Genomic DNA, 253466 nt, shown 5'->3' with positions numbered 1-253466 from the left:
GATATATGAATGAGATCAAATCAAATAATTTTTTGGAGTATTATAAAATGTTTAATTATTGATTTGTGGCCTAATGAAAATATCAATCTAAATTGTCAAATTTCATCTACTGTGTTCGCCTTTTTTCTAAGAAAAAGATTACTCCAAAATGTTTATTTGATCTCATTCAATGGTGAGTTTTGGGATAAAATATTTTTGGCCTAATAAATCTAAATTCTTAAATTTCATTACTGTGTTCAATAGGTAATTGGCCTTTGTACTGATAAAAAGTACAATCTAATAAAAATTTTAATAATTGATGTGAGGTCTAATAAAAATATCAATATAATTTCTCAAATTTTATGTACTGTGTTCGCCTTCTAAGAAAAAGATTACTCCAACAAAATTATTTGATCTCACATTCAATGGTGGGTTTTAGGATAAATTATATAGTTTTGGCCTAATAAAGCAAAAATCTTAAATTTCATTTACTGTGTTCAATATGTAATGGACCTTTGTACTAAGATAAAAATTACGATCTAATTATACCAGGGCCACAGCTCCATCAAGTTTCTAGTAAGAAGTATTAAACATCCATTTGACTTCTAAGAGTGAACTCCATAAAATTAGGTATATGCATAACTCGCTAGCCAATACACCACGTAATTTGCTTTAAGATAGATATTATGATCTCTTCTTAAACTTTATCACTCCAGTACTTGCAAACTTTCTCAATGTTATATGATGTGTTTGGGTACATTTTTCCTTTGCGTGTTACTACAATTCAGGAGTCACATTCCAACAATAGCCCCTTATTAATCTAACTTCAAAGCCAGTGTTGAAATACAACCCCAAAGTTTTGCCACTGGAGTGTTAATGGATTCTAATCGCGAGTGAACCTTCCATGCCATTGGCCAAGGGAACACCTAGAAATACACCTGTTCATGCACTATGCATATGCCCCTTCACATAACCATCTATGATACACTTGATCCAGCCATAAATATTGGAGTCGTCTAGTTATGTGAACCACTGCATATTGCACTAAGCAAGTCGAATGCAAAGCTTGTTTCTCCAAATTTGCTCAACTTTGCAAGTTACACTTAATAATTGAGTTTTTATGCAAAATTTTAGCTTCAAACACACTTTAAAGGAGTAATCAAACACGAACACAAACTGGTTTTGTTGAACTAATTGCAAGGAATCTGATCGGTGACAAATGAAGACATTGAAACACAGCTGAAGATTATGTGTGCATGATACAATCATTGTTGTCATCAGTAACATTACATTTTGATACAATCCATGTACATACAATCATCCTGATCCTTGAAGGAGTTCATTACATTTTGAATTCGTGTACCAGTTACATACTGTTGTGTTGTCATTTTAGCTTTCAATTTTTTGTAACTACAATTACGAACATAATTCTTCCATTGAATGAATGTTTTTATGCTCTATAGTTTTGCCATATATTGCCAAGTACACCCGTCATATATTTCTGGGTAGAACTTGGTGGGGAAAATTGAGCTATCCACAATTTCGTCAACTTTTTCCATTTAAGGATCTGAATAAACTTCACACTAATCTTATAATGTCTAAGAATTTTAATGATTTGCATTTAGGTTCTCTAACAATACAATTTCTTGATGAAAATAAAGAGTATTGACGAACAAATTGGTAGCAAACACCAACAATGCAACACAATTTTATAGTTCTAGATTTGAGTTTTATTAATACTGGGGGGAAACTACTGTAAAATATTCCAAACGATTTTAGATCTTAGAATGTAAAAATTAAGAGTTATTGAATTTTCTCGATAATAATTTTTTTAAAGTTCAGTTCTTATAGTATAACCGATAGTTGATTTTCCTCCTAATTCATAAGAGATTTCTTCTTGCATGTTTTACAAACAAAATAGAACATTTTTCTATCCACAATGTCATGAGAACATTTTTCTTCTAAAGGAATTTTAAATATAAGCTGGTTTCCTTTATAAAAAAAACTCTTAGCATGTATAGTTACTTTTTGTTAATTTATTTTTAAAATAAAAATCAAATAATTACTCAAAATCCATTTTATGCGCCTTTTACAAAATTTACAAAAAGCGTGAACGGCAGGATTCGAACCTGCGCGGGCAGAGCCCACATGATTTCTAGTCATGCCCGATAACCACTCCGGCACGTCCACTTGATGTTACGCTTTCCAATTGTTTCAATAATATTACTTTGAATAAATTACACAAACCTCCCATGAGGTTAAGAAAATTACATACGCCTTCACTCAATTTTTAAAATATATTTAAATTTAATGTTATTATTATTATTATGGATTTATTTCAAGTAATTTTTATGTATTGGATCTTTGATTGTTTGGTTGGAGTGAGGTTAGTTTATTTAAATATATTTAAAACTTATAATTGTTCATTTAACTTATAAGTTTGTTGGAATGAGGTTAGTTTATTGTTTCGTTGCTCATTATGGTATTCATTTGACCTAAGTTTTTTGTAATCTAATTTTTTTATCAAAATTGTGTCATACTCAAGGAGGGAGATAAGGATATTTGTGAGAAAAAATACTTATTAAATGTCATTGTAATTGCTTGATTTGTTATTGTCAAATATTTGAATGACATTTAGGGGATCGATATAGATTTTAAAAATTGAAAAAAGACATATATAATTTCTTTAAATTTAAAAGGAGGTTTGTGTAAGTTTTTTTTAAAAAGAGAAAGATGCATATAATTTCTTTAAATCTCATATGAGGTTTGCATAATTTACTCTGTTTTTTTTTTCAATGACAAAATTAGCATGCAACGTGTTGGCTTTATTCTTGCGATCATGTTCCCATGAATGCTTTGGTAAACCCATGGGCTTTTTTTATTATTATTAGACTAGCTCAATTTGTTTTTAAAATTATTAAATTAATGGAAGATATAAAAAAAACAGTTGTTTGTAAACAACAATTCATTATCGCATGTAGTAACAAAAATGGATAACGCAGTAGCAGCAATGGGTTAGAAAAGGGCTATGCAAATTAGCGATGATTACATGCATAATTTTAACATCAACATAGTATATGTGAACATAATAAATATAATTCAAAGTGGATTCTTACCCAGGCATGCATCATAGTCCTTGAGTGTGTAAAAGCTCTTTACATTGTTAGTGTGATAATGAGGTATAGAGGCTAGAGCTAATGGGTAAAAAAAAAAGGAAATTGCAAATTATAATGCTGACTTTAATCAGATTTAATAGACACTATGAGAGTTTACAGTTCTTTATAGTAATTATTTTAATGAGAACATTTTTCGGGGAATTCTCTCAAAAAGAAATGGGAAAGTAAACTAATGTTTTATGCTACATACTTTTTCAACAAATTAACGTGATTTGTGAACTACATCAATTATTAGAAAATAATCTATGAGTGCAACAAATGATCTAACGAGAGGAATGAAAATGATTGACACAGGAGTTGTCCTAAGTGTTCCAGTAGGTGGAACAACTCTAGAACAAATTTTCAACAAAGGCTTTTGTTGGCATGAGTGTGAACCCACCAAGCTATGATGCTCTAGTTAAGTAGTTATACTTGGTGGTTGATCCCCTGCTTATTTGGCATTGAGCCAGTCAGTTATTGCTTTGGTAAAGTATTTCATGGAAAGTAAGAAGCTAGTTGCATCTATCTACCAGGGGCAAAGATCTTAGCTGCTGCCAATGTTCTCAAGGTATAATTAGTACTGATTTACTTATAAAATCTCTTGTGTTCAAGTCAACCTCATCAGAAATGAGTACTTAATCATGCAGTTTAGAAAGGAAAAAGATGTTGATGGTTTGTGTAGTCTTTTTCAACACTGTGCAGCACTAAAGGGAAAGAAAGAAGGGATTTTGAGAGAGGGGAGCACCTGTAGTTGTAATTAATCTACCCATCCTTTGTTTGTTACTTTGTTTACAAGTGGATAAGGATTATTTTCAAGGATCTTGCTATGATGATCAATAGTTGCTAGCTAGATTCATTTAGTCGGTGCTGCTAAATTATAGATGCTAAAGTCAATGATGTTTAGAAATTAGATCATAGGAGACATTTTGTCAGTTTTATAAGCAACAATGAAATTACATAGTTTTGGCAAATTGGGTTTCTCTTTAATGGATTGGTGAAGAGAAGAAAAGTTAACTGCTATGTACTTAAATAAATGTCTTGATTTGTTCAAGAGAAAGCAACTCTTTAACCAAGTGAGGGATGGGAATTTGGAGATTGAGTGATCATTTTAAAATCTAAGTGGACTTTGGTGTCCAGTGTTAGAGTTAGGTGGTTAACCGATACATGCCTGCATAAGCTGACTGAAACTTGTAACAACTTATGTTGAATTAGCTTCTTGAATAATCCCGTGTGCTAATTAAGTAATCTTTCTGTCTTTGAAATAATTGACTCGATTTTCTACAGTGACTATATGAACAGTGGACTACTAGTAAGTTGGAATTTGTATCTATCCATCTATTTGCTTATAGATATAGGATTAATTTAAGTTAAAAAAAATACACTAGTAATTTAAGTTTAATATAGTGATTTTTAAGATAAATGGGTGGCTGACAGAATAAGGAATGCCAGTATGCCACACATCAAAATAAAAGGTCTGGATGATGTTTTGTTTCTATGACCAGGAGATCTTTGGTGATTAGCATGTATGATATTTTGGAAAATAAATGGAGCCAATTTTTTTAGCTATCTTTATTTCTTTGAATGCGTATCTTAATGCATAAGTAACTTTACTTATAGTAAAATGAGGTGGGAAAACTAAAAAAAAAAGTAGCTTTGTCTATTTTAAGAAAGTAAGAGAATAGAAATGCTTTATCTCTAATCTCCAATGTTCACCAAGAATAATGTCTCAAATTATATTCTATTGTAAAGTGCTAACTTGGATGATCAAGATTATATATATATATATATAATCAAGATGCCTAATAGATATGACAAAAAATAAAATTTTATTGTTGTCGTCTGCATATGAGAATGATCATCTTATGTGAAAATGAGAATGACTAATCTCAACCATTAGATTAAAATAAAATGTCAAGATTAAAACATTTTAAATTTACATTAAAACTTTCTTTAACTATAAATGAAGATTTACCAAACAAAAAATCAAATATCTTAAAGATTTAATTTATGATATCCTAAGATATCTTAAACTTATCATCATCATGATCACTATCATCGTCATGATCGTTTTCACCATAATTATCATAGCCGCTACTACAATTACCATCATGATCGTCAATTGTCACCACCACTACCAACCTATCTACACGATTGTTGTCACCGTTATCATCGTCACTACTATTACTATGATCGTCGTCATTGCCACCAACATGATTGTTACTGTCGGTGGCAGCGGCAGCAACGGTCATATTGGTGACACGACAATAATGATAGTAGCGATGGTGATTGTAATAACAATTTTGACGTAAATTAAATCTTTAAAATATTTAATTTTCTATTTAATAAATCTTATAGAGATTTTATAGTTAAATGAGATTTTAATTTGAATTTAAATTTTTTTAATCTCGATCTTTTATTTTAATTTAAAGATTAAGATTAATCATTTTTATTGTCATATTAAACGATGATTTTCATATGATAAGTCCTATATATATATATATATTCTCATCACCTCTTGTTTCATTTTCCTTCCTCTCTCTATGTATATTCTCAACTCTTGTTTCATTTCCCTTGAGATAAACATATCAGTCTTCCCCCTATAATTGTAACTTTGAAAGTAAAATCTCTGTTGACTTCTTATATGAGTCTTTCATATCTTTATATATTTCAACCCGTTTCTTTTTCCAGCTCAACTTCCAATTCTTCAATAAAGTTTAGAAATCAAATGTTTTCATAATATTTTCTAAGACTAGCTCAGCTACACTTCCATTAAGCTCCATCCAAGCCTTCTTTCCACACTAACACTCAAATTGACAGGGACAACTGACAAGTCTACAAATGTATGTCCAAAATTTCCACTATTCATCATAAAAATTCAGCAGATAATTATTAAACAATACACATGCCCAACAAATTTCAATTGGAATTTGTTTTCATATTTGCAGCTAACACAATTCAAAAAAGATAAAGCATGACGTCGTATTATCATGACAGCAAAATCAACCCATAAAAGGTACCCCAACACACGATAGTTAAGAAGTTAGCTTTCAAGGGGTCAGGACTCAAGAGCATTCAAAAAGGATCACCTGATAAATTCCCCATGGCAAAGTTGTCAATTAAATTAAGGCTAAGTTAGAAGTCAAATTTGATGATCTAGTCTCAGTTTGTCACGCAGATTCAAATCAAGCCTCTACACAAGAAATACTGTACACATGCTAGATTTGCTCTTGCTGTAATCATACAAAACATTTTAAAAAATTGCACCAATCAATCTTCTCAGTTAACAGGTAGCATATGTTTGGTTATATCCCTTGGGACAATATAAACTTAAGTTTACAAACGTAGATGAGTTTATCCCTTTTTGTAAGTTGTTCGGTTCTGCGCCTTTGTCTCCTCTCAAATGGAGTTTTAGCTCGAATCTTGAATAGCCTTTTATGTTAGGTTGTGAATTTTTATTTTAAAACTTACTACGAGCTTACTTTTAAAAGAGAAATTAAATATCATGTGCACTTAAAATGTAAAGCAGTTATATACTCTCATTCAATGATAAATTATTGTTTATTTATAATAATTATCTAAAAAATCATATTAATAGATATTTTTAATTTATCTATAGTGAAAAAAATTAAATTAATAATAAGTAGTCATTAAACTTCTTTTTAAATAGAAGTATTCCAATATAAATTTCTTACTAAAATTCACTTGTAACTAAAATTAATTTTACAAAATTTAATATAAAATTTACAAGCACTCACCCAAATATATTGTATAAGATTGAACTAGAAACAATTCGATCTAGATTATTGTTACTCAATAAGTCTCTAGATAGCAGGAATTTTGCTTACATAGGAGGATTGTCCATTAAATAAGATAAGTGGCATGAAAGATATCCAAATTATGTGAAAAATTGTTCTAGCTAGATCCTTAATCACTTGTTGGAGTTCCTTCCAAAAATAAATTGTATATTTATCATTCTAAACTTTAATATAAAAAAAATGAAAAGGAAATTTAGAGGGTGCATTATTAAGTATAGGGTTCACATCAATGGTGGGAGAGAGCTCTAGCCTTTTTACTGTTGGTGGCATAAAAGTTTAAGGAGTTAGGTAGTGGGTATGAGTATGACGGCTTTCATCTCATCAAACTGTTCGGTGCATGTCGCATGTTGCATGTTGGGGAAAACCATAACAATTAAATTTTATACGATGGTGGCTTAATAATTATTGCTAACATTCGATTGAATAATACTATGATAGAAATCAATCAAAAATAAATTAAACAATTCTATAAAATAGTAAAATCATTCCCATCACCAATAGGACATTTTAAACGTTCAAATAAAAGAATTTGTTTTCTCATTGTTCTCTTTTCCCTTTTATTTTGTCGTTTTGTTTAATGTAAACGATAAGACAAAGGACATTACAAAGTACAAAGCCTCAATTAGCTAGTCTGGTTAATCCGTTAATGCCATGGGAACACTGGAACATTGTCGAAACAAATAATAAACTAGAAAGGAATACACCATTTGTTGACCAACATTAACAACTTAGTATTCATGTGTCACACAAGCACGACAACAACGTAACTTTTATTCCTAGCAATTACCATGTCTGATCTTGAAATTTTCACTTTATAATCAGCATGAGTAACTTGTAATAAAAATTACCACCAAATTTACTGTATAAGTGCACACTTGAAAAGAGATTGGAAGAATCCCTCTTTTATTTTCATTCTTAATTTTTTTTCCGTTAACACTTAACTTGAAACTACTAACGTACTTAATCATGTGGTTTAAGTGACACGATCGAAAATGTTTAGGACGAGTGACCCACAAGACAAAAACATGCATGTGAGGCCCACTCAAGCATTTCTACCTTTTACAGCTTATACCCTCCTTTATATTTGTTGGTTTTGTTTTGTAGTAAAAAAAAAAAATTGGGACTAAATATAATGCTAGGTACTTGGATAAAATTTAGTGGGGTAGCTAAGCATGATGGGATTTGGGTAGGTTCCCCTAATCTAGGATATAATTTTTCATTATTTGGAATGTCATTTTTTTTTATTATCCTGATTTGTTTTTTTAGTGAGACTCCCATAAGGATCAGTCTTACAATCATAATTTGATAAATATATGAACGAATTTTTATAAATTAATTAATAGAAAATTCATCTAATTATTCTTTTCGTATAAATTTTTTCAAAGAAACTTATTCAAGCAAATCTATATACATAGTTTGACCTGACTTGGTTTATCTAAAAACTAGACAATTGTTTTGGGATAATTATTATCCCGAGTCAATATATTAAAATTGATTTTTAACCAATGCGAATATGAAAAAAGTTGGTTGTTAATTAATCGAGTTATTGATTAAATCTACTTTTGGTGTAGTTAAATTTCTTACGTAACTCAACCTATACATGCTAATTCAAGTAATAATATCTCTCTGTCATTTCTCAAGTCCAGGCTCGATTCAACCAGAAACTAATACATCTTAGCCGACTCAATTTATTATTATAATTTAATATGACTAAAACTATTTTGTTTGACTCAATAATAATGCCTATAACTATTTAGAGATTCTATAAATGCAAGTTTTTTGTCATATAGAACCGACATAATAAATTTAATAATTTTATATAACTGTATAAATAAAAATGACCCTACCGAATCGCTCCTTTTATAGACTTAAACATGCACCACAACAATCTCTAATTTGGATAAAGCTAGCCACGTACATTGTTAAATGTATTTGTGATCCAGGTTGTGTGGGTAATAATATTATTCATCTGTAATCCTCATTTTGCCCGAAATAAGAATAAAAAGGTGTGATCGGCATAAAGACAAATTAAACATTCCTCATAATATATTAGTCCAACTTCAGATTAGTTAAAATTATTTTTTCTTAATAATCGAAAATTAAGATAAAAAAATATTCCTCTTAATATTTGTACAATTATATATTTCAATTAATTTTTTAGATTAAGTTATATTTGAGTTCAAATTTCAATTTTAATATAATATTAAAATCTATATATCTTAATCTTAATGTTGATTGATCCATAAATATTTATATTTTACAAATTTATGCTATTCATTCCTGAATATTGTAAAGAATATACTAAGATCCTATAAGGTTGAATTTTTTTTTTTCTATTTAAATAAGATTTTAGAATTGAGTTATTACGTGCGTGTTAATTTGGTATCGTATTGCATTAGAGAGAATTAATATTCGCATCCAGGGATGGATGGATGTACAAGGTCCCCCTAATTTTTTTCTAATTAAATTTTTTGATATAGGTGATATTTCAATGTTACATACTTGTTTTTATTTGTTGGAATATCATTATGCTTATTAAGTTAACTCATAAATTTATATGAATTTACGAGTTCATTGGTACGTTTTGAGATAATTTGTCAATAAACTTTTTTTAGATTCATAGCAAACTTGGTAGGCTCATGGGTTTAAATTTGAATTTGTTAGATTAAAAAATTTAACTCAAAATGTTTATCAACTGAGCATTTCATTTAATCGATTTAAGTTATTTTATGGATTATTTAAATGGTATTTATCCTTTTTTAGTTATTTGTGTTATCTTTAAAAACTTATGTTTTATATATAATTGTGTGAATTTATCTAATCTAAGTAGTAATGTAGTATTAGATTTTGTTATTTTAGTATTATGAAATTTATGATTTATTATTTTATTTTATTATAGGGATGAAAATTTGAAATGTTGAATTGATATATTATTTATAAGTATTTTGTTATTTTTTAAATGAAATAAATTCTTATAAAATTTTTTTGAGTCTTTTTATTCATGAAAATTGAAGATAAATATAAAAAAATTTATAATAACTCATACATTTTATTTAATTAATTGAGTTAGATCCCTCTACGTGATAGTCACATAATAAAATGTTAGTTCTAAAATATTTTCTAACAATTCTAAGGTGTTATAACTCTTTTGGTGATGTAAATGTGTCTAAATGGTTTGAAAGTTAAAAAAGAAAAGAAAAGGATACATAATAAGCAAAATATCTAAAACATAAAATTAAAAACAACATAAAATTAAAAACACATGATATGCAAAACCACAAACTACTACCCATGAATCAAAATCCCAGACACAAAAACCTTACCCACAACAGTAGAGAACCACATAAATCAAAATCCCAAGCTCCAAAATACCACTATTATTGTCCTGCACCCACCACCCACCACCAAAACCCACCTCACTTTTTCACGATGTTTCTCTTCCCCTTTCCCCACAATCATTGTCATCCCCTTTACTTTGTTCACTTCTTCTCTAACAAACACAAAGGGTTGTTTTGTTTCAAGATATTACATTTCTTGGAGAATATTATTCCATCAACATGTTTGGTTGGTATTTAATCATTTCATAAAATTATTTAATTAATTAAAAAATCAAAAAGTAAAAATAAAAGAAGAAATAAGAAATAGGATAGTTGGAATGGGTAGTTATTATAAGAAGGAAGTTACATGTAGAATTTAGATACTCATCATTCATCATGAAAATAAGAAGTTTGACAAATTTGAGTATTTAATATTTTTGGGAATCAATGATGTCTTGGATATATATTTTTAAAACCCTTAATAAACATTGGGATTTCCCATGTTCATATTCTTGAGAATAATTTGTGATACCTTAAAACATCCACAACATAACCATAATCAAGATTTCATTATGAAAATTAAAAAGTGTGAATCAAATTGAGTAGACAACATATTTTTGACTAAAATTTAATTTTCATCTCCTTTAATTCTTGATAAGTAATTTTGATCTTCATGATTTTAATTTTCACATTTTAAAAATTTTATAATTTTGGTTCAATTTTTTATTTTACATATTTGTTTTGGTTCATTAAACCTTGAATTTAACGTATTTATTTAAGGTATTATAAAAAATAATTAGCTAATTAAAATGTAAAAATAAAAAAGTAAATGTATATGAATTGATTATTGAATCAAAATTACGAATCTTTTAAATACTGGAGCCAATATTGTGAAGAAAAAAAACCAAAATTATAAAATACAAATTAATTAAATAAGGAACAAAATTATAACAGCCCATATTTTTTGTATAGACAAGGTAAAGGACTGCCTTATAGAAAATGCAGAAGCGTAACTACCCCTAAATTGGCTTATCCATTTACAGCCAAAATAATACAGAGCTTGTAACGATTTTTTTTTTATTATATTAATATTTGCAATGTGTGAGCGTGAGTCAATCTTATTTTCACACATGTTATATTTATTTGAATAATTTTAAGTACAATTTTAAAATAATTATAATAAAAAATAATAAATTTATTATATAATAATTTGTGATAGATGATAATGTAAAAAAAGTTTACACTTTGAAACATTTTAAATAAACATAGTCTAATTGTCATAGATTTTTTTTATTTGTAAGAATTGAAGAGTGTTAATTAGAAATTTTATAATAGTTCATGTATTTTGAAGCTTAATTTTTTTTTACTATTTGAAGCTTAATTATGCTGTGAAATAGTAAATTTTTAAACTAACTATTTGTTATTATCGTGGTTTATTTTTGACAGAATGTTATTATCGTGGTTACTTTTATAATTAAGGTATCATCATTAAGTTTGCCCTAACACTATAGCAACTTAAATGCTCATTTTAAGGATACAAATCAATTTGATACAAAATATATATTTTTTATTCTTCTTCGCACTGTTATTCATCGTACTAGAATCTTTTGCTTACAATGATTTTGTTTTTCTTTTACATCAATGAACCTTTCTTTATTCAACTGGAATAGTTAGAAGTGTTTGGCTATAATTATTTTTTAAAAATTAGAATTTTTTTATGAAAAGTTATTTATAATTTTATTATTTTTTATTGATAAAAAATAATTATAATTTTAGATTATTTCTATTAAAATAGATTTTATTAAATGAATAAGATTTTATAAATTATGATTAAAAATAACAAATTATTTATCAAAGGAATTCGTTTTCATATATTATTTTTAACAATTGATAGATTTAATACAAAATCAGTATAAAAAATAATTTCTTATTCTTTTTGTAATTTTACTATTGAATAATTGATTATTTTAAAAAAATTAAATAAAAAAACTATCATATAGTTGTATAAATTTATCATGATAAAAATCACGTGAGAAATGAGTATTATTTTTAAGTATGAGAAATGAGTATCATGAGCAAATAAAAGAGAATAGGATATTAATTTTTTTATTTATTATTTATTGTTGGATTTATTTTCCACACAATTTCAATTATGTTTATGTCCTTTTTTCTCAACATCAACTGAGTTTTATAATTTTTATGTACAGGAATTTAATGCGTCGATAAATTTCACGCATGGGTGAATCTAGAAATCTATTAAGGGTGTGAATTTTTTTCTTCCTTTGTAATTCAAAATTCTTTAAATGTCTAAGTTCTAATAGATATTTACTTTTTTATACATAAAATTGAAACTAATATTTATTTTAAATGATAATAACAATTTACCTTTATATCTTAATAATGACAAAAACACAACTAGTTTACAAATTTTATACTACCTATAATCTTAATCATTGCAGTAATAAGAATAAACACAACTAGGTTTACACAATTTCATACAAGTTAACCTTAATCATTATTATAATAAACTATATAACACACTTAGTTTATACAATTTTACACTAACTTAAAAATATATATGTATATATATACACAAGAAGTTTCAAGGAAGGGGATTTGTCCGGCCTCTAGATCCATTCCTAGTCTATGTTTTGAATAAGTTTAAAAAAAAAGTTTAAAATTATGTTTCAAAATAAATAATGAGAAGTATCTTTTTTATTCACTTTAAATATATATGAGATCAAATGATATATAATTTGAAAACATAAAGAATTAAAGTATATTTTAGCCTTTTTTTTTAACTAATGTTGAAGAAGAAATAGCAAAAATTAAAGTTAAAAATTAATTTACGCGCAAAAAAAGTTTTCTCAGTAGTGCAAGTACTGTTATTTCCCTCTATTATTTTTTAAAAATAATTACCAAGAAATCTCATGCCTTGCATGGTATGCTACTATTCACACACACAAAAAAAAAGAACTATGCTACTTTTTTTTTTATTATAATTGAAAGAAGTAGTTCGCTCGCATAAGAAATATTAATTATATTTTTTTCTCTTAATTTATTTAGTAACTTCAATTTGATTCTTTTATTTTAAAAGATTTAATTTGATCTCTTTATTTTTTAAAATATTTATTTTGATTCTATTTTTCTTATGTTAGCTTCGAACATTTAAAAACAGTGAGTCTAAATTTTATTTAAAATGGGATTAAATTGAACATATTTAAAAAAAAACTAATTGAAACTTAAAAAAATAAGGGAAATAAATGAAATCTATTTTAAAAATACGAAAAACTAATTGAAACTTTTAAAAATAAAAGAACTAAATTGAAACTATAAATAAATTAAGAAAAAAAGTAATTTAACCCACAAGAAAAGAAAAATGACTAGTAATATTCTTTAAGGAAAACAACATATTTTTCATATACTATTAATTGATAAATATATACATATCCAAGTAACATACATTAATATCTTATAAAATTCTCTTTAAAATATTGTCATATTATAATCTTTGTAGAGACTATCCCATTTAGAACATTTCAAATGGTGCACCTAAGGAGAATATACTCTTAACTTATTTTTAGGAGGCTTTGTTATATATATCACATTAGATTTAATTGTTTTTAACAACTTTTATTTTAATAAAGAAACACTTAAGAATCTAAAACAAGTCTATAAACATATTACAAGATGTTTTATTTTTTATCATAAGAACTAATGACTTATATAAAAGTCAATTGTTGCAGTACGTAGGATATCATGTCGATCTCCTCGAACCGGGATCTTAAATAAACACTATCACATGCGTGTTTGTTTCTTCTATGTACTTGTGACAATTTGAAGTCTAAGACTGCTTCATTGGAGAAGCATGAGTGATGTTATTTCTCAAAACGAAGGTTTGGATTTTGCCACCTGCAATCCAAACACACAATACTTCAACTTAAAAGTGTTGCTAAATTTTCCATAGGAAATGGTCTTTAAAGATTTTAAATTTAAGGATTTTTGTTATATATCTTTACTATTTGAGAAACTATATTAAAATCCACAAGAAATTGAAAAATGGGTATTAAGAAATAAAATGAAGACAAAATTACACAAGAAAAGAGTATTAAAAAAATACAGCAAAACAAAAAATGGAGACAGAAACAGAAATATTGGACGACCTCTCTACCGCCACACCATTACCATTTTATTTTTGAATCTCCTCCAAAAATCCCAGTCAATTTAGAAAACAGAAAATCATTTACCATGTTGAGAGACTGACTCACACTAACACACCACATCAATAATTAAATAGTTAATAATTGTGAGACAATTTTGAGTCTCTTTCTCTTTCATATCTTCTTCTACCTTCACTTTAGTTTTGGGTCACTACTTCTCACTCCACACTGGCATAATAAGATCTATGGTGTTAATAACTAATGATAATAGTAGTAACTCAAGGCTTTAATTAAATTTTAAGAAATAAGAAATATTTAAATAAACCATCTTTTGGTAGAGTAGTAGTACATAGTTAATGCAATATTATTACAAAAGGAATTTCAGATTTCATTGAATTGAACTCCTTATTATTCATTGCTATCTGATATGGATGGAAATGGGAGGAGAGAGAGAAAGTAAGAAGAAAAAGAAAGAGTAGGAATACACAACCATCATCAATGACTATCTATCTATCTATCTCTTTGCTTTTAACTTTTTCTTGCTACTTATTACGCCTCACACACAGTTTCTTCTCTTCTGCCCATCCATTTGCGTGGCATGCTTTCTCTTTCTCATTCTCTCACCACCCTCTCTTTCATTTATTGGTTAAAAAATTAAAATATTTTTTTATTAAAATACACAGAATTATATTATGTATATTTTTTTATATTATTCTATAATTTTTACAATAAATATATTTTTTAAATTTATTAAGCAATACCCCAAAATATTTATTAAAAGGACCCATTATTTTACCCTAAACCATAATAATAATAATAATAATAGAAAAAAAAACAATTTATTGCTATTATCACTATTATTATATTTATGGCAATATATTTGCCTTCTCTATACTCCGTACTCTGACAACGACCACTGAAGGATGGTGGCACATGCATGCTGTCATATCAGGTTGGAACCAACGGCCAGGATTCAATTGTACGGAAGATCGAACGGTTCCGATTCTCTTTGTCGAAACACTCTCTCTCTCCCCTCTCACTTTCTCTCTCCTCCTCTGCAACCATGTCCAGCTTGGTCGGGACCTCCTTATATATGGCAAAGACTCTTCGTTTACGCGCTTCTCTCTCTCTCTCTCTCTCTCTCTCTCTCTCTTTCTTTACTGTGCCTTTCAAACCCAAAAATCCTCACTTGGGTCTCAATCCGAAAGCGATAGGCCACAAAAGAGGGCCTTTACTTCCTTACACACTTTCACTTGTTTGTGGCTCCTTCGTTCATATTTTTTGATATTTCTTCTTCTTCGTTTTGTTCAGTTTCCTTCATGGCGATCTCGGAGAACGTGCTACCCTTGAAGCTGTTGTTTTGTTCCAATTGGGTTCCACTTGTGGTTTTTGGGTTTGCTTGATGTTTTCCTTTTCTGGGTTTTCTTACTTTCTTTGTTTTGGTGGGGTTCTGAGGTTTGTAGAGAGCATGTGGTGCTTCATGGATCCCTTTGAAGGGGTTTTGGGGTGGGTTTGATTTTTGGGAAGTTGGGTTTTTTATTTTGTTGTGTGTGTGTGTGGGCATGGAGTGCATTGGCAAGTGGGAGGAGTGGAACATGGGGGAATGCAATAATGATAATTACAATAATAATAATAATGGGTTTGGGGAAATTGAGGATGGTGGCTCTGAGCTAGGGTTCCATGTGTGTTTGTGATTGCTGAATACTGTGTCTTCAAAAGGAGGAAAAAGGGGAAAGCTTGATATGAAGCTTTCAACATCAGGGTTGGGTCAGCAGGGACATGAAGGTAATCCATTCACTCTATTTTTTTTTCCTTTTTAATTTTGGAAAAAATAAAATCATTTAGCACCCTATTCTGAGCTCTTGGTTAGAGTGGACTTCAAATGTAAATAATTAGTATTAGTATTAGAATTAACATATTGTGTAGTAATATGTAGTATTTCCCTTTCAAAAACCCTTTTGTGTTTGCTTCAACATTGGCTTGTGACTTGTGAGTGGTCTTTCCTTTTTTTTTTTTTTGTTCCTTTTGATTTTGATTTTTTTTGGGAGATAATTTGATGTTTGGAATGATGGTAGGAGGGGAGAAGAAGTGTTTGAATTCTGAGCTATGGCATGCATGCGCGGGTCCCTTGGTGTCCCTACCAACTGCAGGGACTCGTGTGGTTTATTTCCCTCAGGGTCATAGCGAGCAGGTGCTTTTTTACTCTAGTCCCTACTCTACTCTACTCTACTCCTGGTCGTTTCAATTTTTGTCTACTTTGCATGCAATGGAGGATGCATAACTTTTCTTGCTAATTTCGAATGGAAGCAATTCAATCTAATTGTGGTGGATTTTGTTGAATGGAGATTGGACTGATCATGTGCTTAACAATTGGTTTTAGGTTGCTGCCACAACCAACAGAGAAGTTGATGGTCACATACCCAATTACCCGAGTTTGCCGCCACAGTTGGTTTGCCAACTTCACAATGTTACAATGCATGTGGGTATTATACCTTCCATGTTGCTTGCTTTGATAGTTGAATTAGTTCTACCTCCCACTAGAGTAGATTCAGTCAACTAGAGGCTGTCTTGATTTTCAGGCAGATGTTGAAACAGATGAAGTGTATGCTCAAATGACGTTGCAGCCATTGACTCCGGTATCTTGTTGCTCTTTAGACAGCTTGTTTATCCGTGATAGGCTCATTTCTTGTTTAAGGAGTTGAAAATTGTGCTGTTTGTAATTGTGTGTGTAGCAAGAGCAGAAGGATACATTTCTTCCCATGGAGTTGGGCGTTCCAAGTAAGCAGCCCTCAAATTATTTTTGCAAGACGTTAACGGCAAGTGACACCAGCACACATGGAGGGTTCTCTGTTCCTCGTCGTGCTGCTGAGAAAGTTTTCCCTCCATTGGTAGTGTTCATAGTTTCCCATTGTGTTTCGATTCTGGTTAGAATGATAGACTTAGATGCATTTCTCTTATGTTTGGGCTGGACAGGATTTCTCACAGCAACCACCTGCGCAAGAACTAATTGCTAGGGATCTCCATGACGTTGAGTGGAAGTTTCGACATATTTTTCGAGGTAAGTTTTTATTTTTTTGTTGATTCCATTCTTATTATCTTGTCATTTTATAGGGTGAGTTCCACTAAGTTAAAAAGGATTATAATAGGATTATTTGCTCTATTGAGTGTAAATCAAATGACTTGCTATTTTATACTTCCACCATATGTAGACCCTCCCTTGGTACTTCGCTTTACAAAAAAAAATTTATCATTGTACAAAAAATGAAATCTTTGCTGTATGCTAAAGTAGTGGTGAACAGGAATGAAATGTATTTATGGCATTACTGCATTAGGTTAGCTAAATTTTGTGGTATGATGGTTCTTTGCCCTGTCTCCTTATGTTTCTTTTTAATTAATCCATCCTTATCATATTATCCATCACTTTAGGAGTTTTAGTTCGACTCAAAACATCAGTCACTTCAGAAAATCAAGAAAGCAATATTTTACATACTTTTAGTATATTCCCATTATTTTTAAAGCTTTTAAATATTCCTTTTTACATACTTGTAGGGATCCTTAATACGATAGATGCTCTAGGAATCTTTTGACTGACCTATTAATACACTCCAATGAAAACTTTTGAAACTAAAATTTACTATTCGAAAAATATCTAGCTATCTATTAATGATCTTGTAAACAATTGGGGAAGAAGGTGATGCACTTGAATCAACAGACACCTCTGGTGGAAAATTAACTTTTTCTTCTGTTTGGGACTTAACTCTTAATCCCTCTCAAAGAAACCCTGGTTACTGAAAAACTGATGTAGCAATTCATTTATTGTCTAGATCATGCTCTCACGTGACAAGATCTTTAGGTAAGTTTGAAGAATTGGTATGCAAGGTTGTCAAACTCTTGAGTTCACTAGTAGATTCTTGTGAGTTTTGGGTTCTAGGTAGAGAGAACGATTTAATTTGCTGTCAAACTTGGATAAACTCTTTAAACTCATGTAAACTTGCTTTAACTTTTGAGTCCAAAAGTGAGTTAGCAAGTTTGAAATCAAATGTAACTTTTGCCGCCCAATGGTCCACAATGTTAGTGCATTACCTTTTGACAATGAGCATCAGCTTCTTCAAAGGAAGTTCCAAAAAATGAGTTCTTTAGTCTTCCACTGTGCCTCATTGCCAGTGATGTATGTAGATTATTTTTACTTTGTTAGGGTAACATATTTCAATCAATGCTCAGACAATATTTGGTAGCTTGTGATTTGTTATGCTTTAGAAACATAGATGAATCTGTCTGATGTAATAACTACTGACTTTCTTTTTGGTTTCCTACATTTGTTTTAATTCACTATAGTTAGTTTTTATGGGTTCAAAGGCAGTGTTTCCATTAAAACAGAAACAAATCAAACAGTTGGTGCATCTTTTATAAGCTAGAGTTTGTGTGCAAGAATCATTGTTAATCATACTACTTATATCATTTATTATTATTATTAGTATTAGTATTATTATTATTATTTCTGGGTAAACCCTTTTTCTTACCAAAAGTTCTCTTAGACCAAGTATAAGCTGTTTTGAATTAAAAAAATAAGCTAAGTTCCATTACACACTTATATTTGGCTAAATATTGTTAGTCTATTTGTATCTTCTGCACAATATGATAGGTCTATTGCTTGTTTATCATTTCAGGACAGCCAAAACGACACCTTCTTACAACAGGCTGGAGTGTATTTGTTAGTGCCAAAAGACTAGTGGCTGGAGATTCTGTGCTTTTCATATGGTGTTTATTTTTGTTTTATCTTCTATGCTACCTTTTCTTCCTCTTGGATGCTGCAAACTGCTTGTTTATTGTTTTTACATCATTTTTAGGAATGAAAAGAATCAGCTTCTTTTGGGAATACGTCGTGCCAATCGACCACAAACTGTCATGCCATCGTCAGTTCTATCTAGTGATAGTATGCACATTGGGCTTCTTGCAGCTGCTGCTCATGCCGCAGCAACTAATAGCTGCTTTACAGTGTTCTATAACCCAAGGTTGTATTTATTATCTACATTTCCATTTCTGAATTGATACTTATTTATTAGAAATTATAATGCTTGTTTTAACACCTACATCACGGGCAGGGCTAGTCCATCTGAGTTTGTCATTCCGCTTTCAAAATATATCAAAGCTGTGTACCATACACGCGTTTCTGTTGGTATGCGTTTCAGGATGCTTTTTGAGACTGAAGAATCAAGTGTCCGCAGGTACTTGTAACCATAATTTTTTTTCTTAAAGATATGTTTTTTTTGCCTAAAAATTGTGGACATTTTTCTTGAAACTCTTAGATCAGATAATTGTATTTTGCAAGGGGTAAGCATAGTTATAAATGTGTATGACAGATGAGCCTATTAAAATAGCTTACCTATAACTAGGTTGATATGGCATCTGCATCTAATGTGTAAGGAGGCAAGTTTACTGATAACTGGATTTATGGTTATAAAATAGATCTATAAGGCTCCAGAGTGATTTGAAAATAGTCAGTTGTTTAGATTTTTTAAACAGCTTTGAATTTTGGGGTTTAAAAGAAAACAGTTAGCAGCTGCAATCTGATGGCAATGGAACCAACTGCTAAGTGCTATTCTGTGGTTGTCTGGTGTACTTTTGCCTCTGCTTAGATGCTTTTATTGTAATGTGCCCCTTCCCCCCTCCCCCAACACAGTTTTTAAGGTTTCAATCTAGCAGTGGAAATTGAGGGCAAAATATTATTCTGAGTGTGGTGCCATACTATTTTTCCTTTACTTATGCACAAGTCACCTTTGTTTTGCAGGTACATGGGTACAATAACTGGCATAAGTGACCTTGATCCTGTTCGTTGGCCGAATTCTCATTGGCGGTCTGTTAAGGTAAACTCATCACAATCTAATACATGTGATTGGATAGCAGTTTATATGAAAATGGTCCTTTCCAATCATAAACATACTTACATAGGACTATTAAGAGGGTGAACCTTAGTACAACGGTAAGGTTGCTGTCATGTGAGCATGGGGTCTAGTTGTGAAATAACCTCTCTAGCTTTCTGAGCATGGTAAAAATGCATGCATTTAACACTCCCTAATGGCTATAAATCTATAAAAAACATGCGTGACAGTCTAATGTACGTGGCTTCCTTTTATTTTTTCCTTGCTATTACATACCTGTTTTGTGGATTGTGCATAAGGAGGAAGATCTTCTCAGTTGTAACCATGTTTTATAAATAACCTTTTCTAGACTAATTTGTATTCCTCTTGCTTCATTAGCCATATAGTTTGTTGCTACATGTCTGGAGTGCTACCTACTTTTCTGTGGTCTTACTTTGCCTTCTTGATCAACTAGTTAATTTTTGTTGATGTAACATGTAATACAGGAGACCTTATCATATTTATAATTTCTAATTTGATATCAGCCTATATCAGCTTGGTTCCCATGCCAAAAAAAGCTCTCACCCCTACAATGTGCTGCAGCATTTTGATTTTTGCCACATATTTATTATTAAAAGCAGCTCTTAACCTGGCATCTGTTAGAGTTTTTTCTTGTCTTTACCTTGTTTTTGCATCTGTTATGGATAGGTTGGTTGGGATGAATCGACAGCAGGAGAGAGACAGCCTCGGGTATCATTATGGGAAATTGAGCCTTTAACAACATTTCCAATGTATCCATCTCTATTTCCCCTCAGATTGAAACGGCCATGGCATCCTGGCACCTCTTCTTTTCATGGTACATGCCTGTCTCTTACCATTTTTTTCACTGCTTATCTTCCTTCTATATGTGACATACATCATAGAATCAATATTGTGACAACTCTAATGCTTTGATTGGATGATGAAACCCATGAAAGAAGAATTTATTATTTTTAAAATTTAAAGTGAAGGCATAGTTCGAGAACATTTTGCAATTATATTTTTGTTCACATTTCTCCCTCCCCCCAATTTTATCTCTCACAATCCAATAATGTAATTAATTTTAGGCAAATGCTAACATAGGGACAATGGTTAAGGAAACAGAAGTAAAGAAGGTTTTATCAGAAAATAACATATTTATTATATTGAAAACACAAAAATCATCTATTACATTTTTTAAAGTAATTGTAAGCATTTAATAAGGTATATGCAATACTCTTTAAACAGGGTCCTTTGGCAAGGGCATTTAGTTTTTATGAAATTATTAAAATTGGATAGTAAAGGCTTATAAATGTAAATCTAGTTAGCCACATAAGATTTCTACTACTCATGATTCCTATTTCATCCATTTCTCATGTACAAAATAATAGGGATTTGTTTTTCTTGTGTTCATCTACATTTATTTTCCCTAGTGTCTCCTACTCCCTCCTTATAATAAGTTGCCATGGTGGTTTTGAGGGCACTTTTGTCTCCTTTCTTTACAAATGATCTTGTTACAGATGGCAGAGATGAAGCAACTAATGGGCTTATGTGGCTAAGGGGTGGACCTGGAGACCAAGCTCTCAATTCCCTGAATTTTCAAGGTTCTGGTTTGTTGCCATGGATGCAGCAGAGAATGGATCCAACATTACTTGGAAATGATCATAATCAGCAATACCAAGCCATGTTTGCATCTGGTTTGCAGAACTTAGGGAGTGGAGATTTAATGAGACAACAAATGATGAATTTTCAACAGCCTTTCAATTATCTTCAACAATCAGGAAACCCCAATCTTCCTTTGCAGCTTCAGCAACCGCAAGCAGTTCAGCAATCTGTATCTTCTAATAATATCCTACAGCCACAAGCCCAAGTGTTGGCAGAGAACTTGTCTCAGCACCTCCAGAAATCACACAACAATCGAGAAGACCAAACACAGCAGCAGCAGCACACTTATCAAGATACGGTTTTACTTCAAAGTGATCAGCTCCATCAGAGGCAACACTCTGGTTTACCTTCACCGTCATATTCAAAACCGGATTTCTTAGATTCAAGCATGAAGTTCCCTGCTTCAGTTTCGCCAGGACAAAACATGCTTGGTTCACTTTGTCCCGAAGGGAGTGGCAATCTCTTGAATTTATCCAGAAGTAGTCAGTCCATGTTGACTGAACAGTTACCTCAACAATCATGGGCCCCAAAGTTCACACCATTGCAGATTAATGCTTTTGGCAACTCAATGCAACATGTGCAGTATTCTGGAAAAGATACTGCAATGGTGCCACCACATTGTAACCCAGACTCCCAAAATCCTATTCTATTTGGGGTCAACATTGATTCATCTGGCCTTCTGCTTCCTACGACTGTTCCTCGTTATACTACTGCATCAGCTGAAATTGATGCATCAGCAATGCCAATAGGAGAGTCTGGATTCCAGTCTCCTCTATATCCTTGCGTGCAAGATTCATCAGAGTTGGTGCAAAGTGCAGGGCAAGTCGACCCTCAAAACCAGACACGAACATTCGTCAAGGTTTGAGTGATAAATATTAAGTCTTTGCAAAGTGCAGCCCTTCTTTTACTTGATTATCGTTGTTTAATTTTGTCTTTTAACAGGTTTACAAATCAGGGTCAGTAGGGCGCTCACTTGACATCTCCCGGTTCAGCAGTTATCATGAGCTGCGGGAGGAGTTGGCACAGATGTTTGGTATTGAGGGGAAATTAGAAGACCCTCTTAGATCAGGCTGGCAGCTTGTATTCGTTGACAGGGAGAACGATGTTCTTCTCCTTGGAGACGATCCGTGGGAGTAAGCTCAACTTCAACTTTCATTAGAGTCTTACTAAATCAACTTGTGATCTAATAAATATTGACATGCTATACTTGTTCATTTTACTTGGCTAAGTTTTGCTGACACTTGTTTTTTCTTTTTGGTGTGTGGATTTCCTGCATAACCTTTTGTAGATCATTTGTCAATAATGTATGGTATATCAAAATACTTTCACCTGAAGATATCCATAAAATGGGAGAACAAGCCGTGGAATCCCTTGGTCCAAGTTCAGGACATAGGCTGAATAGCACTGGTGCAGATTCTCACGAAATTGTTTCTGGACTTCCATCAATTGGCTCCCTTGAATACTGAGAGAATTTTAACGTGTATTTTCTCTCAGGTCCCACGGTTAAAGAAGACTTTTACATATCACATGTTTAGTACTTCTGTTTGAACACTACTTTTCAACCTTGCATATCTGAATCAATATATACTGTACTACTGTCTGTTTCACTTTAAAAACCATCGTTTTATTATTTCGTAGAGGATTGTTGAGATTTTCAGGACAAAAAAATCTATATTATATATATGATGAGAAACTTAGGTCAAACTTTTGTGTTAATTTGTAACCTTGTGTTGACATAGTGTTACTACTATTGTAGCATCTGATTAACCCCCTTGCACGTCTTGTACAGTAGAAAAAAAATCTAGAGAAGGCTCATAATGCCCATATTTTCATCTTTTTTTATGGCTTTGCTTCCCTGTTGAGTGGTCAAAACATCACCTCATTGTAGGACTAACTTTACCATTTTTAATTAAGTTTGTTGCTACCTTTGAGAATACTAAAATAATTTTTTAAAAGGATCTTTTTCTTCCTTAATGTTTTTTCCAGAAAGGTTGAATTTGGTCCTTCATATTTTAAATTTTGTTTACAATAAGGGATTAAATTTAATCTATTTAAAAAACTAAGGACGGGAATGATCTTTATATAAAACATGTGTATATGTTTATGTTTTGTCACTTTTAACAATTAACGACAATGACTAATTTGAAACAATTAGGAAACGGTTAGGAACTAAAATGAAGCTTAGAAAGCATAAAGTATTAAATTCAACATAAACTAAAACATCAATGTATTTTAGTCTATAATTTTTTAACGTGTAAAAAGTCATCTAGTACTATTTTATTGAAGTATAAAACAATAAACAAATAAAATGAAGATCATAAAAAAAGCTCTCATTAAAAAGTCATACAACCGACAAACATCTATTAATTTTTTTTTATCGTGTTATTAATACAAAATATTTATTAGACTTCTCAATTGTAACAAACGATTCCAACTTGGGACATTCGTGAAGCTGAAAAAAATTGTGTCAAGTGATTTTTACCCACTTAATGTTATATTAATATGAACTTTAATTGAACTATTTTACAATAATAATAATTAAAAATAATATATTTTAAAGATATAGTAAAATTTTCTAAAACAATAAAGGTAGATATTTAAGTAGACATTAATTACTTTGCGGCATATTAATATATATTTTTATTTTTTATTTTTTATTTTAATTTTTCAAACTAGTTTTTAAAAAAATAAGAAAATGAATAAATGTTTGAATGTATACTTTAATATATATATATATATAAAGAATATGAATAAATATTTTTTAAACAATAAGAAAAATGATAAAAAATTTATTGTATATTTTGATATATATATATATATATATATATATATATATATGTATCCATTAAATTATATAATAGTTGCTTTTTATTTAATAATATGTTTTTAATATTCACACACTCATGAAATGATGAAAAATTATAAACTTATTAAACATCTATTAACTTTTTTGTTACGTTATAAATAATGCAAAATATTCAATGGTCATCCTATTAATTAGTTTTTGTCAAAAAAATTAACTATTCACTTATAGTAGAATCTTTTATCCTAATTATATATTTTTTTTCAATATAAGATTTGAATCCAATATCTTTAGTGAAAACTCTTGTGAGTCTTTCTTTGTTTTAAATACACATCTACAACTAATGACTTTTACACCATTAGGCAATTCAACGAGATCCTAGACTTGGTTAGATGCCATAAAATTCATTTCATCTTCCATAGCATTGTACCACAAGTTTGATTCCTTAGAACTCATGACATGTGAAAACGATTCAGGATCATTAGTGGCTCCAATGTTGTAGTCTGATTCTTGCAGATACACCACATAATCACTAAGAATTGTTGACCTTTTGACTCTAGTAGACCTTCTTAATGCTACTTCGTGATCTTCTTAAGGAACTTGTAGTTCCTCGGCAGCAACTTCATCTATAAGATCATTTTCAACAGTTTGTGGAATTTCAATCACTAATTGTGTAACACTCATTTGTACTTGAGGGGTGTGAATGACAATCAATTTAACACTTGAGCCAGAGGGTTAAGCTTCATAGTGATCCTTTTCAGAAGCAATTTCCTAAAATTGACCACTCCCACTAATCAAGTTATTCTCAAGAAATTTTGCATTTCTTAATTCCACAATCCTAATGCTATGTGATGGACAATGGAATATATACCCTTTGGACTTTTTGCATATCCAATGAAATACCCACTGATAGTCCTTAGGTCTAGTTTCTTTTCTTGTGGGTTATAAATTCTCACTTCAGACGGGCATCCCCAAATGCGTATATGTCGCAAACTCAGTTTTCAACCTTTGAATAACTCAAATGGTGTCTTTAAGACAACTTTGGTTGGTACTCGATTTAATACATACACAACCGTCTTTAGTGCTTCAATTCACGAGAATTGAGGAAGTTTTCTATTACTCCTCATACTTTTTACCATGTCCATTAAAGTTTGGTTTCTTCTTTCTAACACACAATTCTAATATGAAGAACTAGACATAGTGTACTAAGCAACAATCCCATGTTCTTGAAGAAATTTTGCAAATAGACCAAGTGTTTGTCCATTCTCCGTGCATCTACCATAGTACTTTCCATCTCTATCGGATATCAAGATCTTAATTTTCTTTCCACATTGTTTCTCCATTTTGGCCTTAAAAACTTTAAAGGCATCTAAAGCTTCATCTTTAGAATGAAGTATGCAGAGATACATATATCATGAATAATCGTCTATAAAAGTGATAAAGTATTTCAAGATACTTGAGTCATGTCTAGACAACAAATATCAATGTGTATGATTTCTAATAGGTTTAAGCTCTTCTTTGCACCCTTATTAGACTTGTTAGTTTGTTTACCCTTAATGCAATCTATAAAAGTTTCAAAATCAGCAAAATCCAAAGCACTAAGTACCTTTTCATTTACCAAACTCTTAATTCTCTCGATAGAGATGTGTCATAATATTCGGTGCCACAACATAGAGGACTCTTCATTCACAACACATCGTTTTAAGTTTTAACCCAACAGTAACATGCATAGAATTATAGGCAACATCATTTTGCAATTCAATAAAGTAAAGCCCATCAAATAATGCACCAGAACTAATAATTCAAGATTTATTAATCAAAGAAAAACCAGAATCTGAAAAATTAAAGGAAAAACCCAATGGTGCAAGTCTTGATATAGAAATCAAATTCTTAGAAAAACTTGGAACGTAAAATGTCTTTTCTAAACACAAAATAAAACCGTTGCTTAAAAATTAATTGCATGTCCTAATGGCTTCCACATGTGAGCTCATCTTGCCTCCTGAATAGATGTACTACTCACTTCCCACTAGCCTCCTTAGGTTTTCCATACCTTGCAAGATATTAGAAACATGGATTGTAGAACTAGAACCAATCCACCATGTGTTATGATTAACATTAATCACATTAGATTCATAACAATTAGAAGTAAATGGAATACCTTTCTTGTTGAGCCAACTCTTAAATTTTGAGCAGTCTTTCTTCATGTGCCCTTTCTTCTTACAAAAGAAACACTTCGACTCTTTCTTTATAACCGAATGAGTAGAAATCTTGCCCTTATTCTTGGCTTGATCCCCTTTCTTCTTTCCTTGAGCAATCAAATATACCTTTTTCACCCTCTTCCATTATCAACATTTCCTTTTCTTGAACACACATAGTCAATATCTCATTAATTGACCACTAATCCTTATGTGTGTTATGAGAGATTTTGAAAGGGACATACTGCATAGGCAAAGTACATAAAATGTAGTGTATTAGGAAAAAATCTAACATGGTAACTTCTAAAGCTTTCAACTGAGCCATTATATCCCTCATGCACATGATGTGATCACACACTCCTCTTATCCTATAGAGCTTTAAGGATGAAAAATGCATTATAAGGGTGCTAGCAAAGGCCTTATCAGATGTAATAAATTGATCATCAATGACCTTTAAAAGATTGTTGATCTTTTCATGTTGATCGATAGAACTACAAATACTAGCAAATATATTGATTTTTATGAACATCACAGAGAGACAATTAGATCTCTCTCCTTTTTCATAAAGATCAACAACGTTTAGAGTGCTAGTTTCAGTAATACTTGGTGATTCATTTTTCCTAATGACATAGTCAATATCCATCCAATCTAAATGAAGAACAATTCTCTCCCTCCAAAACTTATAATTGTCCCCTTTTAATTTGGGAACATCACACTTAATAGTAGAAATGCTCGCAGATTGATTAACTGCAAAGTTTAAACATACATTCTCATTATTCATAATTTGAGACTAAATAAAATATTATGTTTTACCAATGTAAAACTTGTATTAGTTTATGAACGTAGTGACATAAAACTAGTTTGTGGGCTAAAGACCAATTCAATTAGATTCAAACTTATGATAAAACTATCAATATGCATATCATTATTCAATAAAAGAAACCGCACAAACTCTTTAATCATTAATTTTAACGTGCATAAATTATTTAACTTAATATTACATGCTTAAATAAATATCAAATTTAAACATACAATTAAACTAAATAAGAAAATAATTTTAAACACGTTAAAATACACTTATATGTGCTAAATTATTTATCATATGCATAATTGTCAATAAAAATTGCACATGCAAAATCATATAATCAAATTAATCTCCAGCACATGAATAATAAATTTATTATGAGTACATGAATAATAAATTTATAGACCACCCTCATACAGATCAAGTTAATCCGTAAGGTTGATACGGATCAAGTTGATCCGTATGTTGATATTAAGCATACGGATCAAGTTGATCCGTATGTCTTTTACGGATCAACTTAAAAGACTTACGAATCAAGGGTATTTCAGTCTTTTCCCCTTAAGTGTTGAGTGCACCAGCAATAATGCTGGATGCACCTAGCATCAGCCTAATTGTTTGTTTAGCTGTGGGCTAGCCAAATACTAAATGGGCCTTTACGAAATTTTCTAAAGGGCGATGCTAGGTGCACCAGCTCTATTGCTTGTGCACCTAATATTTTTTGTTAATTCTAAAATTATCCTACACCGAAGATACGCAAGTTTGTGGTTGATCAATATAATTTGTACAAATGAACTTGATCCGTAAGTATAATTTAAGCATACGGATCAAGTTGATCCATATGAATCATATGGATTAAGTTCATCCATATGACTCATATGGATCAACATGATCTGTATGACTCATACAGATTGACTCATATGAATCAACTTAAGTGAAATACATTTTTATCCAATCACTTAAAATGCTAGATGCATCAACAATAATGCTGGATGCACCTAACATCACCTTTTTCTAAAATATTAGAACTTGGGCTGCACTGAAAATCATAGAGTCCATTCAAGCTTTTATTCGATTTTTTTTTTTGTACCCATTGAAAGGATGATTGAAAGAGAGCATTATATATAAATTGTTGCATCATATAGAATTATGGTATTAACCCAGCGACTATAATGTCACAAAGAATTATACGATAAAATTAAAAAGAAACATATTTGAGTTGAAGTTACATCAAATTAATATGAAAAATAGTATTAACTTATTTCAATTGAGATTCTCAAATTTAAAAAGAAAAAACATTAAAAATTTGTTGATTAATCAATTGAGAAAATCTTTCCAAGACAAACATTTAAAATTATTTAAGTTTATTATTTTTATTTCATTGATATATTTTTTATAATTAACTAAAAATAAAATATAATAACATAATAAAAATATGGACCCACATGCATTTTTACTTTGACTTTTATGTATACAATATTTGTAAATTTTTGTCTTTTGTATATAGTTCAATTTATTTATACTTACTGTAATACACATAAAAAATAATTTTATTTTAATTTTTGATGTGCTTGAAAGTTTTGTTTTCAAGGGTGACATTTAAACTAAATAATTTAAGGAACAAATTAGTAATCACACTTCCCAGCCAAATATTCGTCTAAAAACTGACATTACTGTTAACAATTTGGAAAGTGACGCAACAAAATAAGCAGTTAAAACTAATTAAAGCGAAGCGTAAGTTGTAAGAGAGTGTCATCATAACAGAAATCAGGGATGAGGATGTAATCTGAAATTCTTTATTCATACCATTTTCGTTGGGCTTCGGTTTTCATAGAGAGAGAAAGAGAGGAAGAGGAAATGGGAGTGCTGTCCAATATGATCGATCGGGAACAACTGAAGCCCGGTGATCACATTTACTCTTGGAGGCAAGCGTACATCTATGCACACCACGGTCTCTTTCTTAATCCATTTCGTTTTTTTTTTATTTTATTTCTACATTCGTCATCTTTTTCGGATTTTGCTTTCTGGGTGTTCATCGATTGCACTTGAATTTGCTTCAACTCGATAGATTTTGAGATTTTTTTGTATTTCCCCTTTTGGTAGTTGTTTTAAATTAGGTTTGGATAATGTTTTCGCTTCCTTGCCGTCATCAATTTTGAGGCCCAATTTTTTTTTTTTCTTGTTAGTGTTGGTTAGAACTTGGAGCTGTTTATATTTTGTTTGTTTTCGTTGTTCTGTTGTTGCATTGGAAACTCTCAAATGGATGTGGGGTAACTAGGGTTGACATTTATTCAGTTTAGAATGTGAATTGTAGATACAGAAGTTTCACGTGTTGGGTTTGCAATATAATATAGGAACTGCAATTTTCGGCCAAATTTAAATTTCTGCATGCTGAAGGGCTCTAGCACCTTAGTTATTGTTGGATCAAGCTTAGTTGCTTTACTATTCACAAATGATGTTCCTGAATCAAACAAAATTTACCATAAATTTAATCGAGAGAGATATAAAGGGACAACAATAAGGATTGTGTCTTTGAACCTGTAAATTTCCCCCAATTCTAGTGGGAGAGTTGGTTCTTGCTTTCTGGTGGGGGTTGTTGGTGGGTGGGTGATGTAATGTGGTTGTGCTGTAACTCTTGGCTTGTGTCTGGTATCTGGGATAAAGGAGATAAAAAAATGATAAGTTTGGGTCTTTATTCAATCTCAAGTGCCCAACTGTTCAAATTACTAGCAATCTTTTGTGTTCAATTATTCATTAATGAGTAGGATTTGGGAGCCTATGATTTAAGCCCTACAGTGTTGACATTCAAAGTTCAAATCATTCTGTATAAAAAGCTCATTAATGGGATTGATATTTTCTAATGACTAAGGAATGTTTTGTAGATTTGTTTATGGAATTGCATGTCGTTGATAGCACTTATCATTGTACCAAGAGCACCTATGGAGCTGGAAAGATAGTTTCTGCTTTAACCATAAGAAGAAGCTAATGCAAAAACCCACTAACTCTGATTTTTGCATAGTGTTTATTTGTTACTTTTTCCAGTATGTGGACCATTATCTATTTAAAGAAGTCCCTTTAATACCGGTTATGTCTCAAGGTTTAGAAAGTTATGTCTTAAGAAATGAATTGTTGAATGTCTTCATTTTCTTCTAAAAGTTATAACTAATAGTTTTTTATAATCAATTTTACAATTCTTGTTATTTTGCTGAACTGTGTTAATTATTCATTTGTGTGATCAGTTGTGGGTCAATCTTCTATCTTTGTAGTTTTACTGTGTTGTTCCTTAAATACAATGGAAATATGTAACTTCTACAACTGGACAAACATATGAAATAAGTTTAAAATTAAACTTTGTTTAGCTATTTATGTAAGCCAATGTCGAATCTGATATTTGATTAATTTGGAAACGAACATTTCTAACTGCATGAATTATGTAACCTATTGATTTTAAGGGATATATTGGACGTCAATGTGGACACGTATAATGTGGAGGTTGAATGCTTTGCTAGACTGGTTAATTTTTTGTAAAAGGAATGGTAGGTGGGGATGAGACATAGGCTGTGTGAATGTGCTACTCTTTTTGGTGGGAGACTTAAACGAAGCTTAGGCTCTATGATAGAACCACTGCTGGGCCTAGTATTAATGAAAGGCCCAATCCTGCTGAAAGGCCCAATCCTGCTGTGTGGAGAGTGTACGTTCGTAGGAGTAAGAAGGTGGGGAACCATTCTGTTAGGGATATGGCAAAGGGAATCCGTGAATATCCCTGAATTATAGGAAGTGGTTAGCCGTGAGTAATATATGGGGGGAGGAGTAGTGTTTGTGGGCATGCACGTTTATTGTTATCATTGTACGAGGAGAATCTTTTCTCTGGAGGAGCATTTGCTCTGGATATTTGCTGTAGTTTTCCCAATATTTCCATTAATCAAAAACCGTTGCATTCTCTTTACCATTTACACTGTTTAATTCATACAATTTATCTGTGAGTTCTATCATTGGTCCGACCTGCCGGATCGTTCGAAAGGAACCAGTGAAGGGTGATTTATGCCAAAGAAGATGACAAGACTGGACGAGTTGGAGGATCGGGTAACATCCATGGAGAAGACGTTTGAAGAGCGAGTATCGGCGTTGGAAGAAACTTTTCGTCAAACGTTTACAGAATTCCGTAACACCTTGACAGAAGAGTTTGCAAGTTTTCGCCGTGAGCCTGAAACAACTCCGGTGTCGTCGGCGGCGGAAGAGACGATGTCAGAATATCGGATGGCAGTGAAGAAGGTGGAATTACCATCGTTTGATGGTGAGGACCCAGTGGGATGGATCACGCGTGCTGAAACGTACTTTGAAGTTCAAGGTACATCAGAAGAAGTGAAGATTAGACTGGCGAAGCTAAGTATGGAAGGAGCTACAATTCATTGGTTCAACTTGTTAAGGGAGACAGAGGACGACCTGACGTGGTTGAAGCTGAAACAAGCCTTAATGGAGAGGTATGGTGGAAGGCAAAGTGATAACCCTTACGAAGAAATGAAAGATTTGCAGCAAACAGGGACGGTGGATGAGTACATCACTGCTTTTGAGTATGTGTCGTCACAGGTAGGGAGACTACCAGAGGAGCAGTACCTGGGTTACTTCATGGGAGGACTCAAGACGGATATTCGACTGAAGGTGCGGACACTGAATCCACGTTCAAGAACTCAGGCGATGAAGATTGCTCGTGATGTGGAGACGGAGATGCGTGGGTCGTTATTGCCTAGGGGTGGTGTTGGTGGGCCACACAATTGGAAAGGAAGTGGGTCAGCAGGATCTGGGCTTAATTGGAAAATGGGTTCTGGGTCTCATCATAACCCGAGTTTGACCCGAACAGGAAACGGGTCAAATAATTATTCCAATGGGCCGGTTCAAAGCAAAACGGGTTCTTCTCCATCTAACCCAAGTGGGAATGCGAATTCAAGCAACAGTACCACGAAATCTGGAAGTGACGAAGGAAGAAGGTATGTAGGCGAGCGCAATCGTGGCCTCAAACATCTACCTTATGCGGAACTGATGGAGCGTAGATCGAAGGGGTTGTGTTTCCGGTGTGGAGAAAAGTATCACCCTCTTCATCAATGTGCTGAGAAGCAACTCAGATTGGTAATTTTGGGAGATGATGAAATGATTAATGAAGAAGGTGAGGTAATAGCCATTGAAGTTAAGGAAGATGAGGAAGAAGTGCTAGATTGCAACTCTATGGGATTGTGTGGAATCACTGAATCAAAAACAACATTGAGCAATAACCCTCCTACTACACTACGCCTCAAGGGAAGTTTGAATGGAATATCGATTGTGGTCCTAATTGATAGTGGCGCCAGTCATAATTTCGTTTCACCTCATGTGGCCACTGCATTGGGGTTAAATGTGGAACATGGAAGATCCATGGGAGTAAAATTGGGTGACGGTCACCGAGTAACAACAAAGGGGAGATGTAGGAATATGGAAGTACATTTGGGTAAGTTTACCACTCAAATTGATGCTTTTGTTCTGGAATTGGGTGATCTAGATATGATCTTGGGAGTGGCTTGGTTACAAAGGTTTGGAAAGGTGACTTTCGATTGGGAGAAAATGACCATTAGTTTTGTTTGGGAAGGAGAAAGGGTAGAGTTGCAGGGCCAATTTTTCACCACCCAGGATGTATCAACGAACAACACAGTTCATACTTCAATGGATTCCTTGCACAGCTTGTTAGAAGCAGAGATGGTACCAGCAGTGAATAAAGACACACCAGAGTTGATTGGGGCACAGAAACAGGAACTTGATGAATTGTTGAGCAAATTCAAAGGAGTTTTCGAAGAGCACAAAGGGCTGCCGCCAGAACGGGAGATTAATCATACCATTGAACTACAAAAGGAGGCAGGACCAGTTAGTGTAAGGCCCTATCGTTACCCTCATCACCACAAGGGGGAGATTGAAAGGCAAGTTCGAGATATGTTGAGTCAAGGTATCATTCGAAACAGTTCCAGTGCTTTTTCAAGTCCTGTCATTTTAGTTAAGAAGAAAGATGTGCATCGATTATAGGGAGCTGAATAAGGTCACAGTTCCGGACCGATACCCTATACCTGTGGTGGATGAACTATTGGATGAGTTACATGGGACTAAGTATTTTTCTAAACTGGATTTAAAATCCGGTTACCATCAGATTAGAGTGAAGGAAGAAGACGTGCAGAAAACAGCATTCCGAACGCATGAAGGTCATTACGAATTCTTGGTGATGCCGTTTGGATTGACAAACGCACCGGCCACTTTCCAATCCATTATGAATCAGATTTTCAAGCCACACCTCCGTAAGTTTGTCCTAGTTTTCTTTGACGACATCTTAGTATATAGTAAAAGTTGGCAAGAGCATTTAGCACATTTGTCTCAAGTGCTAGAAGTGTTGCAGCATCACTGTTTTGTAGTTAATCAAAAGAAGTGCAGTTTTGCGAGTAGAAAGGTGGAATATCTGGGCCATGTAATTTCTGAACAGGGGGTGGCAGTAGATCCAGCTAAGATTAATAGCATTTTAGAATGGCCAATCCCTCACAATGTTAAAGGAGTGAGAGGATTCTTGGGGTTGACCGGGTACTATCGGAAATTCATTGTTGGTTATGGCAAGATAGCTAAACCGTTAACCGAGTTAACTAAGAAAGATGGGTTTCATTGGGGACCAGAGGAACAGAAGGCCTTTGAGAATTTAAAGAGCGTTATGATTCAAGCCCCCGTCTTAACCCTTCCAGATTTTACACAACCTTTCGAGATTGAATGTGATGCATCTGGGAGAGGAATTGGTGCGGTATTAATGCAGAAAAAGAAACCCATCGCTTACTTCAGCAAGGCTTTATCTAAAAATAATCTGAGCAAGTCAGCATATGAGAAAGAGTTAATGGCATTGGTGCTGGCTGTTCAACATTGGCGCCCTTATTTGTTGGGAAGAAGATTTGTGGTGTATTCTGACCAGAAGAGCTTACGTCACTTGCTACAACAACGTATCACTACAGCTGATCAGCAGAATTGGATAGCTAAGTTACTAGGCTATCACTTTGAAGTAGTTTACAAACCTGGTCCTGAAAATAAAGCCGCTGATGCACTATCAAGGATTCATGAAGAAGTAGAATTAAAAGGAATAACTTCATTCCCTATATGTTTGCAAGAGCAACAAATTCAACATGAAGTCAGGAATGATCCTTATTTGCAAAAAGTGGTGACTGATTTACAACAAAATCCTACATCTCAACCGGGGTTCCAATTGATAAAAGGAAGGTTGTTTTATCATAACAGGTTGGTGTTGTCTTCAAGTTCTGATTGCATACCTTTAATGTTGAAGGAATTTCATTCTTCCGCTACTGGTGGCCATTCGGGGTTTTTGCGCACGTATCGAAGAATAGCTGGAAACCTTTATTGGGTAGGAATGAGAAAATCAGTTCAGAAATTTGTGCAGAGTTGTGATGTGTGTCAACGCCAAAAATATTCTGCATCTTCTCCCATGGGTCTGTTGCAGCCATTACCAATTCCGGAGCGGATTTGGGATGACATCTCAATGGACTTCATAACTGGTCTACCAAAATCAAAGGGGTATGAGGCTATTTTTGTAGTAGTGGATAGATTATCTAAGTATGGACACTTTATTCCCTTAAAGCATCCATACACCGCAAGAAAGGTGGCTGAGATTTTCACCAAGGAGGTGGTGCGTCTTCATGGTATGCCTCAATCTATTGTCAGCGACCGTGACCCCTTATTTGTCAGCTTATTTTGGAAAGAGTTATTCCGTTTGCAAGGGACGGTGTTGAGTATGAGTTCTTCCTATCACCCGGAAACAGATGGGCAAACCGAGGTGGTAAATCGGTGTTTGGAAGCATATCTTCGTTGTTTTGCATCAGAACAACCGAAGGAGTGGTCACGATGGATTTCTTGGGCAGAATTGTGGTATAATACCACATTTCATGTGTCTACGGGTACAACACCGTTTGAAACAGTGTATGGAAGAAAACCACCTACTGTGGTGAGATTTCTTCAAGGAGAAACTAAGGTGGAGGCTGTAGCTACAGAGTTGATTGATCGTGACGAGGCTTTACGTCAATTAAAGTATCAATTGATTCGAGCACAGGAACAGATGAAGCGATATGCTGACAAGAACAGAAAGGAGTATTCGTTTGAGGTTGGTGAGTGGGTATTTCTGAAGCTTCGACCTCATCGACAACAGACGGTGACACGACGCATTAATCAAAAACTTGCTCCACGATACTTTGGCCCTTTTCCTATCCTTAAGAAAGTAGGAGCTGCGTCCTATAAGCTGAAGCTGCCTGAAGGAAGTAGAATTCATGCTGTGTTTCATATATCTCAACTTAAGAAGGCCATAGGGAACTATTCGGCTGAACCACAATTACCAGAAGGATTAGAGGTGGAGCCAGAGGACTTAGAAGAGCCGGAAGAAGTTTTGGCTTCAAGGTCGGTCACGGAAGGTGGACAGCGCGTGCGACAATGGTTAGTGCGTTGGAAGGGACGAACGATAGAAGACACCACTTGGGAGGACGAATCAGTTCTGAAAAGTCAATTTCCCTCCTTCAGTCTTGAGGACAAGACTGTTGCTTCTGGGGGAGGCAATGATAGAACCACTGCTGGGCCTAGTATTAATGAAAGGCCCAATCCTGCTGTGTGGAGAGTGTACGTTCGTAGGAGTAAGAAGGTGGGGAACCATTCTGTTAGGGATATGGCAAAGGGAATCCGTGAATATCCCTGAATTATAGGAAGTGGTTAGCCGTGAGTAATATATGGGGGGAGGAGTAGTGTTTGTGGGCATGCACGTTTATTGTTATCATTGTACGAGGAGAATCTTTTCTCTGGAGGAGCATTTGCTCTGGATATTTGCTGTAGTTTTCCCAATATTTCCATTAATCAAAAACCGTTGCATTCTCTTTACCATTTACACTGTTTAATTCATACAATTTATCTGTGAGTTCTATCACTCTATCTGTATAAAGACAACTTGAGGACAGAAAAGATACCATCAACAAGAACTCTAGGATTAATAAGCATTTTGGTCAAATTAGTAAGATGTCAATGCCATTGATCCTGTTGCATGGTTTAGTCCTTTTCTATATTTGAAATTTAGAAACTTCAACTTGAATTGAGCTAAGAACCTGCATTTTTCTGTTTATTAATGTATGGTATTGAAATTGTCATCTTGGTTTTGCCAATTGATTTCATGCAAAATACCAGGAATATATGTCGGTGATGGAATGGTGATCCACTTTACCAGAGGAGCAGGTCAAGAAATTGGAACAGGAACTGTGTTGGACAATCTCCTTTTCAGTTCATCTCCCTCTCATTCTTCCGACACTCCGTGCCCAAGATGCGGTGATCAAACTAGGACTGATGGTGTCATCTCTTCCTGTTTGGATTGTTTCCTTTATGGTGGTAATCTATACATCTTTGAATATGGGGTTTCACCTGCATTTTTTCTAGCCAAAGCTCGAGGAGGCACCTGCACTCTTGCTCCTTCTGATCCAACTGAAGATGTCCTTCATCGTTCTTCATTTCTTCTTGAAAATGGGTTTGGTGTCTACAACATTTTCAAGAATAACTGTGAAGACTTTGCTATTTACTGCAAAACAGGTCTTCTTGTATCCACAAGTGTCAGTGTTGGTCGCAGTGGGCAAGCAGCATCTTACTTAGCTGCTGCTAGTACTTTAGTTTCTACACCGCTTCGTTTTATGACCACCAGTTTTAGTGGTTTGGCATTGGTTGGTGTTAGCTTTTACTGTGTTGGCAGATTGATGTCTGATATTGGAGTACGCCGTGATGTGTCTAAAGTTCCAGTGGAAAGGCTTATAGCTTCACCTGGTTTAGATGTACCAGAGAATACAACTGAGATGGCCAAGGAAGATTAGAGTTGGTTGGGGAAACTCTTATACGTAATGTTAAAGCTTGTTTGATGTTGTTAATGGCTACCTATATACAAGTGAAGTTACATTGAACTCCCTCCAATATCTGCTGTTTTTATTTGTGTGACATGTTCTGTACAAACCATTATTTTATTTGGATATTATTTTATTTGTGAAACATTGAATCGGCCCTATACCTTGACTTCTGCTATCAAAATAACTTGACTTTTCATTACCTTAACCATCCTATTCTAAGTTGATTAGAGCAACTCAGCACTGAGGTGTTCTTGCTTGTTAAAGTGCATGCACCTTTCTATGATGTGTAAAATGAAAGATTGAAAGGGTCTTTGCCTTTCGCAGATTTATGTTTTTTTTTTCAGTGCATGATAAGATGAGTATATGGATGGATGCATATATACAGAAAAATGTGATGCAAGTCTTTTTAGGTTCATCAATAAATTTAATCGTGTATAAAAGGATGTGAGTGTAAGAAAAATGTGCCAAAGATGATTCATGAGATATTTAGAGAAACATTTAGAGAGTGTGTTCTTAGTGTTCCTCTTTTATATATATATATATATATATATTTTGTGCTCGCACGGTTTTGGTTGGTTTGTGGTGATATCAGCTTTTCCGAGCATTGTAGTCAAAATCTATTCCGGTACCACCCTTCCAAGAAAAAATTTCAGAGATTACTCCTCTTCGTAAAAGAGAATTAACGCGTTGAAAAACAGGCGTTTCAGGTTCTGATACTGTCAAAGTCTTTCCCAAACCAAGTGTTGCTTAGTCCACTTGATAAACAAACAAACATTTCTTGCGGTCATACTTATGTCAACATAAAGGGATTGCAACTTTGCTTTTCCTTTTCTCAGAAGAAATGTTTTTCCTTATGCAAAACTGATTAATTACTGTAGGCTGTAGTCAGCATTATAGAACACCAATGACCTACCTACTTAACTGTCAACAATAAATCACGTCTGAAATTTGAGAGCAGAAAGGTATCCTTGAACCTCTAACCCCAGTTTAGCAGACAATAGCTGCAAGATAAATGCTAATAATATACTTTCTACCATATTCTACTTAATGAAATTTATGTGAATCCAACCATGCACCGGACTCAAATTCAGTCCATTGTCATAAGATAATTACCATAGACAATTGCCATTTAAATAGTGAGTCTTGCTTCCTATTCAACGAGCCTCATTTATAGTTCTTGTAAGTGTGTTTTTTCAATTTTAGTCCCTTTGATATTTTAATTTTTCATTTGTAATTCCTATAAACTTGTGCTTACATAAACTAAAATTAAAAATATTTAAACTTATAAGGACTAAAATTAGAAAGATGAACTTATAAGAATAAAAAATAAAAAAGTACGAACTTGGAGAAACCAAAAACATATTTAAGCCTATAAAATAAGATTACAAAGGTATTTAAAGAGTTACAAATTATCTTCCAACAAAATTATCACATCGGTAATGAGAATCAAACTCATCTGTGATTAGTATATTCCTTCGAATTGGACCAACTAGACCAACTTTTTGTTAATGAGGCAAAGTTATTCTAGGCAATATTGTGAGTCTTTATGTTTTGAAATATCCTTCAAAATACAACATATCCAAGACATATAAAGAACCAAATCTCGAAGGACATAACTACATATATATTTCTAAAGCAAATTTTAGTATTGGAGACATCCCAGAAAGAGATATTTTGAAGTTTCTATGTATATCAACGTGAAAAACTGTCTGAATTGTTTGTAATAATATTCCCTGGTTTCAAAACAGTAAGAACGTGGGGAGGGAATGCTGCGTTTGGGGGAAGCCGGGAAGGGTTACTGTTAGTTATGAAGGGAACACACTTCGGCTATATGACATATATTACATCTTTCTGGATGGTAGGCCTTAATCTTGTAATTTTGATATGGGTATGTCTTTTATACCCTTTGCTTCTTTTAATAATATTCTATTTTTGGTTGACAAAAAAATATAACTAAGTAACTTTTAAATAGATGTAACCAGTTCTTCAATGTTAGAAATTAGATTTTTTATGAGATTGATTCAATCCTACAAAATTAATTTATAAAATAAGGATTATTTTTTAATTATATAGTATATTTTAAATTTTTTTTATTCGATGTAGAACTTCAATATGTCACGTCACTACAAGTCGGAGTTTAGAAGTCTAAGAAATCAAGCAAATCAACAATAAATTAGATTCAGATCCTAAGAATGCTATCTAGAGTATACTAACAATTAAGAATCATTCTTCTAGAAAAAAGCCATTACGGCACAGTTAATGTATTTTTACTACAATTTTTTATAAACAAAAAAAAAATGCATGCTGATACCAGCAGCAGCCGAAAGACCAAAGAGAATGACGCTCAATAAAATAACTATTGCAAAGAATAGCGGGTGTCGTGGTTTACATATTATAGCATTCAACTTTATATGTTATTTTCTAAGAAATATTGCTAGGGTACTTGTATTCAGGAAGAAGTTAGTATTAGAAGTGTTCAAATTCAAAGCAATAAAAATTGAAAAATGAATCAAGTCGATTTTTTTTAGACTTATTTGAATGATTTTTTTTTCTTAAATTCATCGATTTGTGATTTGTGTCGTTGAAATGAAATTAAATCACAACACTTATACTAATATTTATATTACTTTAACATTTTATGTATTTTTTTTTGTGTATATCACTTAAATTTCAGAGTATTTTATAGTATTATATATAAAAAATTTATACAGTATATATCATATTTTTTGTATGACTTTTTAAATATATGTTTGGTTTAAAATAAATAAAAAATTTAAAATACTTTTATCACAAAAAGTTTAATATACTAATAAATTTCATAAATTGTTATTAGCGTTGAGTTTAACATACAAATAATTAAAATTCATTCTTCTAGAAAAAAAGGTATATTTTTATATATTTAATTTTACACTTTAAAATTAATTCTAGTTCATAATTAACTCTAAATAAAAAAATAGATAATTTTTATGTTAAATAAAATATTTTATATTTCCTTAAAAAATATTTTATATTAAATTTTACTATTAACTTGCATTTATGATAAAAAAAAAACATACAAATAGGTTGAGAATTAGATTTCCCAACCCAACTTCTCAACATGACAAAACATATAAAAAAAATAACAAAAACTCATTGAGAAGTCGATGTAAAAAAAAGTGACATTAGGTGGAATTAATCTCGAGGGAAACGAGTGCGATATTAATTTGTTTTGGGAGTTATGTGAATAATAATGATAAAAATTAAAAAGGTCCCAATGTCTGTACTCTGTAATGATGCCACCCAAAAAAAAGAAAAGAAATCATGCTCGGTACTTAATTGTGTAACAGTGCATCCAACCGAACCAATAATCAGTTATTAAACTATTTATGAAAAAATAATAACTAAATACATAATAAATAAAAAATATGGCTATAAAAATATTAATGATTAAATACATTTAAGAAATTCTAAAATTAAATTTTAATCTTTACTTTTAATTACTATTTATTTTTTAAAAACATTTTTATTCTAAAACTACTAATTTTATTTTCTTTACTCTTAAAATTTATATTCACTTTACACTTTCTATTTATTCTATCTATTTCATATTCAGCAAAAAAGAAATTTATATTCACATTATATTATATACACTTTTCTGTACCTCTTTATTCGCTGCATCATTTCATATCATTAACCATAGCCTTTTTTTTTCTTTTCGTACGTCACGTTAGATGATTAGATTCGTTACAGTCGAGACCTCTACACATTTTTTAGAAATTAGGGAATCGAAATGCTTGAATTACTGTTTTTCCTCTCATTTATTTTTAAAATTTGATTTGTTATTCTAATTATTAAATTATTTAATTTCATCTTCTAATTTTTAAAAATAACTCAATTAGCTCATTTCGTCTAAATTAAAGTTAACGGTGTTAATGAATTAGAGATACATATCACTTTTATATTTTATGAAAGTTAAAAACGATTAATTACTAGTTTTCACATATTAAAATATTCAAAACGACCACAAATTATTTTTAAAAGCAAAATTACACATTAGTTCTATAAGAACCATAACCAAATCTCAAATCCAAATTAAAATTCCAAATCAAATCAAATCTCAAATGCAAGTCACAATCGAGATAAAAGAAAATCAAATCCAAATTAAAATCTCAAATTCAAATTAAAATCTCAAATGCAAGTCATAACGGAGATTTTAAAAAAAAAAAAAAAAAAGGAAAGAGGAGCAAGAGCAACAATCTGAAAACCCTAATATTTGATCTCAACCACCGTCATGTTCTCCTCTATTTCTGGCCACTCTCAGATCTATACTCTACAGAGCCACAAAACATTATCACAGTGGACATGCGACACTTCAATGCTGTCAATCCCATGCATGGGAACACTAAATCTCATTAAAGCCACATGGGATTTTTTATGGTTTAAAGAACATGAAAAAAGAGATTAGGGATTCGAGCTTTTTGTTTTATAATAATTCAACTCTTTTTTTAATTTATAAGACAATAATAATAATAACACAACAACAAGGAGACAATTTTTAATCATCACTTTATCTAATGAGATTTATTGAACAAGGAGACAATTTTTAATCATCACTTTATCTAATGAGATTTACTGAATTATCAGAAAGTGTAAGAGAGTCACGTGCAAATATGGACGAAAAGATCTAACTAAATCATTCTTAAATATTAGAGGAAATGAATGATTTAACATATATTTCTCCCACATCACTACACGATCAGCAAGACGCTGTGTATATACGTTCTGTTCATTCATTCAGAAGCAGCGTGGGTGTGTGTTTTGCTTCAGAGAATCTTTCTCCTAATGGAACAGCTGAAGCCAAGCGCTCCTAACTCATCCCCTCTCACTCCACTCGCCTTCTTGGACAGAGCAGCCACCGTCTACGCCCACGTCCCTTCCCTAGTCTACAACCACACCACCTTCACCTGGTCCCTCACGCGCCGCCGATGCCTCCAGCTCGCCTCCTCCCTCTCCTCCCTCGGCATCCGCCGCGGCAGCGTCGTCTCCGTCCTCGCCCCGAACGTCCCCGCCATGTACGAGCTCCACTTCGCCGTCCCTTTCGCCGGCGCAATTCTCAACAACATCAACACCCGCCTCGACGCCCGCACCGTCTCCGTCATCCTCCGCCACGCGAACTCCAGGCTGGTCTTCGTCGACTGCGCCTCACGCGACCTCGTCCTCGAAGCCCTATCTCTCTTCCCTGAAAACCAAAATCAACGCCCAACCCTAATTCTCATCACAGACGAAACCGTGGAGAAAGAGAAAGCCGCACCCGCCGTTGATAATTTCCTCGACACCTACGAGGGGCTTGTAAGCAAGGGTGATCCGGGATTCAAGTGGGTCCTACCCAACTCCGAGTGGGACCCGATGGTACTTAACTACACTTCTGGAACGACGTCGTCTCCCAAAGGCGTTGTCCACTGCCACCGTGGAACGTTTATTATTTCAGTGGACACTCTTATTGATTGGGCTGTTCCGAAGAACCCGGTTTATCTCTGGACTCTTCCGATGTTCCATGCTAACGGGTGGAGCTTCCCGTACGGGATCGCTGCTGTGGGCGGAACTAATATCTGTGTCCGCAAGTTCGACGCTGAGATTGTTTACTCTCTCATAAAACGCCATCACGTGACTCACATGTGCGGCGCGCCGGTGGTGCTCAACATGCTAACCAACTCCCCTGATAATAAACCGTTGGAGAAGCCGGTTCAGATCCTCACCGCCGGAGCACCGCCGCCTGCGGCGGTGCTCTTCAGAACAGAGGCGTTGGGGTTTGTCGTGAGTCATGGATATGGCTTGACTGAGACCGGAGGGTTGGTGGTGTCGTGCGCGTGGAAGGGGGAGTGGAACAAGCTGCCGGCGACGGAGAGGGCAAGGCTGAAGGCGCGGCAGGGGGTAAGAACGGCGGGGATGGCGGAGGTGGACGTGGTGGGTCCCACCGGGGAGAGCGTGAAGCGCGACGGGGTTAGCATCGGAGAAGTTGTGATGAGAGGTGGGTGTGTGATGTTAGGTTACCTGAAAGACCCTTCAGGAACCGCGAGTTGTTTCAAGAACGGTTGGTTCTACACCGGGGATGTTGGCGTGATGCACGAAGATGGGTACTTGGAGATCAAAGATAGGTCAAAGGATGTTATAATCAGCGGCGGCGAGAATTTGAGCAGCGTCGAGGTGGAGTCGGTTCTGTACGGACACCCGGCGGTGAACGAGGCGGCGGTGGTGGCGCGGCCGCATGAGTATTGGGGAGAGACGCCGTGCGCGTTCGTGAGCTTGAAGAGAGAGATAAAAGAGAAAGAGAAACCCACTGAGAAGGAGATAATTGAGTATTGCAGGGATAACATGCCGCATTATATGGTTCCCAGAACGGTGATTTTCAAAGATGAGCTTCCTAAGACTTCTACGGGGAAGATACAGAAGTTTGTGCTGAGACAAATCGCCAAGGAGATGGGTTCCTTCACGCAAAGTCGAATCTGAGTTACTCTGAAATAGTTGTGGTCCCTATAAATTAAATGAGGCATGTCAAAATCAACAAGCTTTTCTTAATTGGTTGTTCCTATTCATGTTGTCTCCTTCTGCAACGTGTTTTTGGCATTTAGTTGATGAATAGCCATGCTCTGCATCATCAAGTTCCTTATTGTATACCATTATCACTAAGTAAAGTTTATCTATAAGTTTTGTTTTGAATAAAATAAGAGTTTACATTAAAGGTGTATTTTGATTATACAATGAATGTTGTGTAGTGGAAAATTGTAGATTATTTTTTGTGGTTATTTTAAAAAGTTATATTTAGGGTGTCACGACCCGAAATTCAACTCTTATCTTTACGTGGAATAAAAAATTTAAGATGGATGATGCTTATTTTAATTGTTTTAGAAAAAAAAACAAACAATGAAAGGTGAATAATGATAGTGACACTTGGATGTTGATATTTGTTCTCCTGATCTCTTAAATTCGACATTTCTAAGAATCCGTGCATAATTATCTTTCAATTAGATATATAAAATCAAAAAATATCATAAGTAAAATTTAATAAAATAATACCTTCAGTATATTTAAAATAAAATTTATAAGTATAACTATTAAGTCTTGGGTGGACAGAGTTAATTTTGAATATCAATTATCATGCTCGATTATTGGATAATAAGTTTGTCAATTTTCAAAGTCCCTTCTGTTGAATTTTAACTTTCAATTTTACTAGAGAAAAGACAAGACATACTTTCGAATGGATCAAGCTAGCACAATCGATCTTCAGGCTATATATCATCTAAGGGTCTTCCTTTGGCACCAGGTGTGAGTCTCGTAAACCTCTTTTTGGCACTTTATTCTTTTGTTTATAAAGATGAATTTGTGACGAGATGGTGATACCTTGAAAAGTGCTACGAATTTTGAAGATCATTCTAGTGAAAACCCTTTTATTACAATAGTAAAGGAAAGAAATGAAGAGATCGAAGGAGTTTACGTATGGAACAACAAAGTAAGTAGATGAACAAAATGCTAAGTTATACATGACATTGAAAGAAAACATGTAGAATCATATATAATTAATGACAAATTTGAAATATATTCTAAGAGTACTATATATTTTTCGAATAGCAGACTGGAAATGCTACGAGCACTCTTTTTCATTAAACCAGCATAATTGTCTTAAGTATAAATACAATGTATCATATACTAAATCTGTTAAAGCTTAAGACAATTATCTAATGCACTAATCATTAACAAATTTTATATATGATATATATACTATGCACACTAGCTATATATAATTATGTAAAAATATATATTTATGTTTAGATAGGGTATAAAATTTTCAAATTTTATAAAAGAAAGTGGGTCATGATTTAATTAGCCATCCACTAATTTGAGTATTAATCTAATGATTCAAAGTCTTGACTTGATCGATTATCAAATTTGGTTTTTAAAATTATATGTAAAATGGCTGGACATTAAAGTACAACATTTTTTTTTTGGTTAGTAAATAATTGTTTTATTAATATAAGAGGTACCAGATGTACAACTTTACACATACACGTGGGTGACCCCAGTGGTTAACAACTATTAATATCATAAAGGACAACAAATAGCACTTAACTATCATTCCGAAACTAAGCCATGAATGGACCAAAAGAACACATGCACGTCCCACCCATCAAAGTGCTAACCAAGTAAATGTACTTTGACGACGCATTAGGTGATGGAATGGCTGTAGTAATGCCATGAAGGGGTGTGGTTATAATTAATCTACAAACTTCTGTTTGGTTGGAGAACAGAATATTCAACACTAGGTATAATGCTGCTGGTACTTTCTGCTTGGTATATTTATTGTAGTGGTGCTTGTCTGAATAAAGGACCAACATTTAGGACTTGATACAAAAGATGGCTAGAGGAGATCAAGAGAATGAAGCCTGAACTTCTAAAACATTTAATCCTACTAAATACAAATTGAGGCCAGATTTTGAAGATTTTTCATACTAAAGCTCTTCAATTTTCCACCAAGCAAAAATGCAATAATAGGTGGTGGCAAGAGAAAGTTAATTAAAGAAGGATATTTCAGGATTTTCATATGATCAGGTCAGATTTCATAGGTATGTTTGAAAAATGCGTGTTTAAATTACTCGGTAAATGAATTGTCGAAACAATCGTACTTTGAATCCAGAGAACTAGAAGATGATTAACTGAAGGTTTTATTTTACAAGAATCAATCACAACACAGTGGATATGGGTCAAAGTGTAATTTGATGCTTCACTTGCTAGCAGCCAAGAGAATAATGGGCTACGTGAAAGGAGCACGAATTTCTTGGTATTTGGATTGCTAGGGTATTTGGATTCAGATTGAAGTGGTGATAAATCTGATAGCAAGAGTACTATTGGCTATATTTTTATGTGTGAAGGAGCACGAATTTCTTGGTGCTTGAAAAAGAAATTTGTGATGGCTTTATCCTCATGTGAAGCTGAGTACATTATAGCTTCAATGAGTTTTTGTCAAGCTACATTTCTTGATACATTAATACAAGAGATTAAAGTGAAGAACTCAGGAGAAGTCAAGTTATTTGTAGACAACAAATCTGTAATAGACTTAACTAAACACCCAGTTGCATATGAAAGGAGCAAACATATAGAAACTAGATTTCACTTTCTTAGAGAACAAGTGAATAAAGGACAATTAATTTTGGAGCACTGCAAAACATAATTATAAGTTGCAGGCATTTTTACAAAGGCCATGAAAGAGATAGGTTAAGACATTTAAGAGATATGCTAGCTAGTTAGATATGAGTGTTATTAAAGAGGAGTTGTGTCTATTAGTCATTCAAATTAAAGAGGAGTGTTATTAGTCAATTCAAATGATAGTTTTATGTTATTTTATCAATTAGTTAGTTAGATATGTAAACCGAGTGCATCATGTGTGTGTTATATAAAAGGGTGGGTATGTAGTTGTGTATTGTGTGTGCGCACTTGGAAAATCAATAATAAATTACATTTGTGATTTCTCATCTATCTTCTTCTATAGAGAGGGTGTGTGAGTGGTTAATTCCCCAATAGATGATTAAGCATGTACATACACCTTACTCTTGGGATGCTTCCACACTCTGATCATTGCTTCTTGACCCTGATCGCACATAATGGAATTGTGGTGATCAACTTCAGGTTAAGCACGATGGCAAATGGGTCAGCTTGAGGTCACTCTACTTTCTATTACAAAAAGTTTTATGAAAATCATATTAATATTTTTTTAAAAATTTTATACCAACTCTTTTACCCTAATTAAAATATGTGGGGGGTGTTATATAGAAAATGTCCTGTTGTATATTTCATCTCATTCATAAAAGAATTAAAAAAACCAATTCAAATCCTCCACGTTCGTAGATTTATATTTGTCCTCACATTCCATATTTTTAAACTTCTTCTACTTAATATTAATAACATATTGCCGGAAAAAGAAACCTTTTATTTATACCATTATTAAATCAAAAGTAAAAAGAAACCAAATCAGCATTTTCCTTATTCAATAGCAAAAGAAGAGAAACACATGGGCTGAAATAATAGGAAGATCAATAAAAATGAAAGATCGTGTAAAAACACCAGAAATGAACAGCCCCTAAAGACCACTGGTTGGTTGATAGTATTACATTACATTATGGACAACAACTACCCATGCTGAACTTCATTAAGTTCACCTTGGACCATACCCTGTGCCAACACAATTTATTGAATCACATATCTATCACTCAGTGCACACAATGTATATATGAATCTTGAGTGTACTAAAACTGCACCATCCCTTACTATTTAAGAACCACATCACCTAACATCACCACTACACCTTCAATATTCTCTTCTCCATCACTACATTGCAAACAACGATTCATGGAAGACCTAACCCCAAACCCTGCAAACTCACCACCCCTCACTCCACTCACCTTCTTGGAAAGAGCAGCAATCGTCTACGGCGACTCCCACTCCATCCTCTATGACCGCACTTCCTTCACCTGGTCCCAAACTCACCGTAGATGCCTTCAACTCGCTTCCTCCCTCACATCCCTTGGTCTAGGGCGCGGCCACGTCATCTCTGTTCTCTCCCCGAACACTACCTCAATGTACGAACTCCATTTTGCTATACCCATGTGTGGTGCCATTCTCAACAACCTTAACCTACGTCTGAATCCTCACACACTCTCCGTGCTCCTTCGACACAGTGAATCAAAACTCGTCTTCGTCCATTCTCACTCTCTCTCACTAATCCTCCTCGCCCTCTCCAACTTCCCTATAACCACACCACGCCCTTCCCTCGTCCTTATCAAAGACGATGCAGATGCAATAACACGCTCTCCCGTCATAGACACATACGAGGACCTTATAAGAAAGGGTAACCCGAACTTTAAGTGGGTCCAGCCCAACTCCGAGTGGGACCCAATAACCCTAAATTACACTTCCGGCACGACGTCGTCTCCCAAAGGAGTAGTACACTCCCACCGCGCAACCTTCATAATGACCCTAGATTCTCTCATCGATTGGTGCGTACCGAAACAACCAGTATATTTATGGACACTACCAATGTTCCACTCTAACGGGTGGACCTTCCCGTGGGGGATCGCCGCCGCAGGCGGCACCAACATCTGCGCCCGTAAAATCGACGCGCCAACGATCTACCGTTTGATCGAATCACACAATGTTACACACATGTGCGCCGCGCCGGTGGTTCTCAACATGCTCTTAACTAGAACCGAACCGGTGAAGAATCCGGTTCACGTCCTCACCGGTGGATCGCCGCCTCCGGCGGCGATCCTCACGCGCGCGGAGGAGTTGGGGTTTAGGGTTAGCCACGGGTACGGCATGACGGAGACGCTGGGAGTGGTCGTGTCGTGTGCATGGAAGAAGGAGTGGGATAAGTTTCCGTCGACGGAGCGGGCGAGGTTTAAGGCGAGGCAAGGGGTGAGGACGGTGGCGATGACGGAGGTGGACGTGGTGGATCCAACCACCGGCATTAGTGTGAAGCGCGATGGTGTAACACCGGGGGAGATAGTTTTTCGCGGCTCGTGCGTGATGTTAGGTTATTTGAAGGATATAGAAGGAACAAAAAGGTGTATTAGAAATAATTGGTTATACACCGGAGATGTTGGAGTTATGCATGGGGATGGGTATTTGGAGATAAAAGATAGGTCAAAGGATGTGATAATAAGTGGTGGTGAGAATTTGAGTAGCGTGGAGGTGGAGTCGGTGTTGTACGGTCACCCAGCGGTGAACGAGGTGGCGGTGGTGGCGCGGCCGGACGAGTTCTGGGGGGAGACGCCGTGCGCGTTTGTGATGTTGAAGGAGGGGCTGGTGGCGCCGCCGTCGGAGAAGGAGTTGGTGGAGTTTTGCAGAGAGAGGTTGCCGCACTTCATGGTGCCCAAGACTGTGGTGTTTAAGGAGGCGTTGCCGAAGACGTCGACGGGGAAGATTCAGAAACACGTGCTGAGGATGAATGCGAAGGCTATGGGGTCCTTGGTGGCTCCACCACCGGCTATACCTAGTCGCATGTAGAGTGAAGTTGTTGTCACTTCGTACAAAAAGAGTGCAATATATTGTCGGGTTTTTGGTTTGGTACGTTGTTTGAATGAATTAAGGTTGATGAGTCAAGATTTTGATTAAATTTACATGTGTTAGGAAACGTGGAATTAATTATTTGTCATGATTCAGCAGATTTGGTTTTGTTTGTGTACGTGTGTGTGTTTTTAATGAATGAATTTCAATTATTATGAAGATATCATGAAGAATAAATAGTGATGTGCATATGTGGTGGGGCATTGAGAAGTGTGTTCTATGACGACCGGAAAATCTATTAAAAGAAAAATTATACATTTATCATCACTCTATAAAAATACTGTCTCCATTTCAAGATTTCGTGAAAGTAGAAAATGATAATATATAAAATAGTTTGATTGGCTCCTATCCAAATTAATATACTCCTACTCCAAAGTTTTTGCTTCTAACTTCAACTCTTTTAACTCAAAAAAAGTTGTAATAATGCAATCTAAGAAGTTTAGGGGAAAATAAATTATTATTGACCATAATGAAAAAACTTTTTAGACTTAAAACGATTTAGTACGTTTTCATCACTTTCTTTTATAATGAAGTTGATTAACTCAATCAACATTCTTTTTTTAATTGAATTGTCATATTCTATTTGGTTGAAGGAAAATGGAGAGGATTAGAGGAAAGAAGAGATTTGCTTTTTTTTTTTAAAAAAAAAAAAACTTTATCTGAATAGTTACATTAATTATATTTAGAGGTGCAACCTATATAAGAATGAATTTTCTAAAGATAAAATATATAAGCACTAATTGGCCTCTCTCAAGTTTCAACTCCGATCCTTTAGTCATTTTCACTCACTTTTAGTTACATATTTCAATTTTTTTTTTATCAGTTTTAATTTGAGATTTAAGGTAATACATACATTATATTTCATGTACGTAATGATATAGTGAATTATATTTTAAGTTATTAATAATGTAAGGATTGATATAATTTGTACTAATATATATAATTTGATCTCTTGTATGTAAATACATCTTTTCCCATTGGCTAAAGAAAACACAATTCAAGACCCTTTGTAAATTTCACTTTGAAACATTGGGTATTTACCAATTTACGGATGACAGGGAAATTGATTATTTAGATAGGGTTGGTCTGAAAGTAGTTGACATTTAGTTAGTCTAGCTCTCTTGCATGTTAAGGGGGCATGTGCCATTAGTTCTGTCTTTGCAATAGAAAGCAGGGTGTCCCCATATTAGGAGTTTAGGACAGTACTCTCGACAAGAACTACTATTATATATGTATGTAAAATTGTCGCTCTAGCTTTTTCTTAGGGTAAAGTTATTTATAAGAACTTTTGCATTTAAGAGATTTTTTGGGGGAGGGTATTGTGTTGAACTTTTTGAAAGACTTTGGAAGAAGAAACACATAACCTTTTCTACATTTAACATTTCAACAAATTTTTCGAAAAATTTATTTGTATCTCAATTCCTATCTAATACTATAGTCAGAAACAGAAAATGACATCAATACTAAAGTGACACAAGCCAATGACCATGAAAGAAAAAACCACAAGGGAGATCGATCAACAAGTTGCTAAACAGAGCAAATTCCCACCACAAAATTCTGCCAATCTGGTGACCTCCCAGCTTTCCTCCATTTTACAAAGCAAAAACTTCCTCAATGGTGAGATGAGAAACACCAAAAATCCCACCACCAAAAGATTGAAAAACCGAATATTCTTTTTGCCAAAGCTTAATTCCTCCTTATATACATATTTGGAAATAAGAAATAAAGTAAAAGTATAAACAATACATTTTAAAAATAAAAATAAAGAATTCTTTTTTCTCTAAAGTCTAGCCATTCTTAAGATATATATGATCCAAATGTATTTTCTTATAGTGAGTGAACTTCATGCTTTGTAGAGAAAATATTCATATTAATTAAAGGATTTGAAGAAGAAACAATACAAAAATAAAATTAACATAATTAGTTTTTTTAAAATGAGTTCCTCATAAAATATTTGCTTTTGTTATCAACCAACCTTTACCCTTAATTATTTTTTATTTAGTTTTTTAAATATCAAAATTTTATTTGATCTCTGAAAATGGGAATCAAATGAAAAAATTGTGATGTTTTGAAAAACTAGATGTAAAACAATTTAGAATAATTAAGAGAAAAATCTACAATATTTAAAAGAGTCAAATAGAAAACAAAAATTACAAAAAACCTATTTGATAAATAAAAATATTTTATTAAAGGCTCGTTTCAAAGAAATAGATGATAAGGATCATCAAGCATCTGAATCAACTTGGTGTGAAATTATTTCAACTTAAGTAGAAGTTTTAAATTTAAATCCTAGATATGAAGTTATGTTAAATATTTGGAAAAAAAATTGTTATTTTCCATAATAATCATATTCGACTCTAATAAGATTTCCTCCATAAAAGATACTTGTGATTTTGGAAAAAAAAATAGAAATAAGGGATGAAATATCCTTAGCACAAATTTCCATACCAAGTATAAATTTTCCTCAGATTATTTATAATTTTTCAAAGTTTAAGTGAACACTCAATTCAATAATAGAATTGTGCATGCACCTAAGCTCGCAATATGCAAAGTCTGCATGCCAACACATGCTCAATTTTAACAAGTCCATAGCCGCCCCACATAGCCCACGGGTTTAGTGGAATGACCCGCATTTGACAAAATACAATTTTAAAAAAATAAAACTTAAAATATAAAATTTGATCCATTTTAGATCATTTTAAAAACTAACTACGAATTGTCCAATAAAAAAATTATTTATCCAAAATGTTAACATAATTTGCATGTTAAGCCACTTAAAAAATATCTTTTTACATTATGTTTACTTAATCTATAATTCCATCTAAATTAAAATATTGTATCATCATTCATCAATCATTGAACCATATAAAAATACTTAAATTATATATATATAAAAATTTTATTTTTACTCATTTTCACCCATATTTATTAGTATTAATTTTTTTATATTAAATATAAAAGCCCACTAGCACTGGTGGGTTAAGCGGACTGAGCTAAAAAATCCCCAATTCAAACATGCTCAAAGTATTAAGATCTATATACCGTGCGGGTTAGGAGTTTCGCGGAAAGCCCATGGATCTAAACTCAAATGCCCAACTCTATTCAATAGGTTATGCCATACAAAAAAAATAAATTGAATAAACACTTTTTCGTTAAATAAATTATTCTGATATATATATATATATATATATATATATATATGCAATAAGATGTTACACCTATAGCAATGCATCAACCTTAATATCACTAATAGGGTACGTCTAATTGTTTGCGGTATTTTACTTGCGAAAAATAAAAGTTAAAAACTGCAATATAAGAGAACACGAGTCTATAAGTGGTTGGAATGGATAAAATACAATACAATACAGAAACATGTCGTTTTACTAGTAAACTTGGTAGACCTTATGCCGTTTTGGATGGCAAGTAAACGACATGTCGTTGCATAGCGGCATCAAATTCCTCTTCTTCAATTCTTTCTTTTGCCCCCTTCTCCGTCTAGTGCTGAGTTTTGACTTCAGAGAGAAGAAGAAGAATCATGGTGTGGGGACTCTTCCCCGTCGATCCTCTTTCAGGTGCCCATATTGATCAATGAAAGAATAAGCCTCTTAGAAGAAGCTGTTCTTAACTTTCTATTCTTTTTTGTATGATTATAGGTCTGGTGACTACGTCTGTTAACATTTATCAAAAAATTGTACTTTATTTTTAGTTTTTTCTAAAATTTGTATGACAGGTGAAGATAAGTACTACATTTTCAAGACTGGACTTTACAAAGTTGGTCGAAAAGGTACTGTAATTATGGTTCCTTCTAATTACTTTTCAAAACTGAATGCTTTGTGTAAGTTATTTGATGATTAAACATTTATCTAGACACTGTGGCTGATGTGTTTGATTGGTTTTCATTGCTAATGGTGAAAAGAGGATTCACATGAGTCTCCTTTTTGGTATTGCTCATTGCCTTACCTTTGATAGAGTGAAAATGTAGAATTTGGGTATGACCGTATGAGTCCTTTTGTCAAAGAATGGTTTGGCAGAAGGGATTAATCTGTTTAACTTAAATCCCATGAATGAATTTTACCTCTAATTCGCACAACAACCCTTAAGGCTTGATGGGTGGATATCTGCATGTTTCTTTTGGATTATTTTTTATGATACACTTGCTTTTTGTTAAACCCCAAAAGATCTCGATGCTACTAAATAAAGTGATTTACTTTTTAAAATAAGTTAATCCAAACACAGAGACCTTGTGCTGAATCTAGAATTTGTTTAGAATAACAAGGGGGTAAAGGTCAAACACCTGACAACATGATTTGAGGGACTCTTAGACCGAGTCCAGAACCAATTAACTCAAGATTAAATTAAATGTTATGTGGAGGCCTAGGAATCATTTCTACCTCCAGAACTTTGAAGATTGTACCATAAATTACAGCCATGTCTGTCATTGTCCTGATTCAGGAGTAATAACAGAATCATTAATAAAGTATTGGTGCAGATTAACTGAAATGAAAGCAGATACAATACAACAACAAAAAAACCTTATCCAACTGGATGAAGTCAGTTACATAGATCAAATGAGACCATTTGGCTCAATTGAAGACCAAAGTTTCAGATGTGTTATTACCATGAGATCCCTCTTGACAACTTCCTTCATTGTCCTTCTTGGTCTCCCCTCTCCTCCTTTTCACAGAAAAGAAAACATAATTTTAAAGCTAAAACTTTTTTTTCCCTATAGAGAAAAGTGAAATGCTGGTGGGCTTTTAGGAATGGATGGTTATGACAATTTTCTGTTTTTTTTTTCCTTTTTTTTTGTTCTCATTTTTAAAGTTTTTTCCTGTTATAGTAATTACTTTTTATTGATTTTTGGATATCATGATGATGCTTTGTATAAACTTGCTACTAACTTCTTACAGGTTGTGATGTAATAATCACTAAAGATAAAGGAGTGTCTCGGGTTCACGCAGAAATAGTTGTTAATACAGTGAACCCGGTAAATCCTTTACCAAATGAACGCTCTCATTTGTCAAGCAGTATACATATTAGAGATTGCTCCAAGTATGGGACATTTATTAACAAGAATGGGGGGGCCAAGAAAAAAGTTCATGAGCTACCAAACAAAGAAACAGCATTAGAGAATGGTGACCTTGTTTCTTTTGGCACTGGTACTGCTACCTACAAGTATGTTAAATATCTCTTTAGTGTGCTTCTATTCCATATTTTGTGTCATTCACTTTTAATTTTTAGAAAATACTCTTGCGGTACTTTTCTAGATTTGGGTTTGTATAGGGACGGCAATCTCGTTACATTTGTCTGTTTTCTACTTATGTCTGCTTAAATGCTTTCAAATTTAATTTGACAGGTTTTGCCATGTACCCCTCGTTTTTTTCATCTGTTCGTCAAATAAAGTGGATCAATCCCTTGAAGAGAAAATTTCATCAATTGGTCAGTGGGGAAAAAACTTGTGAAGTTTCTTCAGTTCTTATAATTCATGAATACATGTAGTGTAATTTCTATAATATATGTAGTTACTTGCACATGATATCACATTTAAAATTAGTAAAGAAAACAACACTTAGCTGAAGGAAATTTGTGCCAGAAGCAGTATTTATAGTGTGACCATAGATCATTGGTTTTGAAAGGCCATTATGAATGTGCCTTTTATCCCATGCTAGTTGTGTAGTTTTAATATTATGAAATGCTTAAATTTTGTTGTTTCAACTTTCAACAAACATTAGTAATTATTGCGAGAAACTGATAAATATATTAGTAAGGAAGTAGAGTTTGCATATCTTTGATAGTGACTTGGTAATTAATTATGTAAATGGAAATTATAAGATGTTCAGAAAAATCTTCATTTTGCTACATTGGCTGTATAGACTCAATATATTCAGAAAAATCTTATGCCATGTTGTAACATGAGTTACAAATTTACTGTGCTTTTCTCTTTAAACAGGAAAAGTAATTTTTCTTGAAGAATTAGATTCTTGTCTTCGTGTGAATGCTGAATATTGACCAACTTATACTTTCAATGTAGGTGCTAGTATTACTCATACCTTAGGTGAAGGGTGCACACATGTTCTGGTGGATCAACTCATGCCATTGAAGAAAGATCTTGTTGATGCTGTTGTGGCCAAAAAATCTTGTGTTCTCAAAAATTGGCTTGAGGTATAGAAGCATTTAGTTTTATGTATTGGTTCTTAATTCATTATGCTATTAATTTGTTACTGTCAAGTGATCACTCTTATTCATAGTTTGTTAGTTGCTTACATGCTTGTCATATTTGTATTTTTTACTTGATTGCTTTATTATTTTTTAACATCTGAAATAAAATCTTTTTAAGATCGACATAACATTTTTCTACAATAGAATTCGCATAGCGAAGAGCCTCTGGGCAATGGGGTACGTAGTAAAAAAGAATAGGTTATGTAAAAAGAGAGTTGATGTAAATGGATACAATGCTAGAAGATTCTTTTACAGTTTACACAGAAATAATATATTTAGACCTCTGCTACCTTCCCAAATTGTAGGAATAATTTGCTAAGAATCAATTCAGAGTTAAGTTACAACCATAATCATAATTTTTCATTTAGCTTGTGGATCATGTTCTTTACATGAGAGTCTTATGATCTTAACTTTTAAAGATTAGAGTAATGCACTATGAGCCTACAACATTTTACATGTTCGCTAGTTATTTTGTGTTTGCTAACTGCATAGACCTTGAATTGTACAACAGAATTTGTATTCTGAATCCTTACGAATGATAATAGTGGTAAAAGTCATTTATCATAACAAATAATCAAGCATAAACACATTATCTAATTTATAGTCTAGAAGTGTTATGTTTGATAGAAGTCTGCAACCGGTAGAGAACTTTTTCTCATGTTCAAAGTCTAAATTGTGACTGTTTGTTCCCTTCCCTGCATAGTTTTTTGCTGAAAAGAACATTAGCACGGAAATTCCTAGCTGTCATTCGTAAGTATTGCTTTGACTTTGGAGTTTGGTTCTGCTAGCTTTATATTCCATGACCTTGGCACCCGTTAACTAAAGAAGCTTTCTTTGTCTTCTTTTTCTTCTCTGTCCCGTCTTCCTTGTCAAGCAGATATATTCCAACAGTGTCAGCAGAAGGAGAATCTATTAAAATTGCTGACCCCAGAATGCGTGAAGATTGCTTGAAAGGATACACTTTTTTGTTGGAATCTGAGCATTTGGTATTTGTTACCCAAAGTCTTTTTTACTTTCTCTAAAACCCAACTTAAGTATTATAGTACTATTAGCTGGTACATTTTCTGTACTTCATTCTTGGAGCAACTATAAAATGGAAACATGCTGATACTCTTGGAGCATAGCTCATCTTGAAAATAATTCTTTTTCTTGCTTGCAGTATAAATTTGGGGATCAGCTAAAACCTTTATTGGAAGTGGCTGGTGCAAAAGTTGTTTCCTCTGAAGATTTTTCTTCAAATAGCCAAGTTTGTATTTCATTTCTTTCTTTTCCAGTTATGAATTCTTTCGGTACTTTGTGAATGATATAGTTTTGATCAAGGAATTAAGGGAGGATATAAAATTGAGCTTTAGAGACATGTTGAAATCAAAGGGTTTTTGCTTGAGTACAAATAAGATAGAGTATATGCCTAATGCATTGCAATTTTGGTCAGGAACAAGAGGAAATTGACTTAGAGGTAAAAATTGAAGACGTCACATTACACAATTCTATGTTTAAGTATATCAGTTTAATATCATAAAATGATGGGGAAATTTAGATGTCACACATAGGAGATAAGCTAGGCGGTTAAAATGGAGAAATGCATCAAGGCTTATTTGTGACTGCAAATTGCTTATCAAGTTCAAAGGGAAGTTTTATGGCATTATTATGACAAGCTATATTCTATGGTAGTGAATGTTGGGCTTTAGAGGGACAATGAAAGAAAACAAGTGGGAGTAATAGAAATGAGTAAGATGAATGTATGGCTACACAAGAAAAGACAGGATACAGAATGGTTGTATATTGATATTTGTGTGGCACCTATGGAAGTAATTATAGAAAATTGGTTAAGGTGGTTAGACATGCAAAAAAGGCCATTGTTGGCACTAATGAGGACTGAAGAGAGCAGTTTGTATGATTTTAACCCTGTGAGTAGAGGTGGAAGGAAACCAAAAAGGACATTGTAGAAAACTATTAAAATGGATTTCATGATGATTTATATCCCTGAGAATTTGATTTTTAACCAAGTTCAATGGCGACGTTCGATCCCATCTAGTTGACTTCATCTCAACAACACTGATTTCTATGTTTTAGACATTAGACATATTCTTAGGCAGATTATCTTTACTTGAAAGTTATGTACTTCAGTATGGTAATTCTCATTTATTTCTTGTAGGGTTCTGATTATGGAGAGGATAATCATGTGGTTTGTGTCATCCCAGGAGGACCAGCATGCAAGTCTAATCTCTTCAATAAACTAAGTTCCTTGCTTAGAGTGAATGAGATGGATGTAATATGTGCTGCTTTCAGTGGACAGTTAGATCTGTCTATTTTGAAATCACCATGCGGTAAGTATTCTTCTTAATCTCACATAATGTATTTGCACTGTCCAAAACTTTTGTTTTATTCCCTATAAATGAAGAACCTAATTCAGTAAATATTTCAAAAGTTTACTTTCTTAATCAAGATCTCCTTTCATTTAACCAAGTAGCAAAAATTTATACATTGTAGGAATGAGATGAGCACTTTGAAACTTAAGATCAGTCTAGATTTCTGAATTGCTTGATCACCTCAGCGCTGAATACACACATGCACTCACATGCATATAATTACATTTTATTAACGAATGCGCTTGCATATAATTACATTTTACTAATGAAACATGACGCAATCAGAAAATAAATATCTAATTACAGGTAATAAATCAACTAACTAAATACAGAGATTCTATAATACAATCCCTTGTTGTAGGGATTAAATCAGCATATTATCTCAAATAAATCAGCATGTTATGTAGACAGTGGCACATATTCCTTTTGTTATGTAGTGGACGGAAGGCTGATAGAAAGGGCTTATTTAAAGATTGGCATGATTAATGCAATACATTTTTCAAATAATGAAACAGTTTGTTACGAATCTATTGTTGAAAGGGGCGACATGTAGTTTATTAAAACGTTTCCTCAAACTTATTTTTCAGTTGAAAAGCATAAATTTAAACTCCATGCTCAGTGGCAAAATCTGAACTTCAGTGAGTTAACAAGCTCTATGTGCTATTGCAGTACTAGTTTCATCATCATGCTCGACAGATGAGACAATTGTAGCAGATTCAGATATTGAAGTTGAAACAGCCACATCAGTCCGCTCAAATGATGCATTCAGCAATGACAATAATGTAAAATATGAAAAAACAAAAGAATTATATGTTGATTCTGACCCTTTGGATAAGAGAAAACATGAGAGAATAGAGGCATCCTCTGATGATGTTTTGCATGACACTAAACGTGCAAAAACTGAAACATCCTTGGATGGTGCTTCTGTCAGATCACATTCTACCAGCTTCAGGAATGATAATGATGGTATCAAAGTAAAGAAAGACAAAGTTAATGATGATGAAAGTGGAAATTCAGATATAGTTTATAGCCAATATTTAATTGTTCGAGATACAAACATTCGTACTAGCATAAGTACTGCACCAAACAGCAGTGTTCCAAATTTTAAACGCTTCAGAAAGGTATGTTGTGGTATCATATCTCTTGCTTACAGGGAGCTTATCTATTATCATAGAAAATTGAAACTAGACATGTTTTGGTTTTCTAATTGAATTTTGCCTGGCATCTAAATTCCAACAAACCTTATTGCTTTATGCAATGCCAATTATTAAATTTTAACATGTATGATTAGTGTCACAGTTCATGAAACATGTGCCTAACCTGTCCAGTTTTCTTTTAAATGGAATTGCAGGCACAAACTCAATCTGGTAATAGCTTTGAGAATCTTGTTCCATTTGGAAAATATCCATACAAGTAAGAATAATATTTTATCTAATGTTATTTCGAACAAAAATCTAGCTAGTCTTTGCTTCACTCTTGTTCTCCTAGTGATAGGTTATGTTATATTTCATTTGTTTTCTTCCCCAGGGATTCTGACTGTGGGAATGAGGATGTGACTGAGCTTGTGAAGGAGGAGAAAAGGCGAAAGAAAATGGAAGCTATGGCAGATGACATGTTTAATAATGAGGTAAGTCTAATACTCTTCCCATACCAACCCCAAAAAGACAGAGAGAGAGAGAGATAAGGTCCATATTTAATCTTGACTTATTGAGTATCTATGTTAACGTTTTAAATATCCCACTGCAGGCAAGAAAACGAGGCTCAGCTGGTTCACGAGGCACTGTTGGTTCTCTTCGTGGCATTCTTACTTCATGAAGGTAATGATGAAACTTTAAATTAGTGCAAATCTTTTTGTGCTTTCAAGTTATCAAAATAATGTTTTAATCAGTAATATGACAATGGTCTGATGTGATAAATGCGGGAAACTATAACCATTTGTCATCACGCAGAGGAATGAAAAGGGATCTAAGTTTTTTAAAAATACCGAGTTAGAACCTAAAAGAAAGATTGGTTGTACTATTTTGCAAGGCCATTTATCCATTTTAGTGCTCCTGCTTGACTGAATGGGCTCTGAGAGCCCATTAGGTCCCTTTTGGGCTCTTTTTTTAATTGTTTTTTATATATTTTATTTTTATTAGCATTATCTTTCACTCACAAACGGAATTAGGGTATGACAAATATTAAATAATAATAATAATATTTTGTGCTTTATTGTGCATTTTTTCCTCTGAAGTGGGCATGGTTCTATGCTATAGTAGAGAGCTTTCTCCAAAGATATGGCTTTGAAGATGCTGCACATTTGATGTGTGTTCCAATTGAAGGCTAAATCGTTCACTTGTCTCTGTTTTGATCGAGAATGAAGAGAGGTTATTGGCCATATATGGTGACACTCTTTGTTATTTTTGAAGGATCTATCTAGTTTCTCTTGTTAGCATATGAAGTTAACAAAGAGCTCATATTTCAGATGAGTGAGATGACCATGTCTTTCTCTTGGACTGTGAAATACCATATAATGTGATGTGTTGATATAAATCACATTTTTACCAATTTAATTTATATGGTAACCCTAAAAAATGTGTAAATCATATTTATTCTCCTCTTGCAATGTCAGATAGCATGTTACTGCACCTTTCCTATTCTTTTGGTGCGCGTGTACAAGACTACAAGAGAAGAGTGATGAGAAGAACTACACCCTAGTTAAACGTAAAAAAAGTGAGGCTAGTAATTCTATTGAAAAATTATTAACACATCAAGATTCAAAGGACACGTTTTTTTACCATAAAAAAAGGACACCTTTTTACCTCGTTCAATAGTTTGCCTCGAGTTTAAAAGTGAATGCTAAGTCAACGGGAATTTGTAGCCTAGCCTGGATAATTATATTTATGGATTTAATTGAAATATATTATTTATAGTGCAAGTTTTTTACATTATTATTCAATCCTAAATTATCATTTAAATTAAAAATTATTCATTTTTGTCGTTATCAGTCATGTATAAGGTATTTTTTAATTGGTTGATAATGTAAAAAAAATTAATAAAATATCAAAATCAAACTTGTTAATTAACGTTGCGTAAGTTTTGTCATAGTTTACCGGTTGATGATCCATTAACCATGCCAATAAATTGAAAATGGACTAGTTTTTGTGGCAGCGTAGCTTCTTTTTTTTCCTGAAGAAATTGATCTTGTGTGAGTATCCTAATTCTTACGTTTGCATCGTATCTTTAAGAGAATGTTTCTATTTGCTGAACTAAGATTTTAAGCCGAGTAATGAAGATAGGTAACACATCTTAACCAATATATCAACAATTACCTTGATAAAAATTATAAATCGAATATTAACACAATCTGATACTAATAAGATGAAATAATAGAATAGATATACAAGTGATACAAGTGTCTTTTCATTAATTAATTTAATTCACTTTTGACTAAGATTAGCAGCCTTAAGCTATTCATATTTTTATTGTGTTCGTCAGGCTTTTGGATTAAATAAAGGGTAGTCCGAATCAGTGTACGAAACGAGGTGATATCTACTACAGTATCTTGTTGATATCTCTAGTTGTATACTTTAAGTTACCTAACATCAAATTCAGTTGTTAGAATTAATTATCTCTGATTAGAGAAATCAATTTAAAAGTGTAAAACAAAATAAAAGAATGAAAACAAGTACGCGGCTTCTCTTATTTCTTGGACATTGAGTTAGAACAGTTAAAACAAAGAGTGCAAAATCGTATTAATGTTAAACCTTTGTTAAAAAAAATTCTCTTCATGCCAAGGAGGCGAAAACCATTTAAAGTCGTGAAATCAACACTACAAATTTACATTTTATCTTTGACATAAACATACGAAAAAATATCCAAAAAATTGTTAGCTATTTCATGTGATTCCAGATCTAGTCTATAAAAGTTTAACAATATTCAGCATTAAACTTGCAGAATATCAATATATGCTATATATAATATGTAAGAAAACTGACTGAAAAACCAGAATCAAAAGTACAAGAACAGTATCTCAAAGTGGTGATGTAAATAAAGAAATATCCATCTAAAAAGAAATCTCAATGAGAGACAATAAAAGAAATAAAAAAATTAAATAGTAACAAAGCAATTAGCATATCCTCCTATAATGAATATGCTATATAATGATACAAAATAAAAATAAAAAATCACAGCCTAAACCTGAATTTACAACTACTACTCTGAATTCTAATAGAACTATTAGCACTAAGGCTATCCACCACAATCCTGCACCTAACCCTGAACTTGATTTTGAACAGCTTCAACTTCCCAAGCTTGATCCTCACAGGCTGCTTCACCCTCAAATTAAGAGGCACATTCCCAGTCTCTTGCAGCTGATTCTGAAGGGTATTTTGCAAGCCGGTAGCATCCTGCGTTTTCCCCGTAAGAGGGATACTAAGAATCGTTGTGTTGCGGTGACCTTGATAGAATTTTGGCAAAGACCCTTCACATAATTTTGTGTCCATGTACCAAGCACTTATGTGGCTGCCACCCCTATAGTCTATTCCAATCTTCTTGTTGGGGTTTCTGGCAGTGATTGTCAAGTTGAATGTCACTGATAAGCTGTTGTTGTCTGCAAGATCAAAGTTTGTGACTTTAAGTTCATCCACTGAGTACTTTGGAAGCTTTGGTCTGAAGACAAGGTATAGTATTCCAATAGTGATGCCAATTGCCACAATCAGAATCAGCAATATGCTAATTAGCCAACAGAAGAACCTGCAGCAGCAGCTTCTTCTTTTCTTTGTTGGTGGCTTGGTGTGCTTCACAGGAATGTGTTGCTGCTGTTGTTGTTGTTGTTGTTGTACTACTACTACTCTTTGTGGATCACCAGCATCAGATTTTGACATGCTCCTTGGCACCAATGGTGCTGAAGGGTGGTTTTGTGCCTCAACATCATGGTGCACAGGGTGAATTTTCTGAGGGTCTGCCATAATATCAATTTGGTTTAGGACAATTAATCTCACAAAGAAGCTGTTACGTTTGAAGTTTTGTTTTGGTTGATTTCTATTTTCCCTTTTGTGTGGTGTTAATATATATATATATATATATATAGAAGGTTGACATGAACACGTTTTGGTTGGAGCAAGTCTTGAAGTAATTAATAATGGTTGAAGCCTTGAAGCTTCCCATTGTTGACTTGAATGGCCAAAAGTGTAACTATCTTTAGGGTGAGTATTGATGTTCTCATTCACATGTCATGCATGTAGGGTGAATTTCAATGTTTGTGTCTTTTATAAATACTAAAACAATGCCGCCGAAGGTTCTTTTTTTAATTTCTTGGTTTTCCATTAGGGTTCTGTGTGCATGACGTAAATATGTTATTTATACTTTCTAGACATTTTTTTTATTGTATAGTCAATTACTCGGTTACATATACAAATCTAAGGAAAAAGTTCACACCGTATACGCAAAATTGGGTTAGATACTAGATACGTAGGAGGAAAAAGAGAGATGAGAAGAAACATAAAAGAAGAGAAAAAGTAAAAATATGATAATGATTATACAAAATCTATGGACGATGTTGTTTTCTCTCACAGCAGTGTCATGTATCTCGTACGTAATGTAATGATATATATACTTTATTGTTTTAAAAATAATAAAAAATGTGGCTAATTTATTGAGTGAGATTAGGTTGTTAAAAAAAGTAGTAATTGATTATTCACACGTCTTTTATTTAATTTAAATACCCTTTTCTTACACTTTTTTCTTTATAAAAAGAAGGAAACATAATTTTTCTCTTTTTAACAAAGGAAAAATGTGCGAGGAGAGGTATATACAAATGTATGAAATAATTTTATTTAAAAATTTATTATAATGGAAGTACCAATTACTCTTTTATAGTTATTATGTTAAAGAAATAACCATTTAAAAGAACAAATAGCGTGTTAAATCAGGCACATAATAAAAAAAATTTGGAACTCAAATAAGGTGGCTATTTATTATATTCTTATTATTTAGATTTGTACTAAAAAAATTTGAATAAATTTCAGCTAGATTTGAGAATATTTGTTAAATGAAATGAGAAGTCACTCGATTATCTGAGTATTAATAAACACGATAAACATGAGAAATTATTATAATAAAAAGTTTGATAACTAAGTTCTTGTTTCTTCAAAATGTATTCTTCTATTTTTTTTATTACATTGGCATCTATATATTTCGTATGTTACAGTATTATGTTTTAACGTTTTGTTACATATCCTTAAAGTATCTTTTCTACTATTGAATAAAACATAAATATATTTATTATCTTTCAAATATAAATAATAATATTTTATTTAATTAGTAATTAAAAAATTATCACGATGATTGATTAATAGGGTTTATAATTTTTTTTATTCCAGATAAAAGAAGGATTTTAAACTTTAAATTGAAGGCAGTAGTAGTCAATGACTCGTCTGAAAAATAGGTTATTATGAAGAAGAAAAAATTCCTTAGTTTATAAGCCATTGTTTTTTTCTTTTTTATGGAGTTTATATGCCATTGTTGAATAAAAAGAAGTAGCCGTATGCATATTGTTTTACAGTTTGAAACGGAACATCATAAAATGTTTGATAAATTAATCTCAAATTCCATTCACCAATATTTTGCGTTCTCCTTCTGTTAAAATATTAACTAAAAATTTAGTCACCATCGTGTAATACTCACCAATAATTTGGTGAGTAGGTTAGCAAACCCAATATATATATATATATATATATATCACAATACATAATTGTTACAGCATCATATAAATCATTTACAAAATAACATCGTACAATTAGTTTATAGTCTAAATATTTGACATTATTCTTCTTTTTTTTTTCCTTGACTTGAACGAAAAGCTGAATTGTCCCTCCAAAGTCTGAAGTCTCAACAACATAAGTATCACCTTTTGCTTACAAGTAAAACGTTTCCTTTCACATAAAGAGGTTAAGTTTAGACGGTTTCTTGCGTAATTTACACATATAATAGTTGTTTCGCCCTAGATACGCGTATGTTCAAAAGACCGTCAAAGCCCTGAAAGCCATAAACTATCAATACAAGTTTTAACGAAACAACTATAATTCTATAATGTGTAAATTCTATAAACAATAGAAGGATGCACCTATCAATTCTATAATTTTAATTTAATAGTGTTTTGACTTATGAAATCATTCAGCAAAAACTTTAGGTTCTGTAGTATCATGGATGTTAATTTAATAGAGTTTGAGCAATTACTGCTTTTTCCTTGCGGAGCAACCTTTTATGTGTTAAATATAATGTGTTTAATCATAATTGGTTCAACGAAGTTCAAAAAATCTTTTAAACATTGGTTTAATTAAGTTGATACACAAATTGAGTTTGTAATCTTCCAAATTGCCTATTCCAAAAAAATTAGAGTATAAACATAATGTCACCGCACACAACACAAGTTTGGGAAGAATGACAAAAATTGTTCATAAACAGAACAAGTAACATGGTAAAGATGAGTTGAATTTGCCTTGATGAAACAAGAAACAGTTGCAAGTCTGCAACTCCAAACAGAAGAAATGTCAACACCTCATTGAATATCTAACATACAACACAAATGGTGAAATTCATGTTTCAATTTTCATCATCACACACACACATACCTTTGTTAGAACCAAGCCTGCCACGTCCAATGCCACTGCTGTGCTCATGATCACACTCTCTCCTTTTGCTGTTCAAGCCCTTCTTCTTCTTGGCTTCAGATGACAAACTACATCCCAATTCTAAGGGGGTTTTCTGATCCTCCTCCTCCTCTCTGAAGCTCAATCTTGAAGAAGTCCAGCAATCTGTGGAGTCAGCAGAATTTGGTTCCCATGAAGAACAGGAAATGTTGTTCCCCCAATGATGCTGTTGGCCACTGCTACTCACAGTGAAGCTGTTGCTTCCTGAAGACTCTTGGTCCTCCATCATGTCTACTACCCCACCACCTCTTTTCACTGTTACATACTTGTGCAAGCTTGGTTCCATCACATCATCACTGACAGCTACTTCAGATTCCACAAAAGGGTCCTTGTTGGAACTTGCCACTTTCTTCCCATAGTACTCATCCCTAATGGATTGCTGAGTGGATGGACTTCTCTTGTCCTCAGTGAAATTTGAACTGGTGGTGGAGTTGAGATCAGCAACAGCTTCAAGGATGGAGCATGCCTTGTTGAGACAAGCTGGGAGAGAAATAGAAGATTGCTGTTGTTGTGTGTTCTTTTGATGGAAGTTTTGGATGTCCTCAAGTAGTAGGGAGGCATAGGAGTTTGTAGGATTCACCACAGCTTCAGGATTGCTGATGTCTAAGTCTCTAGATCTTCTAGAAGATCTGCTTCTTGTTAAGCCTTGAGGTTTAAGGTTGTCAACCCCTGATGACACCACTGTTGTCTTCACAACAGCACCAACAGGCAATGAAGACTCTTCCTCATGTTGCTCCTTTGTCTTGCAATCCACACTCATTCCCTTCTCCAATGCAACTCTGCCATTTGGTTTCTGCAGTGGGAAAGGGAAAAGATCATCTTTAATAACATCATTAACTAATGATATTTTTTCCCTATCTAATATTAGTTAATGTAATTAGGACAATGATTTTTAGGCTTTCATAATTACCCTTAGGCCAATGATTTATGCTTTCCTTATAATTGCATTAAATAAATAGGCTAATTTCATTTAATCATTATGCCAACAATGATTTAAACTTTCTTAATTACCCTTATGCCAATAATTTACGCTTTCCTAATTACATTAAATAAATAGGTCAGCTAATGATTACAACAAACAATGATAACAAATCAATATTCCTCAATAATAACACAATGACATCAATGCTCATTGCTTAATCACATCAAGAACAAAATTCTTTCCAGCTACTAAGTGCATACCTGAATGGCTTCTCCTTCAATCTTTGGCTTGTTCTGTTGCACCTTTCTATTAGTATCAACCTCACTGAGAGGGTTTCTTCTGTAAGGAGATTGTTCAGCTTTCCTTGAAGAGTTATGATCCACCTCACTCTGAGGGTTTCTTCTGTAAGGAGATTGTTCAGCTTTCCTTGAAGATTTATGATCCACCTCACTCTGAGGGATTCTTCTGTAAGGAGATTGTTCTGCTTTCCTTGAAGAGTTATTACGACTAAGAGAAGGTTGTTGTTGGTGCTGCTGATTCTCATTTAACACTTTATCCCTTCCCACATTCCCATTAACTCTAGCAGGAGATTGAGCACGTGGTGATGCAGTACCCCTTGAACCAGCATCACCAACATTCCTCTTAACAGTGATCCTCTTGGCGCCAGATTCTCCACCACAATTGTTACTCTTATCCATAACCAAAGATGAAACAGTGGCTGGAACAGACACCATTTTCCCAGGCCTAGAACTTGTGTTGTTGTTGCTTGCATTTGTAGTGTTGGTGTCAGATGATCTTCTACCAGGAGATCTACTCACTCTCCTTTCTCTGCCACTGGATTGGTCTCTTTCCCTACTTGGAGTCCTTCTCCTTCCCTGAGACCGCCTCGGGGATTGGTGGTGGCGGCCGCTCTCTGAAGCAGCCGCCGCCACATCATTCTCCTCCCTGCCATTGCCATTGCCCTTGGACTTTCTTTGGTCATCCTCAGCAGAAGTAGTGTCATTGTCACAGTGGTCAAAATCAAAACTTCTCTTGGAGCCTGAGTACTTTCTCCGAGAAGAGCTTCTGCTGAGCCTCCCACACTGGATCAGAATTTCATCCACCTCATCTTTTGTGCAGCTTGAAGTCCTCACTCCCACAACACCAATGCTTGGTGTGGATGGTGCAATAATCTTATTAACAACCATTGTTTCTTCATTGGTGAAAACCCCATCACCTTGTTGTGGAGCAATGCAAGGTGATGGGGTCTTGGAGGTTGCTGTTTTTTCCCTTTCATCATGGCTCTTCCTGTGTTTGATGATGAGTATCTCTTTCTTCACTTCACCTTCATCTTGTGGTGCTGATTCTGAGCCTTGTTGTTTCTCTTGCAGTGTCTTGTTCTTGAGGCTCACTTCTGGCTCAGTGGGTTTGGACAAGGTGACAGTGACACTGTTCTCAGAATTCCTATGCTGAGAATCTGACTTGTTGGGTGAGGTAGAGGACCCATTCTTCTTGCTCAAACAAGTACCCATAAGGAGCTAGAGAATGGGTGGTAAATGACAAAGAGAGAAATAGTTGAAGAAATGGAAGGAGTTTAAGGAGATATTTGAATTTCAATTAGATTAGATAAAGAGAGAGCAGAAGAAAAAGGTTGTGATTTGTGCAAAAGGGAACGTTGTCCAAGAAGCATTTTAAAAAAAATATATTAAATTTAATGAGAGGGGGAGAATGGGAGAGAGAAGAGAGAGAGAGAGAGAGAGAAATTCAAATTTTGACGAAGAACTAGAAGCATATGCAAGGTTGGAGAGTTATGCAGTGTGGTGTGGTGTTGTTGTCTGACCCAGATGACCCCACTTAGTCACTGCCTTCAATTTCATAACTTTTTTAAATTATGTGCAAAACAATTTGGATCTTGACTGCAGATACCAGATGGGTATCTCCAACGTAACATTTTCTGTTTGTCCTTCTCTCTCAGGATTCAAATTTTGTATAAAATAACGGCTAAATTCGTTTGGATAAACAAACAGTAAACCTTGAAAGTTGCCAGTGTTTTGTATTATTATACAGTTAAAAAAAAATAAGCAAAAGCTATATGCTTTTGGATTCTTCTTGGTATTTGGTTTGGGCCATGAACCAGAATGTTCACACTCACTCACATGGACATAATTTTACCAGCATGCTCTTGTATGCATTTTTTCAAAATTAACCCATCCAAAATGTAACATTTAATAACAATTTAGTTTGAAGGACTTATAGAGTGTATTTGAATTGGCTTCAAGATCAGAAATAATTAATTTATTTTCATGGTAATAGAAGTAATAAATAATTTTTTTATAGTGTCATTATAATTTTCTGGAATAAAATTAATTTTTGTGGATTATCTAAACACGTTATTAGTTAATTCTTTGAACACGCCACTTTACTGCGCCCAAATATTTATTTCATTCAATTGTTATCTTCGATCACTTCAATCTCTTGGATGCATGCTCTCTTTGTTTCCCACTAACAAAATGCGAGAAAATATTGACAGAATTAGATATCTCCAAAACAGATTGATGTTGTAAGAAATATGTTATGCTGTATAATATTCCTTTAGAGTATTTGTTTTTGTGTGCTTTATTTTTTTTTTATTATTATTCTGTGAGTTGTTTTGCGTACTTAGAGGTTAGGTTAACTTTGATACAGGTATTATAATTGGATATGTTGATGAGCGATCTGTAAATTCAAATTTGAAAAGATTATTATTTTTTTGTTCTATAAGAAAAATGTTTACAATTTTGTTTGTCTTGTTTTATCCTACACATTCATGTGAATGACAGAACAGGGAATTACAGTATCTGCTTTTAATGCTATAGGATTCCATTTTTTTTTTAAGTAAAAAAAAAAAAAACAATAGGAGAAATCGTGAAAGGGATTACGATTTGTTTGTTAGAAGTCGTGAAATCATATATCACTTCATTGATTTTATATTTTCTGAAACTGAACACAAATTGAATTCTTTTTTTTTTCCATTTCATTTTGACACAAAACAAATTGAATTCTAAGAAGATTTCACGGCAACGGCAGGCAACGTATTAAAGTGGATGCACTTTATACTTCATGGTGCACTTGTCCCTTGGATCGTCTTTAACTTTTGATTTCTTAATTTTCATCCTTATATTTTATTTATTTAATGTATAACTTTGATTCTTTCTTTTTAAAAATGAAAATGCAAATTAGTGATTAATATATGCTAACTTTTCATTTTAAATATTTATTTGCTTTGTTAATGAGTAAAAATTATCGTTATTTATTATGAGCAGCATTGATTTAATGTAAATAAAAATTAAATTCGTCAGTTGATTATAAGAAACTGTTATATCTTATTTCTTTCTTCTGTAAGGATAAGTTTATCCAAATCATATACTGATTTTAACTTGTGAATACATTATATTTTCTTATTTTTCTCCTCGTACAAATAGTTGCTTACTAGTTTTGTTGGGAGTTGAGAAGTTGGAGCCTAGAACACCATACAATTCTATACATGCATCAACTTGAACTTGCATAGTAGAAGCAACAACCAAAATCAATTTGCTGTGTTGCGTTAAATGCCACATTTTGCCCTTTAAACGCGTATTTGACAAATGTATCAAACACATTAATGATTTTGATGTGGTTTTCGTCGTTCTTGCATATTAGTATTACAACCACATATTTCACCCACAATTTTCTTATAATAAGATACACAATCTTACTGATCAACATGTTTAAGACAATAATAAAATTAATTATCTTGTTCAATAAAGTTTTCTAGCTTTGAAAGCATTTACCTAATACCTACTGCCATTCCCCGATGACCAAATCAATACCATCATAACTTGGACACACACAGAACACTAACAAGCCAAAAGATAAAGACAGGTTCTTCATTCGATTACACCCACCAACTGCTCTACAAAATTACCAAGAGAACAGAACAAAATCAAACACCGGTGGATCCAAACCCACCTTCACCTCTAACAGTCTCATCCAAATCCTCGACCTCTGTAACAACATTCGGTGTCACAATCTTCTCAATGATAAGTTGCGCAACCCTGTCCCCAACCTTCACCTCAAAATCCGTGTCCGAATGGTTGAAAAGTATAACCCCAACCGGACCCCTGTAATCCGCATCTATCACCCCCGCACCCACGTCGATCGAGTGCTTCCACGCCAACCCCGAACGCGGCGCTACAAAAATCAAAAACTAAATTTTAAAAAAAAAATACAAAATAACTAAAAATACCTTCATGTTGCGACCGCAATTTAAAACAGAAAACCCTAAATCGAAGAGAAAATTTTTTTACCAACGCGAGCATATGTGCCCTCTGGAATCGCGATGCTGATGTCAGTGGCCACCAGAGCCTTCCCTCTCGCCGGGACCTTCGTCTCCACCGCGCTACAAAGAAAATTTAATAAATTAATTATTAAATTTTTTTTAATAAATAAATGTAGTGAGTGAGAGAAAGGGTTTATACCTAGAGAGATCGTAACCGGCGGAGAGAGTGGAAGCCCTAGAGGGCAAAACGGCCTTGTCGGAGAGCTTCTTGACGCGGAGAAAGGGAGCGGTTGCGGAAACGTCGCCGTTTTGGTGGAGCTTTGGGATTTTGAGCAATGGCTCGTGTGAGCCATTGGTGGCGTGGGACTCTGGTTGAGGCTGGGCCATTGAAGAAACTCTGTGGTGAATGGATAAATTTGACGAGAGAAATGGAAATTGAAGGTGAGGGTAGGGTTTATATAGAGGAAGAGGAAGAGAAATGGCGCGAAATGTTCTCATGGCACTGAATTTTCCCGCCATTTTATTTCCGTAGGGTTTGAATTGTCAATCAAAAACGAGAATGTACCATCCATACAACAGTGTCAGAGTTCATCCCTCCAATTAAATTGCCTTTGCATTTTATATGACTACTAAATTGTACTTTTTTGCGTGGTCATTTTTATTTATATTTTATCTGCCATTTATTTAATGCTTAAATCCTTTCATCAATTTTATTTCTTCTTTTTTTAAATGATTATTTTCTTTATAGATAGATGCCGACTATGTGGTTATGTATGTTATACAGATGTAGATGACCCGTGTGGATAAACTAAGGGTACATTTTGATTTAAGAAAGAAAGTGAAAAAAAAAAGTAAAAAATATATCTTTTTTAGCAAATTATAACAACATCTATGAGGTTTGGTGTAATTATATATAACTTCATCCTTTTTATTTTCTTATGTTGATTCTTTTTTAAGTATGAAAATATTACAATGCTATTCTCTTGTTTTAAAATATTACACTCACATCTGGTAAAATCTTACACTAACACTTCTCATAACAAAGAGAAAAAATAATGAATAAAAAAATGGAATGTTTGTTTAATTACATGAAAGCATAAGGATTGTTGCTTTAATTTGCTCTTATAAAAAGAATGCATGGTTAAATGTTACTCACAGTCTCCAAATAATATTATTACTCAAATAGATGATGACAAGCTGCCAAAGAACTTTGACTTGAGAGTTGAGAGTGAATCGTAGATTCATATGAGGTACTTCATTCATTTTCTGCTTCTATAAATCATTAAAACTCGATTTAAGGAAGATGACAAACTGACAGAGGACTTCGATTCAAGCAGGGAATTGTATGTTGATGTCTAATTTACTTTACTCATTTTCTGTTTTATAACTCACTAAAACTCAAGATTGAAAAGTGATTGACATCATTTGAATTCATGAACAAGATTTTCATGGTAGACAAACAGAATTAGATAATCCAATAATGGTACCTATTGTATATAGAAATCATACCTTAAAAGCAAAAAGGAGGGAACAGTTAATGTTGTTTTAAGATGGGCAAGAATGGAAAACTCATGTGATAGGACTAGAGTGCAAAAACAATGTCCTTCATGTACCCTATTATTTAGTAAGAAAGTGGGTCTACATCTGATGCAATTTGTATACTGCTGGTAGTTTGCATAAGACAGGGCAGTTTATGAAAGATACCACAAACATTTATAGACCCCCCTCACCTGCTGGCAGATACTGTGGATTCTGTTGGCCATCACAAGCATTTGAGAGAATATCTGCTTGCTATTCCTTGCCTGCCAAGTTTGGACAAAAAAAATTCAAGTTATCAGCGTCACATCACTTTGGCATGATTTGCTCTATGATCATATCTGCACCTTAATCTGTGTCCCTGTATTTGTCTGGGAAGATACATAAGTAATGGTTCATCTTACGGTCACTAGCTAACAAAAGTGGAATGTGGTTTAGGGTTTAGTTTTCAATCAGTAATTTCAATCAAAAATTTAGGGCTCAAAGTGTGGTTTCGATCAAAGCTTTAGAGTTCAATCTGTAGTTTCAATTGGAATCCAACTTTCTTCCAAGATTTTACAGACTCAATCTGTTGAATAGTATGAAATTAAGCCATGGGCTGTTTAATAATGTCTTAACCTTTAAAAAAACAACTTAAGCAAAACCACAAAAAGCCATGCCAAATAATGAGGTGGCTAAGGTACAAATGTCAAATTACTATTGATCCACATAAGAAGGATATTGAAACCCTTAGGGTAAAGAGAATTTACTATATTGAAGTTAAAAAATATATATTTGATGATAGCTATGCTGCACCGGATAATTCAAGCAAAAAAAAAAGTCATAGGAGTACACTTTGTGATATTTTAAACCAAAAAGAAAATGATGTGAAGGGATGCTATAGAGCATTAGGCAACTAAGGGAAATCAATTCTTATGTTGCATCCTCCCACTCTCTGAACCAGCATAGGGATCGATCACAACATTTACTACAGCTGGTTTCCTAGCAGAGAAGGATTCTGAAAGGGCAGACTTGAGTTCATCAGGCGTCCCAACAAGATAGCCCTTTCCACCAAAAGCTTCTATCAAAGCATGGTACCCTGCATCTGGGACAAAATCTGTGGGGGCAGGATCATCTTTGTGAGGTCCATCTATCTCCTCTGCGCGTCTACGGTCACCACCATATACACCACCATTGTTGAAAACAATCACGACCACAGGCAGCTGGTACCGAACCAACGTCTGGATAAAAGATGAAGTGTCACAAACATGCTTGAAACCAGAAAATTAATTGCAGCAGTAGCAACAAATGAAAGCAAAAACATATGGAACCATATGGTCATATTAATGGAGAGAGAATTTACATACACATATAGTAATAAAAGTATTTTATAAACTAAAAAAAATGGTTCTAACAAAATTGAATTTCTCAAAGTTATTTAAACAAGAAATCCATTTAGATCAACTAAAATCCACAAGCACTGCCATTTCAAACTCAAAGAAACTTATTTTCCCAGTTCAGGCTAGAACAAGAGATATAAAAAAATTTCAAGTCTTTGGGAAAAGATAAGACCGAAAACAGCAAAACTTCAGAATCACAACAGACAAGTACAGTAAAAACTTGTTTAGAAGTTCTCATAAGAATCCAAAAATGAACATATCTCATGCTACTGAGATTCTACTGTCAAGCAAGCCCAACGCATGATGAGAATTGAGATACTCTCTCATCCACATAGATAATGGGCACTGGGATTCTATAGTTTAGTCTAATGCATGCTGAACTACTTTTTAAAATGTCAAGGACAGGAAGGCAAATAAACTCATCACAATTAACAAATCTATTTACACCTTCATGAACATCATCCTAAAATCTATTCCAACAGAAGGCAAACATGTGATGTCAATTCCAGGACTAGATTCAGTTTGCATAGGACAGTCTGAACTACTTTTTAAAATGTCAAGGACAGGAAGGCAAATAAATTCATCACGATCAACAAATCTATTTACACCTTCATGAACATCATCCTAAAATCTATTCCTACAGAAGGCAAATGTCACACACACACATTGCACTAGATTCAGTTTGCATAGGACAGCAACAGGAATATAAACAAAAAATGTCACACACACACATTGCACAAGAACAGCTAAGTAGTTATTATGCACAATGCACAAGACACGAGTCAAGCAAGAATGTACCTCAACTTCCATAGCACTAAACCCAAATCCAGAATCCCCTTCAACCGCAACCACAAGCCGCTCGGGCGAAGCAACCGCGGCAGCAATACAATAACCAAGACCAACCCCCATGGTCCCCCAGGTGCCGGCATCCAACCTCGTTCGGGGCTCGGTCTGAACCAACACAGACCTCCCCACATCCATGGTGTTCGCCCCTTCCGAAACCACAACAGGAGCAGGGCTCCCCAAACCCGCAATGGCATCCCTTATAATCCTCATAGGCGTCAAGAAATTAAACGGCACAACGTCCTTCTTCAGCTGAACCTCCATCCTCGCCACATTCTCCTTTGCCTTGTTCGAAATCGCCTCCACCCAAGGATGCGTGCTCCCCAAGCAAAACGGATCGTCCTTAATCTCCTTGTTCAAAACCTCAATCACGTGTTTGGCATCACCAATTAACCCTAAGTGAGGCTTCCTCAGCTCAATCTCCTCTTCGCTCACATCCACCAAGATGAATTTCACGTCCTTAGACCATTTCGGTGGTTCACCGAAGTGTAGAAGCCAGTTGAGTCTCGCTCCCACCACAAGCGCCACATCACACTTCCCAATCGCTAGTGACCTGGAGATATAAGATTGCTCTGGTGGTTAAGAAAGAAGTAAAGGAGATTCGATTCACTGCTAACAAAAACTAACAAACTAAACCACTAAAAATAAAAGAAAATCGCAGGTAACCTTGCTGCAGTAGCCGCAAGTGCGTGGGTGTCAGGTAAAATTCCTTTCCCCATCGGAGTTGGGAGAAAAGGAATCCCAGTGGAATTCACCAGCTTTGTGAGCACGTGCTCTGCACGTGCATACGCAGCTCCTTTTCCGAACACGATCAACGGCCTCTCCGCGTGTCTGAGAAGCGAAACCGCTTCCTCAATCTTTGAATTGGAAAGAGGACGTTCGATTTTAGGTTCGGATATGGAACGGTTTTTATCTGCTTCAGTTAAGAGTTTCTCTGCTTCGGACTCGGAGATTTTTTGATGTAAGACGTCGGTGGGGAGATCTAAGTAGCAGCCGCCGGGCCGGGCCGATTGGGCCCAATCGAGAACCTGGGCCACGCGGGCCGGGATTTCAGTTATGTGAGACGCTTTGACGGAGAGTTTGGTGAAAGGTTTGGTGGCTTCGATCTGGTTGAGTTCTTGAAAATCGCCGCGGCCGACGTCGTTTTGGTCGCAGGAGCCGGAGATCATGACGGTGGGCCAGGTGTTGACGGAGGCGTTGGAGAGGCCGGCGAGGCCGTGGACGCAGCCAGGGCCGGAGACGGTGAGGAAGACGCCGGGGCGCCCCGTGAGGTAGCCGTAGGCGGAGGCGGCGTAGCCGGCGGACTGCTCGTTGTGGAAGGCGATGAATCTCACGCCGAGCGAGACGGCGCGGTTGGCCAGCGAGGTCACCGGAATCCCCACGACGCCGAACATGTGCTGCACGCCGAAGTGAACCAGCGACTTCGCCGCGAGAACGTTGCCGTCAATTTCCATTGGAATGAGTGGTTCTGTTTTTGGAGACTTACGTGGAAAGTGATAGGACGTGTTATCGTGTGGAATTGTGATTTGGTTTTTTGAGTTGGGATCTGTATTTATATGAGTTTGGAAGTGGACTTAGCAGGAGGAAGCGAACCTGGACTTGACTCTCAGATAAGTGATTCTCAGATAAGTGATTCGGAATTTAGAAATTGATGACGAAGAAAAGTACATAGTTTGAAATCTTAAAACAAAATATTTACACACGTGTATGATGAGATGTGATAGTCCGTAAGTAAGAAAGAAAAAAAATAAATTAAATATGGAATTTTTTTTATTGCAATATAATTTGATTGCTATTTTAATCCTTTAACTGATCAATTTTTTAGTTTTAGGTTTAGATTTAATTTCATTCTCTTATTTTTAAAATGTTAAACTTAATCCTTTAATTTAATTGTTATATTATTTTTAATCATAATTTTCAAATTATCTTAACATGATTTTAATATAAAAAAGGTCATATTTATTAAAAAAATTAATGATATCTTCGAAAATATCATTGAAAAATTAGATACTAGAAACACAACTACAGTGATTTTTAATGCGTCCTTGACGTGGTTTTTAATATAAATAAAGAAATCTATATTATGTTTTTAATTGATATCCTAACGAGATCGTAGTTTCTCCCTAATTGTCTGTACAATTGTACTGTATAAATTGAGGGAGGTTAAAATAATAATAAAAAAAAAGTATTAAACATAATTTCATTTCATTCCTTGTATTTAGAGTGAATGACAAACTAGCCCTTAAAAAAAGCAAAATTGTTCTTTGACAATTCAAGGCGTACAATCATTTGGCATGATTGCGAAAATTGACGCAACTTATTGTAACTTGATTTGCTTGTGAGTCTAAATTTATATTAGAATTTGAAATATTAAAAAATTATCATCTTTGATTAAATTGGTCTACTTATCAAAACTATGAAAAAAAAATCTGAATAATTAACGTTTTAGGAATTAAAATATTTCTATAACTTTAAAGAATAAAATCGGCTAGTATATTTCTTGGTGAGAAAAAAGATTACCATTTCGAAAATTAACTTAATATTTTAATAATATATGCTGTATTTATTGAATGACACATTAACACTTTAAAAAAGAAGCAAAGTTGTTCTTTAGCCTTAAGAAAAATATTGCGTCCAGCCCTCCACCAGTTACACCCTTGTCATCCTGAGCCACCACTGGGCCTAGATAGAAGTAGAACTACTTACTTTTTGCCTCATAAATTATGTACGACATTAAAAGGTGTTTCTTTTTTCTGTTCTTTTTCACAAAAAAAATAAAATTATTAGGGGAACTAAACTAATAGATAAATTCATCTTTGTCAGTCACCAATCAAGCAGCTGAATAAATCAATTGATTTAAGATTGCTTTAGTTTAATAATTAGAGATCTCAAATTCTTCCACTTCCATAAAGAATATATATATGTAATTTAAGAAGAAAAACTCATCTTTGTCAACCATTTTCCCTTCTGTGAATATCAAATGCTAATAGTCAAACAACACTTCTTTTTAAATTTTTATTACACATATGATCGATGATTTTTTTTTAAAAAAAAATTATATGTTTAACTTTAAGTTACCTATTTTGTTACAAGATTAAAGTAAGTATTTTAGCTTCTAGTCAACTATATTATAAGTGTTTCGGATTAATCTTAAAGTCAACTAAATTCTTACACATTTTATTTTTTAATCTATAGAAATCAAAAATAGAATTAGTATGAAAGAATTTATAACAACTCATACATTTTATTTAATTAAATTTGTCAGACTCCCTTAATTTCTAGCACACTCTTTACATTGTTTCTATACATATCTCCAAATAAACATATTGAGTATGTCTTTCGATTGACGAATAGAAAATCAATACTCAATTATATTTGCTCCACTCATCTAATCACTATTTATCAGTAAGTGATATCCAACCTTATGCTTGATCCTCTAAACAAATTTACCACTCTACTAAGCTTAAATTAAGCTTACTTGAGCGTCGAGTACTTCCAAATGATCACTCTCATTATGCACTTGGGCATGAGCATCACTATTGCGATGGAGTTATTCAAGAACTTGATCTCAAGTTATCATCTTATATCTCTTAATTAAATTTAAATGTTTCCAAGCTTGGAAAAGTCAGATCTAGTGTTTTATTTTACAATCAACATGTAGGAACTTGCACATTCCCTTGTAAGCTCTTCCATCAATTAGTAAAGTGTTGGAGAATAAACAAGATCCACACACATGGGAAAAAATAAAGAAAAGTGTATATGAGTTGGGAGTAGTATGCAAGTCTAGAGTTTTTGGACAATATGGTACCTCTAATACTAAAATACTATTGGTTTCAACCACATTTAAGTTCAACATGATATAAAAGTCTATTTTAAATTCATTATTAGATTTTCTACTATGTACCAAGTCAAATAATGTTGGGCGTAAATGAGTATATTGAAAAAAAAAAATTAAAATCTCACCTATAAGTGAAGAAAATCCTCATTGTACTAACTAATTAACTTTTAAAATTGAGTTTGATTCAAATTTATATTTTAAAAAATGAGTCATTTAATCTAATATTATATTACTTTATTATTTGTTCATAAAAAAGTTCATAAAATCTTGAAAATGATTTTACAATAAAAAATAAGAATAAACACTTAACTTTTTAGGAGACATATAAGTTAATTAATGTCTTAAAAAATATTAGATAAATATTATCTTTATTTCGGTCAAATTAATTTGAAGATATTTAAACTATTTGATAATTTTTTATTAGGTCCCTAAATTATTTTTTTTCCATTGAGTATTTAGAACTTGCATTTATTTTTTAATCAAGTCTCTTTGGAGACTTAGTTAAAATAAGTTCAAGGATCTAATTGAAAAAAAAAACAGTTTAGTGATTTATTTAACATTGACAAATATAGTTCAAAGACTCAATAAAAAAATTGTCAAGTCCCTACAACCTAATCACTTTTGCATGTCAACATTCTCACTTTTACAAATTGAAAATACTAAATTTAGAACATACAAAGCTACAAAGGTGAGAGTACTAGCTTGCAAAGCTACAAATATAAGCTTGTTGAGACTTGATAAATTTTATTTGACTAAAATATATTTTTCGTCTTTATAAATATATCAAAGTTCATTTTTCGTCCCTACAAAAAAATCTATTTTTCATCCCTATAAATTTATATTGTGTTATATTTTGGCTCGGATTTAGTTGAATGACTCTAAATCTATGTGTCTAATATTGTGCACAGAAGTTGATCTATTAGTCAATTAGACTTCGACACGTGTTCAAACCATATCTTCTCTCTCTTTAACCTGTGACTCTCTCTAATCTTCCTTTCAATAATCCCGCACCCGACACCCTTTCCCTAAATCACCACGCCCTCGTCTTTGACCACCATATCTAGTTGCTTTGGCTTTGAATTTGGTTGTTATAACACCACAACTAGTTGTTCCAACACCAGATCTAATTGTTTCAACACCAAATCTAGTTTTTCCTTGATCTAAAATTGGATTGGGTGTTGTCAGTTGTTGTGCATGATGACACATTGAGGATGGATGGATCTTTTTGACTCATAATCTAGACAAATGTACCTAGTATAGTAGTAAAGAAACAATAAGTGTTGTTTATGATTTTTGAAAGGATTTTTGGAGCGAAAGATAAATTCAAAGATGGAAAACATTGTCGAGATGAAATCCATAGTATTTTACATATGTAACTCGAATCCTAAACAAATTCTAAATTCAATGCAACCAAAATTCAACTTAAGTGATTAATACTAATTCCTTAGGTTATTAACCCTTGACTCCTAAATCAAATTCCTAATTCATTAGGTAATTTAACCTAGAACTCATAACTTGAAGAATGAATCTCTACAATGCAAAAATGTGATTTCATTCCTAAAATCAAGTTCTTACACAATTTCAATTCAGATAGAGGATATGAACTTGTTTTACAAAATTCAATCCCTAAAAGCTAAGTCGATCACTTTTAAAAATGCATCTAAGTAAAAAATTGAAATAAAATCACATAACTAAGAAAATTAATCAGAAATGAAGAATTACATACTTCAATCCCACTTTATTCACTTATCAACTTGCAAATTTAGTTCATTTGAATCTTGATTGATCCAAATAGAACTTGAAAATGTGGATTACAAATGAAGAAGAGAGAAATATTTTCATAATTTGTGAATTCATGATTATTTGTAAGACATTGAGCATTTGTTTGTATGTGGAACTTAATAAAGACTTGTATTAATACTAATATTGGTTTTTATTTGAGATATTAGGTATTTTATAATAACAATTATTTTAAATTTAAAATGTTAAATGATTAAATTATGTTATTTTTTATATTTTTTAATTTATATGAAGTTAAACTGCTGAAACTTTGATTCGACCTGTGATTCAAATCATTGGCAAAAGAAGACGAATAACATCCCCGTGAGATGTGGAAAACGAAGCCAGTGTCGTTTTGCTGACCCAATGGCGACTACCCTTCCCCACTAAAAGACAAAAGGTTCACAGGTTTAGGTGCCCAGATGATCCCAATCACAACCAGCAGACATCGCAAATAACTATTACAGATAATGAAAATTTTGATAAAATGTTTTTTCTTAAAAAATATAGAGAAGTTTATTTGAAAAACAATAACTGCGCCTTTTTATTTTATTTATACACTGAAATTGGATTTTTTTTTCCGCATAGGTTTTACACATTATATTTTTGGATTATTAGGGTTTGAAACCCTTAATCGGCAATGGATAAGAAAATTTGTGTGATATATATACACACTTTGTTGTGCACATTGATAAACGCATAATTAATAGTATACATTAATAGCTTTTTTGCCTTTAAATTAGAATTTTTAGCGTCTTTTACCTTTATTTTGATGTATTATTGCATATTTTTTATTTTACATTTTTATAAGTTAGTATTTCTTTTACTATTAATTTGTATAAAATTTCTTTAGTTTGACTTTGAGGACCAACATTGGGCACTAATAAGATTTCAGCTACTACGTACTGTTTTAAGAACGTTAAACATTGAATTGCAACACCAAGCACCAAGTGTTTGAATATGACATACTTTAGACTTTAGGGGTCTTAAGATAAAAGACAAGGGGTTCTTTTCAGATATTCAAAGTTTTTGCGAGTTATTAGAAGTGTTGGAGAGAGTTTAGATGTTAGAAACTCTAACGATTTGAAAGGAGTTAGATATTTAGATCTAGCACCAATATGACTTGTACCTGTTCTCTTTTCTTGTTTTATTTGTTCTCTTTGTATAACTAAAACCCTCTGCTAGTTTAATGATAATGAATATATGACTTGAATTTCTACGTAGTTTGGAGTTATTTATCTAACATAATCTGATTTTTTGCATCGTGTGTATCTATCTCTTTATTTTATACTTTTTTTAGATTCTGTAATTGTAGTAATGGATAATTGGTTTTAGTTGGTGATAGAACTGTGATAGTTTATCCAAGATTTATGTGTATCCAAGAATATAAAAGTTTTTTAAGATCTTTTTTTTTTGTTTAAGAATATATTATTATTTCTTAGGCATGTTAGATATTATTGAGAAATGTTATCACTAATCAATGGGTTTTGGAGTTGAAAATTCCAACCCATGTCTAGCTCCAATATTCTTGCAACTAGGTTTGATAATAAATAGAATAAACTTAAAATTAGTTTGAAATTTGCTAATTAATTTGTGAAACTTAGTTGATGAATCAGACGAATTAAATTTGACACTACTATAAAACTATAAAAAGAGGATTCTAACACACTTGTTCAACAACCAATCTATTAAAATCAATGTCTAAAAAACACTATTACACTTTTGTAAATAATTTGAACTTGTTAGACACCCATTTTCACAAAATCTTTGTAGAAATGACATTTCACACATGTTTCTTTAATTACCCATGTTGGGTTTCTCCTTTTCATAGTGGCACTCTCACTTCTGGAACCTAGCTCTCACTATGTGTCTCTTGCGCCCATTCACACTCTCGTGGCCGTCGTGCTGGCTCTATACCATTGTGGCGCCTGAGTTGCTCTCTCTTGCACCCTCTTGTGCCTAAAGTTGCACCCTTTCGTGCTTGATTTGCGAAGCTACGTGCCACATAGCCTCACTTCATTGTTGTGTTGCTCCTGCTACGCTGCCTTTGGCACTACCTGCCATTTTCGTGTAAGAATTCATCGAGGTAAGAATCCTCTCTCACGCCCTTGAGATGGTTGTGTCGTGGTTCATTCGTTTATGGTTTCATAAATTGTTATGTTTTTCTAAGGTTCATTTGTGGGCTTAATTTGGAAAGTGATCTGAATTGTGCTTGGTGTGGACAACTTGAGGAATCTACACTAAACCTGGTATGCTTAATTTGTTCTTTTTCTTCACAGTTTTGTGTTATTTAGTGTTTAGTTGGAAAACTTGGAAGGGTGTTGTTATGGTTTTTGATCTTATATGTAGTTAACTTATGCTTTAGTTGTTTTCAATTTCTACTTCATTTGGTAGTTCGATCAATTTCTACATTCATAACAAGTATTGAAGGTATCAAGGATCAACATTCATAACATCTTTTTTTTCTTCTTCAGTTTCTACTTCGTTTATTAGTTCAATCACATGACAAAACAAAATATGTTATGAATGTTGATACTGAAAATAATACGTCAATAGTACTAAATTTTATTATTTTTTAAAAAAGATTCCCTGCCAGTTTTAATAACATATTAGCACACATCATTACTGTTAGGTAACAAATAAGATAGCCTATATATGTCATAATAAATCATGAACCCATCTTTCTCATTCTTTCTTCCATGATTTTGCGTAAGAATTTTTTTTATATATATATATTTTTAGTAAGGTTAAGAAATCTAAATTTTAAATCTTTAAAGAGATTAAAACATTCTAGGCTAATTATACTAGTTTTATTTCTAATTTAATAAGACATATATAATCCACTTTCTAATAAGTCAAAAGTACGTTACAAACATATATATATATATATATATTTTTTTTTTTTTTTAAATCTGAAGATTCCCAAATATTTATAAAACTTGAGCATAATCAGATACAACACTAACAAATAGGTAACAGATAAGATAGGCTGTCAGCATCTTGCAAATTGCAATAATAACTATACGTAATAAAGAAATTGTAATATGGATAATGTCATAATCCAAAAGTATAGTGAGGGCCCCACTCTCACGGTTATTGTGAGATTTTGAGGAACAAGTCAAGTGTTGTCAGTGTCTTACGAGGGTAGGGCTCAGCTCAGCCATATTCTATCTCTACGCCGCTAACTCTCTCTCACTCTCGCGCTCTCTCTTTCACAACCTTCACTTTACTCTCTCTGGTATTCTCCTTTTTCCTCTGATCTATGTACCCTTCTTTTGTTTGAGCTTTGTAAATGATGGATCTGAATACTAGTTTTTTTTTTTTTTTTTTTTTTTGAGTTCTGGTTGATATGTTGTTGTTCTGAGCAATCATGAATAAAGTCTAAGGGTCCACGTCTCACCTATGTAAATTTAATTCAAAAGGGGTACCTTGAAATGAAATGAAGGCTTCTTTCATGGATTTAATTTTAGTTAACGCTTCTTTGATGCTGATGTGTGTAGGGTTGTGTTGTGATTAACTGTGTTGATTGATTTGGTTTCTGGGGGACCAGTTTGGTTTTTGATAAGCTTTTATATGTATACATCCAATCCATGATGAGCCTTTGGTGATCTAAGAAACAAATCTGAATAGAGAGGAGAGGTGAGAGTGTGGTTCAATTTTCCCTGTTCATTTTCTTTTTTTGGATTGGATCTGTAGATTTTGCTTTTGTTTCATTGCTTTTTTTATTTTTTAAAAAAAATATTTTGACATATTTTCAGCTTCTGGTACTTGTGACTTGTAAGGTGATGGATTCTCTTTCTCTCCCATGTCTCAGTTTTCAAGTTTGTGATTCTTTTTTTCTTCTTTGAATTAATGAAGTTTAGTAAATCAAATGGTTTCAATGATTTGATCCAATTGTTTGTTAGCTGGAATAGAGAGTTATTTGGTTCTCCTTTTGAACTTGGAAGATGCAATCCTGAATCCAATTGAAACAAATATATGCAAGTACATGGATCCTGTCAAATTCTTTGCAGAGTGAAATGCTCATCACTGTTTTTCCCCTTGAATCTGTGACATTGATAGACTTGAGACTGATTAAATTGCAAATTCTAATATGTGCTATCTGGTTACAAGACAGCTAAAATGCAAGGAGGATTTCAATCATTTTTGTCACACGGGAATGTCATTAGAAATGCTGTTCTACAACGGGTGCGCATGGTGAACCCCCTGTTACAGCCAATTGTCTCTTCGCGGTTTGAATCTGTTACACCTGCTCGCATTGAGGAGCATGGTTTTGAGAGCACCACAATTTCAGACATCTTGAATGATAAAGGCAAGGGTGCTGATGGCTCCTGGCTTTGGTGCACCACAGATGATACCGTTTATGATGCTGTTAAATCGGTAATGGATATTTGATTTTTGTTGCAATAAATTTGTAGCTGTTTATACAGGATTGATGAAATTTGCTGCATTGGCATCCATTGCAGATGACCCAAAACAATGTTGGAGCTTTGGTTGTTGTGAAATCTGATGCGAATAAGGCAATTGCAGGGATTATTACTGAAAGAGGTATCTGATAAGATAAGGATGTAAATATTTTTTTTTTGAAGGGTGTTTAAAGTAACTTTTCCTCTTAAAATTAAGTGTAGTTTATTAAATGAATTTCTGTAAGGAATCAAAACATGAATGTGCAATATCTTTTATGCTAATATGTCCCTATGGAATTCTTAGTTAATGCAAAGTAGTGAATTTAAATGTTCTATGTTATAGAATCAAAGGAAGAGTGGGAAAAACTGCTTGCTTATGCTCTTTCATCTCTTGCTCTCTATCCTTGCCATCTATGATGCCAAAATTCTATATAATCTTAGGGAAATAGTTTCGGTAAGATAGTTCAATTCTACTACATGTTCTGCACAATAAGCTCAAGCAACATATGCATAATTGCATAACTGAACAAGCAAAATGAGATTGCAAGCTTGACACTGTAGGCATTTGGCATCTTGTAAATACAAGAAAGACAACAACGAGATGGGTGATATTAATCCAATGGTGCATTTGGCATTTGAGAATCTTTATCAAGTGCTGTAAATACCCGCATGTCCTTTGACGAGAATGATATGATTTATGTTGAAAAAGCAAAATTGGCTAACTAGCTAATGATCCTGAAAAAGACGCATATTGTAGTGGATGAAAATTGTGTGGGTTTGTATCAATATATTATAGGATGCAGTTAAATGGTCTAAATATCTACAGCACTGTATGTTGATTATGTTTGTCCCTGGGTCATTGATGTTAACTATTTGGTCATCTTTTTATCCAGATTACTTAAGAAAGATCATCGTGCAGGGAAGATCATCCAAGTCTACCAAGGTTGGAGATATTATGACTGAAGAGGTGTGTATCATTGTACTTTTTGTGTTTAGCTCAGCTTATTTGTAGAAATAATGGCTTATTTTTGCCAGCTTGCTGAAAGAGCTTTTGAGAAATAGACAAATATTTTTTCCAAAATCAAGCTTTACCAAACTTGCTATTATTGTAAAGGGAACCTGCAATTGAACTGTTCCCCTAGTTAGTGGTTCCTCCATTCATGATATCTAAACTAAAATTCGAATGTCCTGGCTGCAGAACAAACTTATCACAGTCACCCCTGATACCAAAGTTCTACAGGCTATGCAACTGATGACTGGTATGTGAGCTTTTACACTATTAACAATAAAAAATCATTCTTGGTATGACTTCTGAGATAGTTACTATCATAAAAATTAACAAACTTATCATACGCCACGGTTTGTAATTGGATGGCAGTATAAAAAAACATTACATTGTCAGTGCATGTATCATTCATTTTAAAAGATATCATATAACTTGACAATGATCATTATTATGATATGAAACAGAGAGATTACATAAGCTTGTAACTCAATATTTCTTCTCTTATTCTGATTTTTTTTTACAGATAAAAGAATCAGACACATCCCTGTCATAGATGAAAAGGGAATGGTTGGCATGGTGTCCATTGGAGATGTGGTTCGTGCTGTGGTGCGCGAGCACCGACAAGAGGTGGAGCGCTTGAATGCTTTCATACAAGGGGGTTATTAGATATGATGATGAAAATTTCTCAAGGGCACTCAAGCTAATTTGGATTATGTAATAAGCTTGAGTGCTTGTAAATATGTTATGGCCACAGAGCCTTCTTGTTTGCTTTCATGTAATTTCAGTTTTATGGACATTAACCCAGTGGAGTAGCAGCATGTTAATAATAACAACTGGATGCAGTTTGAATTTGTTTTGAATCATGTTTCACTAGTGAGTGCATGGAATGGACACAGTTTGCAGATGTTGACTTTTTTTTTCTTTTTTTTTGCAGTATCAGAAAATTATGCTACTATTCAAAATGCTACTTTTAGAAATACTATTACAAAAGTATTTAAAATATTAAGTTTGGTTAATTATGAAAAAGAACTTAGTTCAAATTTTTAGAGTAATTATGATTTGATTAGTTTGTTTTCTTGTACTATTAATTTAGCATTTACTTTCATACTAGTAGATGAGTGATGCTGATGCATGTGTCATAGTTGCGAGTTTTACGGTGGCAATTGAAGGTTTAACAAAACTCATCTTTTCTTTGGGCTTGGGAACTGATTATGAGGGTTTGAGCAGAGTTAAATGAATTAAAATTTTTATATTAATCATAAAAAAAATCATAACCTTCCTCCATTATATAAGAACAACAACAAAGCCTTATCCTCCATTTTATAAGAAAATTCAAAACATTAATGATCTGAAAAGTTCGTCATATTTTTCAATGAACATAAAAATAATAAAACTAAAGAATTCTGTATAAATTAAACCTACTACTGTATAAATTCGTTGTAGATTATATAAAGTTTATATATCAATTATTTGCAAAATTAAAGTTTAAGTTTGATTGTATAAACAAAGTAATAAATTTACTAACATGTGGTTGGTCCAAATGAAATTAAATTTAATTTTCTTAAGTAAATTTTGAATTTGAGCTTTCTGAATAAAAAAAATATAATTAAAAGAAATTTTACTATAAAGGTGACTAATCATATATTTCATCGAAGACAGCTTACCCATAAAATTAGTGATTACTTTATAATAATATCATTGTGACCCCAATAAAAAAAAAATAAAACCTTAAAAGTTTGTTTGAACTTGATCGTTTAATTTAGTTTTTTATTTATATGAAGGAGTTTTGGGTAGGGAGTGTACTGTATACGTGTTTGTTAAGAGAATTGTTAGCATTATGTTTAATAACACAATCAATTATTAACTAGAATTTTTTGAAAGTTATTCATTAAAATTTCTTGAAAATCATGTAATTATTAATGATATTATGTTTATTTTTTATTTATTCGTTTTAAAAATAATGTTACGGATTAAGAAATATAAATAATTTTTTTAGATTTGCAAAATAATAAATAAATATGAATAAAAGTAATAATAAGTGAAAAAAATAGAAAGGAATGGAAGTAATATATTCGTAATATTTTGAAAATTATTAATGGGCCGAGCTACATGTGATGCGTCTTCTATTAATATGGGCCATGTTATTCACAGTTTCACACAGTTTTTTATATTCTCACGCGTATAATTTTTGTTTTTTTAATGAATTTCTAAAATACCTCACTTTATTCACCCCTTCACTCCCCATTTTAAAACTCTTTCTCTTACTAGCTCCAACATTTTCTCACTCCCTTTCTCATTCCTCCCTTGGCACACCCCTTCGTCTTCCTATCCCTCTGGCACTAGGTGAGTTCACTGTTCACCCCCTTCCCCTTCATCTTTGTTTCACATTTTTTTTATCTCGTCGATGGTGAAAACTTGTTTTGTTATGTATGAATTCCAAAAAAATACACAACAGAAACAAGTTTCCGGAGGGGGGGGGGGGGGGGTGTTACTATATCTTATTTTAATCCATTGTTTTGTAAGACAATAAGATATGATAAAATAATTTTATCATCCTAGTTAAAATTTTATTCTATGGTGAAGTGTGGGATAAAAAGTAACAGATTAAATAGGATTCAGGAATATTTTTCTCACTCGTCCTTCTTTATTCTTCCGTCCCTTCCTTTTCCTCCACATCTTGTTTGCACTTTTATGTTCATCATATTCACTATACAATTTTATGTTATTTATACATTTTTTAATAATTTAAACTAAAATATAAAAATTAGCAAAAAAGATATTAAAGTTATGTTGGCGCAAAGGGTATTTGTTATTTAAATATGATTTATTATTTGATCCATTTCAAATACATGTCATGATAGTACATTTTTTTGGTCAGCATATATGACATGATAATATTATGCCATCTTATTTGATTTTACGATATATATCAAATACAAAATAACTAGATAAGATAATAGTTTATCAGGTTTTGTCAAATTGAACTCTTTTATCAGGTTCACATTTTATCCTACTCATATTGAATTCTTTTATCCTATTTTTCTTTATTATATTACGTTCACTAAACATTCCCTAAAAACCGTAAATCTCCTTGATAATTAATAAATTAATAGCAGCGGCTAAGAAAATAAATGGATAAAGATTGATATTACATATCAACATAAAATTATCAAGATCGATCAAACTCTAATTCAATTTGTCTTTCAAAAGTCAACAAGGTCTAACTCACTTGTAGAACACGGTAAGCCAATTATTATAAACCCCCAATACCTATAGATAAAACAAAAGTTTACCACAAAAAAAAAAACTCTAATTCAAATTAAGCAATAACACTATCTAGTATCTATATTTGGAAACACGTTCAAGAGCAACAAATCACGTCAAAAAGCTTAAATGTCACAAAAGTTACAACCAATGGCCTGCGTGGCTTGTAGAATGGATTAGCGAACAAGTGAAGCTTCTGCGTGAAGAACACACCATTTCGTGCTCATCTTCACTTCTTGTTATTTATATATGGTACATAATCGCTTATGATTGGGTGGACCTGATTTCTCTGCTGTCTCTTCTATAACTGTTCCTGTACTGTTCTTTGAAAATCACACCATTTTAAAATTGAATCAGAGAATTAAATATTTTAATAATGATGCCATGTTTTTTTTTGGAAAGTTTTGTTAGAAGCTGTTTTTTTTTATCCTTGAGAAGATATTATCATTGAATTTCGTTTGAAAAACTTTCTAACTGTTGGATCTAGAACATTAATTTAACACACATCAAGCAATGTCATTTCTCTAATACTAACTATTATAAAAAAAAATTGTAAATGCTTTTAAGTTTAGATTGTTTTCGTAGAACACTCACACAAAAAGTCACATTATATTAAAGAAACTGTTGTTTTACCTTTGTCCCACCCAACTCCTAGTCCATGTGGTGGGATTTGTTTGCTTTCCAAAGAATTTTGTTAACTTAAGATATGCGAAATGGATGGCCATAATGCATTTACGGTGGCAAAAGTCACATGGGCTAAGAATTGACACAAAAAATCACTCAACTTCTTATGAATTATTATGGACATGTTTTTTTAATATACATATATTTGGTGAGAGGAGAGTCCTCCAACACTAATATTATCGTATCCCTTCATCATAGAATATACTTTGAACTCAGGCACACTTGTGCATAATACTATCATGTCATGCCTTCGATGTTGTTTGGTTTGATTCAGCAAACTTGAACAAAAGGGCTTGATGGAATTCACTTCTTCTTTTGATTTAACCTTCTTCTATGACTATGCTACTCCAAGCAAAGTAGTCCTATGGCTGGCATCTATCTTCTCCGGCATCATCCTATGTGTTCTTGTAAGTAAACTCATCTGTTCGTTAGTTTTGTGTGAATTTTATGTTGCCTCTTAAGATTTGATGATATGTCTTTACAAACCGCAACAAGGAGCTTGGAGCCTTGTGTTTTTCTTATGAGGGCTGTGTGGTTCTGCATTATTAAGATGAGGTTATTGGGTGAAGGCTTTGTATTGGACGTGGATGAAATCTTAAGAATGGTAAAATGTGGGATTGCAGGTTGTGATTGCATAAGAATGGTAAAATGAATTTTTTTCTTTTGGGGTGTAGGGAAAGAAAATTATCCTGAGGGAAGAGTTGAAAAAATGGGAGGTATATATATAGATAGATAGATAGATAGGTTGGGGACATTGAGTGTAGGTGGGTAAGGCGATGGATTAGTTAATATGGTCCAATCTATAGTTAATTTCCTTCAATAGTAATTTTTCATTATGGTATCACCATTCCTTTAACATGCAAAGAAAAGTTAAATGCTTTACTAGTTGAGGAAAAGATTATATAACGAATAAGTTAATATAACAATTGTAGATGTCATTTAGCATTTGTGCTTAATTTTATTATTTATAATTTGATATTCCATCATAGCTCGCATGGACACCAACAAACTGTTTTTGTAACTTCGAATTCTGAAAACTTCTGGTTGTCTGAAAGGGTGATTTAAGATTGAATTGACTTTTAGATTTATGTTGATGAATGCAGCTTCTGTTCCCTTTTCAATTGTTCTTTTTGTCAAACATATGTTCAGTTTATATGAATGGGGATAATTCTTAAAAAGACTAGTTGTATTGAAGAACATTTTGTTGGCAATTTTAAGGCTTGAACTTTTTGTTCCTTCTTGAAGGCTTATACATCAACTGCTATTTTGAGTTCTTTGTTGTTCAAGGGATATGGCAAATTAAGCAGTGAGGAGAAAATTGAATGGAATAACAGGTAAAATGCCTTTGCATAACCTTTGCTGTTTGCATTGATTATATCAACTAATATTTTTTGTTCAAGTATTAACATATTTTGTAATGCAGGGGGTTCTCTACATTTCACGCTCTTTTTGTATCATCTGCATCTTTCTACCTCCTCATTTTGTCAGATGTCTTCAATGTGAATTCACAGGACGACATAGTTATCAATAGATCATCAAGGTTATCAGATACAGTGTTGGGGGTAAGTTGATGAATATATAAGAAAAATTTGGTTGTTAGTCTCATAGCAAAGTTTGACTTGTTTTCATCCATTTGTTTGATTTGTTGGTCTCATGGCAACCTTAATAGCAACACTATTGTTAAGCATTATTAAGATTTTGTTTGGCACACCATATCTGTAATTTATTTATGGCTGTTGGCTTACTTGTTCTGTTTTGTTTCATTATACTTCCTTGAACAGGTTTCTATTGGTTATTTTCTAACAGATCTGGCGATGATTCTTTGGAATTTTCCAGCTTTAGGGGGTCTTGAATATGTAAGTAGAAATAAGCTTTTTTGCAACTAGTAAATATTATCAATACATTATATGATACTATATTTTTATTTTATCTTATGCGCATTTTTTTTTACTTCCATGATATGTTGAATTCAATATTTAAGTCATGACTTATAAATACCCACTTCATCAATTTACATTTAGGTTCTACACCACGGAATATCCATAGGTTCTATTACGCTATGTCTGCTAAGTGGTCAAGTTCACATCTACATACTTATGGTTCTTTTCTCTGAGAGCACTACTCCTTTTGTAAATCTTAGATGGTAAATCTGTTGTTCAGAATTCCATTTACCTTCATGTACTTTTCTTACCATTACTTATGACATTAATTACATATATAGGTACTTGGATGTTGCTGGCCTTAAGAGCTCCAAACTTTACATTTGGAATGGCATTGCATTGTTCTTCGGGTGGTTGGTACTGTCTAATATACTCTCTATAATCTTGACCTCAACTCTAATTTCTCTGTAATGAAATGTGGAATATGTCGTATGATAAGTTGTGTAATAATGACCTGAAGTTACTTATGGTTTCTATTTTGGTGCTATCATTTTGTAATTTTGTATCTGGTTCTGAATGAGCCATATTTGGGCTAATGGCACCAATTAGAAAGCAATGGTCAAAGATAATTAGAAGGGTTTTGACAAAATGAAAAATGAATATTGCATGATGTATCATGTATTTGGATGAAGCCTGCTTTATTTGACAAAATATCTCAAGTGGGTAGCTTACTTGAGCTTAGAAGGATTGTAAAATAGAAAATACCGCTAAATTAGTAGGTTAATTGTACTGTCTAGAATATGACAATGATAAAGTGTAAAACAATTTTACACTTTATTCAATCACAAACCATCACTATGATGAATTTGTTAACTTTTACAGTAACTATATATCTTAAAAGTTACCAATGGTGATTTGTTTCTTGGTAAGTCTGTGTCATCCAACTAAAACATGGAGCTTTAAATGCTGAAGCTATTTGTTTTTCCAACAACAGATGCAGAAACTTAGTCCTTTGATGTACAATAAAATATATGCAAGGGTGTCCCACTTAGTTGTGACTTTCGAATGTTTCTTGGTTCCTGTGGTTGTTATGGAACTACTTTTCTTGGTAGTTCCAGGTACAAACCTTAACATGTTTTTTTGTGCCGAGGGATTTTAAACCTTTGTACTTTCTATGCTTAATTATTATTGTTATCAACTGTGTGACAGGTTGCAAGGATTTTCCTGTTCATGTTCCTTTTTTACCACATAGGGACCCGTTTGGATGAGGTTAGCATATGCTCTCTGATTCCTTGTCGCATACATAAGTGATTAGTCTTCACATTTTTCCCTTATATATTGTCACTGAATCAAAACTCCATAATGTTAATTTCAGGTGAAGGAAGTCTTTCTTTTTGGTTTTTACACCTTGATCATGGTGCCTTCTGTGTTGGCAGTTTTGAACATATTTTGGTTCTGGAAGATTGCAAGTGGCATGGTTAAAACTCTCACAAAAGCAAAACACAGCAAGTGAGACTGACAAATACACTTTGACATATTATCTTGATTCTTGACCAATGAGATAGCCAGTAATTGTTTTATAGTAGAGTTACAATCAACATTTTTTATTTTAACTTGTAACCTTTACTACAGATGGATATTTTAAATTTGAATGTTACTCAATTGAAATTTTTTTAGTTGCAAATTATTATCTCAATTCTCAATCATTCTTTCTTTCTAACGAATAAGAACAAAAATAATCCAAAAGGAAAAGAAGGACGGATAATGAAAGCGAATTTAAGCTCTTCCGGTATTTACTGGTCAGTTGCTAAGCTAGAAAGATCTAGCTTATGGAAAATGATAATTATCAACTATGCATAAGAATCTGTTCTTGGTAATTAATGGAAAAGGGTTATAAATTATTCTTTTTTCAGTTACTGCCTCCGACTTATTTTTAACTAAATATGAAACAATTTAATATATATATATATATATATATATATATATATATATATATATATATATATATTTCATAATATTTTTAATTAAATGATAAATATTTTTTCTAAATTTTGTAATTAAATGGTTGAGAATAAATAAAAATATTAACAAATATTATATATTAAATTAATGGTTATATTACTCGATTGATATTTTAATTTAGTATAATAAAATTTTTAAAACTTCTGATAATTCAGAATTTAAGATACATATTTAATTAGGATAAAAATTGATATATATTCTTATCAAATTTTCTATAGATAATTTTTGTGAGAATGTAAATAAAATTGAAAAATAGAAAGAGGAAGAGAGAGAAATCACATGTAACATAAATATAATGATTAAAAAAATTATTTTATTGAATTAAATTTAAATTATTAAAGTGGTAATTAATTATAATAAAATTTGATTATAAAAAAGTATAATGAATTCTTAAATTAAATATATTCTATGCATCAATTAATTATATCAATCAAACACCAATTTGTTAGTCTTGATTATCTTTTTCATACATATCAATATATTTTTCATATATATATCAATACATAAAATACAAATTGATCAAATTAATTTGTATATTAATATCTTATTGATAATTAACTTATGATAAATTAGTTTATTAACATGAATCTATTGATTAATTAATTTATTAACATAATTTTTTATATTAATGTTAATTGATTGTATTCAATTGTTAATTATATTTGTTTAAATTAAAATAAAATAATTTCATTTAATAATTTTTACTAAAAATAAATATGAAATAGTAGCCACAAAACCAACACACTTTGAGGTGTAAATTACATGATAGCATCACGTTCATGAATTAATTTATAAACATATACACGAAAATTGAAAGAATGAACACCGCAGTTAGGAATCCATGGGGGAATTCGTGCATTAACTTTTTCAGGGTTCCAATAAAATACGGATATTTTTTTAACTATATATATGAGCATCAACTTTGCTTAAGAGGTGATCTCAGTGCCTGTCTAAAAATTAATAAAAAAATTGCACGTTAAATTACTTTTTAAACCTTCTTCTATTTAATTTGTTTAATTTAGTTCATTTGTTATCAATTTAGTTCTTTAATTTTCAAAAATTGAGGTAATGTTACCCTTTTGTCTAATTGACAATGCCATCAACAAAGTTGAGCATGTGTTTATTTCACAAATTTCGGTAATTGAGTATGTTATGTCAATTGGATAGGAAGGAGTAAGGACAATATTAACTCAATTTTGAAAATTGAGAGAATAAGAGAAGGGTTAAATTGAACAAATTAAATAAAAATAGGAAAAAATAATTTAGTAAAAAGATTGAGGATAAAAAGAGAGAGAAATTGATCATGTTTATTTGGTTTCTTTTCCAAGGGCAAGTGGACAGACACCAACGTTAGAGTTAAAAACCAAGTACACATCGTATCGTGTTAGTTCCATAACTTCCTAGGACATACATATCCATGTTAATAACCGTCAACTACCAATCACAAACAACAATGATGTTCGATTAGACTGTTAGCTATTCACACGGGAATGTGATGGAACATATCATCACTGTTCTTCATCTGTGGTTGTTATAGCATGGTAGCTTCGTCAACGTGCGTGTTCCTTTCCCTTCTCTTACTACTACTACACACACGCTTTGGCTTTGGCTTTGGCTTTGGCTTCCACTTTCCCGAATTAGTTTTTGCTTTATCTATCTTTGCTTCTCCGATGTCTTTGCCTCTCTTTTCTCCTTTCCTCTTTTATTGTGTATATTTTTTTAGTTTAGTAGCAATAAATGCACGCACACGCTTCCTCTTGCTTCAGAAGTTGGTAGCCTTGTGCATTAGTCTCCATGTGAAAGGAAAAGATAGGTTGTGGTGTTGTTAAATTGGATTTTCAGGGTCGTTTTGGGGGTGTTCAAGATGTGGAGTAGATGGTGGTGTGGTGGTGGTGTTGGATCATTGAGGCAAAGGGTGTCTTTTGTTTTCAATGGAAGCCATGGTTCTGTGGGAAAGGTTCATCCTTTTGATCCTTTCAGGGGTTTTGGAGGGGAATATTGTGGAGGGGTGGGGTTTGTGTTGAAGCAGATGAAGAGGAGTGTGTGTTCCTCAACTTTACTTTCATCCCCTGCTGGTGTTGGTGGCAACTCCAATTCATGTGGGAGTGGGAGTGATGATAATGATAATAATAATAATAATAATGGGAATGGAACTGAAGGGTCTATATCGTTCGGTGATGCTAAGAAGTTTATGAGATTGGTGAATGTGGAATCGCTCAAGATGAAGCTTGGTAGGGATGGGAAGGAGATTATTCCCTTCTGTGAGCTTCTTCAAGAGTGTAAGAGCATGGGTGTTGCTAGGAGTTCTGAGGAGGCTTTGGCATTCGCCAAGGTTCTTGATGAGGCTGGGGTTATTCTCCTCTTCCGGGACAAGGTCTATCTGCATCCTGATAAGGTGAGTACTATCTATTTATGTTTTTTTTTATGGCCAAATGTTAGCGGGAGAGAGCTAATCTTATAACTCATTTTCTTTTAAACCAACCTTATAACTCCTAGTGCTATCTATCTATGTGTTTGACTTGTTTCTCTAGAAGAATAATTTGATTGTTCTTGTAGGGCTCACTTAAAAACATGATAAGGTTAAGCCTATTACCATGTATTTAATGCCAGGAGATGCCATTCATTACCCCTTTTCATGGTCCCCTAGCCTTTCGGCTATGTTTGGAAGTTTTGAAAATGTTTATGTTGTGTGGCTACGCCTACAACCCTTTTTCAGTAGGAATAGTCATGCTGGTGATTCATGGCTTGTGAGTATTGTCGCCTTTGGATTGCAAAATAATACGTTGTCTCAATGATGAAGTATGAATTGAGTGCTGTTCATCCCACAACTTCACTCTTTTTTCCATCACCTTTTCTCCATCCCAGTTATACAGCATATACATATTCTAGATTAAACTCTTACTAGCCCATTTGCACATTAATAATATGGCGTTCGATTTGTTTGATAAGGAAGTAGAACTTCTGCAACCATTAGCCACATAAAAGACGATTTACAGCGTATCTAAACGGTCCTAGTAGATCCACCAATTAATTTATTTTTGTAATATATGGCTTTGTATATAAATGTTCAACAGTGAGTTTGCAATTCAGTTGAGAATCTATGCTTCCTGAATTACTCCTTTGGCTAAACTCCGTAGCAGGTGGAAAGGTGCCTCTGTGTTTAAAAACAGTCATTGAAATTTGGAAGTAGTGCTCACGAATACTTTCAATGTTGTTAACTGTTAAGCATAGCTATGTTTTAGAATCACGGTTATCTTCAGATGAACTGACCACAACGTATTAAACTACAGCCACAGAATGGTTTGACAGCAGAAAATATTTGTCAGCTATGCTTCAATTTCCAAAACTATGTTCAATTCAATAGGGTGTGTTTTGCAGCCTACCATCCCTTTGTTAGTCCTCCGACTCCAAGCATCAGAATTTGGAGAGGAGAGCCATGTGATGCCAAGTGCCAGCTTGATGGAGCCAAAAATGCATCATAAATCTCAAAATAGAGAAGAGGCATTCCATAGAAGAATGTCATCAAAATTGAACTGAATTCTTAATGTCTAACTAACTTGTAAACTAAATAACCTCTAAACAACCAATCCTGCTAGTTGTGCATCGTTTGGTTACAAGTCCTTATACCCGGTAAGCTTGCCTGGTTAGGACTAGGATAGAACCTTATCTGCTGAATTGGTCATCTTGTTTGCTGACATAAACCACACAGGAAATTTATTTTTAAAAAAGTAGGCAATTGAATAAATAACATGGAATTCTGTTGTCTGCATTAATGTGAATTGGTTCTTACATGCTAACTAGTAACTAGGAGGCATGGAAACTTCAAAATCGTAGCTGTGTTGGGCCATACCTGTATTAAACAAAAACTTATCAATACTTTCAGAAATAGGACAAAACTTAGATAAGTTTTTTGGGCACTTTTAGACTTTAGCACTGTTTTCGAATCAATAATTTAAAATTTTATGCCCATACTAGAAATATGACAAAATCTTTGCAGTTCATTGATGACTTTTAGTACTATTCTCAATTTAGAATTAGAGTTTCACCTCGCTAACCTATATCGATTTTTAATGCGAGCCTTTACTAAGCAAATTACTATAGTGAAACTCCAATGCTGATTGAAAAACAATACCAAAAACATTTAAGGAACTGCTTCCACGTTTTGTCCGAAAAATATAATAGTAATAAGATAAATCATAACATTTGCTCATTATTAAAATACCAATTATTTCTTTCCATATAAAGCTTATGCCTTATAATCATTTTGTGTCCTATGATTTTTAGATTATTGATTCCTTTTGTATTGTGTGGTCAATATTAGGTGGTGGATCTGGTTAGAAGAGCAGTTCCACTAGCCCTAACAGCTGAGGATGATCCTATGAGGGAGGAGTTAAAGAAGCTGCAAGAGAAGAAGGAAGAAATCGATGTTTTGGCACACAAGCAGGTGCGGCGAATCCTGTGGTCAGGATTAGGATTCGGTGTTGTCACTGTTGGACTATTCTTCAGGCTAACATTCTGGGAATTCTCATGGGATGTAATGGAACCTATAACATATTTTACCACTGCCACTGGCCTAGTGGTAGGCTATGCCTACTTCTTGTTCACTTCAAGAGACCCCACTTACCAAGACTTCATGAAGAGGCTCTTTCTCTCAAGGCAGAGGAAGCTGTACATGAGGTACAATTTTGATGTTGAGAGATTCAAGGAGCTCCAATGCAAGTGCAAAACACCCTTAAATGCCAAAACCATTTTGAAGAATCGCATGGGGTTGGAACTGGATTTGGATGATGCCTTACACAGAGATTAACATTTTTTTTTCTTCTTTCAGGTGGCTTTATAATTTATACTTACATCACAAAAGAAAAATCTTACAGTTAATCTTTGTTCCTGTTATGAAGGAGAGCATTTAGATAATTGCATTTAATCAATTCTGTAATAGGATTGCTGAGTCGGCTTTGTAGCATTGGCTAGCTTAGGATATGCTGTCTGCCACTTGCCTCAAATTTTCCTTTTTTGTTATTTTGTTATCTTTTGAATATTTGCCTCTGTATCACAACATTTTATGTTGTGTATATAAGCAGTTATGTACTGAGTAAAAGGGGCAATTGAAGAAATAATACAAGTTTTTCCTTCTCTGACCTTTCTCTTAGAAGGTTCCTAGCCCTCGAACACTAGGAAAATTCAATGAGATCTCAGCTCATAATAATTTGGTGCTTTCATTGAGAGATCCAATGGCAGAGGATGAACCTTCCTCAGAACGTTGGGATCGCCTTGAGGCTGCCATTGCCGATCTCGAGGTCACCCAAGCCTCCATGGCTGCCAAACTAGATCTCCTTCCCCTGAAAATGGATACTCTATTAATCAGTCAACACCCTCCATCTTCTTCCTCTGCAAAGGCACCCCCTGCACACGCACCCATGCCCACTTCGCCGCCCATATCGACTCCGTCACCCATGCCGATTCCGCTTCCATGTCTCGCACCCATCCAACCAAGTCTCACACCGTTACTAGCTCCGTTTCCCATGTCTGCTTCCTACCTCCCTGATCTCTATCACCCTCGTGCCGCCGTTTCATGCAACAAGCTTTTCAGTACTGCTGCTCAGTATGGTTGTGCAATAGCTCCTAATGACAAGACTTTGGAAGTGAGAAACATGACGCTATTTGAAATGGAAACTGAGTACTATGGGCCTACCATGGCCTCACGCAAGTGCCAACCAGCTGTGTTTGCATTATGGTTATGGATGGCTGCTGACCCAGAGGAGTCTCGTCGGAATTGACCTTGGGATCTTGGAGGATTTGGACGGACTCGTAAAACGTTGAGGATAAGGTGTTTTTGATGAACTAAAGAATATTATGAGAATATTTAGATAATTGCATTTAATCGATTATGTTATAGGATTGCTGAGTTGGCTTTATAGCATTGACTAGCTTAGGATATGCTGCCACTTGCCTGCAATTTTCCTTTTCTGTTATTTTGTTATCTTTTGAATATTTGCCTATGTATCACAATATTTTATGTTGTGTATATAAGCAGTTATGTAGAGACAATTGAAAAAATAATAAAGTCTTTCATTCTCTCACCTTTCTCTTAGGAGGTTCCTAGACCTCGAACATTAGAGAAATTCAATGAGATTTCAGCTCATAACAGTTCCCCCCTATAATTTCACTCTTGTTGGGGTGGAGCTTACTCTAACTATTGTTCTGCCGTGTATGAGCCAGCATTATATATATATATATATATATATATATATATATATATATATATATATATATATATATAATTTAGATGCCAAAAAAATTACATGATATATCCTCTTCCTTTGTTAATGGCACTATATATAGAAAAATATTAGAATTATTTAAAAGAATTTAAGTTCAAAATTCTTAAAAACGAAAAGTTAAGAATTTCAAATATCTGTTTTTTTTTTACCATAGACAAGTATTGAGATAACAAAAAAATAATGATATAATATTTAATAATATTATTTAAATCACGTCAAAAAAATATTATTTAAATTAATTGTACACTATATCTATTAAATATCATAACCAACAGTATATAAGAAAAATACTAGTTTATTTACACATTTATATTAATAACAGCAACTAAATACTAACTCAATATATTTCTGCTTGATTTTATTTACTTATATTATATTGTTTTTAATTTGATTATTATAAAGTATATTTTCTTAAAATAAAATATATAGTAAAATAATGTATATATAAAGTAAAATGTAATATATTCGCGTATGTTGAGGGAGAAGATTATATATATATATATATATATATATATATATATATATATATATATATATATATATATATATATATATAATAAAGATATATTTTAACACAAGGAGAGAGGGACTGTAATACTTGCATCATTGAGAAAATGTTAGTATAAAAGATATTTTAGTAATATTATTTTTAACAAAAAAATTTAAAAATTGAGAAAAGTATCATATACTCGAATTTGTCAAGAGTGGAGTATATTTTTTTATCATAAGAGATGAGCGCAATATAGAGTCATTTGTTTATGCTTATTTTTTAATAAAATAAGCAATTTTATACTTTTTTTCATTTTGTTTGTTTAAAGTATTTTAAAAAAATAAGTTTTCTTCTTTTGTTAGAAGAAAATCCTATCTTTTTCTTAAGATTTAAAAAAAAACACTTTTTTTATAATAAAAAAAAACTTTTTCCTAAAGTTTAAACAAAAGTGATCAATGATATTCGCACATCTTAGATGAAAATAATGTAATTTACTCGAGTATTAATATAAATCTTAAGTATTCTTTGTAAGTTTTTGTATTTTAAAAACATTAAACAAATTTCTCATTTTAAAAAAGAAACTTTTCTCCGTATGTGCTAGTTAAAATTTGAACATTTAATCAAATACTTAAGGAATTATAGCCTAATGTAACTCAAACCCACTACTTGGTAGTATAAAATAGAGAATATATTGTTAGGATTTGGGAAAAATAAAATAGAAAAAATACAAGAGATTCACATAGTATTAATATGAATAAAAGAAAAATAAGATGAAATAAAATAAAATCTAAAAGTTCATTCTTAACAAAGAAACAAAAGACAAAATTTGAAAATAAATAATGAATTCATGAATCAAATCGAATTGCTTCGTAGATAAAAAAAATGCAATGTATAGAATGAAATGTAGAAATATAAGAAAGATTAAGTGTTATATTAAAAATAATATTATCAAATATTCGACCTCTTATAGAAAAAGTAAATAAATAAAATCCTTACAGGAAAACAGAATCGAACACACACCGGCATGACCATGACCACACTCCGGCATAAATGGGCGGCATATTTTATCCAAATGAAGAAATGCGAACCAAGAACAAATTAGATAACTTAGGAACAGTTTTCGTTGAAGCCAAAATTTTTTTTCTCTGCTTTGAACAGTACATTGTTTCAGTTAATACTTGAGTTGTATATTGAAATTAATTTTCTCTCTGCTTGAACAATTTCCTATCCAGCCCTTCATTGTGGGCGTGTGCCTTGAACAGTACATTGTTTCAGTTAATACTTGAGTTGTATATTGAAATTAATTTTCTCTCTGCTTTTTGTTTCACTTAATATTTGATAACTAACTTTTTTGCTTGTACTTAATTGTCTATCATAATGTTGTCGTGTCATTAACATTAAAAGTTAGAATTGCTGAGTTTAAACTCAGCTAGGTAACTTCTGCTCAGGGTGGTGGTGACAAGGACTACAAGGAGGTACCCCCACCTCCTTTGTTTAAACCTGCAGGTGAGCTGAAATCATCAGGGTGGTGGTGACTTTGTTGTTCCTCTAAATTACCATCTTAACTCTCATAGGTTTGTTTGTTGTTGTTGCTACAGGGGGACACATCAAACAAGCTGTGACCTTCAACAGATCTTATTACAAGGTAATCAGTTCAATGGAGAAAGGGCTGAGTCACTAAGGATCCTTAATTAAGCTGTGTGTCTTAATTTAATGACTTTAAAACAAAGAGACATTATCATGCATGTATCCTTCTAAGAAGCATTTTCATCTGCTTAGGATTTCCAAAGTGCTTATATCATGTTTTTATTCCTTAATTAAGTGCTCTTATGATTAAATTTGACTAATTAAATGTATATTTCTCCCCATTATTAGGATCAGGTTCAAATTATAGGACAATTGTGCATGTACTATAACCTGAACATCCATCCACAAGGCTTGGATAAAAAATATATATAGTCCTTTTTATTGCACAATTTGCTGTTTAAAAAAAAAAATACATTCCACGACGATTCTATGGACAAGATCGTCGTAGAACCTGCACATTTCTACGACGGTCATCGTTAGCAGACCGTAGTAGTATTAAGACCCTCTTTTACGACGGTCGTCGGCAACAGAAGACCGTAGTAGTATTAAGACCATTCTACGACGATCCTTAGGAGACAACCGTCGTAGAACACGATTATGTCAACGACGGTGCTGTATCAAGACCGTAGTAGTATTAAGACCCTGTCTTACGACGGTTGTCGGTAACAGAAGACCGTACTAGTATTAGGACCATTCTACGATGATCCTCAGGAGACAATCGTCGTAGAACACGATTATGTCTACGATAGTGTTGTCCCCATGGTCGTCGTAATCTTTCGTTAGTTCTACGACGGGGCTGTCCGACAGTCGTCTTAGAATTGTAGACCATTCTACGACAGTCCGTAGCAGACAACCGTCGTAGAACACGATTAGGTCTACGACGGTGTTGTCCCCATGGTCGTCGTAGTCTTTTGTAAGTTCGAAGACGGGGTTGTCCGGCAGCCCGTCTTAGAATTCTAGAATGTCTACGACGGTTTTCTTTAACCGTCGTTGAAATCTATTGAATTTATTACGTCGTCGTAGACGACGACGGTCTTCAACCGACGTAATATACCATTTTTAACCGACGTTGAATTCTGCTTTTGTAGTAGTGACGACTTCAGTTTGCTTAAAATCCTTATACGTTGCAGTTTCAAACTTTCAATTGATAAATAAATATCCTAATATCCAAATGGAGATAATAAAATGTTGATCAAACACGTGACCTTTATATCATTTTCAGTGTTCTCCACCTATATTTATTAGGAAGTTAGGTCTTTATGATATATACACATGTTCAAGTTGGATTTCAACATGGTGAAAAGTTGAATTGCAACTTTGTTCAGATGGGGAGAGGGATTGCAGCAGCAATATTCCCTCTTAAGGTTAGGAATTAGTAGTAAAGAGAAGGTGAAGTTACCGCAACACACTAAAGGACTATATGAAGATTCCTTTCATATGGACTCCATAACAATGCTAACATGCAAGTGAAAAACGCCTTATCCTCATGTGTCGCTGAGCTTAATTATCGATAGTTTTTGCCAAGTCTTTCATCCCTTATTTGCAACTAGGTTATATTTGCAGGTATATTTGTTGAAGTGGCCTTCGACACAAATGAATTTTATATATTATATGGTTCCGAGTGTTGTTGTCTTGGTATTGATTCTCTTGTGGTGAGTTTGATCTAATCTTATGCAATGTCAGATACATATGCATATTTATGTACGTGTGAAAAATATGTTTAGAGAAACATTTTTTTTAAAGCCAATTGAAATATATTAATAAAAGAGCTTAGAAAGAGCAAAAGATGTGGTCCTTCAAAGCCATACAATACTGTTACATAAAGAAATAACAAGCATAGAATACTGTCACGAGAAAAAGTCTCCCCATGTATACCTTACATGAATAATCGTAATTGAATTCTGCACCAAACCTTACAGATGTTCTATGAATATATGAGAGATGAATAGAAAATATTGATTTTCTAATTCCCAAATTATTGATTGTTATCTCTCTCACTCAATTTCTTCTGTTATCATTCTTGTTCAATTTCTTTTTGTCTTATTTTAGAAGCAAGTTTTGCTTGTGTGAAGTGAGCTGGATAGTTGTGATCCTAGGTAAGATTCTGCAACAATAATCATGCCAACAACTAGGTATTTAATTATAATATCTTGGGTTCTACCTCAAATAGGGGATGTATAATCATATCATAAACATGTAACATCAATCTGTTAGATACATCATTTTATATAAAAATAATATAAATCCTATTTTTACACCTCATCTTTCTTATTCCTTAAACTCTATTTTTGCATCCATATCTTCATTATTCTTTAAATTCTTTATTCTTACACTCCATCTTCATACTTCTTCAAACTTTATTTTTACACCCATCTTCATCCTTATTTATATTTATTTTCATCCCATTGCAACCTCCATTAGACATTGATTTTTCACTGCTCAAGTTGATCCTCTTGCACATACAAAATTTATAGAGTTTTTGATAGGATGACATGAAAATTTTGAATTAAAATAAAGTGTAAAAGTATGGATGAAAACCACCATCAGTATAAAGAGTGAGCATAGTCCTATATGCAAAACCCTTTACTAGACAAATTCTTAAACAAATTTAGATAAAGACACCAAATTGATTTTTCAAAATTTCAATTACTCAAGAAAGGAATTCTTTTCATACAAAAAAATAGTTCCTGAAAATTCAAATCAACAATACAATAAGTCCAAAAACTGAAACAAAAAACACGTTACTTAGTGATAATATTAATATATATTCAATGACAAAAATAAAAAGTAAATAGTTAAGTTTTAGTTCTTATTTGATATTTCAAGGATTTATTTGAAATTTTCTCAATTTCAGAGATTAATATCACAACACATTTCAATTTTAGAGACTTAAATGAGTGTTTACTAAAAGAATTATTAAAAAAAGTTGGAAAGGGGTGTACTTAAAATAATAATGGGATAGGGGTATAAATATCAATTCTCATAAAAAAAAGGCTGAGAAAGACCCATCAGCCCAAGAAGGGCCCGTTAAGACAAAACAGCGGTGGAAGAGCCGAACGGTTTGTTAACTTTGTTACTTTGTTTTTATCCAATTTTCGCTTCTTTTTTTCTTTTTCTTTTTCTTTTCCGTGGCTGACTTTTGACTCCACATCTAAGCTAAGCAAAGTAAGCCAAAACGCAAAAGCGGTAGTTGAATTTTTGGACGTGGAATTCTAGCGTTGGGGAATTGGAGGGAGAAGAGAAGAGGGTTATTAGCACAACAGCAGCATAAGAAGAATCGCGTTTGGATGGAAGCGGTGGCGGAGGGGCTATGGGGACTCGCCGAGTACCACGAGAAGAGAGGGGAAATAGGGAAAGCAGTGAAGTGCCTCGAAGCCATATGCCAAAGCGACGCGTCGTTTTTCCCAATCGTCGAGGTCAAGACTCGTCTTCGCATTGCCACGCTTCTCCTTCACCATTCTCACAACGTCAACCACGCCAAGTCACACCTCGAACGTTCTGTTAGTCCTCTCCTTTCGTTTCTACTTCCTTCGAATTCAAATTCGAATTTGTGGCTTATCGTTTTATTTCTTTGTGTTTTTTTTTTTTTTTGCAGCAATTGCTTCTGAAGTCTATTCCGTCTTGCTTCGAATTGAAGTGCAGAGCGTACAGCTTGCTCAGCCAGTGTTACCATCTCGTCGGAGCTATTCCGCCGCAGAAACAGGTCTTGCACAAGGGACTCGAGCTCGCTGCATCTGTAGGATACGAGTATGTGTTCTATTTTTTAGATCTTACTTTGGAATTTTTCAACTTTAGGTCTTGGCTTAGCTCCAATAAAATCTAGTTATAACTTCAAATTTTGTTATTCGCGTGCGTGCATCTTGGTATAATCAATGGTTGTTGTTACTGACTGCACTTTATTCTCGAATGTTATGCTTCACAATTTCGACAAGGCATATGTGCTGCAGTGGTAAGTAACCAATGGTGGAGGGCCAAAATTTTGCCATATAAACATGCCATTGGCGCCATAGGCGGCTCCACAGCAGGCCTCCCTTCACAAATTGGCTATAGCGGCCATAGTGCTGCCATTTAACAACACTTGAGTTGTTACTAATATTGTCTGGTTTAGCTTTGGTCTTTTTAGAATTTTTATTTTTGGATGCTTATCTTTTTTTTAGGGATTCTTAGGTTGGGTGGAAAATAGAGATAGCTCCTTAGTCTTTAGTTCTTTGCTTGAATGAATGATTGTCTTGAATATGGATTTACTTATTTGTATTATTGTCTCATGGTTCTACCATTGTCAAATTTTTTTTTTTTGTCGTAGATGGTAAGTGTGGAAGTAGTATAATAGAATTGGATCAGAATTGAGGTGAAGAATGCAGTGTTTATTGATGGAACAGACAATTTCTGAATTTGTTTCAAAATGATACTATTATTTCTGTATAAGAACAATGGGGATGCAGAATACCTATTCCAAGTCTAAAAGACTGATTACTATTACTTTGGTTTCACTCCTATTATCTATAACCTGTCATACCATGTCATCTTTCCCACTCTAATTTCTAAATAACTGAGATTGATCCACCTTTAATTGGGGGTTTGCTAATGTAGTAGCTGTCAATAATGCAGTTGTATGCTCCATTTGAAAGTTGTAACAAGCTTGGTGGCTTGGTGCATATGATTTATAATATTATTAAAGATGTTTGATATTTGATATTAATGAACCACTGGATAAGTGGCACAGTCAGTTATTTATCATTTCTGTTTATAGTGTGTTGTCAAGTTGTTCATATTGTGCATGTTACTTATTCTGCCTAACACTTCTACTACTGCATATTCATAGTTTCTAGTTTATTTTCTTGAAGGATTTCAATGAAGTTGTGGTCTTGCAACTTTAATTCACAGCTTGCAAATGCTTTATCAATTGAAGGGGACTACCAGGGTTCAATCTCTGCCTTAGAGTGTGGATATGTCTGTGCTACTGAAGTATGCTTCCCGGAGTTGCAGGTATGTTGTCATAGGTTACAAATTACAAGAAAAGGCATGCCCTTTGCTTCCTTGTCTGCTCTTTGCCACTGATTCAATAGTGAATTTCTACCATCAATAGATAGAACTTTCAAAAAGCTTGTTATATGTCACATCTATTGTGTGTCAATTGTCAACTCTCTACTATGCTAAATAAAATAAAGGACAATTTGTGCTTTGCTTCAGCTCTGTCTGTAATTTCTTGTTTTATAATAATGGAGCAGATGTTCTTTGCCACTTCAATATTGCATGTCCGCCTCATGCAATGGGATGATGATAATTTGGTTGAGCAAGCTGTTAATCGATGCAACCAGATTTGGGAATCAATTGCTCCAGATAAAGTGAGTGCAAATGTTCTTTAGCTTCTTGCTTTCCCAATTTTCTTTGTGCAGAGAATGCACAGTTGTAGACACTATGTTTTCAAGTTAGATGTACCATGATTCTTCTTTACCTTTTGTCTAATTTATTTTCTCTCGCTTCCACACACTCCTCAGAGACGACAATGCCCTGGCTTACTATTTTATAATGAATTACTGCACATATTCTATCGACTGCGGCTATGTGATTACAAGAATGCTGCACCTCATGTAGACAATCTGGATGCTGCCATGAAGATTGATATGCAGCAAACACAACGTATACAAGAGCTAGTGAAGGAGCTCAATACTTTAGACCAAAGTCTCTCCCGATCTGACCTTCACTACAGGGATAGGACAGCATTATCTAAAAAGCAAACAATGATTCAGGAGCAACTGCAAAACATGACTGGATTGAGTTCAATTGGGCAGGAATCACTGCAACCAGTATATTTTGGGAATGTCAGAAGGATAATAGGAGATAAGCTTCAGTTAGCACCTCCTCCTATTGATGGTGAATGGCTTCCTAAAAGTGCTGTCTATGCATTAGTTGATCTAATAGTAGTTGTGTTTGGGCGCCCAAAAGGACTTTTTAAGGAGTGTGCAAAACGCATACAGTCTGGGATGAATATAATTCAAGGTTGTTCACCAACTTTTTTTGTGAGTTTGTAATTTTTTCTTCTTTTGGGTTTGATCCCAGTTTTTTGCTTGGCATATAAAGCAAAACTCACTTGACAGCACCACTTATTTTAAGTACAGAATAATAATTACTTATTATGGTATGTGAAATCAGTTTGTATGAATTGGCTGTCCAAATAGCCCTGTGATAATTTTTTATGTTGTCTGAATTATACCTTTTAACCTGCACTTTGACTGTCTATCAGTCATCAGCTATTCTATATGTCCAATCACAGCCATAAAATGTCTTTTCTGTTGGTTTCTAGGCTTTAATGTGAAATGTATCAGGAAGAATGAACTGATTAGAAGCATTACTCCTTTGAATTGTTTGTTCTGAAAGCATGATTGGTGAGTTGAGTTGTTTCTTTTATTCAAATGGATTTCCATGTTAGTCATTGCTGTTATGCACTGCTTTGGAGACTGAAAAATTGTAGCCACTTTGGACTTATCTTCCCTATGAAAATAATATTTCTTCTGTTGTAATAGTGTCCCACATTGTAAATTTCTCAATTATAACAATTATCAGTTGCCATACTTGGGATTTTATTTTGGGCTGGTATTAAAGTATTTAGGTTTATATGTTAAAAAAGGACTATATATGTAAATTCAATCAATAGTATTCAGTTTTTCATATTTTCAAGTTCTTACCTGCAGATGAGTTACTGAAGCTTGGAATTACTGATGGTGTTAGAGGTGAGATTGGTTATTATTATCTTGTCTATAAGATGCTTATTCTGCCAAGCAAACGAGGATTCCTTACACAACCTTGTTGAACCTTCTTTTTTTACCAGAAGTGGATTTACAACACTCTTCTATTTGGATGGCTGGTGTGTACTTAATGCTACTAATTCAGTTTCTTGAAAACAAAGTGGCTATAGAGCTTACACGAGCAGAATTTGTTGAAGCACAAGAGGTTGGTTATCATTCTATTGTATATTTTGTCAGCTCTAAGGATGAGAAGACATGATAAGTTGCATTTTATTCCATAAAATTTTAAATCCCTATTCATAATCCACCTTATTAGCTGGGTTGCTTCTGGTGATATTTTTTTCATACCTGTAGACTTTAAAAGTTGGCAGTTAATGTGCATCCCATTATGTTCCAGAATTGAAATTGTTAATGATAATCACTGCAATTTTTCAGGCTTTGGTACAGATGAAAAATTGGTTCATGCGGTTTCCAACCATATTACAGGCATGTGAATGCATCTTTGAGATGCTTAGAGGCCAATATGCTCATTCAGTTGGCTGTTATCACGAAGCTGCTTTTCATTTTATTGAAGCAGTGAAGGTATATATATATATATATGTCTGACATAAATGGGATATTTTAGTAGTGAACAAGATGTAGTCTCTATAGTTTTGGTAATTTTGACACATCTATAAACTGATTTGGGATGCTGGAGACCATATTTATGTTTTTCTGTTTAGAGCTTGCTATAAACTGTTGATGGGGATAACTTCAAGATATTTATGTGTAGCTTACAGACAGCAAATCAATGCAAGCAATGTGCCAAGTTTATGCAGCTGTCTCTTACATCTGCATTGGTGATGCTGAATCTTCTTCACAGGTGGAGAAATATCTCTAATTGCAAATTAAATTGGTTCCACTTCCACATACTTTGTTTTAAAGTAATTTAATTCCATGGAGAATATTTTTTAATTGAATGATAGTTTTCCCACAGGCACTTGATTTGATTGGTCCAGTTTATGGAGTAATGGATTCTTTCGTAGGAGTTAGAGAGAAAACAGGTGTTCTTTTTGCTTATGGTCTTTTATTGATGAAGCAACAGGATCTACAGGAAGCAAGGTAAGTTTTTTGATAAGTAGTGCAATAAGTTGTGCTCTGAATATGTGTTAAGTTTACAATCTACAATTTTAATGTATGTCAGTTATTTTTTTTGTTTTACAAAAAATGTATGTTGGTAGATATTAATATAATAAGTATTTGCAAAAACATATAGATTACAATAAAAAAATAGTTATGAATAAATATTTAATTAATCCTATTTTAATATCCATCCACATGAAAAAATGTACTTTACCTGTAGTTATTCATTATTATACTTTTTGTTGTATATTATTTAAGATCCCCTTTTGAACGAATGATCCTTAACCCTTTTACTTTACTGTGTCAATTTCTAAAACATGGATACAAACAATAGGAACAGTTGCTGTGCCTTCTGTTGGTTCTAAACATAAATCTAGAGACAAAAATTTGGATGGTTTCATTCTTATAAAAAAAAAACAGTGCTATGCCTTAGTTGGTGAATGTTTCTTTAAATGATTATGTCCTATAATAGATTTGACAGTTATATGGATTATGGACCTTAAAATTAAGTAATCTCCAGAATAGAACCTCACTTGCGACTGAACACTTACCTCCATCCACATATATAATTTCTGTTTCTTCTACCTTCCTTTAAGTTGCAATTTTGTTGCAGGAATCGTTTGGCAAGGGGATTGCAGCTGACACATACGTATTTGGGGAACCTTCAATTTGTTTCACAATATTTGACGATCCTTGGTAGTTTGGCCCTTGCATTACATGACACTGTACAAGCCAGAGAGATATTGAGATCTTCTTTGACCTTAGCAAAGAAACTTTATGATATTCCTACTCAGATTTGGGTGCTATCTGTTTTGACAGGTACTTATCTAAGACTACCTAGTTTGTGAATGCAAGAATTTTATTATGACTTTAAGTGCTCCCTAGTTACACACTTTGTTGATGAGTACTTGGATAGCCACCAGAGTGTCTTGCCTTGCTTGCTAATTTGATGTGCTAATTTCTGGTTTGAACTTTGAAGATAATCCTTGTGTAAGAGTAGCTGGTATGTAAGTGGGGTAATAATTAAATTTTCGACATGGTGTCTTGGCATCTACTTGGTGTATTTAATTGGAGGTTACAAGTTCAAGTCTTATAAACACCCTTTCCATTTCTGGGAGTAAGGTTGTGCACATCTAACTTTCCCCCAAACCCCATCAAGTGGGAGCCTCGTGACTGGGCTCTCTCTCTCTCTCTCTCTCTATATATATATATATATATATATATATATATGTTACTTGTATCTTCTGCTTGAATGTTCCATTTTTAGTTATCACACTTATTTGTATGTATTCTCGAAGCATCTTGTAAGATTTATTTTTATTGTAAAAATGTTCAACAATGTTTCCTGGCTTTTGCAGCCTTATATAAAGAATTAGGTGAAAGGGGGAATGAAATGGAGAATGCTGAGTATCAAAACAAAAAATTAGAAGATTTGCAGAGGAGACTTGCTAATGCACATGCATCCATTTATCATATTGAAATAGTAAGTTCACCTCGACAAAGAATCGGTATGCAGTATGTCTTTGGGTATACAGTTATTTATTGTTTATTTCACCATTTTGATTAACAGATTGACAAAGTAAGACTTGAAGTTCACCAATTAAACGATTTGGACATCAAGCGTGCAATGGCCGACCCAACTATGGGAGTCAATCTTGATATCCCTGAATCTATTGGTCTGTCAGCACCCTTATCTGCTCCATCATCATCAAGGCTAGTTGATATAGACACCAGAAGACGTGGAAAACGGAGAATTTAGTGTTTTCCTTGTGCAGGCAAATACATTATTGTGAATTAATTGCTAGCTATTGCTCCAAGGTCCAAGTGGGTTGAAGAGTTTAGCAGATAGGGTTTCCACTTACCAGCAAGGTTCGTTTATCACGTGCATCACGGTTAAAAGATTCTGTACAGTTAATTAGGATGTTATCCATAAGTTATAGATGGAATAGATATTAGAACTCACCAGTTAACATTAGAATAGGGTTCTTTTTTGTATCAAAAAGAGGAAAAAAAGTAGATAGGTTTTTAAGGAAGTTTCTTAGAATTTATTTTCCTGTGCTCCAGCTGTTTATAGCATTTTTCAATTCACGAAAGTCAGTATGCTTTCTTATAAAGATGTCATACTGTAAATTAATTGCAAAATTTTTAGTGATATAGAATTTCGTGTGCACCAAATCTGGATGAATTGTTTTGTTCTTTGTCATTAAACCTTGAGATTGTAGCATTCATGGTTGTGGCAGATCTACTTTACGGTGGAACTTCATTTTCCCTACATGCCCAATTGCGGTCCCTTTTCATGGCCATGCAGTGTGGAATGTCAAAAACTTAGATGTATTTATTTGATTGTTCCCTTACCACTAGAGGGGGAGGGGGAGTCAGGATCGCCATGCTGGAGGATGGGGTCTTCCACAAGATCCTGCAAGATCTGTATTCTTTTAAAAAAAATAAAAATTACTCTCTTTCTCTAACAACTTTTGGAAGTAACCAACAAACAGATCAACAACGAGGGGAAAAAATAGATTTGGGAGAGGAGGGTTATGCATGATAGCGTCAAGGTAGGCATAGTGGCCCTTGCTAAGAGATCAACAAGATCTGGTCTCCTTGAGCAAATATGAAGCATAGTGGGAGGGCGGAGAGGAAAAGAAAATGGAAGGGTAGGAGAGGGAGAGGTTGGGGGCTGAGGAGGTGGGAGCGAAAAGGAAAAAGCAGAAGAGGGAGAGGTTGTAGAGGAGGGTGGCGGTGGAGGAGTGGGACGGCGGAGGAGCGGGAAGGACTTCTCAATCTCAAGAAAGAAAAAAATGAAGAAAAGGAAAAGGGGGAGTGGGGAATGGGAATGCGTGAAATATTTAATTTAATTTAATTTTAAAATAATTCATAAAATATATTTAAGTGTAATTTATTGTTAAACTCACAAAAAAGTCTTAAAATCTTGGAGCAAATATATTTTTATGGGATACTAATAAGTATTTCAAGATGAAATTTATTATTAAAGATGCTCTCACCTTTATTACATGAAAACAAATATTCTATTACATCATAACAAACTCAATGAGTAAGCATAACCGACCATATGCATATGGTTCAAATTGTGTGAGCTAAGTGAATCATTATCTAAGGCATCGACAGATACAACTATTCTTTAATTCAGTAGAATCATTCAGCAATTGATTCTCCATGTTTAACACCAAAGATCAGTCTAAAAGAAAGCGTCAAATTTGACCTACTTGACAAAGTGGTTACTTTGTATCTCTGTATTGTGGTCCTTTAGCAATTCTTGTGCAATTATATATATATATTACATTTGCCTATTAAAAAAATGAGTCATGACCTAAATGTGAGTAAAAAACTACACACCTAACAAGATAAGTTATTGTGTATTGATGAATTTAGGTGGGGTGAATTTTTTAAATTAAACCGAGAAAAACAAACATTGAATCACAAGAGCCAGAACAATGATAGAAATCATGATAACAACAAAGATAATTATAATCGTATGAGTTATGCTAAAAATATCGTTGTCATCAATGCATTGGATAGTCGACGAGGATGGGAAGGGTTGGAGTGTGTGAAGGCGTCTGTTTCTTCCTTCAGACATGCAACCGAGGTGGTAATGGTAGTAGTAGTAGCAGCTAACAATGCAGATGCTGCTGCTGCTGCTGAGAACAAAATCAGAATGAAGAGGATCATGGACTGTGCTTTGTCGACATTGTGTTGAGTTGAGTAACTAGTGGAAAGTGGAGAGAATTCATGGTCTGTTTATATATTTGAACGACTAAGGTAATTGCATATAAGATCTTTGTAAATGAGGAAAGATTTTGTAGCATGTTGTAAATTAATGAGGAAAGATTCTGCCCCCAAGTGTATAATGACGGTTGTAAATGAGGATATAAAGTAGTTTTATTGATTCATAATTTATCTACTAATTTATTTATTAGAGTTTAAAAAATTATTTCAAAATAATTTAAATTAATGTATATTTAGTGCTTAAAATTATTTATTGCTTGAAGACCCGCTTAGGGTTATACTTCATTTTTTAAAGTAAGTTTATCATCAAAGCCTAATCAAACTCAATCTTACCTCTAACATTTGATTAAAATATTTAACATCTACTAAAAGTTAGAGCTAGGAAATAGGGTCACTTGACTAAGTTAAAGTGTGAAATTGCCAAATTGGGCTTCATCAACTCAAATTCCAATTCCGGAAATACCTTTTCAGAGTGTTAAAAAAAATTCACTATTCTAGAAAAGGGTTTCTGAAATGCTTTTGCATTTTACACCTTCATTAAGTTCCCAATCTATGAATACGATCGTTTTGTTGCTGTTGAGCTCCGAGAAGAGGCAATTCTTGAAGTTGTTGAGCATTTTGCAGCCGTAGCCCTCGAACACGGCAACGAAGCAAGCGTAGCAGAGCTTCTCTAGCATCGGGTGTGGGTGAAGAAGATGAGGGGTATTTTTGTCCTTTAGGGGGTGCGGGAAGCCAAATAGGTGTAGCAAGTAAATGCCTCGGTTTGGGGAACGATTTTTTTGGACTGTCATTTTAGGTGCCTAGCTTGACACTGTTGGTAGATTTATCAGTTTTTTTAAACTTATGGAGATGAATTTGAAAAAGATAAAATTTATTTTGATCATTTTTATATCTTAAGAATTAATTTCATAATTTTTGACATTGGAGATACCTTACTTAAAAAATATATATTATTCGAGTGAATTCATTTAAATTATGAACTTTAAAAATATTATTCAGGTGAATTCATTGCACCAAAATTAAATTGTGGACTTTACTATTAATTAAACGTATCATTTTGTCTTATAAAAAGACGTATTTATTTTGTTGTTGTATAAAATAGACAAATAATAAGAAAACATCAAATTGGTTTTAACTTTTGAAGAGAGAAAGATATGAATTTTTACCAAATTTTATGTCTTAAAGAGTGATTAACACAAAAGTCAAAGAAAAATTAGTGTGGTACTTTAGTGTTTTATTGTCATCCTTTATTATAAAAAGTATTTCAATATGATTTTTCCTATTGAGATTTACAATTTAATATGTCCAACTTAGTTGAACGAAAATGATCAAATTGACATTTTAAAAAAAAAAAATTATGCAAAGACATTTTAAAAATAATAAAAGACCTGCTTACAACTTTTAAAAATAAAAAATCTTAATTGAATATTTTAAATAAATAAAAAGACCACTTCTATACACAACACATCAGCAGCCATTCTAACATAACAAATAACATAATATTTAAACATATGCCAGCTCATCAAATATTAGGTAACAACCAAGGATTAATTTAAAAGATCTGAATATTGTTTCAAATTCTCCAAAAACAAACTTGAAACTTATCTAATAAAAAAGCTTATCTTAAAAATATTTTTTAAAAATCTAAATCAAATTAAGGTAAACTAAAACCATATTTTTTAAATTCTCTCCATCGTTCTCAGAATTTCAAGTATAGAAACGTAGTCCAACTGTTTCATTTTTCCTTATGTTCCTGTGGGGAACGAATGATGTGTGCATTAACTTCATACCAAAAAATCAGCACATTGTATTGCTTTTGTTTTTCTAAATCATAGAGTAATGTCTCCCCTATCTCATTTGCAATTCCAATCCCATTAGGGTTTGTTTCTAAACTTCGCCAATCCCTCAAACTCGAGAAAGTTTTCTGCTTTGCTTCAGACCCATTTGCAGAAGCGAAATCAAAACACATAAAAGATTCAAACTTGTGCAGAAAAAAAATGCTCGCTGCTGCTGCTTCAGCTTCTCGGCACCTTCTTCAACGCGATGCCAGCATCGGTGCTTGCAGTGGCAGTGGCAATCGAGTTCGCTCTCTTTTGACTGCTTCTGCCATCACCACAACCTACCCAATTCGCATTAGAAAATGTTACAGTAACGGTTATGGAATTAGTTTCAATAACCCCAAACACAGAACGTGCCCAAGTTTGCTTTTTGCTGTAAAAGGGTTCCTCTCTGATTCATCAAATTCTAATTCCCCACATGGCAGAGTTACCAGACCTTACTTACCACACCCTGTTAATGTTAGTTCAATTGCCTAACTTTTTATTTATTTCAGACTACTTAAATGCTGTTTCTTAGGTGCTTTTAGTGATGTTTTCGAATTAGAATTGAAGTTTCATCTCGATAATCTGTACAATGAAGGTTTACATTAAAGACCAATAAAGGTTATTGAGGTGAATAAACATCGGTTACCAAGGTGAAACTCTGATTCTGATTGGAGAACAATACTGAAACAAACTCGAGAAATAGTATATAAGTTTTGTCCTTTTATTTTTGGTTCTTTTGAAGGAATGGCTGTGATCGGTTCACATTCAATGGCTTTTTGATGTTGATTGCGGTGGTGGAATTGTGTGGAACAGAGTTCAAATGTGGATGGGCGAGCGTTGTTCTCAACTTCAACTAAAACTGATGATGGAAGTCAGAGCCAAAAGGCTGCTGCTTCCACCATTGGTAAATCATCACCACCACCGCCACCTGGTGGGCAAGCTGCTGATGTGAAGATCCTTGGCACGCTTGCCAGTTACTTGTGGATGAAAGATAATCTTGAATTTCGGGTTCGGATTGTTGCTGCATTGGGTTTGCTTGTTGGGGCTAAGGTTAGTGGTCTGGTTGGTTATTGTTCGTGGTTTGTGGTTAACTTGCAGATGCTGATCAGTGACCCTTGTTTGTGGTTGTACATGTTTTTTTTTTTTCTTTTTTCAGATTTTGAATGTTCAGGTGCCTTTCTTGTTCAAGCTTGCCGTTGATTCGTTGACAGCTGGCACGGGGAGTATGGGTGCTCTTGCTTCGAATTCAAGCGGGTTGGTTCTTTTCGCAACCCCTGTTGCAGTGTTGATTGGTTATGGGATTGCACGTTCAGGAGCTTCTGCTTTCAATGGTATTTTATACTTTTTTGTGTCTACCTGCTAAAGCTGGTTTACCCATGAGAGTGGCATTGGCAGGCTTTTTAATTCTAAATTCCAATGCTTAGGCTTCTCAAAAGAAACCATTCTTTAAGTTATGATTCTAAGGTAAGCTTTCTTAGCCGACAAGGCACCCTTTTTCAAAGCATTACTATTCCTGAGTGCAGGTTCGGTGATTCATGCCATGTCGGATGAGCAAGATATGCGGAGGATGGGGGGGCTTGCCTCCTCGTTCCCTTTTACCTATGCCACTCACGCTTATTGGATTGGACCTATATTTATAGTGTTAATTGTAGAGAAGAAATTAGACTAGGAGCAAGGATAAGATATATCCTTAAGAGCTGAAATAAACTGATATAAAGCCCAAAAACAAAAGAAGCGGTGATAACTAGGAGTAGAGCAAGGCTGCCCAATCCTTTTGCATATTGGACATGGCAACACCATTAGTAGAGAGAGCTTGAGAGCATACCCCTATCCCAAAGCAAATTGAAGGGAAATGGAAACAGCTATGCCTCTTAAAGATTCTGATTTCACAGTAAACTGCATATTAAGTATGATCCCACAAGAATAACTAATAAAGTTCTCATTTGATAAGAATTTGGGCTTCCTAACTAGTTAAGAATGACTTAAACGCCAAGGTATGACTTTAAAATAGTTCAGAACATACTTCAAGCTCAATAATAGCCATAGAACAGCTTACCCAGAAGACAAAAAAATGCTACAGAAATTACTCACATATCTAATAAAAAATTGTCCACAAGGGTTCCTATTTTTAACTATGTCCAACCAGAGTTATGAATAAGATTGGACTGACTGGTACGACCAATGGACCAGCTAGGTAATTTGGTCTAGTTGGCATATTAGATTGGAAATGCATACAACCTAGTATAAACCGTTGGGACTCAGCGAGTTTCTAAAAAACTGGTGAACCAGTCAGATGGTACAGTCCGGATGAGTCAAACCTTTTTCTGTGAAAACCTGGTGCCACTGTCACTTGCTTCCAGATCAGATCAATTCATAGCCTTCTGCTTGTTCATTGCTGGTGCAGAGCCATCAATGTTCTTAACATTGTTATCTTAATTTACCTTGACCGCCTTTCATATTTTGTCTGCCAAAGTTCATCCTTCATGATTCTTAGAATTTGGTTTTAGGGTCTAACTCAACTCCACAAAACCAGCTTGTAAGATGAGGATTTCCCAAGCTTTATAAACTCTATTTAAACCATATCACTACTTCTCTGATCGATGAGACTAAACACTACCGTTGAGGTTGTAGTTAAGGAAGTTTCAAGAGGTCACAATTAAGGCGGGCTAGGAGTGGTTGACCACAATTAAGGTGGCTTTCCAACAATGATGAAGTGGTTTAAGATGAGACAATGAGAGGAATTTAGAGAGAGGTGTAGAAGAATTGAAGACAAAGTGAAGGGAGGTGGAGGTGTTGTATCAAGTGCTTATCACTAGGCCGAAGGTTATAGCTGATAGTAAGGGTTCAACTTTATTTCCTCAAGGATGATTCTTAGAGCCATATCAATCGTAAGGGATGATGCACCCATTATAAGCATCATGGGATAAGAATATGTTAAGCCCATAAAATCTTATGGGTGATTTTGACCAAATGAAATAAAAAATAAGGAGCGGGTCTAGAAAATGGAAGACAGTGGTTCAAATTTCAAAAATTAATATTCAACATATATTATATACTTTTTATTACCTTTAGCAGTGTCGTCACTCATTAGAGATGTGTGCTAGATGCTAGCTCTTTTCACGCGTTTTAGAGGGTTGGATTGACAAAATAAAATAAAAAATAAGGAGGGGGTCTAGAAAATGGAAGACAGTGGTTCAAATTTCAAAAATTAATATTCAATATATATTATATACTTTTTATTACCTTTAGCAGAGTGTCATCGCTCATTAGAGATGTGTGCTAGATGCTAGCTCCTTTCACGTGTTTTAGAGGGTTGGACTGACCAACTTTAGAAAAAAGCCAAAATTCATATTTTTTGCTATATTTTATATCAGTAATTTTGTAGGAAATGTAAAATATTTATTGCTAAGGTTTGAAAATTTTGATATTAAATTTATATTCACATTAATTATTATATAAATAATATTTATATACCTGGTTTAACAGTTTGAGCATGTTTCTTTGAAAAAGGCTTGTTTTTCAATGATTCATTCCAATAATTTTATTTATTGGATGCAACTACTTGTGGCAGAACTGCGGACTGCTGTATTTGCTAAAGTTGCACTGCGAACAATTCGATTAGTATCAAGGAAGGTATGCACACTGCTTTCATGGTTTTGGTACATCAAATAAGGATAAGTATTTTTAGTTCATCTGTTTGTATTTAGCAATAATAGGTTGCATTGATTTTGGATTTGGTTTATCTAAAATGATATAGTGAGAAAGTAATAGGGCATCCCTGCTTGTTTTAAATTGCGTTAATTTTATGAGGTACTTCAATTTAAATCAAGGGTAGATACTCTTTTTCTTCACATTTTTTCACTCTAGGGGAGTCAAATCCAAAATCCCTCTTTAAACAGCTTCATCCCCCATCTTTTGCAAAATCACACTTTAGTTGGTTTTATGATGTTAAAATACTCAATTTATGCAGTATCTGATTGTTGTAGGTCTTCTCACATTTGCATGACCTAGACCTTCGGTATCATCTAAGGTATGTGTTGTAATATAATTAGTAGGATTTACTCCTACTATTAGGCTTGTGTGAATTGTGTTTATTCCTGCACTTAAGAATGCCAACATTCACTATTGAAAACTGATTTAAATGGGAATGTTATTAACTAAGCCATCAAAGTCACAAAATATTCATCTCAATTCATGCTTCTCTTCTGCATTTTGAGTGTTTGTCTATTGTTTACTAGTGTACCCCTCTCACCTAGTTATTGTTTTTCCAGTCGAGAAACTGGTGCATTAAGTAGAATAATTGATCGTGGTAGTCGTGGAATAAATTTCATTCTCTCCTCTATGGTGTTCAATGTAGTACCCACCATATTAGAGGTATGTCTCAGTTATTTTCTTGTTGCTTATGTATTCCCCCAAAGTTGCTCACTATTAAGCATAGAATATATTTAGCAGGAACTGCAGTTTTGCTTGTGGATTCTTGTTGTCGATGATTTTTTTTAATGATCTTTGAAAACTATTTTGTCATCCCAACTCTTGCTTGCTCTTTTTTTTTGAACAACTTCAGCAGATTTAACATGTATCCATCCAGATATCTATGGTAGCAGGTATACTGGCCTACAAATTTGGAGCTCCCTTTGCACTGATTACTTCCTTATCAGTTGCTGCTTATGTTGCTTTTACACTGACTATCACACAGGTATCATGCCCTGAACTGATCTAATTATCTAGTATTGTTAAGCTTGGAATAGTTTGGTACTCCCTTGTATTGATTCTTGGTCTTGTTGTATATGTTGATGACATTGTGTCAGCTTTGTACATCATTTCACGTCTTATATTTCCATATATTTGAATTGTGGTGGTTAAATGGTCAGGATCCTTGTGTGCAATATTATCACTCCTCTTTTTTCTTTTGTTCCTCCTATTTTTTGGATAAGAGGGATGGGATTGGTTTCTACAAATTAAAATAAGGGAAACCTAAAAGGACCATTATACACCAAAAGAACGTGAGTTGCCAAATCTTTCCCTCAATCAGCTATTGAGCCAAAGAAGCCTTCTTAGAATTATGAACCTTATGATCCAAAAATAGCACCTGATAGTAGCCTGGGTTGCACATTAGCACAAAAGTTAACCCCCTTACTTCTACCCAAATCACTGGTTGACTTAATATACCTCAGTTATTAATTTTGCTTTTTTAAATTTGTATGAAATAAAGTTTCAGTTTTCACTTCTCAGTAACAAATATTTTGTTATTGGCCAACTAATGAGTTGGTAGGATAAATAGATTTTTGTATGATACAGTGGATTTGTTGAAAAATCAGTCGATTATAGTATTCATTTACTCTAATGTTTTCTGGTTTTTTCAGTGGAGGACTAAGTTCAGGAAAGCCATGAATAAGGCGGATAATGATGCTGGTACAAGGGTTATTGATTCACTTATTAATTATGAGGTGAGCATTTTGGTCATTAATGCCAGTTTTTTAATGTTATCCTCCTTTTTGTGTTTTTGTACCACTTTTTTTTTCTTGTTTTGCAGACTGTGAAATATTTTAATAATGAAGTTTATGAAGCTGATAACTATGACAAGTACCTAAAGAGTAAGTAATTGATTATTCTTGTTCAATTGGGTTTGAAAACTGCAAAATGGCACTAGTTATTTTGTATATTCTAATTGCACATATTGTTCTGGAATGAAAATATCTTGCAATCAAGCAATAGTTAGATACTTGCATCTGTAGATTCTGTACAATTTGGTTTATCTTTTAAAATAAAATTTTAGTAATGCTGTGTTGGCTATTTTTGTCTTATGAGAATTAGGTATTAGGCATTATTTTTTTGTCTTCAATTTTCTTGTGTTAGTAAGTTGATTTTCACTGTTTGGAAAAATGCAAGTCCTATATCGGCTAGAGATAGTGTCAAGATAGGGTATATAAGTGGGGGACAACCCTTACCTTATAAGCTGGTTTTGTAGGCTTGAGCTAGGCCCTAACCCAAATTATAAGATTCACTTTATATGCATTGCCTTCAAATAAATTTTCTTCTGGTGGAGATAAATTAGTTAGTCAGTTAAAAAAATACATTTTAAACCAAGCTTTACTTTTTGTCAAGTCTCACTTTTGGCATGCATAGATGAATTCACTATGTTCATAACTTCATGTGTGTTGCATTTTCTTTTAATGAAATTTGGGAGTTAATTTTGGATAAGAAGCATATAATGTATTTAAGACTTAAATTTGTTGATTGAATTGGAGGAAAGGAAGGCAACACATTTTTGTAGTACTCATCCAATGGCTATTTTGGAGGGTTTTCGCTTTTGGACATGTACAGAGATTTGCTAGCTTTGCTTATTTCTTTCAAAGAAGTAGGCTTGCTCATGCAAAACACCAAGATGCAGTGATGGGTTATGAAATTAAAGATAAATATTAAACATATGCTAGTTGCAACCACATATTCTGTGGAGGTGTTCTGAATTGTGGCAGCTTCTGTGTTATTCATTTGCTTCTCTGTTAATGAGGGTTTCTTTTATTCCTTTCTTCTTAATTCTAATCTTTAATGTCTCATCTTATCAACAAAACGAAAAATATTGGCAGCTTCTCTAATTTCTTATGCTTTCTCTTAATTCTTTTTCAAAATTGACGTTGCTTGTTCTGCTGTGGTTTGTAATATCATTGTTTAGGGTATGAGGATGCTGCTCTGAAAACCCAACGCAGTCTTGCTTTGTTGAACTTTGGTCAAAATGTTATATTTAGTACTGCTCTTTCATCGGCAATGGTTCTTTGCTCTCATGGGATCATGGATGGCACAATGACTGTTGGTGATTTGGTAAAGTTTTGTCAAATTTAATTCTATTTTGAGGGTCAGGTAGCTTTGCTTCATTGAAATTTGAATTTTTTATTTGGTCTTCAATGTTTGTGTTTTGCTTTTACATAAAACGGATTCCTTATTCTCCCATTTCATTGAAGTTATCTTCTCTTAGTCAAAATGATTTTTTTCTTAAAATAATTAAATAAAATTATTCAATCTATATTTAATAATTATTACCTGAATTGTAATTTAAATTCAACATGCAGGTAATGGTGAATGGGCTTCTCTTCCAACTATCTCTTCCACTCAATTTCCTTGGTAGTGTTTATCGTGAGACTATTCAGAGTCTAGTTGACATGAAGTCCATGTTTCAGTTACTTGAGGTATCATCCCCGTGGAATTTTAATGAATTACCTTGCAGTTAATTTTAAATATGTATTGTTTGTTGATTATGAAATTTCTTTCTTTTACTTCAGTAAGTACCATACATGAGTTCAAAATATGGATTGCTAGAATTTTTTGGCAGCATGGATAATTCTGTAGTTTCTTCTTATTTGAGTTAGTATAGTTTATACCTAATTGCTAGGTGGTTGCTTATTTCTTTCTATTGATATTCTTGTGAGCTTCATGGAGTAATTGCAAGCATGTTCTGTGTTACTTTGTTCATAACATCTGTATTGCTGTCTAAGTATGTCATGTTTACCAGTAATTTTCTCTGCCTTCCTGATTATGTGATACCGTTTCTTTGCTTTTTCTATAATCATTATCACAGGAAAGAGCAGATATTAGGGATAAAGAAAATGCAAAGCCTCTGAAATTTAACGGGGGAAGAATCCAATTTGAGAATGTACATTTTAGGTGTGTGATGCCTCTTTACTACATAATGTGTTAGTACCATTCCTATATATTGACTTTTGGCTAATATATATGGTGATATTATTAGAGATAGATTGACGCAGCAGAAAATTAAGGAGACAAATTTATGTCTGATGGCCTGCAACCATCATGTGTTTTGAGTTATCTCCGTATTTGTTCTTAAAGCCTGTTAAAGAACAGTTTTAGGTGATATCTATAAATACTATACCATTCCTTTTCTTAGTAGATGTGCATTGTCTTGCTTGTGTTGTTTGACATTTGCCATCTTCCTGGTTAGTTTTTTCATGGTCCAAGTCTAATTAACCTAAAAGCTAAGCTCAGGAGCTGTTATACCTCTAACATACGCCCTCATGCAAAATCCTATGGGCTTGAAGTGTTGGCAGTGAACAAGCTATCACTTTATTATGACAAATGCAGGTAGCAAGGGTCAAACTCTTGCCTACTTGATCTCAGAGACTATAATATCAAGGACCAACTTTCTTTTAGGTAGAGAGACATGAATGGCATTCTCATAAACATCTAAGGATGATAAGAAATCCTCTAAAACAGAAAACGTCATATGAGAAAAGCATCTTTAAAAGTCATAGCAGTGGATTTGATAGAATCACATATTCAGATATAGCCACGAGAAGATCACCTTTAAAGATGCTAGCATTCCACTCCAACCAGATATACCAAAAATCTACACAAACTGCATAGTGTAAAAAAACAATTAATTAAAGCTAATTATAAATTGCTCTAGTGTAAAAGGACACCCTCTACCCAACCCTAAACAAATGTTCTATAAGGTCTTTTGTGTGATCACATGTTAAGTTATTTTTGGACCAGCGCCAGAAAGTTGGGTTAGATGGAAGGAATCTAGATCAACATAACCCAGTTATAGTTGTTGGGTTTTATCAATTCAAGTGATTTGACTGACATTTTTTTATTCTTTTAAAAGAAATATCATCAAATCGATGTTGTTTTATGTTAAAAAATTAAAATAATTAAAATAATGTTATTTTATATTTAAATTTTATACAACAATAACTTTATGCCACTTGGTGAGGTTGACTACATAGATTAGACGACACAAGTGGGTCCAATCAAAAACTATATTATTAGGGATTTTATTCACCATGAGATATCTTTTTAATTATTTCTTCCAATTTCCCTTTTGGTCTCACTCTACCTCTTTTTATAGGGTTAAAAACTATAAAATATACTCTTCTCACCAATGCCTCCTCCTTGCATATGTCCAAACTTCTTTAACTGATTCTTTTTTCATCTCTCCTCAGTAGGTGCTACATCAATTTCTCACACAATCATTTTTTTACCTGTAATTATGGATTTTATGCTTCATACCTACATTTTCATTTTTTCTAGAAAACAAAAATAGATAAACTACTGGCACCCACTGGTTCATATGATAATTAATAACTTTAGTAATTTAGTTAAATCTTGCTTGCTAACAATTTACAAAGTAAGTGGCATGGACTGTATTTAATAAAATATAACATTTGCACCTCTATTAGAAAGTTACATGCTGATTAAATATATCTTTTTGAGCTTTGACTAATATTCAAGTAATTGTATTCTGATGCTTGCTATCTCTTCAGTTACCTCACAGAAAGAAAGATACTAGATGGAATATCATTTGTTGTGCCAGCTGGTAAAAGTGTTGCAATTGTTGGGACTAGTGGAAGTGGTAAGGTTCTGCTTGAAAATTCTTTATTTTCTTAAATTATTTTACATGCAAAGTTGTCCTTAGAAATTTTTTCCCGCTGCCTATTGCTGGAGAGGAAGAATGGAATTTCCTACGATAGATTTTCTCTTTATCACTGTTTTGCAAATGGTTTTCACCAAGGTAATTAAGAATGGCTGAGATTGGCAGCTATCATGCTGCCATGCTCCACTCCCTAATGCCCATTGCAAAGTGTTTCACAGGTATTTTCTCTTTATCAGATCCTGAAGTTGCCATTGCCGGCCTTTTTCAAAGTACCATAGTGCCTGTTTCGAATTAAAGCACTGCCTGTCTTCCATACCATAAACTAGATAGAGATTTAGGGTGTGTTTGTTTAATTAAGCATTTGAAGAGCATAAGCTTCTTGATAACTGTATCATATATGTTCTCATTTATTTCTCTAAGCTTTTAGCTTTTGGTTTTAAGTTGTCAGTTAGACGGTTATAACTGACATCTCTCCTTGAAGAGCTTCTACTTTATATTAGGGGTTGTAATAGTCTAACAGAAGCTCATCAGTTTTGTACATTTTCAATAAAGTTTCAGTTCAGAATTCTCTCTTAAATTACTTCAATAAGCATTTATTCAATTGGCCCATATCACGTGAACACTTACGCCATAATTTTGACCATGAAACTTTTCGGAAAAAGCTGAGAAGAGCTTATTTTGATAAGTTACGCAAAGAAGCTAAAAATGGAAGCTTATGAGAGTCACAGGCTATATTTATAAGTTCAAATAGGCTCTTCTAATGCTTTCTTAATATAAAACCATTTATGTGTCTTCACCTTATAGCTTAAGCTTTTTGGGGTTGTAGTTCATGAGATGATATCAGAGCCTCTATGACCAACTTGTCTAGAGTTCAATTCTTGCTGCCCACACTCTTATAAAAAAGTTGAATTACTGCACAAGGTAGGTGGACTTGTGCATTATCCATGCTAAGGTTCTTGTGTGAGGGGGTGTTGGAGATGTAATATAAAACTGTTTGTATGCTTTCACCAAACAATTTAACCTTTTGGGATTGTTGGTGATACAACTATTTTTTCAAACACATCCCTCCATTGGTAGTTTGGTACTTCTATTTTCACTTCAATGTAGCTTGCAGTTGCAGTGTTTAATATTCCAACTATTTGCAATTACCATTTCCTTTCCTACATTTAGTATCCTTAGGATTTAGTCCATGTATGCTATACCTTTCCAACCAACATTAGTGGTGTGTTGAAAATCAGAATATAATCTGTATTTATTGTAATAATAGCGGTTTATAGGCATGTGATATCTGATTTAGAGGAAACAAAATATCCTCTATTTATGTATGAGTAATGTAACAAGCCTATATGAACTCGCATTTGTTGTGTATTCAAACACACGGTATTCAACCTAGTCATGTCTTTGTTTTCTCTCTCTTAACATGGTATTCAGAGCCTGACAGAGGCATTCCTCGAAAATCAGAACCGTGACTACCCAGTGGACCCACTGTCCCCGGAGACAAATTTTTTTTGCCCACCGTGTTCTTCCCTGGTCTATAATAATACATGTTCATCTCTGAAATGTTTCAATTTTGTATTTCATGACAGGAAAATCAACCATTCTTAGATTGCTATTCAGATTCTTTGATCCTCATTCTGGAAGTGTAAGATATGAATCAATCGATCTACTCTGTAGTGAGTTTAAGCTATATTGCCATCATATATATGACACGTAGTGTCATCCTGTCTCAATTAGACTGAGATGCATGATTTTTTAATACCTGTGCTATATGGCTCTAGAGGTGTATAAGACTTCAATAATGAATAACTATATAGATTGAAGTTAATTTGGTTACTTATCTATGGGTACATGGTAAGTAGTGAATTGAAGCTAAATGTTGTTTGTGATTGACGGACTTATATTCTATTATAATGTCAAGAACACTATTACAGCATAATCCAAGATTGGCATGCTTCACTTCACAAATCAATGATCCTTGGCATGGAATTTATGTTAAAAAATAGAATGCATAACTGGATGCCAGATGCTGCACCTATTTACTAGGACTTATGCATGAAATTTGAATTCATCGGACTCTTGCCATTGTTTATGGTAAAACTTTTTGCCTTGGTGGAACTTTTTTTTCTGATGAATATCTAACCACTAGTAGTGGGTACTACTGATCACTTCTTGCAAGCGGATTGTATTTATCATTAAGGCTTTTGATAGAGCCCAATGGCATTTTTTGATCCATCATCCATGTAATTGTGCCCCCTAAGTAACTATTATAACGCTTGGTTGTTGTGTTTTATCATTAAGTTTGCCATTTCTTTTCTCTCACATTCTCATTTGTGTCTTATACTTTACAGATAAAGATAGATGATCAAAATATTCGGGAGGTAACCCTTGAGAGTTTGCGGAAGTCCATTGGTGTTGTTCCACAAGATACTGTAAGTTGATCAAAGCACCTATCTCTATGATCTCATGTCATTGCCTGTGCCAGATCTTGCAAGTTGTGAAAACCTGAGTGATATTGGACAGGTACTTTTCAATGATACAATATTTCATAACATTCACTATGGTCGGCTATCAGCAACAAAAGAGGAGGTAACTTCTGTAATGTTGTACCTCTGCTTGCTTCTTCACCTAGCAAATTTCCACTGTAGGTTCTAAGTTGTACTTATCTTATTACTATATGCATACAGGTCTATGAAGCTGCTCAACAAGCAGCAATTCATAACACTATCATGAATTTTCCTGATAAATATTCAACTGTTGTGGGAGAGCGAGGACTAAAGGTGATAGAAATTCCCATTTATTTTAAATATGTTTCTCAGTATTGTGTTTTTGGGTGATTATTTGTTCAGGGTAAGAAGGGGTATGGGATTGCTAATCTCAACTTGCTGGACCAGACACCCCCAATGTAGATGTATTGAGAAAATCCAATGTTGTTTACTTATATAATGACATGAAAATTTAATTTAAAACTGACCTAAATGCAGTTTGTAAAGAAATTAGAAAAGAAGTCCTTAAAGTAGGTGTAGGATGTTGCCTTTGTGGCTAAATTAAAATGATAATTTTCTCCTCTTTTTGACTATAGTAAAACAAAAACACTATTACACTAGGATTTTTGTTAAAATAAAGATGTATATAGGGGAATCCTCTTCCATAGTGGTATAGATTTTTGTAAGGACACATGATAAAGATGTCTAACTTGTGAAATACAATCCTGGGTTCTCTTACATAATGAGTTTATTTTTTATTTTATTTTTTCAAATGTAATGATGAAAATAAAAGTTTATAATGACACTCTTAAATTTTTAAATGAATGGCTTTTTATAACAGTTAAGTGGTGGTGAGAAGCAACGTGTTGCCCTAGCTCGTGCGTTCTTAAAAGCACCTGCAATACTGTGAGTATTCTAATATATTATCTACTTAATACCTTTGTTCTGTATAGCATTGAATTTTTTAATTTACGTAGTTCTGACTGAAAATGAATAAGAGGGTCTTCATGGACTGATAAAAGAATTTAATGAATTTTGGCTACTTTCTTCCCAAAGATAGAATCAAATAATTTCTGTGTATGGTGATTGATTCACCTTTCATCAGGAAGAAAAAAGATACCTATTAGATAGTATATTAGATATGCATAATATATCTTCACCCATAATTCTCAAATTTAGGAGTTTATTTTCTTGTATATGGCTGTGATTTATCTTGTTGAAAGATAAATATACACATGTGTGGACTTGATTAGGTAGTAGACTAGTAGATACAGAATTCCTGCCATTCTCTCTATTACAAAGATGTTATCATAGCCTCTATGACCAAGTAGTTCACTTTGATCCTTTCTTAGCCAATTTTCCTAGTGTAAAGTAGGCATGTGAGGGGGCTTGTTAAATATAAAAAACCATCCTTACTGTGTTAGAGAGCTGTAATTTGGTGTATTTTATTGGAGCAGAAAGCTCACATTTTTTAGAATGTCTATTTCCCCCTAAACTTGCTTTGGGATAGGAATGTGTAACACGTTTCAGCTCATGGCTGTTTCAAGATGATTGCTACATTGTCTTGTTTTTGGTTAGTTTTCTGTTTTGGACGATCTTATCCCCACCTTAGTTGTATTTATCATTTGTTGTTCTATTGGAATTTTCTTTTTCTTTTCTATTGAAAAATTAGAAAGTTACCCCCATCTTTGTCCGTGGATCAGATTTTGGTTTCTCAGATAGAGGTTAAGGACATGAGATCCATTTATTTTCTAATCACCTTTAGGGTGATTCCCAATCCTTTACTTTTACTCTTATGCCCTATCTGGTATACGTAACTAAGGAGGATAGAACAAGAGTAGATAAACTTATTAGGGAGGTTTCTTTATTTATTTTTCTAATTAATCTCAATTTTAAATTTCTCACATAGTGACATTTAATTCATTTTCAATTCTTAACATATATTAAAACCCCAAAATAATTAGTATAATCACGATCTTTTTCATTTAATAATACCAAAACATGAATCTCATAAGAATATATAAAACTGGGTTATTTTCTCACAATATTTCATCAAGATGATGCATTGAAACATGCAAAAAGGCTCTATAAATCTTCATATGGTGTAGATTTATCAATCTTTGCCAAGTCTGAAGTGTCCTTAAATTATTTGTCTAAGGTTGATGATTTATATGCTCTAACTTGAGTGTTAGATATTTATAGATACTGTATCATGGGTTTTTTGTCATCGGCCTATTCTAGCACGTGCATATGTAATTATGGTTAGGGTATTTGTAATAATTATTATATTTATTACCCATAATATATAATAATATGCTTCACTGTGTAATTGACACAGATTCGATTATGTCTCTTATGCTCTCATTCTTCAATTCTAATTATTTATTAGATAGGTATTTTATCTTGGCCTTTCCAAAAGAAAAAAAAAAGGATGGGTATTTTATCCTATTACAGTGCTCATGTTTTTTAGAAGTGTCCACTAACATTTCATTCTTAAATTATCTTATTTTAAATTTAAATTGTTTTTACTAAATTATGCTTATCTACTTAAAAAATTTATCTTTTAATATATATATATATATATATATTACGGGTGTATTTTAATATTGACCATTCTTGATAAGATCTAATGGTCAATATTTATTCCTCACTCTTATATAAAAGAAACATCTAACTAGATAATTTTCTCTCACACGCGCACCCCGCACCCCACACACACCTTGTTCATATCCATTTTCCTGTATTTTTGTCCTTGTTTTATCTCATGCACCGAATGCAGTTTTTTTTTCCTAGTAATGTATTATTCTTTTATTAAGTAAAGAAAGAAATGAATTAAAGGAGAAACATTAAATTCGTGAAATTCATAAAATAATTGAAAGTTGAACTAAGTAAAAAAAGGAAAAACAAAAAACTTACTGAAGATAGTTTGAATTTCATAAGTTATCAAAAATCAGACTCAACATACTAGGAAACACATCAGTTGTCCTCAAGAAGGATATTGAAGTTTTTGAATTTAAAAAATGGGAGAAATCAATGTGGGAGATTTTGTGGCATTTTCTTTTAATTTATTATTCTTTTGTCAAGTAAAGAAATGAAATAAAGGAAAGAAATTAAACTCATGAAATTCATAAATTAATTGAAATTTGAAACTGAAACTATGTCAAGAAGGAAAAACAGAAAATCTTACTGAAGATAGTTTGAATTTCATGTTATAAAAATCAGACTCATCATACTAGGATAGGCATCAATTGTCCTGAAGAAGGATATTGAAGTTTTGAATTTAAAAAATGGGAGAAATCAATAAGGGGGATTCTGTGGCATTTTCTTCGGATATTTTATTATTCTTTTATCAAGTAAAGAAAGAAATGAAATAATGGAAAGGCATTAAATTCATGAAATTCATAAAATAATTGAAATTTGAAACCAAGTCAAAAAGGAAAAACAAAAAATCTTACTGAAGATAGTATGAATTTGATAAGTTTGCAAAATCAGACTCAATGGATATTGAAGTTTTGAATTTCAAAAATGGGAGAATTAAACATACTATTGGATTTGAAATTAGGCAATCTAAATCAGAAATTAAGCAATCTAAATCAGAGACTAAACATACATATGGGAGCTTCATAAAATAATGGAAATTAGAAATTAGGCAAAAAAGGAAGAAAAAAAATCTTATTGAAGATAGTGAACGTTTGGAATCAGATACTAAACATACTAGGAAGAGAAATCCTTAGGCGAGCACAAACCTATATACAGGAAAATTCTTTTTCTTTTTTTTGAGAGTATACAGGAAAATTCTTGAGTGAGAACAAACCTGACATTAAATATTAATTGAATACATACATTAAATTCAATTCATTAAATACATACGTCTGTTTGTGTGTAATATTAATAATATTTATCTATTACATTTAATAAATATAATAAATAATATTTATTATATTTATTAAATATCTTTAATAAATTAATAAATGCATACATTGAATAGTGTTAAGTGCATACATTAAATGCATTATATAAATATTTATTTCATTTCTTTCTTTACTATTTTAAATACATACATTAAATGCATTATATAAATACTTTTTATTGGTTATCATGATATTAATACATAATATGTAAATCTTCATGGGAAAGCTTGATTGACCACCTTTTTTGAGATTCTCTCATCTCAATCAAGTTTTTTTTATCCACAAGTCTGACCTTGCTTAAGGAGATCGAGTCCGGTACCATTTGGACCAACGACTTGTTGGTATTATATAAATACAAGTTGTATAAAAAAATTTGGGTACATTAATTATATAATATTAATTATTAATTATATATTATATTTAATGAATATTATAAATAATATTATTTAATATTTATGTAAATACTATATTAATAAAGTGTGTGTAATATTAATTTATATTATGCTTAAGGCTTAAATATGTTTTTTGCACCTCAATTTTAGGTCAATGTTGTTTTTGTGGCCCCTTAAATTTAAATTTACTTTTTAGTCCCTCAATTTCAAATAAAGTTCTTTTTTAGTCCTGTCACAAATTGTGCATCTAAAAAAAATAGAGGTAATCATACTTCTATGCATAACTGTTGAGGAAACTTCCTCAAGGAAACCTTATGTAGATATGCAAAGAGGCCAAAGGAGATATCCTAACAGGTCTAAGGATGCACTTAAAAAAATAGAAAAATTAGAGAAAGGGTATAATCTTAACCTTATTAGAAGATCAAATAAATTCTGTGACCTAAGTTGCATATGAAAATGGATACAAGTCTGGTATTGAAACAGGGTATGACAAAATTTATAAAATCTAGGGTACTGGTACAACAAGATGTTACATATGATAATACATAAACATAAGCTGAATAATACGATAAACACAATTTTCATAATGTTCTTACTCAATTAAGCAAATATATTTAAAGGCACAGGTATTGAATGGAGTGTTAGGTAATACAACTTGGTGCTTTGCATGGAACTTGTAGTTGAGTGATAAGTGAGTATTAGGTACGCATCCATGTGTATTCTGTCAGTTCCAGTACTGGATATGTACCCAGTACAAGTTCCGTGACCATTTAGGAGAACTACAATGTATCATAATCTGTTACAATACCACAATTCAAACCCTGAACTTGCTAAACCCACTTCCTGCATCACATATATAGTTGAGTGGTGCACTTAATTTCATCCCTATGTGCTTGTCATGTCCTAATTCATATCATTATCCTATTAACTATAAATAGACTTTGTAAGACATGTTATCAATTTCAGGAGACACCAGTCCAATTACATGCACAAGGGGATGTTGAAATTCTGACTTAACTTATTTACTTAAAATTTTCTGTTTATAATAATATTGTGATGTGTAATCTGATTAAAATTATAAATAAGTTTGGTAAATAACCTGTAGTTCCTACTGAGATATTGCTCTATGCTTTTGTGGTCATGCTGCATTACTAATCTAACAATCTATTCTAAATTCTAAATAAGATGTATTTTTCCACTTTTAAATCATGGATGATCCCCTTGTCTTTAGGTTGTGTGATGAAGCTACAAGTGCTCTTGACAGCACAACAGAAGCAGAGATTTTAAGTGCATTAAAGTCAGTAGCAAATAATCGGACTTCCATATTCATTGCTCACAGGCTTACCACAGCAATGCAGTGTGACGAGGTAAACTCTCTAGTTTTATGTCCTTAAACAGTACTTAATTCCTAGATTCTATATATAAATGTCTGAATGTGTATACTTGTTATAACAAATTTTATGCAAGTTTACATAGATTGCTCCAGAATACACTTACTAATTTTGTTTCTAATAGTAATCCATATGTTGAGTTTGACACATCTTTACAGTAAGCCAAGACACTATCAAAAAAGCACATTTCATAACAGTAGATTTATGATAACTCTGACAAAAATCCATCCTTACAATAGTTATCATTTTATGTTTTACTTGGTATGCATATTCTCTTTTGACAATACATTTTTTACATTAAAAGATTGTTTTCCCAATGTTCAGATCATTGTTTTGGAAAATGGGAAGGTGATTGAGCAAGGACCCCATGAAGTGCTCTTATCAAAAGCAGGAAGATATGCACAGCTGTGGGGACAGCAAAATAACACTGTTGATGCAATTGATACAGCCATCAAGCTAGAAGCATAAAATGATAGAAACCTTTCTCCCTTCCTCTTGCTGAGAAAAAAAAATGCATAATACAATGTTAATAGCCCATTATTACAATTTTGAAATTTAATGATTCCTAGCCTGTTGTGAGCTTTCTTTAGTCTGTATATTATTACAATCGTATTGTTAGCTAGACCAATTAATGCATAGATCCTTTGCCGGGTTATGCAGTTTGATACATTCTTTGTAACCACATATAAGTTCTCGGCCATGATGAATGAGGCTTGATGAGCTTTCTGCAAAGAGCAAGAGTTTGTATTATTGGAATTCAATTATAGATTGTGTGGGTATGTATTGTTGCATAAACTAAAGCACTTTTAACTATATAGAAGTGTTTTCTTGTGGATGATCTATAACAGGAACAGCTTTTGATGTAGTTGTTTTTACATTATGAAAGAGAGGTGTAATTCAATGATCCAATTCTAAAACTAGATCTTTGTTTCCCTTTTCTTTTTTAGCAATAATACTTAATGGAAGCGCTTCTTTAAGCAATTATTCTTATAAAAAATGTTTTTCTGCACAAATGATTTGTCCAATGGGATAATTTTTTTCTTAACAATACTTGTGAAAATGCAAGTGTTAGTGATAGTCTGTTAGTGTTAGAGGGTGAGAATTATAGTGAAAGGGAGATTTGAGCTTCACGAGAGAAAGTGCCTAGTGTTGTAAATGTGGCATTGCACATTTTGATTTTTTTTCACTTTTAATCTTGGTCTATTATATTTTCATTTATTATATTTCTCTCCTTTAAATTAAACAAACACAAGACAATATTTTGCCGACAAAAAAAATCTAAGACAAACTTTTAACCTTAATCGTTAGATTTTAACTTAAAACCAATTGACACTAAGTGAAGTTGTCCAACAGATATATAAGTTTCTTTCCAAGAACTCAGCAGACGACCTGAGACTTCCTAACATTAATGAGAATTTACAATATGATTAACCAAGATTTTGAGATCTATGAACAAAATAGTATTTAATGGCTTCAAACTTTCAATATTATTTATTTTTCTAATTTAGTATACTTTACAATATAATGTTGAATAATGATTTTGTTGTATTGCTTCGCTTCACTTTAAAGGAATTAAATCCTTTTATCTAATGAGTAAATTTCATGTTTGACTCATTTTAGAATTTTTTGAAATGTTGAGAAAAATAATATATTTTTTTTGTTAAAATATTGGTCAAAATTTACATTTCATGTTATGTTGAATGCGTTGATAATCATATATGACATCATGTTACGGATTAAAAAATGACATCATGTTTTAAATGTTAAGCATCATCGTAATTAATTTCATCATAGAAGATTTTAAGTTTAAATAAGGTAAATGTGAGTTATTGATTGGGTAGTGACCGGCGGATTTTAGTATAAAAGTAGGGAGCGTTGTCTCATCTCGTTGTCAAATTTGAGAGTCTTGTTCGCCTAAGCTTTCTTCTAGTTGTCTTGTTGACGCTCTAGGATCTCTTTCGTCAGAGAGTTGTTTTGCTTCTTTGTTGTTTTTTATTTCATTCATCGATAAAAAGGATCATTTTAGAATTTTGTTGCGCAGACACCACTTTAGGATTTGATCTAGCTTCGTTGGTATGGGTAAGTATGTCTTCTTCTTCATTATTTTTTATATACACATCTTTATCTTTTTGTAAGTGATATGACAACTTGTAATTGCTCAATTTACTCGAATATTATTTATAAATGATGCAAATGCTCTTAGTTTGTTTTTTCAATCTTCTTATCTACAAGATTTGATTGTTTTACAACACTAGATCTACTCTCAAAATTATTTCATTTTATGGAATTTGACAACTTTTTTCTCATTAAAATTTTGGTTGGATTCATATGTGATCTATTGTGTAGCATGCGCTACTATTTTCACCATTTTTTTTATCTTGCTTTTATCTTGTTTTTCACATCGCCCATTGTTTTTATTTTATTTACAAAAATAACCTTCGTGGAATCTAGTTTTTTGTGTATGACTACATAACAAAATCTAGTTTTCCTTGTGTATCTAGACAAAATACATAATAAAAACTAATTTTCATTGTAAATTTGGAGTGGCTTCAATTTTGAAAAACATTAACTCGTGCATGCTTCCTCTCACTTGTTCTTCTTTTAAGATGAACAAGTGTCGGAAGAACTTTGTGGTAATATTGGAAAAGGGGTCCTTAACAACAAGGTCACCATTCCTTCCATTAAACCCATAAGCCTCGTTGATGTGAAGGTTGACGAGGAGTATGAGATTGTCATCACCAATCCAGCATAGGAAGAGGTATAAATTTCTTAGTATGAATCCTAAGCTTATGGGTCTTTCAAACAAATCTCCCTCTTTATTTTAGAATTTTAATTAAAAGGAGAAGAGTAAAAAAAATTAACACACCCCCACTTACCCAACAAAATTAGGTTTACATTGTGTATCTTATGAGGGGTTGGGGTAAGGGTATTAGATGCCTAGTAAAAATTAGTTTTCATGGACAAAATACACCATGAAAATTAGTTTCTATCAAGAATATTTTGATAAAAAAAAATGTTTGAGTGGTGCATAGAGTAAAAATGTGATTCAAACACCACCACCTTTGTACAACACATTATTTTTGTTTTTAAATTTAAATATTTAAAGGTTTTTTTGTTACATAAAAAATATTTTTATTAAATAAGGATAATTTAATAAGATAGGATGAAATTAGTATTTGTATTTTTTTTTTTGTTGAAAAGTGATTTCTCTCTCTGTAATTAATACTTTTATATATATATATATATATATATATATATATATATATATATATATATATATATATATATATAACCAATACTCTAGAAGTGTATATAGTGAGAGAGTCTTTAATGTGAAAAAAAAATATTAATTTTTAAATTTTATTTAATGGTCAAAATTAAAAATCTTAAGAATATATCTTAGCATCATGAAATATGTACCTTGCAGATGTAAAACTTATTTCATTTTATAATGTCTCAATAAATTTTTTGTTATTAAAATTTTGGTCGGACTCGTCTGTTATTTATTGTACAACAAATTATTTTATTTTTAAAATTTATGCACAAACTTTTTTGTTTTGGTTGTATATCTTATCTAGAGGTCCACTTGTAGGATGGAACTCAAGACACCTCATTGGGAGATACAAGGAAGGGAAGAAAATTAATTATATTGTATCAACTTTTTAGAATATGCTATAAAATCTTTTTAGAACATTTTTTTATGACATTGATTATTACTTAATAAGGTTGTCATGTGATGATATTTTTTTATAAATTTTAGAAGTGATTTCTCATATATATATATATATATATGAATTTTATTAAAATCTAATGATGTTAATGAATAATTAATTTTAATTATTAAATTTTAAGAAGATTAATAATAATATGAAGAATAATTTTTCTAAAATTATTATTAGAGTAACTTGATTCATATATATATATATATATATATATATATATATATATATATATATATATATATATATATCCTTTTCTTTGTGGTAATAAAAGAAATAACTATTCTTGTTGGATTTTTTTAAAGAAAGTAATATATATCTTAATGTTTGAGTTTGGTGTAATTACCCATTGTTCCTTTTATATTTTTCTTTTTTATTAACCATACGAGTGTGTATGTAAGGTAGTGAAATTAGGTTTAAATTGATTACTGCAACCCAAGTATATTTATTTGGCCTTTTATGCATATTTTTCAATGCAGTAAATTCAACATATACATAAAGCTATAAAAAACATTTTTTTGTTGTTAAATTGTAATGCTAGAGATGTAGATTGTATGATAAGAGAATGGTTTACATAAGTGTTAAGGCATGCTTTAATTTTTATATATATAATCTGAATTAATAAAACAACTGTGTTTGAAAATGAACCAGAGAATTCAGAGAGGAGGAGGAGCAGCAGAATAACGGCTAAGAATGAGAAAAGAAGGGAGAAGGAGTCCTTCAACCGTCGAGAAAACAGAAACAAAGGAAAAGTAAAAGAAAGCATTGATTTAGACGAGGACATGAGATTCCTACTTGAATTTGAGTCCGAATCTGATCACGATAAGAATGACGAGCCATATGTGCCATCAAGGAGAAGAAAGACAACTAATAATCACAAAACTCCTAAGAAAGTAATGTCATCAACTAAGGTTTCATGTTTCTCATTCTTGTCATTCTCTTAAGATTAAAATTAGTACTACTTTTTTCTCATTTTTTTTATCTTTTAGTTTTCTGTTTTTTTCCCCTCAAAATAATTAATATTTTCTGTTTGTCAAATATACCTTTATTTAATATTTATTGTTAATGGTACAAATATTAAAGATGAAAATATTATAGTCTAAATATAATAATATTTTAATTCTATTAAATATTTCCTATCCATATGCAATATCCTAAATATTAAAAAGATAATAGAAGAAGATACTAACTAACAAAACTTCTTTCTCAAAACAATCAATCATAATGATATGTGTCACCTCTTGGACGATGTCAAACTTACATGTTGCTCCATTTATACTTATTGCTTTACTCGCTTAATTTCTCTTCTCTGGCACCAATCATATCCACTGTTGTCTTCCTAGCAAATGTTAGTTCATTATTATTCACTCTCCAATTTTCCTAACAAAAAAGAAAAAATATTAAGTTTAGGATTATTCAAGTTGAATAATTAATGCTGCGGTTTTACCAGAGAATATTAATGTGTGTGGACACAACCATAAGCAGAGGAGAAATCATTGTTACTACTTTATTTATCAACTTTCTCTTTCATTTTATTGACCCTGCAGAGGAAACGAAACGGTGGACGTAGCAGTACTTCTAGAACAAACGGTAAGCCTTGTTAATTATTTCACACATGGATATATCTTTTTGTGATATGCTATTATATGTGGTTTTGCCTGAGTAGTGATTAATTAATGCACATAACTAAATATCACTAGAAAAGAGATTATATACTAACCATAGTTTTTTCATTTGTTTATGTCTTTGGTATCTTATTAAGAATATGGTGCACCAATGCTACTATATTAATATACACATTTATGAGTTTACCTTAAGAATATGATGTATCATATATTAACAATATGGTGCTTTGTGTATAAATATTGTACCGTGCAGTGTCATCTCGGAATGGTGTGCCAGAAAGGAATGACCACCAACAAAATGTTTCTAATCTCCCTCAAAGGTGAAAATCATATTAGTATATTATATGTTTGTTTAATGGCTAGATTATGGTTTAACAACATTAAACCTCTAAGGGTTCTTTTCAAATGATTAATAAGTTGTTTAAATATGAAGGGGCGACCAGAATGAGCTGCATGCTGAGGCTGAGGCAGAGCCAGATAATCCTGAAGTAATTTCTTTTGGCTTTTGAAGATCTATATTATCTCTTTATTTGATTATTGAGCGTTGCTAATGTTAGATTATTTTTTATTTATTTCAAAGCTCGAGGCTTATTACTCAAAATAGGGTAAAAACATAGAAATATTATTCTTCTCTAGGAGAGGCAATATATATATATATATATATATATATGATAACAACTTGCCTAATTTAAGCATAATTATAATTTCTAAAAAAGGTTCTGAATCCCGTAATTACAGATATGCTAATTTTTATGATTACATATATGATAATTACTATGATTATAACATAGTTATATGCATGACTCATGCCAACATCATTATGCAAGCTTGGAACAGTTGTTTTATTTATAATCATTAAATTCTAGATTTAATTAATATCAAATAAATTTTCAATTACTATGAATAACATTTGTTTTGTGGCATTATATAAATCATGATTTTTTCAGTCACATTTATCTGTTGAAGAGATTTTTTTTTTTTGAGAATCCCTTTTGCATTATTCAAACTTGTTGCTGTTCATCACTTACACATTCTTATACATTTGATATTTATTTGGGCATTTCTTTTAATTTGTTTCACCTATTTAATAACTAATGTTGATTTGGTGAATTAAACACTTCTAGCTGATTTTTCATATATTTCAATGATGTACATTTTGATGTGTGACTTCTACTGTGCACAAATGCTATGATGCTAATCACACAAACACAAGACATCACCAAGGGGCATGCATGATGAAATGACAAGCCTTAGTTAGTTCACTTTCTTTCTAAGATATAATCAAGTTTTGTTCAACATAATTTCTGACCCTTAACATTTTCAGATGGTACCTTCCTCCGACAAGAGGCCTGCTGCATCCCCAAGTGGAGAAAGTGGACAACACACAACTACAGCAGCGGATGCAAGTTCTTCTCCTGAATTTGCTGGTAAGGAACTCTGCTTTATGTAGTTCTATCTTTATGTTATGAGGCTCCATCTTACAATAAAAAAATGTCTCATGGTGTCACCTTGAGAAGTAAGGCACATCAAAATTGTAACTGTGTTGTGTTTACATTCCTGTCAGATATGTTTATGTTGAACATTATACATATTATGAATTCTCACCTAAGTATATTATATATTTATTTTTTACTTTGATTTTTAAGACTTTTATACCAATGGATATGGGAATATATCACACAGATTAGATAAATTACAGTGGCTTATTTTGTCTATACTCATTTTTAAACCATCGTGTGCGCGTGTCATACATTAATTTTACGGATTATTAATATTATACAAAGTATTATGGCTGTGTCACGTCTTTTGATTTTTAAAATTTACTTTGATTCTTATATATATCATGTCGCATTTGTAATTTTTTTAGGACTCATCTAGTAAGAGGAAAAAAGAAGTTCCCCATCTAATGAAAAAGTGTTTGCTGCACTTTAATTTATTCAAGATTTGTGATGTTTGCTGCACTCATTTTGCTATTAACACGTGTTTTGCTAGTTTCTGGTAGTTTCTTTTTTATTAAAGTAAAACCTCCAGGAACATACAATAAACTAAAATCATGTTTAAGACTTTATCTTTTTGTTTGAATGATAATAAAGTGCAACTAAATTTATTTTCCACCCTTTTCCTTGATACAGGTGAAAACATTAATGGTACTCATTCTTCGGCTCTTGTGGAAGAAAACAACAGTACTGCTCAAGTAAGTGCCCTAAATGTGTTGTGATATGTGCATTTTATGGGACTAGTAAAATATATAGAACTCCTAGTAAACCCATTTCAAGATTTGTTACAATTTTATTGATATATGAACGAGACAAATTTTATGAAACATCATTAACCATCCTCATTGTGCAAACCAAAATTTGATAACACATAAAAGAGACTTGTATAGATGTCTAGTTTACACCTCCATCACTTTCATTTGATCTAGCTTCTATAAAAATAAAACAAAATTAAAAAGTGCATGTGTTTATGTGTGTATGGAGTTATTAAAATTTCCATCATTAATTTTTAATTAACGAGCTTGCTTGGACAACAGGAACCTGCAGCAGCTAAAACCACACGAGCCAGTAATCAAAATCTAAGCTTTGGGGAACCTTTCTATGGCGAAAATTCAACGCCATGCCTTGCCAGTGATAGACATGATCAGACCAATGACAAGGGAAAGAAAGTGCATCAAACAATCCCAGCAATAGTCTTAGACCAAAGCCCCAATGCTGAACTTGGCTGTTCTGATGCTCCTGCCTCAGGTTCAAGGCCATCTTCTTTGCACTTAGAAGGTGCAAACACCTCTTGTTGGTCTAATCCAAAGAACTCTTTGTCTTCTGGTTTGGATTTGAACCTTGCCCCAGATGAGCAAGGTGGAGATTTACAATGCTTAATGAGTACAAATATGAACCAACCACCACAGCATAGTAATACAGTACTCCCTTTTGGTTACTCTGACTTGCAAAGGGGTGTTGGCTTGCTGAACCCTATGGGTCCATTCCCTATGCAGCAGCCAAATTTACTCTCTGCTGAGTTGTTGGTGCCTTCTGGAGGCAGATTTATTATGGAGGGGAGGAGGATGAGAAATCTCGATCTTAACCAGCCACCACCACAAGAGGCACAAAATGAAGTTGAGAATCATAATCTAAGAGATTAATGATGATGAACAACAGCTAGACTTGTGGATTTTACCAAAAAAAAATTTAACTCTTTAAATTTGCTTACTTAAATTGTTGTTAGACTTAAGATGGTTTGAGTTGGAACTCTTCTGTTTGGTTAGTCAAAAATAGTAAATGTTTTGTGTTTTCGTTGATGCTGAACTGTGTCACCATTTTATTTGGTTTCAATATATGGAGGTATACTTTGACACTCTTTGGGTGATTATATATAATTCAATAATGCATTGGTTATATATATTATTAAAAGAGGACAAGGCTCCTCATAAAAAAAAAAAAGACCAAGGCTGTTAACAAGTGCGTAAATTAATTTGTACGGAGGTATTCTAATTTAATCGATAGTCTTGAATTTAAGTTTGAAGTATGTGATTAAAAAAAGAGAGGGTAAGGCCTTGTTAAGATAAACTCCTTGATAAATATAAGAAAAAATTAAACAAATTTCTTTCATAAACTAAAATTAACTTATATAACGATTATACAGAAATTTATCCAAATTTAATTATATAATGAAAACACATGATTCAGTAGCAATGTTTAAAAGAATTAGGAGAAGAACCGTATGAGATATTATATTCAACCTGAAAAGAGGAAGGTGAAAGGCACATTACTAGCAGCATAGAAACAATGCAGGGTTTTGAATACATGTTCAATGTAGCAAAGAAATAATTCCTATTTTATGGAAGCACACATCACCAGTGAAAGATTCAAGTTGTCCCCCTACTAATAATTAAACAAACCAAACCCAAATTCTCCCTTTGATTATTCAAGTTCCCATAAATAAAGTCCATGACTTGTTAGGAGTAAGGCGCCAGTGTGATTAAGAGGTTAAGGTGCACACCAGACAGAAAGTATAATCCTAGTGACTTCCACCTCGAATAAGATCAGAACCCATGTCGCATTCATCATGATCACCATCACAATTACTTTCCCTTCTACTGATGATAACATTAGTTAGGGACTATTATTTATTTGGTAAAATTTTAATTAGCAAATTATATAGATTAAATAAAACATTTTAGAGATTATATAATATGTAGGTTATATTTGACAAAATTAAATAAAAAAATGAATTGAAAGTTAAAAAATTAATTAGTAATGAAATGTTAGAAACGGATATCAGGAAACTAAAAAGTTAATTTATTAAATTATAAGTTTTTTGAAAAATTAACTATTAAAGAAATTAACAAAAATGTAAAATGAAAAAAATAAAAATAAAATCATGATTTATTAAAAAGTAATAACTAAAAAATTAAATAAATATATTAAGGATAAAAATATAAAAAACTAAAAGTTATGTTTTAAAAAATAATACTTTAAGTAATATTTTAAAAATCATTAGAAACTATTAAGAAGATACTAAAAAAATATTTATTGAATAATTAAACAAATTTTTTAACTAATGGAAAAAATTAAAAATTAACTTATCTTATCAAATATAAGTATAATTTATAACATCAATGACAAAGACAGCTCAAAAATACTAATTAAATCTAAGTGAGTATAACTTAATTAGTTAACTACCCATATTGTATTTGTGAAAAAAATCTGAATTCAATTCTTACTTAATACATCATTAAAAAAAATAAGAAACTTTAAGTATTATCACTAACTTTTGAAAGAAAGATTAATCACATAATCAAATCTAAAACTTAAACTTATGATTCCGAGCCAAAATCCCTGATTAGGTGGTTAAAAAAACACAAGTGGAACGTTTAAAATGCAATATTTAAAAACTATAAAAAGAGTACCGTTTCAAATGAATAACTACTCTTGGCCTTTTTGCCATTTCTATACATCATTGATTGCCAAGCTGCCATCACACACTGATGACCTGGACCACACCACCAGAGGTGAAACCCCACACTTGTTGTATTTAATGTACTGGCACTTGGACTGAGAGTGGTGTCACCATCCTCAAGTAATTTCTTCGTGGAAAACGAGAACTACTCGGGCTATGTTAAGAGAAAATAAGATATCTCAATAGAGATTATCAGCAGTGAAAACGGATGGAGGATGGTCAGTGGAGAAAAAACATCATGTGACTCTATAATTCTTTTTGAGTTGACTCATACTAATATTTTTCTGACTTACAACAGTGTAAACCCTGTGCTTGCTTCTTAATGGTGCCAATGAACCCTCAACTAAAGGACAAAAGAAAAGCACACAAACAGAGAGATATTATCATATTAATCACTTCAAACAAAGGGAGAGAGAGAGAGATATAGAGAGATGAGAACATAGGTAGTCTCATTTTCTGAATCTAATAGTTATCCAGCTCAACATCGTGTTATCAAGCTCTCCATTGGTTCAAACCCTTACAAGAGCCATGAGAGAATTGGTAGCAACTAAAGGAACACTAGTACTGTTCAAGGCACATGCAATGTCCTCCATAATGGGCTTTTATTTATTTTTTGGCTACTATTTTATTTATTGCTTTTCTTTGTCCTTGTTCCCTCATTGTTTTCCCTATGGAATGCAAAACCCTCTCCACCAACCTTGTTGATTGGCCTTTCAAGCTCAGCTTTCTCAGATAAATCTTAGTGATTGTAAAAGCTTTCTGAGACCACACCCCACTTGCATTTGTACCAGAAAAATTTGTTTCACCCTTTCTCTCTCTCTCTTCCAGGAATCCAGCATTCATATGATACCATTCTATGCATTAATCATGTGAAGATTCAATATTACTTAACTTTGGACCACCATTGATGAAGGGCTTGCGTGAGATGCACACTTAAAATATATACACATGCCGTACAAAAATGAAGTCAAGTGTCATTTTTTTAATTATCATCAAAAGAATTGAAATTTTTTCTCTAATAAAACCTTTCTAGAAAACAATTCCACAAATGGTTTTTTAACACGTGACATGCAAAGGATTATTAAAAATAATTAAAAAATGACTTATACGTCCTTGGATAAACCTGAAGAACTAGTGGTCCTGCATTACAATAACATCAACATCGAAGCATGATTAAAAAAAATAATGTACGTGAGATTCTAACATATGGACAAAAGGGAATTGGGGGAAAATCCACTTCAGATTTAAGAGAACTTTATGATTTAACATACTGGCCTCGATCACATGCCCATTTATCAAAATATCTAGTGTTAAATAAATGGGTAAAAAGTAAGAGATCCAGATCAATTGTACTTGCATCTCGAACTCCTCAAGTAACTAGGCCTAGTTTTAGTTCAGTTATACACATGCAGACTTATATATACCAGTATAATATATCACATTCCCTTTTGGAAGAATATAGGAAAGAGAAGCGCTTCTCCTTAATTTATAAAAATATCCCCAAAATTATCATTTTATAAATACAAATATGAATCTCTCAGGCTTAAAATGCTATTTTTCCCAACTCATTAGTAAAAAATATACATCAACTTCTACTATTAATATCTGTAAAAAAAACTTCACCGGTACTGCAATGTCTAACCATTAGATATATATGGTGAATGCTACATAATTATATTGGTACGAGTATTATACTAGTTACACTAGATAACAATTATCAATATACCCACTAGCCTATTTTTTAATATACTTTCAAGAAAAATAAATTGAAAAAGCAACAGTTGAACATTGAACATTGCACGAGATTTTAAGAGGAAATTAGAAAGAAGATATAGTAAAAAAACAAAAATTGATCTCTCAAATGTCAAACAAACTAGAAGGTTTATAGCTCCAAGTTCCAACCTCTATAGCTAGGTAGAGTGCTAGCTAGAGCCAGTATGGTGAATAGTAGTAATGATACACAAAAAGGTATGATCTATCTTTGGCGCAGATTGCACGACTAATATTTATTTAATTCCAGACACTGCAAAACTGGTCAGAGTCAGAAGATTGATCAGTTATCCAATAATTATTATTGCAACAACGTTACTCTAAGAAGAAAATAAGAAAAAAAAGAGCATGACACAAAGGTAGATTACCTGTCTATAAACAGCTTATTCACAAGTAGTAGTCACAAAATATTTGTTCCAAATATTAGATTATATTCTGTGAAAGAATCATGCTCTTCCATTAATAAAATTACAGCATTTATGCCCTTCCATTAAAAAATTTACAGCATTATCCAATCATAACTCTATATATGAAAAATTTATTAATTTTAAAAAAATTATCTTTAAATAATTCAAACAATAATATATAATTAAATAACAAAATTATATTATATTATCATGCACATTAAACTCATAACCTATGCATTTACTAGGTTGCTTCCTTCATCTTTTGACACTGTTCTGGTAACAACACTACACTACCCGGTAATGACACAAAAATGTGGCCTCGTGTTTATGTATTTAGAAATATGATTCAAAGGCCACCAGCATGACTTGAAGCTCCTCTAATGAAAAAAATTAAGCATGGGAAAGCAAAACCTATGTAGTGGACTCACTTGTGTTTTTATGTGGCCGATGTTTGCTTTTGGGAATAAAGTGACCGACACTCTCTTTTTTAAATGTTATAATTAAAATTGATGCACATTACCGGGAAATCTCTTATCCTTAAAGATTTATTTTCCTCTACTAAAAACAAATGAAGTAGGATCTAAGGATAATCTAAAGTCTAGAGTTTAATTGATATGCATTACTTATTAAAAATTATCGTCAATATAACTTACAGTATAAGATAATTATCATAACTGGTCATACATGATAAATGACTATGTTATGTTTACTAAAAATCTTACGTAATATACAATGATTTGTTGATAATCCTTGTTCCATTTCACCCCTTTATATTCTTGTGAGATAGGTCATCTTTTACAAAGACTCATTCATCTATTGCTTATCAAAGAAAATAAATTGTCACGAAACATGTACCCAACAATATCAAGCAAAATTGAAACATAAAAAATTCATTTCTCTCATCCCACTCAATGTTTTAGTAACCATTCTATCAAACAAGTCATTTTAGCACCCGTATGGTTTCCCTGGTCTGTAAAAAAATTACTGCAATCCGCTAGACCAATGTACCTCTTTACCATTAGAGATAAAGATCTAAGCCAGGAGTCTTGTTTACTTTTGACTACAATATTACAGGCAAAAACAATCAATTTGGCAAATACTAATAGGTCCACCTTGTATGTAGCTCTTTAACTACCTTATCAAAAAAGTCACTTTACCATTTGAGATGATGATTATAACATAGTAGGTACAATTAAACAAATTCACAAAACCTTAGAACCCATCTGTTTTTGTTAAATTTTGGGCAGCAATAGAACATTTTTCATATTGAAAAAACATGATAGGCTCATGCTTGAGATATACCCGACCTGATGTATGACGGCAAAATTAGGGTAGCAATATTTGAACACTTCCTTATTTTAAACACCACATTAACACTTCTCATTAATTTTTATCTTTCTCTTCTTATCACACGTCATCTATTATACCTATATTTTCCTCTTTTTACTCTCTCACTCACTAGGTGTTAAAATAACATATGCGGTGTCCAAATATATTTTTCCTTTTGAATTAGACACCCCTGCCAGAAAATTATGTAGATTGAATTTACAATATATATATATATATATATATATATATATATATATATATATGTGTGTGTGTGTGTGTGTGTGTGTGTGTGTGTGTGAATCTGTAAAACTGTAAATATATGACCACCAAAATCATTGCTGAACTAGGAAAAAACTGATCATCTATTTACTTTCACTTCATCCCACTTCCATCCCATTTTTCTTTCTATCTCTCTTTCTTTTTCATTATACAATGTATCACATCTATTACTTTCTCTCTCTACCTATTTTTCTTTTCTTTTTATCTCTATTTCATCCCAGTCCACCCCATTTGGGGTGGAAGAGTATCACCACTCCTTGAACAAATATCATATCCACACAAGATACAAGCTGCAGGAAAACATCACTAATGTTTTCCAATGGTACACTACTATATGCTTTAGATAATGCATAGGGAACATCATGCCACAAATTCTTTGGGGATCTAGCTCAAATCCCAACACAAAATGAAGTCATGCATGGTGCTTGAAATGATGAATTAATCAAATGCATTCATCAATTGAGACAAGCAAGAAAACTAAATAACTAAGTAATCGTTCAATAAAAATTTGCTAGATAAGATATAACTAAGATAGTAAAATTACATAGTAATTTTATGATTATTTTAGCAATCCATTAGGTTCAGAATGAAACTAAAAAACACTGCTAGAGCAAATATCCAGTAGGTGAAAATGTATATTTACAAAAAAATGCAGCATGAATGTAAGGAGGAAAAAGATTATATAATTTACTAGAAAAAGGAAAAGATAACATTATAGACAGTTAGAGGGAGCTCCCTTCAGTCCAAGCACAGACAGGAAAAGGAAGAAATTTACCTCCCGCATCATTCACACATTCACAATAGCATATCATGATGCCAGATCTATTGTGTTTGAATGAATGAGTCAGCAGCTAATTCTAACCCCTTACCCATCCATGAGTGGACTGAAGGAAGCTCTCTTCAACTATTCTTAATAATACATACATCTTGAATATTAATCCAAAAACAAATTTAATTGCACTGAAAAAGGTCAATCAAAACAAAATAGAACTTAGCAAGAATGTTAAAATATTTCAACATATACAAGGTCTATCAAAACAAAATCTAAATGAGACACTGTTCAAACAAAATTGCAAAACACATTTAGACTTCAAAACACCATGCAATGATAGTGTGTTAGATCTTCAATAAATAAGTGAAACTAATCAATTTTGCCAAGGGCACAATAACAATCAAAGATAATTACAAAATACAATTAGGCTTTGAAACAGAATTAACAGTGTTTATGAAATCTTTAGTGAACTTACCGATAATTGCAACAAGTAATCAACATAATAAAATAATACTTTCTGATCAATAGGCACTACATTCAATCTTTACAATAAAGCAAGACAATATATAATATAACGAGAATATTTCAGATATATTTCAAATATAATTCTGGCTTGTTAAACTTCATCACTTATTCTTTAAGGTAAGACCAGATATAATTTCACTAGAGAAGGAATTATATTCTGCATAAAATCCATATCCTTTCCATTTGTATATATGTTCTAAATTAGGGATTACAAGTCTGCTGCACTCTCAAATGCCAAAGAAAGTACTATATTTCTTCATAAACAGTGTCAATTCTACAACTTTAATTGACTTCCAAAAAAATATTCTACCAAAGAACCCTAACCCTAAGAATTAAAACAACCAAGAACAAAGATGATAGGTGAGATATTTTAAGAATTTCTCATGAACATCGTTCACAATAATAGAATACTGTGTCCTTGTTTTTAACCCTTTGGTTATACATGCACATGTTATGGATAAGTATATACATCTAGGTAGAGCAACTTAAAACGGGACTCATTAAAGCCAAGACCGGAGCTTCTTCCTTAATTTATGAATAAGTGTGCAATGTTATATTCGTAAACAGGAAGATTAAAGGATCAACTTATAATATAATACAAATAACAAGCAAAGAAAAAAAATCAACTACAATACCGCTTACAGCTTTACCATCCTCAAAAATTCCCATCATGATGATTCCCTCTGTGCTGAAAGAAATGAGAAAATGAGAACCAACATGACAGAGAAAGGGTGATGAAAACACAAATTAGAAAACCAACGACTTAAATAAGTAAAGTAACAAGCTAAATCAAAGAGAGAAAAATTAAGAGTGAAAAACTTAGAGAAATGGAAAAGTAGAAGAGAGTTGAAGGGTCAGAAGCAGAAATCAGTGGAAGAGAAGAGAAGGTGCGTTATTAAAGAAGCAGCAGAGGGAGGGGGAGAGAGAGAGAGAAGGATGGGAAGTGTCACTGTCTTCATTAGAGTCAGAGAAGGGAAAGCGATTGAAGATCTCATAACCACACATACAAATCTGGCAAAGCACTGTTTTCCAAAAGAAATAAAAACAACGGTAAGGAAAATTCATCTTTATCTTTTCCCAGCAAGGGAATTTCTTTTGCAGGAGACTTTTTTGCAAACATATGATAATGAGATGGGTATTGAGAAGCAGGAGTTGAGCGTTTTTCTTTCTTGTTTCTTCCTCCTTTGTGATATAACAAAGTCATCAACCTCCTTTCTTCTCTTATACACACACTCACACCCTCTTTTCTTTCTCTCCCTGAAAAAACTGATACAGACCCTTACCTCACACACATAAAATCCGACCTACCTGTACTGTTTAAGTACTGTAAAGAAATAGATAAATAAATAAAAAAGAAGAGTGGGATTGAAGGTGGGGTTCTCATTGCCCCTTTAACTCATTCTCTCTCATCTTTTGCGCCAGTAATCGATTCACTCAACTGTAGTGCACTATTTTCTATTACACTCTATGGTCACTATCTAGGTTTTAGATTTTGAATTTTTTCGTATCATTTACTATTATATTATTATTATTCCATGGTTCATATCATATCAAAGAATTTTTTATTTTTAATGATATTATTAATATGAAACATTTCTTGTCAATAATTAATATATGTCAGAAATCACCTTTTCTGTTTTATATCAACAAATTTGTTAACATTAACTTTTAAAATTTTTAAGCAATTAAAGGTAAAAAATGTTTAAAAACATAACTAACAAACATCTTAACAACATTGCTTGATAAATAAATAAATAATATTATTAAAATTTTGCAATATTCATATTTTAATTTTTTAATTTTTTATTAAAAAGATATTTTTTTTGAAAAAACATGTTGTCAACAATTACTTAAGAGTGTATTTTGAAATAAATTATTTGTGGTTTATTTTAATTTATCACTTATTTTTTTAAGGATTTATCACGTATGTTATGAAAATAACTTATGGTATTTTTAAAGTTATTTTCAACTTATATTTGTTGGACTTTATAGCATGCCTTATGCTATAGTTCACAATACTGCTAATGATTTTTTTTTTTCTTTTCACACACAAAAAAAAATTCTCACCTTATTGTTACAATAATTTGTTTAAGTTAACTTATAAAAACAGTTTAAAATTTATATAAAGAAATTAATCTTAACTTTTCTTTCATTAAAAAATTATATAACGTTTACATTACTATTTATATATAAACACTTATTCAATAAAATATTTGATTAAATTATTTATGCAAATAAATCCTAAACAGTAAAGTTTTAACTAATGCAAATAATATATTTTTATTAACAAATTAACTACTAATTATATGTAAGTTCTACTAAAATGCAAACTTAAATGTTTTATTAATTAATACTTTTTATCTCCTTTTATACAGTGATCTGCAACAATTTTGGGTCTACTTTTTGTACATACAAAGAGCTTGTGCATGTGGAGTGCTGTACATTGGTGGCCATAGCCGTATACATATGGAGGATTTGAAGTCACTGAATAGTCCGGCGGAGAAAAACATGAAGCATCAGATTAGGGTACCTAGAATTGTCCAACATTTAAAATGAGATGACTCACCTACCACGGATCTACAGTACTTCATTTCTCACTTCACCAAACAAGAGATCAACATGTAACACAGCTTTTCTTCACAATTCAGATTTTCAACCAGACGTTAAAAAAGCCATGTTTGATAAGGGATATTATACAGTTTTAGAAAATATTTTAAAATTTTATGAAAAAAACAATTATAATAATTTTTAAGCTAAACCTTGTTTTTTCACGATAAATTAACAAATTTTATTTTTAAATTTTTGATAAATTTTTTATTAATAAGAGTGTTTAATAAAATAATAATTTTACTTTTTATCTTTATTATTTTCTTCTAGTCTTAAAAAGTTTTATTTTAGACTACTAAGAAATTTTGTTCATTTGTTATTAATTTATTTTAAAAGACACTAATATAAAATTAACAAAAGTTATTGAGGATGAACAATAAAATTTATTAATTTATCAAACATTAAAATAAAATATCAAAAATTAAAAAAAAATTATTATTTTATTAAAAATTGAACACATTTTTTTATTAAAAAAAATAAAAATTAAATATTTATTAAGAATAAAAACATATTTTAGTGTTATTTAAAAAAAAATTGACAAAATTAAGCGATCAACTCGGGGTAATCTTTAATTCATAATAATATTTAAGTTTTGCAAATAAAAAACATTCAATTATTCTAATTGTAATTATATATAGTCAAATTCTAAAGTGATTTTGGGACAAATGTCTTTGCCTCTTTGGTCTTCATATTAATATTAAAAAGGGTAAAATATATTTTCAATTGCTGGTGTTTCAACTTTGCAAAAACTAAAAATAACTGTTTTCATTTCTTCTCACAGAAAAAATCATCTATGATGAACGACAATGACTACTATTTTTCTAAAGTTTAAGAACTAAATTGATCAAAATTAAAATATGAAAATTAATATTAATTTTTATAAAAAATATAGAGATTAAAAACATATTTTATTAATACTAATAGAAAATGTTGGAAAAACTTGTTAGCTACTAATATAATGAGTAATTTGTCTCGACGAAGAATCACTATCTTTTGAAAACAAAACTCTGGTAAATCTTAATTGCAATTTGACATCTAAACTTTTTTCCTTTAGGTTAACATAGTGACTTGGTGAGACCTAATCATTCCGCATGCAGTCACACAATTTTGTGTTTAAAAAGAAGACAATGAAGAAGTGAAAAGAAGGAGGAAGAACTAATTCAATTAGGTAAATAGAGATTGGCATTACCCTAAAACCCAATTTCTAAACATCATGATAATAATAAGTTATGAATTTTATTAAAGAGTCGCTATATTTTATCTCTCGACAATTAATTAAAAAAAATACAAAAGTTAATAACAATGTGAAAACGGGGAGATGCTTACTTATTTTTATTTTAATTTTTTTAAGGTCTCAGCTTGATGGAACATGTGTGTGTTTAACAAGTGAAAGAAGGATATGAAAAAAAATTAAGGATGTATTTGAAGTCTCGTTTAAGGTTAATTCTTTATAAAAGACATCCACGTTCACCAATTGGGTGTTTCTCACCCTAATTTGGTTCTCACCCTTTATCTATATATGCACTTAAGAGCATTAATCATTATCTAAATAGATTCCTTACCTCTACTTTACGTTCCTTGTTTCTTATATATATTCCTCTATTTTTTTGTTACTTCCTTCTTCTCCCAGTTCGATCTCTAGAATATCTTTTGGGCTTTCATATCCCAATCTACCTTCGGCCTAGTGTTCTCTATTCTATCCTTCAATTTGATTAGAGCATGTTAGAGATGTGTAAAGTGAGATTTGATTAGTACCTATAGGCATGAAACATCTTATATAGGTGAAGCAGTTATGTAATTGTTGCAGAGGTCCATAACATGTTAAATTTCTATCTAACATATAATAAACTTTTTCAGTTTATTATAAATAGGTCATATATAATTTGTTAATATTAAATGTCACGTAAAAATTGTTAAGAATATGTAATCTTTTATTCTTTTAACACTAAAGACATATTTATGTGAGTAAAAATTAAAACCTTAATTTTTAAGGAGCCATGATTTAAAAAAGAGGCTAATAACATTTTTCAAATGTATTATTTATTATTATTTTAAAAATAATATGGGTTTTAGAAAGTAACTTTTTATGAGATATTCATTTATAATTAATAATAATAACTATGTTAAAAATAAAATAATATTTTCATTAAAAAATAAATAATTAATACATTAATAGTGCAAAGAATTTTAACACTTTTGACTAGATAGAAATAATCATATGATGTATATTTACAATAAATTTATCAAATTTTATAATAATTATCTAAAAAATTTATAATATATATATATATATATATATATATATATATATATATATATATATATCCAGTAACATTGTATATAATTAAAATAAAAAATATAAAACTTAAATTAAAATATATTTTATTATATATATAATATCATTTTAAATATATGTATATAAAATGGCTTGCATATTGACCAGAGAAATTTTCGTCCCCTATTTTAAATATAATATCATATGTTATATAAAATATTCTTTATCAAATTAAAATTTATCATTAATACACAATTATTTAAAATCTTATATGTTTAGGAATATAAAACACTGACTGAAATTATAATAACCTAAAACATAACTTAAATTAAATTATAAAATACATCAAATTTAATTTTTAAAATTCAGACCCATCAAAATTAACCTCAGACCGGGTTAGTGGAATAGTATTCCTATATTCAATTGTTCCAAAACTTTCAACATTATTCTCGTACTTTGATTAATTATTTGTCTGTGCCTTTTCTTTTAACATTTACAAATTAAAAGTATATGCGTGGAGACCTATTTCCTGGATTCCTTGTATTCTGGCATGTGATAAGTGGTCAAATAACATGAATTTCATGTTCTTTGCTAATCATTTTATTCCAAACAGAAGCCCATATGTGTTTCTTTGTCCTTCTGTGGTTCCACATGCCCACGACACAAATTATCATATTTGTTTAAATTATGTATAATTATTTAATTAAGTGATTAATTATATATGTGTTAATTACCATAAACCGACAAAAATATGGTAAGTATATCAATATGTAAGGCATTTGTTTTTATATCTATCGGTACAGTATCAAACCACAACTTGCTAGCCTTACGATGGAAGAATAAGTTAAAAAAAAAAAAAGTTGTCAAATATCTATTAACAATGTATAAAATGTTTAAACTTAACACTTACCTCTATATTATATGGGTATTTTAGATTTAAATAGAAAATAATATTAATATAGATTAAAAGAAAAATATTTTGTTAGTCGTATGTTTGGCCAGTACAGAGGTAGCTTGTATCAGTCTTTGTTCCCTTGCAGAGGGATGACTTATAGTCATAGGAGGCTGCTATGTCTCGCATGATAACTTAATTTCTTTGGTTTTGGGTTTTTTCTTTATTTACTATAATTTTTTTTATAAAACTTGGATAATTGATTTTAAAAATTTAATATATAACATTAAATGAAATTAATAAATTTAAAATATTCAGCCACCTCAAAAAAACTAGTGGAATTCAAAGAAATGTTTAAAATTTATATAAAAGATATAAGAAAATCAATTCAAAAGACTATGTTAATTTTAAAAAGTTTTAAAAAAGATATGTGCCATTTCTTTTTTAAAAAAAACCTTTGAATTTAACTTGTTTAAAAAGAAATTTATTTTAGAGGTCAAAGTAAATAATGAGCTAGTTTGCTTCAATTAAAAAATGCTAATGAAAAAGTGCTTTCTAAATAATATTTTTTTAAGAAATAGATATGAGTGCTTTATAAAAAAAATTAAACAAAATTGTTTATACAAACATAAAAATGCTTATTTTTTTAAAAAAAATTAAACAAATGGACACGATTTTGATTGATTATTGGTGAGAAAATTAATATTGTAGATGTTACATGTACATGCATAACAAATCACATAAATGTGATAAAATTATTAATTATTAATTTTATTATTAACTAATTTATTTTACAAGTGTTCACTTTAGAAGAGGTATATCCTTTTAATTTAACATATATCTATTGAAAAATGAAAATTAAATATTGTAATAACTATAAAAAAATATTAATAAAATAATTTAAATTTTATACACTGTGAAAGAATATGAACTGAACTTGGAGAAAAACAATTTCCTAAAAATTTTTCTTGTGCAATATTGTGCATTGATTAAAATAGTTGCTATATATAGAAGGAAAGCTATGATTAGAAAGATAACTAATTAACTAAGAAGGTAGGTCAATAACTAACTAATAGAGCAGATAAATCATCTAATCCTAATATATTGGGAGCTTATATTTTTCATATTATTATTAAATAATCATTTAAAATTATATAGATATAACTTTTGAAATAGTTACTATAAATCATTTTTTTTAAAAAAATACTTTTTTTATTAATTGAATCCAAATTAAAATGTAGCCATCAAAAGCAAAGTTGAGTTGAATAGAAGAGATTAGTTCTCATAACATAATAAACTATGATTGAATTCTATTAAAAAAGTGGATATTTTTCGTATCCAACAGTAGTTTGGTAAATTTTAAGAAGCATAATTTAGTTTATTGAATAGTTTGTTATAAATTACTAAATTAGGGCTTTGGACCTATAAATAGAACAAAGCACGCAAGTAAGCTTTTAAGCTAACTAAACTTTCAAACAAGTAAGATTTAAACAAATTTTTTATTCATGTAAATATGTCATTTTTTATTTTTTTATAGTTCCAATAAATTATATCATTTTTGTTTTTAGTCCTGTCTTTAATCGATGCCTCTATTATCCCATCCTTTATTAGTATGTCTATGTTCATACCAAGCCTGTGTCTAAGGAATACTACTAGTAGTATTTTCCTACTTTTGCTTTCGCTGAATTCAGTGTCTCGTACACTGTTCTTGTTCCATTGATTCTAATTTTCTATCTTCTTAACATGCACACTTTGCTTTCAGAAGCCCTTACTCACCCTCCACTCCTCTCTCACCCACCCCGAACTCGCTCTTCCTCCAACCGAGCAAGCCTCTCCCTTCTTCCCTCAAACCTAAACCCTCACTTGACCCTCCTTTACCACGAGCCACCGAGTTCCACCACCTATGCTTCCATTTTGGACTCTTGTGGGTCCCCCATTTTGGGAAAACAGCTTCACGCCCACTCTATAAAATCAGGGTTTAATGCCCACGAGTTTGTTACAACCAAGTTGCTCCAAATGTATGCTAGAAACTGCTCTTTCGAGAACGCATGTCACGTGTTCGACACAATGCCTCTTCGAAACTTACACTCTTGGACCGCACTCCTGCGCGTTTACATTGAAATGGGGTTCTTTGAGGAAGCGTTTTTTCTTTTCGAGCAGTTGTTATACGAAGGGGTGCGGGTAAGATTGGATTTTTTCGTATTCCCGGTGGTGCTGAAGATTTGTTGTGGGCTATGTGCTGTGGAACTGGGTAGGCAAATGCATGGGATGGCGTTGAAACATGAGTTTGTCAAGAATGTTTACGTGGGCAATGCTTTGATAGATATGTATGGTAAATGTGGGAGCTTAGATGAGGCCAAGAAAGTTCTAGAAGGAATGCCCCAAAAGGATTGTGTCTCTTGGAATTCTTTGATCACTGCTTGTGTTGCTAATGGGTCTGTATACGAGGCATTGGGTCTCTTGCAAAATATGTCTGCGGGTGAGTGTGGTTTAGCACCCAATCTTGTTTCCTGGACTGTGGTGATTGGCGGATTCACACAAAACGGTTACTATGTTGAGTCGGTTAAACTGCTTGCAAGAATGGTGGTAGAAGCAGGGATGAGACCGAATGCTCAAACACTGGTGAGTGTTCTTCCGGCTTGTGCGAGAATGCAATGGCTACACCTTGGGAAGGAACTGCATGGCTATGTTGTTAGACAAGAGTTCTTCTCTAATGTTTTTGTTGTGAATGGGTTAGTGGATATGTATAGAAGGAGTGGTGATATGAAAAGTGCCTTCGAAATGTTTTCCAGGTTTTCAAGGAAATCTGCAGCATCTTACAATGCAATGATAGCTGGTTATTGGGAAAATGGCAATTTGTTTAAGGCCAAGGAGTTGTTTGATCGGATGGAGCAAGAAGGTGTTCAGAAGGACAGAATATCATGGAATTCTATGATATCAGGGTATGTGGACGGTTCTCTGTTTGATGAAGCTTATAGCTTATTTAGAGATTTGCTGAAGGAAGGAATTGAACCTGATTCTTTTACTCTTGGAAGTGTCCTTGCTGGCTGTGCTGATATGGCTTCTATTCGACGTGGGAAAGAGGCACATTCCCTTGCCATTGTCAGAGGTCTGCAGTCCAACAGTATTGTGGGTGGAGCTTTGGTAGAAATGTATTCTAAATGCCAGGACATAGTGGCTGCTCAAATGGCATTTGATGGAGTAAGTGAAAGAGATCTTCCAACTTGGAATGCTTTGATATCGGGCTATGCCCGCTGTAATCAAGCTGAAAAGATTAGAGAACTTCACCAGAAAATGAGAAGGGATGGTTTTGAACCAAATGTGTATACATGGAATGGTATTATAGCTGGCTATGTGGAAAATAAACAGTATGATTCAGCAATGCAATTGTTCACTGAAATGCAGATTGCAAATTTGAGGCCTGACATATACACAGTTGGAATAATTTTAGCCGCATGCTCTAGGTTGGCTACAATTCAACGAGGAAAGCAGGTCCATGCATATTCCATAAGAGCTGGGCACGACTCAGATGTTCACATTGGAGCTGCCCTAGTGGACATGTATGCAAAATGTGGGGATGTTAAGCATTGTTATCGCGTGTATAACATGATATCAAACCCTAATTTGGTGTCCCACAATGCTATGCTCACTGCATATGCCATGCATGGGCATGGGGAAGAAGGAATTGCTCTTTTCCGCAGAATGTTGGCCAGCAAAGTAAGACCAGACCATGTGACTTTTCTAGCTGTTCTTTCTTCATGTGTACACGCTGGATCATTGGAGATTGGTCATGAATGCCTTGCTTTGATGGTAGCTTACAATGTGATGCCCTCATTGAAGCATTATACATGTATGGTCGACCTCTTAAGTCGTGCAGGCCAGCTCTACGAAGCATATGAACTTATCAAGAACCTTCCAACGGAAGCTGATGCAGTGACCTGGAATGCTCTGCTTGGTGGTTGCTTTATTCACAATGAAGTTGACTTGGGAGAAATAGCAGCAGAAAAACTCATTGAATTGGAGCCAAATAATCCTGGAAACTATGTTATGCTAGCAAACTTGTATGCTTCTGCTGGGAAGTGGCATTATCTTACTCAAACTAGACAATTAATGAAAGATATGGGAATGCAGAAGCGTCCAGGGTGCAGTTGGATAGAAGATAGAGATGGAATTCATGTGTTCGTTGCTAGTGACAAGACTCACAAAAGAATAGATGATATATATTCTATTCTGAACAATTTAACTAATTTAATTAGAATAAAGCATATGAATCATTTATAACTTCAGCAAATAGTTGTTCAATATTGATTAAGAATATGCATATACGTATTTCAGAAGATATTTATCATACCTCAACTTCCAAAGAAGACAGCTTTGACCTATCTGTCAAGAAAACTCACTTCTTGGGTATGACTATGACGCAATAATAAATGGAAGCATGTTTGTATATTCTGCTCTTGCAAGACGGTTTATAGTACACCGAGTATGTTGACAAACAAACTCTTGATGTTCTGCTGATCCACTAATTCGGGCATCCAACATACTTGAAATTTAATATCTTTTTTAATTTTTATCGAAAAAATATATAGTTTTAAATTATAGCAATGTATTCACCTAATCAACTATAGGAACTTTAGTGGCTTTTTATACAGACATAATAACATTAATTTATAAAATTCATCATATAAAGAGTTACGATCTTCACAAAGTTCCAAATTTTAAAAATAGGTTACAAGTTGAATAAATATACAATTTTATAGACAAGGAATAAAGATACGACATTAAGACCATCCTGTACGACAAATCTTACATCACTTCTACTCACACCACCAGGTAATAATGAAATTAAAAAAACAATGACAAATTTTAGATAGGTAAAGATACGACATTAAGACCATCCTGTACGTCTTAAAAGCATGAAAGAACTGAGCAAACACATGACTGGAACGAATGGATTAAGGAGAATCCTAAATGAATGCTACCAGTTCTCCTTTACAATTTTTGATTTTTCAAGTATGAATTTTCCTTCCTTGTACTTCTGTGATGCTTCATAAGCTCTTTCATATTTCCAACCCAACACTTCACGGCAGTCACCACAATAAACATCAGCAACGGTGTGGAGGCCAGTCATGAGGTGCCTGTCTTCTTTTGGCCCTACCACAATATTCATTGCATGGGAGAACAGAAAACCTCGGCCATATCTTCCCTGTTCATAAAAATTAGTATGAAAAGAATGCCAGACGAGGATCTGGGAAAACTTATAATAGAATTAAACACAAGTTTCATCAACCAAAATCCCATTGTCAAAGTATACAAAAAGCCAGGAATCACGGGTATGCTACGAGATACAGATACGATAAGGCATGCACAGGAATACAACAAATTTTACAAATTGTAGGACACATCAAAGTTTTAGTATAATATAAAATTAATCTAAAGCTAATGTAAAATAAAAATTTTAAATCACGAGAATTCATGTTTTAAAAATATTATAAGTCGTTATAAACAAAATAAAATACATAAAAATTATCTAATTATTGTGGTATTCTAACCAGTAATTATAAAGTGTTTAAAACATCCATGCAGAACCACTGAGGTTGGCCTGGTAAGAAAGGAGTCGGAATAATATGTATGAGAACATAGGTTCTAACCTCTGTAAGATCATTATACACAGAAAAAGTATCCATGTAGTATCTGACATTGATACATTTGACATGTTTGTAATACAGCACGATCACTATTTAGAAGTGTGCATGCTTACATATAATAAACTATAAAGTCTAAATACCAAAACACTTTTCAAAGAAAATGTTTTCCCACCAAAATCTTAAATTACTTGACCTAATTCCATCATCGCAACATAATAACCGTGACTGTGTCCACCATTTTTATGCTGAAAATTGATGGTAAATACATGACTTCAGTATCCACAATCTGAATTGCCACAACCACCACTAGTTTCACTCACACTAGCAACATAAACAATCCAGTATCAATGAAATTCACTACTTGCTAGAACTAGGCAATTTCATCTATTATTCCAAGCAATCATTACATTAAAGTTGGATACATAATAAATTCATCAATACTGTTATATAGTATCGAACTAATATAAAGAAAAAAAAAGAGAAGTCCAATTTTCAACCATAAGATCAAAACCAAAGAGTTGTTTATTTCACAAATTTGAACACGTGATCTGCATTCCTTAATTAAGCACTCGTTCTATAAGTTCTTAGTACATGATAGATTATACTGTAAAGTTAACCAGAAAACTTATTCTTATAAGCTAAAAAGAGCTTATTTTTTAAATTTCACCAAACTTGTTAAAATAAGTTTAAAAATAACTAATAAGAGTCTTCATAAACAGAGATAAGCTCCCTATAAATTCTTCCAAAAACCTCTGAGAAATGTACATGCTTGGGCTTTTGGATCCAGTCAAATTCATGACTTAAAAAACGAACTTACCCTGCATTCCTTCATTTACAGAACAGTCAGAACTTCAACACTATCCCCCGATCCCATTTAAAACAAAACAAGAAAAGAAAACTCCTAGAATTTTCATCCAAGCCTTCTTAAGATAAAGAAAAATTATAATCGTCTATCAACTGTCTCTTCTATCTCATTTCTGCCATATTTTATTCTCATCTTTTTATTGCTTTTCTATCATATCACTTATTCACATCAATCACTTTGTCTCCCTACCATTGTAGTTAAATGGCAGAACCATGTCCACCATAGCAGAATGGCATGGCAGATTTTTTGCCAACTTCCATAGGCAATGTGAAGGGAGGCCTGCTATAGTCGCAATGGTGTGCTAATAGAGCAGAATTTTGACCTTCTGCCATTGATAACACCGCACCTTACTTTTTCTCTTCTTTTCGCCTCAATCCACCTTGTGTTTGTTGGGTAATCAACGCTCCAACAAATAAAATTACCCACACATCCATTTAATTAAAGTTCATCTAGTAAAATACAATCTTCCACTTTGCATTTAAGTCACCTAAACCTTAATGATAAAAAATCAATTCTCAATATGCATGCACCTTATCTTTTGACTTGAAACTCTACAATTCTTCCCCTCAAGGAAAAAGAGAAATATCCTTCATTCAATTTGAAAGTGAACAAACTCTCCCTCCAATGGAAGTATCTCCCAACACTTTCACAAGATTAGAAAACTTCAATTTCTTCTTCACTTTGCTATCATGGTTTCTCTTCAAGGCTTGACCATTCAAATAGTAAAGGTTACCTTTATTTTTCTGTCATCGTAATTCCAAGTGTCCTAACTTGAAATGACTGAATTCCCCATCGATTTTCAAAGTATCAAACATATCTCGATCTCTGCAAATGTGCTTTGAGACAGCAGAATCCATCATCCATTTTGTTTTAGCAACCTCATCATTTGTTGCCAAAAACACATCATCTTCATCTTCCACACTTTTTACTACATTAGTTTGGGAGTTGGCGTCATCTTTGTTCATATCTCTTAATTTTTTCAAATCCTCCTTCATTTGTTTACACCTCACTTGCACATGATCATTCTCACCACAATAATAACATTGAATGTTACTCATATCTCATTGTGGATGCAATTGCGATTTTGATCTTCCTCTTGGATCATCATGTCTCCTTGAATGATTCCTCCCTCGCTCAGACTCCACCACAGCTATTGCATTGTGTTCATCATCAACATTTTCAGTTCTCATCATTCACTCATTTTCTTTAAGAGCGACAGTCACATCATCCAAATTCAAAGTTGATCTTCCCACAAGCAACGTTTGAACCAAAGCTTTGAATGACCTTGATAGTGAGACCAACAATAACAGCGCCTGCTCTCATCAAAGAGTTTATCATCTGCATTCAATAGTTGACTTACTAGTTGATTGAACTTGTTAATGTGGTCATGTAGATCTCCTCTCATCTCCATTTTGAATTGATACAACTCCATCTTCAAACATAGGCGATTGGTTAGCAACTTTGACACATAAATATTTTCAAGCTTCTCCCACAAGGCTTTTGGTGTTGTCTCCTTCAACACGTTATGTTTTATCTCGGGAGAAAGGGCTAACCGAATTGTGTTCACAGCTCTCCTTTGGCTCTTAGTCCACTCAGTTTCATTTATAGAAGCCGGCCTTTCATCTTCTAACGCTTGATCAAGACCTTGCGGCACCAAAAGGTCTTGAATAGTATTCTGTCAAATCATAAAATTTATTTTTTCGTCAAACAACGGTATCTCGAACCTTTGTGTGCTCCCATCCATAGCTTTGATATCACTGTTGGATAATCAATGCTTCCACAAACAAAATTATCCACACCCACCAAGGATTGTGAGAACACACATAAAGATTGCACCACATGAAAAATAATAAATATGGTTCGGCACCTCTTGCATACGTCCACAAAACCGTCTCAAAAAGTATTTCACTGTCATAAAAATGATTACAAGATTGTAACTCACCCCAAATAGTGTATCACTCTATAAACCCGAGTACCCCATCCAACGATTACAAGGAATGATAACACTTTCATACAAATACACTTTTCTGTCAACAAAGTGACTTTGTTTCAGAATCTCTTTTCTCACCACTCTATCTTCATGTGTGTTGTATTTCTCCATTAATTTTTTTCTCTATTTACAGTGAAGATTGTCATATACTATAATAAATAAGTCACATATTATAATAAATAAGTTTTTTTGAAAGTTGAAACTAAAATATCTTCCAATGCATTCATTCAACTAAGATTCATCTTGTAAAATACAATCTTTTACTTTCCATTTTAGTTACTTAAATCTTAGTAATAAAAAATTAATTATTAATATGCATGCATCTTATCTTTTGACTTAAAACTTTACAATTGTGTTAGGGTGACTGATTAAGAGAAATCTAAAGAAAGACACTATGATCATGATCTTACATGTGTAGCATCAAATCCAGCCACCAGTTTACCTCCTTTAAATGAAAAGCAAAATAAAACAAAGCACAATACAAGAGGAGATTTTTCAAGTACCGTTTTATTAGCACTGATAGCAAACTACCCAGAAGAGAAAACATCCGTAATATTCATATCTTCTAAATATGATACACAAGAATAAGTAACATTCTCATAAAATGTCCGCAAACTTATAAACCCAAAATACATTTTTTTAAGAAAAAAAAAAAGATACCGACCTGAAAGGTTTTAGCAATTATATCATCGTGAAGGGAGACTTGGTTTCTACAATTACAACAGCAGTACAAGCGAGGCCCTACAATTTCCGCCATTAATTTGTCAACAATTGCACACTAAACACCTCGCTGCTCTGAAATGAAAAAGGAAAAAAAAAAAACAATAAAAAGCTAAAATCTCAGTTAGTCTAGAGTGCGAACAGCACACAAGAGGTTTAGATCTGCAACACCAAAAGAAACAAAGTGGGGCGTTAGTGGGAAAGCAACGAGATTTCTTTACCTGCAACCAACAAACGATGACCCAAAACAAAGATTCGCAACAATAAATTAAGGTAAAAGAAAAAGAAATGTTCGGCGCACAAGTGTATGCATAATATAATAATATTCTGAATAAAGAAGAATAAAATAAAAATACAAAACCAATTTCATTCATCAAGTTCACTGTCGCATCGATTTGACGGGGTGAAATCAAATAGGTAAAAAAAAAACAAGAATGAAACTGTTTAGCCGTACTTGCCAATCAACTGAACGCAAATTAGACGGTACAATATGCTTTTTCTTAAAGAAAATATGAATCTTCATTATACATGTAACCGAATATAAAAGATTTATTTTATATTTAAATTATGTTAAAATAGATAAGATAATTAAATACTAACCTTTGTTATTAATTTTTTTGACAAGTGGAACAAAGATTATAAAAACTTAAAATATTTTGGTGCTAGACAAACCGGTAAAAAGAGAAATAAACGTGTATATCCCAATGTGTAGTCTAAGGTCCATACCACACACGTGGGAGCCCTCTTTATCTAAGAAGAACTCAGTCTTGTTCTTATCTAATAGTTATTTAAAATTTTAAAATAATTTTTTTTATTTGCTAGGCATATTTAAAAATTGAAGTAAAATTTGACACCAAACGTAATTGTGAAGTCCTCCACATTTCTCAACAACTTGCTAATGAAATGATCACCACAGATCCATTTTTGTTCCTTATCAAAACATTTCAATTATATTTATATTATATACATTTTCAGTGCTATCAAAAAACATAATAATATTTCACTTAAAAAATCAATTAATCAGTTGATCATAATAAATTCTTTAATTTAATTAATCATCAAATATCAAATTAATTTTTTAAACAGATGTTAAAACATTCTAGTAACACTTTCCAACGTTCAAATAATATGAAGTAATATTTATTACTTACAAAAACTAAATAGAAAAAAATAATATAATATTTTCTTTCATCATTTGAAACTCTGAATTAACTCTAGAGTATGATATTTATGTCAAATTCAAATAAGTTAATAAATGTATTTAGGGAATGACATAAGAAAACTCATTTCTTTATTCATTCAATTGCCTTGATTAAGGTCTTAATTTTATTATAGAATTCAAAACTCATGACTGAGAGTTGATGAATTCCACCTTGATTAGTCATTAACTCTACAAACATTTAGTTATATCCGATGTTTATTCAACTAGTGCTCTAAAGCATTAGCTGTCCGAAATCAAAATATAACAAACGACATGTTAATTATCTTAGGTCAAAGAAAATAATTTTATGCTTCTTCACGAGAATTTCTTATTGACAATTTACGGTAACATTATCCATTAAGAAATTTCAATTGAGTCAGTTCAATGATCACATCCCTATGCACATCACCTATATATGTAAATTAACAAATGAGATATATTAATATTCATAATAATCCTATGATCAAGAAAAATTTAAATTAAAATTATAAGAGATTTGTTTCTCATTTTCATAATCTCTATTGCGGTAACAAATCTTTAATTTTAATCAAGGACCTTATCCAGTCAACTATTTTTACTAAAGATTGTAAACATGATAAAGAAATAACAATACTTTATTATTGGAATTAAAATTGATTACATGATGTATTGGATCTAAGCCATACACAATTATTCCCAACATTTTCTCTCTCAATTTGAGTAATTTTTGTTTGAGCAAACTATACTCACCCCCACCATTTACTACTTATTACACGGGGCCCCCCTTTAAAATTACCCCTATAGTAAATCCCATAACTTTTGAAACTTCGTTACAAGGGCACTTCCTTTTCCATCATAGTTTGGGTTTTGTTAATGAAAATTCATCATATGCATTGCACATGTTGCTTTAATGTAATTTAAGGATAATTTTGTTCTTTTCTTTCTCACACCATCTCTTAAAAGTCAAAAAGTTGAAGACGCTAAAGGCAGATCGGTTGTGGCTTGTGAGTAAGCATTTCAAGTTGAAGCTCATGTGCAAGCATCTCCATCGTGGATAAGCATCTCCATGTGAGTTAATTTTTAATGTTGTGTTTTTAATTATTTTTTTCATGTGCATTTAATTATTTTTCATGTTGTGCGTTTATTATGTCTTCATGTGTGTTTCTTTGTTGAGTTAATTTTTTCCATGTGGTGTTGTTAGGTTTACTAGGTGTTGTTGGGTTGTGATGTTGTGCTATCTTTCCCAATTGAAGAAGTGTACTTTTTTTATGAAGAGACTTTTACTATTGTTTGTTGCTTTGAAGGTGTTTGGAAAAATGTCTCAATTAAGGGTTGAATCTTCTGCCAGTGTTAGTTGGAGTGCAATTAGGGTCAAACACCAAAAAAAATATTGTCTATGTTGATCTCTAATGGAAATTAAATGTAGCGGAACCAACACCTATCCAAATCGCTTATTAAATATGGAAGATGAGTTAATTGTAAGGCATGGAAGATGAGTTTGATAAGTTTATCATGGAGATGGAAGGCTTGAAGATGGTGATGGAAGGCAAGAAGACAGAAAACAAAAGACATAAAGTAGGAATATGCAAGAATGCACACAAAGTTGTTAGTATTTAGAAGGAAATTGTGAACGTCAAAAACAAAATAGTATTTGTAGGCCACATGTGAATGTCGCATCAGATTAGTAGGCCATGTGGCCATCTGATTACCCATGTGGTTGTCACATCATTATTTAACAATAAAATTTAACAGCAAAGACTAAAAACATAAACAAAGAAAAGTATAAGGAATAGGACCAATCAAAATTTTGTTTAGAGACTAAAAGACAAAAATCATCAAAAGATAAAGGGCCAAAAACATATTTTGTCCTAGAATAAATTATGCTTTTCTTCTATGAGAAATTAAAATGTTACATTATTCTTTCCTTTTATATTAAAAATTACACTTCCTCTTCTAACAAATTCAGACATGTGTCTTTTTCATATATTCTAATTTAAAAGTATATGCATTCACATAAATCCAGCAACTTTATGATATGAAAAATGTTATCGTGTGAAAATTTTAAGTTCATTCCGGTTAGCTTTGCATCAACAATATATCAAAATAATGATGATGATTTGTGCCAAGAAGGGGAATTTGTTTCTTGACTATGGATTCCTAAGTTACTCTAGAAAGCGTTTAATGTTGGTGAAAAAAGAAGAAGAAAGAAAAGGATGATTTGCATGAAAATAAAGGTTGAAAGCTATAAACGAAGGATTGTAAATGAAAACACCAAAGGAAAGCAACAATTTAAAGCAATAATAGGCATAAGGCATTAAAGATAAAATATTGAGTAAAATAGGCTTTGATTTCAAATTGATTGTCCTTTTGAAATTAAGTACAAGGCCTATTTTAGGCTAGAAACTCAAATCCTTTACTAAACCATGTTTTTCTACTTGACAAATTCCTAGAATGTGATTTGGGAGTCATTCAACTAGGCTTGGGAGTCATTCGGCTGGTTTTACACTAACTAAGCTAATTTTGGTAATTGAATTTGACTAGTAGTAGTTGAATTAGGCTAGCAACTTGGCTAACTAATGTGCATTTTGTTAATTGAGATTGATTCACCTTATGGTAACTATTGGTAACTGCTCCTAAAATCTAGACACTTTCTTCTATTTCCACTAGCCAACTGATTTGTTATTTCAAATTTTTGAAAAGATGGCAACCCTTTCCTATCTTTTAGGGGGCACTATCATTGATCAATTTTAACCATTACAAGCCATTTGAATATAATAAAATCATGGTAAATATTATCTTATCTTTATTAAATTAAATCTAACTTAATTCAACTAATTTTCTAATGTAGTCAATCACCCGAATTCTTCCATTCAGCTGCCTATTCGGCTAATACCAAATATAGTTTAATTGACCTTAGCATCATTCAATTAACTCTTAAATTAGTCAAATTTTGTCATTCATCTAACATTGTAGTTAGTTGTATTAACCTTTCAACATTGATAGAGATCTAGTAAGCATCATATTTGAAGATATTTCAAGATTTTAGCATTTTATTATCCTTGAAGATATTAGAAGATATTTGAGTATATCTGGAGATATTTGAAAATATCATAATATATTTGAAGATATCAACAAATATTTATCATTTATTATTTAAAATTAATATGGTTTGGATATGTTTTATCTTATATTTGGATTTGTTCCCTTTATTAGGATGAGGATCTTATCTTGTTAAGATTTGTTTCCTCTATTAAGATTTTATCTTATCTTTGGATTTATTTCCTTTGTTAGGACAAGAATCATATCTTATTAAGATTTGTTTTCTCTATTAGAATTTTTTTAATCTTCAAGATTAGGATTTGTTTCTATTACTTGTTTTTTTACTTCCCTATAAATAGGAAACCAGGTAATGGAAAACAACAAGAATAATTTGAATATTAATGGTCAAGTTTATTAGCATGAGTGTTTCTCCTTTGTGAAAATTTTCCTTTATTCTTTGGTTAAGAACTTTATAGTGTTGGTTCTATTGATAGGTTGTGGATATAGTTACACTTGATAGCTTTGGTTCTATCAGTAGGTCATGGTTAGGGTCAAGTTTCTCTTGTTTTGTTTGCATGATTTCAAGACATTCCTAAGTTGATTAGTATCACACATTCAACTAACCTTCCTATCCAACTATTATTGAAAATTAGTCAATTGTTCATTCAATTGAATTTTCCTTCTACTCATTTAGCTAACATTAAAATTAGTCAAATTATTCCATTAGTAATCTTAACAAATGTTGAATTGAACTTGACATCAATTATGTTGAATCCTCAATAGCTAAATTTCATCACTTGTAGAAAAATTTGGGTGTTAACAAATGTCCTTCTTGACATCAATTATGTTGAATCCTCAATAGCTAAATTTCATCACTTGTAGAAAAATTTGGGTGTTAACAAATGTCCTTCTACATCTTTTAGCTAATGACATAAAGAGGAAGCTAAAAGATGCATTGTGTTAGTCGAATCATGCTACCACCATTCTTCTTGCTACTAGTGCCTATGATTCTCAGCTAACATGGTTTTGTTTCATGTAGAAACTTAGATCTTCTAGAACTACTAGGTTTGCAAAAAAAAAAAAAAGTAGAATTATAATGCTTTAATAACATGGCTATATGCTCCCTAACTTCAATTGACTAGGTTTGGAGAAAGTGGACTTATAATGCTTTAATAACATTGTTATATACCCCTCCAACTTCAACTTTACTAGGTTTGCAGAAAGTAAACTCACAATGATAGGATAACACTGCTATATGCCCCCCCCCCCCCCCCCCCGTGCTTAAGCTAATCCAAGACACTTCAACCCATCAATATTCTTTGGTCATCATTTCCCTAAGAAACTAAGTTTCCATGACATTGTTGAATCCACATCTCCGATTTTAATTTTGACAAATCATTACATAGCAAATTGATAGGATGATGGGCATATATGATTACTAACATCTTGTTCAAGTGTTTTAGTGACATAATTATTAAGGAACAAATGTGTGCATTTTGAGGTACTCAGAAAGGTTTGCTTAGAACATTTATTAGTGAGTAATGAACTCAAAAGATTTCTTAAATCCCATCAGCATGATGAAGAAAGTTTATCTTTGAGTACTCGTTCATGACAATGTACTGAACAACCAGGTCTTGAAATAAGAAGATTACATAGAGAGCATCAAACATCAAAATGAAGCTATCACAAATTCTACATTAGAATGATGAAGAACATGCCTCTAGAGACTGAACTTCAGAATTGATTTTAGAATGCCACCTCAGGATGGTTTTCAAGGGGCAACACAAGTCTTCTATATGATGCCATAAATACTGAGGGCACATCAAAAGACTGAGGTGGACAACACTTCACTTTCCACACACTACCACACATACTGAGGAAACATCAAAAAGTGAATGCTAACTACATTAGAAGATCCAAACTTGATGAAAACTAAATCTATCCATGAAAAGCTTTGATGAGAAGCATCAGAATAGAAGACTGAAGATACTACACGGTCTGACCTTGGACACACTAGGAATTGAACCTTCACTTGGTGTATATGAAGCAATCTACTTCAGATTGCTTAGAGCTGTGAAGTGTTAAGCTTGATGAAGTTGTGCTATGTTAGAAAGGTACATTAGTTTAAATTTCATAAACAAAATCTATCAAGTATGGATTCTTTCTTAGTAAACATCAGAATGGCTATTCTAATAATACTACATAATGCTCATAAGAAAGGTTCCTCAGACTGGAAACCTTAGAATTCAAATAGCTTGGAGTTGTGAAGTGTAAAGTTTGATGAAGCTGTGCTATGTTAGAAAGGTATATTAGTTTAAACTTCATCAACAAAATCTATCAAGTATGGATTCTTTCTTAGTAAACATCAGAATGACTATTCTAATATTACTACATAATGCTCACCAGAAAGGTTCCTCAAACTGGAAACCTCAGAATGGTTCTGAAAGTTGTCAACTCATGACATCTATCAAGTCCACCTACTTTGTGACACCTCAAATTTCAAACTGAAAATATTGTTTGAAAACACTTTTAATTTAATTTATTTTAGAAATACACATCATTTTTTTACCGCTACATATAAATATTAAAAACATCTTCCTATGCTATTTTTTAAAAATCAAAACGCGGTAGTTATAAAATGGTAAATAGTTGCATCGAATTAAAATAAATGCAAATGTAGAGTAATTCAGTTTCCATACATAAATAAAATAAAACTTGTAGTGTCACAAAGAAATATACGGATACAACCCATAATAATGTGATAATAAACAAAATACATTTTTCATCCCTACTATAACAAAATACATGCATGTGGAGAAAATATCTCTCAAAATATATCAAAACAGTAAAGAAACTAAGACTAGAGCAAACCACTTATCACACTAGAAGTACAAAACTAACTAAGACGTGTCCTCGAAAGAATTGTCACTCTCCTCCTCATACGTCAGTTCCAACTGCCTCAGTAGTTCCTAGTACTCCTCCATCTCCTAGGACGATATGTCCAAATGGTCACCTCGGTCCTTTGTAACCTCCATTGGGGGTACTTGATGCATGATGTATCTGGTCTATTAGCTGGCACTACGTGGACTCGGGTATGGTAGGTGTAACGTGTAGTCCGTGTTATGGTGCATATCCACTCTCTTTGCGAGTTACATTGAGCCCGCAGATGCCTCGATGTACTCGACTTCGTCACTACCTAAATGTTGTTGGTTGTAGGGGTAAGTCCTCTTCTCCTTGAATGCCACAAACAATAGGAAATAGTAAAACAAAATTAAAACATACAATCTACATAACCACTGCGCGTGTTTATATAAACAAACAACACTTTTGCGTATTAAGAACGTAATTATTACACTTAATTCACAATAGGGCCCAATCACCACCACCAATCCTCCCAGGTCTTGATGGTCTTACAAAAATTATGTGGATGACAATCGGGAGTCATCGTTACATACGAATACATCATACAATGATCCCTTATCTCCTGACTCAAAAAGCATAGTCTTAGAGCCCGTCAGGAGTAGCAAAGTGAGGCCTGTGAGTTACCTGCGCCAAATGAGTGCAACAAATGCCAAGTAGTCACCACTCGCTAATTCCCCTAGGTTCTTCAAAACTCTCCCCCCACTACACCCTAGTGTATCTCTATCCATCATTCACTTCCTCAACGCAACCTCACCTTCTCACAGAAGGAAATAGAACTATTGGTTATTTTACTCTTTGTCCAATCCTCTTGAATCTTGCCACCACATCGCATGTGCAACCCTCATACCACATTGTCATACCCTAATTTCGTCCGGGGACCTTTGCTTGATGACATGCGACCTTTCTTTGGTCCTTGTGAGGTGCTTGGCATCCATCATTAGGCAATTTGTGAAATTCCAGGACATGCCGAAAAACCAAAAAAAGTATTGATGCACAATCCGTAAGTTTCCATGACACACCGGAAATCAAATGGAAGCATCGTTGCATAATTAAGTGAGGTTTCGTAACATTCCGTAAGTCAAAAGGGGGATGATTATGTAATCCGCAAGGTTTCGTAACATTACGGAAAGAAAACAAGTATCGTTACGAAATTCGTAAGTTTCCGTAACTTTACGAAAAAAGAATCACCAAAAAAACAGCAGAGGGGGGTGTACTTAGTAAAAATGGGGGTGCAAATAGCACCCAGGCCCACTTGGGCCCTCCAGAATATTCCTCCAGAAGGTTGTTGCTTCTGGAGGAAGCAACCTGGCTCGCCTGGGCGAGCTGGGCGGCAACCACCTCCCCTATTTTGCTATAAATAGGGGAGGAAGTGAAGAAGAAAAGGGTTCAGCCCCTTAGGCACTTTTCTCTCTTTCGAATTTGCTTGGAAAAATTGTTTCCGTGAAGAAAATCTAAGCCGAGGCGCTTCCGAAACGTTTCCGTAACGTTTTCCGTGAAGAATTTCGCAAAGGTTTCAACCGTTCTTCAACATTCTTCATTCGTTCTTCATCGTTCTTCGATCTTCAATGGGTAAGTACCTCGAACCAAGCTTTTCGATTCATTCTATGTACCCGTAGTGGTCCACATTGTGTTTCGCGTATTTTTATTCTCGTTTTGTTTACTTTTTATACCCCCTGTTGACGTGCTTAAGCCATTTTACTTAAGTAATTTCTCGCTTAACTTAAAAATAAAATAAATTTCCACCGAACGTTTGAATTGTATTATCCATTAACTTCGGTTAAAATGAATTGCGACCGTTCGGTCGTGCCGTAACCACGTTGGAAATCCAAAAGAGGTAAAAAAAATAATATAATAATAAAAAAAATACCTTTTAATAAAATAAAGCGAAAAATCAATTGGACGTTTTCTCTTTGGGATTTCTCATTCTTAATCGAATTGACTAATAACTAAAGTGAAACTAAGGCTAAAATCAACTCGCCTAGTCAAGCTCGTCCACAAAAATAGGTTTTTGAAGTTTTTCATTTCAATTTCTTACTAAGTAAAATGGATCATTTTTAAGGTCCAACGCCTTAAAATGATCACCACTAAAGTAAAAAGAATCACTTGATGAGAAAGAACTACGTAGGTCTGATTTTCTCATCTCAAATTGAGGAATACGTAGGAGCAAAGGGAAACACCCTTGTCGGCCACAAAAAAGGAAAAATATAAAAAGGATATAAGGACATAAAAGGGAACGTAAAAATCAAAGTCACGTTTGCACATTCGATTAAAGGCTGCCGTCCCTTGGGACGGACGTGTGGGGTGCTAATACCTTCCCCGTGCGTAAATACAACTCCCGAACCTTTCACTTAAAAAATTCGTAGATCACGTCTTTTCCGGTTTTTCCGACGTTTTCCTCAAATAAACGTTGGTGGCGACTCCGCGCGTATTCCTTTCGTGGAACACGCATCCCGCGAGTCACGCGTCGCCCTCCCGCCGAAGGGTAGGTTGCGACAGTTGGCGACTCCGCTGGGGACTGTTTTTAGAGAGTTAGGCCATTTAATTTTGTGCAATGTTTTACCGTGACTTACCCCTTTGTTGGTTTCCTTTCATTATGTTCTTGTGTATATAAACTCTTTGTTGCTTTTAGTGCGTTTTAAATGTATGCATGAAGTAAATATTTATTCATTTGATGCACACAAACACCAACACTATTTGCACACATTGTGAGTGAAAAAAGGGCCCTATACCCGGGTTCATGGGAGCATAAGGAGTGGAGGTGAATCTGTGATCATGCTAGGTCTCCGACTTGCTTGATTACAGTGAACCCTCATCTAGAGCTTTTCTCTTTGAAAACCTATTGTTGCTAGTAGTCCCTACTGCTACAATATGTTCTTCAAAAGGGGATGATACCTCTAGAAACCATCAAGAGAGATATAACTACCTTGGGGATTATTGCTAAAAGCCTAGTTAGTTCTCTCCCTTATAGGTCCCTTAAGTAGGGGCACGAAGCAAACACGCTGCGTGCCATTTTTCACACTGCCATGCATGAGTATCATATACCCTTTTGCTTATGTTCGATAAGTATTGTCATACTGTGCACATTCCCGCATTGTGTCTTTTGCATAGGCATTGCATATGGGTTCTGTCTTGATCCCTACTGTAAACAAACCAACGGAGGGTCCGTGTCGCCTTCTTAAAAATATGCGTTGGGGCATTTCGCTACCCCTAGACGTCATATCTAAGAAGGGGACAAATTCCCCGGACCCCCCCTTTCCTAGATTGCATCTGTGTCATATGCATTCCATCATGCATTCATCCATCCCACCCATGAGATACCGGAGTTTTGATTTGCACCAGCTTTTATCTCACTTTAGTAAGCATGGGAACAAATCAAACCAGCAAGAGGTTCTACCAAGTCAAGGTCAAAAGCCTAGATACCACCAGCATCAAGGAATTAGGGCGGTTGATGGAACCCCTCCAAATGCAAACCTTCCGCAAGACTTACGGAAAGATCTTAGAGTTGACCATAGCAGAGGTGTCCATAGAAGCCATTGTATCACTTACCCAATACTACGACCGGCCTTTGAGGTGCTTCACATTCGGAGACTTCCAATTAGTACCAACCATTGAAGAATTTGAGGAAATTCTAGGATGTCCTCTCGGGGGAAGAAAACCATATCTTTCCTCCGGGTGTCTCCCCTCTTTGAGCAGAATTGCAACTGTGGTCAAGGATTCAGCAAGAGGTTTGGACCGCATAAAACAGACTCGGAACGGCATAGCGGGCCTACCACAGAAGTACCTAGAAGACAAGGCAAGGGGTATGGCCAATCAAGGAGACTGGGTCCCGTTTATGGATGTGTTAGCTTTGCTAATTTTTGGGGTCGTCCTCTTTCCAAACGTGGATGGTTTGGTAGACCTAGCAGCAATCGACGCTTTCCTTGCCTACCACCATAGCAAGGAAAGTCCGGTGGTAGCTGTCTTGGCAGATCTATTTGACACATTTGACCGAAGGTGCGAAAAGAGTAGCGCACGGATCATCTGTTGCTTACCCGCCCTCTGTGTTTGGTTGGTTTCGCACCTGTTCCAACAAGACACAAGACATCCATGTCCGCTCCTGAGCCATCGCTCGTGTACTGAAAAGGGGAGAATAGATTGGGACCAGCTTTTGGCCGGGATAGAAGGTAGAACAATCAGTTGGTTCCCCCGATGGAAGGAAGGAAAAGAAGGAGTCCTTTTCTCATGTGGAAGATACCCAAACATTTCGCTGGTAGGAACGAGGGGTTGTATTAACTACAATCCCGCGCTCGCTATAAGACAACTAGGGTACCCCATGAGGGGAGCACCGACGGAAGAAAGCATGTCTCCTTTCCTTGTGAGGGATCTCGGCGCACAAAATTCCAAGACTATACAAAGAATCCATAAGGCATGGGAAACCCCGTTAAGGAAAGATCAAGAGCTTAGAGGCATTCGTAATGGCATCATTGGTGGGTACCACGAATGGCTGAAAGTTCATATACGAGGTTTAGATTGGCTCGCCAAGTTAAAAGTTGTCAGCGAAGAGAATTTTGAAGCACCGGAAGAGGACGAAGAAGTCCAAGCTCTCAAAAGCGAGTTAGGAAAGGAAAAACTTGCCAAAGAGAAGTTCAAGTTGGCCGCTACACACGTTCGGAAGGAGTGTGCCGGGTTACGGGAAGAGAATGCAATTACCGCAAGAGCCCTTGAACAAGAGACCAAGAGGGCTCGCAAGGAAGAGTATGGCCGGAACAAATTTCGCGGAGCTCTATGGGGTAGCAATAGTGAACTCAAGTTGCGAAGGGAAGAAAGGGACCAGTCGCGAGCACATAGCATGGTTTTGAAAGAGGAGTTAGTTGCCTGTTCAAGGTCCAAAAGAAGCTTGTCTCAGCGTTTATGCGAGACGGAGACCAACATGCTAGCTATCATCGCCAAGTACCAAGAAGAGTTAGGTCTAGCCGCGGCCCACGAGCATAGGATTGCGGACGAATATGCCCAAGTATACGCGGAAAAAGAGGCTAGAGGAAGGGTGATCGACTCTTTACACCAAGAGGCAACCATGTGGATGGATCGGTTTGCATCCCGAAGAGATTCACGGGCTTCTCGGCTATTGTCAGCATATGATAGACTTAATGGCCCACATAATTAGAAATCGTTAGGAAACTTGTATGGTCTCTCAGACCTTGACTAGATATGACTTCCTTTTTGAAATAAAATGAGTTGGTCCCATGTTTCTACTCCAAAAAACTTGTGCAAATCAAATCACTCCTACGTTTCATCTCTAGCATGCATTTTCTTTCTTTACCCACTCCTCACGTTTGGTTTTTTGGGGAAAAACACCATAACTAAACGCGCCGCAAGGGATCCATATCGCACCAGATCCAAATCTAAAACGATGGGTGATCAAGAGGAGACGCAGGAACAGATGAAAGCCGACATGTCGGCTCTGAAAGAACAAATGGCCTCCATGATGGAGGCCATGTTAAGTATGAAGCAGCTCATAGAGAAGAACGCGGCCACCGCCGCCGCTGTCAGTTCGGCTGCCGAAGCAGACCCGACTCTCTTGGCAACTACGCACCATCCTCCCTCAAACATAGTAGGACGGGGAAGGGACACACTGGGGCACGATGGCAGCCCTCACCTGGGATACAACCGAGCGGCTTACCCTTATGGATTGCCGCCCAACTATTCACCACCCGTCTTGCAAGAAGATGCGGGCCACATTGCTTCTCCCGTCCATGAAAGAGAGCCTCCTCAGCAGCCCGACGAAGTCCACAAAGACCCTCAAGATTATGCTCGAAGGGATGTCGAGTTCTATCCCCCGATCCCCGAAGGGCCGGCACCAGGCACGTTGCCTCAACCCAACATCGCAGCATCACCAATAGTTTTGTCCACGGAAGGGCCGCCCCCAGCAACTGAAGAAAGGAGGAAGCTCGATCTCCTTGAGGAAAGATTGAGGGCTGTGGAAGGATTTGGGGACTATCCGTTCGCAGACATGACGGATCTTTGCTTAGTACCCGATGTTGTTATTCCCCCGAAGTTCAAAGTGCCGGACTTCGACAAGTATAAAGGGACGACTTGTCCCAAAAATCATCTCAAAATGTACTGCCGTAAGATGGGCGCCCACTCTAAAGATGAAAAGCTGTTGATACACTTCTTTTAGGATAGCTTGGCCGGAGCTGCGGTAGTGTGGTACACTAATTTGGAAGCTTCCCGTATCCGTACTTGGAAGGATCTGATTACCGCCTTCCTAAGGCAGTATCAGTACAATTCTGATATGGCTCCTGACCGTACTCAACTGCAGAATATGTTCAAGAAAGAGGGTGAAACCTTTAAAGAATATGCGCAGCGATGGAGGGATTTGGCGGCACAAGTAGCTCCTCCCATGGTTGAGAGAGAGATGATCACCATGATGGTAGACACTCTGCCAGTGTTCTACTATGAGAAGCTAGTAGGTTACATGTCGTCCAGCTTTGCGGATCTGGTGTTTGCCGGGGAAAGAATCGAGGTTGGATTGAAAAGAGGAAAGTTTGATTACGTTTCCTCCACAAACGCGAATGCCAAAAGAATCGGGGCAACAGGGGCAAAAAGGAAGGAGGGAGATGCCCATGCCGTCTCTTCAACACCCGCGTGGGTCAAAACCCAGCAAACACCTCATGGTACCCATCAGTACGCGCAACATCACCCAAGCTTCTCGGCTCATACTGGGAATACCTCTAGTTCAACACCCGTGCAACCTAAGGCACCCACCCAGAGGGAAGCTCCCCAAGTTCCAACTCCGAACACGACTCGACCGGCCGGTAATTCCAACACGACAAGGAACTTCCCTCCGAGGCCATTTCCGGAATTCACCCCACTCCCAATGACGTACGAAGATCTTCTGCCATCCCTCATCGCCAATCATTTGGCCGTGGTAACTCCCGGAAGGGTCCTCGAACCCCCTTTCCCGAAGTGGTATGACCCTAACGCAACTTGCAAGTACCATGGGGGTGTCCCGGGGCATTCCGTCGAAAAATGCTTGGCCCTTAAATACAAGGTCCAACATTTAATGGATGCTGGATGGCTGACTTTCCAAGAGGATCGGCCCAATGTGAGAACCAACCCGCTCGCCAATCATGGAGGGGGAGCAGTTAATGCAGTTGAATCCGATAGGCCGCACAGGTCTAAACCTTTAAGGGATGTGGCAACCCCTAGGAGGTTTATCTTTGAGGCCCTACAAAAAGGAGGTGTGATTCCCCATAGTGGGTGTAAGGAGGATTCCTGTCTGCTACATTCCGGCGAGATGCATGACATGGAGACGTGTTTGGAAGTAGAGGAATTGTTACAGCGGATGATAGATCAAGGTCGACTGGAAGTCGGCATTGAAGGAAAAGAAGAGCAGCATATATGCATGCAATCTACGGAGGGGAGCGGTGTTGCGAAGCCCAAACCCTTGGTGATATACTTCACTAAAAGCGCAGCTTCGCAAAAGCCCGGACACCCCTTAATAGCCAAACCTGTTCCTTTCCCGTACCAAAATAGTCACGCGGTCCCGTGGAGATATACACCTCCGGGGAAGAAGGAAGAAGAAGCCACTGACGTCAGCTCGCTGTCAGCTAAAGTAACAAATATCACGGGACTGAGTGGTGTGACCCGTAGTGGTCGTGTGTTCGCACCTCCAGACCTACCAGTCCAACCCGCCGACGTCAAGGGAAAAGGAAAAGTGGTGGAGGAACAAGATGGCGAAGCACCCCACGCTTCGAATAAAGATATTCCAGCAAAGGGGCCCCCGGAGAAAAAGGATGGTAGAAAGGAGGTGTCGCTAGAGGAAGCCAGCGAGTTCCTTCGGATAATTCAGCAGAGCGAATTCAAGGTTATCGAACAGCTCAACAAAACCTCGGCTAGGGTCTCGCTGTTGGAGTTACTTATGAGCTCCGAGCCTCATCGGGCTCTGCTAGTAAAAGTGCTGAACGAGGCTCACGTGGCCCAAGATATCTCGGTAGAAGGTTTCGGAGGGCTGGTCAACAATATCACTGCCAACAACTATCTTGCCTTCGCCGAAGAAGAAATCCCCGCCGAGGGGAGAGGGCATAATAAGGCTTTACACGTATCAGTCAAGTGTATGGACCATATCGTAGCCAAGGTGCTCATCGATAATGGTTCCAGTTTAAACGTGATGCCTAAGAGCACTTTGGAGAAGTTACCATTCAATGCTTCCCATTTAAAACCAAGTTCAATGGTGGTTCGGGCCTTCGACGGCACTCGCCGAGAGGTTAGGGGAGAGATCGATCTCCCAGTACAAATAGGCCCTCACACCTGTCAAGTCACCTTCCAAATAATGGATATTAACCCCCCCTACAGCTGCCTGTTGGGGCGCCCGTGGATCCACTCAGTGGGAGTTGTGCCTTCTACACTCCACCAAAAGCTGAAATTCGTAGTGGAGGGGCACTTGGTCATCGTGTCAGGCGAGGAAGATATCTTGGTAAGCTGCCCATCCTCCATGCCTTATGTGGAAGCCGCAGAAGAATCGTTAGAAACTGCTTTCCAGTCTTTTGAGGTGGTCAACATTTCCTCCGTGGACTCCCTCTTTGGGCAGCCTTGTCTGTCCGATGCAGCGGTAATGATGGCCCGAGTTGTGTTGGGGAACGGTTATGAACCCGGGATGGGTTTAGGCAAAAACAACGGCGGCATAACTAGCCTGATAAATACCCAAGGAAATCGTGGGAAGTATGGTTTAGGCTATAAGCCCACTCAGGCGGACATGAAAAGAAGCATCGTGGGAAGGAAGAACAGTGGTCAAAGCTCGCGTTGGAGACAAGAAAGTGAAGGAAGCCCGCCCTGCCACATAAGTAGAAGCTTTATAAGCGCGGGTCTGGGAGACAAAGGTCAAGCGTTCGCGATATGCGAGGATGATATTCCGAGTACTTTGGATTTGGTACGACCATGCCCTCCTGATTTCCAGCTGGGAAATTGGCGAGTGGAGGAACGCCCCAGCATTTACGCAACGAGCATAATGTAAACCTTTACGGTTTTAAAAGCTCTATAGTTGGGCCTAGGCTTTAGAGTTTCTCCTTTTGTTAAGGCTTTGTGTCTTTTGTTTATGAATTTATAATACAAGGATCTTTCTTCATCTGTTCCTGGTCTCTACCCATTCTCATTCATTTGCATGTTTACTTCTTTTTCTGAAACGGCAGATCCGATGACGAGTCCCCCGAAGGTACTAATACCTGGGACCCGCCTATCGACTTCGAGCGAGAAATGAATCAAACGGAAGATGAAGGAAATGAGGATGTGGGACTTCCCCCAGAACTAGAAAGAATGGTCGCCCATGAGGACCAAGAAACGGGGCCTCATCAAGAAGAAACAGAGCTAGTAGACTTAGGAATTGGCAGTGGAAAGAGGGAAGTAAAGATAGGTACAGGTATTACCGCACCTATCCGTGAAGAATTAATAATCCTGCTAAAAGACTACCAAGACATCTTTGCTTGGTCATACCAAGATATGCCCGGTTTGAGTTCTGACATTGTACAGCACCGATTACCTCTAAATCCCGAGTGTTCCCCGGTAAAACAGAAACTGAGGAGGATGAAGCCCGAAACATCCTTGAAGATAAAAGAAGAAGTGAAGAAGCAATTTGACGCTGGATTTTTGGCCGTCGCTCGGTATCTAGAATGGGTTGCCAACATCGTACCAGTTCCTAAAAAAGATGGGAAAGTACGAATGTGTGTAGATTATCGGGACCTGAATCGGGCCAGTCCCAAGGACAATTTTCCTTTACCACACATCGATATCCTCGTAGATAACACGGCCAATTTCGCTTTATTTTCCTTCATGGACGGTTTCTCTGGTTACAATCAGATAAAGATGGCGCCCGAGGATATGGAAAAGACTACTTTCGTCACCCTGTGGGGAACGTTCTGTTACAAGGTGATGTCCTTTGGACTCAAGAATGCCGGGGCAACTTATCAACGGGCCATGGTAGCTTTGTTCCATGATATGATGCATCAAGAGATCGAGGTCTACGTGGACGACATAATTGCTAAATCTAAATCCGAGGAAGAACACCTTGTCAACCTGCGGAAATTGTTCGAAAGGCTTAAGAAATATCAATTAAGGTTGAACCCCGCTAAGTGTACCTTCGGGGTCAAATCAGGGAAATTGCTTGGTTTCATTGTAAGCCAGAAAGGGATAGAGGTAGATCCCGAAAAAGTGAAGGCTATCCTTGAGATGCCAGAACCCCGTACAGAGAGGCAAGTCCGAGGTTTCCTGGGGCGCTTAAATTATATTGCCAGATTCATATCGCAGCTCACCGCCATTTGTGAGCCGTTGTTTAAACTCTTGCGCAAAAACCAAACTGATCGGTGGAATGAGGATTGCCAAGAGGCTTTTGGAAGGATCAAAAAGTGCCTAATGAATCCTCCCGTGCTTATGCCACCAGTACCTGGAAGGCCTCTCATTTTGTACATGACAATCTTGGACGAGTCAATGGGGTGTATGCTGGGGCAACATGACGAATCCGGGAAGAAAGAGCGCGCTGTTTACTACCTAAGTAAGAAGTTCACGACCTGTGAGATGAATTACTCCTTGCTCGAAAGAACGTGTTGTTCTTTAGTATGGGCATCCCATCGCCTAAGGCAGTACATGCTGAGCCATACTACCTGGTTGATATCCAAAATGGACCCGGTTAAGTACATCTTTGAAAAGCCAGCTCTCACAGGACGAATCGCCCGGTGGCAAGTCTTGCTATCTGAGTTTGATATAGTCTACGTCACCCAAAAGGCGATAAAAGGAAGCGCTTTGGCAGATTATTTGGCTCAACAGCCTCTTAACGACTACCAGCCCATGCATCCGGAATTCCCGGATGAGGACATCATGGCCTTGTTCGAGGAAAAGTTGGACGAAGATCGGGACAAATGGACTGTATGGTTTGACGGAGCGTCAAACATTCTAGGTCATGGCGTTGGGGCAGTGTTGGTCTCTCCGGACAATCAATGTGTACCTTTCACAGCCAGGCTAGGATTCGACTGCACCAACAACATGGCCGAATATGAAGCATGTGCCCTAGCCGTCCAGGCAGCAATTGACTCCAATGTCAAACTACTCAAGGTGTACGGCGACTCAGCGTTGGTAATCCATCAGCTGAGAGGGGAATGGGAAACTAGAGATCCCAAGCTGATACCCTACAAAGCCTATATCAAGGAATTGGCTAAGACTTTCGATGAGATCTCCTTCCATCATGTTCCCCGCGAGGAAAATCAAATGGCGGATGCACTTGCTACGTTGTTGTCTATGTTCCAGCTAACACCGCACGGGGATCTACCCTACATTGAATTTTGGTGTCGTGGCAAACCCGCACATTGTTGCCAAGTGGAAGAGGAACGGGACGGAAAGCCTTGATATTTCGACATCAAGCGATATGTCGTAAGCAAAGAATACCCGCCAGAGATTGCCGACAACGATAAAAGGACATTGAGGAGGTTGGCAGCCGGTTTCTTCATGAGCGGAAGCATACTGTATAAAAGAAATCATGACATGACACTCCTGCGGTGTGTGGATGCCAAGGAGGCAAATCACATGATCGAAGAAGTCCATGAGGGCTCGTTTGGAACGCACGCCAACGGACATGCTATGGCCAGGAAGATCCTAAGAGCAGGTTATTACTGGCTTACCATGGAAAGTGATTGTTGTGTCCATGTGAGGAAATGCCACAAATGTCAAGCATTCTCAGATAATGTCAATGCCCCACCACACCCTCTGAATGTCATGTCCGCCCCTTGGCCTTTCTCCATGTGGGGAATAGATGTCATCGGGGCCATCGAGCCCAAGGCCTTGAATGGTCATCGCTTCATCCTCGTAGCGATAGATTATTTCACCAAGTGGGTCGAGGCGGCTTCATATACCAATGTCACGAGGAATGTGGTGGTCAGGTTCATTAAGAAAGAGATCATCTGCCGATATGGTTTGCCAAGGAAGATTATCACGGACAACGGCACCAACCTGAATAATAAGATGATGGCGGAAATGTGCGAGGAGTTTAAAATCCAGCATCACAATTCCACGCCCTACCGGCCAAAGATGAATGGAGCCGTGGAAGCGGCCAATAAGAATATCAAAAAGATTATCCAAAAGATGACCGTGTCATACAAGGATTGGCACGAGATGCTCCCCTTCGCGTTGCACGGTTACCGGACTTCAGTGCGAACGTCAACTGGGGCAACGCCGTTCTCATTGGTATATGGGATGGAGGCTGTGTTACCGTTTGAGGTAGAAGTCCCGTCATTAAGGATCTTGGCAGAATCCGGATTAAAGGAATCAGAGTGGGCTCAAACACGCTATGATCAGCTCAACCTCATTGAGGGTAAGCGCTTAACGGCCATGAGTCATGGGCGCTTATACCAGCAAAGAATGAAGAGTGCATTCGACAAGAAAGTACGCTTACGCAAGTTCCATGAGGGAGACCTTGTGCTAAAGAAAATGTCCCATGCTGTCAAGGACCATCGAGGGAAATGGGCCCCGAACTACGAAGGGCCTTTTGTTGTGAAGAGGGCTTTTTCCGGAGGAGCCCTGGTGCTTACCAACATGGATGGCGAAGAGCTACCTTCACCCGTGAACTCTGATGTCGTCAAACAATATTATGCTTAGAAGCTGGGGCAATTAAGGATGTCGCTGCATGTTCTTTATCCTTATGCGTTTTCTGGATTTCCCCCAGGGATTTCCTGTCTGTTGTATCTCTCGTTACAATCTTTCAAAGAAATGAACGTGGATTCGAGGCTTTTAGTCCTCACGTTAGTTTCACACCTTGCGTTAATCTGTGATCACCTGAGCCCTTCCGCTCAGTTCATGGGATCCCCCAAGCGCTTAATTAGAATTGAACCTGAACCAACTTTCCCTAAATTTGCTGCGTTTGAAAACATTCATGCATACGCATACGCATACGCATGTATATTGTTGTGGTAAAACAGGGGCAGGATCACCTTGGGCTACCTTCTGAGGTAGAGACAAAACGTGAGCGGCAGAAACCAATCAAGGTAGGGTAATGACGCGGTCAAGATTGGCCATACCTGGTTGTTTATTACTTGCAGGTACTTAAGGACGGATGCAAGTGGGGATGGGGTCACGACCGACCGATCGTTGCCCCTTCTTTGTGCGAAACAAGCAGAGAATGTCGCTGCAAGGCAGCCCCGTATCCTTTGTATTTTGCAGCTTTCTTTTACTATTTGTTTGTTTTAAAAAGTAAAAAAATAAGTAATCAACGCCTAATTCTAACCTAAGTAAGTTCAAGTTAGGCAAGATGCTAATCCATGAGAAGGGAGGGGACATGGTTAATGTTCCCCTCAAAAAAAAAAAATGTGCAGGTTAGCTCGCCTGGGCGAGCTGGGCTCGCCTGGGCGAGCCACCCCTGCACCAAATTATAAGAATGACGAAAGGGGGGGCGTTTTTGCATTCAAAAACTTCTTTTCCCCCTTTCAAAAGCTATACCCACGGGATTGACGAGTTTGCAGCCCTAGGGTCATCCTTTTCCGCATTTTTTGATTCCGTTTTGCGCTTTTGTTCATCACCAACAAGTAAGTGTTCCATCCCTAAGCTTTCTAGCTTTTCATTGGTGTATTTTGATCTCCTTTTGGTGCTCTAAATTGTGGGAGTATGCTCAAATATATAGGGCAATTTTGGTTTGTTTTCTTGCTTGATTAGGTTGAATTAGGGGTGTGTATGGGATGGCCCTAGGCCTATAATGCATTTTGGAACAATGGGACATGCCACATTGTCCCCGTTCTCTTGCTATTGACGCCTAAACGCGCGCCCACCAAGTGTTCGGTGAAATGCCTCAATGGCATTAGCGAGTGACTTTTGTAAGGAAACAACCCATGGGGCATTTTGGTTTGTACACATTTTCTTTTTTTTTGAATATGTATTCATTCCTGAAAAAGGCTAGAGTAATTGCCCCGCATATATCCTAGGCCTAGGAACTAAAATTTTATGCAAAAAGAACACAAGAGGAGGTGCATATTGGGTAAAGTTACCCTTTTTGGCCAGCAATCAGCTATGGGCCATGCTACAATAATTTCCCTACGCCTAGATGTTTAGGAATTTTGCTCGTCATGAATGTGTTGGTTTAGAATAGGTAGCAAAATACCTTTGGCAATTTACACTTTGGGTATGATAGCAAAATACTTGGATGTATGTACATATAATTTTTGGTAGTCAAAATGTCTCACAAAAAAATATATATAAATATGTTGCATGTTATGTAAAGAAAATACATTACAAAAAGAATATATACCTTTTAATACAATTTTAGTCAGCAAAGGAAAATATACTTGAATTTGCATGCGGCTTTAGGTAGCAAAAACTTGAAAAGAGCATGAAATGTAGCACTTTATTGTGTAGATAGTCAATATTCATCATGAAGTTTGTGTATGTATAGGTATTAGAAATACCAAGATGTGCACATGTGCAATTTTTGGTACCCCAAAATGCTTTGAGTATGCATGTATGTAAATTTAGCCAAGGAGATGTGTGTGATGTAAGTAACAAATACACCTTGGAAGTACATGTAAATAATCTAGGTAACGAAGCTGCCTTGATTGTATATGGGTGCATTTTTCTTAGTTAAAAGAATGTCTTGTGCAAGCGAACGTTCGTAAGGAAATATGCGCATAACCTTGCTCTAAATTTACATTGATGTTTATGGGAAGAGGTTGTATGCCATTTTTGTTTTAAGAGTAGTGTCCCACTGGTAAAACTAACTTTCCAAATGTTTGCCTTCGCAGGAAATGGCCCCAAGGAAGCTTGCCTCAAAGAGGTCCAGGAAGGACAAGGCAGCCGAAGGAACTAGTTCCGCTCCGGAGTATGACAGTCACCGCTTTAGGAGCGCTGTACACCAGCAGCGCTTCGAGGTCATCAAGGGATGGTCGTTTCTCCGGGAGCGACGCGTCCAGCTCAGGGACGACGAATATACTGATTTCCAGGAGGAAATAGGGCGCCGGCGGTGGGCATCACTGGTTACTCCCATGGCCAAGTTTGATCCAGAAATAGTCCTTGAGTTTTATGCCAATGCTTGGCCAACTGAGGAGGGTGTGCGTGACATGAGATCCTGGGTAAGGGGTCAGTGGATCCCGTTTGATGCCGACGCTATCGGCCAACTCCTAGGATATCCGTTGGTGTTGGAAGAGGGCCAGGAATGTGAGTATGGCCAGAGGAGGAACCGGTCTGATGGGTTCGATGAGGAGGCCATCGCCCAGCTGCTATGTATACCGGGGCAGGATTTTGCCCGGACTGCTGCAGGGAGGCGAGTGCGAATCATGCGCACCAACATGACCACCCTGACCCAGATATGGATGACGTTGCTCCTTAGCAACGTCCTGCCCACCGATCATAATTCCGACCTTCCCATGCCGAAGTGTCAGCTGGTGTACGCCATCCTGACACGGATGAGCATCCATGTGGCTCAGTTGATCGCTGATGCCATCTATATTTTTGCAGGTATGGCGCCCACTAGGCACCCTTTGGACCCAGATAAGTCCAACAGGGCCCTGGGATTCCCCGCACTGATCACAGGACTCTGCCAGTCGTTCGGAGTCCCCGTTGCACCTACCAAGGTGATTCGGCCGCCCATCACCCGGGCTTTTATTGAGAAGTACTGTACCCAGAGATAGGCTCAGGGTGATGCTCCACAGGCCGCAGGCGCGCCACCACCACCTCATCAGGCTGGCCAGGCTGGGGCATTTGACATGGAGCAGTATTTACGGCATTTGGTTCGCCAGCAGGCGGTCAACCACCGAGCACATGTACGGACCCATGATTGTCTGTACCAGATGAGCCTTAGCATGCAGAGCCAGGGCTTCGCTTCTTTTTCATGCCCTACTCCAGACCAGTTCAGGGCAGAGGTTGCATGGCCCGGAGATTGGCCCGAGGCCCAAGCAGGAGAGGCACCCCCAGAAGCTCCCGGCGATGGAGAAGAGGCCCACGAGGATGAGGAGATGGCCGATTTGCTTGACTTCTTGGGAGGGAGTGGAGATACGTGACTGGGAGATCCCCAGATTCATGTTTTCTTTCATATTTCTTTTATTCTATGTTATTGTTTTGACTTGAGAGACTAATGTTTGTTTTTGTTGTTTCGATTGTCATTTGTACAGCGCATACATTTTTGTTTAGATTGTTGCGTTAGTGTTTATATATCATTACTATTGATGATGTTTGAAATTCTGGAACCGTGTAGAGTTCTTCGTTTAGGAACATCGTCCAAAAAATATATGTGTAAAATAAACAAAAAAAAAATCATGATAAAAAATAAAAATAGAAAAGAAAAAATGAAATGAATGAAATGGAAAAGAGAACAAAAAGGAAAAGAAGAAAGCAAGTAAGGAAAAAGGTGGAAAAAGAGAAAATAAGTTGTCTAGCTAAAAACCGACATGCTTTTGAAAAGAGACGATTTCCAACTTTTCTTTGAAAAAAATTCATTCATTGATCATAACCGATTTTTGAAGAAAAAACGTGTCTACACCTGAAGGGTGAATGCTGTGAAAATTTCCCCGGACGCCCAAAATGACTTGGAGGAATGCACAAATTGATAAAAGAACATATTTTGGAAACATTGGGTTGACTAAAATAGAGGAAATGAATCCTGAGCCCTAGCATCACATGACCATAAAAATTTGACACTTGAGTGTCCACATAGGTGCATGCATGACCAGTTTTGCATAAAATTTCCAAATCATCATTTTTGCATTTGTGTCATGGAAATAATGTGGGGCATCCCTTTTTATCCTTGAACCAAACCAAACCCCGACATGTATCATGTCTAGCCATTCTACAAGCCTTGAGCCAAAATCCTAACTCACCATAAACCTTGCCCCAGGGTGAGAATGTCAATCCTTACCCTCGGAAGCGGAAAGAATAGAAGGGGAATTTCCAATCAAAGAAAGGGAAAGAAGGAAGATTTCCAATCAAAGAGAAAGCAAAAAAGGGAAAGAAGGAAGATTTCCAATAGAAGAGAAAGCAAAAAAAGAAAAGAAGGAAAATTCCCCAATCAAAGAGTGGGAGAAAGCAAAAAGAAAAGAAAGGAAATTCCCAATCAAAGAATGGGAGAAAGTAAAAAAGGAAGAAGAAGGAGGAAAGAAAGCTCCTAATCGGGGATCGAAGGAAAAACAGAAGAAATGTGCAGAGAGGTCTTTGGACCGGACGATATCTGAACAATACAGAATTGTCACCAAATGAACAAAAAAAGAAGGAAAGGAAACCACGACCTAAAATGGTCTTCTCCCTTTGATTACCAACCAAAATCCCGTGCGCTAGCGACTTTTTTTTTCTCGCCCCGCACTAAACAAAAAAAACAGAAAAAGAAAAAGCCAGAAAAATCAAAAGCCAAAAACACACAAAAGCCGAAAAAAAAAACCACCAAAAGAACCCATTCCCAAGGGAAGCCCTATTGATCCATGATCACGCATGTTATTTTTGATTTGATAGGAAATAATTTGCAAAGTCAAGTCATGACATATCTATGGTCCGGAATTAGGATGAAACACTTACCTGTGCGAGATTGATACACTTTGAGTGATTTTCTTCTATTTTTGTCGAACCCAGTGTTTCCTCTAAATGGTCATTTAGAAACGAAATGCTAACATCCAAGATCTCATTTATGGTTATGGGGGATCCCATCAACAGACTCTCCTTCCCTGGTAGGCGCATTGTTTGTCACTCAAAAAAGCATATGCTGCTCTAAACAGTTGGAATATTTGTTTCTTTGCTAAAGCATGTTTGCATTTTTTTAGTGGAGAAAACACCGAGACTTTTTCAAGTCTCACAAGTTATCTAGAACTACGTAGGTCTGAGTTCCTCATTGGAGGATACGTAGGAGCAAGAGCCTTGCTTTTGTCGGCCGCCCCATAATCTTTGTCATACTGACCCTGAGGTCATGTGACGTGCACCCTTGTATCATCCAGAGGCGGCGGGCCCGATGATACGCGGAGATACCTTACGGTTATCCGCACCCTTTTGTCATCCAGAGGCAGCGGGCCCGATGACAAGCAGAGACCAAGTTTGGTCATTCTGCACCCTTGTATCATCCAGAGGCGGCGGGCCCGATGATACGCGGAGATACCTTACGGTTATCCGCACCCTTTTGTCATCCAGAGGCAGCGGGCCCGATGACAAGCAGAGACCAAGTTTGGTCATTCTGCACCCTTGTATCATCCAGAGGTGGCGAGCCCGATGATACGCGGAGATACCTTACGGTTATCCGCACCCTTTTGTCATCCAGAGGCGGCGGGCCCGATGACAAGCAGAGACCAAATTTGGTCATTCTGCACCCTTGTATCATCCAGAGGCGGCGGGCCCGATGATACGCGGAAATACCTTACGGTTATCCGCACCCTTGTATCATCCAGAGGCGGCGGGCCCGATGATACGCGGAGATACCTTATGGTTATCCGCACCCTTTTGTCATCCAGAAGCGGCGGGCCCGATGACAAGCAGAGACCAAATTTGGTCATTCTGCACCCTTGTATCATCCAGAGGCGGTGGGCCCGATGATACGCGGAAATACCTTACGGTTATCCGCACCCTTGTGTCATCTAGAGGCGGCGGGCCCGATGATACGCGGAAATACCCGAGTGGTTATCCGTATAAATATTCTTTTGCTATCTGTAAGACAGAATGCTTGATAGCATGCAGAGGCTGACATAGTCTTCTGCACCTTTTGTTCCTCCGGGAATAACAAGTCATTTACATGCGGAAATTTCATGGTCACCCGCGACTCTCGTCAACCGAGAGGAGCGAAATTAGTGTCATACCCTAATTTTCGTCCGGGGACCTTTGCTTGATGACATGCGACCTTTCTTTGGTCCTTGTGAGGTGCTTGGCACCCATCATTAGGCAATTTGTGAAATTCTAGGAACGACAAGTCATGGTCACCCGCGACTCTCGTCAACCGAGAGGAGCGAAATTAGTGTCATACCCTAATTTTCGTCCGGGGACCTTTGCTTGATGACATGCGACCTTTCTTTGGTCCTTGTGAGGTGCTTGACACCCATCATTAGGCAATTTGTGAAATTCTGGGAACAACAAGTCATTTGCATGTGGAGATTTTATGGTCACCCGCGACTCTCGTCAAATCGAGAGGAACGAAATTAGTGTCTTATCTTTACTTCCCTTTTATCTCCAATAAAAGACAAGTAAAGAGGGGCAACTGTCATACCCTAATTTCGTCCGGGGACCTTTGCTTGATGACATGCGACCTTTCTTTGGTCCTTGTGAGGTGCTTGGCATCCATCATTAGGCAATTTGTGAAATTCCAGGACATGCCGAAAAACCAAAAAAAGTATTGATGCACAATCCGTAAGTTTCCATGACACACCGGAAATCAAATGGAAGCATCGTTGCATAATTAAGTGAGGTTTCGTAACATTCCGTAAGTCAAAAGGGGGATGATTATGTAATCCGCAAGGTTCCGTAACATTACGGAAAGAAAACAAGTATCGTTACGAAATTCGTAAGTTTCCGTAACTTTACGAAAAAAAGAATCACCAAAAAAACAGCAGAGGGGGGTGTATTTAGTAAAAATGGGGGTGCAAATAGCACCCAGGCCCACTTGGGCCCTCCAGAATATTCCTCCAGAAGGCTGTTGCTTCTGGAGGAAGCAACCTGGCTCGCCTGGGCGAGCTGGGCGGCAACCACCTCCCCTATTTTGCTATAAATAGGGGAGGAAGTGAAGAAGAAAAGGGTTCAGCCCCTTAGGCACTTTTCTCTCTTTCGAATTTGCTTGGAAAAATTGTTTCCGTGAAGAAAATCTAAGCCGAGGCGCTTCCGAAACGTTTCCGTAATGTTTTCCGTGAAGAATTTCGCAAAGGTTTCAACCGTTCTTCGACGTTCTTCATTCGTTCTTCATCGTTCTTCGATCTTCAACGGGTAAGCACCTCGAACCAAGCTTTTCGATTCATTCTATTTACCCGTAGTGGTCCACATTGTGTTTTGTGCATTTTTATTCTCGTTTTGTTTACTTTTTATACCCCCTGTTGACGTGCTTAAGCCATTTTACTTAAGTCATTTCTCGTTTAACTTAAAAATAAAATAAATTTCCACCGAACGTTTGAATTGTATTATCCATTAACTTCGGTTAAAATGAATTGCGACCGTTCGGTCGTGCCGTAACCACGTTGGAAATCCAAAAGAGGTAAAAAAAATAATATAATAATAAAAAAAAAATACCTTTTAGTAAAATAAAGCGAAAAATCAATTGGACGTTTTCTCTTTGGGATTTCTCATTCTTAATCGAATTGACTAATAACTAAAGTGAAACTAAGGCTAAAATCAACTCGCCTAGTCAAGCTCGTCCACAAAAATAGGTTTTTGAAGTTTGTCATTTCAATTTCTTACTAAGTAAAATGGATCATTTTTAAGGTCCAACGCCTTAAAATGATCACCACTAAAGTAAAAAGAATCACTTGATGAGAAAGAACTACGTAGGTCTGATTTTCTCATCTCAAATTGAGGAATACGTAGGAGCAAAGGGAAACACCCTTGTCGACCACAAAAAAGGAAAAATATAAAAAGGATATAAGGACATAAAAGGGAACGTAAAAATCAAAGTCACGTTTGCACATTCGATTAAAGGCTGCCGTCCCTTGGGACGGACGTGTGGGGTGCTAATACCTTCCCCGTGCGTAAATACAACTCCCGAACCTTTCACTTAAAAAATTCGTAGATCACGTCTTTTCCGGTTTTTCCGACGTTTTTCTCAAATAAACGTTGGTGGCGACTCCGCGCGTATTCCTTTCGTGGAACACGCATCCCGCGAGTCACGCGTCGCCCTCCCGCCGAAGGGTAGGTTGCGACACACATACATCAACAAATGCATACAAACAAGCAAACAAGAAAAAGAGACAAGGCTCACGCCTACGTACTACTCTAAGGGAACCAGTCGAGATCCCTTAAGCACTAGAAACCTCTTGTCACACAAACAAACGGACAACATAATGGTTGTAATTATAGCCATCTAAGTAAACATAACAAAAAATTTGTTACAGGTTGAACACCCCTAGACCCAAACCACAGTGTGGACAAAAAAAATGAAAATATGCAAATATATGTATATATAATTGATAATAAATTTGCATGCCACATATATAATTGTTGGAGTTCACACTTCGCCAATCTTATCATTCAATAATCATAATAATAAAATACAGACACACATTTCAGTAATTTCATCAGCTGAGAATCATCACAATTTTAGAACATGCATTAGTCATTAGATCTTGTAGGTATCTCATGAAAAAGATGATGGAACTCAATAAACCATGAGGAGGGGGGGGTGAATTGGTTTTCAAAACAAAATATACTTTAAAAAAGAGTTATAAAAAAACTTTTTGCGTGGATCGTATCATAAAATAGATATAAATCGAACGTAATCAATACTTAATCAATCCTTTCTTAAACATGATCCTTCATTAACATCTTTTCTTTTACAATCATAAAACTTGAATATTTGTGAAAAACTTGTTTAATACTCAAAAGACTTGATTAAAACCTGAATGAGTTGATTAAACCTTGAATCAGAGAAAAGGATTAGAATAAGAGAAGAATGACATGATCTTTTATACTGGTTCATCATCTATTTCTAGAGAAGCTAATCCAGTTATCTAATCCACAACCTGAATTAGGTTTTCACTATGCATCAAGAATCCTTACAAGCAATCACAACCAATCTACAATTCCCACCCCGGAAAAAGAGACTAAGGCACCCAACACTAGGGTCCTTTGTGAATATAAGCCTAAGAGAACCTTATTCTTAACCTAAACTAGAAAACCTTATTCTAGCATGTTGTAAGCAATTCACGCATAAAAACAAAGACCGTGTAAAAACCATACAAAAGAAAAACCAAGTAGGAGAGATACAACCTAACCAATCTTTCCACAAAAACCTTGCTGGATTGAGACAATGATCTTCTTCTACTCAAAAGACACAACTCACTTTCAAGAAAAGATCTTCATAACCAAACGATTAAGAAGTTGTGAGTTACTATAAAGCACTTTTCTTCTCTTCACTTATTCACTAATAAAAGCACGAAATCTTGCTCATTCTAAGGCTAAGATGTTATTTTTGAGATTTATTGAGTATTCTCTAATGATCTCATGACATATAGATGTGCACAAAAGCTAGTTATTTATAGAGAAAACAATTATAGTCATTTGTAATCGATTAAATCTATAAGGTAATCGATTATTTTAGCAAAGTAATCGATTAGATTATCTAAGTAATCGATTAAAATGTTCATCCATCATCTGGAAAACAACTCAAGAACAATGTAATCAATTAGATGACCTAAGTAATCGATTAAAGTGTTCTTGTTCACCTCTGAATACTTGAACGAGAGAGAAGTTATCGATTAGTCTAGTTGGTAATCAATTAAAGCAAAGACACCTGACTAAATCAATCATTGTCTCAAACAACAGTGTAATCGATTAAAACACTACTATAATCAATTAAATCTATACGAGACTTAACTCTTTAAGCTTCAAACAGTTTATTGTAATCGATTACTGTTAGGACTTTTGTCAAGCGTACCAATTGTCGTTGTAGGTTTCACATTTATAAAAGTGTTCGTCTCCACAAGAACTTGAGTTTACTTAATTCATTCGAATAAAGGTTATCAGTTTAATAGTTATGTACAAATTTAATTGAATGTCATTGGTTTTGGTTTGATTAACTAAAGACAACTTAAAGTAAAAGAAAAGTAAAAATAACGGATATACGGAAATAACTTAAGAAGACATAGGATTGGATTTCATCATTTGGTTATGAAAATCTTTTCTTGAAAGTGAGTTGTATCTTTTAAGTAGAAGAAAATACGGAATTTAGTGCGTCAGAAATACATAAATTACGGAAATAATAATAACGACTTGAATTAACTTTAGAAGACATAGGATTGGATTTCATCGTTCATACCCTTAGTATCTTAATAAGATTAACATGTATAAATCATTTTCTAACATTACTGATGCACACATAATTATCCCAAGTCGATTCCTCGCACTTGGAACCTAAGAACATTTACTAAATATCGATCTCTCGCATATACAGTAAATATCCTAGCATTACAATTATATTCTCGTGCTTTTTGCAATCAAAATGTTATGCTCTATTGCTTGCAACGTAACGTAGCGAGTAAAATCATTTGGTTCAAATTCTAAGATTACTTTCCAGTCTCACTTAAAATCCAATTTCATGGCACTAGTGGTCAAATAAAATCAAACATTAAGAGTAGAACGAAATTACCAATAATGAGTACAAAAGATTAATACATATATAATATCAAAAGGGATTGTCGCAACCTACCATTCGGCGGGAGGGCGACGCGTGACTCGCGGGTGCGTCTTCCAAGAAAGGAATACGCGCGGAGTCGTCACCAACGTTTATTTGAGGAAAACGTCGGAAAAACCGGAAAAGACGTGGTCTACGAATTTTAAGTGAAAGGTTCGGGAGTTGTATTTACGTATGGGGAAGGTATTAGCACCCCACACGTCCATCACAAGGGACGACAACCTTTAATCAAATGTGAAAACATGACTTCAATTTGTGTTATCTTCCCCTTTTTTACGTTCTTATGTCTTTTTATGCCTTTTATATTTTTTATCTTTTTGTGGTCGACGAGGGTGTTTCCCTTGCTCCTACGTATTCCTCAATTGTGATAAGAAAATCAGACCTACGTAGTTCTTTGTGAACCAAACGGTGGTTAATTTATTTTTATCCTTTTTTTGCAAAATATGTTTTTATTGAATGAAAGGTCATTTAAGGAGTTGGACCATTAAACAATCTTTCAATTCTTTTTGAAAGGAGAGAAAACATTAAGGCATTAGACCATTAATGATCTCTTGTTATTTTTGAAAAGAGGTAATAAAGCTACGTGTTGATTTTAGGCTTTTTTAGAAATCGACGTTTAACCAATGAAAGCGGAAAAGACCATTTTAAGGCGTTGGACCTTAAGAATGGCTTTTTTAGGTGATGACAAAGCTTGATTTATGAATTTAATTTTAGCCTTAGTTTCACTTTGGTTATTAGTCAATTTGATTAAGAAAGGAAAATCCCCAAAAAAAAAACGTCTGATTGATTTTTTTTTATTATTTTACTAAAAGATATTTTTTTTTATTATATTATTATTTTACCTCTTTTTTGGTTTTTAAACGTGGTTACAGCATGACCAAACGGTCGGATTTCATTTTAACAGAAATTAAAAGATGTAACAATACGAATGATCGGTGGAAATTTATTTTATTTTTTATTAGGCGAAAAAATGACTTAAATAAATGACTAAAGCACGTCAAAAGGGGGTATTGAAAGTAAATGGAATGAAAATAAAAGCTCGCGAAACAAGTGGGGACCACCAAGGGTACATAGAATGAATTGAAAAGTTTGATTTCGGGAACTTACCGGTTAAAGACCGAAGAACAACGAAGAACGAACGAAGAGCGACGAAGAACGGCGGAAAATCTTCGCGAAATCACCCACGGAAACGTCTTGGAAGCGTTACGGAAGCGCCTCGGCTTGGATTTTCTTCACGGAAGCAATTTTTCTCACTAATTTTAAGTGATTCTTAGATACCAGGAGGGTTGAACATTTTTGTTCTTCCCTCCTTCCCCTATTTATAGGAAAATGAGGGAGGACCTTGCCACCCAGATCGCCTAGGTGAGCTAGGTTGCTTCCTCTAGAAGGCACCGCCTTCTGGAGAACTTCCTGGAAGGCCCAAGTGGGTCTGGTTGCTATTTGCACCCCCTGTTTACTAAATACACCCCCTTGCCTTTTTTGTTGATTCTTTTTCCGTAACGTTATGGAACTTTAAGAATTACGTAACGATACTTGTTTTCTTTCCGTAATGTCATGAAACCTTACAGATTACATAATCATCCCTTCTTTGGCTTCTGGGATGTTACAGAACTTTACGGATTGCGCATTAACACTTCCTTTTGACTTTCGGCATGTCACGGAACTTCACGGATTGTGCAACAATGCTTTCTTTTGACTTCCGGCATGTCACGGAACTTCACGAATTGCCTAACGATGGGTGCCAAGTACTTCGAAGTGGTCAAACGAGGGTCGCATCCCAACAAACGGATGGTCCCTGGACGAAATTAGGGTATGCCAATTGCCCCTCTTTACTTGTCTTTTATTGGAGATAAAAGGGAAGTAAAGATAAGACACTAATTTCGTTCTAGCGAAACACCATTTGGCCAGTCAATCTGCCTGCCAGCTATCGGACTTGATTGTTTCCGGATAGTGAAAAGAGGTGCGGGATCAAATGGTTCCCGCATGCCATCGGGCCCGCCGCCTTTGGATGACAAAAGGTAAAAAGGTGCGGGACCAAATGGTTCCCGCATGTCATCGGGCCCACCACCTCTGGATGACAAAAGGTAAAAAGTGTGGGACCAAATGGTTCCCGCATGTCATCGGGCCCGCCGCCTCTGGATGACAAAAGGTAAAAAGGTGCAGGACCCAATGGTTCCCGCATGTCATCGAGCCCGCCGCCTCTGGATGACAAAAGGTAAAAAGTGCGGGACCAAATGGTTCCCGCATGTCATCGGGCCCGCCGCCTCTGGATGACAAAAAGTAAAAAGGTGCGGGACCAAATGGTTCCTGCATGTCATCGGGCTCGCCGCCTCTGGATGACAAAATGTAAAAAGTGCGGGACCAAATGGTTCCCACATGTCATTGGGCCCGCCGCCTTTGGATGACAAAAGGGCACAGAATGACCATAATTTGTCTCTGCATGCCATCGGACAAACCTGTGTCTGAATGGCGAAAAGGTGAGCGGAATGACCATAATTTGTCTCCGCGTGTCATCGGGCCCGCCGCCTCTAGATGACAAAAGGTAAAAAAGTGCAGGACCAAATGGTTCCCCGCATGTCATCGGGCCCGCCGCCTCTGGATGACAAAAGGTGAAAAAGTGCGGGGCCAAATGGTTCCCCACATGTTATCGGGCCCGCCGCCTCTGGATGACAAAAGACGTAAAAAGTGGAAATGAAAGCATTGTTGAGAAAAATGGCGAGTGTTCAAGAAAGTGAAATGATAATATAAAAGATTTCAAGGAATTATATACGGTGGAAATATTTTTTCGTCAATGATAACTGGCATTGTTCTGCCAGTATCATATATAACTGAAAATATGATTCATGATCAAGAAAGAGAGGAATTAAAAAAATTGACAAAATTCATTAACATAGTATTGATACGATGAAAAAGATTAATATAATTGAATTCTTATAGTGATTTCACTGGCTTATATATATACAATTAATAAGTAAATATTCGATTAACTATTAATTAAATATAGCTAAAGTTACTAATATATAAGAACTTCCTGCGAAGATCTTATTAGTCACAAGTATATACTCAGACCCAGTGTAACACTTACAGACCCTTCATACATTGCATAGGGTTTGTTCATCACTCATAATTTGAATTAGTAAAACCCTTAACCTTGTTAGACACCCAGACCCAAGATCTATATTTTATTAACTATATCTTTAACGGTATGTCTGTTTTAAGAAAAATATATGAATACTAATTTTTATTTTTCCGTCTTTCGATTGATCTATGGAATGATCTAACTTAACTTTTATTTTTGGTACCTGATAATCTGCAGGGGTGCTTAGTCATATATAATTCCAATAACAGATCGATTTGAGGCAAGAAAACTAATTAAAAGCTGATCTGTTGCAATGTTTTTCTGGATAGAACTTTACCATTTTATTATGCGGTTAATTAAATAGTGATAATATATGTATCCTTTGTGTATATAATATCTCATCAAGAAAGTCAACAAATTACATATAAACTATATGGTGAGATATGAAAAAAAAAAAAAAGAAGTACAAGTTACGTAGGCTTGGAAAATTGCGTATTAATTGGTGATTCATCAGATGGCATATCATATCTTCCACCATGTTAGTTGAAACACTTATGAAGTTTTGACAATTTGTGATGAGGTAGCTCTATATCTCTTCTGTCACTGTCCAGTTGATAATTTGAGTCTTAATCCCACCAAATATTCTTCAATTAGGTCTTAAAAATAATGCTTGTGTGTGCATGTCATTCGTCTTCTTAATTATGATCTGCAATTTTTCCACTTATGATGGCACCTTCTCTCTGTCTCTCTCTCTACATTGATCCCAAACTAAATGTTGAGTGTTATTATACATTATTAAATTGAAAACAAGATCACACAAAACACCTTAAAAAATAACGTATAACTTTAGTTCCCGAGGAAGTTAAATAGAATAACTTCTATAAAAAAAGTAACACAGATCAAGCCGTTCCAGTCGAAAACAAAAAAAGTGGAGTAAAATTAAACATTATTTTAGAATAATTATTTTAAACATTTTTTTCATGCCAAGTCGAGTGCTTCCTCATCCTACTACGTTCAACCTCATGCCCCACCAACATGCCTCTCTCCCATCCAAGTGCACCTCCACATTAAATTTAGTTCAACCTCTGTGAGACTCGGGAAGTGGCTTGACATTTACATGGCATGGGTGTCACCTGTTTTTTCTCTCCGGTTGCGGTGGTGGTGGTGGTGCAGGGGTGCTGGTGAAGGGCATTTGTGTCCATTTGGGTAATTTTGGAGGTGCAATAAGCAAAAATGTGGCTGCAGAAAGTGAAAGCCTCAATACTGTTTTACTAATGGTCTAAAGCTGACTAAGCGAAGTCCAACCCAATGAGCTTCTCGGATTTTGATCCGCTATAATGAAGCCCAGTGAGCTTCAAACCCACTCCATAGAAAACAATCTATAGAAAAAATAGGATAAAAAGAAAAACAAGTCCAGTCCACGTTTCCACCAAAGAAAGTTAACATGAGGCATGGTACATGAGAAAAACATTGACCAGCACAAACAGATTAAAGGGAATTGAAATCTTAATTTTGTATTTAGGGGGGGAAATAGTTAAATAAATCATTATATTTCTCTTTGATGTATTTAAAAATTATAATCAATTAAGTTGCATCGTCATTCCATCTCATCCATACCCCTTCCATTTCTAAAACATAAGTACTACATGTGAGCAGTTAAAGGCAAGAATTCAGTTTTAATTAGGTCTGGAAAATGGCTTAAATTATGTTTTTCTTTTAAGAATTTTAAATATATTTTTAGTCCTTTAAATATGGGTCAATTTTTTTTCCTCTAAATTAAAAGTTACTTTTTAGTTCTTTAAAGCCAGAAAATACTATTTTTAATCCCTTTCCATAGTAGGTACCAAATAAGGAATAATGAATTCATAATTTTTTATGGCTTTTAGCCTTAGCCCTTTTAGTTCATTAACTAAGTTCAATGAATTAAGTTTTGAATGAAGGCTAAAACTAATTTTGAATTGGTTAGTTCGTTTTCGGACATACTTTTAATGATAAGAAGTGAGACTAATAATTTCAATATTTTTTTTACAAGAACGAATTTATCTTATTTTAGAGTGAATATGGTCAGCAATACAATCAGAAATTACATGATAGAACTAGGGACCAGCTTGAAACTCAATTTCTCTAGCTAACTCATGAGCTACTGTGTTTGTTTGTCTCCTTACATACAAACTTGAAAGTTTGTTGACTAACTAAGCATTCCTCTCCGTAATTTCAATATATGTTAACATAAATAAATGTTTTTAAAAAATTATTTGATGATTTAATTACATTAATAAATAATCATATATAATATATCATTTATTAAGTAATGTCTTATCACACTGTAAAACTTTTTCACATTAATAAAAATAATTATATACAATATTAAAAGATGTGATATTATATTATATTATTATTTATTTTTATCAATAAAAAATCATATTAATAATGTACCGATATAATTTATAAAAAAACTCAAGGTCTTAGAATAGTTATATGTTAAGTGTGAAAATTTTCATTTTAAGAAATGAGATATATTATTATCAAAATTCACCTAAATCTAAGGTGTTAAACGGGCCACTTTAGCCCATTTAAACACACCCTATTGAAGGGCTCAAAGCAGGCAGGCCAGAAACTATTTTCTTATCCCCTTTTCACTTGTTTTCATACTTACCTCAATGAGATGACATAACTAATAGATTAAAGGTTAAAAATGGAATTTTCATTCTTTTATTTTTTAAATTTGCAATTTTAATTTTCCTATTCTATAATTGAGATATTTCATGTTCCACTTTTAAAAATTCTATAATTTTAATCTTCTCTATCAATTTCAAACTTGACAGTATACTTTTTTAATTATTTTTTAATAAATTAATCTTGTTAGTAATTAAATAATTTTAACAAAATATTTGTCATGCAGATAATAAACAGATATGTGTCCATCAATGTTTACTAAATACATAGGGATTAAAAATTTGAATTTTTTAAAAGTAGGAGATAAAATGTTTCATTTAAAAAATGAGAGACTAAAGTCATAAACTTTTTAAAAATGAAAAATAAAATGTCTCAATTAAAAAATTGAAAAACTAAAATAAAAAATTTAAAAAAAATAAGGGAACAAAAATTACATTTTTACCTAGATTAAACTAGTCGGCTTACAACACAAGAAAAATACTCCCTTTTTTAAGCAAATAAATTCTAAAACTTTACAAATGTAACGTCTCACAATCGCAAGAAAAGGTATAAATATGAATTATTTAATTATTTTTAAAATTAAAATAAAACAAACTTCAGTGATTTATACTCATTGTAAATAACATCAAATTTACTCTTGTACTCATTTATAATATATTACTCCACAATTATAATAGTTGTCATTACACCAAAAATCGCCCACCTCATTAACATTCAACTGGGTATTTCACAGCCTTTGGTTGAGCCCTGGTCTTGTCTTGGAAAGCCTGCACACGTCCATTGCAGCAACAGGAGTCATCAACAATCTCGTCCATGAACTTGTTTGCAAAAGAATAAAATGTTAGCAACTTATGTCAGAAAAATAACTTAGAACAATAAAGTCAAAGTTCAATTATTCTATAATTTGATTGTAAGTTTTTGTATACACTGCTCCATTTCATAAGAGAAGAAGCCAAATTCATCTTAGAAGGTGCAAATGTACCATTCTTATGTTTAGAAAGTGATATGAGATTTGTTCAGCCACTCTAACCAAGTTAATGTCAGCCAATGTGTAATATTTGTCTTAAATCTTAATTAAAAATCAGTCACTATAAATAGTTAAATGCACATGGAAGGAACATAACCAATAATGTGTTTAGAGTCAAACTTGTTCGCCAATGATTAGTGTACTAGGTTCTGCCTTGAAGTTTGCAAGGGGATTTAAATCTCAAACTAAGTTTTATAAAAGTTGCCAAAACTAATTCTAAAAAAGAAACAACTCAAACATAACTTCTACATTACAAAGTTATTTTTTAAAACAAAATTTAAATACAAATACCTTTTAGTCACAAGTAAATTTTAATTGCAACCAGATTTATAAAATGATGCTCTTTAATAATCAGTTTCAGGGTCATAAATCCTCTTATTCAATTAAGCCCTTTTCTAAATTGTTAATATCTATTTTTTAAGAGAATACTGTTTGTTAAACCCAATATCCGGTCTGAGTTTTCAATTAAAGAATTACTAGCAAGCCTGCTTCTTCTAGTCTTTACACTCCTAGAACAGGATGCAGAATTCTGCTGCAACTTATTAATGATCTCATAACAGGATAACATATTTTGCTCAAATAGAAGCTCTTCAACCTACTTCAAGTGCAAAGAGTCAACTACGTTATTATTACTTGCTTGAAAGCAGCAACAGCATACAGCACCCTATCATATGCATAAAATGCATCTAGCAAACTTTTTTTTGAGTTTTACATAAAAAAGTGATTGCATCTCAGATTACATCTTTCTACATAGGCATGAACATGACTTAGTACGCATCTCGCAAACCAAAAATTTCTGTACACATTATTCCATCTTCTTAATAAATAAGAATATGAACGTTGGTCTTATATATAGATGCCAAAACTCAGGGCTATTATAAATGAAAACTACAAAACCAATTGCTTAAATAAATAGCCTTTCCACCCAGAAAAAGTCCAGGTGTTATCCTTTAATTGCCATGGTAAATATTAAAGTTAACCCAAACATTCTTAAGAAGACATAACCATAAAGCTAAAAACAATGTATACAAGGTACACAAGTCCTTGACAATTCTGATATCTGGATTATGCAATGAGTTGCATCAAAATAACCTTAAAAAATTTCTTGCAGCAGTGGCTCGATCAGACTTGGTTATTTAGATTTATTCTTGAGAATAATCAACTGATTTATATGAAGACTTTCACTTACTTTAAATAGTGATCAGGAAAGCATTACTCGGTAAGTATTTTATTTTTCATCAATAGGAATCAAACCTTTTGTCCTCATTTCTTGTATCTGTTGTGCAGATAATAACTTGGGCAGGGTTCAAAGCACAAACAAAACAAAAATAAAAAAACAATTGCTTCTTATTCATGAGCCCCCATAAAATTAAGGAATAACTTATCAATTCAGTACCTTACTTGGTAACTGAGGAAGGAAGAACTTTATCTTACTTTAAGTTTTATTCTTTCCTTTAACCATATGCATATTTTTATACCTCTTCACTTGCTTATCAGTAATTTTAATGTCTTATCTCTCATCAAAGTTTTCATTCTTTAACATTACAACTCCCACATCATTAAAAATTGTAATTTCCAACAAGGTTGTTTCTGAACTCTCGTTCTTCTTCCCAAATCCCAATAACTCTGCACATATCTTGAGGTACGCAACACAATACAAATCTTTTAGATTTTGTTTATCTTCGAGTCATATTTTACATCCATGTCAATGATATGAAATCATTTCCCAAAGTTGTCGATCTTATGAAGTTATACGGATAAAGTAGCACTTTTATATATACTACCAACTATTTTAATAATACAAGGTATAACAATAATTATTCTCTCCAGTTATTTTTCAAGAATATACTAATGATCACATATTATATATAACTAGTTTTTCACTGATGCCATATACGGAGTAAAGTTTGTTTGTGTAGTTATAAGATGATTTTGTATTAAATAATATAGTTGTATAACAAAAAAAAAATAATCAAATTTTTTTATTGAATTATTTGTTTTGATATATAATAATTTAAACATTAAAAAGTAATTCAATTTAATAAAAATAAGATAACATGTGTTACTGTAAAGTAATTATTGTTACAAAGAATTATAAATGCATGTAAATTGTTGAAACAAACACATAATTATTCAATTATTCTTTACATGTCTTATTCATCTGATAAAAAATAAAGACAAAAATAATTTAATATTGTATTAGAAGTATACATGTAACTAAAAATATTTGTTAATATGTAATTCTCTACCTGAGTTATTCCTTCAACAAAAACCATCACCCCTATTGAATAAATGACACACTAATATTTTTGAAATAGATTAAAATTGTAGAAAAAATATAAGAAATTCTACTGTATATAAGAAATAGAAATAATATTGTATGAGATTATTTCAAAAAAACATGTAAAAAATATAGATGAATCAATAATAAAAAAACACAAATTGATGCATATAAAATACAAAGTAAAGTCATTTGCAAAACACAAACCTAACCATGCAATAAGATTATGTTATATTGTTGAAATTTTGAGTTAGTTAATCTCATCATGACATAAATTGTATGATTTCGATCATGCAATAAGATTTGTCTATTATATTATATATATATATATATATATATATATTATTTATTTCATTATTTTTATTTTTTAAAGTTATTAATCTTAAGAAGTATTATATCATTCAGACTTTATATCTTATAATTATAATAAGGATTATTCTATATAAAAAAAATACTAAGTATGCTTTTTATATGTTACTATTTTTTATCTTATTTCTTTCATATAGTTATTTTTCATTTTTAGTGAATTCAGAAAGATGATGTCATTAATAATAATAATAATAACTACACTATTATTATATACTCTACAATTATATTATATTTATGATACTTAATGAATATTTATTATTCTTTAAGTTGTGATATTTATTCTTCAAAATCATTAAAATTATACAATGTCTTATAATTGGACGTTATGAAATGACATTGCATTATTATTATTATTATTATTATTATTATTATAAAATTTAAGATTTGAATAAAATTAAATAATAAACATTAAATATATTGATAAGAAAATTAAGGTACATCGTTTAATTTTTTTCTACCTTATTTGGATATTTGGTAAGTAATTAAATATATATGAGAATGTTGAATGTTAAGATTTGTGAAGTTGAATATAATTAAATCAATTAAATCATATTTGCTTCAGTCAACACTTATTGAGCATAAATCTAATTAAAAAATATATATTATTAAATTAATTATAGTTATCAAAATAATATACTAAATATAACTGATATGAGTAATTTAATTTTTTTATTAAATAAAAACAAATTCGTTAAATAAAATAAGAATGAACATATTTTGACAAATAATATACATATGATTTGAACAAAATAATCAAATACTAAATACTTGATACTTTTAAAAATTATGTTTGGTAATATATTTTATTAATTTTGGTAAAAAATATTAATTATAAAATCGAACAAATATCTAAATATGTTCTTCACCAAACTAAAATTAAATATTCATAATTTTTAAAAAAATGCTTATCTATTGAAAAGTGGTTGAAGCAAACCAAACAAATACTATCTAATGAAAAAAATAGGGTGAAGAAAAACAAAATTATTATAAAAAAATAAATAAAAATGAGATTAACTATTCATCTAAAGTGATCTCAAATCATATGACGAAAGCTCTAGATGAAATTAGTAATAAAAATACAAATCAATGTATATAAAATACAAATTAAACCCAACAATTATAATTGAAAGAAAAAAGAAACTCACCCAAACCGTAATAATGCAACATTTTTACAAACAAAATTAAAAGAAAAAGGAAGAATAAAATAGGAAGAAAGGTAAGAAGATAACACAAATAAGGAAATCCTTTAAAATCTAATTGGCCAAAAATATTTACTTGTACCCAAAATTCCGTTACAATTAAGATCATGTGGTTATAAAAGTGTGAAATGGAAGAATGAAGGAACCATGACAGCTTAAGGAACCATGACAGCTTTCATCTCTTTTATTTTGAAGACCAAATCTAGTAAAACATATCTTTATCTTTATATATTAAAAAGGAAAATAATGCATACACTAAAAAGTAACAATATTAAGTTAAACATTGTATTTATAAAGTTTATCCAATGAAGAGTAATTATAATAATGTATTTGCATTGACTGTTATGAAGTTGGAAAATTATATCATCACGCAGTAGTTTACATAACATAATATTTCTTAGGTAATTAAAAAGTTATAAAACTCTTTTCATGCTTAGGACTGTGTTATTTCAAATGGAGGATTTCGTTCTTTCCATCGTAGCAAAGATGGTAGAATATGCAGTAGATCCAATTTTACACCATGCTGGATACTTGTGTTGTTTCAACAACTTTGCTAGGAATCTTAGAAAAGCCAAAGAAGAATTGGAATTGACCCAAGACAACATGAAGAAACAAGTTAGAGAAGCCACTAAAAGGAATGAAAAAATTGAGCCAATGGTTGAAAAGTGGCTTAAAGATGCTGAGAAAGTCCTAGAAGAAGTACAACTGCTGGAAGGAAGAATTTCAGAAGTAAGCAAGTGCTATTTCAGTAGGAGATGCCAATATTTTCTAGCAAAAGAAATAGCAAGAAAAACAGAGAAAATGACTCAACTCAATGGTAACATCAAGTTTGAGCCATTTTCTAGGCTTACCGAACTTCAAGGCATGAAGTACTATTCTTCCAAAAATTTTGTTCTTTTCAAATCTATAGAATCAACTTACAACAAGCTTTTGGAAGCATTAAAAGATAAAAGTGTTTGCATGATTGGACTATGTGGAATAGGGGGCTCGGGAAAAACTACTTTGACAAAAGAGGTGGGTAAGAAAGCTGAGGATTTACAACTTTTTGAGAAGGTTGTAATGGTAACTGTCTCTCAAACTCCAAATATTAGAAGCATCCAAGAACAAATTGCTGATCAGTTAGATTTCAAGTTAAGGGAGGACTCAAACATAGGTAAAGCACGAAGGCTATCAGAGAGATTAAGAAAAGGCACAACTCTTGTAATCTTGGATGGTGTATGGGGAAAGCTAGACTTTGAAGCTATAGGTATTCCACTCAATGAAAACAACAAAGGTTGTGAAGTACTCCTAACAACTCGGAGCAGACAAGTATGCACTTCTATGCAGTGCCAAAGTATAATTGAGCTCAATCTCTTAACTGGAGAGGAACCTTGGGCTTTGTTCAAATTGCATGCAAACATAACTGATGACTCCCTTGATGCTTTGAAAGTCGTGGCAAGAAATATTGTTAATGAATGTAAGGGATTGCCTATTGCAATTGTGACGGTGGGAAGCACGCTAAGGGGGAAAACTTTTGAAGAGTGGGAGTCAGCATTGTCAAGACTAGAAGATTCAATACCATTGGATATTCCAAACGGTTTAACAAGTCCTCATGTTTGTCTTAAATTAAGTTATGATAATTTGACAAATCAATTTGCCAAGTCCTTGTTGTTGTTGTGTTCTATATTTCCTGAGAATCATGAAATTGATTTGGAAGATTTATTTCGATTTAGAAGGGGACTGGAGCCATTTGGGACTTTTGGAACAATGGAGAAAGTGAGGAGGGAGATGCATGTAGCCGTTAACATCCTAAGAGATTCTTGTTTGCTGATGCACACCAGTAATAAAGAGAAGGTGAAAATGCATGATATAGTTCGTGATGTGGCCTTGTGGATAGCATCTGAAAGGGGTCAACCAATTTTGGCTAGTACTGCAACGGATCCAAGAATGTTGGTAGAGGATGAAACCATACAAGACAAGAAAGCAATATCCTTATGGGATTTGAAAAATGGTCAACTTCTTGATGATCAATTGAATTGCCCAACCCTTCAAATTCTCTTACTTCATTCTTCAAAGGTCAACTTTGAAGTATCAAATGTGTATTTTGAAAGGATGAAAATGCTTAAAATCCTGGCATTCTTAACATCTAGCTATAAGTTGAAGTTGTCTAGGTTTGAGAGACGGTACACTTTGTCACTGCCACAGTCAATTGAGTCATTAAAAAATCTCCATACTCTATGCTTAAGAGGTTATGAATTAGGTGACATCTCCATTTTGGAAAGACTACAATCACTGGAGATTCTTGACTTGCGTGGTTCTTGTTTTGATGAGTTGCCTAATGGAATTGTAGCATTAAAGAAATTGAAGCTTCTAGATTTGTACAAATGTCAGATTGTAAACAATAATGCTTACAAAGTTATAGGAGGATGTTTGCAGCTACAAGAATTGTATTTGCATTTATACCCACATGTAAAGGAATTCCCGCATAATGTTTCTTTCTCAAGATTGCGGAGGTATGTTATAATACAACATCATGCTGAATCATACCCACTACACCAGCAGACTGACATTTTGGAAGAGCATAGACTTGGTAGAGCTTTATGCATTGATGGTTTTAATGCCTCTGCTCAAAGTTTTATATCATTACCAATTAAGGATCTCTTTTTAAGAGCAGAGTACCTTCATTTGGAGCGCCTTCGCGGAGGTTACGAAAATGTAATACCATCCTTTAGAGATCCAGAAGGCATGAATCAATTGATTGTTCTAATACTCAAATTTTGTCCAGAGATAGAATGCATCTTTGACAATACTATCATTACCAACACCAATGTGTTCTCTTGCCTAGTTACCTTAGGCTTGTATGATATGGATAGCCTAAAAGAAGTGTTTCCAAGGAACTCAAAGCTATGTTGTCTCAAGGTCTTGAGAATAGAAAGGTGCCCAATGCTAACTTCCCTCTTCATGCCATCCATTGTCCAAACTCTAGAGGTGCTAGAGAATCTAGAAATATCTTACTGCAGTGAATTGATGCACATAATAAAAGAAGTTGAAGAAGGGTATGTTGACTATGTTAGCAGTCAAGGTCATACCTCTTTGATGCTCCCAAAATTAAGGAGACTTGTTATATATGGATGTGACAGATTGGAATATATACTCCCTATGTATTTTGCACGAAGGCTAGTAAGTTTGGAAGAACTGGGGATTCGAGATTGCAACGAGTTGAAGCATGTATTTGGTAGTGAAAAGGAACACCATCTTTCAGTGTACCAACACCAGAGTCACCATCAGACTAATATTGACATAAATTTGTATACTCTTTGGTTGGGTTCATTACCAAACCTCGTTGGAATTTGGTTTGATTACTGCCATACATGTTTGCCAAATTTGAAAAGGTTAGACTGCACTGAGTGTCCAAGATTGTCTAATTTTCCTATGCATAAGGCAATGATTGATTCAGATCTACAGCAAGACACAACTGGAATGGTAAATGTTTTATTTAATTTAAAAAATATGATTTCTTTAGTAGCACATAATTAAACTACGCCAAAAAATGAACATTTTTTTTTTCATTTACAAAAAAAAATATATAGTTAATGTTTCTTAATCCTTGCATTCTCTTGGAGTTAAGCTAAATTATGCCACTTATGATTAGAGGATAAACTACTATTTTCAGGCTTGATGATGTATCAGTTTTATGCATTGTTGTATAAGATGTTAGTTTACAGAAAAAATGTGGTGTATTTATGAATAATTAACCGAGTTTTATTTTTCCCACAAAAGGTTAATTTCGAAAAGAAAAATTCCTTGCGAAGCAAGGTAAGTGAAAAATAGTTAAATATTGATCAAAACAACAATTGATCATGTGATTTTTTTTCAATATAAAATGTGAATGGTGAATATAATTTATAATTAAAAAGTACATGAAAATTTTTCGGAAAAATTACCTACTTTTTGTAGTACAAAAATGATTTTTAGGCATCTTTTGAGTGTATACACAGAGATACTGGGAGAAAAGATAGAAAAGAGATTGATATGTTTGATGATATGATACACTAAGAAGAGAGAAATTAAAAAAAATGATATCTGGAGTGTTTTTAATTGAAAGGTGTACAAATATCAACACCTTTTGTAATAAGCTAACAATTACATTCTTTGTACTTTACAATTAACACTTTAATTTTAAAACATTACGTAGTTATTTGTTTTACATTAATTTTATTCTTGACGGCTATTTTCTGTTTAAACGACTTGTGCATCGTTGTACCGTTTAATTGAATCATCACATGTAAAAGACTAACAGTGAATTCTGTTTTATATATAGGAGAATGAAATACTATGGCTGGTTGCCACCACATTCAACCATTTAGGCGATCAAATGTTTTCCTCAGAACTTAAAGTTGTCCTCAAATCTAGATACCTTGATTTGTCTCATCTTGGAGTAAAAGGTCTTTTTCAATTCCAAATGGTAGAACTTGGGATCAATGGAGTGCAAGTTCCCTTAAACTTGGATCTATCTATTCTTGACTTGACTAATCTACCTGAGCTCAAGTTCATATGGAAGGGCCCCACAAATTTTCTAAGCCTTCAAATGCTTGAAATTATTCGTGTGTATGGATGTCCAAAATTGAAAACCATTTTCTCCCCTGCCATTGTTAGAAGCTTACCAATGTTAAGGGAACTGGATATATTGAACTGTGAGGAATTAGAACAAATATTTGATTCAAGTGATGCACAGGAACTCAAAAGCCTATATACTTGTTCCCAACAAGTATGCTTCCCAAAACTCTACGAAGTTAAAGTTCAAGAGTGCAATAAGTTGAAATGCCTTTTTTATAATTTTGTGGTGGGTCATTTTCCCTGTCTAACATTTTTGACGATACAAGGGTGCTCTAAATTAGAGAAAGTTTTTGCTTTTGAATGTGAATATGATGATTATGGTCAAGAAGGAACTAGCAAGGATGGAGAACAAGTACTGCTAGAAAACTTAAAATATATACTCAAAAGTTTGCCAAACTTCACTGAGATTCACTACAAATATAAGTTAAAAGATCATGCTACACAATTTATAAAGGAGGGTCCTAAATATTCTCCAGGTAAAATTCTATATCCTTTTTCTAGGCACAATTCTTATGCCTCAGATTACAATGTTAAGTGAAACATTATCTATTATGAAGTTGTTGGTTAAACTTTTCCCAAAGAAAAAAGTTCTTCAATAAGGATTTAAGGATGGATTTGTTATACATGCTCTGAATTGCTACTCTTGCTAATTTAATTTTTCTTATTGTTGCAACTCTTGCAATTGCATCCATGTTAGTCTTAACTAGAAATTAGAAAACTATAGCCAGGTTGTTCTTTCTGGACATGACTGATGGGTGATGTGTTTGCAATTTGTCTACATATTTTAATATTTTTCCTTTTGCAGACAAGTGAATACAATGCTACAATGAGTACGCAAAAAGTTAGCTAGTTGCAAATGAGGTAGATCTACCTGGTCTTGATTTTCAAGAGAAGAAATATATGGTATGAACAATGCAACTCTGATTATTAGACAAGATGGTATTGTTGTCAAAAGTTCTTGAAGTTATCACCCAATTAATCTCCATACTAGAATAGTTGTCGGGTAGCATTTTTTTAATGTAATTTAGCAATATGCAGATGATATTTATACTAAAATATGTTTGTGTTTTCTATATGATTTTTATTTTTGATTTTCATAGTTTTTTTTTTTCATTTTTCTGTCTGGTATTTAAAAAAAAATTGTTTTTGATCTTGCCATTAAGATTTCTCTATTAATCGGTTAACCAGTGACAATGTCATTGACTTTTTAAATCAAATATCACAAACATATTTAAATTTAATATTTATGTTTAATTAATTTTGTAAAAGAAGTGTTGGAAAATATAAAAGTGTAAAGCATCAGAGAAAATTCCATCAAATAAGTAAACTCAGTATGATTTTTTCAAAACTTTTAAGTCATTAAAATTATGAATTTTTTTCAATTATATATTGCTTAACTTATTGAATAAGATGGTTTTTCAACCAAAGAAAACTATATAATGGTGATTGATGTGACTTTTGAGTCCGTTAAAAAAACATAAAAAATATGTAGAATTTACATGCTGTGGCTGTCATAACAACGCTCAAACTGTTTTTCTCTTCACAGTTCACGCACACACGAGAAAAGAATGGGAGAGAAAATCACTCAAATGTATTTTACCTATTTAAAATTTATACAAAACATGGAAATTTTTTTGAAAAATTTTTAGAAAAGAAAACTGAATTAGAATTTCGAAGCCCATGACTCATAATTGTGACCTTTCATATGGCTTTATTTGCTTGACAAAGTTCTCGTCCCTGACCCTGTCCCAACATGCACGTTGCCATTCATTTTCTGCAACTGCAAGCACATCTCAGAGTCCTAGGAATCCTATGCTTCCCTCTATCTTCCCCCTTACTCCTCTACCTTCTACTCTGAGATTTATTGGAACTTGATATTTGTTAACATGACATATATCTAGATTGTTAAAACATCTATCCTAATATGAAAAGGAAAAGAAAGAAAAAATGTTTCTAACCATGCCTTCTTGGCATTAAATTTATTTCATGACACTAGATGACAACAAATTTAGGAATAAATAATATATTATAACATGATATTATAAACATGGCATATTTAGATATTTTTAGAATATGTACTATCATATATGAAAAGGAAAAGAAATAAAAAGAAAAGATCTCTCCAAGTCTCTGAGCATGCCTTCTTGGCATTAAATTTAATTCATGATTAAATCACAGCAAATTTAGAAATGATTAATATATTATTCGTGTGTTGGAATTAAATTAAGAAAAATAAAAAATAAAAAATGTCAAATTGTTTTCTTAAAATTCCATGAAAAATATTTTCATGAATTTTTTGATAAAACATAAAATAAAAACACATTTATGATTAATTTTTTTTTTTATCTACAAATAGATATAAAATGTGTTTGTGTGTGTGTTGTCCCAGTGATGAAACCTATAAAGTTTCAATCAGAAGAGTATTGTTCTGGTATGTCAGTAGGGTTGGTTCGAGTAAGACAAGAAATGGGGCAAAGGGTGGTTTAAAAAACAATTATCATATGATATTTCAAACAAATGTAATCAAGTTGATTTTAGTAATCAATCAATAATAGCAATTAAGCTGTCAAGATTGATGTAAGCCATTTCTCTGTTTTACCCTCCGTATCTGAAAATTATACTTCACCGTCAAGTCATTTGAACTGAATTGGTAGATTTATATTTAATGGTTCAATACTTATTTTTTTCATTTATAATTAAAAAAAGCACTAAAATTCCTTACCACAATACCACTTGAATGAAGATATCTTGTAGATTAATAGTAGTCACTTAATTTCTTCCCTTGATTATTCTATAAATTTTATTTGCTAAGGGCAGAGGAAGTGATGAAGCTTGCTGCTAGTTTTGGAGGTTGTTGGAAAGATATTATGATTATTTTGATTGCTTGCCGGTGAATATAAATAACTAGTGGAACTTTTGAAAGAGACCAATACTAACCAAAAAAATATGAGCAACACTCTCTCTCATATCTTCTTTCTAACATTCTCTTATGATCACTTAAATTTTATTAAAAATTACCTATATTTTACTTTTTATTTAATAATTTTCTCTTTTTATTTAAAAATAAAATTGACGATTTTTAATAAATTTTAATCAAATCATAAATAAAATATTAAAAAAAATATCACTAGCATTCCTCCCACTAACAATAATACCTGCTTGCAGGGATTTGATTGTCATCATTTATGCTATGTTATGTATGTAAGTGTGAAACATGAGGGTGATTGGTTTCAAATAGTGTACGAGATCATGATCTAGTGCCATTGACCCACATTGGTCATTGGGGTACCCTCTCTATGCTTCTTCTTTGTTACTTATTGAAGCGAATCCACCTCCACGCACCCTTATTGGAGCGTGCATGACTGCTTCAGCATTTCAATGATCGCTTTGGCATTTTAATTACCATTCTCTCTAGTTGAGAAGTCTCATGGTCATATCACCCAAGGATTGGCCTCTTTGCCTTCTGCTCTTGAAAATTGTAGTGAAGATTTGGAGTGCTTTCAAGTTTCATGTCTTTCTTTGACTATATATCCTCCCTCTCTTGATTGGAAAATTATTTATTTGCAAAAAAAAATAATTTTTATACATTGTCGTCACAATTATTCACAAACCATACTAGATATATTTTTTAAGAAATCATAGTAAAAGCCAATAACTTATGTAGTAACCAAAGGGGACTAGATTTAGTAGAAGGGGCTAGTTTCCTCACAACATGGTGAGTCAAAGTTTAAATCCTTGTTAGAAGAGGGTGCTCACATCTAGTGTTTAAGTTTGTTTTGAACAAGATTGTCTAAAAAAAAACATGTGGGAAAGAAAAATGTAAAAAAAAGTTATCATGTAGTATATCAATTTGTGATTGAATAAGGATGTAATTATTTACTCAAATCAAGAAAAACAACTTAGAGGAACATTTTTTAATTTATCTAGACATATAGACATATATCTTTTATAGATGGCAATCATATTTCGGCCTTGTGAGATCACTATTATGAACAACAAATTCTCCTTAAAAGTATTTATCGCATCTGCATAATAATGACTTGAACTTCAAACTACTCGTTAATCCGGAGTAATGATAGAACATTGCATATGCAACAGAAGTCAACACAACAACAATTAAAACACACCCTGAGAGGGATAGATAGTAGGATTGAGAGACACCCTTTAACGCTTGCTTTCACTACTGAGCAACAGAAGGTGGCCCTCCATCTATCTATATTACTAGTTTTTGTACCTTTCCTTCTTTCATTACCATTTGCTCTTTCTTCCTTTCAAACATAAGGGAGGTGATTCTGTGTTTTTTTTAATAGGATCTTTGAGGCCAAACCCCATCTCAATCAACCCTTTATTTCTCTCTTGCTACCTTGAATTTTCTCTAGTCTTTCTGTGCAAAACTTGCAGCCCTTATTCTTGTAGAATTGATGTCTGGTTTGTACAATCAGATCTCCTCACCTTCAACAGCAAGGGCCAATTCACCAAACATAAACATGAGAAGCAATTTTGAGGTTGAAAGGTAAATGGATTGGGGGGTGATTCTTCTTCTGTTATTTATAGTGAAACTGAAAATTGTGACTTTTTAGGTACCTATGTTATATGCTATGTTATATGTATACGTATATGTTTGGTGTCAGGATTTCAATTAACTTCTGGGTGGATGTTCTTATTCACGTTTTTATAGTCAGTACTTAACGGAGCTGCTAGCAGAACACCAGAAGCTTGGACCTTTCATGCAAGTCCTACCCTTGTGTACCAGGCTCTTAAATCAAGGTTGGCTATTCTAAATCTATGTATCATAAGGTTTTAAATAGTAGTTGCAATCACGGTTTTGTCATGATCCTTGACATTGCCAGAAATTGCGGTTTTGTCACTATCCTTGACAAATATAATTGATATGGTTGCAATTGAGGTCACAAAAAGTAAAAAAAAAAAAAAAAACAAAACCTTGATGTTGCGGTCGAATATGCAGTTGCAGGCTGTTTTTTAAAACCTTCGAAGGTTTCTGTTGTTGAGAGTTTCCTCCTTTGGTTGTTCTGTTGGTTTCAACTGATCTCACCTCTTGTTTCAGGTGGATTGGTCCTAGTCATGAACCCAGTTTTCTGGTTACTTGGACTAGTATCTCATTTTCCTTTTGTCTTGAGGTCTACTATAAACTCCTTCAAATTGCTCTGAATTGTCAAGTTATGACCTTGTCACCCGGTTGAAGTATAGTAGGATTTCATTTCAATTTACTGATTGATGCTTAGCTCTGTCATCACTAATAATTGTTAACGGAATTAGAAGTCTTTATTGTTGAACAAAATACAAGTACGTAACTGGAAACCAGATTAGTCTCCTATATGTGACCGTATCAAACTTTGTTCTATAGAATTCTTATCTGTTGATAAACTCATGAAAAGGAATCAATCATCTTAGTTGGTGAGTTTCGGATAACCGAAAAACAACAAAGAACCAAATGCAGGGAGGAAAAATCCTTAAAAGGTCCTAAATATTATGGCAATACGAATTACTCTACACAACGATATGTATCTTAGTATCTGTATGATTATCTCTATTCTTTTCCAAACAATGAACAAAATGTTTTGTTGAGTTGAAGATACACTCCAGTCCACTATAGAAAAGAAATAAATTATGCATATTGTTTTGAATGAGTAGAGTAAACTTCAAGTGACAGAAATATTTATAGTTGCTAGGACATTTTGTTTTCATAGTCATGGTTTGAATTGTATATGTTTGCTAGTACCCTTCCTGTTCATATTTCACAGTTTGCAGCAGGAAGGTCTCATTCTTTATAGTTGTTCTCATATTCAGTGTAACTTTATTATCAGAGATTTTAAGGGTTTCTGGAAAGAATGGATTGATGCAGAACCAAGGGCTTAGTGACTATGACAGAGTGCAGTTTGGAAGCCCCAAACCCAATCTTATGCCTTCTTTAGACATACAACCTAATTTTACAGGCTGGAACAGCTTGTCACATGAAGTAAGTACTTTATATTTCTGTTCTATACTTCTGTTTAATAGATCACTCTCCAGCTCTCTTCCATGCTTCATTCCAACTTTTCTTGCTTCAATGTTAATCTATAAACCATCCAGTATTGTTAGAAAATCTATTTCTTAGCATATCAAAACTTCAGGTACTTAGATGCTCAGATTATCTGTTTTCCACTGTGTATAAAGACCATTCTTTTGTTTTCTCTCTTCATCTAACAATTTAAGCTTTTGGAATACTTAAATTCATGACAAGGTATTAAAGCCTCTATAACCAAGTGATCTAGAGTTTGATCCTTACTACCCCATTCTTTTAATAAAATGTTAAATTTTGGTACAAGGTACATGAAACTATGCATTAACTATGATCTCTTATGGGAGGAGGCATATAACTTCATCTTTCAGTTTAAACTTTTGGAGTTATTAGTTGATGACATTAATGATGTGTCTATATTTGTGAAATTCCACCAGTTTCCTCAATCTGTTTCTGTTGAAACAGAGCAGCTACAACTTGTTTTCTTTCTATCACATTTCACTATTCCTCTTCCATTTCATTCATCCTTTCTTCTTCTTCTTCTTCTTTTTAAATCTTTTTTACCTTTAGTCATCTCATTTTCTAAGTTAAGTCCAATCTTACATCAGGGGTTAGCAGGAGTACAAGGACTAAACGTTGATTGGCAAACATCACCAGGTGTCCCAAGCTCTCACATTGTGAAGAGGACATTGCGCTTGGATATTGCTAATGATAGCTATCCAAATGTAAGAAGATATGTAGAACATTTTAATGCATTTTGCTGTATCCTGATGAAGATTTATACCATGCATTGTTCTAATAGTTTTATGGTGTTGTACTGAGCATTGAGACACTAAGCCTAGCTTAAATTTCAGTTCAATTTAGTTGGACGGCTTCTTGGCCCTAGGGGCAATTCACTGAAGCGAGTGGAGGCTACCACAGGTTGCCGTGTATTTATCAGAGGGAAAGGTTCAATAAAAGAACTAGATAAGGTATCATCTCTTCTTTAGTGGATTGTCTTGAAAGTTGCAAATCCTAAGAACCTAATTTATTGTCGTAGTTGCTTCTCCTTTCAATTTGTTGAGTGTCTTTTTTTTTTCTTATTTTCTTTCTGACTATATATACTATATATACTAATTGTAACCATTAACTTCACTCTATCTTCTATAATCCAAAGGAAGAGTTGTTAAGGGGAAGGCCAGGCTATGAGCACTTGAATGAACCACTGCACGTTTTGATTGAGGCCGAATTACCTGTCAATGTTGTTGATATAAGGCTGAGGCAAGCACAAGAGATCATAGAAGAGCTACTCAAACCCATGGTATCTCTTTATAGTTTTAAAACTCAGAATATTACTTACTACCGAGATATTTTGAGTCTACTTTTCTCACTAGACATTTTATGCAAGGTGTTGTTAATATTATTTTGTTTTCCTTTATAGTGGCAATTAATAAAATTTAAAAAATAAGAATTGTCAGGTTATCAAAAAACTTTATTTCCTTCCCACTGTTCTTTTGTTTATTTACCATTCTATTCTGCAAAACATTGAAGATAATCAAACCACTGAAGTGTTTACTTAAATTTATATGCTAATAAATTAGGTGCACCATATAGACAGAAATATGTAGAAAAGTGGGTTTTGTTTGGAGCAAAATGTTCCATGAGTCAAGTTGCAAATCAATTAGCAAAGAGACATTAAGGGTAGATAAATTCTTGTGCTGTATAAAAGTATTTCTGATTCTCCTCCATTTCATGTGCAGGATGAGTCACAGGATCTCCACAAAAGGCAACAACTAAGAGAACTTGCTATGCTGAATTCCAATTTTAGAGAAGATAGCCCTCAACTCAGTGGTAGTCCCTCTACATTCAACTCCAATTAAATGAAGCGGGCCAAAACTGACCAATAGCGTGTGTCTACATTGAGAATCGTAGTCGCATTTGATGTCAGTTCCTGCATGTAAATTCTGCAAAGCAGCAACAAGAAAACTTCACAAAAAGATGGGAAGAAAAACGGGAGGGGGTGCAGATATTCATTGCCACAATCAATTGTATCAACAGACTTGTAAAACTAGGAGAATTTCATTATTATTATATTTTGACCGATTGATTAGTATATATATTTGTAGTGTCTGCTGGGACTTATAAACTGATTATTGTTGGTTATTACTGAATGGAAAAAAGTGTTTGATGTGAGAGGTTTTTTTTAATATATATATAATCACATGTATCCAATGTTGGATGCATTATTGCTTGAGTTTGAGCAAGATGACTATTAATGATAAAATTTTTCACTCAAATATTTAAAGTACACGTGTCCAAAATTCAAACTCGAAATTGAAGTATTAATAACACTTTGCTTGAGTTGAGCAAGATAACTATTAATAACGAAACTCTTCCAACAAGTATTCCTCCAAATATTAAAACAGTTACTAATTCAGAATTCAAATGTGAAATCAAAATATATGTAATTTCTTGAGCACAATAACACTACCCTTTGTTATAATGGCCATATCTTAAGGATAATGTCTAACGTTGGTAGGGGCCATTGAGGTTAATGTAGTAGACGTGGATGTTGTTGTCCGTAGCTCTACTAAGCCAAACTAATCTTCTTTAGGCTTGACTTATAACACATGTCTTTGTAAAGTGGAACTATTCTAGATTTCTGCAAGTCCATCATGGGGCCATCATATCCCTAGCCACCACCATATTCTTCATCAATCCTTATGCCAAACCACATTTAAACACCATATAAAGATGATTAAGTCTGCTTTAATTATAACTAAGTAGGCTCAATAATTAAGGTGAGTTGATGTATCATCATTATATTAGTATTTTTTTGGCTGTCCGTGACAATGACAGCACAATAATACACTGCATATCTAAGATACGTATGCTACTTTATTTCTGTTGAATTTATCCTATTTTGGTTGTTTCATACATGAAACGGTGATTTGAAAATAGGACCAATGATTGAAACAGAGACATTTTTTTTCTAATTGTGTCGATTTAGTTGTTTCATACATGAAAGGTTTAACTTAAATTTAAATAAATAAAAAATCATTTTTAAAAGAAAAAAAAAAACTAACTTTCTAAATAAGTTGAACCAAAGATATTTTGTTTATTTAACTCTCCCATTTGATATGAAACTCGCATTATTTTTTTTTTCATTTTATTAATAATAACAAAAATTATGTCACCTATTCATTTGTTTTATCTCTTCAAATAGAAAAAAAGAATCAACTATTTATTTTCTTATGAATCTAATTATTAACAATTGAACCAAACATAGTTGCCTAATCCATATTATTGTCAACTTTTCCAATAATTAATTACATATATTTTACTAATTTTTTTATAAAACAATGATTTAACATTTTCTAATTTATATTTTTATATTTCACACGAGCTAAAAACACTTACATAATTAAAACGAAAAAAAAAAACCATAAGTCCATGACACTTGTTCCACACTTTTCTAAATAAACCGTGACGTGGAGCATTTGGGAGCCGGGCAATCGTGTAACGCAGTCGTATTGGACTGGAATAGGCACAGAGAGAAGATCCAATTCCAATCCCAACCGAACAAACTAGAAATTAGGGTTCATATCCCATTTCCTCAGATTTCATCTCAGATTTCGCATTGGTTTGCGTTGCGTGGTTGGTTTTGCGGTATCGAAGAAGAAGATGGGGAAACAGGTTGTGCCGGTGAAATCAGTGATCTACGCGCTTTCCCCTTTCCAGCAAAAGATTATGCCGGGTCTCTGGAAGGACTTGCCCACGAAGATTCACCACAAGGTCTCCGAGAATTGGATCAGCGCCACTCTTTTGCTCGGTCCCCTCGTCGGCACCTACGCGTAACTCTCTCTCTCTCTCTCTCTCTCTCTCTTCTGAATTAAGGTTTCGATTCATCTCTGTTTTACGCGATGGTTATGTGTGTATATGCTGCTTGTGGTTGTAAATTCGATCAAAAGCAATTCTACGTTTTGTTGTTGATTTTGGAAATAAGATGACCGGAATTGATCTGGTTGAAAGGGATATGGATCCTCTCCATTGTGTTTTGATTTGTTAGGGAAAAGGGAGCGAATCTGTTCTGAAAAATACTGAATTAGTTGATTATTCTATTGAGTTTGATGTACTTTTCAATGGATTGGTGACCTCTTCAGGTGTTAAGAATTTTTTTTTTTCCCTTTTGTTTTGTGTTAGAGGAAATATTAGGTGACTAGGTCATTGAGTCATTCATTTCAGTTTTTCTTTTTGGTTAAGTTTCTTATCGAAATCCACAAATATGTATACTGGGCTTCACTAATATGCTTAATGGACTTGGCATGTGTGTGTCAAGAAAGTGTAATGTGCTGGTATGGCTGTGTTTTGCTTTGTATGTTTTTCCTTGATGTTTTTGTTGGTGTCGTTGGAGATTAGTGGCTTTGGTTGTTGCAGAAACCATTGAAGCCTAGGTCTATTTTAAACCTACATTGTGCCTACAAATTGGCAGGATACAAGGTTGTTGAGATTGAGATAGGAAGGGGAGGATAAAAAACACATAATAAGATTCTACCTAATTAAATACAAAGTTTATATTTTTTTGAGGATAGGATTTTTTTCTGGGAAATGAGTTATTCTGCCCTGCCACTTAAATGGCAGGTTGTTTAGATTTATGAAAACCGCCCCATTCAGTGGTTTGATAAGCTTGCCCGATGATCATATAATTTTCTCTCCAATTTAAGTTGGTGCCAATAATTGGATTGAAGCTCCCACACAAAAGTGAAGATTGTGCAATCCTTTGAGGAAGATTGTGATCTTAACAACATTGGTGCTAAATGTTACTATTAACAATGCGATTGTGCAAGTTTTGTTGGACATCACCTTTAACTTATGAAGCAAAAAATGGAGGGAAAAAAAAGGTTTTGGGTGGAATCAATAGGTTCATTCCATTTCACCCTATTTTAAAATTTAAACAATTACAACTAGTGTAATGTATGTCTTTCTATTCCACTATCTCTTTCCCTCAATCTGATGTACCCTCAGCTACTATTTGCAATTTCTATCTATTAAAAGTTCAAAGAAGGGTTGAAAAACTGAATTTGGCTTGGTGTTTTTCCTGAAACAAGTCTGTTAACTTAGCATAGGTTTGAATCCAGAAACTGCCTCTTTGCATATGCAAGGGTAAGGCTGCGTACAATGATCCTTTTCCATGCCTTTGCTTTGTGAGGAGCCTTATGGTATTGGGTTAATTAGTGCTTAGTGTTAAGTCTCTTAACTTAGCATTGGTCAATGAGTAAAATAGGGGCTGTAATTGAATTGAAATTAGCTGCAGTAATTCTCTGGAGATGTGGAGTTGAAGCGGTGAAAATAAATGCTGGATAATATATCCTGCCATGAAAAGTAACCCTTTCTCTCCCCGTCTGGTTAAATTGCGTGTCTAATATGGCTTTTGATGGATGCAGGTATGTTCAAAACTACCTGGAAAAGGAGAAGCTGGCTCACAGGTACTGAGCTCTTGCAAGAGCTGATTGGATAACCTTCTAGTTTGTTGCCTTGATCTTGTTTAGCCACCCAATAATGTGACACTGTTGAAACTTGCTCTACCGTTTGGTTTTGATATGTCTGAGTTTGAGCGTTTTCAACTTTGACAGTGTTTATTGATGGTATACTTCATTAATCCATATTACTTTATAGTTTATATTTTGAAAGACAATTTATGTGTTGTCAATAATGCCAGAGTTAGTTTGGCATGTTAAACTCAAGAATGCTTGAGTTAATTTTATCATTTTTTAATTCAAAACAAGCATTCTTAATTTTCGCCAAAATTTGACGCGTATTATTAGCTGCGTATCTCTACATAAAGAAAATTTTCAGTTTATGAGCCTTATAAAATCAATGATTGAAATTGTGACTTATGTAATACATGCAATCTTGAAAATGGGATAGCTGATTGAACTAGCCCATTATGAGGCAAAATTTAGCCGAGTAAATGATAAAATTTATACTGATATTTCATTTAAAATTAGAGAAATATTCAGCTGTTCTAAAATTATTAAATGCTTTGTGAATAATTATTATTCATTTTTAATCTCTCTAATTTTCAATGTATTTAGTGGGCCTACTTGAGGTCTTGTACTGGTTCAACTAATAAGTGCCCAATCTATCTTAGTGGGTAAATATGCGATATTGTTCAATAACAGGGTTGAAAGAGTGTGTGGAAAAGTATGTTATCAACACTTCTATAAGGAATATTTTTTTTCAGCCAATGAAATTTCAATCCAGAGGAGAAGTGCTTCGTCTCTTTTAAAATATGTCTCCAAATAAGTGTTATTTTAGTTTTTTCAATACAATGTTAGTTGATTACTTTTTTCACTAATATTTTTAATAAGTATTATGTTTACTTTTTAATGAAATACTAATAATAAGGTTAATTTGTAAAATTATTACACTTTTTAAATTTATTTATTAGTTTTTTTGTCTGCAAATAAAAAATTAGAACGCCATTTATTATGGGATAAAGAAAATAATAAATAAAGGTAAAAATGTTCTTACTCATAAATATTAAAATGTTTAAAATTTGTCTTTATAAATTTTTTAATATATCTTAATGTCTGAATTCACTAAAAGGACATTTTATATCAATTATATGCATAATTATAAAAAAATTATCATATTTTATATTGATTATATACATAATTAATGTAAAAATATTACATTTATATACTTAATTATTAGTGAGTTTGAATTTATCCAAATATACTTTTAAGATAAAAAAAATTTCAATGGTGTGAGAACAAATAATTATTAAAATTTTTACATAAATAAAATTTAAATATTTTCATATTTATAAGGATAAAAATTATAATTTAACCATATACATGCATAAGATATGAAATTGTTTTAATCTTAACTGTTAATTTTTAATCAATATTAATAATTATACATTATTTTCTAAAATGCTAGATTAATTAAGAAAAAAAGAATAATTTAACTTGTAACCTCGACCAATGGCGAGGAGTTTTAGCAATTTTCATAAAATATGTTCAAACTTTGTTGTCAGAAATGAGAAAGCTGCAAGAGCAATTTAACGTTAGAAAGATAGGTTTGATGTCATTTTTTTTATCAAGGGATTAAATTGATGTCACGTATCATATGAATGAAAATAATGCCAATTAAAATAAAATGTTTATTTAAGCAAGAATCAAGTACTCTTTACTTCGTCATCCGTTGTTGTTAGGTTCAACTGCAACTTAAAATAGATCATGTGGGCACAAACTTAAGAGTTCAAGTCAAATCTTCAAATTTTATTAGTATACTACAACCACGTTTGCAAGACACCTTGCAGTGCCAGCATGCGGCATGCAGCATTCAGCATGCTTGTTCTCTAGTGTTATTGTCAATTGGTCAAATGGCAAGATTCTCCACTTTGAATAAATTTCTGAGCAAGAGTTTGTATGAACAGCACCACGAAGCAAGATGGCTGGTTCTATAAGGGCTGTGTGATACTCTTAAAGTTACTTTTCAAACCAAAAATATCTAAAGGCTGTACATCAAGTGTTCAATTTAACAGCAGAAACCTTGTTTAATATTATAGTTATTATGAGTTCTTGTAAATATATATATGTTATTGGACATTGGTGTATGGTTGACCACTTGCACTAGTGCTAGCTGTGATTGAATGGATGAGAATTGGGGTTCAAGGGCACTACTGGGGAACCAGAACCATGATGGGAACTCTTTTAACTCTGATAAGGTCCGTTCTGGCCTCCACTCTGAGTCTCCCTTTCAGTTTGACCATCAAGTCTCCTCTACCAGCCACTTAATTAAGTCAAGGTCTCTCTCTGATTTCTCTCTTGAAAGTTAAAGTCGTAAGGTGCGTGTGCCTGCGTGCGTGTGTTAATCATACAATGAAAACCTCTTACTACATTCAATGTACGTTGCGTGACTCTCAATTAGATTATGGCATGTAATTTGATATCATGCTCATAAAATTAATTATATCAATGTAAGATTGTTTCACATTTTCATCATACAATTTTTCTGTCAGTCTCACTCATTTTAGCCATTATCACCAATACACTCCAATAAATCAAACGAAGGAGTTTCAAGGGAGTGACAGATTCAAGGAAAATGCAATACTTAGTGAAATTTCACCAAAACCCTATTTTGATTCAATACTTATTAACTCATCTTCCTGCTTTGCGTTATGTGTTCTGAAGGGGAAAATCATGCATATTTAATTTGAATACTTGATAGAAGAATTTTGAAAATGTTCAATAACAACGAAGGAATTGTTTCATTTATTTTTTGGGCTGCTTGATTGCTTTATTCTGTCATAGAACCATGATCTGTGTCCAAAAGCATGAACTTCTCTCTTTTGGAAGTGACATGTTTCAATATTTATAGGAGAGAAAGAATATTATGAAAGACAGTTTGCTACTCTGAAATCATTTGAAGAAGTTGACTCCATAGCAACATCGGACTGCGCCGACGTAGAAGACATTGGAAAACAAGCTGAACATGAACTGGCAATGAAGATTTCTAATTATGCAAATGCAGCATTATTGGCATTGAAGGTGATATTCATAAGATGTATATATTCATTTATGAATGAAACTTCAAGTAGTTGTTCTGAATAGAAGGCATGTTGTGAATTTCTTTTGAAATAGCCACCAAGTTCAGGTTCCATTAGTTATAACACTTCATGCTAGTGAAATTTCATATGAAGAGTTCTAACAATATATCACTTGAACTTGTTATAGTATAATCTCAATTAATGTTTGTTGTATGTATAGTACATGTTTGTAGTGTCTCAGTTTAACAATATTCATATACACATCTAGATTTATGTGACTATAAGGAGTGGATCAATAGCTGTTGCAGCATCAACGTTGGATTCTCTGCTTGACTTTATGGCTGGTGGCATACTTTGGTTTACCCACCTTGCAATGAAGGAAATAAATATGTACAAATACCCAATTGGAAAGTTGAGGGTGCAGCCAGTGGGCATAATTATCTTTGCAGCTGTCATGGCGACACTTGGTGAGTTGAATTGACTTGGCCTATTTCTACGCAGTGTCAGTTTAAAAGTTTTTACACTGTTAACGAATCATGATATGTGTAGCTTTTAAGGTAGTTCTTATAAAAGTCAACAAACTGCAATTTGTGATTGGATGACTGTAAAAACACTTTACACTATTAGTCCATAGACTATTTACTCATTACACTATACATATTTTCATCATACTGGAATCTGAGAACATGGACCTAACTTTGTAAGATATTCAAGCAAACATACAAATGTTTACAGAATACTGTATGATTTGGCATAGATTATATTAAAGGATACGCTCAAGGAAAGGCACATATTCATTTGGAAATATGAGATAAAAATATTACATATAATCCATTTTGCTACAGGCTTTCAAGTATTGGTCACGGCTGTGCAACAACTAATAGAAAACAATCCTCCTGAGAAGATGTCTGTTGATCAGCTAGTATGGTTGTACTCCATTATGATATTTGCAACGGTGGTGAAGCTTGCACTCTGGCTTTATTGTAGAAGCTCAGGAAACAAAATTGTCCGTGCCTATGCAGATGTATGTTTGTACTCCTTCCCTTTTGATAATAGTATGGTTGTACTCCTTCCCTTTTGATAATAACTGATTTATGAATAATGAATTGAGTCAAGAGACTGTTGCAACATCTTACAAATGCCAACTTGCAGGATCACCACTTTGATGTTGTAACAAATGTGATTGGATTAGTTGCAGCTGTTCTTGGTGATAAATTTTACTGGTGGATTGACCCAGTTGGTTCTATTTTACTTTCAATTTACACTATTACAAATTGGTCTGGCACTGTGATGGAAAATGCAGGTAAAACTTAGATGCAGTCCTTTAAGGCAAAGTACTTTCCAAATTTTTAAGTTTGGATAAAACTTAGATGTACTAGTAGTTCTTTAAGTGTTTTTGGTATTCTTTAATCAGAATTGGAGTTTTGCTTCGATAACTTATGCTATCTTAAAGGCAAATTTTTATTACCAAAGTGAAATTCCAATTTTGATTAGGGATCACTAAACAAAGCACCTAAAGAACAGAACCAAAATTTTGTAAATTTTTTTAATATATAGAAAAATAAATATGACAGGTTTTTGATTGAAAAATTTGCAGTTTCACTTGTGGGACAATGTGCACCTCCTGAAGTTCTGCAGAAGCTGACATATCTTGTCCGCGCCTACACATTTGGCGTTCTATATTTTGTGAAGGTATGCATATAAAGTTAAATTCTAGCAGTATTAAATATTAGATTGTAACCCTGATATATTTATTTCATTTGACATTGTAATGATTGATTGATTGCTTAAGGCACAGATGAAACGGGTTTCTCTTCGTAACTTTCCAGGGCTATGTTATAATTTTGGTTTCTATTGGTAACAGGTTGACATTGAACTACCAGAGGATTTACCCTTAAAAGAAGCACATGCCATTGGAGAGAGCCTTCAGATAAAGCTAGAGAAACTTCCAGAAGTTGCGAGGGCATTTGTTCATCTAGACTTCGAATGTGATCACAAACCAGAGCACTCAGTTCTTACCAAACTGCCAGATCACAAATCAGATCACAAACCAGAGCAATTATTATAGTGGCTGCTTTTTAACTTCATTCAATTAAATGTTAAAATTTATTTTTTTATTAAATTTAAATTTAAATAGTGGCATATAGAATGCAACTAATTAGGAAATTTTTTAATAGTGGTTTAAAATTACCGAAATTTGCAAACATAAATAAATAGAGGGACCAAAAAGTAATTTAGCCACAGTAAATAAATAATAGCAAGGCAACAAGGTAACAAACTACCAGTGAAATCCAACTCTAAAAACTAAAACAAGTCTAGAAAGAAGCTCACCAAATAATAAAATAAAGAATAAAAAGCAAGCATGGAATTAATCCTCCAATGAAGTTAATTTAAAAAGTACAAATTAAGTCATCACAATGGAGTAAAGAACACAAAGTGAGTAAGGCAGCAGAATGGAGTCTTTAGTCTTCATCTTTCTCTTCCGCATACTCATACACTCTTACGCCTTGCTTGATGCTCATTCTTTACTCTTCTATTTAAATAAGGGTTTAAGAGAGATTCCATGCAGCAAAAACAAGAGTTCCAATAGTAAGAAAATGTAATGAAAATAGCAAGAGTAGAAGCTTAGAGCAAGTATAATAGTTCCATCTTTAAAGCTTTATGAAATTAAGGACTTCATCATCGACCAACAACTTTATACTGAAATAATATTTCACTTAAGATTGTAAAAGGACATGAGAATTGTACCTCTACTGTGTATAGTCAGTATAGATATAAACTTGGAGAATATTTAGGACAATCATTTATGTCATGTCGCGTAACATCATCTTTTAACTTGAATCCATGGTGAATCTCTTTAAAGTTTGGCAAACTGCAGAGTGTTATAGTTCGCAGGTTATGTAGTAGTACATTTTCTCCACCCTTAACAATCCCTTCTTGACCATCGTCATCAGTTTCACATTCAAAAGCAAAAACCTTCTGTAACTCAGAGCAGTCTGCTATCTCCAACAAGGTCAGATTGTGAAAGTGACCAGCCACAAAATTATGAAAAAGGTATTTCAACTTGTTGCACTTTTTGACACAAATATCCTCGAGATTTGGGAAGCACACTTGTTGTGAACAAGTATATAGGCTTTGTGCATCACCTGAATCAAATATTTGTTCCAATTTCTCACAATCAATTATATGCAGTGATCTCAGCATTGGTAAGCTTCTAACAATGGTAGGGGAGAAGATGGTTTTCAATTTTGGACATTCAAGCACAAAAATCCACTTAAGCATATGGAGGCTTAGAAAATTTGTGGGGCCCTTCCATATGAACTCGAGCTCAGGTAGATCACTCAATTCAGCATAAATTAGATCCAAGTTTAAAGGAGCAAGTTCTCTGTTGCTCCCATGTTCTCTGATTTGGAATTGGAAAAGACCTTTTACTCCAAGACCATGCAATTGAAGATGTGTAAGTTTAGAAGAAAGCACTTGATCGGATAATTGGTTGAATGTGGTGGTAACCGAGCATAGTAATTCCTTCTCCTATATACATAACAAAATTCATTTTTAGTTTGTTACTTGTGATAATTCAATTTAATAGAATTTCCATTCTAAAGAAAGACCATACCAAAAAAATGAATACTTTTACTTCAAGGATGTACAATATATCGTTGTTTAAAAAGAATGTGACCATGAAGATAAAAATTAATGTAAAATGTGATAACTAAATAGCATTTTAAAAAATAAAGTGCTAATTGTAAGGTTAAATGTTGACTAATGTCTATAAACAATAATAAGAAATTGCATGTTTAGAAAATTTTTGAACATTTTTTAATTTTAAAGTATACATCAGGTCATTCACAATTTACATGTTCAATTATAATATTATGTTTAATAAATACCTATATGTTATATGTTGTTTTGATCAAAATATTTATAATATATACAAAACATGAATCACGAATTATAATGTTATTCAATTTCATTTAGCAAAATAATTAAGTGTTGTGTATGATAATATGAGTTGTCTTCATACGCGCGCGTACAATTCTCTTCAATTTATCTTTTTCATGCCTTATGAGAAACTAACATAAATATAGATTAGAATTTACAAGCTCTATTTTAGATGTATGTATGAGATGTTTTAATGAGCATTATATTTTTCATATTTTTTTAATCCAAAAAAGTTAAACACCCAAACTTAGGAATTTACAGTAATTCATATAATATGTTGAATCAATTGAGCAAAATTTCTTTGGTGCATTAAAGTCTTAATTATATTTTGTGCTATTTATAATTTTAGTTTTTAATTAACTTAAATTGTATATTCATTTTTTATTTATTCATAAAATATTTTAATTACATTTTTAGTTTTAACTATTATATTTTTTCATATTGTCTATTAAACTATTAATCTAATATTACATTTTAAATTATTCCTAATCAAATTTAAAATAAAATAAAAATAACATACACTTAGACATCAATATATTGGAAAATAAAAACATATTAGAAAATAATAGGAAAATAAAAATAAACCTATTATTATCACTGTGAATATCTTGAAGTGTACATATAAAGCTAAAATTGGAAAAAAATAATGTACATAGTATAATGTTAAAAATATATAATGCAATTTATATAAAAAAAATATGAAAATTTAATATTTTAAGGATAAAAAGATAATAAAATACAGAAAACTAGAAACTATCATTTAAAAAATATTACTTCAAGTAGTATTTTAAAAATTTATAAATTATTAAAATAAACTTATTTATCAGCATTATTAATGAGGTTAAACATGCTATTTCACATAATAAACAAGTTTGAAAATTAACTGAACGTGTGTGTGCCAAACATAATTTAACTATTGGCTAAATTACTTGGTCTTTTTTTTTAAAAAATAAAATTGTTCAACTACTTGCTATTTCTATTATTAAAATATTCAATATGATTTTCTAATTGCCAAATATATGTAAATAATATATTTATGTACGTTGAATCCAAAAGACATCAAAGAGTTCTTTCTTAAAGTGACTGTTCAATCTAGGAGCAATAAATGAACAACCAAACATACATGCAGTAAATCTTAATTAATGATTAAGAAAAACTAAAATTAAAGCGGGCATAAAATAGTTTTGACACTAATTAAACAAATACAGTTTAGTTTCTATCGATCACCATACATCTATTCATAATTCATATCCATAAAAAAAATTCATGTTCACAACTCAGGATTCAACTACACCCCCAAAAATGAATTAACAAATAATATCTATTTAAAAAAACTCATTTAATTACGTGCCATTAAAGAAGTAATCATTTGCGAAAAATATATTACCGTTGCAGTTGAGTCTTGTTGCAGATCTGAATCAATAATCATCACCCTACGCACCCAAGAGTCAGGCAGTCTTGGACAATAATAGCATCGTAGCTCTTTCAAATTTGGTAAATGTGGATCAAAATATTTAGGCCAAATCTCAACCAAATTCGGCAAGTCATTCAACCATAGAGCTCCCAAATTGATGTGAATATTAGTCTGAGGATGACTCTGGTGCTGGTACACTCTAAGATCATGTTCCTTTTCACTGCCAAATACATACTTCAACTTATCACAAAATCCAATGTCAAGTTTTTCCAAACTTGCTAGCCCATGAGCATAACACATAGGGAATATATATTTCAAGCTGCGACATCCATGAATAGTAAGTGTCCTTAATTTTGGGAGCATCAAAGAGGTATGACTTTGACTGCTAACATAATCAACACTCCCTTCTTCCACTTCTTCTATCATCTGCTTCAATTCATAGCATTCAGATATTCTCACTTCTTCTAGCAGCTCTAGAGTTTGGACAATGGATGGGTAGAAGATACAAGTTAGCATCGGGCAATTATATATTCTCAAGGACTTGAGATGGCATAGCTTTGAGTTCTTGGGAAAGGAAATATTGTACAATTGTCTACAACTCTCTAGGGTTAGCTCTTCTAAACTTTTGAGAGAGCATCTGGAAGAGGGGTCATGAAACACTTCTTCAAGGTTATCCAATTCATACAAGCGTAAAATGACTAGGCTGGAGAACGCATCTTCAGTTTGCATTGTGGTACCATCAAAGACGCATTTTATCTCTGGACAATATTCGAGGATTAGGAAAATCAAGTGATTCATGCCTTGTGGATCCATGGATGGGATTACATTTTTGTAACCTCCCTTAAGGTGCCTCAATTCAAGGTACTCTGCTTTTTGAAAGAAATCCTTGATTGGTAATGATATAAAACTTTGAACTGAGGCATTAAAACCTTCTATGCATAAAACTCTTGATGGTCTCTGTTTTCTAAAAAAGTAAGACCACTGGAAGAAGAAGAAGTATCGATCAGATTCTTTAGTAAATTGTATTATAACATACCTTCGCAATCTTGAGAATATGGCATTTTGTGGAAAGTTCTTTTTAGATTGGAGTAAATACAAATACAATTCCTCTAGCTGCAAACATTCCCCAATAACCTCGTAAGCATTATCTTTCTCAATCTTACAGCAGAACAAATCTAAAAGCTTCAAATTCTTTAATGCTACAATTCCATTAGGCAATTCTTCAAAAGAAGACCAACGCAAGTCAAGAATCTCAAGTGCTTGTAGGCTTTCCAAAATGGAGATGTCACCTAATTTATAACCTCTCAAGCACAGAGTATGAAGATTTTTTAATGACTCAAATGACTGTGGCAGTAACAAAGTTTTACTTCTTTCAGCATAATCTGCAATCCACTCGTAACCAGATCCTAAGAATGCTAGGATTTTGAGCATTTTCAACCTTTCAAGACACGCATTTGATACTTCAAAGCCATCATATAGAGAATGAAGCAAGAGAATTTCAAGTCTGGGACAATTCAATTGATCATCAGGAAGCTGACCATTTCGCCAATTCCATAAGGATATTGCTTTCTTATCTTTTATGTTACCACCCTGTACCAAGATTGTTGGATCCATTGCAGCACCTGCCAAAATTTCTCGATCGCTTTCAGATGCTATCCACAAGGCTACATCACGAACCAGGTCATGCATTTTCACCTTTTCTTTAATTTTGGTATGCAACAACAAACAAGAATCCCTGAGGATATTAATAGCTACATGCATCTCCTTTCTTGATTTCTCCAAAGTTCCAAAAGTCCCAATTAGGCCCCATCCTCTTCCAAATCGAAATAAATCTTCCAAATCAATTTCGTGATCCTCTGGAAATATAGAACACAACAATAATAAGGATTTCGCTAATTGATTTGTCAAATTATCATAACTTGATCTAAGACAAACATGAGGACTTGTTAAGCCTTTTGGAATATCCAATGGTTTAGAATCTTCCAGTCTTAACAATGCCAACTCCCACTCTTCTAAAGTTTTCCCCCTTAGTGTGCTTCCTAATGTCACAATAGCAATAGGCAATCCCTTACATTGATTAACAATTTTTGTTGCCACACCTTTTAAAGCAGCTGAGGAGTCATCAGTTATTTTGGCATAAAATTGGAACAAATCCCAGGCTTCCTCGTCAGTTAAGAGATGGAGCTCAATTATACTTTGGCATTGCATAGAAGTACATACTTCTCTGCTTCGAGTTGTTAGAAGTACTCCACAACCCTTGTTGTTTTCATTGAATGGAATACCTATAGCTTCAAAATTTAACTTTTCCCATACATCATCCAAGATTAGAAGAGTTTTGCCTTCACTTAATCTTTTTGAAAGTCTTTGTGCTCTACCTTCCTCTGAATTTTCCTCAAATTTCAAACCCAACTTATCAGCAATTTGCTCTTGGATGCTTCTAATATTTGGAGTTTGAGAGACCACTGCCATCACAACCTTCTCAAAAAGTTTTAACTCCTCAACTTTCTTACCCACCTCTTTCACCAAAGTTGTTTTTCCCGACCCTCCCATTCCATGTAGTCCAATCATAATAAAACTTTTATCACTTAACTCTTCCAAAATCTCATTATAAGTCGATTCTGTAGATTTGAAAGGAACAAAATCTTCGAAAGAATGATATTTCATGCCTGGAAGTTCAGTCTTGCTAGAAAATGGGTCAAACTTGCTATCACGATTGAGCTGAGTCATTTTTTCTATTTTTCTTGCGATTTCTTTTGCAAGGAAATATTGGCATTGACTTCGGAAAATACTTTTGCGTACTTCCAAAATCCTTCCTTCTAGTGTCTGCACTTCTTGTAAGACTTTCTCAACATCTTTCAGCCACTTCTCAACTGCTGGTTCGATTTTTTCAGTCCTGTTAGTGGCTTCTCTTACTCGTTTCTTTACACTGTCTCGAGTCAATTCCAAATCTTCTTTTGCATTTGGAAGATTCCCAGCAAAGTTGTTGAAACAACACAAGTATCGAGCATGGTGTAAAATTGGACCCACTGTATATTCTGCAATCTTTGCTATGATGGAAACAACGATCTCCCCCATTTCACAGTCCTGATCATGAATGAGTTCACCACTTTTTAGCTGAGAAATATTATGTTATGTAAACTGGCAAATGATGATACAATTATAGGAAACAATTAATAACGTAATAATGTATTTACGTACGTACCTTTGATCGATGTTGTTGTATTTACAAGAGGAAGTAGAAGTAGTTGGTGTTGCAGGTTGAATACCTTTTTCAATCTGAGCGAAACATAGTTTAGCAATGTGAACAAAGGATTGTAATGATATATGATGATATATTTTTTTTTATGGAGAATGATATATGGTATTTGTACAGTGCACTGAAATTTATAGCAAAATATAAATTGTTTTCTGAATTGATATGCAATATGCCTTAATATCTATAGAATGCACACACATGCTGGGGAATGACTTTGGAAATTATCTTGTGCAATTTGGTCTTTCGATCACACATAAAAATACGTGAAAAAATGTATCTTATAATAGATATATCAGTTAATTAATGTGGACTTTGTTTTCAGGCCGAAAGCTTAATTAGTTTGGTTATTTATAATGAGAAAAGAGTATTCAACCCCCTAATCTTCATCTCTTTTAGAAATTAATAAATACGCTAAACATTAGTTTAATCCTATTTGATCCTTAAATTTTTCTCCTTTTGCAAATAAATACCTTAAACTATAATTTTGTCTCATTTAATTCTTAATATCTAATACAAATAAATTACTAGGTTTTATTTTCGACTAGTATTTTAATTCTAACATGACAGAAAGAGCTATTTGTGAAAAAGATAAATAATAAGTATCAAATTGATTGAGATTAAAGTTAAATGTGTTTATTTACAAAAATAATAAAATTTAATATTAATCAAAATAAAATTAAAGTTCATGATGTCTATTTGTAAAAAGAGTAAAGTTTAAATTTTAATTGGAACAAAACTAAACTTTAGATTCTCTAGATGTATTTTTTCTTTTACGAAAAAAAGATGTGAAGTTTAGAGTTATTTAGTCTTCTCTCATTTATAATTGTGTGCAAGAAGGTCGTTAATTGTAAATAGTGAGGGATGTAACACCGTAAAAATCCTACACTCCTTTAAATGCTTTTTCTGTGATTTCATTTAAATGCGTTTTTGCATGATTTCGTTTAAGGGCTTTTTGGGTGAATTGACTTGTGAAGTGAATAAATGAGTTTTTAGTAGAAATAATGTATAAAATCAACATTAATTAACTTAAAGTAAGGTATGAGTAATAGGACATTAAATATAAGTATCACATGCAAAATTAATTTATTTTAGAGGCTTAAATAAGGTAGAGCTACCAAAATCAAACTAGGGGAGCCAAACAATGCCTTGAGAGGGGGTGGGAGGTGGGACCCTTCTTCTTGGAGTTGGAAGGACTCACGGTAAACACTAAAACTGAGCCCCTTACCTTGTCTGTTTGGGTAAGTTTCTTTAGAAGCACTTCTAAAAGAAAAAAATAAGAAGAAAAAAAATGAGATGAACTTTTTTATAAGTAAAAATAAGTTTTTCATGAGTTAATTTTTAGAAGCTCACCAATATAGTTTCTCTAAAAATGAGATGACATTTACAAATTAACTAATGAAAAACTCATTTTAGCTCATGGAGAAAGCTCATTTCATTTTTTTTCTTCAAATTTTTTTTTCTAGAAGTGTTTCTAGAGAAGCTTACACCCAAACAGGTCCTATGTCACCCAGATTAGAGAGAGAAAGAGGGAGGAAAATAATTTTTTTTAGAGAGTTCTAGAGAGAAGGAGGAGAAACACTTGGGTTTTGAGGGCTAGCACTCCATTCTTGGCTGTTCCAAGGTAAAACCAGCTGCACAACACTTGGGAGAATGAAGTATATTTATTTTTCTTGATTGGACTTGATTCTTCATGATCGTTAATGGTTTGATGTATTTTTAGATGTGAAATTTAGTTTTTCATTGTGAGTTTTGTGATTGAATTTTTGTTTGCTACCATGAAGTAGTTGACAGTCAAATACTCATAATATATAAGTTTGTTACAACAAGTCATAATGTAGCCTATGTAATAATAACATTTGTGTTTTTTCTATTTCTTACAACGACAAAGAGATAATGTAATCTACACCCTGATAGGTGTTATGCATATGTTATTCATATATTGAAATCACAAGAATTATCTCATTTTCTTATCCTTCATTGTTTATTTTGTGTTAAAACAATATGACTTTGCTTTTTCTGAGTTTTTGTTTTGAAGATACTAAAGATAATGATTTTAGAGTAATTTTTGTTGTATTCTGTGTGCAGTTGAGTTGTAGCATAGACATGGATGAAGAATGATCAAAAGTATTGCATTCTGTGCGACCTCCTCGCTCAGTGAGTCAGACCTGTCCAACCCAAGCTAGCTGCTTAGTGGAAGGAGCCACATGGGAAAACAGTGGTCACTAGCAAGAGCGCATCCTACGTTCAACAGGTGACCACTTAATCCAACTGGACATGCACGCTGAGCGTGAGAGATGCGTTAAGCGCACAAGAGAGCTCTAATTTACCAATTGGTTGGTGAAGCATAAAAATAGGAAAGGAAACATATTTTGTTTCCTTCGCCACGAAGAAACAACAAAAGGAAAGCAATCAGTCAGAAAAGTATGTTTCCGAAGCTCTGGTCGATCCGTTTCAATCCATTTTTCTTTCCTTTCACCCTATCTTTACTTTTGTAAATCTAACGACAATGAAAGACTACAAATCACCCGTTGTTGGATTCTACCTAAACTTTCTTTGATATAAAGATTTTAAATTATCTTTTAATATAATATTGTTATGTTATTATTATTCATTCATGTACTTCTTTTCATACTAATGGTTCAATCATTCATCTTCTAATATGATCAGGTATGGTAAGCAACGTTTTGTGTCCCTGGCATACAAGTGAAACTATTGTTATCGCCAGCAACACTGCCAGAGTATCAACATAAATTGTTTATTGGAGTTCTGAAGATATCGTTTGGACACTACCAAAAAATAAGTCATTAAGTCATTAACGTTGCCGTATTAACATTCATTTTATAAAACATTGTAAAAAAAAAACACACACACACAGTAACATAGTTGTAAATGAATTAAATTCGTTAACATCATATTTTATAAAAACTAGTGTTGTTTGATTAATTATTTACATCATTTTTTAAAAACTTATATTTATATGTTAACATCCATTTTTATTCAAAGGAATGTTTGATCAATTACTAACCTCCCTTTTTATAAGAACGGTTGTTGTATTTGTCCCAAATTAAAAACCTAATTTTCTTCTTTTTTTGGTTTCACTCTCATCACTTCCACTGTCATTGCCACGGGCACTGCTCATCCTCACCACACAACAACAATGCCTTCCTTCTAGTATCTTCTCTTCTCACTCTCACACAACACACAAAAACATATCTTTTCCTCTTGTGTCCCTCAACGGAAGTATCAGGATCCGGTGGGGTTACAGTGTACGGCAACGGCGCCATCACCTAGACCAAAAAGCCCCTTTTCTCCGTCAAAGTGGGCTTGGCCTAGATGCTTCGCGGCGACATCATCATCGATGCTGAGCACGGTGATGTCACCCTTGCTGACGACGCCAACCACATCAACAATGAGGTGCTTGCTGAACTTTGATGTGAATGTTCTTTATCTAAAGCTCATGTCTTTATTGTCATTAGGTTGCTTTTATGCCTTTGAAGGAAGTTAATCGAACAGAATATATTCCAGTATCTGATGAGGTAACATTACTATGTCTATTGTTCACAGACTAGATCTGCATTCAAGTGGGAGTGGTGTTTGCCAATTCAAAACTGCTCTTCTTTGGCGTCTAGAGAATGTGACTTCTTATTTCATTTTTTAAGAATTTCTACATTTGTTTTCCTTGCTTAATATTTTCAATCTATCTAGGATCATTCCCCTACCTTCACTAATAAATGCCACTATTAGGAGAGTTGAAAAAAGCTCATGTTTAATGATAGTATAGCAATTACTAAGGTGCAAGTAGTGGAAAATGGTGCAGAACACGTAATGCAAACAGAGCCAGAGGTGCGAATAGTAAGTAGCACTAAGAGGAAGGTCTCGAAGCCCACTTACCTGAGAGATTACGTCTGAAGAATGATTCTGGAAGATTCTACAATCCTGAGGGATGATGCTGCGTATCGGTTGCTGGTACCTAGGAGACAAGAATAGCAATTCTGATATTTCAAATTCACAAACTGACAAATTCTGTTATTGTAATATCAATATAAATATACTATTATGTAAATAACAGCATCATCAATAAAAATCAGAAAGTTTCCCTTCCTTCTCTTTGTCTCTGGAGGCCCCTGGTTCCTCGAAAACCAGACTTCTCTGAGTATCCCTATCATTTTGGTGCTCTCGTTGCCATAACTAATCCATCCAAAGTCCCTACCTCCCTTGAGGATGCTATCCTCAAACTCACAGCTCAACAACTATCTATGGGTGAGACCTTGCAGACAGTCACCATTCAACTCAATGAGATCCTTCATCGCCTTCCCCCGACCCTAACTAATTCACCATCTCCTTCCCCAGCTCCACCTCCGCTGCACCTGTAATTACACACAAAATCAAACTCGATGTCCCTCGTTTTGATGGGACTGATCCCTTGGGTTGGATCTTTAAGATCACCCAATTTTTTGAATATCATGCAACTCCAGAAGCAGAGAGGCTTACCGTTGCTTCATTCTATATGGACGGCCGCGCTTTGGCTTGGTTCCAATGGATGACTGGCAGCGGTCAGTTTACTTCATAGTCGGCGTTCCTTCAAGTGTTGCAGACCCGCTTTGCTCCCTCTCACTATGAGGACCCTACTGGGGCTTTGTTCAAACTCACTCAGCGAGGTATGGTGGTGCAATACCTCTCTGACTTTGAGGACCTTGCAAATTGCACAATCGGCCTCCCCCCGCCCTTCCTACTCAGTTGCTTTGTGTCGGGCTTATCTCCGGACATCCGCCGCAAGGTCTAGGCACACCAGCCCTTAACGCTCGTCCAAGCGGCAGGCCTTGCCCGGCTCCAGGAGGAGAAGCTCCTTGACGGCCGTAACCCTCCCTGCAACCGTCCCTACCAGCCCCCACCACCCGCGGTCACCACCTCACCCACCCCTCTTTGTTCTGTTCCCAACCCACCACTGTTACCACCCCCTTCCCGTACCCTCACCCCCTCTGTGAAACGCCTCACTCCTGAAGAAATTGCATCACGCAGGGAGCGCGGCCTATGTTTCACCTGCGATGAGAAATACCACAGAGGGCATCGTTGCGCCTCTAGGGTATTTCTCCTCGTTGCAGAGGAGGACGAACCCTTGCTAACCCTTATAACCACAAATGACCTGAAACCCGACCCAGCCCCACCTGACCCGAATGACCCATACTCGGCCCAAATCAGTTTTCACTCCCTGGCTGGTCACGTGGCGCTGGAAACTCTCTGCTTCATGGGCCTCATCGATGACCACCCCGTGGTCCTCTTGGTGGATGGTGGGAGTACCCACAACTTCATCCAATTGCAACTCGTCTCTGACTTAGGATTGCCCACGCGCTCCACTAACCCTTTACGGGTCATGGTAGGCAATGGCCAACAATTAGAGTGCACGCGCCATTGTGAGGCTGTCATGGTGATCATCCAGGCCACACAGTTCATTGTTGATCTGCATGTCTTACCCATCGCCGGCGCAAATGTCATTTTAGGGGTCCAATGGTTGAAATCTCTTGGCCCCGTCCTCACTGATTACAATACTCTCTGCATGAAATTCTTTCATGTCGGGAGCTTTGTGGAGCTTAAGGGAGACACCGAGTCCACCTTGAATTCACTCTCTTCTTCGCAATTCCATAGTCTCTATCGCCACCAACCTGAAAGCCTGTACCTCCATGTGCAAGTGCTTTCTGAGCCTTCCACCACCAAAGCTAGCCCTGACCCTCCTCCCCTCATCCAAGCCTTAATTGACAGGTTCCCATCCCTCTTTTAACCCCCACAAACTCTACCCCCATTACGAGACATAGACCATCGAATTCACCTCCTTCCCCAGGCCATGCCGGTAAATGTACGCCCTTACTGTTACCCCCACTACCAGAAACAAGAGATTGAAAACCAAGTTGAAACAATGTTGCAAAAGGGCCTCATCCAACCCAACAATAGCGCCTTCTCATCCCCGGTATTACTTGTTAAGGAGAACGATGGATCATGACGATTTTGTGTCGACTACAGGGCTTTGAATGCCCTTACCGTTAAGGACAGATTTCCAATTCCCATTGTTGATGAGCTTCTGGATGAATTGGGGGGAGCTCGTTGCTTCTCGAAGTTGGATTTGCTCCAGGGCTATCACTAGATTCATATGTATTTCGGTGACATCTCGAAAATTGCTTTTCGCACTCACCACGGCCATTACGAATTTCGTGTAATGCCGTTTGGTTTGTGCAATGCTACATCTTCCTTCCAGGCTACTATGAATGCATTATTCCGGCCTTACCTCCGACGCTTTGTCATTATCTTCTTCAATGACATCTTGGTCTACAACGGGTCCCTGGCGGAGCACCTCACTTACTTGGAAGTTGCGTTTCAGGTATTGCTTGCTCATCAGTTTGTTCTCAAACTATCTAAGTGTTGTTTTGCATAGACGCAGGTGGAATACCTTGGCCACGTCGTCTCGCATGAAGGGGTAAAACCAGTTGCTTCCAAGGTGGAAGCCATAGCCCAATGGCCAATTCCTCGTTCGACCAGGGCTGTTCGCAGCTTCTTAGGACTTGTCGGCTTCTATCGGCGTTTCATCAGAGACTTTGCCACCATTGCTGCACCCCTGGTCCACCTTACTACACAGGAACGTTCTGTTCACCGTCTGCGCCAGTGTTAGCTCTCCCGGACTTTGACCTTCTGTTCACCGTGGAGACAGACGCCTTCGACGTGGGTATGGGAGTTCTTCTGTCGTAGCAAGGCCATCCCTTGGCTTTCTTCAGTAAGCCATTTCCAAAAAAACTCCTCAACGCGTCCACCTATGTGCGTGAGTTGTTTGCAATAACCACGGCCTTCAAGAAGTGGCGCCAATATTTGCTTGGCCACCACTTCATCATCATCACTAACCATCGGAGCCTCAAAGAGTTGCTTACTCAGGTAATTCAGACGCCGGAGCAACACACTAATTTGACGAGGTTAATGGGCTACGACTATCAAATAATCCATTGGTCTGGTGCTCAAAATCAAGCTGCAGATGCTTTGTCACGTCTTCCAGAGCACGCCCCTTCTTCTCTAATGACCCTGTACCATGTCTCACTTTCATGGAGGAACTTCGCCGTCAACTAGAAGCTTGCGCCGCTTATGTGATGCACCACCGTGACATTTCACAATCACCGGAGGCACACCCTGAATTCACAATTGCCAACAACCTTATTCTACACCAGAAGCGTATTTGGCTTCCACGGGATTTCCAAATGATTCCCACCCCGCTCACTGAATTCCACTCTTCTCCAACAGGGGGACACATGGGCGTAGCCAAGACCTTTGCCCGCATTTCAGACAATTTTAGTTGGCCCGGTCTCTGGAATGATGTGACCAAATTCATTGCCCAATGTGTAGATTGTCAGCTTACCAAGTACGAAACGAAGAAGAGTGTTGGGCTGTTGTGTCCATTACTGGTGCCTCAGAGGCCATGGGAGGACCTTTCTCTGGATTTCATCATGGGCCTACCCCTTTATCATGGCAACTCCGTCATTCTTGTGGTTGTGGATCAGTTTTCGAAAGGCATACATCTAGGGATGTTACCAGCAGCTCATACAGCTCACACAGTAGCCTCCATGTTCATGGAAATTGTCGGGAAAATCCATGGATTGCCCCGAAGCTTGGTCTCTGATAGAAACCCTCTGTTTCTTAGCAATTTCTGGCGTGAGCTGTTCCAGATTAGCGGCACACAATTACGAATGAGTTTCGCTTAGCATCCCCAAAGCGATGGTCAAACGGAAGTGATGAATAGAATCATTGAGCAGTATCTCAGAGCTTTTGTGCACCGTCGTCCGAAAACATGGGGCAAGCTTCTTTTATGGGTGGAATGGTCCCATAACACCTCCTGGAACGTAGCAACAGGGACCACTCCATATGAAATTACTTTCGGTCACAAACCTTTTAATTTCCCAAACTATATCACGGGGTCATCCAAGTTAGATGCAGTGGAGGATATGCTCAAGGACAGGGATGACACTTTCCAGGTAATTCGGAAGAAGCTCCTCAAAGCTCAGGCCACAATGAAGCGTTTTGCTGATACCAAGAGAAGAGAGGTGATGTACGAGCCTGGAGATTGGGTTTTGCTCAAACTCCGTCCATGCTGGCAAACTTCCGCCAAAGGTGTTTCAGAGGTGCAGGGTAAATTGTCCAAAAGGTTCTATGGCCCCTTCAAGGTGATTGAACGCATTGGACCCGTTGCTTATCGCTTACAATTGCCAGAGGGAGCTCGCATACACCCTGTTTTCCATTGCTCAGTGTTAAAGCCATTTCAGGGAACACCCGAGCTTGAGGTTGCGGCCCAATTGCCTGATCATTTTCTCCAAGATCAGCCTATTATTTCTCCGCTAGCTATCTTGGATTACCGCAGATCAACATCAACAGACCCATGGCAAGTTTTGGTGCAGTGGAACGGGTTACTCCCTAATGATACGTCATGGGAGGATGGGAAAAATTACAGGAGGATTATCACCTTGAGGACAAGGTGATTTTGCAAGGGCCCCCAGATGATAGTATAGCAATTACTAAGGTGCAAGTAGCGGAAAATGGTGCAGAACAAGTAATGCAAACAGAGCCAGAGGTGCGAATAGTAAGTAGCACTAAGAGGAAGGTCTCGAAGCCCACTTACCTGAGAGATTACGTCTGAAGAATGATTCTGGAAGATTCTACAATCCTGAGGGATGATGCTGCGTATCGGTTGCCGGTACCTAAGAGACAAGAATAGCAATTCTGATATTTCAAATTCACAAACTGACAAATTCTGTTATTGTAATATCAGTATAAATATACTACTATGTAAATAACAGCATCATCAATAAAAATCAGAAAGTTTCCCTTCCTTCTCTTTGTCTCTGGAGGCCCCTGGTTCCTCGAAAACCAGACTTCTATGAGTATCCCTATCATTTAATGACTTTTAATTTTGTATATTAATGGACCAGCGAAAAACCAAAGAACACAAGCTCTTCGTATTTTAGAGTAGCCTTTTTTGGAATACATTTCTTTGCAAATTTGAAGGTATGGAATTAATTTTCCATTCCTAACAGGAAAATCTCACAACACATGTCCGAAGGAAAACCAGCGATGCTCGTGAAATGCAAACTTTTTATGGGCAGTACTATGAAAAGTATATTCAAGCGTTAGATAAGGCTGCTGATAAGGTCCGGTGAGTTTACAATTTAATTGAATCAACCATTTGGTCACTGACTTGAATATTTCTCTCTTATATTACACAATTATCTGTGAATTGTACTAATTTGTGCTAGCATAATTTCTTTTTAATTGCAAAAGGAGAATACTTAAATTAACTTCTTATGCTTCATCAGTGCCCAGCTCACAAAAGCATATCAAACTGCTGTTGTTTTATTTGAGGGATTGAAGGAAGTTAATCGAACAGAATATATTCCAGTATCTGATGAGGTAACATTACTATGTCTATTGGTCGCTGAATAGAGTTTACGTATAAAGAGAATAATTTGTTCATTTCTATATTTTAATTGCAGATTATGGAAGCTCATATAAAGGTTGATTGAGGAAATGAAGCAATTATATGCCCCTTATAATATTTTGCCACTTGATCCCAATACTGGAAAAGAGGCTATAATGAGATATCATGAGGTTTGTTCTCTTTAATTATGTTTTAATCCCCTTTTCATTTGAGTTAATGCTTGATACACAAGGTTCCCAGAGGTAACACCCTGTAATAGAACTTGGAAACTCCTGTTAAAGCAAATGAAAACAAAAAAGATCAAGGGTTGTAGAGTCACTGAATCAAAAACTGATATTTCCTAGAAAAATCAAGTCTTTTAGTGGTTTAGGCATTACCAGTGTTACAAACACAGGCAGAAGTTATGATGAAACAATGTATGGTTAATAATTTTCTCATCTTTTTTCCTGTCTGCCACCAACTTATTATTATTACTTTTAGCTTATGAATAAGCTCTGCTAGAATTTTGTTCAATTTGTTGATTAGGTTGCTTGTACTCATTTGCTTTTACAGATTCAAGCTGTTGTTTCTGCACTTCGTAATACCAGGGGCCCTTGGCCAAATTAAGGAACATGGCAACAAATTAAATGAAGATATATTTTGGACTGGCTTCAGCTGATGTTTGGTTTCCAAGTAGTGACTGAACTGTTCTGTGTCTACTATTTGGTGTTTAATTTCTTATACTTCATTCAAAGCTTATCTTCCTTGTACTCATGTGCAGAAAGACAATGTGGAAAATCCAAAGTCAGATCAACTACTCAAGGTTTTCTTTTTATGTATTGCCATGGCTTGGACCTTTATTTTCTGATTTAGACATACTGTTTTGTTTTTTATTGTTTCTTACATATTGTACTTTTCCATGTTTAGTTCGACGATCGTGTTTAAATGAAGTGAAGAAGAAACTCTTTAGAAACTACAAAAAATGGTGCTAGTATTTGGGTTGCAAAAGTAGCCTTTGGTGAGATTTGCATATCCTAATCTTGTAGTAACTTCAAATGCTTGTTTATTTGACTGTCAAATTGAACTTTAAGGTCTTATATGTACCTAGTGAGTTGTCTGTAGAGGTCAATCTGCTTTTGAGCTTAACTTAGCTAAGGTCAATTGTTGACATAGGCAAGCTGAATGCCCTAAATGAAACTAAACAAGCTTAATTCTGTATCTTTTAAGCAGGTTATATACATAAACGTATATACAAAAGGTGCATTTAATCCTGGATACATGACATTATTGTAAATTTGTATTTATAATACAATTAAAGTTTACTTGTATATGGATATTAATTATTGGAGCTAAGCCAACGAAAATTGTAGGTCAGTTGTATATGTGAGCTACTCTTTTATGAGCTGAAAATTTGTATTTATAATACAATTAAAGTTTACTTTTGTATGGATAGCCTTCTTTTATTTGTTTCCTTGGATTTTTCTGTATTGCAGGAAACTAAGACTCTAGGAGAAGTAAAACGGGAATAACAAAGCATTCTCACTATAGAAACTATGATGATTTAAATGAATAATTTTGGTACTATGCTTCTTTTTGATTTGGTTATTTTCCTGTAGAATAATTTTATTGTTCAATAATTATCGTTCCAAAATTGTACGTCAGTTGATTGTTTTCGACTAGGTTGGCCTATGCCTGTTGACTCTGATTTCTTCTCTGTTCCTTTCGCTCAGTAGAAACGTCAGGTTAACAAAGACGAGGTATGGAATATCATGTCTGGTGTGTGATTAGAGTTACACATAGGATTGTGTAACAAGAACCATTTTAGGCTTCATGCTTTGCTGGAACTCCAAAGAAAGTCTATTCCCATTAAGAAGAAACTTAATTGGAGAGTGCATGTGTATCTTGATGAAAACTGATTGAGATTCTCTAGGTTGCTCCCGACGTTCAGTGATACTATAAACATTTATATTTAATTGTAATTCAAATAATAACTTGTGCATTTATATTAAACCACTATAAACATTATTTTTACCTTTTTTGTTCCTGTTGTTTATAGAGTTTCAATCTGACACTTGTATTTAGGACTGTATATATAGGATCTTGGTATTTATTAGAGATGAATACAACTAAGTTCTTCCTCTTAGAGTTTCTTTTGAACAATCCACATGTTTCCTCAAACATGAAACATGAATAAGCCAACCTCTGTCCGTGAAGGAAGTGAGAAAGCTCACAAGAAGCAATCGTGCACCATAGATTATTAATTTTTTTGCAAAACTCACCGGTTAGTCAAAAATCAAAAATATTTTATACGACTTTCAACATTCGTTTTGAAAAAACCAATGTAGAAAGTACTTTCATATTTCAACATCAATTATAAAATCGATCTTAAAAAATATCCACTTTCAATGATAGTGGTTTCAACGTCGATTATAAAATCGATGTCGAAACTCCTCCAAAACTAATATTAAAATCCTTTTATGTATTAGTGGGAGTAATTTTGGAAGGAGTTAATTCTATAGATCAATCATATGTTGCTTGTCCATGAAGTCGAGTTTGTTATCATGGGAGAGATCGTCAAAGAGGAGGGTGGAGGTGGTGAGGGGAGAAAATGCCCCGGCTGAAAATTGCCTCTGACAGCGGCGACAAATTTTAGTTGCTGAGAGGAAGTGAGGGATCCAATGTGGAATGACCTATTTTAGTAAAATTAATATAATGATAAAAAATCACGGTTCACCGTGGATTCACGATATTATATTTAGAAGTGCAACTTTATGACATAACTCTATAAAATCAAAAGCTTGGGGAAATGATTTCTATATCATTGGCATGGATATGTAATGAAGTTAAACAAAATCTAAACTACATTGAAGAATTGTTTTGATGCGTACCTCAAGATATGTGCAGAGTTAATGTCAGGAAGATCCAACGAGAATTTATAAGAAACAGCCTTGTTGCCGACCACAATATTGAATAATGAGGAGTTGCAATTTTGATGAATGAAAATATTTGACAAGAGATGGGAAAGATCACAGATAATGAGTAAAGAAGTACAGAATTATATGGTTAAATGGACGAATAAAACTGAAAGTAAGAGGAAGTTTATCCTTTCTCATTTCTGAAGTAAGGTATTGAATGGCAATAGATGCAAGTTATTCCTTTATTCTATGGTAGCTCGTGAATAAGAAGCAGTTGTTTTCTGTTTTTGTTGTGTTTCTTCTTTGAACCGTTCACAAGTTATTATGTGCAATACAAGACAAAAAAAGTGAGGACAAAAGGTTTGATTCCTATCTTACTTGTACGATGAAATGTTTGAATCTCTTATGTCTGTTGTGCCTTGCGTTCGCTACTAGTCCAGGAATACCCCTGTTTCTTCTTCGGAGTGTATGATTGATATATTTGAAAGTATATTTCTCCATATAAAATATTGATTTGTAGATAAAAAAATGTATACTTTACTAGTCTTTGATAATTGAGTGTTTGGTTATGGTCCTTTACTTGCTCAAAGCCTCAAATCCGAGTTCAGGTGTTGATGTACAAATTATCTGGTGGGTGCTCTGTTATGATAGCGTGTGTGATTGGAAGCTTTAGTAGTTTCACATACGTAATTATTTCACTTGTCACGACAATAGACTATAGATCTTAGTTTAAGGATGTGTATGCTTGCATAAGAAATGAGAATCTTTGTTTAAGAATCCTTTTAGATATGCTGGATTTATGGGAAATAAGATATGCTTTGCTTCATTCACACGGTTTTTAATTCTTTCTTTTCTTTCTTTCCTTTTATTTTGTGATATAACTTTTTTTGTTTCATGTAGCATCAGTTTTTATCTCATTAATTTATTAGTTAATAAATTGTAAATTATAAAAAACTAAAAAGTATTGGTAGGGAAAATGAAAATAATAGTTGATTATAAATTAAAAGCTTTAATCATATTCCATGTAGCTTGGCTATGAAGGAGGTTAACTCCTTCCAAACATCTTTGAAACTTTAATCGTACGTAAGGGGTAGTCAAGAGAAATAATACAAGGTACTGTTATGATCAAGGCTCAACAATTGGTAATAACTTCTTACTATTATTGATAATATGATATAGCCATATAATAGCCTTACAAGATAAGAGTAGAAAATAATTAATGAAAGAGGTACTAAATGTACAACCAAAATAATGAAACTGATCCTGACTAACAATTCGATAATCAAATCTTAGCTGAAATATCTTATTTTTTGTTTTAGTCTCTAATAAATTTTTTCGTTATTTTAAATTTTTTATGTATAAAAAGTTTTGTTTCAGATTTTTATTTTATAATGATGTGATATCATTTCAACAATTCTTTTAATATATATCAAGAATTCAAAACAAATTTTAAGTATATATTAAAGACCTAAAAATTATTTAAATCTAAAATTTTTATTACAAAATGAGAAATCCTTATTACATCTAACAAATCATACGTTAAAACTCCCATTCCATCTACCTCTTTGAGGTGAGGTAAATATAAGTTTTTTCTTTAATTACTATGTGAGCCGATAAGCCTTCTCAAGCTTGAACTAGAAGTTTATTGAGTAAACTAATATCTTAGTTCCTACAATTGTGAAGCAATGTCGTATTAGTCCTTGAAATTAGGAAAATGCCATATAAATCATTGAATTTGAAACTACTGCTATTTAAGTCTCTAACATGTACTACTTACTACACTATAATTCTTAAATTTATAAAAGAACTAGCATCAAGAATAATATGATTAACAAAATTCAATGTCAGAGATTTGTTTGATATTTTATTAGATCTAGAGACTACTAACAACGGCAACACTTCACAATTTCAGGGATCAGTAAGTTAAGGTCGGACTGTTATCGGTTTAAGTGATGACAGTAAGATATTGGTGAGGCTAGAGCGGGGATTAGAAATTAAAACACTCATTTATGAACCCCTTTTATATGCTTCTAATAGTCCAAAAGCTAAATAAAGTAGAATACAATCATATCGAATACGTACCCTTTTAAAACCCAATTATTCCATCTAAGCATACATATTTAATTTCTTAGTGCAAAATAGTTAGGCACAGCAGGTATTAAACCATATATACAAGAGCATACCCTATTTATGAGAGGAAACAGATGCACATGCTGGAAGCATAATAAAAGCACAACAGAAGCCAAAATGCAAAATGTTTGTAATAGCTTGCAAGCAAATGTTACTATTAATGAGAGAAGCAACGTTAACATGTGGATTATAATATAGGCAGAGAGTATGATCAGCGTTGAAAACATTAAGGAAAGAACTATTCGGCCAACAAATGGTTTGATACACAACATCAAGTGCATAAAGATGAAGAAACTTGAAATAATTATCTGATTGGTGAACAATCATTACAATACATACAATTTTTCAACCTTTAAGTTTGTAAGCACAAAAAGATTTGAAGTAGTTACGGTCGACGAACAATTGTTACAATAGACATTCCTCCAATCTCAAAATTTTAAGTACAAAGATGCTTCAATTAATTACCCGGTCGACAAACAACTAATACGGTACGGTTATAGAATAAAATATAGAGTTAAATTTAGGTTTTATCATATTTAAAACAAACCTAGAGATGATAGAGTGTATATTTCACTCATACCAATAATTCAGAGATTAATTATGATAACCCAAGTGTGAACCTATTGTATGTGATTTTACAGATTGAAGCTGCTACAAAACACAGCGGGTAAAATTGTAAATTACACTCTTCAAAAAAATATAAATTATAGAAATGTTTAGGAAGTCTGGACTTTGGAGTCATTAAACTTTGATGCAAATGAAGTTCAAGTTTTCTCGTATAAATAAATTCCCTTTGACTTGAACATTTATTTCTACTTGGTAAAATCAATTTGAAGAGTCTGATTAGCATATTTAATCATGTCAAGTCAAAGGCAAAAGAAACCAACCTAAATTTGGATGAAACACACCTGTTCATATTATGTCTTAAACAAAATGTAGTTAAAAACATAGTTATGTTATAAAACTTTTCTTTCCATATCGCAGTCATGATAGTCGAACATAAGAGTCATGACACTGAATCGTCTTAGTTCTCGCGTCTACAGTGCTGACCTCGAGTAATTCTACCAACATATTGATAACATCGTCAACATGAAGTTGCTTGAAGTTGTGAAATGTCCCTACGATAGGCAGATGTAGCAACGACGTGACGTCATCCAAGGTGATAGTCACCTCTCCGATGGGCAAATGGAAACTACTAGTTTCCTTAACCCAGCATTCCACAAAAGCAAACATTATTCCTCGATTTTGCCTGTATTTAGGGAACATGCGAGCAAAAGACTTATTCCAGTGGCAGCTATAAGGCCTTCAATCTCTGGAGCAGGCTTCCCAAACTTAGTCATCTTCCTTCATTGGGAATATAACTTCAACTCAGGTCGTTCCTACAGACAATAATATCGATAATGTAAAATAAATTATTAACGTGTAAACTACGTGCTTTATGTTTTTAAAAAATTACATACCTCTCCATCCCAAACTCTCATAGCAATGTAATTTTCAAAATCTCTGAGAACTGATGTGTCATGGAGTCAGTCTGAAAAACCCTCAACATCAACTTCTTCACAGGTGCTTGTGGCACTCTTCGTTGAATTCCTCTGCGGTCGTAAGAAGATCCTTAACAACACGCTCCTGCTGTCATTGCATAGTCACTCACTTGTCTCCTCTCCACTGCTTTTCCTATTGCTCCACCTAAATAAGAATTCTTTTAAACTAAATAAGAATTTCTAAATCAATTTTCGTTTAAATTTTTGTTTCAAGCATTTCCAAACAAATTTATTCAAACTTTTCAATAATTTTTTATCAAAATTTTCAATTTAAATTTTGGCGTCAACACCTCCATACCTCCATCTATCATCTGGGATTATATACACGTACATCTCACGTCAGACAACAATAAATCAAGTTAAACAAGAGAGCAAAAGAGAAAGAAAAAGTAATTAACACCTTAAAAATTATTAATTAAAATGCATACCAATTGTTCTCTGGCTTAATGTACACCTACAACTTTAAAAGCTTACATGGACAACGTCATATCAGTAATTAAACACCCTAATTAACATCAAGAACCATACATCGTTTTGAGCATGCATGCAATAAACAAAGCATAAGGGCGCAAAACTTATAGATTACATCGTTTTATAAAAACACCCACCGTCGGTATGTAAGTCATCCCAGATATATATATATATATATATATATATATATATATATATATATATATATATATATATATATATATATATATATATAAAGCTGAAACCGACACCCATATATATTAATAGCTTCAGGTTTATGATTTTCTTATCTGTTACTATTTTCAATTAATTAATAGAAATTATTATTTTAGTGTTATTTTATGTTTTTAGGAATTTTAAAAACAGTGAAATTATCATTTATTATTTTCTTTAAAATGTGAAATAAATTTATATTAAGGAGAAAGAAAAGTTAGTAAGAAGCTCCAAAGAGAGCAAGTTGGAAAACTAGCCACAAGCTAATAAGCTAAAAAGAAAAAAAAAATTGTGCCCCTCATTCCTTAAATTTCTCATACTTCATACATATATAGCAAACAAACCCAAATTATTAATCCTATCGAAATTCAAACTAGAGATCCATTTGCTACTAGTACAGTTTTTTCTGAGTTAATTGATAAATTTTTAAAGAAAGAAGCATTCATATAATCTTGGAACATATTTTAGTTACAAAAGATTCTTGATCTATGAAAGAAAGATTCTTGATCTTAGCATACAACTAATGATGCATAATTAGTGCAACACACACGTTGTTTTTTTCACACAATTTAATTAGAAAAAGTTTTATCATATGTGTCTCTCCTGGACCTAGATATGCATGAATCCATGTACACGGCGTTCATTTGCCTAACCAAGGAAAATAAGAGCATTAAACTGTAGGTAACAAAAAAAAGAATATTAAACTAGAAGTTATTTAAAAAGAAAACTTGTTTATTGAACCGTTAAATAAACTTATTCAGATAATAAAAAAAACTAAAAATCATCTTAAATGACTTGTCGAGTATAACCACTAATTAAGCACACGCCTAGTGTTCTTATGACTTCAAAATAAACATCTTTTGTAAATATTTGGCGTTACATCTTTTTTAATTTTGAATCACTACCTTGCATACTGAGAAGCCATGGGACATTAATCCTTGGCTATATTTTCATGGTTAGCACAAATTTTAATTTTGATAGTTTTGATGAGAAAGTTAATTTTTATCGGATGCCAACATCTTGTTGCATTCATTTATTGTTTTATATTTGCTTAGATAATATAATAAGACATCAAAAAAGATTATTATTTTAGTTGTAGGTTTCTCCGGTTTCTTAGATTATTATTTTGAAAGTTCAATCCAATTTATAAATCAAGAAAAATCCAATTTTGTGTTTCCAAAAACACATATTGTATCAATACTTTTTATTTTCATATTTTTATGTCATATTAAGTTGTTTATGGTTATCTAATTGAGATTCAAACACATTAATTTCTTCATGGCTTTAAGGTGTTCCATGCAATTGCTTAAGCAAAATGTTGAATGCATTGAGTTAATAGAAGAAATTGTCAAACAATAGCATGCCTTAATTAAGCTAAATTATTTTTGGTTGGATTTGAAATAACTTAATCACGTATATTGCTTCAAAACAGAAGAGTACTCAAATATTATGCACAACAAGTTTAATGTCATTCTTCTAACATTAAATTTGTTGCACTGCAATACCAATAGATGAGTACTGTTCTATTTTAAGGTGATATATGTAGTTAAGTGGTTTCAAATTCAACCAAAAATAACTTCTCAGATGAGAGAGAGTGTAAGGCATGCAAAAGTTTGACATTTGTTTTATGAACCCCTTGCATTCAACATCTTGCTCATGCAATAAAACACACCTTAAAGCCATATAGAAAAATGATTGAATCTCAATTGGATAACCGTAAACAGCTTGATATTTTAAATACTGAACTGAATGTGTTTAATGAAAGCACAAAATTGGATTGTTGTTGATTTATAAATAGGATTGAACTCTACACAATTTTATTTAGGTAAGAAATCGGTGAAACTCTAGACCTAGAACAATAATCTTTTCATACAACGAGTGCCTCATATATTCTCTAAGCAATGTAAAACAATAAACGAATGAATGCAACAAAACCGTAAAAAGAAGGAATTAAACAGAGGACCCACAAGTCATCTTGAACTAGACAAAAATGCCAAGCTTGAGAAATTTCTTCAGGCAGGGATATGATTTGTGAATGAATGGACCATTAAGAATTAATATTTCTAATTTCACTGTATAATTAAATATTATTTTGTTTTTGGTGTGTAAAATTCAATTCCAAATATTCGATATTTCACCAATGATCACAAACATACAATCACAGTCACGTGCATTAACACAAGAAATGTCTATATTTGTTATAATCAGAAAAGAAAATTTGTTTCAAAGTGTATAAATAACTAGTGGTAGTAATTTGGATTTTTTTTAAGGGGCGGCCCCATGTACTACTATTATTTTTCAACAAAAAAAGTACTAGTAATTAAATTAAATTGAACGCACCTGTGCATTAAAGTGGAATCGATCCATGCCGTTCCAATTATCAAGATCATAAGCAGTGAAATGTTTGCAACAAGCAGCAACCATGTATAACTAATGATGCATAATTAGTGTAACACACACGTTGTTTTTTTCACACAAAAGTTTTATCATGTGTCCCTGCAGGACCTAGATATGCATGAATCTATGTACACCACGTTCATTTGCCTAACCAAGGAAAATAAGAGTATCGAACTGTAGGTAACAAAAAAAAAAAATTAAACTAGAAGCTATTTAAAAAGAAAACTTGTTTATTGAACCGTTAAATAAACTTATTCAAATAATAAAAAGAAACTAAAAATCATCTTAAATGACTTGCTGAGTATAACCAGACTAATTAAACAAATGTCTAGTGTTCTTATGACTTCAAAATAAACATTTTCTTTAAATATTTGGTGTTACATTTTTTTTAATTTTGAATAACTGCTTTGCATACTCTGAGAAGCCATGGGACATTATATTTTCATGTTTAATTAGCACAAATTCTAGTTAAAATAGTTTTGGTGAGAAAGTTAATTATGATCAGATGCCAACATCTTGTTGCATTCATGTTAACTTGTTGGCAAGTGTATCAAATCGTCACAAGTAGTAAAGTTCTCGGAAGTCCGAGTGTCGAATCCACAGGGACTTTGTTTGTACTTAGATTAATGCAAACCCAATTTAAAAGCAAGAGATAAGAATTTAAAATAAAAGATAAAGAAAGATAGAAGATAAGGTAAATAAAAGATAAGATATTTAAAGATAAAATTAAAAAATAAAAGAAAAAGATAAAAGATTGAAAGATCAAAATAGAAGATAAAATATTTAAATTGCGATAAAGATAACTACTTCTACGAAATTCAAATAAAGCCTAAATCTACCAAGCCTAACTACGTACTCCTAATAAAACCACAACAGTAAAATCAGGAATAACTACTTCTTAAGAAAAACCAACAATAGAAAAGTAGGGAATAAAAGCTATATATTAAAATCGCTAAAACCTGACAAGTCTAATTAGCCTAGATATATGGATTCTGGATTTGTCTGTTATCAGTACCAGTGAACTAATTCTGCCCCCACATCTATCCATCTACTTGTCCCTGATGCCTCACGATGACAAGCCTACCTTAATTACCTATCTTCCAAATGCCCTTTGCGAAGACTCAATAACTAAGATGCTTTAAGATTACATTCTAGATGTTTGCTAAAGCATGGGCATTGAGGCATTAAGTCATGCTAACCCAATGATTTCTTCACGCATTCATTCCTTATCCCTAATTAGGCTTTACCCTCTCCCGAGTGGCCTAAAGACTAACAGAAAACAAGGTCCGAGATGCAGAATAAGCAAGAAAGAAAAGCAGATAAAAGAAACTGGAAGAAAAACCCTCTAAAAGATAATCCGATAATTTCTTCCTTTTAGTGTTCTCTTAAGCGTTACCCTCTCCCGAGTGGCCTAACCCTTAAAACAAATACAAATATCCATTCCTTACCCCTAATTAGGCTTTACCCTCTCCCGAGTGGACTAAACCCTAACATAAAGCAAGTTTAGAGATACAAGATGTAAAAAGAAAGAACAATAAATAAATAAAGAACCTGGAGGGAATTCCTCTTTTTATTGATAACTCTTGAAATGCTCCATACATCATTGGCTTTTTAGGTCTGTCAGGCCCTAGCTAGGGGAGGGGATTAGTCACGAGGGTGGAAGAAAGAAAGGGAGTAAATGAAACCCCTAGGAGAGGGGGTTCTGTGGTGGTGTGTTTTCCTAGGCTGACCCTCTTATTTATAGGTAAAAACTTGGACTTGGGCTTTTTCTGATTTTCTTCTTTTTTTCCTTTATTTCTGCTCCTTTTTGCTTGTTGTACCTCCCTTTTTCACATCTGCAATCAAAATTCGAAATTAATTAAATCTTTCCAAATTAAAGCATAAATAACTGCTAAATAATTAAT

General features: G+C 33.9%; 23 protein-coding genes, 1 long non-coding RNA gene and 1 other non-coding gene across 36 annotated transcripts; 18 read left to right on the top strand and 7 right to left on the bottom strand.

Moving 5' to 3' along the window:
* Positions 1-2087: 2087 nt before the first annotated feature.
* On the bottom strand, positions 2088-2169 carry TRNAS-AGA. Its single transcript has one exon. It is a non-coding gene; the product is annotated as a tRNA-Ser (tRNA).
* A 13273-nt stretch (positions 2170-15442) lies between these two features.
* Positions 15443-23734, top strand: LOC114384929 (auxin response factor 8-like). The gene is made up of 14 exons (XM_028344772.1): positions 15443-16211; positions 16502-16617; positions 16807-16905; positions 17006-17062; positions 17159-17314; positions 17400-17484; positions 19094-19184; positions 19274-19438; positions 19529-19651; positions 20215-20290; positions 20993-21140; positions 21823-22826; positions 22910-23100; positions 23256-23734. The coding sequence occupies exons 1-14, from the start codon at positions 16169-16171 to the stop codon at positions 23431-23433; spliced, it is 2532 nt and encodes an 843-aa protein (XP_028200573.1). The 5' UTR covers positions 15443-16168; the 3' UTR covers positions 23434-23734.
* A 5747-nt stretch (positions 23735-29481) lies between these two features.
* On the top strand, positions 29482-37895 carry LOC114385000. The gene is made up of 2 exons (XM_028344904.1): positions 29482-29718; positions 36990-37895. Exons 1-2 carry the CDS (start codon positions 29625-29627, stop codon positions 37658-37660), a joined length of 765 nt encoding a protein of 254 aa, XP_028200705.1. The 5' UTR covers positions 29482-29624; the 3' UTR covers positions 37661-37895.
* A 4323-nt stretch (positions 37896-42218) lies between these two features.
* LOC114384852 (probable acyl-activating enzyme 6) lies at positions 42219-44408 on the top strand. The gene has a single exon (XM_028344666.1). The coding sequence runs from the start codon at positions 42512-42514 to the stop codon at positions 44174-44176; it is 1665 nt and encodes a 554-aa protein (XP_028200467.1). The 5' UTR covers positions 42219-42511; the 3' UTR covers positions 44177-44408.
* A 3598-nt stretch (positions 44409-48006) lies between these two features.
* Positions 48007-49820, top strand: LOC114383232 (probable acyl-activating enzyme 6). The gene has a single exon (XM_028342856.1). It carries the CDS (start codon positions 48068-48070, stop codon positions 49721-49723), a length of 1656 nt encoding a protein of 551 aa, XP_028198657.1. The 5' UTR covers positions 48007-48067; the 3' UTR covers positions 49724-49820.
* A 3402-nt stretch (positions 49821-53222) lies between these two features.
* Positions 53223-60997, top strand: LOC114385220 (nijmegen breakage syndrome 1 protein-like). 3 transcript variants are annotated; one of them, XM_028345241.1, is made up of 14 exons: positions 53223-53355; positions 53514-53567; positions 54691-54955; positions 55137-55219; positions 55812-55942; positions 56703-56749; positions 56877-56985; positions 57159-57245; positions 58155-58326; positions 59038-59489; positions 59720-59781; positions 59896-59995; positions 60115-60185; positions 60627-60997. In XM_028345241.1, the coding sequence occupies exons 1-13, from the start codon at positions 53319-53321 to the stop codon at positions 60181-60183; spliced, it is 1668 nt and encodes a 555-aa protein (XP_028201042.1). In that variant the 5' UTR covers positions 53223-53318; the 3' UTR covers positions 60184-60185; positions 60627-60997. The 3 variants fall into 3 exon arrangements, with proteins under 3 accessions (XP_028201042.1, XP_028201041.1, XP_028201040.1); XM_028345240.1 differs by having other exon boundaries at positions 60624-60997; XM_028345239.1 differs by having other exon boundaries at positions 60602-60997.
* Positions 60998-62408: 1411 nt separating this feature from the next.
* On the bottom strand, positions 62409-63420 carry LOC114384293 (NDR1/HIN1-like protein 6). The gene has a single exon (XM_028343954.1). It carries the CDS (start codon positions 63315-63317, stop codon positions 62535-62537), a length of 783 nt encoding a protein of 260 aa, XP_028199755.1. The 5' UTR covers positions 63318-63420; the 3' UTR covers positions 62409-62534.
* Positions 63421-65113: 1693 nt separating this feature from the next.
* LOC114383383 (dentin sialophosphoprotein-like) lies at positions 65114-68709 on the bottom strand. 2 transcript variants are annotated; one of them, XM_028343047.1, is made up of 3 exons: positions 67242-68707; positions 65982-66852; positions 65114-65385 (listed from the first exon to the last, which is right to left on the bottom strand). In XM_028343047.1, the coding sequence occupies exons 1-3, from the start codon at positions 68490-68492 to the stop codon at positions 65378-65380; spliced, it is 2130 nt and encodes a 709-aa protein (XP_028198848.1). In that variant the 5' UTR covers positions 68493-68707; the 3' UTR covers positions 65114-65377. The 2 variants fall into 2 exon arrangements, with proteins under 2 accessions (XP_028198848.1, XP_028198847.1); XM_028343046.1 differs by lacking the exon at positions 65114-65385 and adding an exon at positions 65709-65876 and having other exon boundaries at positions 67242-68709.
* Positions 68710-70690: 1981 nt separating this feature from the next.
* On the bottom strand, positions 70691-71798 carry LOC114384325 (deoxyuridine 5'-triphosphate nucleotidohydrolase-like). Its single transcript, XM_028343989.1, has 3 exons — positions 71457-71798; positions 71286-71377; positions 70691-71169 (listed from the first exon to the last, which is right to left on the bottom strand). Exons 1-3 carry the CDS (start codon positions 71774-71776, stop codon positions 70922-70924), a joined length of 660 nt encoding a protein of 219 aa, XP_028199790.1. The 5' UTR covers positions 71777-71798; the 3' UTR covers positions 70691-70921.
* A 1666-nt stretch (positions 71799-73464) lies between these two features.
* LOC114384324 (2-hydroxyacyl-CoA lyase-like) lies at positions 73465-76627 on the bottom strand. The gene is made up of 3 exons (XM_028343988.1): positions 75682-76627; positions 74971-75568; positions 73465-74013 (listed from the first exon to the last, which is right to left on the bottom strand). The coding sequence occupies exons 1-3, from the start codon at positions 76467-76469 to the stop codon at positions 73699-73701; spliced, it is 1701 nt and encodes a 566-aa protein (XP_028199789.1). The 5' UTR covers positions 76470-76627; the 3' UTR covers positions 73465-73698.
* Positions 76628-83713: 7086 nt separating this feature from the next.
* On the top strand, positions 83714-86954 carry LOC114385411 (CBS domain-containing protein CBSX3, mitochondrial-like). Of its 3 annotated transcripts, none has more exons than XM_028345479.1 (6): positions 83714-83870; positions 84746-85012; positions 85099-85180; positions 85932-86005; positions 86237-86297; positions 86568-86954. In XM_028345479.1, exons 2-6 carry the CDS (start codon positions 84755-84757, stop codon positions 86708-86710), a joined length of 618 nt encoding a protein of 205 aa, XP_028201280.1. In that variant the 5' UTR covers positions 83714-83870; positions 84746-84754; the 3' UTR covers positions 86711-86954. The 3 variants fall into 3 exon arrangements, with proteins under 3 accessions (XP_028201280.1, XP_028201281.1, XP_028201282.1); XM_028345480.1 differs by having other exon boundaries at positions 83722-83870; positions 84750-85012; XM_028345481.1 differs by lacking the exon at positions 83714-83870 and adding an exon at positions 84175-84271 and having other exon boundaries at positions 84750-85012.
* A 3188-nt stretch (positions 86955-90142) lies between these two features.
* On the top strand, positions 90143-93540 carry LOC114383617 (transmembrane protein 56-B-like). The gene is made up of 8 exons (XM_028343321.1): positions 90143-90399; positions 91238-91326; positions 91416-91554; positions 91774-91848; positions 92014-92135; positions 92214-92289; positions 93082-93141; positions 93248-93540. Exons 1-8 carry the CDS (start codon positions 90289-90291, stop codon positions 93383-93385), a joined length of 810 nt encoding a protein of 269 aa, XP_028199122.1. The 5' UTR covers positions 90143-90288; the 3' UTR covers positions 93386-93540.
* Positions 93541-95283: 1743 nt separating this feature from the next.
* Positions 95284-99974, top strand: LOC114383620 (calcium uniporter protein 5, mitochondrial-like). The gene is made up of 2 exons (XM_028343329.1): positions 95284-96289; positions 98216-99974. The coding sequence occupies exons 1-2, from the start codon at positions 95759-95761 to the stop codon at positions 98699-98701; spliced, it is 1017 nt and encodes a 338-aa protein (XP_028199130.1). The 5' UTR covers positions 95284-95758; the 3' UTR covers positions 98702-99974.
* A 5400-nt stretch (positions 99975-105374) lies between these two features.
* LOC114385116 (sister chromatid cohesion protein SCC4-like) lies at positions 105375-112305 on the top strand. Its single transcript, XM_028345087.1, has 13 exons — positions 105375-105752; positions 105848-105999; positions 107097-107238; positions 107481-107597; positions 107751-108252; positions 108945-108983; positions 109082-109203; positions 109434-109580; positions 109771-109860; positions 109975-110099; positions 110734-110939; positions 111479-111603; positions 111691-112305. Exons 1-13 carry the CDS (start codon positions 105540-105542, stop codon positions 111877-111879), a joined length of 2169 nt encoding a protein of 722 aa, XP_028200888.1. The 5' UTR covers positions 105375-105539; the 3' UTR covers positions 111880-112305.
* A 3271-nt stretch (positions 112306-115576) lies between these two features.
* On the top strand, positions 115577-134129 carry LOC114384388 (ABC transporter B family member 25, mitochondrial-like). The gene is made up of 20 exons (XM_028344060.1): positions 115577-116161; positions 116501-116737; positions 116844-117018; positions 119259-119320; positions 119674-119717; positions 119959-120061; positions 120276-120383; positions 121051-121134; positions 121221-121281; positions 122361-122506; positions 122755-122871; positions 123261-123346; positions 124963-125051; positions 126659-126714; positions 127421-127501; positions 127593-127658; positions 127757-127849; positions 128397-128461; positions 133090-133225; positions 133574-134129. The coding sequence occupies exons 1-20, from the start codon at positions 115862-115864 to the stop codon at positions 133715-133717; spliced, it is 2253 nt and encodes a 750-aa protein (XP_028199861.1). The 5' UTR covers positions 115577-115861; the 3' UTR covers positions 133718-134129.
* A 1195-nt stretch (positions 134130-135324) lies between these two features.
* On the top strand, positions 135325-139114 carry LOC114384182. The gene is made up of 5 exons (XM_028343840.1): positions 135325-135328; positions 137620-137861; positions 138516-138558; positions 138847-138913; positions 139027-139114. The coding sequence occupies exons 1-5, from the start codon at positions 135325-135327 to the stop codon at positions 139100-139102; spliced, it is 432 nt and encodes a 143-aa protein (XP_028199641.1). The 3' UTR covers positions 139103-139114.
* A 561-nt stretch (positions 139115-139675) lies between these two features.
* On the top strand, positions 139676-141884 carry LOC114383330. The gene is made up of 3 exons (XM_028342981.1): positions 139676-140020; positions 140726-140787; positions 141127-141884. The coding sequence occupies exons 1-3, from the start codon at positions 139918-139920 to the stop codon at positions 141730-141732; spliced, it is 771 nt and encodes a 256-aa protein (XP_028198782.1). The 5' UTR covers positions 139676-139917; the 3' UTR covers positions 141733-141884.
* Positions 141885-155981: 14097 nt separating this feature from the next.
* On the top strand, positions 155982-158942 carry LOC114384823 (pentatricopeptide repeat-containing protein At2g13600-like). The gene has a single exon (XM_028344623.1). The coding sequence runs from the start codon at positions 156149-156151 to the stop codon at positions 158684-158686; it is 2538 nt and encodes an 845-aa protein (XP_028200424.1). The 5' UTR covers positions 155982-156148; the 3' UTR covers positions 158687-158942.
* A 46198-nt stretch (positions 158943-205140) lies between these two features.
* On the top strand, positions 205141-209827 carry LOC114384181 (disease resistance protein At4g27190-like). The gene is made up of 2 exons (XM_028343839.1): positions 205141-208155; positions 208994-209827. Exons 1-2 carry the CDS (start codon positions 205147-205149, stop codon positions 209825-209827), a joined length of 3843 nt encoding a protein of 1280 aa, XP_028199640.1. The 5' UTR covers positions 205141-205146.
* Positions 209828-213317: 3490 nt separating this feature from the next.
* Positions 213318-217482, top strand: LOC114385468 (KH domain-containing protein At2g38610-like). Its single transcript, XM_028345563.1, has 7 exons — positions 213318-213802; positions 213968-214056; positions 215115-215266; positions 215917-216033; positions 216163-216279; positions 216465-216608; positions 217048-217482. Exons 1-7 carry the CDS (start codon positions 213711-213713, stop codon positions 217165-217167), a joined length of 831 nt encoding a protein of 276 aa, XP_028201364.1. The 5' UTR covers positions 213318-213710; the 3' UTR covers positions 217168-217482.
* Positions 217483-218758: 1276 nt separating this feature from the next.
* Positions 218759-221082, top strand: LOC114382952 (cytochrome b-c1 complex subunit 8). Its single transcript, XM_028342499.1, has 2 exons — positions 218759-219141; positions 220732-221082. The coding sequence occupies exons 1-2, from the start codon at positions 218972-218974 to the stop codon at positions 220778-220780; spliced, it is 219 nt and encodes a 72-aa protein (XP_028198300.1). The 5' UTR covers positions 218759-218971; the 3' UTR covers positions 220781-221082.
* A 1583-nt stretch (positions 221083-222665) lies between these two features.
* On the top strand, positions 222666-226010 carry LOC114383525 (metal tolerance protein 4-like). Of its 3 annotated transcripts, none has more exons than XM_028343209.1 (7): positions 222666-223096; positions 223674-223845; positions 224113-224311; positions 224690-224868; positions 224997-225147; positions 225442-225536; positions 225709-226010. In XM_028343209.1, the coding sequence occupies exons 1-7, from the start codon at positions 222948-222950 to the stop codon at positions 225910-225912; spliced, it is 1149 nt and encodes a 382-aa protein (XP_028199010.1). In that variant the 5' UTR covers positions 222666-222947; the 3' UTR covers positions 225913-226010. The 3 variants fall into 3 exon arrangements, with proteins under 3 accessions (XP_028199010.1, XP_028199009.1, XP_028199008.1); XM_028343208.1 differs by having other exon boundaries at positions 222672-223102; positions 223676-223845; XM_028343207.1 differs by having other exon boundaries at positions 222672-223142; positions 223676-223845.
* A 105-nt stretch (positions 226011-226115) lies between these two features.
* LOC114383523 (probable disease resistance protein At4g27220) lies at positions 226116-232290 on the bottom strand. Of its 2 annotated transcripts, XM_028343206.1 has the most exons (4): positions 229385-232290; positions 229174-229351; positions 226593-227375; positions 226116-226377 (listed from the first exon to the last, which is right to left on the bottom strand). In XM_028343206.1, the coding sequence occupies exons 1-3, from the start codon at positions 232273-232275 to the stop codon at positions 226608-226610; spliced, it is 3837 nt and encodes a 1278-aa protein (XP_028199007.1). In that variant the 5' UTR covers positions 232276-232290; the 3' UTR covers positions 226116-226377; positions 226593-226607. The 2 variants fall into 2 exon arrangements, with proteins under 2 accessions (XP_028199007.1, XP_028199006.1); XM_028343205.1 differs by having other exon boundaries at positions 229174-232290.
* A 111-nt stretch (positions 232291-232401) lies between these two features.
* On the bottom strand, positions 232402-244888 carry LOC114383470. 2 transcript variants are annotated; one of them, XR_003660516.1, is made up of 4 exons: positions 244784-244888; positions 241101-241179; positions 236348-236426; positions 232402-232476 (listed from the first exon to the last, which is right to left on the bottom strand). It is a non-coding gene; the product is annotated as an uncharacterized LOC114383470 (long non-coding RNA). The 2 variants fall into 2 exon arrangements; XR_003660515.1 differs by lacking the exon at positions 232402-232476 and having other exon boundaries at positions 235999-236426.
* LOC114383469 (callose synthase 2-like) lies at positions 235495-245216 on the top strand. 3 transcript variants are annotated; one of them, XM_028343150.1, is made up of 8 exons: positions 235497-235870; positions 235933-235992; positions 241516-241634; positions 241795-241888; positions 241972-242086; positions 242469-242588; positions 242677-242718; positions 242823-243269. In XM_028343150.1, exons 1-5 carry the CDS (start codon positions 235790-235792, stop codon positions 241999-242001), a joined length of 384 nt encoding a protein of 127 aa, XP_028198951.1. In that variant the 5' UTR covers positions 235497-235789; the 3' UTR covers positions 242002-242086; positions 242469-242588; positions 242677-242718; positions 242823-243269. The 3 variants fall into 3 exon arrangements, with proteins under 3 accessions (XP_028198953.1, XP_028198951.1, XP_028198952.1); XM_028343151.1 differs by having other exon boundaries at positions 242677-242731; XM_028343152.1 differs by lacking the exons at positions 242469-242588; positions 242677-242718; positions 242823-243269 and adding an exon at positions 244739-245216 and having other exon boundaries at positions 235495-235870.
* Positions 245217-253466: the final 8250 nt, after the last annotated feature.

The sequence above is a fragment of the Glycine soja genome, chromosome 14, assembly GCF_004193775.1.
Source record: "Glycine soja cultivar W05 chromosome 14, ASM419377v2, whole genome shotgun sequence".
Lineage (NCBI taxonomy): Eukaryota > Viridiplantae > Streptophyta > Magnoliopsida > Fabales > Fabaceae > Glycine > Glycine soja.
The sequence above is the reverse complement of the archived record's forward strand: the minus strand, read 5'-3'. Positions and strand labels throughout refer to the sequence as shown.

What these genes read in the sequence shown, in the direction of transcription:
- LOC114384293 (XM_028343954.1), bottom strand. Translation starts at nt 63,317, where the DNA reads ATGGCAGACCCTCAGAAAATTCACCCTGTGCACCATGATGTTGAGGCA.
- LOC114383469 (XM_028343152.1), top strand. Translation starts at nt 235,790, where the DNA reads ATGCTTCGCGGCGACATCATCATCGATGCTGAGCACGGTGATGTCACC. An exon ending in ATATTCCAGTATCTGATGAG is followed by an intron (nt 235,993 to 241,515) that starts GTAACATTACTA and finishes CATTCCTAACAG; the next exon opens with GAAAATCTCACAACACATGT. An exon ending in ATATTCCAGTATCTGATGAG is followed by an intron (nt 241,889 to 241,971) that starts GTAACATTACTA and finishes TTTTAATTGCAG; the next exon opens with ATTATGGAAGCTCATATAAA.
- LOC114383620 (XM_028343329.1), top strand. Translation starts at nt 95,759, where the DNA reads ATGTGGAGTAGATGGTGGTGTGGTGGTGGTGTTGGATCATTGAGGCAA. An exon ending in TCTATCTGCATCCTGATAAG is followed by an intron (nt 96,290 to 98,215) that starts GTGAGTACTATC and finishes GGTCAATATTAG; the next exon opens with GTGGTGGATCTGGTTAGAAG.
- LOC114383330 (XM_028342981.1), top strand. Translation starts at nt 139,918, where the DNA reads ATGGTACCTTCCTCCGACAAGAGGCCTGCTGCATCCCCAAGTGGAGAA. An exon ending in TTCTTCTCCTGAATTTGCTG is followed by an intron (nt 140,021 to 140,725) that starts GTAAGGAACTCT and finishes TCCTTGATACAG; the next exon opens with GTGAAAACATTAATGGTACT. An exon ending in AAAACAACAGTACTGCTCAA is followed by an intron (nt 140,788 to 141,126) that starts GTAAGTGCCCTA and finishes CTTGGACAACAG; the next exon opens with GAACCTGCAGCAGCTAAAAC.
- LOC114385468 (XM_028345563.1), top strand. Translation starts at nt 213,711, where the DNA reads ATGTCTGGTTTGTACAATCAGATCTCCTCACCTTCAACAGCAAGGGCC. An exon ending in AGCAATTTTGAGGTTGAAAG is followed by an intron (nt 213,803 to 213,967) that starts GTAAATGGATTG and finishes ACGTTTTTATAG; the next exon opens with TCAGTACTTAACGGAGCTGC. An exon ending in CAATAAAAGAACTAGATAAG is followed by an intron (nt 216,280 to 216,464) that starts GTATCATCTCTT and finishes TATAATCCAAAG; the next exon opens with GAAGAGTTGTTAAGGGGAAG.
- LOC114384929 (XM_028344772.1), top strand. Translation starts at nt 16,169, where the DNA reads ATGAAGCTTTCAACATCAGGGTTGGGTCAGCAGGGACATGAAG. An exon ending in GTTTCGACATATTTTTCGAG is followed by an intron (nt 17,485 to 19,093) that starts GTAAGTTTTTAT and finishes TTATCATTTCAG; the next exon opens with GACAGCCAAAACGACACCTT. An exon ending in ACAGTGTTCTATAACCCAAG is followed by an intron (nt 19,439 to 19,528) that starts GTTGTATTTATT and finishes CATCACGGGCAG; the next exon opens with GGCTAGTCCATCTGAGTTTG.
- LOC114385411 (XM_028345479.1), top strand. Translation starts at nt 84,755, where the DNA reads ATGCAAGGAGGATTTCAATCATTTTTGTCACACGGGAATGTCATTAGA. An exon ending in AGGGATTATTACTGAAAGAG is followed by an intron (nt 85,181 to 85,931) that starts GTATCTGATAAG and finishes CTTTTTATCCAG; the next exon opens with ATTACTTAAGAAAGATCATC. An exon ending in GGCTATGCAACTGATGACTG is followed by an intron (nt 86,298 to 86,567) that starts GTATGTGAGCTT and finishes TTTTTTTTACAG; the next exon opens with ATAAAAGAATCAGACACATC.
- LOC114383232 (XM_028342856.1), top strand. Translation starts at nt 48,068, where the DNA reads ATGGAAGACCTAACCCCAAACCCTGCAAACTCACCACCCCTCACTCCA.
- LOC114383383 (XM_028343046.1), bottom strand. Translation starts at nt 68,492, where the DNA reads ATGGGTACTTGTTTGAGCAAGAAGAATGGGTCCTCTACCTCACCCAAC. An exon ending in TTGAAGGAGAAGCCATTCAG is followed by an intron (nt 66,853 to 67,241) that starts GTATGCACTTAG and finishes TTCCCACTGCAG; the next exon opens with AAACCAAATGGCAGAGTTGC. An exon ending in CAGGCTTGGTTCTAACAAAG is followed by an intron (nt 65,877 to 65,981) that starts GTATGTGTGTGT and finishes TTGGAGTTGCAG; the next exon opens with ACTTGCAACTGTTTCTTGTT.
- LOC114385116 (XM_028345087.1), top strand. Translation starts at nt 105,540, where the DNA reads ATGGAAGCGGTGGCGGAGGGGCTATGGGGACTCGCCGAGTACCACGAG. An exon ending in AGTCACACCTCGAACGTTCT is followed by an intron (nt 105,753 to 105,847) that starts GTTAGTCCTCTC and finishes TTTTTTTTGCAG; the next exon opens with CAATTGCTTCTGAAGTCTAT. An exon ending in CAGGATCTACAGGAAGCAAG is followed by an intron (nt 110,100 to 110,733) that starts GTAAGTTTTTTG and finishes ATTTTGTTGCAG; the next exon opens with GAATCGTTTGGCAAGGGGAT.
- LOC114384324 (XM_028343988.1), bottom strand. Translation starts at nt 76,469, where the DNA reads ATGGAAATTGACGGCAACGTTCTCGCGGCGAAGTCGCTGGTTCACTTC. An exon ending in CTTGCGGCTACTGCAGCAAG is followed by an intron (nt 75,569 to 75,681) that starts GTTACCTGCGAT and finishes TTATATCTCCAG; the next exon opens with GTCACTAGCGATTGGGAAGT. An exon ending in TTAGTGCTATGGAAGTTGAG is followed by an intron (nt 74,014 to 74,970) that starts GTACATTCTTGC and finishes TCTTTTATCCAG; the next exon opens with ACGTTGGTTCGGTACCAGCT.
- LOC114384852 (XM_028344666.1), top strand. Translation starts at nt 42,512, where the DNA reads ATGGAACAGCTGAAGCCAAGCGCTCCTAACTCATCCCCTCTCACTCCA.
- LOC114383523 (XM_028343205.1), bottom strand. Translation starts at nt 232,275, where the DNA reads ATGGGGGAGATCGTTGTTTCCATCATAGCAAAGATTGCAGAATATACA. An exon ending in AACAAGACTCAACTGCAACG is followed by an intron (nt 227,376 to 229,173) that starts GTAATATATTTT and finishes TTATGTATATAG; the next exon opens with GAGAAGGAATTACTATGCTC.
- LOC114382952 (XM_028342499.1), top strand. Translation starts at nt 218,972, where the DNA reads ATGGGGAAACAGGTTGTGCCGGTGAAATCAGTGATCTACGCGCTTTCC. An exon ending in CCCCTCGTCGGCACCTACGC is followed by an intron (nt 219,142 to 220,731) that starts GTAACTCTCTCT and finishes TGATGGATGCAG; the next exon opens with GTATGTTCAAAACTACCTGG.
- LOC114384325 (XM_028343989.1), bottom strand. Translation starts at nt 71,776, where the DNA reads ATGGCGGGAAAATTCAGTGCCATGAGAACATTTCGCGCCATTTCTCTT. An exon ending in GCCGGTTACGATCTCTCTAG is followed by an intron (nt 71,378 to 71,456) that starts GTATAAACCCTT and finishes TTTTCTTTGTAG; the next exon opens with CGCGGTGGAGACGAAGGTCC. An exon ending in GGGCACATATGCTCGCGTTG is followed by an intron (nt 71,170 to 71,285) that starts GTAAAAAAATTT and finishes TGATTTTTGTAG; the next exon opens with CGCCGCGTTCGGGGTTGGCG.
- LOC114383617 (XM_028343321.1), top strand. Translation starts at nt 90,289, where the DNA reads ATGGAATTCACTTCTTCTTTTGATTTAACCTTCTTCTATGACTATGCT. An exon ending in CCTTTTGTAAATCTTAGATG is followed by an intron (nt 92,136 to 92,213) that starts GTAAATCTGTTG and finishes TTACATATATAG; the next exon opens with GTACTTGGATGTTGCTGGCC. An exon ending in TAGGGACCCGTTTGGATGAG is followed by an intron (nt 93,142 to 93,247) that starts GTTAGCATATGC and finishes TGTTAATTTCAG; the next exon opens with GTGAAGGAAGTCTTTCTTTT.
- LOC114384182 (XM_028343840.1), top strand. An exon ending in ATCACAAAACTCCTAAGAAA is followed by an intron (nt 137,862 to 138,515) that starts GTAATGTCATCA and finishes TTGACCCTGCAG; the next exon opens with AGGAAACGAAACGGTGGACG. An exon ending in CAGTACTTCTAGAACAAACG is followed by an intron (nt 138,559 to 138,846) that starts GTAAGCCTTGTT and finishes TGTACCGTGCAG; the next exon opens with TGTCATCTCGGAATGGTGTG.
- LOC114384823 (XM_028344623.1), top strand. Translation starts at nt 156,149, where the DNA reads ATGCACACTTTGCTTTCAGAAGCCCTTACTCACCCTCCACTCCTCTCT.
- LOC114384181 (XM_028343839.1), top strand. Translation starts at nt 205,147, where the DNA reads ATGGAGGATTTCGTTCTTTCCATCGTAGCAAAGATGGTAGAATATGCA. An exon ending in AGCAAGACACAACTGGAATG is followed by an intron (nt 208,156 to 208,993) that starts GTAAATGTTTTA and finishes TTTTATATATAG; the next exon opens with GAGAATGAAATACTATGGCT.
- LOC114385220 (XM_028345241.1), top strand. Translation starts at nt 53,319, where the DNA reads ATGGTGTGGGGACTCTTCCCCGTCGATCCTCTTTCAG. An exon ending in TGTTGGAATCTGAGCATTTG is followed by an intron (nt 56,986 to 57,158) that starts GTATTTGTTACC and finishes TCTTGCTTGCAG; the next exon opens with TATAAATTTGGGGATCAGCT. An exon ending in ATTTTTCTTCAAATAGCCAA is followed by an intron (nt 57,246 to 58,154) that starts GTTTGTATTTCA and finishes TATTTCTTGTAG; the next exon opens with GGTTCTGATTATGGAGAGGA.
- LOC114384388 (XM_028344060.1), top strand. Translation starts at nt 115,862, where the DNA reads ATGCTCGCTGCTGCTGCTTCAGCTTCTCGGCACCTTCTTCAACGCGAT. An exon ending in AGGAGCTTCTGCTTTCAATG is followed by an intron (nt 117,019 to 119,258) that starts GTATTTTATACT and finishes TACTTGTGGCAG; the next exon opens with AACTGCGGACTGCTGTATTT. An exon ending in TTACACTGACTATCACACAG is followed by an intron (nt 120,384 to 121,050) that starts GTATCATGCCCT and finishes TGGTTTTTTCAG; the next exon opens with TGGAGGACTAAGTTCAGGAA.
- LOC114383525 (XM_028343209.1), top strand. Translation starts at nt 222,948, where the DNA reads ATGGATGAGAATTGGGGTTCAAGGGCACTACTGGGGAACCAGAACCAT. An exon ending in CAGCATTATTGGCATTGAAG is followed by an intron (nt 223,846 to 224,112) that starts GTGATATTCATA and finishes ATACACATCTAG; the next exon opens with ATTTATGTGACTATAAGGAG. An exon ending in TTGTCCGTGCCTATGCAGAT is followed by an intron (nt 224,869 to 224,996) that starts GTATGTTTGTAC and finishes GCCAACTTGCAG; the next exon opens with GATCACCACTTTGATGTTGT.
- LOC114385000 (XM_028344904.1), top strand. Translation starts at nt 29,625, where the DNA reads ATGGGAGTGCTGTCCAATATGATCGATCGGGAACAACTGAAGCCCGGT. An exon ending in GTACATCTATGCACACCACG is followed by an intron (nt 29,719 to 36,989) that starts GTCTCTTTCTTA and finishes GCAAAATACCAG; the next exon opens with GAATATATGTCGGTGATGGA.